General features: G+C 44.5%; 3 protein-coding genes across 3 annotated transcripts; 2 read left to right on the forward strand and 1 right to left on the reverse strand.

The window, feature by feature from the left end:
• The first annotated feature begins 28,957 nt into the window (after positions 1-28,957).
• On the forward strand, positions 28,958-36,054 carry SERTM2 (serine rich and transmembrane domain containing 2). Its single transcript, XM_054839441.1, has 2 exons — positions 28,958-29,327; positions 32,143-36,054. Exon 2 carries the CDS (start codon positions 32,731-32,733, stop codon positions 33,007-33,009), a length of 279 nt encoding a protein of 92 aa, XP_054695416.1. The 5' UTR covers positions 28,958-29,327; positions 32,143-32,730; the 3' UTR covers positions 33,010-36,054.
• Positions 36,055-50,710: 14,656 nt separating this feature from the next.
• Positions 50,711-80,347, forward strand: ALG13 (ALG13 UDP-N-acetylglucosaminyltransferase subunit). The gene is made up of 28 exons (XM_054839693.1): positions 50,711-50,878; positions 51,250-51,412; positions 51,646-51,784; positions 53,445-53,554; positions 54,743-54,942; positions 55,307-55,441; positions 55,754-55,837; positions 56,744-56,794; positions 57,522-57,568; positions 58,451-58,523; positions 60,307-60,388; positions 60,749-60,929; positions 61,848-61,926; positions 62,645-62,753; positions 63,969-64,033; positions 64,947-65,047; positions 65,812-65,939; positions 66,643-66,880; positions 67,045-67,158; positions 67,371-67,527; positions 69,545-69,677; positions 70,117-70,152; positions 70,285-70,340; positions 70,949-71,011; positions 72,801-72,923; positions 78,084-78,124; positions 78,906-79,089; positions 80,287-80,347. Exons 1-27 carry the CDS (start codon positions 50,798-50,800, stop codon positions 79,009-79,011), a joined length of 2,895 nt encoding a protein of 964 aa, XP_054695668.1. The 5' UTR covers positions 50,711-50,797; the 3' UTR covers positions 79,012-79,089; positions 80,287-80,347.
• A 13,187-nt stretch (positions 80,348-93,534) lies between these two features.
• Positions 93,535-187,772, reverse strand: TRPC5 (transient receptor potential cation channel subfamily C member 5). The gene is made up of 11 exons (XM_054839937.1): positions 187,294-187,772; positions 156,400-156,798; positions 139,316-139,837; positions 123,793-124,129; positions 120,635-120,774; positions 116,346-116,668; positions 111,787-111,982; positions 96,760-96,966; positions 96,538-96,579; positions 94,834-94,923; positions 93,535-94,442 (listed from the first exon to the last, which is right to left on the reverse strand). Exons 2-11 carry the CDS (start codon positions 156,775-156,777, stop codon positions 93,708-93,710), a joined length of 2,970 nt encoding a protein of 989 aa, XP_054695912.1. The 5' UTR covers positions 156,778-156,798; positions 187,294-187,772; the 3' UTR covers positions 93,535-93,707.
• Between the last annotated feature and the right edge of the window lie 61,300 nt (positions 187,773-249,072).

Raw genomic sequence — 249,072 nt, forward strand, 5'->3', positions numbered from 1 at the left:
GCTTAACCTCACCAGGATTAACAATTCTTCCCTATGCCACAATACTACTGTAAATATAAATTTATTCATACTTTAAAAATGCACCAAAGATATAAGTCATTATGTATGTGCTAAGTACCATAACAGCAAGAATAGAGAGAAGGAAACTAAATTGAGTCTTCAGTGGTGCACAGAGCTTTGCTAGAGAAGCAGGCTGTTTGGGATGATGTCTAAGGACCTGGTTACTACCCCAGGGTAACCTCCAGGATGATGTAAACCCATGTAGTCAGTGGAATTGTACAACAACTTTGTCATCTCCCAAGTTTGACTTATGTGGAGAGTTCTGAGGACAAAGGGTCTCAAACAGAGACCATACCTGCTAGTGAGATGAAGCATGTCTATATGGACATATCTGCTCAGGACACCACTAGAAGCTTTGGAGCATGGGCACTTCCTTTTAAAAGCAGAATTATTCCAGCAAGAGACCTGGTATTTGTTCCTCACTGAAGGATAAGATTTCTATAGCCAATGAAGGCTACCTTCATCTCAATTTATTTCTGAAAGGTGCCCAGATCACCTTCAGTACAGTTGTCCTCCTTTAATCCTGAAGAGCACTGGAACCAGATTGATTTCACATCTCTCAGTGGAATTGAACCATATTTGCTTCTCTTCAAATGAGACCAGGATCACCTCATACTACAGACATTGCCTGGGCTAATAAGGCACAAAAATAAACAGCTCTTTCTTGATGAATGCAAGGGCCTGCTCCTGACTTCATTTCTGTTGATCAGGCACAAGAGCTTCTTCACTGGCCTTAAGGAGTTGAAGCTAGTCAAAACCTGTTTACATCAGAAGAGACTTCCCCCCACAACACCATAATCTAAACCATTTTAGGCAGCATGAGCAATTGAGAATTGGAAAATTCTTCCCATCAATAATTTCATCTAGCTAAAAAGGAAAGATAAATTTAGCTCTTCAGATTAAATTATCTGCTTTAAATCAGGTGAATCATCTTTCCTCCAGGAAGCTAACATTTAGACTTTTGCCTGTGTAACTAAATCTGTATAAATACATGTTTGTTGACATTGCTGAGCAACTGGGATACTTTGGAAAGGGACAGACTGCAGGTAAAAGGGATTTTGTGACTGCTTTCTGCTAACTTCTTCACATACACCTAGAAAATCCAGTTTCTAGCATCATTAGAAGTTGCAGTCTTAAGTACTCTCTATGAGAATGCCCAGTTGCTTTGCTATACATCATCCTGACTTCTATAAAAAATTGCATCCAATAACACAGCATGTTCTCTGATCAGGAGGTAAGTTAGGGTGATAAGCAGCTGAGGTCCAGCTGCACCACAGATAAGAATTCTGAAAAATTTAAATCAACTGATCACTGCTTTTGAAGGAAGTCTTGGGTCAACATTTTCAAGTCAGTCTATTTAGATGCACATTTAACTACATTTATTATTTTAATCTCTGAATTGCTTTGAAAATATCATCCTTGATCACTGCTTTTAAAGCTTTGCTTGATGTGAACTTACACACAAAACCACTCTGAAGTGACAAATTACTATTTCAGGGCTCTGCCAAATGTGTCAAGGCACTCAAAACTGAAAGCCCATAAAAACAAAGGCTCAGTCTCGACCCTATAGAGCAACAGGCTTTAAACCTGAATCTTCAGAAGAGCTGACAGTTCATCAGAGAATTATCCTACATCAGACTATAGAGTTAAGTCTCTCCTACATAATACTATGAGCTAATAAGCAACGGGGACTTGGCAGACTTTCACCACATAACATTTGTTTCCTTTGGAGATTTATTTTTACAGGGACCACACACATCTGAAAGTCTTTTAAATACCAATGCTAGTGAGCCAAAGTCAGCTCAGCCACTGGGGAGAGAAGGGTGGAGGAATACCTCCATAACAGTTTCACTACTCCAAGCCTTGTAACTATCTGCAGAGGCTGTTCAGACCTTGAAGTCAGAAGGCTGGACCCTTCTACAGCCTGAATCACTGGAAACCCCAGGGAGTGGCAGGGACAAAGTTTTTAGTCTGGGGAAGGAGGAAAGAGTGGAAGCAGAAGCTGGGCTCCAAGGCCACCTCCAGCAGCTGGCCAAATTGGGGGTCCTCACCTGAGCTCCACAGCACCAGTATCTCTTGGGTGAGACCTGTCACTCCTCCAGACTCCAGAGGCTGTGCTGAGTCAGTGCATTTCTGCTGCAGCCCCACACCCTTGGCAGATGTCCTCAATCTCAGCAGATGACTGGTTCCAGGTAAGGTCTTGCTGAAATTTGGGAGAAAGAGGCCCTTGCATCCTTTGAGGGATCAACAGGAAGCAGGCTGCAAATGAAAAGGCTGTTTCTGTGCTAATTAAGCCTTTTTTAAGTATCTGGAAACAATGCAACTCATAATGAGTTATTCAATGAACTCAAGACATTCCCAACACATCCTGATACAAGAAAGCATTACAACACACAACAGTCATCCAAAAGAAAAATACCTTTTGCACTAGATTTCTTCTGGCTCCATCCCCTCCCTACTATAAGCAAATCACCACAATCAATAAATCTTTCCCAGCTGAAAACAAATTCCCTGACAGCAGAAAATGAAGCACCTCCACCCCAGTACACACCCCATGATATCTTGGGTAAATCCTGCCAGACCCAGTGAGTTCCACAAGCCAAATTCTGGCGGCAATTCAGTGGCAGCATTTTCCCTTAACAGCAATTTGCAAAGCTTGCAGAAAACCATGAAAATGTCTGCCACATGCATCATCTGTACCCTGGGGGACATGCAGAACCTCACCAAGGTTGTCAGTACATTTTTGCTGACCAAATTATGTATGAAATACAGTCTGCAAGTCCCAGCCAAGGTCATGACAAATGGAACCACAAGAAATCCAGATGTCTCCTTTCTCCAAGGTTGTCCATGGGCTGCATCATAGCAGTTAGGAGGGTCATGACCAAGAATTTAATAACTTCTTGATAATTTCACTTTATACAGCAATTCTAACTGAATATATGATTGCCCGCCTCTTTCAAATGCCTGCTGAATGTAACATTGGTTTGAAGGACTTTCCTGATGGAATATTAAGTGATGGAAAGGAAAATCCCAAAGTCATTGGGGGGATCATGTCACATTCAGGTTAGAAATGCAAGACATTTCCTTTCAAACATAGATCCTCTCCGTCACTCTGAAGGCAGTGACAGTGAAATCAGGTGACACTAGGGGAGCATTTGTAAGAGATGCCCAAACAGCTTATCTTACAAACTTAGAAATCACAACAATAGACCATTTCAAAAGTCATTTTCCACAAGAGACTTCCACTCAGTACACTCAATGTCATCCCAGATCAAGCCCAACAGAGGCTGCAGGGTTAGCCATAGAAGTGTCCAAGGCAAATACTTTCTCATTATCAAATAGTGAATGCATGCAATCTACAAAACTGACATTTTAAATAGAAGACAAAAAGATGCCTTCAGTGGCCTTAGGAGACATTAAGAGCTTTTGAGCTCTGATATTCAGCATGACATAGGACAAAGACTAGAAGTCACATTACACTAACCTGGAGTTCTCATAGCCTGTCTTGGTCTCATTTTGAGCTTTACTATTACAAGCATTTGCCAGGTCCATGCACCCCAACACATTGCCCATAATTAGTCTCAATTCAGGCCCACGCTGTCTTTGGAGCACACTCCTTTACTGGTAGGAGGCTCACACTGGCACAGCCTGTGTTTGTGCCAACACATCTGGCCTCTGGCAGCAGAGCACGGGTGCTGGAAACTCCCAGGGTAGCTATAAGGCTCTAAGGAAACCTGTCTCTTGGCAGGAGATGAGTAATCAGTATTTAGAGTATGGATTCTGGCTGAGCTCAGCTGTTGTGTAGAAGCTTTGAGCTGTCAGTTACAGAGTAGGAATAATTGTCATTCAGCTTGCTCACCTCCTTCTACCAGCAAAAACAGCTGAGACAGAGGCAGCTCCAGGTTTTTGCACTCTCCTGGAAAGAGGAGAGCAGAGTGGAGAAAAGAGGGCTTTTGTGCTGGTGTTTTACTGTTTTCAGGGGATGGTTCCAATCTGTTTTATCCTAAAAATTCACAGAGATCAGTCATAAATGGCAATTTTTCATGGCTGCAGATACTGCTTAGCTATTTTGCTACTGTTCTTCAGTCACACATAATTTATCTATAATAAGCTATTCATAATTATTGCTTTGCATCTGTATTGAAATTTAAAGGTAGATCCAGCAATGAAAAAGCTCATTTAGCTACTTTAAAAGAAACTTCTGTTCAAAGTCTCATGCAAATTAGAATACACAAGCACACTGAAAGACCATTTTTTAAAATCAATGAACTGAGATTTTTGTTTGCATAGCTGCAGTCTCTCACTCTAGAAAGATGCAGACTCACAGTCAGGCAGAATGGAACAACAATAAAATATGCTATAACATACAAGGGCAGCACTGACATCTTCAGTCCCTTTTCTCCAGCAAGGAGAACTCACACTCCAAACTCTGTCCTGAGCTAAACTAAATCTCATTCTTCTTCTGCAAGAATTACTACCAGGCTTTGAAAAGCTGGGTCTTGCACACAGCAGCCAGCAATACCCTGTTTATTTGTAGTGCAAGGCACCCTTGAGCACTGCAAGCATGGGAAGGAAGCAGGTTCCAAACATATGCTGACATGCAAAGCCCCGTCCCTAGCAGCTGTTGATGTATCCAAGGATTTTAAATACTTCCTGAGAACCTACAAAGCTACATGTATGTTTTATCTTTAAAGGTTACAGTATGGAAACACTAAGACACTCTGCTTTTAAATAGTTCTATTTCAAGTACTGAAACTCCAATCTGAGCTTCTGCAGCTCTTCCCCTGTTCTCTCCATGCATACCAGAGTTGCACTGACAAGTGAGAGATGGCTTCAAGCAGAAGTTCTCCTTGTCTACAGTGTGACCACCAAGAAACAAGCACAGGGCATCCTCCTGCTCCATTAATGTCCCTGAACAGACTCACTGGAGAGAAGCATCTCATCCAGCTGGAAGACAATGATTATCAGTGCTTTGGTGCTGCCTTTTTTGGGGAAAAAATAGTACCCCTTTTTTTCTTTTGAACATCTGCAGCTTGCTGAAAACTAGGATATTGATTAACATTGCAGGAGAGTACTAGATGATGATTTAAGAGCTATTGTGCTAGAAGCTGGCACCAGAAACTCCACAGTGCTGATTCTGATGCCATTTCATCTTCAGATTATGCAGGTTCTGTTCATTAAGAAACCCTCCCAATGTAAGATAAAAAGTTTTTACACACTGCTCACAGATTATCTGCTCTTCCTCAGTAGATGACATTCCCAGCCTGGAAAACTTTGTGAACCATGGTATAATTGAACAGGAAAATAAGAACCATACCAGAACATCAGGACTAGTATCCCAAAGTTTGGATCAAGAACCAGATCAGAAGAAACTCCTGGTCTTGTCTGATGGTGCTGTCAACTGTGCTTCTGATTCACTGAGCTCTCATAAGGGCTACCCAATACCAGCTATGTAAACACTCCAATTGAGCAAGGAGCTCAGGCACCAGATAAAGCAGGATTCCACTTCAGAATCAATTCTAAGCAGTTATTGGTCACCACAGAGCTAGAGCAAAAAGCAGCTACTTGCAAGCCTCAAGGAAATATGGATGTTTCCTGTGACCTCAAGCTCCAGAAAAACAAGCCCTAGAGCCACTTACTGTTGAGTCTGTAAATAGGACCTGCTCTTCCTTCATTGTGAATTTGAGGATGGTCTTTGCATGGGGGGCATCTCAAGTTGGGAAAATCAACTCATGAAATGCCATGGTAGTGCAAAAAAAACCCCAAACAAACCCCTCAGGTTCAATCCTGGCTAGCTGCAAGAAAAGGATATCAGTAGCAGATTGGCTTTACCCCAATGGCCCTGCGGGCTATAACCATAGTGTCCTCTCCTCCTTTAGCATCAGCTAAACTACAAAGGTGAGGGCCCTCCTGCAGCAATAGGCTTCAGCCCCCAGTGCTGTGTGTACATGCAGTCCCAGCAGAAAGTCACCATCACTGTATTATACAGTAATTGCTACAGCCACTACTTTTGTCCATCTCCTGCTTTATTCTAACCATTGGAGAAAGGCAGATCCACTGCCTGCAGCCCCGCTATAGAAACAGGGTACAGCCATAAATACTAACAGGCCATTTTGTTCTTTGTACCCATGAAGTGCTTTGCTGCTCTGAGTTAAAGTTTTATTCTGTTTCCAATTAGAAATCCAAACTGCTTGTTGGATTAGGTGACTTCCACTCACTAAGCAACCCAACAAATATTTTCAGTTGGATCCTTACGGTTATTAACCCTGAAAGCACATGAAGCACTCTACTCAGATACCTTTCTCAAGATTGAGTCAAGGCCCACACCACAATGAATAGCCTTTGCATGTCTCCTGGGCACAGTCATGACTTGTTTCATTGTGGTCACCCTGCAACGATCCAGCCTTCAGCACTGCCAAGTGGCCCAAATCTCCAGTTTGTGGGTTAAGTCTGTAGATGTAACCCTGAAAGAGAATTATGAAAGGCACTGCTTGTCTCACTTTTAGCCCACACAAGCCCAGTCATCTCCAGGCTGGTCATGAGATCCTCTCATTCTCTTCATGTCACTCTCACCTCACTTCACTCTGGGGTATCCAAGGGGCACCTGCAGAGAGACATCTAGTTGTACTTCCTGCAGTGCTAATCACAACCCACATCGTGCACGCACACCACTCAAGTGCAGCAATACCAGCACACATCAGCTCCCTGCAAGGTTGGCAGACAACAGAAAATATTTACGAGGCAGAGATGATGCATGAGTTGGGTGCTCAAGGGGTACCTCCACTGCGCCTTGCAAAGCAGCACACACCTGCAGAGCACCCATGCGAGCTCCTGCACTGGCCAGCAATAGCTCTGTAAGGACATCCCCGCAACTGTCGTTCAAGCTATGTGTCACTTCTTGTGCCATAGGTGTCTAAGGCAACAACGATGCCACCCTGTGGCAAATCTGAGCATCAGGAGTGGAAACAGTCATCCCTGGTCAGGCGCTGATCAGTTTGTATCAGGTTTGCACGGCCAGGTTTTGGTAGCAGGGGGCTGCAGGGGCAGCTGCTGTGAAAACCTGCCAGAAGCTTCCCCCATGTCTGATAGAGGCAGTGCCAGCTGGCTCCAAGACAGACCCACCACAGCTGAGGCCATCAGCAACAGTGGTGGCACCTCTGGGATAACATAGTTAAGGCAGGGAGAAATCTGCTGCAAAACAGCAGCTAGGAGAGAGGAGTGAGAATATGCAAGAGGAACAACTCTGCAGACACCAAGGTCAGTGAAGGAGGGGGAGGAGGTGCTCCAGGTGCCAGAGCAGAGATTCTCCTGCAGCCCATGGAGAAGACCATGATGAGGCAGGCTGTCCACCTGCAGCCCATGGAGGATGATGGTGGAGCAGATCTCCACCAGCAGCCCATGGAGGACCCCACACCAGAGCAGGTGGATGCCTGAAGGAGGCTGTGACCCTGTGGGGGAGCCACACTGGAGCAGGGTCCTGGCAGGACCTGTGGCCCCATAGAGAGAGGAGCCCAGGCTGGAGGTTTGCTGGCAGGACTTGTGACCCTGTGGGGGACCCACACTGGAGCAGTCTGGTCCTGAAGGTCTGCACCCCATGGAAGGGACCCCTGCTGGAGAAATTTGTGGAGGACTGTCTCTCATGGGAGGGACTCCACACTGGAAGAAGGAGCAGCAGAGACAACTTGTGATGAACTGACCACAACCCTCATTCCCCATCCCCCTGTGCAGCTCAGGGTGAGGGAGGTAGAGAAATCAGGAGTGAAGTTGAGCCCAGAAGGGAGGAGTTGGGGGAAGATGTTTTAAGATTTGGTTTTATTTCTCATTACTCTGATTTGATTGGCTATAAATTAATTTCCCCAAGTTAAGTCTGTTTTGTTCATGACAGTAACTGGTGAATGATCTCCCTGTCCTTATCTCAACCCATGAGCCTTGTTTTCTCTCCCCTATCCAGCTGAGGAAAGAGGTGATAGAGCAGCTTGGTGGGCACCAGGGTCAACCCACCACTGTAGACTAAGCACACACTTCCAAGAGCCTAACAAGGCAAACTCAATCTCAGCAAGCTCACCTGAGCCCATGAGCTTTGAGCTTCTCTCAAATCACCTATGAATGGTTAGTCAGGCCTGCACCACCACTTCTTGGCAATGATGCGAATAGATTCATACACACCTTTCAGTTTGCATATTGGGATTTACCATCCCTAAAGTGGAAGCGGAACACAGACATACTGGTTTTTGCCTTACAGGATCATCAAAAGTAGAATGGCCCTTGCTTAAACTATACTATTTCATCATTTGAGCTATTTCTAGGGAAAATAAGCCCCAGAGATGGAATTTGAGCTTAGTCAATACTGCATTAAAACATTAGCGGTGATGTGCCTTATTTGATTCAAGTCAGACCAAATGAAGGCTTTGCAGAAGCTAATTATTGTTTTGTTTCATGTGGCCCATTGGGTGATGGCAGTAAGAAACCATTTCAAATTAGAACAGACACTAGGAAGAGGCTCCCTACACAACACCACAGCTGTATTCTCTTTAATGCAAGGCCTGCTAAGCCAGTGCAGACAATTGGTTGAAGGACTTATAAAACACTTGAAGAAAATAAGTTTTGGGCACTTTACCTTCAGGCTTGCTTGACCCCTTTGTGTAGGTGGCCTTTTTGTTACCCCAGTAGGAAGCAGTTAGATGCAGTGCCAGCAGATGGCAACCCAGTAAGAGTTTCTGTGTAGAACAGTTGTCAGAGCCCTGCAGGCCAGCAGCATGGGCAGCCAAAAGCATCTGCTTACCTGCCTGGGCAAAGTAGCAAGAAGATCAGAGAAGTTCTGTGTAAATCTTTGAAGGAGCTCAGAGACCAAAGAGAATATCTGGGTGTTTAAGACTCTAGCCAACCAGTCTGCAGTACAGACACCTCCATGGTATTCTCTGAACAACCCATTTCTATAGCCTTTAACTCATTCCATAAAATTCTTGCTAGCTTCTCAATTCTAACACATGGGAAGTTCACACCACATGCATGTGGTCACTGATTGCTGTTACTTTGCAGTGTCAGAGTCTCCCTTTTCACTTCCACACCTTTGCTGAAGATTAGACACAAGTGGTTTCCTTTGAGCAGCACCACCCAAAGCACAGCTTTGAATTCACACACATTGGCATTTCAGGCAGCATAAAACCACATGCACACAGCTCATTTCTACAAGTTCCCATGCCCAGGACTTCCTTTTGGCTAGCTCTAGGAGAACTCCTACTTTATGCTGTGAATTGCTGTGCAGGCACATTCCCCTCTTCCTTCAACAACTCCTGGTATTAGGTGGTCAGGGTTTACATGCAAAAACCCCATTTTCAGTATTGCTTTAAGCAGAGTCTTCCTGGATTTTCAAAGGCTGATAGATAGTAGCAGGGTTGATATTCCCTGCATAGTTAACATACCACCTCTTTTGAAGGAGCAATGCTTGCCCACCACCACAGGACCGGGTGCCCAGGGACATGGCAGAACACCAAGGACTGAAGCTAGAGCACAAAAATCAGACAAGCCACAAGCTTTTCAACCACATTTCTGCCATTAGCTCAGCTCTGTAATGAGAAAGCACCCAGCTCAAGATGCCTGCTTGCTGACCCTGCCTTACCAGGCCAGCCTACACAGATCATACAAGGAGTATCTGTTCAAGAACAGAGTCCAGTCTATTCTTGAGCCTGTGCTTCTGCATCTACAATGGGGAGAATTTAAATCTGAAACCAAAGGCTGCTCAATATTCCCAGCACTTGAACAAACCCTAAGCCCAGGCACATGCTTTATCACATCAGCTTTCTTAGTAAAGGATGAAAAATTGAAAAATATCCTTATGCAGGGTGATAACTACCAGGACAAACATATGTGGAAGGACTACTTGAAGTGACCATTTTGGAGTCATTAAAGAGGATACAAGTGAGCTGCTTAGTGAGGGAAGAGATTACAACATCTAGCTAATTAGTAGGTTATGGAGACAGGAGGTCCTACTCCTACATTAAACTACTGATGGAGCTAGTGCTTTTAATTAGGATCTGGAGTTGCCATGTTGGAGGGCTGCTTTCCATTCCTTCACCCAGGATAGAGATTAGCAGTAGTTTTATATTAATTTGTGTTGGCTGAAAAGCTAGTATATTAGGAGACATGTTTAGATTTCAGAGAAGGACTGCTTATTAATATTCATCTCCCTCCTATAAATATATTTCTAATCCACTGCAGGATTTAGTAGGTTGTGGATGTCAGATGAGTCACTGTGTACATTGGATTTGTTAGAGCAGGGGTTATCTTGGGTCATGTGGGTCTCAGAGCAGGAACAAGCCCATGCTGTGACTGGGATGGATGCTAGCTCACTGACCAGACGATGTGGAAGGTGGCATATCTATGTTTCTGCTACAGTGATACAAGCTGGACAAGTCCCAGGACAAACACACATGATGTCTCATAAGTAGCTGCCACAAACAGCAGTCCTTTTCTCAGTCTGAGCTTCCCATATTTCTGGCTTCTCATTCTAACTTCAAGTTACTGTTCCTTAACAGAGAAGGTAGATCTCAGCTTTTTCTTATGCTTCTTCAGGGGCTCTCACAGCAAAACTGCTTCTCAGCATCTCATTCACGTAACAGCTCTTCTCTCAGCCTTGTGTTTCCCAAACACCTTTGTACATCCCTTCAGGACAAAGGGATGTAGATAGCTCTAACCCAGACTGTACTTGTTAAGATGAAGCAATTACCCATCACAGTTTCAACTTTGCTACTCCCTCCCAAAACTCTGCTCTCCAGTTTAGCCACAATCCAGCTGAACATAGACATCCCAGAAGCAGCACAATTTTCTACACTCTCCCCATGCACTGACCTTTCCACATGCTTCCATTCACTCTCCCATCAGTAAGAACTGGTTCCAGGATAAGACAACTTCTTCCTTGTGACTGGCCCAAACAAGTTCCAGCCACAGCAGAAGCAAAGCATTCATTGGTTTGGCTGCCCTACTGTAAAGTCTTTGGTATTTGCAAAGTATCCAGAGGGTATACAATAGGACCATGAGCAAAATCATAACATACAAGACCTAAAGCCCTGGATCCAAGGAAATAAGATTTCTAGAGCACTGAAACAAAGAACACAATATGAGTAAAGTAATACCATTCCAAACAAACACCTGTAAATTACTCAGAAGTTGGGAGAAGCTGCATCACACAGGCTGGCAAAAAAAGCTTTTGGTTCCTTTATGTTCTGCACACCAGCTGGAAAAAAAAGCTATGGGGTGGATAAAACTAGCAGTCCTAAAGTGACAATCATCATCAGACTAACACCACCAAGGAGGAGAGGTGCTACTACACCTTTGTTAGAAAACAGTCTGCTCCGTGCCTCAGTCATGAAGTCCTAGAGTAAATTCAGAGTGACATTAAAGAAAGATGTCTTAACTAGCACAGAATACATCCTTCAGAAATGAAGCCAGCAATAACTCATTCTAGCATAACTATTCCCTGAAGTAAATAGCATTGGATTTGTTTCTGGAATAACTAGCTCATTACCCCAGCCTGTGGCAGAAGCAGCAAGTGCCAGCCATCTGGAGTGCTAGGTGGCCCATTGCCAGCATAGTGGTGCTGTGGGAAGGTGGAAAGCAGGGGTGAGTTAGAGCCATAAGCACATGTACAGCATAGACAGAAGGGAGAGCAGGGGAGGGAATGTGCAAGAAAACTATGAGAAAGAACTACTCTTTAAGAGACTGTAATTGATGTTTAACTAAGAGCAAGCAGATGTTGGAAACAATGTTGTTTCCAGTCTGATTGCTAGCATGAAGATAGGGAAAAAGGTGAGCTAACCAGAGAGCAAGATTGAAAAGAAGAATAGAACACCATTCAGGAAAGCACTTAACACACTGCACCAAGTCAGAAAATCCCCAAACAGCAAAAATACCATGACCTGAACACTAAAACCACAGCAGGGACACAACAACCTAGTTCTCTGCCATACCTGCAGAAACAAAGCTTGTGAAGGGAGCCCAAGGTCTGCAACACTTAGCACACAGGCTTTCCATAGACACAACTTGGTGTCTTTGGCACAAACCATCACACAGGCTTTCCCTACCTTATTCTAACACTTACAGCACAAAAAGCACCTAGGCAAACCCAGGTCTTTTGCACAACCCAAAACATTTTTTTTTCCTTTTCAGGTTAAAGTCCAGTACTACAACTAGTTTACCAGCATAAAACCAGTTGCTATCCAGCCATACATAGACACTTTCTACAAGCATGATTCAAAAAAAACCCCCAATCTAAACACCACCACTGCACACACCCCCTCTACCCCCCAAAAAAATTCCCAGAAAACCAAAACCCTAAAGGAAACACCATTTGCCAAATACAGAAAGAAGCTTCAAATTACCAAAGCCTAACAAATTTAGCAGAGTAGCAAAGCACAACACCCCCCCACCCCAACTACCAGAACCCACCAAACAGCTTGTTCTCTAGTAAGGGACTTACAAACCTTTTAAATAGAGGCTTGCTGGCAATGATTGGTTCAAAGCAAAAGCCAGGTGTGACCATTCAGAGTACTTAAAGGAATGGGGCTAGGATCGTTTCTTTGTCTTCTGCTTAGTATTTACTGAAGCTGGTAAGGTAAGTTTATGGTAGAGCAATTGCAATATTTGAACAGTATATAAGTTTTGTAGTAGCTTGCTATACAAGAAGCCTGTTTCTCTTTTCTGCTACTATAGGCTCTTAAAGTCTGAGCTCTGTGCTGTAAGGGGTTATAGTCAGAATCTGAATGTAGAAGTTAGGGTAGCTGTGTTTGCATTCTGTTGATCTGGGGATATCAATCAGCCTGTAGTACTTTCCTTTTACAAAGTCAAGGTCTCCAGTGAGTGTCTCCTCCACTTTTTCTTCCTTGTTTCCTCAGGCTCCTTAAAGAAAATTGTTCTACTGTTTAGGAAACTGCATGAGGGAGTCATGCCTGCAGAGAAATAATGTGATATTGCTGTGCTGTAGAGCTGGTATCCCTTTCCCTGGAAGCAGGGGAGAACAAAGCTTTCCCTGTAAAGGATAGGCAAGCTGGTTTTTAGGTGAAACGTAACAAAGAGTTTTGCTTTTTCTCTTCAAATTAAAATGTGCTAGTTTAGGCTGATTCTAGGGAGGAAATATTACATCACCAATCAGGAAGCCAGCAGCTGACACTGATTTAGCCAGCCACAAACTAGGAAGCTAGATCAGATTGGGGTTCATCTGGTTTTGTCACAAAGCAAGACAGCTGCTGTAAAACCTGAGCAATAACATTTGGGCAATAACCTCCCCCCAGGTTGTCTGTCAGCCCTGGATGGTGGTTGCTCTGTGCTGTAAAATTGTAGTAGTTGCTGATGCTGCAGCAGGACCCTTTTATGTCAGCTACTAGCTTTTGGGCTCTTGGTTTTCAGTTGTACTTTCTGCTGAAGAATCTCAGTAAATCTGCACTATCAGCTACAAAAAATGGTTTTTAACTCCTTTATAAACTTATAAATACTTCTTGTGTAGTATTTATTGTCCAAATAACTTGTTAAATATTCTGGAGCCGGACATCTTGGCCATATCAAGAAACAATGACTTGTAGAGGTTATTTACAAACTTTTAACTAGCATCTGCTATACAAAGTGGTTGTCACTGGATACTCCTGTTTATTACTGCCTATTGCTCTTTACAAATGATTATTGACACCCAATAAAACAACCTAATAGGATATGCAGCAAAGATGTGGTTGATATTTTGGGCTTCTAGTATGCTAATCCAGTCTTTTCCAGTGACAGAAATCTTAAAAGGTAATGAAATTATTGCTGTGGGTTAAATATCAGCCAGATTGGGTACTCTGTGAGAGCTGAACAAGCCTTTTATCACTACAGGGATTTCACAGATGTAAATGGAAACATAATGTTGTTCTACCTTCTGCACCCCAGAAACTGCCCTGGACAAAAAGATGGGATGACAAGGAAAAAAGAGCCCTGGCATTCAAATGTCTCACTCATGCAGCTGATCATGTTGTTGAGGAAGCTGGGGAGCTTCTGGATACAGCCAAGAGAAAACTTATAGCTGTTTCTATTGTAAATCCAAATGTACTCTGAGTTCAGAGGCAAGTAAAGCTGAGGACTAGGAATGTTTCAAAGGAACAAGGACAGGATGATGACTTTGCTTTCTACTTTTTCTCACCTTTGTGCTTCCCACCTGTTTTGGCTCTTCAGCCCCTGGGCAAAGCATGATTACAGGTGGTAAATTTGAGGATCAGTCCAATCTCAAAGAAAAAAGAAGATAATGGAAACAAGCAAAGCCCTCAGAGGAACAATGATCCCAACTGGAGATAGAATTTCAGGACTGGCCAAGATAAAGCATGTTTCTAGCCATTTCTCCCCTTCTGCTGATGTAATAACTTCTTGGTAGTTGCTGATGCTGCATCAGGTCCCTTTTACATGAGCTGCCAGGTTTTGAGGTCTTGATTTTCAGTTTGCACTTTCTGCTGAAGAGTCTCAGTGAATCTGTGCTGTGTCAGCTACAAGCGATTGCTATCCCAGCCTAGTTCCCTGCCTGGCTCTTGTTCTCTGCCACTCTCACTGTCATCCTCAGCTAGTTCTAGGCAATACAAAGCCTACCCCAATCCAAGTACAAAAGAAGGTACACAGTCTTCTAGTAACACAGACCTGATATACCGGATATGGAGAATTTCTCTTCAAATACATTAGTACTTTGTGAAAGCCAAAAGAAGCTGTTAGAGCCTCAAGTCCTTGATTGGACTCTTGGTGTAACATTTCAGTAAGGATGTAAAGCCAATAGCCATTATACCACTATGATTTCTAATGGAAAAAACATTCAAGCTTAACCTGAAGACATCAGCAATAGAAAGCATCTTGTCCATGGGTTTTGTTTCAAGTGGCACTGGCACCCTGCCTGCAGTTGCTGCATCCCTCTGGAGTAGTTGGGCTATGCAGTAGGAAAAAGTGTCTACTGACACTTACAGAGCAACTTTTCCAGCTGCCAGGGAAAGGCCTGTGCTATCAGGCCAAAGCTGGATGATGTTCTTGTTCAAGAGGACATTTATTAAAACTTCATCCAGTTCTTTCAGGCAAAACCCACTAAAGCAAAAGGAAGCGGAGCTGAGTGATTGGAAAAAAATGTAAGAAACTAGGATAAGGGGTCCCCAATGTAACAGCTGAGCCCCTTTCCTCTCTCCCTGCTGCCACTGCCTGAGAATAGGAGATGCTGTCTACAGTAAGTGACCAAGGAGTTCTTGTACCTTTCTATCTTCTTCCAGAAATTAATATATCTCTCTTCTTTATGGCAGGGTCTCCAGGACCTCACTAATGAAAAGCACCCTTTTTGTTTCCCTGAGGTCATCAGTGCTGGGAAGAGTGCCATGCTTTGCTGGTTTCAGCCATCTAATTAGGAAAGGGGTTGTGTGAGTAACCAGGTAGCTCGGGAGCCGATCTTCTATGAACAGAGCAAATTTCATTTGTGCAAAGAGAAATGTGGGGCTTAGGCTGAATTATCAAATGAATTATAACAACTGCATTTGCAGTGACTTAATTATCAAAGATTTTCCAAATGAAGGGAGAGGGGAACCAGAAGAGGGACAGAGCATTTCCTGAGGGAAATGTCAGCTTGACAGTTTCATCCCTTACCTGGAGATGTCAGGCCAAGGTCATTAAGGGATGGTGACATAGTGCAATAATTTGTGATGGTTTGTGTTGCCAAGCACTAGCTTTTCCATGATGTGACACACATTGCCATGTAGGAATAAATGTGCAGATCAAAGTATTGAAGGGAAGCGGATTATGAACTATCAACCAGACTTTTGATCCCCAATGACCAGCTTTATGGTGCTTTTTGGGACAGTTGCATTCTCTTTCACCCATGCCCACAGATTTTCAGCCTTGTATTTTTTTATGCTGCATAGAAACCTATAACACACAGTTATGATTCCCAGGCATCAGCAGCTCAGCTTTTACTGTCCGAGTTTGTTACCATTGCTATTACTTGCTCATGGAAGTAGCTCCAGGCCTGGTATCTATATCTTAAATCAGAAACTGAGCTCAGATCAGATTGATGTACCAGTCAAAACAGGCAGCACCCATCTGTCCCATCATTAGCTTTAGGAGGCAATAATCAGCATACCACTTAAACTTAATCCCAGTTTATCTCCATTTTACCCCAATGAGTTGAGGGTTGTTGCATCATTTTAAACAACCTTTTCTGAAAAGGCTTTGGCTTGGCCTTGCACCACTCTGTGCTGTGAAAGCATTGGGTGCAAGTCAGGAGTAAACCATATAACCACTAAGTTAAACTCTGTGACTTTGCACACAAACAGAAATGCATTTAAATGGGCTTCTGTTCTTACTGCCAAGCATTGTCAGTAGGGATATAATTTTAACTGCCTCATCCTCTCTGGCACGCTGGTTCACTTTAAGATTGCAGCAGAAGGCAAGGAAGCTTCAACCATACATTGGGAAAGGAAAACGGTGCTCAGGTCATTAGGAATATTGGGAGGTATTTCAATGTATTGAGACCTGAGCAAGATCAGGCTGGGGCAACTGAAATGCTGCTTTTGCTGCTCAGATGAATGGCACTAGAATTCTTCTGTATGTGTGCACTCTCTTTGGTTTCTTCTCTGTAGTCCTTTCTGGCAGGCTAACATTTTTCTTGTGCAAAGAACTTACCCTCTTTTTCAGATGAATTATCTGAAGTATCTCAGACACTTTAACACTTCTTGTCATACTCATAAAACAAGTCTTACCTCAGCTGGCAATGAAAATGTGACAGTCACAAGCAGGGCAACAAAGAGAATCATTAAATCTCAGTAGAGCTGAGAAAGACCTCAATGTCCCACTACCGGAAAGAACAGGATGTGTCTCCAAAAGTGACAGTTCTGATTTCCGCATACAGGAATGCATGAATGTAGAGACTGATGTGCCAAGTTTTATTAACATGGGTTTCCTTTGAAAAGAGTTATTCATTTGTGGACCTTGTCTTACCATTAGGTCTGAGATTGTGCTTTTCTGTAGCGAAGAGCAGGAAAGAAATCTGTTGTCTTCATTGCTCTAAAAAAAATGCTTTCCTGCCTACAGGAAACATTTGATGGGAGAAGACAGCTCCTATATCACAGGTCTTGCATTGCAAACTGTGTGCTCATTTTACACAATGTGAAGGTAACATGTGGAATTATAGCCTCTGAAAATGAAACATCTCAAAATATGAAAGGGCAACAGAAATTTTATGGCTAGAAAAAGTAGTTGCACAAATCTTCCTGCTGCTTTAAAGGAGATCAGCTGGTTCAGGAAAATTTAGAGGTTTAAATTTCCTTCAGAGAACTTACATTTAAATTAGCAGAGTTGATTATTCTGCAGGGTGTTCAGATGTTGTTCTTCAGTGGCTGGACTTTACTCACCCCCCTGGAATTTAAACTATATCACTGGTGGTCAGAAAGACTGATCAGAGGAATCATCCAAGGCAAAATCACTGCCAGCATAGAAAATACCCTTCACTTTTGCGTTTACTCTTCTCTGGTGGCAAGTGCTTTATTTAAAAGTAGACTGGGTGAAGTACTTGTAAGTGTACTCCAGGGAAGAGCTTTCACTGTGACAGGGAGAAGAGATATTTCCTTTCCTAACATGTCTGCTTTTGGTGAGAAGGTAATATGTTCACCCAAGTCACTGCTGGGTGGACACAAAACCAGGTGCAGGGAGAAGGTGCCAGTTTAACTGTGGGACTTGTAAGACTGCATCTTTCCCTTCTGTTTTTTTCCACCTGCTTTTCCTTACTGCTAGCTGAACTCTTGGAATAGCCTCTGCTCACCAGAACATACAGTGGGTGAGAGCACTGAGAATGAGCTGACTGGTGTGAGGAAGCTTCACGGAGCTGCAGCCCACCACAAATGGTGACCTCTTGCAATGTCCTTGGGGTTTTGTCTGGAACACAAACATGAATTACTGGCCCAGGACAACATCCAGGTAGAGTCAATCAGCCAGTAAATTTCTGTACTGCAACTTAAAAACTAGCAGAGAGGCAAGATAAACTTTTTCTTTTTTTTTAACCAGAGAAAAGGCACATTCATTTTCATAAGTGACTGGCTCTTTTCACTCTAGTACAGCCTGGAGCTTTCCTCCAGTCCCTATGACACAGAGGAGAGCCCATGTGCCTTGGCAACAGAAGTCACAAGAATCAAACACTTGCAGACAACAATCGTGTTCTGGAAAAGAGCTAAGAGCTGCTGAGGTTTTGCTGCAGCAGTGAGTAATAAAGATTAGCTAACCCTGCTAATGAGATATGCAGGCACTTAGTCAATCTCAGAATTCAGGAGCAGTTGGCTGATACCCAACCAACCAAAAAAGCAGATGCTAAAACCTTGTTTAATATTCTGCTGACAGCACTGTGGAGGTTACATGTGAATAAATGGGAAACAGCTGCCCACTGCTGCTTTTCCACTGCAGCGCTGTCCAATATGACCCACTGAAATATGAATGTTGCAATAAATTGGCTTTGCTCCTGCATGCTTTGAGTTGAAGGTGGAGGAGGATGGCTTGGGAAGGACAAGGATGGACAGTGTACAGAAAGAGTTATAAGGAATAGGAAAGAAATTGAAGCGTGTGTGGGGGGAAGCTGTATTTGCAGACGTGAATACTGCTAAAGCAATGAGGGGTAGCTTGGACTTGATGAACTAACCAAATTCTAGACCTTGTAAAAGGTATCTCCATTCTTGTAAGAGCATTTACATTGACTGCCAGCAGGTTTTGAACAAGGCTTCTCCAGTGTCACAAGTGTGAGCTGCTGAATTTTAAACTACAAAGCCAGGTCCTGTGCAACATAACAGGCCAATCTCTGCTCTGTGCTGAGCAACAAGAACTTGTCAGCGGGTTATACCAGCCCACTCCTGGCTGCAGGCTCAGAGCTTTGGCAGTGGTAACATCCAACACTGATATGGTGAATTCCAGAGGGTCTGCCACCTACATGACATTGGGTAGGCTAATTCAGCCCCCAAGGGAACACAGCACCTTTAGGTGCTGCAAACCATCTGTTAGCCTCCAGCAACTGAGCAATTCAGCTTTTGCAAACAACCAAGGGACCAGGAGTATATCAAACATTGGTAGCTAGGTTAGTACTGGGCTGGTTCTAGTCCCTGTACTAACATCAGCCCAAATGTGCATTGGATGCTGAAGAAGGGTAGCTATAGCCCCTATTGGTGATGTTACTGTGTGGCAAAGTTTGTGTCAGGACTGCACTCTCAGCATGCAGATTGGGTATGTAGCCAGCTGCAATGTCAGTGATGAAGTTGCCTATACCACACTCACAAATGACTCCTCTGAGGAGCTTGGCTCTGGGAAGTGAGCACACAAATGATGGAAAAGTGCCTGGTGAAAGCATGGCTCCACCAAGGAGTGACTGTAGCACAGCCCAGCAGAGCATTGCCATCACAAGCTTTGATCATCAATACAGAGGCTTTGCATCTGGGTAATGTGTGGATGATGTCTTCAGTTATTTCAGTATGATTAACTCGTGTTTGTATTAAACTAGGCAGAGCACTCACTGCAGTCTGGTGGGGTCAACACACAGAAATTTCTACAGAGTGGTGTAAAAATCTTCTAGCTGGTGATTTTGGGTCTGCTCCAAGCTCATGGAAATGGAGATATTCTCATTTTAAAGCAGTGGCCCTTAGAAGTCTAATCTCTTACACTGCCATCCCATTTAAATGCATACATTTATTCCCAGGATAATCTTTGTAGGACTGACCCCTACTGAGAGTCCCAGAACATCACACACACTGTACATGTTCCTGGACAGCTTAAGAAAGACTAGCAGCTCAGTGCATTACTCCTACATTTGCTACACTTTCTTGATTATTTTGAGCCATTAGAAGTAGAGCTGAAGCAGGAAGAAATGTTCATTGTATGAAGCAGCAGATAATGTGCCTTCTCCTCCCTATTGCACAGGACTAAAATCCTAGGAAATGGAAACAGGGATTTTGTTGGCATTAGCGGGTAAGATAGCAAATTACTATCTCTTCCAGAAGTGGAAATAAAGCATTTGAACGCTTTACAGAGAACAGCACTGGCACTGAACAGGCACTGACAGACTTAACATTTCCTAAAGCCATTGCCAGGGAAGGGTCGAATGCCTTTGCATCTCCAGTGGGAGTCGTGTATATGGAGAGTAGACCTGGCCCAGAATGTTTAAATGTCCTTTAATCTGGGTACATGGAACCCCTGTTTAAATAACAGGGACCTGCCAGAGAAAAGGCTAGTCTTCAGCAATAACATGGCATCTATAAGGTGTGTCTTTTCAGCATCCTCCCCTGTAGCAATGTACATCTCATCTGGCTGCTACTGCCCAGCAAGGAGGCTTCCTATTACTTCACAGGACAAGAAGCCTCTCTCTCTTCAAAAGATCATCATCCCATTCCAGTACAAGATCTATGTGGCAAAATGGTCAGAGCTGATGCCTAGGCACTAGAGAAGTCTGGGGTGTGAGAAGCTGGCAAAGTTGATCTGGGGCATGGATAAAAACCTCCTGCTTTTGGTGAGAACTAAGCAAGGTTGTGTAGAGCAAGGCAGGGTGTGGTGTGCATTTGAGTTCTGAGAAAAAAAGGACTAGGTGACCAAGCAGTGGACTTCATGTGTGTCATGCAGGAGAACCGTGTGGTAAATATTTCTGGGTAGAGCTCTTTGTCTGTATTGAAAACATATCTTCATCTATGAAGAGTGAAGCAATAAAGCAACTTTTGTTGGTAACATGCTAAAAATAAAGAGATCAGTCTTCTGATAAAAAGGAAGGGATGTTCAATAAGCTTTCTGTCCAGTCTCTTCACAGAACAGTGACTTTCCAGACAACTCGATCCTGGAGACAGAAGGGAAATGTATTTTGTGGCACATAGGCTGGGAGGGGGACCAAAACTGGCTATTAATAGTCAGGCACATTAGTTAAGCACAGTCACACAGTGACATTTATTCTTTGCTTCAGCAAAAATGAACAATAATTAAGTGGAACTGGCCAGTGAGCTTATTCTGTTACTGACCCAGAGGCTAGGGAAGAGGGAACTTGTGACTGCTGTTAGACAAAGGCATCAAATGGAAACACCCCTGGCTTTACGGTAACTGTATAGCAACTGCTGTCTCTACTGAGGTGGAGAGTCTGCCTAGGCTGACATCCTGTCTCCACTGTTGGTGGAAAGCAGTAGTTGCTAGAAGTTGTTGTATAAAGAAGCCACCAGTGAAACAGAGTGGGAATTCAAACATAGACACTATGCAGTTCTTAATTTGTCTTCATGCTGTCTGTTCTCCTCCTCTTCAGTGCTCTAAAAGTGCCGATTGGGGATTAAAGTTTGGAAATAGGGCTCAAGACCCATCTACTTGGAATTCACTGGTAATGTGGGTTGCTATTATTGTACCTGAGATGAGCGACAATAGTCTGGCATCTTTTCATCCAATGAATCACAAAGTATTTCAAAATTGTTTTATGTGATATAACTCTTCTCCTGCTCCCTCGCTGCAGTAGAATAATGTGGGATACCATTGCACAGGGCCAGGGCAATGTATGTGGTCTATGGGACAGCACAGAACTGTTGGGCTCTTTGGCAGTAAATGCCGGGTGTTAAGGCACAAACGCTTTAGGGTAGAAGCAAGAGCAGTGCTTAGGGAGTCATGGCAAGAGAGGGATCCCTGCTATTGGGAAGGGTCACTCTTGGGAAGTGGATTAAAGAGAAATACCCAAATGGCTGTTTGAGGATGCAAAGGAAGAAAGTGCAGCTGTTTTCCCCATTCTGATGTCCCTGACTATTTCAGTGATAAGCACCAATGGGTTCTCATGCCCACCCACAGGTTAAATACAGAGGAGGGCTTATTCCCAGACACATCTGCGATGTTGATATTTGTCCCAGGAGGCATTATGTCCCTCTGCACCACAATTCCCATGCAGACAGAGGCCATCAGGAACATCTTAGCTGTAGGATGAATTTTCCTATGTTGTACAGGTAACCACAGACAGCCACCCAAAGACAATGGGGCTGAGCAGCACTGATTCAACTCACTCTTTCAGACTCATGGTACATCAGGTACCTTGCTTGAGCAAGGCCATATTGAGGAAGGTGTCAGAAACTCTGAAGCAGACAGATGCAGGATAATCGGAACCCTTGGAAGATTTAATCCAATGCCATGCTAGTCAGGTACAGCAACATGGGCTTCTGTATCACTTGAACTTTTTTTTAGATTGAACTATGGTAAGTCTTTTAGTATAATTGGCAGCAGCTCAGGATTTCTGTATAGAACAGAAATATCCAAAAGGAAGGCTTCTTCAAAATTGCAGTGAAAACTGGTGGCAGAGCAGAGATGGCAGTGTTCACATCTATGACTGTTTTTCACTCTCCTGCTGCAAAGATTTCAACCATATTTCCTCCAAATGGGTTTAGCAAGAGTTCATCCAACCCTGGATGGAAATGATGATATCTGAAATGTCAAAGTGTGTGGGTGGGCAGAGTTCTCTCAGCTGCACATTTTGTAAATGAGAACTGAGAAAAGAGATTTTCTTCTTTAAGACTCAAATTAAAACAAACAAACCAAAGAAATAAAAAGTGATGTAATGGGGTCACCACAAAATTGTTTTCCTTTCAGTATAAACTGTCATATTATTATTTAATGATAGCAATTGGAGAACTAGTTGCCCCTCAATATAGGCATGAGCCCATCTGTTAACTGTGAATCATGCAAATAACGTGACATTGGAGACTTCAGAGAAGGGTTTAACTGTTTTGCAGCTAGCATTCCCCATATTCTACCTACTGTATATTCAGCTTTATGGTCTGGCTGGGAGGATTTGGTTAGAATTAAGGGAATATCTGTTCATATTTTAAAGATTCTGGAAATTACGCTTCATGGGTCCCTGCCAGTTGTGAGTTAGTGAGTACTTGAGTCTATGACCTCTGGGCTTAGACCAAAATACCATCCTGCATAACAGTGAACTCCAGCTTTAGGATGGTTCTGCTCAGGATTTGGAGAAAAAGCCTTTTACTGATCAGCACTGTAGTCACAGCACTGCCTGGCAAGTTCAGGTGGTACTTGTGCCTCTCCTCCTTTTGCAGTCAAATGTTTTAACATGTGTGATTGTATCTGAAACCTTCCTCACATCATCTGTGCTGTGAAAAGCACCTTTCAGGGAATTACATCTAATCCTTAACCCTACAAGCTGTTCCTGCAGGCAGAAATGGGTGTGAAGCCCACAGGAGTCAAAGGGCTCTTCGCGCACACAGTCCCAGCATCGGGTGGACTAAGATGGGCTTTGTGGTGACAGCGTGTCTAGTGGCTAGAGAGTCACTCACCCACTTGCCCATGGACCAATATTAAGTAATGCTGAAGGCAATGCTGTCCACAGCCAGAGCATGGAGCCAGGCAGTGGGGAAATGAGGTGGGAATAAGAAATAAACAAGTAGATTTTCAGGCTCCATCAAGAATGTCCAGAGTTTCAGGGGAAAAAAACCCACAGCAGATAGAGCACCAAAGCATAAAACATCCACATTTCACACATACACACACTTCAGGTATTGGGTTTGATACTGAGGTCTGTGCCAAGTCTCCCCTGGGGCACCAGCCCTGCCATCCAGACAGGAAAAAGAAAATTCCATGATTTTGTGAGTGACCTAATTCCCAGCAAATGCTGCACTGCCCACATGGATTATCTGTCCATCATGCAGAGAAACAACCTAGTCTCCTGGAAGCCAGTCTGCTAGTTGGTTGCTAAAATAAGGCCCAGTTGTTAGTATTTATTGTGCATTGTCATCAGGCATGTTAAGATCATCTGGTAAGTGGTGCAGACAGGCTGTAAGGCTTGATTGTGAATGTTAAAAACAAGAGCCCATTTTAAGTGACTAAACCAGAGTGGCTCACTGGCATGCAAGCACCTCTCAGGTTGTTTCTTAGCAACTGGCCAGCCAAAATCAGATGATCAGCACATCTGAAGTCTTCTCCAGACTTTCACCTGAAACTCTTGGGTCTTGAAATTGTGCTGAACTCCCTAAAAATAGGCACTGCTGCAAGAACTGTCCTACTTCAGAGGCAATGATAATATTCTAGACCATGGGCTGGAGAACACGTGATCTGTTTAAAATTCTATCCCTGACTCATTGTTCAACTCATTTTTGCCAAGGCCCACAGGAACCTGTGTGGGACCTTGATGGAGGGTGGCTGACATGTACTTGCAGTTTGGATCCAGGTGGAACCTACTTTTTAGATGCCCCTTGCTCCAAGCGTTGTCCATGTGACCCTGCTCACTGCCAGCTGGCCCTACCTGAGCTAGCTCTGATCACCTTCCCTACAGCACTGGAAGTCTCTTCTGTGAGTGGTGCTAACACTGTTTTGGGGACCTGCAATGTCTTCTTCACAAGCTCACTCATGAAAATTAAGTTTAGGACTGTTTCAGACAGAATTCTGTGCAGGACAATGTAGCCCTTCACTGACAACAGTAAATCGAATTAGAAATGTTCCTAAAAATTAGCAGTAACATCAGACTAGGCTGAATTTCTTCAGTTATCTGTGGGAGAATAAGTTTCTATAAATAAACTGAAGCATTGCATTATTTTTGATGAAGGAAGTTCAAAACAAATCCAAATTGTCCAAACAGCCCAAAGCCTTTCAAAGCAACAAAACTCTTTCAGTCCAAACAGATGAGCATTTTCAGACTCACTGTACTGGACAAAACAAGATTGTGTGGGAATGCTCGGAGGGAATGGCATTCGGCTCTGCCAGAGCAGTGGGGACATGCCCAGATGCATTTGTGTAGCACTTAGTATTGACAGATTGTTTATGGGGGGTGAGGTACTAATCATTTTTTCCTTATGATGAAAAAGAAATGAGACAGAGAGAAGTCAGTAGATTTTCTTGGGGCCTTTAGTGGCCTGAGCAGGAAACAAGCTCCAGGCAACTTTCTTTGCTTTCAAGGTTGCCATCCCACAGACTGTGGTATTTCTCCCTTAAAGGTGGTGGCAGCTAGACCTATTTCACACAAATCTGAGCAATAAATATTTGAAAGTCCAAACGTTCATTAGAGACTCCTGATTCAAAACCTACTGAAACATGATTTTTCATCTGTTCCACAAGCCTGTTTGTGGTATAGATCATCCGTCGCTCTGTGCCGTGGCTATAAAGACAAAACATATTAAAACAAAAACATATTTACAACAGATTCCACTCTGCCAAGACAAACAGCACTAAGTGCTGTCACTTGCTTCAGCATCCCTTCCGTAGTGACTTACTCTCTTGTTCCCAGCACTTGTACAGTTCTAGGTGGAGACTAGGAACCATCCTGATCTTTGGAAGAACAACTCCCCAAGCAACCACCGCCACAGTTCCAGTTATCTACCCCTCCTCATGGCAGCAAGGGGCCTCCCTGCACCTTTGTGGATGGCCACTGCAGGGGTGGGGAAGGCAAAGGACAGGTCTTTTTCCATGTAACATGTCTAATATCAGCTGAGCACCTTGGGAGTTGGACCTTGTGGCCTCTAAGGCTAGAGAGGGGCTGGGCACCTCTTCAAGGAGGTGTCCCATGGGTAGTCACGCTGCACGAAGCCTGTAACAGCCACAAAAGCTGTTAAAAATCGGATGCTTGGCAGTCCTCTTCAACACTGGACCATGTAACTGTGAAGTGTCTTGACAATACAGAAGTGCTAAGTATGATTATTATTGCCATATGTAATGAATCCTACTAGAAGTTCAGAGTGCAGAGCTGATTTCTAAGCCATCTGGTGCAGGTTCCGAGCAGTGGTCTCAGGGGAGAAGTGGGTGAACCCCCCCTAAGCCCTTTAAAAGCCAGTGAAACTCCAGGCAAGCCGAGCTGCCTCGGCTCAGCACAACAGCTCAGTCAGCCAAACTCACATCCAGGCAGGGATTAACCATGTAGGTGAAGGAGAGAAATTGTTTTAACAGGAGGAAAGGGAAGGATGGTAATGGAGAAATGGTGAGTTGGTATTAACTGTCACCTCTAAACAACAGGTAGAAAATATGTCCAAACACAGAATATGTTTCAGATCATAACAGCTCTGAGTTAAGTCTGCCCTAATGTAACACACTTTCTGCCCTTAATACTGAAAATTCAGCCACTACTATTTTCTCTGTCATCTTTGACATGTGCACAGGCACCTACCAAGTTATGGCTCTTTCCTGAGTTCAATATACAGGATCTACATTAGGAAAAGAGACCTCTGCTTAGCCCTGACCCTCCCACGCAGAAGCAGCTCCAAATGATAGAAGGTTTTTACAGCTGAGGGCTTGAATAAACCATTCTTGGATGTGTCTGCACAGCTCTTTCTCCATTCACTGCAGCTGTACTGAAAGTAATTTTTAAAGACCCAAAGTATGCATTTACTGTGTTCATATGATACATGAATTTGGATAACAGAAGCAGCCCTATAGGAACATACTGATTAAACTCACTAACAATCATTCAGAGATCTTATCTGCTCTTTGGTAAATCCAAATTTCACTCTAAGACTGGTGCGGGACCATTATGAAAAGATGTGTAAAATGACCTGATAAACAGGTCAAATAATGCAAAGGACAGAACTTAAGAAGCTCCCTGGTCTTTTGCACCCAAATTCTTAATGGCTACTTGAAAAATTACTTTCAGTGGATTCATATCTCTGTGTATTTCCAAGGGAATTTGTACACCTTCATTTTATGTAGCACAAATTTGTCATTGATTGGCTCAAAAATTTACATAGAGAGAAAGCCTTCCATACTTCTCAACAATTTGGGAATTCAGCAATCAGTCAGTCAAGCATTCATCAGCCTCAGCTGGTATAAATTGTGGCATTATCTAAAATTCATCTGTCTTTATTATACCCTGCTACAAAGGAAACAAGAAATCTAAGTGTACCCATCCAGCAAACAGCAGCTTGGTCCCACAAAAGGGAGAGATAATTTACTGCAAAATCAACAAAGGGAAAAAAAGCTGAGCAGAGAAGCTGGATTGCATGGATTGCATGGACAGGGAGAGGGAGCCTTTCATTTCAGCACTGCTCATTAGCATTATATAGAAAGCAGGGTCGCAGAATTTCAACACATGTCTGTCTCTTCTGGGTCTCAACCAGCAACATAATTCCTGGTTAAACAGAGCTCTCATTCGTTTCTTCTTATATAAGAGGACATGTACCCAGGGTTTGGAGGTGCTGTCAGGTAGTTTGTTGGTAAAGCAGTAATTGTACAGATTCCAGGGGAAAAGACACACAGCCTTCTTTCTGATTTATCATTGTACTTTCATTCCTATGTGCGTAGCAGAGAATCGTGGCATAGACTGCAATGCTGGGCATTGCACATGATATTACAAAGGAAATGTGAAATAAAATCAGCAAAGCTGCCTTATAAGTCTCAGTTTTCAGAGAGTTTGTCCCACCACAGAAACGTGGAGGAATTGTATTTTTTCCAGGGACTATGTTTTATTTATCTAAATACTGCTGCATTGCAATAATGCACTGTGCTTGTGAGCTCCAGAGATTGAAGCCCTTAGAAAGATAGATTTATAACACAGGCCTCCACCCCAGGAGGATGAAAGAGTTGTGCAGCTCTGGTTTTCATTACCCTTTGGCCCCTCTGCTCAGACTGTGGCCATGGGGGGACCAGAGAGGGAGAGCTATTCCGAGGAGACAGTTTTGAGATTAAATGTCTCTATTTTGTCACACTAAAAGCTGCAGAGAGAGAATGAACTCATCTTTCCAAAACCCCTGTGTAGGACCCACTTTCCAGAGGGGAACCTTGCTCCCTGTGTCCCAAGAACAGGCCATGAAAGACAACCTGTAGGCACTGGGAACTACCAGGAGCCAAGTGGCCAGTGTGGTCCTGTGGGTCATGTTCACCCCATGAGGTGCCTCCAGCCAACCCACCTACTAGGGAACAAGGGACCCATGTGAAATACAGCTCAGTGCTTAGAGCTGCAAACTGCAGCTACTCCATCTATGTGCTGGTCACCTCCAGCTGTGCTCCACTGCTGGTGAAACCCTGGGGCTCGCTGCAGTGCATCCCAAACTGACATCTGTCCCCAAAAGCCTGAGCCACCCTGCGTAAAGCAAAGGAAATCTTGTTCCCCATTGCTCTTCTGAAACACGCAGACAACTAAAATTATAGCAATTCATTGATACGGTTTACCCTAATTTGTGTCATAGCTGGAACAGGATCACAAAACATCCTCACTTTGTCAGCCAGGAGGGAGCTAAGAAATGCAGGTCAACAGGTGTGGTAATCAGAGGGATCAGGATGATTTGGGTTCTCACCCCAGCCTTGGCTCCTTCTGCCTCATTTCTGTGGTGTCTTACAGGTAGATCTGTGCTTCGCACCTTCATAAATTGGTGGAAATAATTTTTGCCCACAACACTCCAAAGTTGAGGTTATGCTTATTCATGCAGAGTTTCAAACTGCTCAGGGGGGAGAGGATGTGTAAACTAAACCAGCCACATAGCCCTTCCCAAACCACCAAACAGTACGCACAGGGACAAAAATACATCAAAGCTCTGATGCCAAACAGCAATGCTTGGGGACTATCCTGAGGGTCTCAGCTGAAAAGTGACACCTATCCACGGTTCCAGACAGGATCCCAGCTGGGAGTCCTCACCAGGTAACCCTTCCCAGGGGACACAAAACAAAAAACCTTTGCACCTTCCAGAAAACTAGAGAGAAAAACTGATAAGCTCTCCTCCTGACTCATGTCTTACTCCACAATTAGCAGGCAGCTCAGTCTTTACCACTTGCAAGCATGAAAGGGTTAAGACAAACCTTGCACAAACTTTGCTGCGAGCTGAGCTCACAGCCTCCCTCCCTTCCCTCCTTGCCGGCTGCCCAGACGCAGCAGTGCCGGAGCGGTGCCGGAGCATTGCTGATTTGATCCTCTCCGCTCGAACTGTTGCCTACCACTGCTGAGGGAGGGGACCAGCTGTTTCCATCCGAGCAGTGAAGCTCATGAAGAGAAGGCTCCTTGCCCCTTTCTCCTATTGCCTGTGAAGGAAGGACAGCAGCAGTGATGCTGTTCAGTTAGACTGTCAGTTGACATCTCAAGAGTGGGAATAAGAACCATCCCTGTCAGCGAACCACGTGAATTCAAGAGCAGAGGAGAAGAAAGTGCACTTGGCACGTCTGTTGCTGAAAAGACAATATCCTGACTCCAGCAATAAGACAGCAAATCTTTTCTGCACAAATCCCACTACCTGGGAGGAGATGTTCCTAGATAAATCACCAGCAAGCTCGTGGTCTGAACCAGCTGCTCTAGTGCCTAGTCCCAACACCCTTGCCTGCTCTGAAAGGTAACTATGCTTTATTCTATTCTCTCCCTATGCGCTCCCACAGCTGAGATGCTGACATACTATCTTGCACTTCAGCCTGAGAACAAAAAATAGTCTGCCACTGAAAGAAAAGACACCCCCACCCCCGCTTCCTCTCCCTCAGATTCCCCCGGAGAAAATGCGAGCCATGGATGGAATTGATACTTTAATGCTTTGTTTGCATTTCTCCAATGCCGATTTTTTTTCTAAGGGTCACCAAGACAGAATACACCTGGTACTGTCTGTGTTCAAAACCAAACCCTTCTGCGCTTGCCAGCCAGTTCAGTGCAGTCTGAATTAACAGCCTTGGAGAAGCTACACAAGTATTTGTTGTGGTTTGTCCCACTTACTTCTTTGTAGTAGTTAAGAGTATCAGATGGAAAAGCAAAAGAGAACTCAGAAAAGTTGCTTGTACTTTCAGAGATGCCTTGCTCGCAAGTAGCACTTAAACTGAGTACGGGAGTGAAAAGAAGCAAGTAGGTAAGACAAGACATTTACTGCAGTTGCAAAGTCAATCACTGTTATTACTTCTACTTACTATCTCTGTCCATAGGCTTGAGGGCTTCTCAGGGTAACCAGTGAGGTTTTTCCTCCTGTAATCTCAGTCATATGAAGTTATAATGCTGATCTATTTTATACACCGTTATTTTTTTTCAGAATCCTTGTGTACTGCTTATTTTCACATGACCTTGTCTCCACAGTCTTCAAGCTTCTATTCCTTAAAGGGGAGTGTGCAAAGCTAAACCTACTAATATCTCAAAAGATGTGCTCAGTGAGATAATTGGTAGATTGAAAAGCAAAAATCTTTGGGGTTGCCTAGAGCTACTAAATTATTTCTGGAAAAGATGTAGTTAAATTCACAGCTTTCAATAGTCCGAATAGTTGATTGCTCCTGACAATTCCACAGTTGAGACTAAAAACAAAATCTGTGCCAACTCTCCACTGCTAATACTTTTTACTATTAATCTGCTCTTTTTATCAATAAATGCCCAGCTGAGTTTTGTTAATTCAATGTCTTGGTTTGTAGTTAATTATTGAACTCCAGACTAATGTCCTTAGCATTCTGCAGTCCAGTTTTATGAAGTATGTAAAGTCATTAGGCTCTCTGCTTCTTAAGGAGGGAAACTAGCTCTGGCTTTTGCTCTCACTAAGACAGCAGATGAGATGGACAAAGACATTGCTCTGTTCTTTAACTCAGACATGTGTCAGATTCCGGACTGATTGCATGTCATTATATACAGAGAAATTGTATTTTAAGAACAGAGGTTTAATATGGCCAGTAACCTCCACACCCTCTACTTCCCACCTCTTGTGTAACTTAAGAATATTCTTTGTGGGGGAAGAATTTCCATTTATAGGTTCAAAGTGTGAAAATCACGGAGTTATTGCCCTATAATTGAGAGCAAAAGTGCGTGGCTGCAACACAACCTTCACTTCCATCTCCCATGCTTCTGCATCAGCACCAAACCTGCTGCCAGCATAACTGGCTCAAAGGGGTTGGGTCAGCCCCTGGAAAAATACTGAGCAGCCCTTTTCTACCATGCTTGCCCACACCCTCCTACCCTCAGCACAGAATCCACTACCCATGCAGGGACTGCAGAAGTCAAATCCCCAGGCAATTTTTTTACAATCAGCAATTTGGCCCCGCTTAGCCAGCTTATTACTGGATCTGGGCAGGATCTGGCCCAATATTCCCTAAACTGGATTGCTGTTATCTCAAATGCTTTGATACTGAAGAAGGTATTGCAGGAGCTGGGAGGTGTAGACAATCCCCAGCGCCGCTTCTCCAAAAACTCAGCACATCAGATGTTTCCCCATCACGTGAGCCAAAGTAGGTCTGTCTTGCATCTAATGAAAGCCTGAATATCAGCTCCTTGATGACCCAGGCCTCCAGATTTCAACCACCACTCTCTGAAGAACAATAAGGTGTTGTTCCCATTGGTACATGGGGAGAGCACAACCAAACATTATCAATAAACCAACTACATTTTACAGACTGAAGGCCCATGAAAGTCAAAATGTTTTGCAGCAGTATGTCTTTTAGGTGAAATCTTTATCTAAAAGCATCAGAGCTTTTATCATTTTGACCTAATGTTTCATTTTAATCTGACTGCCATAGTATATTAACATATTAATATTACTCTATTTACATCTTATATAGGTGTATATGTAGTGAACATTATATGTGACTGCGTCACTTTGTTTCATTGTTATCACTTTTGCTTCAGCTAAAAACAAAATTCTGGTCTTATCAAAGCAGAACACGATGCTTTTGGATGCACTATTTACAGTGAAATTTTGGCATTTACATTTTTTGTTTCCAGCTAGAAGAAATGAAAATGCCAAAATGTTAAGATTCCCCCCGCTTCTAGTAAGTTCTGCTCCCAGGAGGCAAGTGTCATACCCTGTGGCAGAGTTGCCCCAGTAGGACAGGTAGGGCTTTGGATGCCTGCTAGGTGCATCCTGCCTCGGGAACAGAGGGTCCTGATAAACAACCAATGAGACACACATGGTGGAAGACACTGGCTGGATTCATACCTTCCCTTCCTCTGTGACATCTAATTCCATAGACTGTGGGACCTTTTCTTACCCATAAGTAAGTACTAAGCGTTACCAGAGCCCTTAACAATTAGATTTGCATGGTCTTTCTCTAAAGTTAAATACTCAGTGCTTCTCTTGATCTCAAGGTGTCTCACAGGAGCATGACAATGCTATTTGTTCTAAAGATACCACATATAGGCTAGGCTATTTTGGTACCTGGTTTCATTTCTCTCTCTCTCATTTTTTTTCCTTTTAGAAAGCTGACTTTTTGACTGTTCCTAATGAGAAACTCAAAACTCCATACTCTATAAGCAAGTATCAATAGCCTGGGATTAGGAGAGAAGAGATCCCCCAGCAGTCTGGCAAAGCAGAAAACAACCTTCCTCATCTCATACAAGGATAAACCACCTGCTGTGGGAAAAGCTGGCAGAAAGCTGACTCTGGAAAACAATACTTGCAAAGACCAAAGCTGTGCAAACCTTTGCAGCTCAGTTTGAGAGAAGGACGGAAGCTTTTCACCTACCAAAGGAGATGACCTACCAAAAGAAGGACCACAGCATTTTCAGGACAACATAAAAGCCAGACGGCAGTGTAAAACACAAGTTCAATGCCTGTTGTCATTGTAATAGCAACTAGCAGAATGATTTGCAAAGGCCTGTCTCATGCAGTCTGCTGAGCTGTGTGAACCAGCAGTCTTGAGACAAAAAGGATGGAATTCTTCTTGCTGAAGCCATCGTGCCATCTGTCCTAAGTTTCCTGTCTTGGCCTCCTTTGTGAGTCTGGTGGGGGAAGACAAGAAATCTGAAGGTAAATAGGGAAAATGGACCAAAGCTGACAGAGAGCAATGACTGACATTTATTTCAAATTCCGTGGAAACCTGACTGGCCGTGTCCACTTTCCAACTCTGGCTACAGAAGTAGACACAACAGCAGATAAATATTCCAGCCTCTACGTGTACGTGGGCTTGTTCCTAACACTTCTGGCTATCCTTCTCATATTGCTTTTCTCCATGCTCTTGCGCCTGAAGCACGTTATTTCCCCAATCACCACGTCTCCAGAGACCACTGAGAACATCCAGCAGTTCACAGATGTGGAAATGCACAGCAGGATTCCTACCACTTAGAGACCCCAAAGCAAAGAGGGTTCTGTGCTTGTGAAACGTGTTTTGTTCAACAAAATGGTGGTGGAAAGAATCTCTGCCTGCCTATTGAGCCCTTATTGCACAACCATCAACAGCAGCACAGAACATCTGGAGAATGTCATGCAACTCAGACTGACTGGCTGGGACCCACTGGCTGTTGACACTACAGGCAACATGTGTGCAACACTCTCAATAAAATTTACATTACAGAAACCTATTGCTGTCAGGAAAGACTCATATCCCTCTAAAAGCCCTTGCAGAAAATAGTAAAAGCCACAGTAATGACAGCCAAAAATCCAGAGAGACACACACCAGAATGTGGAGCCTGTATTTGCTGACCTATCTCTCTGCCCTTAAATTCCTTGCTTGTGAAAAGAGTTGAATCAACAAAGTTAAGTGGCGTAAGCACAAAGAGCCCACAGGGCACATGCAGAATTTATCGGTTGTTTGGAAATTCTCAGGCATTTCTCCCATTCAAGAAGGAAAACCTTAAACTGCTTGAATGGCAGATTCACTCAATGGAGTTTCAAAAGTATACAAATGTTTCATCACCTGCTGGAACTATTGGTTTCTGACATAAAAACCATACAGTGAATAGTTGCATTCCAGATATCAGAAAGAGACAGAACTTTTAAAAGAGGAAAGAAAATAAAGATAAAATTTAACACAGGTTGAAAATAAAAAGAAAGCATCAGCAGGAAATGAGCAGCAGGAGAGAAAAAAATGTTAAAAGACACTCTACCTCTCTTCTTTTTTTCTCCATTACATTACCTGAGCTGAATACAAACACATTTATGCGTTTCAGCCTTCCTGGTATCACTCAGTAATTAAAATGCAGTGTAAAGTGAGTAAAATGGACACTGTTCTCCTAACAGACTCAAATTCATAATAACATTTCCTCTAATATCCACGTTGGGTTTTCTTTCTCAAAAGACAGACCAGTTCTTCCAAAGCTTTTTCGTTTTCCTCCAAAGAAAGCTGAAAAAATGCCAGGGCCTGGCATTGCAATAATGAATAATGTGAACATAGACTAGTTGGGAACATGCAGATGGAAAGTAAACTGACTGAGCAGTAAAAGACAGGACCGGATTCAAATATCCTGGCGGATCATTTGGAAGAGTGTGGAAAAAAATGTTTACTTAAATTTATGAAACAACAATCTGACCCAATCATTTTACCTATGTATGACGCACAGAGATAGACTTTGCTTCTGTGGATGGGAAAGACAGAATCAAATACAGCATACCACTTCTGGGAGAGCCACTGCCTCTTACAGAAAAACATTGAGATTGTTTCAGCTACATTTCTAAAAGGCACAAATTTTACCCAGCTTATCTTCTTTATTAGAGTCTAATTCTAGCTTAGTGATAAAATCCCCATGTGCTTTCCACATTTACACACGCTTATTTGCCAATTTTCTTCTCCCCAAGGGCTTGGAAAGTGTAAACTCCCCACACAAAAACAGTGCTAAAATTAGAGATGACACTGACTCCATGGATTCACGATAGTAACAAGAAACCGTTTCTCAAATGCTTTGTGTACATCAGGTTATTTACCTTTGATGGTCTGCATATGGGTGAGCTGTTTGGACTAGGAATATGGCTTTTACAGCAAATTGTGTGTTTGTGGGAGAGCAGAATGACAAGTAACGGCCATATTAGATACAGGTGGTCCACAGGCAGGATTAGTGTTTTTCTCACTGATGTATTCAGTATGAAACTATTTAAAAATTGCCTCCTTATATTGAATAGGACCTTTTATACTCCATTAACCCCCACACAAGCAGGTTTAATTGATGAAATAGCACAGTGACTGTGTAAGGGAATACAGCAAACAATACACTCCCAGCCGTATCTCCCCATCCCATGCTCAGCTGCGTTTACCTGGAAAAGAAGGCAGGAGGCAGGTTGCCCTCAAGCTTTCTGCCATGGGCACAACACAGAGATATCACTGGGCAGGATTGTGGCTTCACACCCCATCTAAAGATTGGTTCCTCAGGGAGTGCTACTCTCAGTACTGCACAAGAGCCCAAATTCTGTGTGATGATTTGGACATTAATCCAACTAAGGCAGACAGCTCCCAAGTTAGTCAATTACATTTAAATTTAACAAAAATTTATGCAGATCAAGTTGTTGGCTTTGTATGTGACATGCATTCAGCCATCATGAGTTAGACTAGCCTAGGCTCAACATCTGGCTTGCCTCTCAATTTTCTTGATGCGCCACTCAAAAGCTACAACTTACTTGGACCGTAAATGTTCTAACATACTAAATCAGCAACTAAACCCCATTAGCCTTCCAGCTCTACTATCTGTGGAAAAACCTGACTTCCAAGAAGCTGCAGGACAGACTCAAATATTGACATAAAATATCAGACCGACTAATGGAAAATGACAGTATCAGGATCTGAGTTGGGGCCCAAATTCTGATTGCTCTGATCTCAGCTGAAAAGCCCCCCAGATGTAGGTGTCGAGGCTGCATTTCTTTTCTTCATGCTAAAGAATGTTAATTCAGAAGAGTCTCACAACCCTTGGAAACTTATTCAGTAAATATACTGTAAATAAAAGAGCAATCACTTTATATATCATTACACTATATCCCATTATATCTTTGGGCAGACTGTATTTCTATATAATACTGCTAAGGAAGGCAGTCCTATCTTCTAACACAAAAATGACAAGTTTTCCTTTCTAAAGCTTCATTTCACAGGAAGTATCTGTCCCACTTGACACATCTACAGTCCCAGAGGCACTCAGAGTGCCTCATTTGTCTGTACAATGCCAGCAAATTTTAAAGCCTTTCCCATTGAGAAATAGAAGAATGTCTTTTCCCCCTTTTCATTGTCATTTGTAATGTCCAAGACCAGATGTCTCTGAGAAAAGATACTGTTGGGATGCGTTGACCTGTGTTTGCTGAGTGGGCTTTAGTGGACTTTGGCATTCTTTGGCTATAAGGAGTGATAACTGGAACTTCTGCATGGATTTGCTGAATCTTGGAGAACTGCAAGTGTCAATCCATACCCTTCCCTTTCAACAGTCTGTTTCCTTCCCACTTGTCCATCTGCTACAGAAAATTGGTATTTTTTACAAAAATAAAGAGACATACTACTATCAAGGGTGAGTCATTGACTGCTCTGTACTATTCCCAGGTGTGGATCTGTGGTGCCACTCATTTCAAATTAATTGTTGGCCTCAGAGGGCGTCTGTGTAAGAAGACCCCCTACCAGTCTGTGTAAGTATTACTTGAATCAGGACAGTTTGCTCCCATCTTTACTCCCATCTTAGACATTGGAAACAAATATGACTATTCAGTAAATTCATCACCTCCTCCATTCCCTACCTGCGGGGGAAGAGCAGCAAAACGACTATGCATTGCCGTTCCCTGTGGGTGGGACTGTGAGGTCAGAGTAAGCCTACAGTCATCAGAAAACCACCATCATTCCCAAAGCTCCCGGCGTATTTAGTCTAGGAGGTGTCAGGACCTGAATATGGTCTAACTCCCCAAGGTACATATATTTTACAGGATTTTTGCTTGGGTAATCTCATCCACATGATTTCCATCCATGTCTATGAATTTTCTGCATTAAAAAACCCTTAAGTATTGAACAGAAAGGGTTGATATGTATTTTCATTCTCTACATCAGAATATATAAACATAAATGTATATTTTTGTATCCTCACAGGGCTGCAGAGAAGAACGTAATTTTGCAAACAGCATAACTCAGCAGAGAATCAACCTTAAGCTCCCTGAAGGACCTTTTTGATTTTACTTGAAAAAGAAATAAAAAATGTTTGAAACCCAAATATATGAAGTCACACAGCCGTTTAACTGTCAGCATTAATGAAAACTTACTTGTATCCCTTGTCTTCACTAGGAGAAGAATTATGTCCTTACCCTGCAGTCACTAATGTGGTAACTACTTACGATGTAACATCCTAGTGCAGATAGACAACTATAGCTTTAAAGCAGGTTAGCAGACCAGGAAAGATGCAGACAACTCCTGCTATTTACCCTCTGCTGACAGTAAATACCATAAGTCAACTTATTTGCCACAGATTAGGTAGCAAGTTAGGCGAGATTGTGGAATTATTGTTTTTTTTTTTCCAGAGATGATACATCTTTGTGGTATGTCTATAATTCAGCTTAATTCTGGTATAGACAGAAAGTTTGTTCACAGTCCTATTTATTCATGTGCCCTGCAAAAAATGTGCAGTCTTACAATGACATGCATGACTAAAAATTCAGATGCAGACAGATCTGAAAAGGGGAAAAAATCCCAAATAGTATTTTCCTGGTACATGATTTGTAAACTTAGTTGTTGCCATTATGATAGAAAAATAAACCTAGAGATGGAGAAGTCTGCTTGATAGATGCAGTGGACTTAAAAAACACTACGCAGAATGTTAAGTAAAAAGCATCCAAATACATAATTCTATGAACAAATGCTAAAGCTACAAGAGAAGATTTAAGACTACATCCTTGTGGATTGGGGAAGATATTATTTTCAGTTACTGTTCCTGACACAAATTTGATATTTGTTCACAAAAAGGAACTGCATGTTATACATTCCATCTACCAAAAGCCTAAACCCATAAAGCCCTCTGAAATCTTCACCATCCTCAGGCTTTTACAGAAGGTTGTGAAGTTCCAGCAGTCTTCAATTCCTGATACTCATTCTGTGGGCACAGATATCAAAACAAAGCCTGAAAAAATCAGAATGATAAGTTGGTTCCTTGCACACTTGCTCTCTAGAATGCAGTACATGAAAATTTCCTCCTCAGTCCTTTTGTGAGAGAAAACAGTTAAAGTATCATCTAGGACAGTTGCTGTTATGTGTGAAAAATAATCCTAAACTCAATTTTGATGGACTGAATTTTTCAGAGGTACTCTAGAATTTCTTCAGCTGAAGCCAAAAGAAACTGTCAAGCTGTAGGCAATGCTAAGTTGTGAAAGCAGATCTGGATATCAGAGAGAAAGGGTCTGTCCAATTCATATGTAATTAATAAATAACCCACTCCCTATACTCCCACCTGAATTTCACGTCTATGTAAACTTGTCAACTGGGAAACAAATGATGAATAATTCAGAAGACCTTCCCTTCCTTCTCCTGATTTATTAACCCATTTTCAAAGTATAATTTGATCAAGCTAATAGCCACAGACTTCCTAAACTGACTCTGTCTGCATTAATTCTGTCTTCATGGTCATAGTCCTACAATTACAGTCCCATTTAATAGCAATCGATTAAGATAGAACAACAGGCACCTGCAAGTCAAACGAGAGCTCAGCAACATTGTTTGATACTTGGAATCTGTTCTTCCCTGCAAGCGAGAAATTAATCTTATTTAATCTGGGCTGTTGTCCTGATGCTAGTTCCTCTTCAAGTCCTGAAACACTTGCACCACAATAGCTACTGACTGATGTTTATTCATGTAGTTTTATGACAAAACACATACCCACCCGTTGGGCTACCCGTTGGGCTACCCGTTGAACTGTGTGGGCAAGCAGGTGCTGAATTGGGGTACTCTTTACAGGACAAGACAAACCCATGAGCTGGATTTGAGGGTATCACAGGCTTTGGCATCCTCCAGCTCCTTCCCACTATTCTTCCAATGTCCCTTAAACATCTTCCCATACTAGAATCCTGTCTTTGGCCCAGAACTCACAAGTGGGTGTTTCCAGTGCTGTGGTCCAGAGAGTGGATTTTTTCAGGCTATGTAAGCCTGTATTATCAGCTTGAAAGACACAAACCTGGATGCCACCTGCTGAAGCAAAATTTAGAAGGAAGATTTCCCCTTTACTCCTCATGCCTTAGCAATCCTAATTCAAACTAATTCATGCTCATAGCAGTTAATGTGCAGCGCCTTTTATAATGTTACTCCATCATCCTCAGGTTACTAGGAACCTGTCCAAATAGCTGTGGCATGACTAGCAGATAATGCCCCAGGAAGCTCATATGGGGGCCAGTGTGAGATTGCTGCAATACACTCACTGGCAAATCTTACAGCTTGTCACAACAGAACCAAACTGATGTGGTTTTGCTGTTGTTCACAAATTTTTCATGCTTCCACAGCTTGGAAAAGCTCTGAAGAGCCCTTTCGGCACTGACTCTGTCAGGGTGTGGAGTCCAGGTGATAACACCACACCGGTTTGCATTTACTTCATGTTGGCACCTAGCGGGGAAGAAATGTGACTTGCTGTTGTTCAATGCATCCAACAAAACAGAGAGAGGAAAGAGAGGAGCATTCTGAATGCACCTGGATTTGGCTAATGTTGTCCTGAATTTCAAAGCTCTTTATTGTCATAGAGCATAACCAACACCGAAAAGGAAAGCTGACAGATAACTACAGCACAGCGACATTCTCCATATGCACATCTATTCCACAAGCTACTCGGGAAGAAAGAAACCACTGGGATCAAGCTGCTGAGGCTGCTTTTCCATTGTTTGACTTTTGCTTGTAACTATCCATCAGTTCACTACCAGACACACCATTGCCCCACTGTCCTGCTTACCTTCACACCCAGACTGCTCAGCATGAGCTTAGCTGGCGTGAGGCTGAGTAACAATTTGCTGCAAAGCAATTTGGGAAAGATATGCTGACAGACTGAATATATACTTACCCTGGGTGAGATTTTGTTCTATGTCTACCTTTCCAATTAATTTTGCCTGGCTTAGAATTCTTAAAATATCTCCAAATGGATACTGCTTTAGTGGAAATTCAGTGTCTTCGGTGCCCACGCTGGACAACAGCAATAACAAAGAGATTAGGAAGAGTTTCTCATGCTTTGAGGTAGTGGGAGGGACCAGATGCTGTCTTGAAGGCCTTTCGCTGAAAAACTGCCTTCCATATCCATGAGCAAGTCACGGTTCAGACGTAATGCTTGTAGACAACACCTTTATGTTTGGTTATCACTCCTGCCACTTAAAGGCTCGAATAAGCCTTTACATGTCATGAATACTGATTAGTTCAGCATCATTGCCTCTTTTTTCCTCCTGCTGAGGAAACTTGAGATTACAGGAATTACTCACACCTCAAGAACAGGAGACAGCGTAAGATACTTATGATTAAAACTTTAGGTCAGAATGTCCAGTTTATGCAGGCACACAAGTATCCGTGACACAAAGAATAGTAATCCATACAACAGGTATGCAAGGCAAAGAAGTCTGTTGTGGGTAGACGTGTGACTGTAGCTTTCTCCTACTCTATGTTTTACTCATGATCCAGCTCTGAACCCGAGAACAGGCAGAAGAGCCACACAGTAAATCACAGCAACGAATCACAGCAGAGCGCTAGGGATGTTCATGTGATGTAAAAGAACAAATCTGGAGACCAGTTGCACATCAGACAAAAAGGTAAAGAAAAGCAGGACCTATAGGAGGACCAAATCATTGGTTTTGTTTTCTACAATAACAAATAATAGCTCACCATAAATTGAACAGTTCCAAGAAAAGGCTCGCTAAATTGGAATTCAGGCTACTGGACGACAAGCTGTAATGTGCTTCCTTCCTAACAGGCTGGTCAAAGAGGTCCATGAAGTAGGGGACTAATCTTGTATGGAATACAGTAATGGTCAGAAGGGATTAGCAATTCCATCAGCTGGAGGTACCATATAGCACTTTAGCTTCATGCCAAGCTAAAATCACAATAGCTCATGATAGCAAAATGGCACTAAAATATTATGTTGTTGTTTCCAAGGAACTTTGATTGAAAGAAAGGTGTTGTCTATGTGCTAGAATTGTCACATGCAATGACCATGTCAGTAACCCATTCAATTATGAGAAGCTTATGCTATGGTAGCATCACTCATAGAACCAGTACCTTCTCAAAGAAATCAGATGCTGCCGTGTCAGTCTCAGAGGCAAAGACATTGGCAAAATCAATTGCCCTCTTAGTGGCAGAGCTGATCTTTTTGGTTCAGTGTTTGGATTTTAACAACACTTGACACATCATTAACCACAATTAACTTCACGAACCTTTGTATGTTTCCTCAACAGGGATAAACCAGACTCAGATCAGATGGGAATGAATGGGGTGATTGCAAGGGCTAGTCATTGTTGAAAGACAAGCAGTTCCTTGCATTGAGGTCAGGTACAGCAAATGCAGCTGAGCTGTACCCAGTTTGTCTCTGTGCATGTTCCATGTGCTGCTGCTTCCATTTTCCTTTGCATATCACTGCGTCAACCATTTAAGAAAGAACACAGGAAACTGATAGCAAGAAAATATCTAAATAAAATCTTTACATTCTTAAATTTACATTCTCTGTGAATGTAATTTAAAGGTAAAATGAGGAGAAGCCAACCAGCTTTCCCTGGACTGTGATCACATGGATTGACTTCAGCGTTATTGAGGCAGGAAGACCTGTGAGTTGATAGGTGTTGTCTGTTTTCCAGAGATTTTGTCTTTGTGGGTGTATAAATTCTCTCAATTGTTTCCTTCAAGGAAAGACAAACATGACAAACAAATGTCTCCATGGCCAGGAAGCAGTGAGAGCCGTTGTCTGTCTCTCAGGTGATTAGATTCAGCTATACCAGGTTTTCACTTCCCAAGGTATCATCTTTCAGCAGTAATCATCATTTGTTTTTGTGGGGTTTTTTAGTAGACCAATCTGTAAATAAATGCAGACCTCCTCTGGGAAAGGCTGTTTATTCTTTCTTGTGAGTCTCAAAGATCTTTCATTCAGCATTATAAAGTATGGTGAGACCATTCCATTGAATAAAAGTTTGGACTCAATTTCACCAGACAGCTGGGGAGGGCGTGTTTTAGGCAATTTCAATGTTAAACACTGCCTCTTTATTTAATACTGCAGGTTTAAAACTCATAATAGAACATCAGACAAAATAAACTAATGCCTAGTGATATGTCTATATGTGATTATCACATCCTCGAGTGACCGTAGCCTGTTCTTTGTCATTCTCACCTACAACCATCCTCTGTTGTGCTGACGAAGCCTTGCAGCTCTTCTCTCTGCTGACTTTTTTGCCATTCAGCAGTCTTTTGAACAACCCTCAGCAGAGCTTTGCAGCTTAATGAACTATCTCAGGTTTGCAGAAATCCAATCAAATCGATGTTGGAACTTAGTCTGAAGAATAGGACTGGGAGTGAGGAAATCAGAGGTTTTTCCCTTTTCGGTCACAGGCAACCCATTTCATGATATAACATGCCTGATAACAGAAACTACAATACACAAAGCTAACTGCATGCCTGAGCTGTCTGGGTACCCACGCTAGTTTGGAGTGTCTCAGAACTTCATAGGAGTATAGTAGAACTTCTTCTCAGCCATTTTCTTCCCAAGTCCCTCTAGTCCAACATTATTCCTTGAGTATATGTCAATAAATCCATCAACTCTCAATTGGCAGTAATGTTTTTAGGCACAGATCAGTCATTATTTTTAGTACGAGCCTAGATGAAGGATGAAAGGAGTTTATACAAACCACTTCACATTCCCTCTTTGTCTCCCAGGGTAGTCCTTCATCTTTTTCTGGATTTAGGGGTTTTTTGGTGGTTTTTTTCTGTGGTAAGTGGCTGGCACAGGCTCTCTCTGGCTCTATCTATTGAGAAATGTATAATTAGAGTTCTTTAAGATTTTTAGCATTTCTAGAGGGAATTAGTTCTTTACAGAAGAAGGGTTTTCTCCATTGTGGGATTCATACCATAATTAGACAAAATGATGGGCTAAGTCCCAGTGGAAAAAACGCACTGTAATTGGTGTTCATTTTTGTTACATAAACCCATGGAGATCATGCTGATTCCTCCTATTGTAGCCACTTCTGAAGCACAGTGTTCAATTTAAAACTGATGTATCATTATTATTTAGTACCCACAAGTATCCTCAAGACTTTATCCATCCAAGAAGTCTGACGTGAACCTTCTTCCTCTGAGAAAAATAAAATGCCCCAAAGAAAATATAACATTAGTGGCATTTGCATTGCCTAGTCTCAGAAGCAACAGATTACAGCCAGCCATGCTCTTCCTTGTTCAGGCATCCTTGAACTTAAGTCAGAAAAGAAACACTTGGCATGGCACGAATCATATCTGTAAGTCAAAGAAAGACACACGAAAGAATTTCTTCCAGCCTACACAGTACATAGGCCAAGAAAATAGCTAATTACAATCATAGAAGAGAGGTACCAACCACAAAAGACAGATCTCACTGAGTACAAGCAATATGTGCCAAGACTTTGTGAAAAAGAAATAAAAATATTTACATGGGTTTATTGCATCTGACAAATCATTAATGAGGATGGGTGTTATTAAGAATTAACCAAATATTTGTAATTAGTTTTGAAATGAAAAATACCTGTCTCACATTTTTTTTGCTATTGTTTTGCTGATTTCAGAAATCCAGGAGGCTCACAATTAAGCCAAATAGTTAACTTCACCTTCATCACAAATGTATTTTTATAGAGGAACAAAGCAGTACTCTGTGTATATGCAATTCTTCTAGCTAATTAGCACCTTGGGGTAGGTTGTTCATAAACAGAAAACAGTAAGGGACCTGCAATATATCCCAGCAGTACCTTGTGTAATACCAGTCTCAGAATCAACGAAGAATTCACTTGAATCCTCACCAAGTCACTGCCTCACAAAATAAAAAATAAAATGCCATGTCCAGAGAAACCAAAGAGAATGATTTTGCCTATTGTGACAGAAATCTAAGGCCCTGGAGGGAAATGGGACACTGTCTGCTTCAGAAGACGCTTCCTTTTGATCTTAGACATGAATCATTTATTCAGTATCAAAGCTCACTGCATTCAGAAAAATTAACTTATTTTACTAGTTATGCCAGAAATGTCACCGTATTGACTGTGGGTGCTGCCAGGCAATTATATCCCTTTGATAAGGGACAGAAAAGGAACATTATTTGCTTCATGGCAAAGGCACTGGGTCAAGTTCAACACTGTCTGATAGCAACCTGATGCTGTTCTATACCACGGTTGCTCAGCAGCCTGCAAGTGTCCTCAGTCCAATTTCTGATAGCCAACTGCCCTTATCTGCAATGACAGCTCAGAGCCATTACCAAAAGGATTAGAAATGGACCGTGCTGTGAAGCATGAAGAATTTTCTCAGCCTTCGTAGTTCCGCCTCCCAAGCAAGGCAAAGGAAAGCTGACCTGTCTGTATGTCTGACAAGTATGTTTCACCTTGCTTTTGGATTGATTAAAGACCTCAGTCTACCCTCAGCTGTCAGCCCAATCTGTGATACACTTAAAATATCAGACAAATCAAAACCAAAGCCCTTCACTTGGGCTGATTTAACCATGAATCATCATTTTAATATGGCACAGTGACAAGAACAGTACTTTGTAGTGTGCCGCTAACAGGAAACATTGGTATACAAAGCCTTATGTAAATGAACAGTCACATTTAGTATCTAAACATCTCTAAGTTTCATCAGGGAAAAGGAAAGGTAGTGTTACTGTAGATGGAAGTACAGGTGGCCATGCATAAGTATGCTACAGGGTGAAGCAAACAGGACTATCGTGAGTTCAGCAAAGTTTTCTCTAGGGACAAGATAATGTGAAACAGTCTTGTTTTGACATTAGTGCATGCAGCAGTAATCACTCTCCCAAATGTAACACTGAGCTCTGTTTTAGATCTAAGTCAGTTAAATTACACCTGGGATGAATCTGGTCCAATATTTCTAAGCGAATTCGAGCAAGATTATTTATTTTATACAGATGAATGTTATCCTGGAATTATGATGCAAAAAATCCTGAGAGAAGATTCACAATTATATGTTGATACCTAAAGAAGAATATGTATTTGTAAAGTGCACAGGCACACACACTCAAAACAGTTTTCCAGTTGTAAACATGACTATATATCTCTCTTACACATCTCTCTGCATACATCATTAGGACATTAAAGAATAAAAGCCACATTTTTTTATCTTCATGTCTTTGTGAAATTCACTGCATAATATTAACCTTCTGGTTTGCCTCTGCATAAAATATTGCTAGCATTTCTAGCAGTAAAAATGCGACCATAAACAGGAAATGCACGCAAAGAAAGATGTTTCTGGTACTGATTCTTAGTATGATTCACTGCTATACAAACATGCAAACAAAAAAAATGGTGGCCCAGACAGAGGTCCAAGTTGAGCTCAGTGGTTTTGGCAAGTATCTAGCAGCTACTTTGATCCCTAATGTCTAATGGAAACTGGACTGCCTGTAAATAATAAGCTATCATTAAAACAAACAAAAAGGAGAGATAAATCAATCATGACTCCCAGCGCTGTTGCACCCCTGCTGCTGTTGCAAAGGCTTGGGAATGATGCAGAGGGTACAGTTACTCTGAACAAGACTTGCTGGAAAGAGGCAGACTTGGTGCACAGAACATCATTTGATCTTCAAGGCCTTGTTGGCTATCTCTGTTCATCGGCTGGGAAGTGAACCTCACATGCTTTCTCTACTTCACTTGGGTTTTGAGAGCCAGCTTGAGAAGAAAAAACAGGCATCGCAAATGTAAAGATGCTAATACTATGCTGAAAAGACGGAGCAAAAGGCACCTGCGTGCTCGATGCCTTTTGATGCCCTGATGCCACTGACTGTGTTTGCCCAATACCTGTGCTCTTCTGCTTTCTTTTCAGGCAGAATTGGAGTAGCTTTTCATTAATTGTAGGGTATATGCAGCTAAACTACATACTTCCAAAATCCACTTACTTAATCAGCAGGCTGACTTGGGTGTCCCTGAAGACTTCTGAAGAGCAATTCAAAATACCCACATAAACTACTGCTGCCGAGCACCAGCTATTGGAAAACAACAGGCAAATAGGCAGAGGTGAAATTTAGACTGGGTTCATAGGTCACCTCCTTACCTATTTTTATGCTGCACAAAGCAAAGAGAGATATTTGTATGTACTTGTCTAGTTGGGACCAGCTGGGAAAAAGGAGGAACTCTGCTCACTTGGAGCTCCTTCCTAAAGATCTAAAACTGTTGGTTTACTTAAGCATAATATTCAAATTTCCTTCAAAAATGCACATCAAAAAGAATAACTGAAACGTGAAGTCTAGCTCAGTGCTGTAAAAATGCATGCAAGGCCACCTCAGGATTTGATTACATGTGCACCAGCACAAGCTGCCTTCAGAGAACAAAGCTCAATTGATTTCAGGGAATCTGATTTGCCTGGATGAAAATGAATTTTTAATAGATTTGGTTGTCAGAGGGATTATGCAGGAATATGAAATGGCAGGGCACTCATACAGTGGATTGCTATGGAGGTGTTTGCTGGTGGCTAGCAGGCAGGAACACTGGCGTGTGTTTTCCACAGACAGCACAGAGTAGTGCCAGGCTGTCAGAGGCGGAGGTCCCCTGGGGAGCCAAAGGGACCAGTTGCCAGGAGACATCACCATATCCAGCCTTCACAGTCAGGATAACATTCCTTGCGACAGACCTCAGACTCCCTCCTGCGTCTGCATACCGGCCTGTTTTGCAATCATTCTTCAAATTATTTCCTTTACAATCTCCCAAATATCCCCAACACTTACAGAAATTACCAGCTTTGAGAAATTTTATTTGATATGAAGCTCATTTTTCTGGTTCTTTAATGAAAGCATTGATCCTTGACGGAAACCTAGCAGGGGCATCAAGCATCAGTAAAGATCCAGTTCAACAGCTGGTACAAATCAGTTGAGCCATGCTCCTTGTAACATGGGTTTAAACACAGTATGTGCTATATCCCAGGGTAGAGGGGACATAGCACATGGGCAGGGTGAAGACCAGCAGCACTTTACTTTCATAAATTAGTAACCTCTGAACTTCCAGAGGTCAGGTCTCAAAAAATCATGACATTGTTTAGATGCAAAGCAAAACAGGAGTAATAAAAAGATACATAGTTATATAATAAATACTATTTATGTGTTAGTCTTCAGAGACTTAAGATTCAGTGAGTCATTTCTCGGTACCCTCTTTAAAAGTGTAAGGCCTTAAAAATCATGATTATGTAATTCCAGAACCTGAGGCTTCAAAGCACGCCATCAAATATCGCAAAATTCAGAAAAAATCCATGAGAGCTGTCAGATCATGGACTGATACAACACTCCTTCCAGCTAAGCCACAGCCTCCCCTTCCACATCAAATGTGAAATACTTAGTGGACAAAGCTCCTCCATGCTGCTTCAGCACATCTTCTGCTAGTCAGCCCTGAAGAAGAGGTGATCCAACATCCCCTTCGCTGTCTCCAGTCAGTCTGAGCCTTTGTGTATCTGTAGGCTATCTGACAATGCCCACGGCCAAATAACAAGCCCACAAAGCGGCAATTCAAAGCATATAGAAATGTTGTGATGAAATATTTCAAAGTATACTGTTTAAATTTGCCTGACAAATGTTCTTCTGTTATTTTCCCAGACCAAGCATCTCTGAATCATGGTAATATGAAGAAATCATTCTGCAAAATATTCTCCATCTAATTTTCACAGTTCCCTACGGTAACAGAAATATCATCCCTCATAGGTACGGCACTACATCTAAATGAGAGAGGAAAAGGAAATGAACATTTTTTCAGTTCGAATTTATATAAAGCCAACTAGAAATAGAAGTAAGACTGTCTTTACTCATTTTGAAAATTCTTGAGAGTGCCTTACTTTATAGGAACTTTAAGTGATGAGTGGATGGCTGAAAGCAAGGTCACAGCTGAGGTACAATAGCAACCACTGTAAACCCGTTATAACTGCAGAATGGATGTGTAGACTTATTCCACCATGATGGCAAGTTTCTTTTTCAATTTTGGCAGAGTAAGAGCATGCATGTGGTGAGTTATAGTGCTTTAGTTACTAATGAGCAGTAATTTCCTAAACTACTCTAATTAAACTAATATAAAATAATGATATAAACAGGAAAACACTCCAATATATTTAAATTCTATCCTCCTCATTTAGAAAAAAATTACAATCATTTAATTATCCTATCCTTACCTTTTTTCAGAAAGATTTACACATGTGCTGACCCTCATCTGACACACCTGAAAAATTTAGCATCCTTCTTTTTATCCTAAAATCTGACTTACTATCCATTAGTTGTCAGGGCCTTCACTGCAATAATAGGTCTTAATTACTCTGACCAGCCTCAGGTGGTCAGGGTGCCCACATCCTCTGATGGGGACTTCATTTAAGCTCAGGCTTTAAGTAGAATCATACATGGGTTTGGGTTGGAAGGAACCTTAAAGCATATCTAGTTCCAAACCCCCCCCTGCCCCCCCGCTGCTGCCATGGGCTCCAGGAGCCTAAAGCCCCATCAAGCCTGGCCTTGAACACTTCCAGGGATAAGGCATCTACAGCTTCTCTGGGCAACCTGTGCCAGTGCCTCACAACCCTCACAGGGAAGAATTTCTTCCTCATATCTGATCTAAATCTCCCCTCCTTCAGCTTAAGGCCATTCCCCCTTGTCCTGTCACTCACTGCCCTTGTAAACAGTCCCTCTCCAGCTTTCTTGTAGGCCCCTTTAGGTACTGGAAGGCTACTGTAAGGTCTCCCTGGAACCTTCTCTTCTCCAGGCTGAACCCCAGCTCCCTCAGTCGGTCCTCATAGGAGAGGTGCTCCAGCCCTCTGAGTGTCTTTGTGGCCTCCTCTGGACCTGCTCTAACAGGTTCATGTCTTTTTTTTATGCTGGGAGGACAGAAACAGAGGTGAGTCATAGGTGTCCTTACTGACAGTTCTGCTCCTGAATTGCTGTTTGGGTTTCCTGGATTGACCTTGGAGATGGCTCATTACCTTGTCTTTGCCTGATGGTCACCAGACTGCTGGACCTGCTGCTGTTCCACTTGCTTTTCTCTGGTGTGGTCAGACTGTGTCCTGTTGGTGAGGTCTTTGCCTGGCTTGTGTTGTGGCTACCCCAGCTCCTGGCTTCTTTGTCCTGAGGGAAAGCAGGGTGAGGCTGGTCAGGACCACTAAGGCCCTGTGCACTCAGGACTCTAATATTCTTTTGCTCTACAGCATGTTTCCCAAGATAAAGTGCCTTCCTCCCCCTGGCCATGTCTGCTGTCAGCACCATTTGCTTTAATCAAAAAATAAATACATTTCAGTGTGGCTCATTATGCTAAATGAAAGCAACAAGGGGCTAATGAGCATTGTGAATGAGCCATTAATATGGCAATCAGAGGTATCCTCAAGACAGCTACATCTTTTCTGCATCTTTCTGGGAACACTCAGTAGTGTAATATAGATGTGACCCCAACTATTAAATTTAATTCAGGGAATAAATAGATTTAGATGTCTAACTTGACTAGGTTTCTTGTAGAATTGTACATTGTGTTACACTTGCAGTTAGGAAAGAAAACTGCTAGTCCAGTTTGTGCAACTGCTAAGCGGTTATTCTTAGCCTTCAGTGGACAAAGTGACTGTGTTAACAGATTTAATATTTGGATTTTTTTTGAAACTGTTATCCCTCCCCCCCCCAAGTTTTCGTCACCAAGGGGAAATGTACCTTAAATAATAAATTTACTGGTGGCTTCATCTTTACCATTGAATTAATGTGGTTTAGCACTGAACAGCATTATTATTTTTCAGAAAGGGCCTTCATCTCCAGCCGGACTTCCTGCCACTTGGCTCTTAGGATCACATTCCACAGGGAGCTGACTTGCTTTTGCTCAAGGGAGTACTTTTCCTCAGTCCTCCTAAGAAGGTAGTAAGACCAGCCTGAAACAGCGTCAGAAAGAGGTGTGCTTAGGGAAAGGGCAACAGGGAGGAGGGGATAACTACCTGTACTCAGTGATACTGAGAATGTATCTCTCAAAAGGCCAAGGGAAGGAGGGTAGTCAAAACATCTATTCAATGTCTTTAAAACTACAGAGAAGATTTTTAAGACTCAATTCTTTGCACATTAATATAATCACCTCCACAGAAAGCTTCAGAGGACATAAATTGGTAAACATTGCCTTGCAGGTGGAGAAACAGAAAAGATGAGCACCTGCCAGAGGTGCTAACACTGGGCAAAGTGAGGAAAAGAAACCAGGAGGATACAGCTCCTAGCTCTGATCTCAGTCTCACTTTCAGGGTTCTCCCTCAGTTGCAGTCTCAGCTCCTGTGACAGGTTCATCTATGTAGGCCAAATAACTTTTATGTCTTTTCTGGGATCAACTAAGAACCAGCAAACAGCAGTTACTATTGGAGTTTGCAGCATTTCTGGGATTTTTTTGGGCAGTGGACACAGCCAGAATGAGTAAAGTTCTCTAAACAAAGCATGGAATGCAGAGTCTAAACTATATTTGAATCTTTTCATTCCATCCCCCGTCTTCGCCAATCCCTGTGGTACCCGTGGAAGGACATCCACACGGCCAAACCCCTGAAGCTCACCCACTGATAGAAATCCGCACATTCTTCCCCTGCCTTCAGTCATCTGAAGGTAGACCTGTCTCTCACGTGTGCGCTTGGTGATGCTCTGACCAGAGCAAAGCGTGTCCCCCAGCGAGGCCCAGTGCTCGGGGGATGCGTCAGCCCCCTCACACTTGGGCTGCCATTACAGGACTCGCTGCAACACTGCTTCAGGCAACAACTGTCTGAAACATCAATTTCTCCTCCAAAGCACGACAGCACCTCATTTGCTACTATCTTTTTGTGATGTTATTCCCACTAAGCGCCGTGGGAGGTTTCAGCCCGGACTAGGTAAACTCAGGACTACACAGCGCGCGTGGAAGAGGGCGTGCCCTCCCGGCCGCGCGCCGGCCCGCCCCCTCAGGCCGGCAGCCATTTTGGGAAGCGCTGCGGCGAGCGAGCGGTGCGCGGCGCCCTCTGGCGGCTCCCGGCCCGCAGACCAGCTACGAGCGGGCGGTCGCCGGCCATGAAGTCCGTCTTCGTCACCGTGGGCACCACCAGCTTCGACGACTTGATCGCGACAGTCTGCTCCCCGGCGGCCCTGCAGGTGAGGCGGCGGAAAGCCGGGCTCCGCGGGCAGCTGTCACGGGCCTCCCTTTCGCGGCCTGCACGTAGCGCCTCAATCGGGCGCCTGCGCGCTGGGAGCTGTCCCCTCCTCCCGCCGCGTCCCGCCAGTGACTGCCGGCGGTGTCTGAGGGGGCGGGAGACGGGGCTGTGGTGAGTGGCCTGAAGCGGCGGCGGTGGAGGAGGCGGCAGCGGCGGCATGGTCTGTGGCGTGGGGGGGTGCGGGAGAGACAGCAGAGGTCGCCGGGCCGGGTTAAGTGGGAGCAGGGCCAGGCGTGCTGGTGTCGGAGCTGGGTACACACACACACACACACGCACCCCCCCCCCCCCGATCCCACCCTCCCTCCGCTACAGGTGCTGCAGAACCGCGGCTACGAGAAGCTGGTGCTGCAGGTCGGACGGGGTGCGCTGAAGCCGGCGCTGCACAGCAGCCCGCCCTTGGCGGTGGAAGCCTTCCGCTTCAAGGACTCGCTGGCTGAGGACCTGCGGAGGGCGGACCTGGTCATCAGCCACGCAGGTAGAGAGCGCCCCATTTGTTTGCCTGTAATCCTGGGGGCAGGAGTGGAAGTCGGTTGGATGAAGTCCGCTTCTCTACAGCTTGGGGTGGGCTGGCAGTGAATATTCAGGTCCGCAGCTAGAGATGAGCGGTTAAATGTTCACTGTCAGAAGTCTCCCATGTTTCAAGAGGAAGTAGGGTGATATTTCATCTGTCAAGGATAAAACTCATCCTGTTTTCTGTTTTTTCTGTAGGTGCAGGTAGCTGTCTGGAGACTCTAGAGAAAGGAAAACCACTAATAGTAGTAACAAATGAAAAGCTGATGAACAACCATCAGCTTGAACTGGCAAAACAGCTCGATAGAGATGGGCACGTCTTCTGCTGTAATTGCAGGTATGGAGCTGCTGTGGCTGTCCTGACTGAACAAGCAGTGTTCAGCACCATCGCTCAGTGTGTTACTGCAGTATTGAGAACGTCACGAGGAAGTTTACATCCTGCTCTGTAACAGCCACTTGTTTGCAAGATAGGTTTTCCATAGTGGATAGGTTATCATTAGGTGCTATTTTACCAAACTTATAAAGCCTTTTGACCATGACTCCTTTTAATTTTTTTTTTGAGGGCACATGTATTCAGCTTGAAAGAAGAAGAATTTAAACCAAATAAAGTGGTTGAATTTGGAACAGTCAGGTAGCATCCTAGAGGCACCTAACAGCTTCTCTCTTTCTCTGCTCTTTCTCACTAGTTGTTGGATTCCTTTTCGAAGTCTAGAAATAATACAACCATCAGTTTGTAACTATGAGCCATAAGGAATAAATTGCTCCCTGCAGTCTTAGGACTCCATTTCATCATTTTACTATGTGGATTTTCCTGTATAGATGTACTGACATAACAAAATTGAAAGTATCTGGAGTATTTAGAACAAAACATAAGCATGGCCTGACTGGTGTGGATCAGGAGTCCAGGTAGCTCAGTATACTATTTGCAGTGGCCATATGCAGATGTCCAGCCAAAAGCAGAAATGGCAAGAACATATGGTACTTCCTTGTCTTACTCTCCCTCTTCTGTTCTTAAGTACTTTGATTCAGGGGGATTCCTACATCAGATGCTGTCTGGCTAGTAACTTTCAGTACCTCTGTCTTCCAAGTACTTACTCAGGCTGCCCTTTACCCAAACTTACTGAATCCACCACATCCTCTGACATGGAGTTTCACTACTGCCTATCGCTTTAGGGAAAAACAAAACAAACCACCAAACAACCACGCCTCCCCCCCAAACCCACCAACAACCAAAAACCCAGCTCCTTTTGTTTGTTTGCATTCATCCTGGCTTCTGTTAGCTTCTTTCGCTCTCTTGACTATATCTTACTTTTTTCTCTTATGATTGATTGCACTCTATAAATAACAGATGACCTCTAAATGGGAGGCAAAGGAAATACAACTCCCATTATTTCATCTGCACCTTGTTCCCTTTGTGTGTTTCAGAAGAGCCTTCTGAAAAGACTAGGCCTGTCATTCATTATATTGGGCAAGTTTCTTAAATTATTACCTCAGTGTTTCTGAGAGCTTTGGAGACAGGAAGGAATTTTAATTTCTTTTTGTTGACTAGTGCCTAGCATTTCCACCTTATTTGCAGTCTGATAATAGCAAGTCAACAGATTGATTTAGCTGTTCTTTTGGCAGTGTGCTAAGTGGAGAGCTAGGCCATGTGTTTGGATAGGATGAATTTCCTGGTACGGTTTATGGTGAAGATCCTCAGATCTCATTCAGTCTCCCACCATGGCAACCATGGAAGATGAAGAAGGTAGAGCTGAGGTTGTCTGTCCAGCGCTGTGGTAGAGGTTGAGGTGTGTTCTCAGCAATGCTGCCTATGAGCCAGTGATGGTTGGGGCCCCCTGGTTTGTGGGGCCTCTTCTTCCTTCCAATACATGTCCTTATTTTTGTTCTGTGTAAAGAATTCTGTATGTATGAATAGAAAGAAAGTCTTGTGAAGAAAAAATTTCTGTTTGGGATGGATTTTTTTTTTTTAAATTTTTGGGTTTGGTCTATTTTTACAGCACTCTTGTGGAGACACTGCAGTCGATGGACTTGTCAACTTTGAAACCTTTTTCTCCTGGACAGCCAGAAAAGTTTGCTTCATTCTTGGATAAAGTTTTTGGGTTTCAATAAACAATACAGAAGAATAAAAATGCCAGAATAAAATCTTTCTCTTTTCCTGGTGAGGCCTTCCATACTTAAGAGTCCACCAACTGGGACAAGCCCTCAAAGAAAACGTCTGTTAATATTAACTGACATTAAATGGTTTCCTATTTAGTGCCAGTTTAAAGTCATCGAACACAGTGCCAACAAGGGGGGGCAGAGTATGAATTGTCTTGTTTCTCGGACAGGCAGATGTTTACATCACAAAATCTGCACTGAGTTGGTAATTCCAGTGAGGAGGACAAGCCGAATTACTTCTTAACAGGCACAGCAAATACATCGTGGTCTCTTCACCATATTTGCCTAGTTCTAGTGGAAATAAGTTGTCCTTGTTGATGTCCCTGTGATGTTCTTCAGCTCTCATTCCATGTGTTTACAGAAGCACTGAAAAGAGAATTTAAAAAGTGAGAGATTGAAGCCTCTCTGAAAGGGGCACATGGTCAGTCTGGGTGGGAAAAATCCAGAGCTGCAAACCTGCTGCCGAACTGTCCACCAACTGTTTTTTGGCAATTTACTCCCAAGTAAAACACGGCCTGTGGGAGAGGACTGCCGTTGGCGATACTATCAATCCGCTTGCATGCTGTTGCCCTGTTGTTGCTTTGGACTTCATCAAGTGAACCGTGTCTGATGTCGACTGGAGCTTCCCTTTGAAAGTACTGAAATTGTCAACTGTGTTGATGCTACCATCAATTTGTTTAAGTAAATATTTTGAAAAACACGGGTTTAAACTTTGAAGTGTTCATGCAGGCTATTTGGTCTGTAGTACTGTAGAAGTGCATAGTTGGTGCTAATTGCCCTTCCTGCAAGTACATTTTTTGTTTGGGGAAGGGTTGTTGTTGTTGCTTAAACCAAGAAAAACTCCTGAATTGCTGCATCTGATGTCTGAGTGCAGTTTTTACTATCAAGTTAAATGTACATAGAAGCATTCTCCTCATCAAATCAAGCACAAGGGCTATACGTGGAATCAGTCATGCAGCACAGTTGTGCATGAGTGATCTTTGTCGATCCCCAAAGTTTTACTCAAATACTTTATTAGGAGATTCTCACTTCCTTAACGATTTTGATAGAGCTGTTATTTCAAGTTTACTGCTAGCAGCCTAACTCCAGTCCGAGAGCATGTAGGAAATTTTCACTAACCATTGATTTTTTCCACTAGTTATTTGCAGCCACATCAAGCGATGGAGTCAGAAGGAGTTCACTTGGCAAGGACTCCTCTTCCCGAGGCAGGTCCGGGAGAACACGGCGTCTGCTGGGCCTTACCGCGGTTTGCCGTACGAGAACGGGGGGAGGGGGGTGGAGAACGACCCCGCCGCGCCCGGACTGCCCCTGCGGCCGTTAAGCGGGAGAGCGGGACAGGTACTTGGGGCTCTTAAAATGGCTGTAGCAGGAGCCACCTCCAGCGTGCGGTCCGCGGGCTCACCGGGAGGGCACCGGCACGGGGCGAGTCACACCTGGGGGCGCGCTCCGTGAGTGGCAGTGCCCGGCGCCGGCGGGAAGGGGGGTGCCGGGGGTCGGGTCGGGTCGGGCCGGGCCATGCCGGGCCATGCTGCACCGTGCCGTGCACGGCGGTGGCCGGCGCAGGTGGGCGCGTTGGGCGCGGCTCCTCATTAGCAGCAGGCGCGCGCCTTGGTGCCACGCGCCGCGCAGCGCCCCGCGCGGAGCTCCCGTCTCGCGCTTCAGCCGTTGCCGCTTCAGCCGTTGCGGGCCGGGGAGGATGCAGAAGGGCTGGAAGAAGTACTTCGGGCAGAAGTCCTTCAGCGAGGTGGCCATGGACGAGTACCTGGGCAGCCTGGGGCTCTACCGCAAGATGACGGCCAAGGACGCCTCCTGCCTCTTCCGAGCCGTCTCGGAGCAGGTGGGCGGTGAGGCGGCACCGGTAACGGTCTCGGGGGGAGCCGGGGCTGCCGCGGTGGGTCGGGGGTGTTCCTGGGTGCCTGAAGTGAGGTGTGGCGGGCGGGTGCGATCAGCCCCTTGGGGTGGCAGGGTCCTGGGTCGCTGGGCTTTCCTCAACTTCCTCCCCCAAGTGCCTGTGGCCATCTGCAGTGTCTGCTCTCCCTGTTTTGTGCTGTTAGTCTTAATGAACTATGAGTAAAACAAGCCTAAGGTGAAGCATAAGTTAAACTCTGCAATTTTCTCCTTCATTCTTTCATAACCTTTATTTTTTCAGCTGTTTTCATCTCAAATTCATCACATGGAAGTTAGGAAAGCTTGTGTCTCGTTTATGAGGCAACACCAGCATAAGTTTGAATCTGTAAGTAATGTGTGTGTTAGGCAGTTTTGCACGTGTAGTGAGGAAGTAAGGTGGGAGGGGGTGAGTGGTTTAGCCATAAACATACCCACACAAGCGTCTGCACTGAAAACATGTCATGCTTTGCCAGGCTTGATGCATCTAAGAGAAGAGAAATGGCAGGGTGATTGCTTGGTTATCTTATTTGAGTTGCAATCACGCAAGTTTTATTTGACTTCATATTTCTGAAGTTCCAGAAAGCATTCAAGTTACTAATACCTAAATAACCAGTAGGGTGACAGTTATGTGTATAGTATATTCTCTGTGGAGCAAACATTGTGGAATTTAGTAGGTGGGAAATATGTAGGATTTTGAAGTAAGAAGTGAACATCAAAAAATGGTGGAAAACTCCGGAGCGTTTAATTGTTGCATAAAGTTGTGTGGGGTTTTTTGGGGAGGGGGCTGGGGGCATGTGTTTGGTTGCTTTTGTGTGGGTGCATGCGCCGCGTGGGTTTGGGCTGGTTTGGGGTTTTTTTGGTTTGTTTTTTTGTGTGTGTGTGTTTTGTTTTGTGGTTTTTTTTTTCCCCTATAAGCACAGTTAAGTGCTTAATCTAATCTAGAAGATGAGTCACTGACTATTACTTGGATTTCTACTTTTTTTTTTTTTTTTTTTAAGGATTTCTTGGTGTTTCCACATTGGTACCCCAAATCATTCCCGTGCTCTAAGGCAGGGAACAGCCGAAGTCATACCCCCAGTCAGATCACAGAACCCCAAAATGATAGGAATTGGCAGACTAGTCCCAAATTTGGCGTCTATGCCCCCTGCCCCCTCCTGCTCAACAGCTAGTAACATATGGCATAGTGTTTAGGTTTAACTTTGATTTCCAACTGGCTACATTTTTATATTTGTTTTCTTTGTTTTGTTGAAAGTATGTGGAAGGATCATTTGAGAAATACCTTGAACGGCTAGGAGATCCAAAGGTAAGACTGATGTGATACTTGTCAAGCGATGAAAATTTGAGGAGGCTGGAACAGGAAAGTAATTAGGTGATGGTTTAAAATATGGTGGTTTGGCCTTTTATTTTTAGATAGACTCCAATCCCGGGGTCTCATTTGCATAGGTAATACTATAGGTTTGTACTGGGTATTCACATGTATAAATAATATCAATTTTAGTGGGGAATTGTGTTGGTGCAAAGGAGCGATCTTTGCAGGCTGGGCAGTAAAGCTGAGCTCTCATGGGCTTTATTCGTAATTGCAATTCTTCCTAAGAAGGAAAAAGCAAAATATGTGGAGTGTACCTCACATCAAATGCCTGTCAGGCTTTGCAATCCCTTGTTTCTTCCTTTACGCCCAGGTTCAAATACTAGAGTTCAAACTTCTATAGGTTTTAACCAATAAGTATGATGGATGTAGCAGTCTCTGAAACAAATGTAGTGTTTTTAATTAAAAAAAAAAGTCTTGAGTGGTGTGTTTAAAAGTCACTGCCAAAACTAGCTCCATCTTACTCAGCTTGGTAATCATGGCCATCCCATGTTGCAGACTTCCCCACTCCCGGAAATCCTAACATCTCAACTCTCACTGCGTTTATTGTTTGTTTTAACAAATTGATGAGTTTGAGGTATTTTAATACTACAGACAGCTAGAGTAGAGTTCTCAGTGCTGAAGAGAGTTCTGCTATCTCATGTAATCTCATAATCTTGCATAGGAAAGTGCTGGCCAGCTGGAAATGAGTGCTTTATCAGTGATGTACAAGTAAGTGTCTCTTTCTTGAGTTTCACTTTGTTTTGGACTTGATGGTGTTTGGGTTCTGTTTGAGATACTAATATGTGAAACATGGTGAGAAATGCTACCCTAACAAAGTTGTTATTCTCATAGTGTGGATTAAGGGGAGGGTCTGTTTCTGGCAATGTTTATTTGTTATCTTTTTGCTAAACTCCAAAGTCAAGTGTTTTCTTCTAGTGGCTGAAGGATGGAAAATTGAAGAAAAAAAAAAGTTGTGTGTGGTGGAAACAGTGTGGTAGTTATAAGCGTGACTAGAACTCATGTAGATGTTCTTGAAAGCTTTAGTAGCGAGGAGTACTTGCCCTACTTGGTGCATAAACCCTGATATTTATTTCAAAGGTAACATAAGCCTGCACAGGTGCTGCTGTCTTGCTAAAAATGCTACTATTGTCTAACAAGCAGTCTGGCTCTCCAGTGGTAGAAGGGAGAACCCTGCCTTTGCAGGGTCATTCTGTTCCAGTACTAAAGGAACAAACTGAAGTTTTGCAAGAGTTACTAGTTCACTGTACTGAGGCTGTAATCCTTTTGCAGGGTGACTAAATCACTTAGTCTTAATTGTCTCAGTGTCCAAGCACCCTGCCACAAGCATATGTAGTTGACCGAATACGATACATCTTTATCTGTGACTAAATATAATGGTCTTTCCCAGATATTTTTTCCCCCCTCAGATGCATGTTGTTTGCTCATTTAGCTATTGCTGTGTGGTAACATTTATCAGGAAAAGTAATTTGCTTGATTTTTTTTCTATAAACCAACAGCGGATTTTCTAAACAGCTCCCTGCAAACTTCTTCATAACATGATTCTACTGAAAGTGTGCTCTTTCAAGTCTTGTTTTTCCTCCACTTGCCTAGGCGAGACTTTATTCTGTACCGGTACCCTGGAAAGCCACCCACTTACGCTACAGACAATGGCTGTGAAGGCAAGGTGAGGAGAAGTGAGGCAACTTCTTACCCCTGAATCCCAGTTCCCTTCAGTCCTGCTTAGTTGTAAAAACTTGCTGCTGGAATTGAGCCCTTATAACTGCAGTGCTCTTGCATACCTGAGCAAAACCCCAAGCTGACTTCAGCTCCTGGAAAAAGCACGGTATTTGCTCAACAGTCAATTCAATTATAGTAGCTTTGCTTCCCATCTGAGGGATGGATTGCGTGCTGTTCCTCTGCCAATCTCTTTTGTTACTCCAGCTCATTATTGGAAAGTTTAATTTTGGTAGGAAGAGGTAACATCACAATTCCAGAATATTGTTTCATACTTCTGAATTCTCTTTGGGTAAAAACACTTCCCAGTGGGAATTTGATCTGACAGGGTAGAATGAAATACCTGGATTGAGCTGAAGAGCATAACAAGATGTATTTATCATATTGGTGAAGAGGTGGTGTTCTCCCCCCACTCCCAGTATCCCTCTTCCTGAAGTCAGATAAGGTGTGCAGTTTTCCTTCCTGAAAGGGGAAGTTAATGCAAATGGATTAATCTAACAAACTGATTCATTTCTATGACATACAAATTGAGCCCATTTAAGAATGGGAGCTAATGGAACAGCTTATCTACACGAGAATTATTGATAGGTGCAAAAAGAAGGAACATAAAGGATAAATACTCTGTACTGCCTCCCATCTGACCCCTCTTGTTTTTTCTGCAGTCACATAGATGGGCCCCACACACTTATGTGGCTAGCTTAGGCATGGTGCCAGTGAAGTTGCTGCAGTGTGGGTTTCAGTATGGGCTATTATATTTGCCAAAGTGGCTAGTCTGCTCTGAAATCTGTGCTGCTGCAGCTGTTCTCTGTCCGTTAGCATTGCTGTCTTTGTTTACATGCACTTCTTTCTTTTTCTATGTAGTTTCCTGTGTAGCTTAATCTAATTCCATAATGAGCTAACTTTAAAAATCAAGCAGTATGGTCTAAGTGCATGTTTGTCCTTGAAGGCTTTACCACCAGAGCTCTCATTAAGTTTTGGCAGCTGTCTGTCATTAGACTGCATGTACAGGCAGCAGCTCTTTCTGGTGTTGCTCATTATCACCATGAGATGGGAGCTTTTGTTGGCAAAAGACATACTGCATGCTGAATTAAGAGCCCTGGCATCCTAGCTCCTGCTGCTTTGCTGGGAAGCATCCTTGCTGGCAATGTGCTGACAGCTGCCGAAGGGCTTTTGCCGGTTGCAGTTGGCTCTGGTCATGTGCCAAGATGGGGTTTGATGGTATACATTGACTTGGTGTATCAGTGCATGTGTTCCAGAAAGCATGCATCTTTTTCAAAAGGCAGCATAATATTGCTTGTTGAGGGCTAGAGAAGTAGATGCTCTTCTAGTCCCTCAGATGGGGAAGGCTGAAATGTGCCTTTGATACTTGGACAGTGTATCTCAGGGGTACTGCGTTTAATGGCTTGTATTTATTTCACCTCTTGAGCAATTGGTGGTTTCAGAGGTAAGCTGGAAACAAACTCTCATTTCATGTTTAATACAGCATGATGTACAAATTGATAGTTTTTCTTTGTATAATAGACAAACTTATTTAGAGACTTTACCTACAATTCAGTTTTAAGCCGATTCTACAGCTTTGTCATATTTATATTGAGAATATTTATTGTTTTCTTGATCAGTTGGTGTCAACTATAGAATGAAAGAATAATGTAGTCTTGAGCTAGGATATCTAGCTAACCAAAGAGGTTTTATATCGTTCTAGCCTTAAAGCCTGCCTTTTTTAATTTTCCCAGATTTTACTGTGTTGTTCCGGCAACGGCCATTATGACTCTGTGTATACAAAACAATTCCAGGAAAATGCTGCTATTTGCCAGGGTAAACTTGAAATAATTTTTCTATGGAAGAGAATTATGTGTGTTCATATGTTTATAGGCAGTGGTTGTTTTGGTTTTCAGGGGTGGGGAGGAGAGAGATGGAAGCTTATTTATCGTATATTCATATATACGTACACTCATCATTCTATCTGTTAAGTGGGGTATTGGAGCAAATGACTTCCAGAGGTCCCTTCTTCCCACCTGAATTGTTTTACAGTCCTCTCCATAATTGAATTTAATATAACTAGTGCATTGTAACAATAAATAATATCTGAAGATATGCTTACCTTAAAAATTGCAGCAGTTCTTATGGATCTGGTATTATCTTAATTTGGTTTGAGCTTTGTGTTGATTTGTTCAGCTGTATTATACAAGATCCTGTACAAAGATGTGTTTGGCATGGATGAGGAAGAATTAAGGTCTGCAGTTGAGGTGTTTCGAAGTGGATCCAAGAAGAACAGAAACAGTGGCTCTGTAGGAAATGAGGATGCAAACTTTGATTGTCTTCATGAAAAAGTATCCCGAAATCCATCAGAAAAGAGGTAGTATTTTGGGAAGGGGATGTGGTAAAAGGGAAGAAAAAAACCCTCAAACCCAAAACAACAACAAAAAAACTTTGCAAAGGGCAACTTTTCCAAGTTTCTTTGCATGTTTGTGGGGTATTAACTCTTTTTCCTATCTCATGACACAAACACAAAGCTGAAGTCTGTTGCGGAAGAGAGTGTGCTTTCCTTGGAGCTGAGAAGTGTCATGTAATTGAACATCCTCTGCTGCTGGCTATGTTATAGTTGCATGTTACTCTCAAATAAGCTGTCATTTTACAAATAAAACTGTTCCTTATGTTATCAGAATATTTTTTGCAAGAAGCTTACTACTCTTCTAAGCCTCTGTAGTTCTGCAGTGGCAACAGTGTGTAGAGAAAATGAGCTCTGCTTTATTTTTTCGTTTGTCCTTTTTTAATAGAATCGTACCCCAAACAGACAATTAAATGGTGACATTATTCAAGTCTGTTGGATCACTGGGGATGAGGGGAACGGGCAAAATGTACCTATAGAAATCCTGCTATCCTGTGTTGTTCAAGCCACTAGAAAGGCTTGAGGGTTGCCTCTGACCATTACGGAATGCTTACAGATGACATTGGTTTGGTAGGACTTAGAACAGAGTGTCTTGTACTTGATGGTGCAAGAATTTAACCAGGCAGTGGGATCATCTTCATCCTTTCCTAATGGAAGCAGTAGCCCTCGTTTCGGGTGGGTAATGGAACAGGTAAAGGTCATGTTCTTGAAACTAGGGAAAGAGTTGTCCTGTACTGCATTGCAGCCATGTCTAATGTTCAAGGCAAAATCTACCACTTGATGGCACCATAATGCTTTTTCAGATTGTATGAACAGTTGGTTGATTTTAATCCTGGCTAGAAATCATGCATTGTATCTTTTGTAATCTTATTTTCAATTACTTAGAGTGGACGACTGGGAAGGCAATGATACTACTGACAATCCACAGGAAGATAAGTTGAAACAAGGCGTTGAAGAAGAAAAGGTTTGTCAGTTAGGGATGAATTCCTTATGGTGGTTTATTTCTTTTTGTTGTTTTTATACAATGTTACCCTTGTTAAGGCTAAACCCTCTTTTCAACTTTTTAAAAATTACTTTTTGGAAAGTGGGTGGCTTATTTCTTCCATCTGTTTGTCTTTTGGTTTTGCTCTTGAGTTTCTATTAAATTGGATAAGCCTCTTTCTGAGAGTCTCTTGTTCTTCTCTGACTAATTTTTTTTTGTTGTTGTTTTCCTCCAAAGATGGAGCTTGGCATATATTTCCTGGTCTGCTGTTTGTATTTCCCAGAAAAGGTTTAAATCAGTTCACTTTTGTTTTGAACACAGTATAAATCACTTTGGAACCGTTTTAGAAAGTCTATAGAAGCCTGTTTTCATATATAATAACTGAATTTTCCACCTACTTTTGAAGCCATGGCTTCATTGGTCTGATTAGCTTCCTTCGATTCTTTTTGAGGAAAGAACATGCCAAGTGTTACTCTTGAGCTTGTTTCTAACCTTTCCAAAGTCTGTTTGCTCAGCTTCTGAATGCCTAAATGTGTTTTCATATTCTTGAGCTTTAGTTTTTAGGCAAATAAATGGAAATGAAAATTGTGGAACATAGTGTGTGTACATCTTAAAATGGTCTACAGATGCTGGCAGGATAGAGACTGTGCTGAACAAATTAAATGTGCTTGTTAATGCTCCGTTTCAACTCTGGTTTTAGCCTCCAGAAAATCCATCAAAGATGCCTGTTCCTTATAAGGTGCTAAAGGCACTGGACCCTGAGATCTATCGAAATGTGGAGTTCGATGTTTGGCTGGACAGCAGAAAAGGTATCTTTAGAAAGGGAAAACCAACTCTTTTTGTACTAGGCTCAGTGTTAAGTTTATGAATCTGAGGCCTATGTCACCTGTTTCTTCACAGCTGAAATGTGAAGGATACTGGTTAACCCAGCAGATACTTGCAGGTAGCACATCTCGCTCATAGCTGGTTTCTTGGCTTCATTTCAAAGTACAAAATACACTGCTTCTGACACTGTATAATGGCAATAAGGTTGTTAAAAAAATCTGACCTCTGCTACTTACCGACTATAGTATAGGAAATACATGGACTCAAAGCAGAGTACAGAACTCTGTTACCATTCTGTTGTATTGGGAATCATTCAAATTTGAGAGTTTTTTGTTACAGCATGCGTGCAAGGACTTCTGCTTTTTTAAAGCACAGTTTTGGCTTCAGACTTGTATAATAATGAAGATCTCAAATTTAGCATTGAGATCTGTCAAATGAGATGAGTTTTTTCTTGCTTCCCAGCTCTCCTGGGCTTGAACATTCTGGAGAGATTTCGTGGTCTTTGTGGCTTGGGATAGGTTGCTGCTTTTTGGCATACACTATGGCTGATCTGTAAAGCAAGAAGTTACCAAGAAAGATAAGTTTTGCAGTGGTGTTTGATGTCTGACCCAAAAATGCTTTGCATACTGAAGAACACTAGCATTTTACAACTGCATAAGCAATAATAAGGGTCATTAAAATTCTTGGAACAGAGTATAGTAACTAATTACCTATGTAGAGTACTGACGCGCAGAGAATCCAGGCAAGGAATGGAGAAAAACCTACTGAAATCTAGCAGCAAGGAGACTAGGCAATGTTAGTTTTTCCTGGATAACATGTAGTTTTTGCCAAATGCTACCAGTGCTCTGGCAAGACAAGACACGTCCAGTATTCTTAAAACCAGGATTGGTATTAAATGCAGGATTTAACTCTACCATCACAAAAGACATTTTAGTATTGAAGTAGTAGTGCTGCTCACTGCATTATCTGGATATTCTTGATCTTCTATGACTTAGCCTGCTTCTGGTCTGTTATAAGAACATCTACAGTTACTTCACCATTGCTATGGGGAATGTTAAGATGTGCACAGGAAATATTTAACTCAGTTGGCGTATAATTTGTAGTTGGATGCTGTCATGAAGTACTTGTAGGATACATGAAGAAAGAACAGTAGTTTTAAAGGCTTTTTCCTTTTTATTTATTTATTCATTTATTTTTAGAGCTTCAAAAAACTGACTACATGGTGTTTGCTGGGAGACAGTACTATTTAGGAGACAAGTGTCAGGTTAGTACTCAAAGGAGACTCAGTTATGATAAACTATTAAAATTGCTTTAAGTGGAGTATGGTAAGCCATAAAATCATATGACCTCATAGACTTTTCCCAAGACTCTTCTCATTCTCTTCCTTGTAGCTATTAATCTGACTTACTTTCTAATTTCACTTCTTTCTAAAATCTACCTTTAAACATTGAGTAGTGTGAAGGAAAAGCTGCTTGGAAATTCATTGCAAACCAGTGATATACATTGTGTGAGTGTGGAAGTTCCAGACCGAGAGCTCTTAATGCACAGGATATGCATTTAAGGCAGTTGTCTATTAGCTTTTTTCACTGGGGGTCAGCAACAAGTCTGGACAGTCTTCCGCTTCTCAACAGTAATATAACAAATATTTTTATAAAATAGAAAGGGAAGAGCTAAAAAGGGAGGAGTAGCATGATCTGGCCAGGAGATGCTGAAAGGAAGGTCAGCTTTCTTTGTATTCCAGTGTTGTATGTAGTGAGGGCTTATTTTTATCACTGTTTGAGGTAGTGCTGATGATTCACTCAGTGACTTGTTTCTAGCTGAGCAGAGCTTACCTTTCCAATTTCCTGTTTTCTGTTCTCCTCAAGCTCTTAAATAGCGGTCTTCCTTGGTACTTTTCTGCTTGGCACAGTGTGTAAAAGTAAGTTAGAAAGCAGATATCTTCTTAACCTCTCAGTCACTCAGAAGACTGATTTTATTTTGTTTTTTCTTCCTCACTGAAGTTAGTACAGTGTTCTTTATTTTGCCTGCTATTTTGAAGAAGTATTTGAGACTCCTGGGCCAACTCAGTAACATATGGTCAGCTAGGAGCAGCCTTTGCTATTAGTGGTTCGTAGACAGTATTCTGAATTCCCTGATAGAGTTTGGCTTTTTTAGAGCTTTCCTTGTTCTCTCTCCAGGTACGGCTGGAGCCTGGAGGTAAGTATTACAATGCTCATATCCAGGAAGTTGGACAGGATGGCAACACGTTGACTGTATTTGTTGAGGAGCTGGCAGAAAAGTAAGCAGTCTGGTGATGACTTCATATTTGAACTTTTTCTGGTTGAGTTTGTATATTCACAGATGCTTAAAATAGGATTGTTAAGATACTTTGAAAAGAAAAGAGAACCTACGCTTTTAAATATAAAGTGAGGCTTTGCTTTCTTGTTGGCTATCACTCTCCAAATAGACTGTTGCAGGAAGCTTTTTCTCTTGGTTTTCTAATGACCAAAATAATTCTTGTAACGCTTTCTGTGAAATCTGGCTGCCCTTTTCTTCTCTGGAATGTGAAAATGATCTTTGCAGTTTGGGCTTAATTCACCGATAGCAAAGTAACCTTCTGCTCTTGGTTTCTCTGGAGTTTTTATGTTGTACCTAAACAACTAAATAATTGGCACTTCTGGTGAGTCTAATCACTCTTTTCACTTTCCTGTTCAAAGCATTTGCCTTTGGACAAACCTAGGATTCAGCTTGGTGACATATTGCAAAAATTCCGTGTTGTCAGGTGCTTTCAGGTGTACCTCTGAAGGCATATAAATGCAGGGAAGAAAGACTTGACCCAGGAAGTCAGTAGTGTTGAGACTAAATCCTAGCTTGCCCTTTTTGATAAACAAGTAACAGTGGTGTGTGCTTGGTGTCAGAGAAACAGATTTTTTTTTTATTTCCACAAGCTCCCTACACTTTGTGGTGTTTTCTGTTTTCTTCTTAGTGTTGCTTCAGCTTATGTTGTGCAGTTATGCACACTGTATTCTTGTGGCACTACTAACATCAGTCTTTTTCACATAGGCATACAGTTCCTTTGGCAAACTTAAAACCAGTGACACAAGTGGCGCCTGTCCTTGCTTGGAATATGGTTCCCAGCCGCAAAGGAGGAACCTATCAGAAAATAGCAGGTGGATACTTCACAGGAATAGGTTTGTACAAGGTTCCTAAAGCATTCCTTCCTTTGGGGCTGGGGAAGAGACACTCAGGACAGTTTTAACAGTAGCAGTCTTTGGATATTAGAAGTGATTTAATTTGGCCTGTGATATAAACCTTGGCCACTGCAGGGGTTTGATGTAAAGTGATCCTTCAGACAGAGGGATGGATTTGCCTTTGCAAAGGAACAAATCCATTGAAAATATGTAGCAAGGTTGGTATTGCTCAAAATTACCAAGAAGAAATTTGGCACCTGGAACCATTTATAAAGACTGGGTCTGTGAACCAGAAAGCTTGTCTGATTTGCCTTAGCAGAGGTGCATGGGTGGACTAGGAGCTTCCCTAGCCAATTAAATATGGATTGTATTTGTTTAATTTGGAGGATTTCTTTTTAATAAATAAATGCAGCCTTCATAAAGATATTTTAACACTGGGAGTACTGATTTGGTCAGCCGAAGTTGGGAAGGTATTCACGTGTGAGATGCTTGTATTCTCATAATTTAGAATGCATGCTTGAGCCTTCAAAATAAGACTATGAAGTTTGCATACTTAAAATGCACTTTTCCTGGTATAGGCTGTTGGCTCTTTCTTTTCTGTGTATCCAAATATGACTCTTCTCAAATGACAAAGAGGGCATAGCTCTGGAGTCAGCTGTTGAAGGTGCAAATCTGTCTTTTCTGTCCTCAACTGAAACTGCAGAAATGGATATGAAAACACGGAAGAGAATGCTTAAGAAAGTTCGTGGAAAGGAAGTCTTTATGACTGTGGCTTATAGCAGGGGTCAGCCAGTTCTTCCACCCCGGCTACAGCACAGTGTTCCTTCGGGGCGCTCTCCTCCAGTTCACTGCTCACAGGGTGGTGGAAATATGGCACCTTATGAACCCTATCATCCTCAGAATCCTCCTCAGAGACATAACCGTGGATTTGGGATGCCAAGGTATGAAGCCTTGAAAACCTGTCTGAGATGACCATGTGTTTTCTATTCATTCTTGCTGCAGACTAGTTAGGAGAGAGTTTGTGCTGTTCAATAGGTAAAACTACAAATGAGTTCCATCTGAGAGGCACTTCCTGGTAATTGCACCTTTTACCCTTTAAACTTAGGGGATCTGCCCGATTTATAAACAGGCACAACATGGTTGGCCCTCAAATAGCATTCTACCCCAGTCCAGGAAAGAGATGCTATCAGAGCTATGACAATTTCTCCTGCAGGTCCTGGTAAGTGACTATAAAACTCTTTACAAAACATTGCTCTAAAAGAGTTGGGGAGGATGGTGGTATGTGGAGGGCCGAGTTGGCTGTTAATAGCACAACGTGAAACAATGGGTTTATTGTGCCTCTCCAAAAGGAACAAAGTTAAAATTGAGCAATGAAACCAAGGTGAAACTCCAGATATTGGTCATTCTTAACCTCCTTTCTTGTTTTTAAAGCACGTACAACCGTAGCCGCCGTCAGATGCAGTGTGTGAATAAGGAATGTCAGTATGGGTTTGTACCAGGGAATGGAGAGGAGCCTCAAGGACCAGAAGAAACTATAACTTTCTATGAAATTGAAGGAGAGGATGACACAGCTTTTCCTACTTTACCAGTAAGTTGTGAATAAGGGGTATGTTAAAACCTCTCAGAGAGAAAAGGGGGAGGAAGCTGTACAAATGCTTAGCACTTCTTTACTTAAATATGTGGTTGGTTTGTGTTTTTTTTAAAATAAGCTTTAGCAGTTAATGTGTTTTTTGAGAAGGGAAAGCTGAAATTAGTCTAGATCCTGTAAAACGTGCTTAAAATCTCAATTTTTCTGAGTGTTCCCATTCTTTCTCCCTTCCCTCACTGGCAGTGCTTGTTTTCTCTTTAGTATATTTTCATAAAAGTAGGGTTATGTTTCTCCTTTCTATTGCAGTTTGAAAACAAAAAAATCCCTTCCTACTGTGGATGTCTGTCTAGCTCTAAATATTGTGGGAGAAAGTTTTTCACTTGTTTGCCACACTCTAATTTATCATTTTTGTAACTAGATTTAGAAACTGTATAGTAATACCCTGGATTGTTCCTATGATTTTATAGTTGTGATGTTTTGGGCTAGCATGTTGTTCCCGAAACAGTTCCTTCTGCTACGGAAACATGAGAAAATTCTAAATCTAGACTTCTCTTAAAACAGTCTTTCTGTTGGGTTGTAGATAAAGTGGCACAGTGTATTCTTAAATTTCAAAATAAATCTCTTTATTTGTAGTCTAAGCCTAGTACAAAGCTGGATATGCTACACAAAATCAATTGCTATTTACATAGCTGAATAGGAAAGCAGATCTTCTGAAAAAAAAACCAAACAAAACCCTGGTAGGTTTGAATTTTTTTTTTACTGTGTTGAAGCAGTGAACAAGTGTTAGACTTGTATTTAAATGAGAGGGGAGGAATCTGCTCAGGGCTGTTTCAGCAGCAGCCATTTTTTAATTTGTCCTCATGTGCCAGATCTGTAATCTTTGCTCTGATTTTCCTCCAAGAGTGTCAGGGAATAAGGACAGATTATCCTGCATTTTTTTTTCCTGACATGAAATCAATATAGCTTACTATCTTTTCCTCCCCATTGCTACACTATAACCCTGCAGCTCCTGATGAATAGTTTTTCATGTTCATTCAGTGACTTTGTTATTGTCAATGCCAAAGCCTTTTCTCTGTCTCTTCCTTGTCTTGTTTAGTAAAGGAATATAACATTTCCTGGGGAGAGATGCATCTCGCAGAAAACTCTGCCATCCTACTAGAGGCCTGGTGGGAGAATCTTCTGACTTACCACCTCTGCTTCAACCTTGGAAATCTTACAAGCCTCTCTGAGCACTTTATCGATCTCATAGTCACCATGTCTTCTGAGGAGAATTTTGAGTGTCACCTTAGCCATCACAAAAGAGTGAATCAACTTCTTTTACTCGAGCATCTCAATCCTATATTTCTGCTTCAGAGAACTCTATATTTTAAATTGTGGTGCAGCTAAGGATTGACTTCAATGTAAAGACAAAGGGCATGTGAAGTGTTGAAGGAGTCCTGTGGGAAACCTTGATGGGTGCTGCTCTCTGAAATAGTCTTGTATGTGTGGGTCAAATTAGTGCAGACAGTGGTGTCTATATCAGCAACCACCCCATGGGTTTCCCTAATTGTGACTAGAGATAACCTTTTTCCATGATAATTAGACTATTTAGATAAACTGATCTGCTGTTGGTGTGGTGGGAGTGCTACAGGATGAGGAACGCAGGAGTATATGTTGGGAGTAGCAGTCTTGGCTGTTGTCTGGGGTCTGCTCCCTCCTTTTTCAGCTTTGAGCTTAAGATAAAGCTGGCTAAGTTCTGGGAGGGAGCAACTTGACTGTATTGCAAAGGACAGTGGTAGGTATTGAAAAAACTAAATTGCATTAAGTATGCTAGGCAGAATGAAAGGTAAAGGAAAGAAATGTCAGCAACTGTTTTGCTACAGCGAAGGTGCATAGGAATGGACTCACAAATGGTAATTCTAGTAAGTTTTGGTTGCAGCAAGCTTGATCTGCCAGGCTGTTTCTGCTCTGTGAGTGTGTAGAGCATGGAAAGGCTTTAAGCTCTTTCTAAATGTACGCTTCTGACTTTGCTTTTTAGAGCCAGGGTAGCCCTGCTCCCATTGTCCATGGTCCAGGAGGATTTTGGGTAGCAAGGAGAGGCCCAAACTCCGTTCCACCTAACAAGCAGACCCTAAATTCCTCAGAGGAGGAAGAAGAAACAAGTGAAAATGGTGAGTTTTTAAAGTATTAGTAGGTGAAAAAACAGGTTTAGAAGATCTTCAGTGTGCTTTTGATTGTCAAAGTAGGTTCCTTCCATCTCCTAAATGAACTTTGAACATGTGTGTGAGAAGTTATTTTTGTTGTCTGATAGAAATGTGTCACTTCTGTTTTAAGCTTGCTAGCCATCACCCTTGCGATTGTGTAGGTCTGTAGCAAGCCAAGTTGCTGCCTAAAAATTCATGGTGTAAATTTGGTAATGGCAACCTTGATGCTTGGTGGAATAACAAAATGAGCATCTCTTGAGTGTTTCCCTACCTTTTCTGCACAAAAAAAGATGATACTGAAAGCAACTCATTAATGGATGCACCGAAATGTAATTGTGGTAACTTCAGCTTTAAGCTTTTTTTTTTTCCTCCCCTGAATCAAAGCTTCCTGTTCTCTCCCTTATAGGGAAATTTCATGAAGAATATATCTATGCACCTCCAGGTAAGCAAAACTTTAGTCTCTACTGGTAGAACTCGTAGTGAATGTAATGCACTCATTATGATCTCTTTGTAAGTTTCTGAAGGATTAGATTTAATGCTACTTTTTTCAATTAATTTTGCCTATACATTCCAGATCCCGACTGTGAAACTGCAACAGTATTTAGTTCAGCAGAACCTACAGCAAACTTGGTAAGCTTTAGTCACTGTCTGCTCAGATGAGGAATCCTTGAAGTGTGTGGAGTTCGCCATAGAAACTGTCCTTGGATGCAGGCTTAACATAGTAGGTCAGAGGCTTCCTTTGGAAGAAAGGAATGATGGCTTCATTTATATATACTCTCCTTTTCCTCCCTAAATGGTGAGGTTTTTATCTGAGTCTGCAAGTACAGTCTGGATTGTACTAGATACATTAATGATTTTCCACCTTCCTCTGCAAAGAGAAAGCGTGTATTTGAGTGCTGTTTATTTTTCTGCTCCAGACAGCACTTTTATCATGCTACCCTTCAAGTTCTATTTCACTTAGTCTTATTCCCCCACTGTGGGACTGGAGAGAGCTCACCTCTGATAGAACTGACTTGGGAATTTATTTTTTTTTTTCAATCTGAAACAAAATCTACAGTGACTAGTGAAAGCCAGTCCTGTGCATGTCAGAATAAAACTGCTTTTACTTGAGTTACAAAAGATGCTCTGCGTGTGTGTAGTCCATAAATAAATAAAAAAAAAATTAGGGGTGTGGTGTGTGTGCCTTGTGACTTCTCTGCCTCTTAAATGGACCATGCTTTGCTTTGGAATCCCTTCAGGAAGAAGGGCCAGTCTCTGTGTCACCTCAAGATGGAGTGGCTTCCTACAGCTATCCCCAGAAGGTAGTATCTAGTACTTTATCGAGGTAGCCCTGTTGAGAGGTGACTGCTCTGCTTGATTAGTGTCAGTTTCTGGGGTCCGTCTACCTGCCTCTTATAGCATCTTGTAGCAAAGAATACAATTCCCTATATAAATATAAGCGAAACAGAATGGTAAGAGGATGCCTCACAGGTGTCTGCAACTCTGAACTGGTATCTTCATCCCAATTTTTAGAGATAGTGGGATAGATAGCTGCCTCTACAGCTAGGACTTCAAAACTGCATTTATGTGAAGTGAGAATTTTTGAACTGTCTGGTGTTTCCATAGTCTTTGTCAAAGCCATTTGTAGAGCAGTCTGCTGAATACTCTGACTCTTTTCCAGGTGATGGTGAACTCTGCAGCAATCTCAACCTCAACAGGTGTTTATGCTGCTCCAGCTGCAGGCTTCTCCTCAAATTCTGCTGCCTCCACTCCAGCCAGTGTCACAACAGCAGCTCCCCCACAAACAGCAGTTCAGCCAGTCATAGTATCTCCCCTTTCTATAGGGAGGCCAGGTAGAGTGTGCATACTATGGCTGTGGACTTGGATGTCTTAAGTTTTTGGTTACATCTTCCCCTCCCGTTTTATTTTTTTCCATGTGTATACGAGGCAAATGTTGAAAGGCTTTTAAAAAAAGGTTATCACTTGCTTGGGCTTAAAATGATTTAATTGTAGTTGTGACTTCACTGTTGACTTCTTGCTTTCATGTTTTGAAGAGTACCAGTTGTCCCTGAATTTGCGTGGGAATTGGAGGTCTCTGCTTTGGGTTTGCCCCTCACCACCTTTAGCCATCAATGCCAAGTGTTTTGCTAGAAAGTTCTTTTCAGAAGGCAGAAGTTCATGGCAGATCCCTTCTCCCCATATTTCCTACAGTTAGTTTTCCTCTTTAGTTGAGATACTGGTCCTGAGGCTCTACTGTCCCTTCCAAAAGAGTCACTTGTTGTGATGGTTCAGAATCTGCATGAATGTCCAATTCGTTTTTGTGGCCCTTAGCTTCTGTGCTTAGTTTTCTGTGCAAGGAGATGAAATCTGTGATTTGTCACATGGTGCACTTACCACCTGAAATGCTATATCTACTTTGTTCTTGTGAAATGTACGTTAAGAAAAAAAATATTTTTCCTTTCTTATAAAGAGTACTTCTCATGTCCTCTGTAACTCTTCATTTAGCATCCAAAAAATCTGCCACCTTCAGTTCTGTCTCCCTTTTCTCCATTATTTCCTTGGTTTGTTTTTTTCCACTGTGCATCAGAGTTTAGTCAGCACAGTTCTCTAAGCTGTCTACTCACTGATACCATTACAAATAACCTGCTGGTGTGTTAGAGGTGTGGGCCACCTAATGAATATTTAACAGTAGTCTGTCCAAAATATTTTTGGCCTGACATGTCTTGAACCCTCCCCTGTTTTTGTGAGCTTATTGCCACCCTTCTGATGACTTAAAGTGATTAGTGTGTTCCCTGTTGTTCTAGGACAGACAGTTACATAAACAAAGTCTGGCCTGCCTGCTAGTATGGAGAAATGATTGAAAAAGACATTTATTCTTAACCGGAATATGAAACTTGCAGATAGACATACGGTTAAGGCTTGTGAGATTGGAACCTTCCCATCTGGTTTTAAAACTTCTTCTGGACTTCTTTTAAAGTAACTTTCTTACAGCTTGCGTTTAGGGGCATTGAGATGACGCAGTAGTGCATGCTTAATTGTGTAACTTGGCATCTTGCTCATTTGACATGCCATTGCAAATTTGACTTGACTTTTATTTCCTTCTAATTGTAGCAGTTTCTTCAGCACCATTCCCAGTTTATTCAGCTCCTCTTCCTCCAGTCAGTGAGGTGGGAGAAGCTGGTGCCGTTCTTCCACCTTACTCTTGTGATCCCAGCGGCAGTGATCTGCCTCGAGGTAATGATGGGATTTTGTGCTTTTACTACTGCTGCTCTTCTGCACACTTCTGACTCGTGTTCTCCATGGAAACTTAACAGAATACCTACAGTGAGAAGAAATGGCTCTTTGCAGCTCGCAGGGAGTAAGAAATAATATTATGGATGCTTATGCTAAAAATTCCCAGTTCTGAATAGCAAGTTCATATCTGACTCAAATATGTGATTACTGCAACTTTTAGAGAGCATCGTAAAGAAAAGAATACCAAGGGAGAGAGTGCTTGGCCTATATCATACTGGTTCTTAGTGGAATAATCATTTTTGTGATCACTGATTTTTAAAAAAAAAACCCAAAACATCTGTGTATTTATAAAGTTGTGCTGTTGCACAGTTGAGTGGGATGTTTTCCTGTATGGCTCCAAGATGTCATTCTGTGGTATTATAAACCAGGGATAAAGTGTAGGGTCATCTTGTTCCTTGGGTGTGTAGTCTTTTGGTATACTGTCATCAATTATGACAGTGTTTAAGGTGCATTTCAGCTATTAAGCAAGGAGTGTGCGAAGACCAACGCAGTACCTACCAGCAGAGCAGCTCAGAAAAAGCTTTCAGCTTTACCAGTTAAACGTGGACTTCATTTCAAAAGGGGTAATCTTTAGTCAACTTGCTTTTGCAATTTAAGAATACTGGCGTACCATGCAAGGTTGCATCAGACAGCTGAGGTTGGTAAGCAGTGCAACAGACGCATATGTATTTGATATTTTTTTGTTATTTATTTATCCCCTCATTCTGCCATGTTTATGGCTCACAATGCATAAATAGAGCCTGTATTTTCACAGAGCTTTAATAACCCAAAGATCAAGCTGTCTGCTGTCCTTATCTCAAGCTAAGTGCCTCTCAGCTACAGGAATAACAGTTGTGCTTGCTGTTATGCTATGTAACTTGTCTTTCTCTAGGTGGGGAATGCTGTGAGGCCCAGGCATGCCACCATTGCCTCGCTGCACATGCCTAGAGGCAGATAAAGCCCTTCTGTGATGCAGTGTCTTGTCTTAGCTGATAAGGATTGTTGGTTGTGTGTAGTTTTGGAGAGCTGTAGAAAATGCTTTAGCTTGTGCGTGTCCCCTTGCTCAATTTTTTGGTACTGCGTTGGCTCAAATTGCACTAAGAGTGAAAAACTTAAGACTTGGTTATTCAGCCTGCTTGTCCTCTTGATAGCAGGGTTCAGCTTGTCCTAATGTGTAGTGCTCAGGCTGGAGCAGAAACGCTCTGAATATGAGTTGGAGTTCAGTTATGGTTACCTGTGTTGCCACTGCATCATGTACAACAGCTTCAGCTAATTCTGTCTTCTCTGGCAGGGAGCATGGGGGGAGTTGGTTTTGGCAGTAGTGGGGCCGACCCAGAGGTAAGCTGTAGCGGACTCCAAAGAGCAGCAGTGCAAAACTGGCTGACTGTTCACATTTTTGTTATTCAAGTAGCAGGTATATCTGTGCATGTTGGTTGAAGTACATAGGCTTTTTAAATATCCCCCTGTACACTGGTTATGCTGAAAGTCTGTGCATCATAGCTGGCTTATTCTAATAGCCATCTATAGATACAGCAGATAACATGATTTTATCAGACTTACTACCTTCAGTTTTCTAACGGTTGTTTCTTGTTGCTCTGTTTTGAAAAGCATAGTCTCACTATAGCTGTCTGACTTTATTACCTCCCCCCCCCAAAAAAATCCCCATCCTTGAACTGACTGTATTTCAGGTGTATGGCAGTTGTAGCTTTTATTGCATCAGAATGTAAAGCTTTTGGACTTTGATTCCAAAATCTATTACTTGAAGATGGAGCATAAAATATTCTAGTAATGCAAGTTATTTTCATGCTTGATTCAACATATTGCCATCTAAAGTAGCTCTGTTGTCTCTGTGTAGGACTTTCCTCAGTGTACTAATTCTAGAGGGCTAATTTCAGATGAGATAAAGAGCTACTGTTGATACTTACAGTTCAGGTAGCTACATGTCGTAGGTTGCAGAACAAATTTGGGCTGAAATGCTATGGATTCTTTCCGTTGCATTCTTGTCAGAAGTTGATCTGGAAAAAGACAGGTTCCAAAACCCTATAGCATGGCTCAAAGGCCTGGTGCTTTCCCAGGTACTGCTAATGTGCTCTGCAGTAACTCTGCTCTCTTGCAGGTGCTCTCAATTCCTGGGTTTGTTAATCTTGAATATTCTGTTTTCCACTTCTCTGCTGCAGTAATATCACTCTAGATGATACTATGCACGCATCAGAGCTAATGGTTTTCAGCTCCAGTTGAATGCCCTTAACAGAGGCTTTCAGCACTTGGGAGAATTGGGTGTTAAGTGTACTGACAAGAATCTGGAGTGGATGTGGATTAATAACCTCTTCAGACCCTGCCCATAGCTCTTCAGCTGAGTCACTCCACATAATATTGGCCATGTCCTTCTTGGCATAGAATCTAGAAATTTTTTAAAGAAATTTAAGGTTGGTAGTTAATAAGGAATTACATGTAGCATTTATGTTGTCACACTGCTGTAGTGTAGTCTATATGGCCTTTAAGTTAAGAAAACCAGAAGCTTTGGAGTAGCGCAGGGTAAAGTATGTGGGTATACTTGACCTAGAGTTCTTTGCTAAAGATACTTGCAGGCCTGGTATTTGGCCTGGTATAGATGGAGAGTGTGACTTGTCAGCAGACTGAAGTCCTGGGCTTGGGAGTGAAACCTGCTGTATGCCTTAGTATTGCTTGGTACATCTGCATTTGTTCCACTTTTCAGAGTCTCTTGGATCTTTTTTTAATGGAGCCTAGGGCTTGTGAAACATGTTTATAACATGGTGACCTTAGGTGTCCTACCTGTGCCTGCTCCCTTGTATTTGAAGAAGCTGTTGATAAAAGACCACTTGATATTGCTGTGTTGCAGAGACTGCTGTAGAGTTCAGGATTGACCAGAGCTTCCCATCATCACAGAAAAAATTTTGTCATGATTTTTGGCCTGATGCATTGCAAGATGAGATTTTTATCAGTAGTCAGTGTGGTCTTTGCATTTTCATGTCAGGGAAGTTAACTTTTTTTGGCTTAGTTTTTGCTTCATAAGGTACTTATGTTTTACTGAAGATTGACTTGATTTCTAGACATCTAAAAGAGGAATATAAACAAAAACTGGTCTCCTACTGTACTGGCTTCTGTTCCAGCATTCCACAGACGTCAGTATTTCCAGTATCAGTTTGTCACTTCAGTCTCCCAGCTCTCCCTTTGTACTGTTATCGCTGCTATGAAGCAGCTGTTTCATTCAGCTCTTATGCTTGTTTTGCATAGATTTGCATAAACAATTGAAGAACAAAATCAGATTTAAAATACAAAAATCCTTGTTCCAAATGTAGATGCAGTTTCAGCTAGATACTAAAAAGTTGCATTCATGTGAGCCTTTGGGTTATTTTTAATATTTTACTGACTGTGGTCAATGTCACAGCCAAATCACCAGCACTTTCAGGACTAAGCTTACAGCTGTTGGATGTAAGGAAGGATCTGTGTGCGCTTCCTAAAATAGCTGCGAGGATTGTAACCCTGATCAAATATGCTGAACAGTAGAAGAGTTGAGAATTGGCAGCGGAGGAACAAATCCTCATGCATTTCAAGACTGGGGTTTGCATTTCTGACACTGTGCCTGTCTGCAGCAAATATAATGCGCAGTATGGCTGAGCAGCAGGGCTGGGAAAGTGTGTATGTGGTAGAGGGTGAACAGGGAAGCAACGTGGAGCTGAGGCCCTGGTCTAGGGGAAAGTGGGTGATAAGAATGTGGTATATACGGTAACTCTGGAGGTGCTGCTAAGTTGAAGCCCTTAGTGGCTCACTCCTTTTTGTTGTCTCCTTGCTTTCCCTTTCAGATCCCAGCAGTACTAAAGCAAAGTCTGTGCCTGTGTGTGCACATGCAAAACTACTGCTGTGGAATGGGTGACTTGCTATTCCTGAGCCTTTAAAACAAATCTCTAGTTGATTCTGAGAAATCAACAATTATTCTCATGCACAGTTCCAGAACTGCATCATCAGATTAAAACACGTGCTCTCTTTTTTTTTTCTTTTCAACAGTCAACTTAAAGATTTAAAACTGCTTCACTGTTTTTTGGACAGTTGGAAATGAGTTTCCAAGTTCAAAACCCTGTTGTTCTTGGAGAGTGGTTTCAGAGTTCCTGCACACATCTGGAATTGTTTCTCAGTGTATCATGTATTTGCCTGGGGGCAAATTATTCAGTATATGGAAGACAGACGTAAAAGACTACTTGCAAGAAAGCAGGGAACTGAGTATCCTTGTGAGGAGGGGGAAGGAAGGAACGTATTCCTTATTTTCCCACTCCCCCCCATTTTCTGACTTAAGAATAGAGGGGACCCCCAAAACTAGGTCAGAAGGTCTTAGGATTACTGCGTATGTTGTCCACATTGACATGTCTCTGTGGTTGTTGCTCAACAAGGCTCTGAAGATGGAGAGTGGCAGAGCCAGACTTCCCACTGGGCAGAAGCAGTGTGAAGCTGGAGCCTCTATGGACTTGGTCCATTGTCTCTCATGCCAGCCCAGCATGGATATTCGCAATACTTATGCGGACCGTGTATATAACGTGTGTACGTTGGGGGTGGATTGTCACGGGTGTATGGGAAGGCTGCTCCTGTCTGTCTACGTGCTTCCAAACCCTTTCCATTTCTGTAGTGAGGAAGGGAGGGAGCGCTCTTATTGGTCAACTTAATTTAGGGACTCATAATCAAATTCTTATTTGATAAAATACTTTTTCCTCTAAAAACTTGACCTTAATTGGAAGCCAGAATCACTTAAGTCTTAGTTGCTTAGACTGTGGAGACTTGTAACAGGACTGACAGTTATCACTTGAGTAATCAAGATGAATAAACCCAAATTAAAGCTAATTTAATTGTTGAGGTTAGCTAGTAAGTTGGCCAGACAAATGTTTTACTGTTGCACAAATATCTAACGGGATTAATTTAGATAAACTAGTTTTAACAACTATTTATATTCAAGATACATTCTTTACCCTTGAAACTTTAAAGAAAAAGTAGTGCTAAAATACTCCCATTCATTAAGAAAGAGTAACTTAAAATGCTCTTAATGCATGTAAATTGCTTTTGCTTCTTGGTTTATACTCTTCTGCTCTTCAATGTCATATCCTTTAATTTCAGATACAAAGGTCTTGCGGTATTATTTTAATCTGGGATTGCAAGTAAGTGCTTTTGAAAAGAGTCTAGTAAATTGCCTGTAAAAACTGCTGCTTTCCTTGACAAATGTACTGATGTATTTAAGACTTCCAAGTGTGCTAAATGTGCATCCTGTGCACTTGACTGTTAATCGCCACCAAGCAAGCTTATGCATATTAAAGTATAGTTCAGGAAGTGCAGTTCTAACTCAAAATGTGAAGCAGACTATTATGTATGTCAAGTTGTTTTACTTTGGGTTGTGGTGGTGGGTTTTTTTGGGTTTTGTTTTTTTTTTGTTGAGGATGGTGGATAAATATTATTCTTTCTGTGAAGATAAGGGGAGGAACCTGAGCCATTCTTAAGAAAATTTGTGTACTTAGACAAGACATCAAAGACTACTTAGAGATGTGTGGTTTGAGTCTTCTATTTCTCTGTGTTCTGGGAACTCTGCTGAAGAGTTGTCTCTGCACCAGCGGTCATGGGCAGGTCAGTGCTGCTGCTCAGGGAAGTAAAACTGAAGAAAGAGGAAAAATCTCTTTGAATATGAGAGAGTTGATAGGTGGGAATCTTCTTTCTCTGTAAAGATTGCTGACACAACAGCGATGTGGAACTGTGGTGGCTATTGCTACAGTATGCGTTCTCATAGGCTGTATTGGGTTTTTTGTGTGTGTAGTATCTTAAGGGTCTAGGAAGAGGAAAAAACACACTTCTTCCTAAGTTTAGATCTGAAACTAGTAGTGCTCCGGAGGAGGGATGGAGAGTATGTGGTTGTATGCATGACCTTGTGTTTTTTTCCTTTTCTCAAAGTATTATCATCAGAGCTATTGGCCTTCCATGGTGTATGTACAGCCAGTGCTGCCACCATCACCTGTGGAAGTTTATCCAGCATACACTGAGCCAGCTCCTGTCCTAGATCAGTCAGTCCCTCAGCTCTACACCGATGCTGGGCGAACTGAAGTCCACCAGGTTCCCTTGGAAGCACCTGCAAATGGTTAGTATGTGAGTGTCAGACCACACAGACAATGAACGAGAAGTGAGGGAATAGGTTTTCAGAGCATGACTGCTCTGTAGGAGCTGCTTGCCTGCAGCTTTGCTATCCTGTAGGACGCACGAGGTTGGGAGGACATAAAGCCTTGTAAGGGGTTATCACAAATTCCTTTGCCATCTGTGGTACTACTTAAAGTATGCTACAGTCACTGGCGTAGCCAGTAATGTGTCAAGGGCTTTCTAAAGCCACAAAAAAGAAGTAGTCCTTTCTAGGCCTGTAGTAGGTATGCCAACCTTAACTTGGGAGAATTTTTTCTAAAACTGTGAAGGTATCTCTTTGCTTACCATGACTGTTGCTTAATCAGTATCAAACCAGAATGCTTGTATTGAAAGTAAAGGAGACAGTTGAGTTTTGGCAAGCACTGAGCATTGGTACTTCAACTCCAGGGAATTTTTAAAAGGAAGATGTTGTAAACCTTGGGTTTAGGCTCAGCATGCTGAGCTGTTATCTCTTGAGTAGCTCTTATTGCTAGCCACATCTCTTACTGTCTGTCAAATTTACAGCAAAACTTAGTTTCACCTAGCAACTTTGTAACAAGCTTGTAGATACACTTGGCAGTAAATAGGAGGATTATATTAAATGAGGAAAAAAGATGTCAAAAATGTCAGATGTGTAGCTCCTTAAAATCTGTGGAGTGTGGCAAATGGTCAGTGTCGCAAAGGAGCGCATCATAACAAAACTGTTGCTCAGAGGAATTGTATTGGGTTTGTGTGGCAAGGTTTTGGGGGGCGGGGGGGGTACAGGGTTGGCTTCTGCAAGAAGTTGCTCTGATAAAGCTTCAGCCTGTTCAGCTAGGCTGGTTCTTTTGCATAGATCAGTGTCCCATGATCAAATAGGGGAAGAATATGTTAGCTCTTTACTTGAGTCCCTCTTGAAAAAGCTGCCATTCCAATGCAGAATACTGCTAAGCAATTCTTGAACAGGGTTCAGTGAGAAAATGAGCAAGCTGTCCTCTGTCTACATTAGGATTTTGACCCCTCTGTTAGGAGGGATATATATGGGCACAAAATTTTCACCTAAATGGATTTTCCCTTTTGGCCACCAAAATAATACTGTGTTCATGGTAATGAAAGTCTGCATAAAAAGGCCATGGATATGCTAAAATATGGTAAGTGTGCATATTTTGTTCTGTTTCTTAAGGTAACTTTCAAAATGCAGAGCCTCCGCCCCTGTCCTGCGGCCCAGTATATTACCCAGTCGTGTCGGACGCCTTCAGCCAGCAGTCTCTTCCTGGGTTTGATTCTTTAGTACCTGCCTATCGCTATGTTAGTACCTGGCATCCAGTAAATCCACCATATGGAAATTCTCCACAAATTGCTAATGCTGTAAGTTCTGGACCACTGCACCAAGTCGGCTATATTGCCTCACCTAACCCTGCACCTCATGATGTGCCTCAAGGAATGTAAATCTGGGAGCTGTAAGCTCACTTCTTGCTCTTGGTTTCTCTTGTTTCTTGTTTGTCAACTATATGTTAATAGTGTTTCATAAATGTTTATCGTATATTGCAGTATGTTTGTAAGATTGTTTTGTGAAAGCTGTTGCACAAATGGTGGTAGTCTTGGTGTTTCATTTGCACTGATAGCACAAAGTAAAAGCATTGAACACATGAAAATGAGTGGTCATTTATCACTGGCAGGTTATGTTCCTGACGATTAGTCATCCAACAGCCTGGGCCAAAGAAATGTAGTTGTCTTGCGTGGGATAAAGCTGCTCCAGCCTTCTATGAGAAAATAGCAAAAGCTTTCAGCATGAGAATGAAGTGTAGTGGAAAGCTCTAGCTGTGTTTTTGTTAATAAGTTTAGGAGGAAAACATTGAACAGTCTGTGCATGTGAACTGCATTTCTTTCGGATGACTGTCTTGCACAGGCTCTGTCCTCAATAGAAACTCTCACTGTAGGTACAAAATGAACAAGAAGTGGGTGCAAGTTGGGCCCTGCCCGCAGCCCTGGGGTCATCGTGGTGGCGTAGCCCTGTCCTGGGTAACAAACAAGGGCACGCGTGTGGGTTATGCCGGCTTGCTGCCGGAGGCCCTGAAAACCAGCAAAGACATTTATTTAACAAATCTTGACTTTCACATGACCTCAGCATTTGGATCTCTCAGCTGGATTCTGAAAGCCGTGGCTAGAAGACCTTGTAAGGAATTTGAGTCCTCCAAATTCAGACATAGCCATTTTCTTTGTACATAGCTAAGTGGTGGTTAAAAGGGGATTGACTGCAGAATTAAGAGGGGGAAAAGTACATTTCCTTCAGTATCCCTTTTAAGTAACCATGGAAGCAAAAACATAGTAGGAAAAAGTGATTCCTTACAGTTTTATCTTAAATTCATGTAGCACAATTGGTTTTGATCCTATTTCCTTAAAACTTTTTTCCCTTCCTTAAAAGAAGATGGTAATATAATCCTCTGTTGGCAGGGTTGCAAGCTTGGCTTTTGGTTTGTCTCCTCAAATCTTTAATTGCTGTATGTTAACTTGGCAATTTAATAATGTTTTTTCAAGATGGAGGAACCAGGTAAAAAGTCAAAGTATGATGAAAATGACCCCTGAATAGATAATTTGATTATGAGCTGCTGTGCTGTTTAAAAAAAAAAAAAGACACAAAATGATGTTACAAAGTAATGGTGGCAGTTAGGACCTTCGTCTTTGTATTTCTGCCTCTGGAGGAGCACTTGACGTGCACAGACATTTCTCAGAAAAGGGAGAAAGATACCACAGGATTTTTCCCTCCTTTCTCTGAAAAAGCCTTCATTAGGCTAACCTCTTAAAGGAACCAGTAAAACATGTGACTTATTTTGTGAACTTTAAAATGGAACAGACTTAAGAAGCACAGTCTCCATGATGGGAGTCATCAAGTGTGTTTCCACCTCAGTCACGAGTGGCATCTGTCACATCCCAAACAGTTGCTGTCAAGCACCACAGTGAATATCTTCCACTTTCAGGCTTTAGTGATGAATAATGCCACCTTTCTTCTACTGTCACTGAGACAGCTTTGCTTTTTTTCCTACACAAATGGTTATCGTAGCTAAGTGTTGGTGGTTTATCTTCTGGTATTAGTTTGCCTCCTGAAGTCAACTCTTCCCCCCCCCCCCCACTTAGAAACACTGATAATTCTGGTATGGAGTCAAGTTTTTTGCATGTTTTTGCTCACCCTTCTAGTAGCTGGATTATTCAGCATTAGCCATGGCCATGTTGGCCACTTTGATATACGTGAAAATTACGTTAATTGATATATATAATATGTGGCCAGTTAACTTATTTATGGATTTGATATACAGAGGTACCTCTAACTTGATACATGCATTTTTACCAGTACCGGAAGGGAGCCTATAGGAAAGCTGGTGAGGGACTGTTTATCAGGGAGTGTAGTGACAGGACAAGGGGTAATGGGTTTAAGCTGAAGGAGGGTCGATTTAGATGAGATGTTAGAAAGAAATTCTTTACTGTTAGAGTGGTGAGGCACTGGCACAGGTTGCCCAGAGAGGTTGTGGAGGCCCCATCCCTGGAAGTGTTCAAGACCAGGTTGGATGGGGCTTTGGGCAACGTGGTCTAGTGGAGGGTGTCCCTGCCCGCAGCGGGGGGGTTGGAACTAGATGATCTTTAAGGTCCCTTCCCACCCAAACAATTCTATGATTCTGTGATTTTTGCCAGGGCTGTTTAGGCTCAAAATTAACTTTTTGAACTAGCAAGTAGGGGCTGTGGGGAACAGTTATGAGCATGTCCTGGAGCTGGTTGATGAACGCTCTCCATAGGTCAGGAAATGCTGCCTTTTATTAACAGCAAAAATACTTAGAATGGTACAGAAACTTAAGTGCATGCTGGAGTCTCTTATTTTCAATTCTGCTTTCCAGAGTTGTGTTACACTACACTAGCTCTACATCACTTATTAAAACAGGCGTCCAAAAAAAGCCATAGCTCTACCAACCAGCTTCGTACTTCAGCCATTTCCTCATCTAGAGAGTACTAGGTCTGGCTGCAGCATCCCTGTACTAATAATATCCCTAGTCAAGTGTTCCAGCAGTTAATTGCTACAAAACAGTTGCCTTTTCAGAGGCTGTAAGACAACTGACATCAAAATTACACAGAATTCTGGAGGTTTGTTGGAGAGGTTTTGGGGTTTTTTGTTGGGGGTGTGTTTGTGGCCTGCAGGGGCCAAGATGTGGGCTCAGGGTCTTTTTTTGTGGGGAACCTGGTGTCAGCCTGGTGATCATCCAGACTTGTTTACTGTGACACACCATTTGATTATTGCTCTGTTACAACTTGGTACCAGACTGATGCTCTGGGTTTTTCATGCCCAGCAGAATTGCTGTGAACGGGGGTAGTGAGATGTAGCTTGTAGCCATAAGTGTATTTTTTTTCCTTTAAATAGAAGCACAGAAAAATCCATGAGTATTGATTTCTATTGGGAACAATTATTTTCCTTCAGATCAATCTTTTTTTTCTTGGGCTTCTTGAAGTATGTTGCATAATAATGAATTTTTAAAGCAAGGATTTGATCCTGAAATGTGTTTTCATTTTTCTTTATTTTTTGTGGATGGGTTTCCAGCCTTTAAAAGGGAGAACAGAAGAGTTGTGCAACCAAGTCTGCGCTAGTCATGCTTGCCACCTCCTTTTCCACACCATGTTTTTATATATGAAAGGCAGGGGCTCAAATTAAATTAACACCTGAAGGCTGTGCAGGAAGGATCCACGAGCTGGCAGCGCCACAGAGAGCTCTCTTTAGATGTGAGCACTTCTGATTTCGTAGCCCTTATAAACAGCCTCAGTCAAGCATCTTCTCTTCTGAAACTGCAGGATGAAAGAAGCCATCAGCTGTAGTTGTGGTGCTTTGGGGTGTGAGCTGCTGGTGTTTTCAACTATGTTACTCTCTTCTAAACTGCTGCAAATCTTTCTGCAGGCTTCTCTCTGACTGCGTTTGCCTGCGGGTCACTGGATGCGAGTGCACCTCTGTTCTCCAAGCACTGCTTACTGCACAGTAAAGTAAAAGCATGGTATTTTGGCAGCGGTGCTTGGGCCTTGCACCATCGGGTGTGCAAAGCTTGTGCCCTGTCACAGGCTGCGAGCACCGCCCTCCGTGTGTGCACCGCTCACCCCCCTCTGCAGCCACAGTGCCCTCATCCTGCTTTAGCCTGTCGTCTCCACAGCCGATGTCTTGCTGTTGTTAGCCAGAGGCACAAGTCTCTGAAGTCTTCTGAATTGTAAAATCCATCTGTTATTGAAGATAATAATTATAAATACTGTGGAGAAAACCCACACTGACCTTGCCTGCCAGCAGTGTTAGCCTGCTGGGCTATCACCAGCTATCGCCCCTGTGCTCTCTTTTCCCCTTGGTCACATAACACCAACAGATTCCTATGGCAAGTTGTTTTTCTAGCTCAGTTGTTTTACTCTTTGCTTCCAGTTCTCTCTGCAGTGCTGCTGGATCCCTTTCTCTTTTATAAATTACACCATCAAAGACTGTATTATATATGGAAGTTATTCAGCATATAAATCCAGACCGACTTCCAAGTAACTGCTTTTTTCATAAGGCAGGAAGATAAACCCCTTGGATTTTATAGCTTTGAAATAAGATCAGAGTTTAAATTTTGTAGCGCAGGCCTGTATCTAGAAACTCCTACACATGATCAAGTCACTGCTGCTTACCAGATTTTACTGTTGGCTGAGTTGCAGCAAGTACAAAATAGCCCGTATGAGCTATAGGCTAAGAGCATGTACGCAGGCAGTCGCGGCATTAGTCATCCCCACAAGTGCATGGGACAGGAACGCATGCCCAAGTCCTGACAGGGTGTTTTTATGTATCGGGCTCAGTTTATGGCAATACTTTTATTTCAGAGGGTAAATCCTGCCTTCCCTGGAGCAGGTGAAAATTTTGCCACTAGCTTTGGGGTGCCTGGCTTTAGCCCAAGATAAGTGTCACCCTGTTCTCATAGCTGTGATGACTGCTTGACTTTGTTGTGTTAGAGAAAATGGTCTTTTAAGAGAAAGTGAAATATCCTCTAATGATGAAATTAATGGACCATCTAACTCGCTCTACCCTCTTTATATATTTTTCCTCTTCCCTGCCTATTTGCATTTTCAAATCAAACTTAAAATTGTAGTTTCTGACTCTTTAAACAGTACTTTTTTAATATTCCTCATAGTTGAGAGCAAAAAAATGTTGTTTTTGATGTTTGTGGTGATTACGTGAATGCGTGATTTCTATTTTCAGGAAGCACAAATAAGAGGAGATAAAATACACTGCAAAACTTCTTCCCCTGGTCAAACCTGGTATTTTCTGCTGCAGCACATCTGCCTACCTCTGCAGGGCCGGCTGAGGGGATGGAGGTCACTTCCAGGTGCAGTTTGGTTCCCGTTTCTGGAATAGGAAGCGCAACTGGGAATTCAGGGTGCTTAACTTTGAACTCGTAGGCTTTCTGATGTGAGTGGGAATGTGCACATCCAACTTCAAAGTATCCTTTTCTATTAAAAAAAAAAAAAACAACCCAAAAGTACCCTTCTATCTCTACGTGGGTATTTCAAATTCTGTAGCTGTGGATCACTGCGGTCCTGGGCTTTGCTACAGCTGTTAGCGTGGGCTGTGTTTATTTCTGTGTCCACGTTGTCTCCCTTGCACGGGAACCTTCTGTGTTTCAAGGAACAGGATATTGCCGTTGTTTAACTTGAGGAAACCTTTGTTTTATTGGTGGCTTGACTAAGAACCTCCCGTAGCTGATGGAAACCTTCTGAAATGTGTCTGCAGGCCTCCAGTACTTTAGTGAGACTTGCTTGGAGGACAGCTTTACGTGAGCAAATTATGTTAATACAGTTAAGTGTTGTTGCTTAATGACTCTTTTACACTATTAGCTATATTGGTGTATATTCCAGTGCATCTGATGTAGTTGTCTTGGTTGAAGGATATCTTTGGGGAACAAATTAAAATGGAATTATGTTTACTTAGACTTTTTTGTGTAGGAGTAATTGCATTCTTGTGCTGCATTTTATTTACCAATGCTTCCAGTGGTTTGCTATTTCCTGTTGTAGACAGGATATAATGAATGTTTTTGGGTTGGGTTTTTTTTTTCTACAGCCAGGTGTCGGTCGGCTCCTGCCCATGAACACTTGCTCAAATATAAGTGGCCGAATTCATTGTAGGTAAGCAGGACTGTGTTGTCTTTTTTTAATGTAAATACCAATATAAGTTTCTATAGAATTGGAGCCCTTAAGTGCTCCTCTGACCACTGACAGCCCGTGAGGAGTCTGTGCTGAACATGATTTTAAAAAACTATAAGATTTCAGGTCTGTTGCTGTTCATAAATATTTATTATCAATAGGCAGCTGGAAATGTTACATCTGAAAAGGTAGAAACACCTTGAATTTCAATAGGCTTACATTTTTGGGAAAAAAAATTAAATGCTTTTTTTTTTCAGTTTACAGTTAAGCTAAAAATACACATAAAATAAATTTATTCTGTACATCATTTCATTTTTACATGTTAACGAGGGTATGACATGGAGTCTGTGCTATGGACAGAAAAGATGCAAGTAGAAAAGTACATAAAACTAAGCGTTTGTTTTTGCTTTTTGCTCTCCCCCTTTTCCTACCCCCTTTCTCTTGGGGTGGCTGTTGCTACTCAACTGGCAACGCTGAGGTCCTCACTCCATCTCTGCGTCCGCAAAATTCTTACAACATCTAAAAGCTCTTTTGCCTGGAAAAAGCCATCAAGTTTTTGACCAAAACTAAAATAAAGGAGGATGAGGAAAAAAAAACCCCTCACCTTTTTTATCCCATGAAGTAAAATCGTATTTTAAAATATGCTCAGGTGTGAAACCATTTCTGTGATAGGTATTTTTTTTTAATGAAGACTTAATTTGGTATTAAAACTCGATTGCTAAAAAAACTGTTTGCAGAGTAAGCCCGGATCTCTAGGGCTTGCCATATAGAAAATAGAGTACTTAAGCATCTGCTACTATCCTTTGCTTCTCAAAGATCCCTAGCCCTCTAGTTCCCAGACCCACCTTATAAACACATTCAGTAGTTTTTAAATAAGACTGTACAATACTCAAAAAATAACTAGACCAAAAAGTGCCCCCTTGCTGAAAAACAACTATTTATAGTCAAAGGCATTTCACTCTGTTGGCTAAAGGTATCACAGTGTTCTGTTAGCTAACGTGCTAAAAGGCCAGCTCCTTCACCGCTCACGGCGTTTCTTCTGGCTTAGGAGTTTCTGCTGATACGGAAATGCTTTACATGGGGGAGTGTGGGGAAAGTCCCCAAAATAAAATAAGCCAGGCTGAAGGAGGATGTGTGAGGCAGGAGGAATGGGCTGCGCTGTTTTCCGTAGGTGGCGAGCCGTTGATCCAGAAGGGTCTGTGTGTAAAGAAAGATCAGTTTGGCTTTTACAACTGTGGGCGGTTTGAGCTAGGTTCGGGGGTGTCTATTGCTGTGATGGCTGGATGTTTTGTTTTGTTTTGCAGGTTAAAGTGTTTCCCTGAAGCATAAAATACTATCAAACATTTGGAAGATAAGGATCAAACACTTCTACATTTTAAATACACTTTTTTTAGGTAAAGCATATTCTTTTTTTTTTTTTTTTTTTTTTTTAAACAATCGTTCTTGGTCATGAAGAGCAGTGGTGGTTCTGGGTGGAGGCAATTAGTGAATAATATATGAATGACTTGTTTGTAAAAGTGTAAAGGCCCAAAATGGGGAAAGTAGTGTGAAAATTAAATTGAATCAAATTACAAATGTTTAGAAAATATGCTTATGTGGCTAGCCCAGAGTGCTCCCCTCCTCCTTCTCAAAAAAAAAAAAAAAAAAAATATTCCAGTAAAGGATTGACTTTATAGTTGTTAGGTTTCAAGTTACACATTCACCAAAAACTACAGATTATTTTGGTAACAGTTTATTTTAGATGTGCCTCCAGTGAGCTGGTTTATTATGCACTGTAGTTTCACCGATTCCAATTAATTTAAAATTAATTTTACCATTACATGAGTGAGAGTCACTGGTGCTCCCAGCACCCCTGGGCAGGCTGCAACCAGCTGTGCTGCCTGCCTCAGCTGGGGCTGTGGCATCCGATGGCCCTGGAAGTCCCAGAGGTCCTTAGGGTGCACCCACCCAGAAACCACTCCAGAGAGGTTTTAGTTAACTAACAACTTTCATTAATTCTGGGCAGCCCCAATGGGTTGGATTTTTTTTTTTTGCTTATATTTTGCCATTCTGTTTGACTGTGGAATTGCAGCGGAGGTGGGAGAGTGATTCTGTTCTTTGGAAATCAGCCCTTGAGGCTGCACAGAGCTTTCTCATGGACACGTCTGGGGAAAGTGTTGGCACGCTGCAGGACGAGTTAACTGATTGAAGAACAACTCAGCCAGAAATTAAACCAAAATTGTACCTCTTCCAGGTTAACTGAAATATGCTTTTCTTTGGGATCTTGGCCTTTTGAAAAGGAAAGTAGAACTATCAAAGCAAAGCTGAGAAGTCCTGAGGGAAGTGGGATGTACACAGAGTGGTGTGAGAGCAGCAGGTGCTCATGTAGTTTTCTAACCACTAGGAAACCCAGTGCTAAATCAGATCCTTGCTTACACTGTTAGTAACTGTTCAAATATCCAGTGCAGGTACCCTGCAACTGCTTGCGCTCCCAGAAGGGAACTCAGAATGCTCGTAGCGCCCTGACTGTGCAAGTCCAATCTTAGAGCTCCTGTCACTCAAACCAAAGATCTTTCTCCTGAGTAAGCACTAAAGAAAACCAGATTGTACCTACAGAGAAATCGGGGCGAAGAGCCCCCCAGAGGAATGCAGGAGGGAGTCTCCTGCTGTCCCAACAGAGGTTCCTCCAGCAGCCATTGTGCTGGTGACATGCTGCCTGAGGCTCCTGTCTTACCCTGCTCCTGGGGACAAAAAACCCGGCCTCCCTTTGCCCCAGCGTGTTGCACACCCTCCTGCAACGCCCTGTCACCTGCCTGACTTGCTGTCCCTGCCAGGGATGGGGTGAAGAGTGAATATGAAGGAGGTGATGACATGTGGTGACACTTTCCTATAGCCCTGCTCCAGGATCCTGGTGTATGCATCAATGCCGGACTGCCTGTGGAACCTCCCCGTGCTTAAAAGTCTGTTGCATCAACTAATTTTAACCTCTTTAAAAGGTAAGGTTTTATATTTATACATGAATATATTTATTTAAATACTCTTCATATTTACAGTGGCTGTTTCTGCTAAAAATTCTTACATGTACCATCAGAAAAAGGATGAAATGCAAATACAGTAAGGTGACATTAAGGGTGAGACAAATCACAAAAGCAAGGGTGTAGGAGTTTGGGCTTCCAGGGTATGCTGCTCCTGCTTTCTGCTGCAGAAGTCCCCTAAATTCCCTTTGTGGGAAACCACGCTAGTTTTCTACATGGAAAACTATCATAACGGACATACAGTTACATCCTAACCTGAATTAGTTGTAAGAAAATAAGAGTACGTACTACTGCTACGAATATTAACTACTTACTGTATATAGCGCCTTTAATTTAAAGATCTGAAAGTGCTTATAAATAATGAACTAACCCCCCCTGCGAGGTAGGTAAGTAGTATTATCCCTATTTTACAGTTGGGGAAACTGAGGCATTAGAAAGGCAAAGTGACTTGCCCAAGGTCACAGGTGAGTCAGTGGCAGAGTGGGAACGAGCCCTCGGCAGTCCTGTTCTCTAATCGTGTGCTCTAACCACTGTGCATGCTTCCTCTGTAGGGACCACCTACACAAATAATTATTTACATATATACCAGTAAGTGAATAATATACAAATGCAATTATCCAAATAATCTGCAGAGATATGTCAGTTAATTTCTTGTTTCTGAAACAACTTCTTTGATCTCTGACCTGAGTACACACGCCTCCTAACTCTATTTGATATTCTTAACCCTGGATGTTATTTGTTCACTTTTTAATTGGTGATCATTTGTAGGTGTGCTGCTTTAAAAAGCCAGGTGAAAATGACACCGGGGATGGGGGGTGAGAAATGAAGCAACTTCAAGAAACCTAAAGCAAGGGCAAGTGCTCGAGATCTCTATTATTCTTAATTCCTTTCATACCTACAAGGATTATTATTGAAACCCACAGAAGAAGGACTGGTGTGTACTAGTTGGAGCACAGCTGAGCATCTGGAACCGGAGCCAGGAAGCAGCTGAACTCCTTACAGGAAGAGCTTGAGGTGTCCCATCAGCTCCTACCCTGGGCGCTTGCACAGACAGTGCAGGGGTGGGTAGTTGACTGATTTCTCTAAAGGGAAGACTAACTTTCACCAAAAAGTGTTTTCTTTTTGAGCAATTGAAAATGGAAAAGTGCTAGTGAAATCCCAAATACTGTGACCGCCAGTGAATATAAAAAAACCAAAACCCCAAAACAAACCACCAGGTTTTGCTATCAAATGTATTTTTCACAAGATACTTTAATTTCCCTCCCCTGAAGCTCCTGTTTTAGCATAATAATAATTCGCCAGCTGCTGTAAGGCCTATTGCTACCAAAGGGGATGCATAGATAGAATCAAACAGAATTTTGCCTTTTGGGGGACTAATTTGACAGTTTTGCAAACTCCTGGACACAGCTATTAATCACAGCCAAATCAAGTATTTGTTTTAAGTTCCAAAGTCAGCTCAAACTCGCTCATAGCCGGGAGCTAGGAAGTATCTGAGTCATGAAACAAATCCCAGGGGAGCCCCAGCCAAGCAGCCATGTGATGTACCTCTTGCCTTCAACATAACATTATTGAGAGATTTTGCAGGCTGCCATTCCAGCGTGGTTGTTCCTCCCCCTGCCCTTTCAGGCCACAGCAGGGGAACAATGTGACTCACACAGTTTGCAGAGAAGGGGTTTGCGCTGCCCAATGTCATTTTTACATTTTGGGGGGGCACCACTGTGGAGTTAATTTCTCCTTTGTACCTGTTAATGCAGTGCTGCATCTGGTGACACAATATAATCATCACCAGTAGCAGTGTGCTTGCTCTCGTGGAAAACTTAAAAGCCTTTCTCCTGTCCAAGGATACGAACCCTGCTTCTGTCCCAGCCTCAAACTCAGTTGATGTAATCTGCATAAACCATACTTGAATTGTTTTCATTCTTTCTTGTTACACAGGAAATACCCTAAAGATTTGCTGGCCCCACATCAGGTGGAGTTCATGAACTGTGGTGTGGTTAGGTCAGACATAAAATGATTCAAACCCTTTCCTTCATCCTCCTGTGGCAGCTCTTGCTAACATTCATCTTTCCAGAAATGGTCCTCTGTGTGGTTTATTAAACTGTAGGGCTTTTATTGGGAGCTGCTTTGAGAATTATTTTTGGTTGGTTCTGACTGTAGCTCTTGCTTACCAATGGATTTGTCTCTTAAAGGACAGGGGCACCAGATTTCTTCACCAATGATCAGCAAGCTGCTTTTGACCTGAGGATTTTGCAAGTCTCCTTGTGTAGTGCCAATGTCAGTTTGCTCAGCCTTTTGTAAAGGAAGATGAGATGCAGTTTTCAAAGACAACTCTAACCCTGCAATTAGTATGAAAGCCTGAAATCTGTTGATACAAAAATGCTTTTCAGTCTGCCTTAACCCATCTAGAGGCTTAAATATTTTGGGCTTTATACTGCATGCTGGTAACCAGACTGGTGTCATTTATAAGCAAGGAATACAGAAACACTTTTGAGTCTTTGCTCAGAGTTGCTGATACTTCTTAACATCAGAGCTGGCCTTGAGCCATGGTCCCTACCTTGAGCTCTGTATTGAAAACTTCCCATGTGTCCGGTGTGTTGGCATCTCAGTTCTGCTACAGGAGCTGGCTGCATCCTGCACACTCGTTTCTGATGTGGGTGTGCTCCACCCTGACCTTTAGGTAATGCTGCATAGGTGCCCAGAGGGAAAACCCAATGATGTGGTTTTCCTTAATGAGAAGAGGGAGCCAGGTTTAAAACTCAGGAAGAGTATCCAGCTGTGGGCGTCCCAGCATCTCTTCCATGAGGACTGCTGGAGTGAGAAATCCCTCTGTCCTGCCATGGGAACTGTTCCTGCCCCTTGCTGGTAAAATCTGACCAGGTGTAGATTTTCCAGCATTATGCTTTTACAAATGCACTTCACAACCCAGTTCACAGTTTTGGCAACTGCCCTTGGGATATGCTCCAGCTCACATCACCTCTCCTGGGAACAGAGCCTTAAGCACAACTGCAGGAGTGCAGTAACAAAGCTCTGTCGTGGGGAAGGCCATTTCTGAGCTCCCGGTCAGGACTTGTTTCCTCCAAGACAGCAGCTGACTAATGACAGCTCTGAAGTAGTGGTAAGGAAGTGCCAATCATCTCTGTTTCTTAGCAACACTGCAAAAGAAAGTTCAAGTATCACATTGTTAAAAAAAAAAAATCACTTAAAAATTATAACCATTTTGCTCTTGATGGGGTTGTCTTCTCCCCTCTCTGATGCTCCTTAGGATAAGAGCCCTGATGTTGCTAGGCCCTGTCCAGACACTACCACACCTGCGGAAATAAAAGCTAACATCTACTGCTGCTCTCCTTTTTGTTGTGCCTCAGAAAAGGAACTGCAGAGATTTTCCAGGCTGCCAGATGCAGTTTGAGCTGCTGTTGCTTAGGCTGCTTTTCAGAAATGCAGCTCCCAGGCCCAGGGAAGACTATCTCTCTTCGTGCTTGCCCTACACCAGGAGGATGGTTTTCTTCCTAGAGCCTGACATCCATCAGAGAGGCAGCAAAAAGCAAATGCAGCAGTGGAAGTAAGATTAGGAATTTCAAAAACCAGGTACAGCTCAAGAGGTAGGGTGTAAGGGCAGGGCTTGGGGTTTGGGGTTAGCCCATCAGAAATGAGAACCACACTTAGGTTTGGGTTCCAAGCAGCCACGGCCGGTTTTGGGTCAGTTCATCCATGCAAAAGTTGGTAGCAAGGTGCTGGCAGCCTAATGGGAAGGTCATTCTGCTCCCTACGGGGGAATTTCTTATAGGAATTAGGTAAATAAGCAAATCATAACATGTTTGATCATCCAGCTCAAAGGGGTCTCTTATTCAGTAACAATTTACAATATTATTATATTAAACAACCTGAAAAAACACACAAACCCAAAAGAATCAGAGGTTGTATTGCTTAAAGAAAACAAAAAGCCAGTTAGAAGTTGAAACCCTTTCTAAAAAAGATTTTAAATATGATTCTCAGCCTCCTGCTAAGCCACTGCTCACCCGCTGGTGGTGTTGATGAGGAAGATTGAGCAGGACGCAGAGCCAATCCTGTTGGATAGCAGCAGTGATAACCGGTGGTGAGAGCACGGGAGAAATCCTTTACTTGTGTCTGAAGTCTGGGGGGGTTTGAAGACTAAGACTGCATCCGAAGGGATTCCTGTGGTTTATAGTGACCTCATAAATGGTGAAACCTTTAGTTTAGCATTTGAGAGTGTAAAAAAAAAAAAAATTTAAAAAGGTACAGATGGCTATAAATAAGCTAACAGAAGTACTTTTACACTTTTTTTTTAACCTGTGGACAGAAAGGAAAGAGTAATGCTGAATCATATGAGAGCAAATAATTACAAATAATTGGCTAAGTTTTCCAGCGAGTGTTACGATAGCTTTACTTATAGCCGAGTTGTAACGTGATCCTCCTGCCCATCTTTCCACTGATTTATAAACAAGTCACAAGCCTCTCCCCAAGAATCAAACACATCCTCTGTTGAGTCTATAAGTTTGGAATTAGAGGAACAAATACTGGAAGCACAGTGAAGGGAGCTGGTACAAACCACAGGGCACTCCTTGCTCTGTCCTGTAAGTCTTGTGTTCCCACTGTAGTCTACCTCATTGAGGTTAATTTCACTTTTGGAACAATTCTCTTCTCTCTCTTTATCAATCTGAGAATATTTAATGTCTTTCCACATGTAGTGTGGCTGAATAATCCCATCTGAAATAGTGTACATGGGTTCTGAATTTGGTTCAGGTACATGTCCATTCATCTTGGAGAAAAGCAGGCCCAGTCTCTTAAAGGACTCCTTCTTGGAGCTGGAAAGTCTCTGAACTCGGTTTCCATTTCGGACAAAGGAGCGCTTACTGATCCCATTGCTTTTTGGCTTCTCTTCCACCATATCGATCCCAGACATAGTTTTAATTAGAGCAGATACGTTGAAGTCCTTTTTTTTGTTGGCTACATTGAAAGACACGCTCTTGGCTTTGGATTTTTCTCCAGCACCATCCTCATTTGTTTCATCCTTTTGGGACACCTCTGTGCTGCTGGTAGAATAACTTCTCCTCTGGGGCTTTCTGTTTCCTAAGAGGTCAAGAACTTCATAGCGAAAACTTGAGATGTCCTGTTTTAATTCCTAGGGCAAGAGGAGAAAGGAGTTATGCTTGGCAGCTTTATCTGTGACATGAAAGAATGATCACGCTCCCTTGGGAGAGCTGTTCAGTTACGCAAATAGCTGATGCCAAATCACACTTACAAGAATACCACCTATATCGTCATTATTCAGTGACGCACAAAAAGAAAATTATTGTTAATCCTGAGAATTAGAGACCTCACAAGGTCTCCAAAGGCTGTGGGACCAGCCCTCTTGACCAAAAAACTGCCACATGCACATCGTATCTATTCCCAGCTCCAGTAATAGTTCTATTTCTCAGCAGGTTACAAATCATCTTAACAAGTTAGTGTGAACTCTGCAAGTGGCTACTTGAATTAATATAATATATTATTATTAAGGAATAATAAATTACCTTGAAATTTTCTTCAGTTAAACCTTCATTGGTTTTGGAAGTTCTTATCATTGCTGCAACGTATCTTTTCACAAGATTTCTTATCACTTCCTGGAATAGGAAACAATACGAGTGATTCAACTGCTGGCTCAGGCCAAACTCTGTTCTTACCACATTTCACCGAGTTCTTACCGACAGTGGCTGTCTAAGGAAAATCACTGCCATCAGAAACAGAACACTTTCTTTTAAACAGAACAAACCTTTGGAAAGGGTTATATACACCTCTGTCTTGAATGCTCAGTTGTTAGCTACAGCGAGCAGGTATTTTGTACTTGTTCTGTGTATGTAAAAGTCATTGAGAAAAAATTCTTGATGTTCTTAAATGTCTTCAAGCCATTTAATCTCAGCTGCTGAAAGTTTTTAAGACTGTATATGCTGTGTATCCTGATAGACCAAGCTTGCCATCTGAAGATTGTTTATCAAGCATTTGAAAGCCAGTGAGGGTATGCTGACAAGAAATCACCAGAAGAACAGCCAGGACCCCACGGGCCAATGCACATTCTGGTTAAACTGCATCTGCCAGCCTAGGCGTTCCCTGACGGCAGGTTAGAAACTCCTTTCAAGGCTGCTGCAGCATCTGTGGACAGTGCAGAGGGCTGAATCACATCCTCCGTGACTTCTCTAAGGGCTCTTGCTCCTCTGCATTACCTGGGCTGCTCCAGTACAGACTTTTGGTAGGATGAGATCCAGTTTGCTCTGTGTTCCCGTGCCTCCCTGCTGGCTTTACGTAAGCAAACTGGTACTTCGAGCTTGTACATTTATCTGACTACTCCAAACCTTTCCTTTGTTTCCCCCATTTCATAAACAGAGATAATGAGTCTGAGCAACACCAAGCATGAAGATGGTCTCTGCACCAAGGTTTTACTGGGAGGTTTTATAAGATCCCACTGTTGGTACACGTAAGGTGTGCAGTGAAGTCAGAAAGTACCAAACGTCTGTTGTCAAAGGTGACTAACTATGTTAAATATCAACTTCAGATAAAAATACTCTTCAAAAAGCAGGCGATATCTTAAGTAAGACAAATTACAAGTGGCATTTGACAGTGTAGCCTAATGGACCACCTAGCATTCTAGAGAATTGTTTTCCTTCCAGCACACTGGCGTAATACATCACACTGAATTCAAAGACTGAAGCTGGTGTTTTTAGTACAGTTTCATCTGTTTGTAGGTTGACTTTAATGAGTACTTGATGACAGGCAGGCTGAGAATAAACAAAACCAGCAAAATTATCAAAAGAACCATTCCTCCTTCCTGAGCTGTCCAAAACAAAAGACAATCCCAACCACTGTTTGAGTTAGGGATGCTTTACAAAAAAGAGCAGGAGAGGAACAGTTCAAGAGTGTGTAAAAATGCTGCAGAAACAGTTTTAATCAGGGTGGCGTGACAGCCATCAATCCCTCTGATGGCAATGGGGATGTCACCTTTGACTTCAGCAGCCAGACTGATACCTGCCAAGTTTTCCACTACTTCAGAGGTGGCAAAATCTGGGAGTGATTTACTGAATCATCCCACCTCTAATGAGGAAATGTTGTAATCCGTGATAAGCAAAATCCTCTTAGAGGACCTACACTTACCAAAATATATTCTAGAAGCAAGCATCGCGGTATTAGAAAATGAGCAGGAAGAAGAAACAGCAAGTAAAAACTTTATATGCTCAAGAGCTTACCTGGTAATGTTGATTCTGAATCAGGTTGTCAGCGTGCCGTTCCTGGAAGGAGAAAGGCACAGATACGTTACCAGTTTAGTCCTGTCTTTAGAGCTCCTGATGGCTCTTAGCAAGTCACGATCCAGCAACTTTCCATTGCACCAGCAGAGCAGTGGCCCTCGTGATCCTGAACATGCACAAACACCCTTGAAAAATGAAGTATAAAACTGTGCAGCTCCTTACGGTGAATGTTTTGAGGTTTTCATGCCTCTTCTGTTCGTTGTCAGAGTCGTTGCCTGGGCACAGCTGATTGTGAATCCACTTGCAAAGGTACCAGACCGACTTGGGACTTGGGACAATGTTAAAAGGAGGCGGCAAAGTGGCACCTTCATCAAAGTAACTCATCCAGAGCTTTGTCCGTGCAAACTTCCACTCAATATCTGCATGGTCCTGTGAGAGAAGGAGAGAGACTATCAACAGCTTCAGGCAGGCTTTCCTGGAGCAAATGCCCACGGCTGAGGAGGTGACATGTGAGCTATAAAGGATTTCTCCAGCTGCAGGCAAAGCAGTATTGCTTCTTCTATCTCCCTCGCTGGGAGGGGTACTTAAAAATCAGTGTGAAATATAGCCAGAGTGTAAAAATACCAACCACTGAGAAGAGAGATGATAGCAATATTCAGCAAAAAGAATTTCACGTGCTAAACCCCAGCTTTGTTCTTTAGAGGTCGTGCTTATTAATTCACTGATACAAGAAGCAAGAAAACACATTTCTTATTTTGCTTTGTGCTAGCCCTTTTATTATCACAAAACGTTGTTTCTCATGTCCAAATCCAATGAATTCTCACATTCTTCCCTGGAAAGAAATCTTTCATAGTGTTTTTTTATTTGTTTGTTTTTTTAATAACATCCATTAATTCAGCTCTTATGAGGAAGTGACACATTTTACGCATGCCATATTTTAAATCTTGCCTCTGCATTATCCCTACACAAAATAGGATCACCGTGCTAGCTTGCTGTGCTCTAGTGTTTTTCATCCCAACAAAATAAAGGTGGAAAGTTAATAGTACCATTTCACAGCTGCACAGACAGGCACATGGTCTGTACAGTCACCAGGAAAGCAATACTGAGGCTATGCAAGACACCGACCTTACAGACTGCAAAACGGTGATCCCCAAATCAAGCTGTTTGCAATCTATCCAACAGCTCATTCTGCCCAGTAACAAACTGCATATTCCCTTCAGCATCAGGGCAGAGACAGCGACCTGCAGCCTGGATTTAGAGATACCGCAGCTATTCCACATGGATTTCATGCTGTTTCGTGCTAGTTTTAAAGTTAACAAATGCCACTGTTTTTTGTGTTCTGCAGAAATTCTGACAGACAGAAAAGGAAGGAAATAGTTTGAAGCCTTCAAGCCAAGCGGTGCTGAACAAAGCTTACAATAGTACACTGAATTTAAATGGTGAATTTGTGTAGTTATCGTTGCACAACATAGTGCAAAGCTAATGGTTATGACATTTTAGCTGTTCAGCATTTACATTAACAGTATCCAACATGAGATTAAACCAGAGCCGTGATGACCTAGGCTAAGTAACAGCGCAAAGTAGGAGAAAAGAACAATGCGGGTTTTTAAGTTTCTGAGATTTCAACCTGGTTTCAACCTCTTGAGCGAGGGATGCTGGGCTGCAGCTCTCAGAAACGAGCAGTGAAGCGCAGGATGGGGAGTTTAATAAAATACAGCTGAACATCATGCCCAAAGAATTACTACAGTGGCTTTCTGGCTACACTCCAGTGCTCTGACATGGGTAAAATATGCTCACATTTTGACAGTGAGGTGCAGGTGAACTCCATTTTAGTAGTGTATTCAAATGATGCGCAGCTCTCAATTTCAAACCACTGCCTCGGTGGCCCAGGAGCACGTTAATGTCTGCAGATGGTCTGAATCAGCCCAGAATACTACTGTCCCCTGCCACCTTACTGAAAGGGCTGTTTTCAAGCCGTAGGTAGACTTAGAGATGCAGCCTGCCATGCCCCTTTTTGCCTGAGACATTATCAGACCCCGTAAGCTAGGAAATTTCAGCATCACCATGAAGCATTAGAAGCTGATGCTAGTAGAAATGAGGTTCCAGGTAGTAAAAAATGCAGTTTACAGCAGTAGAAATAATTGCCACCAAACAAAGGAAAAAAAAAAAAGTCTTCCTTTCCCCCCCCCAGGTTTCTGTGCTCTACCTGGACATGCGCACTACCAGGGAAAACGCAACAGCAGCTGCAGACAAGAGGCACGTTGCTGGTTCAAGCACCTGAAGCATTTTGTAGAGGAATGGCTGCATGAGCCCAGCACTAAGTTACTTAGCCCTGCTGTGAGTAAGCCCTTCTCAGAGCGTGCAGGAACTACAGCCACCTGGCAACACTGATAGCACTATCTGGGGCAGCTGGAGAGGTTAGGGTAAGGCAGGAGTGGAAGGAGAGCGCAAAAACTTATTTTGGATAGAGACATGTATGTTTTAAGTTCTTCGTCAATACAGAAGTAGGTGTAAATGTACTACTGAGGAGTCAGAAGGGAGAAGGTAGTTTGGAGAAGGTTATAAATCCACCCTTCCCTTCTACAAAGGTCCATCAGAGGTCCAGTGTCGTGGGTGGGATCAGGTGTGGTGGCTTGGCAGCAATGTCCATCAGCGCGTTACAAAAAGGGCACGTCCTGGGTAGAGGTAATTTAGCAGTGGATGTTGGATGTTGTTTGTAGAGGAGGACAGGGAAAAGCTGTACTTTAGGGATTGCAAATTAGTTTCTGGGAAAGGAAGGAAGAAAAGGGGTAAAAAAGTTTTTCTGCACAGAGTGTTTTCTTTTTGTTCTTTCATTTAAAAATAGCTTAAGGGCACTACATGGGCTTGACTAGGGGCTGGATGCAGGTGCAGGACAGCGCTGTGAAACTTAGCGGGAGTTTTTCATTGGGAAGTTCTGTGGTTGGTCTGAACAAATCCCTGTTGATCTACACACGTCAGTGGGTGAGGCTGGGGGATGCTGGCTGCAGCCCCACCTGTATTTCTTCCTGTGCAATCTCAGTCAACAAGTGCAATGTAACCTCTCTTAAAAGGCAGACCCTCTGTACAAAGCTCAAAGTATCTTTTCTTTCCTTCTCTTTGCTCCTGTTGTGAATTCCCCAGGGTTTACAAACTCAGCCTGTCTCAATTATTCACCTTGATGTTTTGAGAACCTGAGCAAATCAGATGAGAGCTCCTGGCAGCAGTTTTCTGTTGGAAATATATAGCAAAGAGACATTTCAATTTTCCTGAGAATGTCTTTGTGTGCCAGGAAACCACCATTTTCTTGGTTAGAGCTCTCTTTAGTGCTGTAAGCAGTGAAATCTGTGCACAGAACTACAGCTTTCCTAACTCTCCTCCCTGTGTTGAGTACCAAGAGTACAATGCTTCAGCAATCATTCGATACCCAATTCAAACCTGAAGCACTCGGTAGTTACAGCCAGTACATCAGTCACTGCATTGGCCCAGTGGACCACTAGACATGCTCCAGGTCTTTGGTTGTTCTTAGATGTGACAACTCTTTGGTAACTTTTATAATAAGCTGTAGAAACAGATCCACTAGCTTTGCAAGTGTGACCTTGTTGCTTTAGGAATTTAAATCCAAGTTTGGATTTCACTGTAATTTCTTTGAGCTTCTGTTGCTCTTGCCCTTGTTCTTGTCACCATTTTCTTTCAAGCACTGCTCATCATTTCAGCTATAAAACACTCTACTTCTTAAGAGGGCTGAGCCCTCAAGCTCAAAGAACACAGGAACTCAAAGGAGCCAGCACTCGGCTTCTCTGTGAGAAAAAACCCCTGTATCACAATCACAATGCGAACGTGTCGCACTGGCCACATAATCCTCTTGCAAATCTCTGCCATTTGAAGTGAGAATTAATCTCCCATGAAGATTTCCCTGTGGGATTGCTGGAGCCATCTTAGTGTAGCAGTTGTGAGGATTTTCTAATTCAGTCAAAGTGATTTATTCACAGATGTGCCAGATTTTAAATAATTACCTGCTACACTAATTATCCAGGATAATTCAAGCATTAATCTCCATCTTTATGTCTGTGTAAAGAATCTGTTGTTTACATTTTGTGAAGTATTTTCTATAAAGATTTCCATCACCATCTCCTTGCTGCACCATATGGTTTAGATCATACTTTGCCAAACAATGGCCAGCTTCTCAGCTGGTACTGACCCAGCCAGCAGAGCCCCAGCAATGGAAGACCCTTTCAGTTCTCTGTATGAGATGATGGCCACCACTGCCACAGCCTCAGGGTTCCTCAACCTCTTCATGTGTTTACTATTTCAGCTCCTCTGTGGCTGGAAAGCTGACGGAGGAAAATGCTGTTAGTTTTAACTTAGCTCATAGGAGCTAAAGCACAGGGCTGTGCCATGGGAAGCCTCTGGAAAATTGGGGCACGGGAGCCCGATCTCGTGACTCTTGAATTAGCATCTCTGAAAGCACTGGGATAGTCCTGAGTTGATGTTTGCTCGAGGCTGATAGACCGAAATGGATTATGGCAGGTCCCTCCCTGCACACCGTGGTTAGCTCTGGATTAGGCTGGTGCAGAGCCATGGTACAAATGCTCAGATAAAACATAATGCTGAGATGTTGGTAATGCTCGGCAGCCAGGCACTCTGAGATCTTCAAACTTTTCCACTATAAAACAATCACAAGATAATCAAGTTACTTAGGTTCCTCTATGCTACACAGAGGTGCATGAGGGCTTCTGCCCCTTCCTCTAAGAAATGTGCTCCTGGGATGCAAGTCCTCCCCATGCCCATTTGGAAAGAATAATGTGTAAAGATATCTAGCATCTTTTTAGCTGACGTAAAAAGGGGTGTGTGTGCCTTTCTTGTGTTTTATTATACAACAGTCAGTGGGCTAAGCTGGAAACCAGGCTGCTGCCTGTCAGATGCAGACAGAGGTGCCTGTGACAATGCCCTCAGGACCAGGCTGTCTGGCCATGGCTGAGCGCACAGGAAGCTTTCCTGTTGTGCTGGGAATACCGGCAAAAGCCAGGGTGATTTCTGCATCAGGAGTACCAGGATTGCTCTCTGCTGCTGTACCAGGACGTGCCAGCAGCAGCCCCACAAGATTAGGAAGTGCCCAAGCTGTAGTACTTTCCTCTAGGAAGGAAGGAGGAGATGCAGAGTTCACCTTTAAAAGGTGCTCACTGACGTATCTTATCTGCAGCCTGTTGAGTAAGGGAGGCTCTTGCCTGAGAGGCACAGGAACTTCAAAGGTGCTTTTTTACTGGGCTGGGAAGTGTAGGAGAAGTCATTAAAGTATTTAGTATATCTGTATCTCATGTGCCGCTTTATTGCTCTTTGCTAAGCCCAGAGCAGGAAACAGCACAGAAAATGTATCAGCAATGGCTTTCAAGAAATACGTGCTTGTGTGTTCTGAACAGAAAGCATTGCAGAAAGAAGGTCAGGAGAAAGTTAATCTTTACAGAACCTGATGCAGACAACTCGTGCAGTTTCAAAGCTGTTAATTTTGTAGTATGTGTTGGGCAAACTGATAATAACATCAGCAGAGCTTGGGGGTTTAATGACAAGCTCAGAGAAGCAAGCAGCAAAAATCCAAGCAGGCTATTTGAGGTAAATGGTGCTTAATATTTTTCAAAGAAAAATATGTCATAGAAAGAAAAAAAAAGTCTATAAGAAAAAGCAGGGACCTACAAAGGCAATTAATGCATAGGTAATTCAGCTGCAGCTGACAAGAAATGACTTTGCTTTCAAAGCTGGGGATGACATACTGAAGGATAAGAACTTAATAGGATCAATCTAAAAAACAATACAAGAAAAATTACTAAAAGAGGACAATCTAGTATTAGAAAAAGCAATTAGAACAGTTAGGGAATGAGACAGCCAGAGAAGAGATGAAAATTCTGTCTAGCACAAAATCACACGCTGTGCTGGGTAAAGCAAAGGGAGTCCTGACCAGAAGAGGAGTGTCTGGCAACGCCCTGGGGAGAACAAGCCCACAGCAGATGCAAACCAGCACATACAAAGTGAAGGGGTGCCCAAATGTGAGGGAAAACATGCCCGGAGAGCCGCAAAGCAAACCCCATGCATGAGGCAAATGGGCAAGGGCAGGGCACTTTCTCGCTCCAGCACGGAAAAGGAAAAGGACGTTCATGAAGCAAAGACAGGTCCTGAAGAAATACTCATAAATTAATACCAGCACTGGGATACAAGAAAAGTGAATTGTTCGGCCAGGATATAGGTAAAGACTTGATTTCAGAAATGAGCTATCCTTATCTGGTAAAAGGCAGAAGGCAGCAAGGCCCTGAGGTGAGGAAATCAAACAGAGCACAAGAGAGAAAAAACCCAAAATCTAAATTTTTACAGAGCAGACATTTCAGATAAGCCATCGATGGGATTGCAAGCCTTAAAAACTTGAAAGCTGGATGAAGATCCCAGTCACCGTAGGGCCCATAAAAGAACATACTGAGGAAGTCAGGAAAAGCTTCCGTAATTTTGTAGTGTCCGAGGTCCATCACTTCAAACACCTCAAGGGAATGGCCAGTTCAGTGTCAACAAGACATACAGCACAGTAAGTGCATTTTATAATAAGATGAATAAAGGACTCCATCTTCAGAGCATAGCCGGAGAAGCTGGAAATAGGGTAGATTACTAGTTGGAATGGAAAAGAAAACCACTAACGGCTTCTGAATACACAAGGTCAAGTGAAGAGCACGGCATTGACTCCGGAGCAGCCACAGGAGCTGGTGCACTGGCCGTTGCTTCCCCGGAACGGACCTCCATACTGTGAGCTGGCTGATTTTCCCAGCTCTGGGGAATCAGTTTGTACGTGGAAAATACATGCTTTAGCATCTCAGCATCTCTGCTATTTATATCTTCTATGTGCAGAATATATTTATCGTTAACATTTTTATTATAGCTTGCAATGCACTACATTCCACAATGTATTTAAGTTATATATACCAATTACCTTTCATCTCCCACCAGCATATTGGATGGAAACAACAACAGCTAATGAGAAGGCCAGGGAATATTATCTTTGGGAAAATACAGAGAACTGTGAATTGTGCTGGTTTTAGTGCAGTTAAATTATTTGAACTGACACCTTTTATTTTCTTTAGTCATATTCCAGCAAAGTTCAGGTTTTATTTTAATAGTCAAATATATCAGAGCAGTTGGAAGGTCATACAGACAAATAGTTCTCTAAAAAGCCTCAGCAGGAAGAAACAATGAGAAAGATATCACTAAGGCTTTGTTCTTCCTGCCATCCATTCTCTCTCCTTTATCACTGCCTGATAAGAGCCTCTTTCATGCTGAAAGTCAGAGAGATACGGTGCATCTGTGCTGATAATGTTAACTACCTCCAGCCAGGTCAAAATCAAGTAATTCACACATCCCTGCAGAGAAATGGTGGGCTGAGAAGGTATGTCTAACCCAAAGTGCTTGAGTGTTGATGACTCTGTTAGTACCATGGCAAAAAAAAAAAAAAAAAAAAAGGACTTTGCCTCATTTCAACTTGCACTATTTCCAGAATATTATCTTTGATATTTTTTTTTTTTCTGCATAGCTGGTCAGCCTGGGCTTAAACTCTCCCAAGGAAGAAGAAATGTCTTGAAATTTATTGCTGTACTGGTGGGAGCTAGATACAAAGGAGAATCAGGTACTTCTTGGTAGCCCTCTTTATTTATTTCTTGTTTTTTTTTTTCCCCAAAAGAAATCAGTCCCAAGAAGAAAAATCCCCGTTTGGATCCACGTGTGAATTTCAGATCCCAGGATCCAGCCTGTGCCATTGTAAGGATGTGATTTCAGCTGGGAAATGCCATGTCAGCTGTGACAAAGGTATTTAAAGGTCTGACAGTTAATTTAACATGTTATTTAGTGCCATTTGTAACTTTTAAATCTGAGCTCTGATTATGAATAATCACAATGCACGTTTGACGGTCTTTGCCACTGACTCCTATGCTACAAAAATGTTTACCAGAGCATCTGGTCACATTGAGCTGACCAGAAGGGTAGGAACAGTAAATTCATTACTGGGCTGACCCTGGGAGCTGTCTTCAGGTGTGGCTGGAATTTCCCTGAGTCAAAGCTCTGAGCCTCACTGTATCTCCTTAGGCTTTACAGCCTTTTTATGCACATATATATACACAGCCCTTATATCCCTTCCTTAAGTAACCAAAAGAATAAAATCATCATTCCAAAACTTCCATAGTTAAGTGATGAAACCATGTACATGTATTCAGGTACCAAATGCTTTAGTATTTTGCTATTTTATGACTGGTCATAAACTGCCCTTCCTCAGCGAAGGAGTGGAACTGGACTATATCTTTTACTGAGTCTGTAAAGGTCATATAGCACCGGTGGGAGAAGCAGGTGCCTGACGCCTCTGGAACTCCGCCTGCTTGCAAAGTCACTTAAATGCAGTGCATGAGCTTAGCTGCCAAAAATTGAAAAATCGCTCAAAAATGAAAAATCCTAGCTAAACATCCCAATCGTTTCAATATATCCTTGAGCCAAAACAAAGGGAACCGTTATAAATGTATGAGATCACTCAAGTCTCTAAGTGAATCTTGAGCTGTGCAGATAGCACTGATTCTGGAGCTGAAGCCCCTGTTTCTTCCCCAGATTCTGAAGGCAGGGTCCACAGCTGAGGAGCTGCAGGGGACTGGAGAACAGAAATGCAGACAAGGAGCCACAGCATCCAGGTTATTAGACATCTTCCTGTTTAACCGGATGGGGTTGTATGTATCCTCTTTCACCTATGTAATCAGCATCAACTTACTTGCTACATTGCAGCGTGTTGAAAAGGAAATCTGTGAAGCACTGGCATCTAAAGAGTCATGTTTCAGAGGACTCTTAATATAGCTGTTCCCACTGCTCAGTATCAAGTGAAGACTCTTCCTAGATAAATCCCTTTTAGGTTTTCACTGCTTTTTCCTCAGTAATATTTTTCCTGTATCTTTCACTTCTCCCCTCTTCTGCCTTTTTAAACAAAAGTCCCCTCGATGCAGAAGCACAAGATAATGCTAATTGAGCTTGTCAGGCCTAAATAAAAGATGGGGTGATGCAGGGGGCTGCAACCTATGTGGTTCCATCTGGATCCTTCAACTTCTATCATGTAGCAAGAGCAAACCTTGCTGTGCTGCTTCGCACGTAATGGGCAGAGAATTATTGACCTGTCATGTGGGGCACTGGTGTGTTAAATACACCAAAGAAAACGGAACCCATCCATATAAATGCCAGCCAATTCCCTATAATATCTTAAAGCAGCCAGGGGTCATCTACAGATTGCAAGTTCATCTCGGTTTTCTACTTAAATGTAGTGTTTTGGCTCCTCTGAATAAACTCTGGAGTGGTTTGGCCATGGTCAGAGAAATATCTGGGGTTTCAAAGATTAAAAACAATAGAAAGGATTAACCTTCTGATCCTGCTGACAACACTCGTATGAGCAGGGGGTTGCAGAATTGGGCCCTAGGATGGAGAATTAGCTTTGCCTAGTCAGAAGAAAGATGCAGTATGTGAAGTCAGAGCAGATCAAGTGCTTCCATTTAGAGGCTCTGCAAACATCAGATGAATATTAACAACTTGATTCAAGTCCATGGGTTATATGTAATTAGGCCAAAGCCAGCAAAAAGACAAACAGTTCTACACCCTCAAATGATACTTTAGCTTGCTAACAAAAAGCAATTAAGCTGCCTGCCAGTCTACAGCAAGGCTCCGGGGCTAATTTGACACACAGGCCTCTCACTGTATGGTAGCATCACGGCACATCACTGCTGCAACGTTATTTCCCTTCACTTTCAAATAAAAATCTGCTGGGATCTTGTCACAAGCTCCAGAGAGAGCACCCAGCCTTGGGAATCGATCCCACTCCTCTAAAGATGTGCTACAGCTACCCAGGAGGGAGCTGGAGAGCAGGGGTTCCAGCATTTCTTCACATGTATCACGCTCATGGCAAAATGTGACAGAAATCTGCCCGTCTGAATGTCACAAAAGGCACTGAGTAAGTTCAGGAGAATTTCTGATTTCAATTAACTATTACCAATGACTCGGGTGAGTTTTGGGAGCACAGTAATTGAGATTTGGGTAATTACAGTTGCATTGTAGAATGAAGAAAAGACTTGAGTATGTTACCTGCACCCAGAACACGGGGTTTGCCTGTGGGCAGTGAGCAGCAGGATGTGTATGCTCATCAGCTGGAGCCCTGGAGGTCCATAAAACTGGGGGACAAACAGTGATATTTCATTCAGCCGGCAAACCAAAGAACCACCATTTAATCCCCTTTCTAGAGCCTAGTTGTTTTGCTACACCATAAAAAGCTTCAAGAGGCATTAATCCCAGGTCATATTGGCAACAAGAGTATAACGAGCATAATTTAATTTCCTGCTGTATGACAGAGTTATAAAACAAACACATCTCAATTTCTGCTTAAGAAATTCAAATTAATGGTTCTGAAATGGGGCTTGTGAGATGAACACTTCCTGAGGCTTTACAATAGCTTAGATTTGAGTCCAGGCTTTGGAGCTGGCCTTACCTCTATAGGGGGACAATCTACCACCCCAAAACCTGCCACATGCAGGGACTGTCCAGCTGTGTAAGTTTATTGATTCGTAAAATTCTTCCTTAGCAAAACCACCAAGTAATAACAGTGCAGGTCATGCAAGCAGAGGAGGTGCAACATTTTTTTGACAGTCCTAAGGGTCATAGATCACAGTGGGGAAGAGAATTTCTGGCGCTGTTGTGAATTAAACTGGGTAGCGGTTACTGCTGTGGTGCTGAGGGAGTTCAGCTGGCGCAGAAAACTAGAGGAATTCTTGTTCTTTGTAGATCAAGAAAAGTTTGATACTACTTCCTGGGGGAAATGCAAAGTCAGCTTGGAAACAATGTAATAGGGAGCTGAAAAATCTTTATATTCCTCTGTGCTTTAATTTTTAAGCTCTCTGCAAAAATGGAAAAAATTTCACGTACAACATCCCTACACTTACATTCAAAATTTCCTGAAAGTGAGTACTTATTTTTAGCTGCACATACCAACTGTTTCTGTTTACTTACAGCTTTTGTTTTGCTATGCAAAATATTTATCATTTTCATTCTTGTCCTCCACAATATGTGCAAATCCACTCTATTTCATTCCATCATTTAAAACTGCACTCCTAGTTTGGTGTCCAATGCCCTAATTTCTCCAATCTGAACACTGGTAACTACGTTTCAATTTGATTATAGAGATAGCTTAAAAAAATTAAACATGCAGCTGTCTTTTGCAGTAACAGCTGTCTGAGATGAACTAGCTTGAAATAAGACATACAAACCAATGGGAGGATACCAAATACAATATACAAAACAATTTTGTAACTTCATGCATGCTGCCAGAGCGAAGTCATTATTCCAACATCACATGTGCACCATGTGTTACGCACTTGAAGCTGTAACACCTTTGCTTTCGTGCACAGTAGTTAGAGGTAGTTTTTCTCAGACCTACTTTGGTGTGACGCTCTCCCTGAGGAATAAAGCATCGTTGTACTTTCCTAAAACATCTGAAAGCTGCAAGTGCTTACATCTCTCCTTAATATGTCAGTGGGATGCCTAGTGCTGCAGTGCTATTGTGTGCCACTTATCACTCTAACTCACCTGGAACTCCGATTACGAGTTCACAGCCCTATGGTTTTCCTCCTGCAGATGGGTCTTAGTTGCCGTTTTTCCATCGATCTTGTTTCCCGTTGCTCCTGCGGCTGCAGAGACGGAACTGTTGGTACAGTTCCAGTGACTAATTCCTGCACGACTTCCCAGAATATCACGGATGTGTCCATAAGGAACATGCTTTCAGAAAATATGTGTAGATTGCCAATTCCCTGCAAAACATACCTGGACCCTAGGATCCCCAGTAACACCCACTATCGCATTGTTTTAAAAAAAATTACAAACTGGCAGAAGGATTGTATAACTTCAGCTGCAGCCAAGTGGCAATCCCATGAGAAACAGCCTATCACATAAAGTGTCCTCATTACCCACTCTGTTACTTTCTGCCACTTACGAATGATGGAGCCACCTGGCTACTCTCAGATAAGTTCTGTTGTCCTTCCTCTTGTCATCATGACATATTCCTCTTCTGTTCATCAGGTGATGGTATTTCTGTCACGTCTGGGAAGGTATTGAGATGAGAGAACCCGGCAGTGCTTAACAGCCCGTTGCATTGTGTGCTGCTTGTATAGGACATTCTGATCTTCGCATACTGAAACAGCACAAAGCGTATGGAAATTCTGGTGTATGTTTGGATTTTGTTTGCTTTGTCAGTGAAACATAGTGTCTCCCATAACCAGCTCTTGACAATGGTTTGCCCAAGAGAAAAATGGGCTGTATGAAAAAAAATCAATATTGAAACTGCTTCAGGGTACCCTAGAAGAAAAATGTATTTATTGAAGTCTGAAATAGCTTAGTAAAAAACCCAACAAAATTATGGCAGAAAAATTCTTCCTTCTGTGAGTCAGGAGTCACTCAAAGCTGTGTGGAGGTTTTACTCTTTGCTTGCCTTGCTCTGTCTTGCACAGATACTCTGTGGTTTCATGCTGTGTGCCTTCAGTGCTTAATTAACTACCAAGCCCTAACCCCCACACTGGGGAGACAGAAGGAAGCAAGAGCAGCTTAGATTCTCCTTTCTCTAACCTCACAGCAGAAATTCATGTACATGTGAGACAATGGAGAAAAGCTAACTTGAAGAATAACTGCTACAAATGCTTTAACATAATTGTCCCTGGAAGAAAGGAGGGGAGAAAGACTGTTTGCATTGCAGCAGTGTCACTGGCTCATTAACAAGCAGAATTAATTAAGATGTCCTGACCACTCCACTGCAGGGAAATCAACAAGCAGCGATGCACTCTCATCCCTCATATCTAGCTCATTTTATTTCTCTGCAGAGTCCTGCACATGGCACAAGATTTCCTGCTGATGTATTTGAGAAGAAGAGCTCCACCCCAGTCCAAGGGCTCCTTGGTCCTTTCCCCTCCTCCCTCCCTGGAATGCTGTCATTCCATCATTCCATGTGTATTCAATGTAATACAACCACCGGGAGGAAGAAATGCCCAGTCTAGCAGCCAGTCTGCTGTGTTTCAGAAAGGGGTAGACCTGATTATAGGAGGTTTAAAAAATGACTCACAGTTTTAAGGCTCAGCATTTATTAATGAGTTGTTTTCTTCAGGGAAGAGATTAATTGATGTTTGCCCTTAGAAGAAATGAAGAAAACTTGTCCCTGAGAGAATGCTGTGAGCATGCAGAAATATTAGCTTCAAAAAACAGGCTGCATGCACTGCACAAGAAGAGGCTGGAAGTGACTGCCTCTTGCCTCCCCAAGAAATGTCACTGCTCTCAGTAGCACTTGCAGTATGACAGCTTAAGTGACAAAGAAGTATCCTGCAGCATTTTCACTGTCATTCTTCTGAGTGGGGAGCTCACACGGAATTGCATGTTATGCCTAGGTTATCTGGTGAGTTCAGTCCTTTACCCTAGGTTCTCTCACAAGCGCACTTTCTGATGGAGCAATTCACTGTTCCCAACTGCTCCATATACAAAAATATTAATACAACAGTCCGTTCTGGACCGTTCACTTCAGTTAATTGTTATGATGGGTCTCTCTAAGTCATGTGGGATTGTTTGTAGTGTGTCATTGCATCACTCCAATTATTCAGGGAAAAGAATGATAAGTGGTTTGTATCCCAGTGAATAGCAAATACTGCTATTCTTACGCCAATCTTAGGTTTGGGCTTTGTGTCAGTGACAAGCCTATTTGAGGATAATAAAGGAAGGGGAATGGGAGAAAATGGCCAAGGAGAGTATCTTTGTTTTCGGCCCCTCATTCCAGTCTCCCTGGAATGTGAGGAGTAGCACTGAACAAAGAGAAAGCACTTAAAGCTTTGAAACAGACTGATAAAGCAGCGATGCTTTTGTGCTAAGCTGCTTTTCTGCTCTTTGGAAGGTCAGTGGTCCGTTTTTTCTCATACTTTGGAACGTGATAAAAATCAGATGTCCAAAAGAATCACCGATTTGACTGGGTCTGTGCTCAGATTGACTAGATAACTAAATTCAGGAGCCACTTGAACCAGCAGATGATCAACAGCAGCTGTGGAACCTGTTCAAGCAGACAACTCAACACTCTCCTCTGTGTGCTTTAGCCAGGAAAGGAGCTCACCCATGCATTTCCCCAGACATTTGTCCAGGAACTTGGGAATGGAAATAGTAGGAGAGCTGGTGCTGGTTCTTTTTTTTTCTTTGATTTATCCTCTATCTTCTAGGGTAAATCCAAGAGTCATCCAAAGCAGAGAACTCTGCCTGTACTTCTGAGTGGCCAGCTGAGGACACAAATGACTTTCCTAACTCCTGTTTCTGTTCACAAATGATGTAACACTTATTCACCTCGCTATCTCTAAACCCATCATGTTAGGCATCAGAACTGAAAAGTAAGTGCCCACTGGTTTACCTTAAGTACGGTGCACACAAGATTTACCTTCCTTCCATACAGTTTCTGTGTAGTTTACCTGAAGAGCCTTAAAATGCAGAGCCATGCTGCTTTAGTTGTAAATCTGTTGACAAATTTAATCGTCAGTGTACAGACTGGCTTTTAGGTACACAGAATGAGATTACAGTAGAGACCAGTTTTGAACACTGAAATGAAGATAAAGTTAAGTTTGAAACTGGCTCTACAGCCAACTGGCAGCCCTGAGCTGCCTGAGCTCAGATCCATCCTGCACTGAGGTTACTCAGGAATCTGAGATTATGGGTCTAGAGAGTCAGCTGCCAGGAGACTGGCTGGTGTTACAGATGGAAATGATCTAATTTCAGTGGGAAGACTGTGGAATAAGAAATTACAGGACTGCGCTCCTGACACACACGGTTTCAAATGAGAAAAGAGTAATAGGAGAGAGGAAAAAATAATATACAACACCCCCAAGTTAAAACCAACCATCAGGAAACAGTGGGAAGGTAAATCAGCTGCTAATGACAAGGTGATCAGTGAGGTTACTCTACAGGAGAAGACAAGGGCAGATCACAGCTGATAAGCCTTTTCCAGCTAAGAAGCATTACAAACAGAGCAAAACCTCCTCCGCAAGCATGAATCAGGCTAGTGAGTAGAAATCCCAACTATCTGCTGTCAAAAACTGGGGGCAGCAGTCTCCAGCTTCCCAGAAAATACACACTTGCTGTAAGCCAAACGGATGAGGCGCACAGAGAAAAATCAAAGCAGAGAGAGAGAATGAGTTAACTTACGGCAATGAGCTGGTAGGAGTTGTTCATCATGGCTATGAGCATGTTCAGCAGCACAACAAGGGAGATGACGTTGTAGGTCCCAAACATAGTGGCCCCAACAAATTCTGTGAACTCATGTCTGGCTTTCACGTTGGTGACATAGAGATTCAGCAGACCGAACACAGACCAGAAGAGTGATTGGAGGGTCTCGAAAAGTCTGCAAATAAAACCAGATTTTTACTTGGCTGCCTGACTCTGGGGAATGGAAAACAATGCCTCGTTCAGGCAGTGTTCAGGTGGGGAACACATAGACATCCTTGTGAGATGCAACCAGCCTAAATGCCCTGAAGGAACCCAAGGTTCCCTTTCCCACTCTACACACGTGCAAAGAACAGCCAAAATATAGTCCCTCTAATTAAAATTGCCATGCTGTCATACTGCTGTTATCTATAGATAAAAACTTTGTTTAATCAGTGCATGCATCATGAACATGTCTGCAGACTAAATGTTCAGGGAACCCATCCCCAAGTACAGCATGACCGTAGTAGTTAAGTAGTACACAACAACGAGGCACCACAAGGTAGGAGATGCAAGAAATCACATCCACTTGCACTTTTTGCTCTATTATAGGCTGAGAGCTTGCAGTTACTTTGGCTGCAAGTGAACCAGGCCAGTGTGCTAAGACCCGGTCTGTTAGCAATCAACGTGGACAAAAATGCTGGTCGCTGTGGCTTGTTTGTGCAGCAGCTCCCACCCACCACAGCTCAGTGCCCTCAATAACATGCTGCAACAATTGATCAGGAGTGACTCAGATGAAAGAGAGTCATCACATTAATTCAACTCGAGAGGTTTTCTTCTTTTGAAGTCTTCCTTCCATAGATGAACTAGACCTGACCTCACTGTGCTTTACAGCTGATGAGATCATCCCAGGTCTTTCTTTGCTTCAGCCAGAGACAAGTGACCTTTCGCAATCACGTCAAATACATAATCAGCAATCTAAATAATTGCTCTATTTGGGCATCTTTGTTTTGGCTTTCCAAAATATGGCATTTATATCATCAAAAAATGACATTTATATGCCTGTTTAAGAGTTTCCATTTTGGCCTGAGGTCAGTAGGTATTTTCAAACGCTCCTACTAGAAAAATCAATAGAAATAATTCAGATACTTTACTTGACATACCAAGAATCTGTCCTCCCGGCTTCTCCAGGCATCTGTTCCACATGTACCCCCATGCTTTAATGGGGATTTAGTTTCTTTATATTTTGTGGACCTATCTTATGTTTTTCACTGGCCAAAATTATAAAGACTCTTTAAAGCAAAAATCCTTTCTCCCCAAAGTCAGGCTGTTTGTTAGATTTATTAAATAAGTGAGGTGGTAAAATAAGAATTAACCAAAGAATGCTAAGCATTTCTCTATTAAAATCGGTGGAGTGCTACCTATCTTTTAACTGATTTTACCTATTAGCAGTAAAAGCACCGATTAGGCTGTAGGCTCGGGGAGACGGGTTCCCGTCATAAAACTGCAGTCAGTCTTAGAGGTGATCACAGCATTGCTCTGAATTCACAGGATTAACCAGGAGTATAACCTGGGCCCAGACTAAGGCCAATACAGTTACATGTGGACAGGCAGTCCCCCTTGAAAGAGACAGCACCTGGTTTCTGCAACTTGGCATTAAAGTAAGGCGTAGTTACTCTTTCCTCAGCGGTTAATGACAGGCCAGAACCACAACCTCTTTTCACGGTGTTTCAGGTGGGGCTCACACTACTTCAGAGAAGCAGCTTTAGAAAAAGAATTTTGGAAATTGCAACTGAAAGACTATACCCTCCTGCCGAGTATATTTTGGATCTTAAGCAAACAGGAGAAATCTCAAAACTCCACCACTCTCTGCAGCAGCTTAGAGACAGCAAGTGCCCCCCTCTGCCACAAGAACCCTCCAGACCTCCTGCAGTCCCTGGAGAAATGGTCCCAGTGATCAGATCAGCAAGAGCCTCCAGTGAGAATGACACAGCAGGCAGTAAGGTGTGACTTCCTCCACCCCTTCCTCCTCTTCCTCTCCTCCCTCCTTCAGTTGCCAGAATCACAGCGATAAACATATTTTCACATTGTCTGCCTAAGCAGTAGACGCTGCTTTCTAAGGGATGGTGAGGCCAAAGCATAAAACCGTAAATTATTCATGACTTCACCTCATTGCTGTCACAAAGGAATATTACTTTTCCATGATCTGTGTTTGTGATGCAGAAAATTTCCTCACCAAGAAAATATTAAACCCATCCTTTGGGAGTAATAGGAAATAATGCACCAGTAAATAGGTGTCACATTTTAAACAAGCTGTACAAACACGAGTGGCATCCTGCTTTTCCTTCTCTTACAAAATTAGATCTTATTGTGTGACTGCCTAGAAACGCTGATAGGAATCAAAGGGTACTGATTGAAAGCTTTTTACATTTATTCTTTCATTAGGGATGAACTATGAGCAAACTTGAGGTAACACCAGCTCTGACTTGAATTCACTCCAGCCACGCTTGCTCTCCCCAGCCCAACAATATAATTTTCCGTTTTGCAGGTTGCTCGTTCTTAGCCAGTCACCCATGCTGTGCATCTGCTCAAGGGCCAAATGTCAGCTTGTACTGGGGGTGTTAATAACAACTATTTAAACTTTTAAGAACATGTTAAATAAATTTCTTAAGCAAGTCTCAAACAAAAAGTAACTGCACAGCATTATGTCCCCTGCCAGGAGACCTCAGTCCTAATGGATCCCCTCCCACTGCGATTTTGTTTTAAACAAACCTCTGCCATTAAAGGCTGAGCCCCCTCAATTTCCTTTCTGTGCTACATTCTCCTTGGCAGGGGGTTTAAACTGAATGTTAGGGTGGGAGAAATTGTGGTCTGTATTTAAGCTGATCTGCACGCTTTCCATTAAGTGGTTCTGTATCATTTCTAGTTCTCAAGATACCACACCTTCTTACAGACTTGAGGATCTTTTTTTTTTATTATTTCTCCTGCTGACCAAACGCTTTTTTCTTTAGTCAAATCCTGCTGTTGTTTTCTCCTCTAACTTGCTGACAGTGAAATCTGTAAAACAACTGGTTTGCAATGGGGACAGGTCCAAACCAGAGCAACTGAATACATCTGTTCACCGTAGCCCCAGGGAAAGGCAGGCTCTAGTCCTCAACTTTGTGGGTTTGACCCTTCCTGAGCTAGAAGTTGCCACTTAACAAACGTTGTGCTTGCCAAACGTTTCTCCCTCTGGCTGCTGCATCAATATGGACGTAGATCAAGGAATAATATTTGTTATTTAATTCCTTTGCAAGGGCAGCACAACACATTTCTGGGGCATGTGAAGCAATTAAAATAGAAAAAAGACTGAAGTCTTTAATTCTGTTTTTCATTAGCACAGTGCAGTTCCATTCACTTCCTCCAGATATAGATGGGTTTAATGAGAAAATTAATCAAGCCTATGGTGTTCCTGCTCTGCAGTGGAAAATGGCAGCACATCTGGTCTACCAGGTCGTGATGCTCTTGTAAGGTTGGATTCTGTCCCATGAAAATCCCCTGCTTCGTTTAAGGAGGGAGCCCGCAGGACAATGTTGGAGCCTTTCCTCTTCCAACATAGTCATGTGGCCTCAGCCATCATCTGCTTTTGGTAACAGTGCAAATCTCACAAATCCTTTCTTAACCTCAAGCCTTCAGCTGAGGAAGGGTGGAGAATTATTGGGCATTATGACAAGTTTTATTTAATTTAGCATAAAGTGGTGGACAACAGTTTTGTTTTGCTTGTTTGCAGGGCGTAGGCCTTTTTCTAGCCCGTGCTTTATTTACTTCTATTCCCATTGTGTTTTAAGTACTGTGCAAGCAGCAAGAACAATTGGGTGGGGGTTGATTATTATAATTATTTCCACTATTAGTAATTAAAACAAATATATCAGAAAGACAATTCATGTTATTTTTCAGCATGTGCTATCTCTTTCAGCCCTGCCAGCTGTCATCACAGCAATTTCCATGCCAACATCTCAGTAAAGTATCAGCATTTCCAGCAAAAAGGATTTTGCTGGGATCTTACTCTCACCCCACTGCAAGGAAATCAGAGAAACCCGCACCATCATGTATGCATAAAAATGGCCTAGGTGAGATTGTTGTTGTTGCTGTATCACATTATTTATTAATACCCTTTTTTATAGGTTTATCCCTTGTTTTCTACATTTTGTTTAGCTTCTCCTCCTTTACTCCAGAATCAGACAAAAAATTATTATGGCAAAAGGATAGTTGCTTTCTGAAATATACAGAAATTGTATGTAGCCATAATAAAATTTAAGTTGCAGGATCATGTAGGAGACTCTTTGGTCCAGAACTAAAATGACTGTCTCCCACTTCCAGACCAGTCAGTCTGACAGCAAAGCTCAGCAGAATGTCTGCCCCAGTTAACTCCCACCTCTCCTGCACAGTCAGCCAGCTCACCCGATACTTGCGAATGAATTAATAAAGGCACTTTCAGTGCAGCGACAGACAACAGGCAAAGGCAGGTAAGACGGGGGACAGTGGAAGTCAACCTTCAAAACAGAAAGGAAAGGACGTCTTACGTGGAGAAGGCATTGTTCTGTTTCTCACATCGGATCCCCTTGCAGTTGTTGGGTTCCTCCGAGGCACTGGTCTCATAATAAAAATAAAGCTGGTTCAGTCCATTGGCAAAAGCCAGAAGCACCAGACAGTAGATAAAAAGGAATTTAAGGATGTCTAGCAGCATGCGTCCCAGAGAAATCTGCAAGGGTCCCAGGTGTGAATTTGCTGTAAACAGGGATATGAGACGCAAGGAACTTAAAATGTTGGATATTGCAAAGAGGGCTTCTGCAATGAGAGTCGGGTGCCACATTTCCCATTCCTCCCTTGGACGAGAACCGTTATACTGAAAGAAATAACAAGGGTACAAAAGTGAATTATGTTGTAATTACTCTGAGATAACTCAAAAAGTCACACCTGCTAATACTGCTGCTTCCCATGTGAACACTGACCAGGTACTGGTGACACAAGAAGTACTTGGAAGTCTCAGCTACTGTCAGACTAACATTTGAGATTCAGGATTGAAGCTGACTTGATCAGGGCAGAGACCTGGGTTTAATGATGCCTCTCCCTACTAGATTATGACCCCCCGATAGGGATAGTTGTGGGACCAGCTTTTCTTTAGAGGCTTCTGGTGTGTTGGCTGTTCTTAGCCTAAATTTAGAAAACCAGCCTTTTGAATTTTGAGCTCACTGTTCTTCAGGTCCATGGGCTCATACACAGTCTCCTCTTTCAACAGTTAAAGAGGTTCAGACTGCCCTTTAGCAGGTTCAGGTTGATAATTTCCAATTATCTTTTATTCATTTTCCTCCTAAATATGACTACACATTCAACACACTGCACCTTCCAGGAAGAATGCGAAGGAGGGAGAAGGCAAGGAAGAAGGAAAGCGATGAACTATTGAGTGTAAGAAATGGATGCTTTCCTTCCCTAGTAATCTCAAAAAAAGTGCCAACAGCCCAGAAACAAAACGCGTTCCTCTTATTAATTTTATTAGTTAATTTGTCATGGGAATTTTAGGAGAGTTGCTAAAGCAGAGGTTATAATTACAGCTGAAACACTGGATACATTTGAGTGCATCAATTATAACATTAACTTGGCTCATAATGTAACTGTAAAAGCAGAAGCATTTTCTGAGCAAAGTGCAGCCAGATACAAATAGGTAACACAAAAGAGCTGGTTGTATAAATGTAACTGCTCTGGCTTAACTACACTGGCACAACAGAATGGAGTCAAAGACACTTTAACATCAAGGAATTATTGTCCTTTTAACATTTGTCTCTGCTCATTTAACATGTATAAAAAGGCAAAAATGTACTTAGAATAACATAGCTAATAATGTAGCCAGCGTGTTTAGGACTCCTAAATAATTTTTGTACCTTTTAAAAGGAAATGGTATCAATATCATACTGACAGATGAGTTTGCAGGGACTTTCTGTTTAAATCTGAAGGTCCAATACACGAGCTCACAATTTTTTCAAGGACACAGCTACAAGCAAGTTGGTATTTCAAACTATTCCTCTGTATGAAGGAGCTAAGACATGACACAAAGGCATTTCAGTGTGACCTCTGATTGCTTCTGACATTTCCAAACTGTTCTTTACTCCACGAACATCGTGGCCTGAGTCCTTTAACTTGATTTGAAGGTGGGTCTTAAAATGTTTACAAACAGGCAGATGTTAACTTTTTGCCAGTGTCCAGCAGTGGGGGCGGATGGCTGTGATGGGAAAGCTTCCCCTTCCTAGAGAGCAGATTTGCACAGTTGTTTGCAATTCTCTTCTGCGAGCTGGCTGGACACAGCAGCCAGGGGCTCTCTGCTAGGGTTTAGCATAGACTGCGTGTAAAGGTATGTGAAAAGGTCTTCGGCTCACATCTATTTTTAAAGCAATTTGTTAAGGTCATATTTTGGCCCTTTTTAAACTGATGGTATATCCTTGCTTCGAAAACAGTAGTGTCTTCAGAGCAGCCTAGTATCATAGGTAATAGAGAAACAGAAGATTTCAGAGGTATCTAATGAAGCTGGAGTTGTTTGGGTTAGGCAGCAGAAGATGAAACGCAGCAGAGATGTACACAGAATAGTACAAATAAGTTAAGCCAAGCGGTCACGTTTACCCTTCCTCGTTACATGATAATTCAATGTAGCAAATGAAAACTGATTAAGAAAAGTATTTTTACTCTATAATTAGCCTGATGATTTCATTGGTTTTGGACAATATTAGGGCCAGGTCTTGGAACCAGTCAAATCAAGAAAAAAATCTCCACGTAAAAACAAGGATGGAAAACATTACTGTCACTATGTAATTTATTTTTCTGATATTTGGCAGAAAGCTAAATGTCTATGTAATCCTTTGAAGTTCTAAGAGTGTTAGAATATGGTATATTGGCATATAGACCAGCCTTTTCCAGCTTGGGGCTGTTCTATAAATAACAAAAACCTTTACAAGTCATGTTGCAAAAGGTTTTGAAGCCATTATCAACGTTATAAATCCTCATGTTTCAGAGCACACTGCAACCTCTAAGTGCCATAGGTCAGAAGGGAACTTGTGTGAGCATGCTGTTTCAGAACTACTCCTATATAAATAAGATTTTATGCACCTCTCAGAATTGTCCTCGTCAGGAGCAGACCTTAGATCAGCCAGGCTTAATCCAAGTGGGTCTGATCTGTACTCAAACAGATATATTCCTGTAAGCATTCTTTTGTGTGCTGGCATATAGGTCTTTGTAGTCAGGCTGTAAGTTTCTGTAGTTCTTGCAGAGTATATAAACAAAGCTGTACTTCCTTTGTACCTATGGTTTGGCTATGAGTTTAAATCTCGGTATGTGACTGTATAAATATGTGGATGCACAGCTCTTCTAGTAATTTGTGTGTGAGAAAGAATGAGATTGCTAACATTTTAAGATTTGTTTGTGAATCTTACGATTTCTAGCATTTTTTTGTATTGCTCACAGTTTAAAGACCAGCCTTTCAAGTCTGTAATTTCCTCACTGGTTCTGAATGTCGGGAGAAAAAAAAATGTAATCTGTTCCTGCTTTGATGCTGTTACAGAGCTGCCTCTTCAGGGAGCACCAACTATCTTAAAACCTTTCCCTTTGAAAAACTAACTCACCACTCTGCAGCCTTTTGGATTTTAAAAAGGCCCCATAGCAGGACTGCTTGCTAAAGAGTTTTTTATAAAAGCCTTGCCATTTTGGAGTCAATGAGCTTTGTGAATTTTTCTCCTCTTTTCCTCTCTGCCTACATACATGCTTGGGTTAGACTAAACAAGGTTGCTTTGGAGAAGCGCTTGTCCTGGTTATTAGGAGCTGGGCTAAAAGAAGTAGTACCCTTCTACCAGGGCAAACCCAACACAGTAGCACAGCAAAACCACAAAGTGTGTGAAGTGGCCAAGGAGCAGACTCCAGTTACTTGATTTACACCTGTGTAATTACACTAACTGTAGTGAAGTTACTGCTGATTCATACCAAGAAAAGAATCGGGCCAAGCACGCAGCTCCAACTGAAGTCAGAGAGCCATTGCATAAGGAAGTTTGCAGGAGGCCATGTGTGTCTTGTTTGTGTCTTTGAAAAAGAGAGACAGAAGGAAAGTTCTTCAGGCCATCCTCTGGCTTCAAAACATGTGCACATGCTAACTTGGAGCATCAGAAGTTTATAAATGTGGAAGGTGCTTTTGAGGATGAGCTCTGATGCGCATTCTCACCATAAATGGAACATTACAGTGAAGAATATACACAGTGTTAAAGCTCCAGCATGCCTCTTTGTCATTTCCTTGTCTATAGTTTAAAACTATATATTGAAGAGAATCTGTTGACTCCTTTGTATCAGATGGAAGCCTCCTACTAGCAGGCTCGCTTTTCTTAGTACACTTTTCACAAACTTCTGATTAGTAACCTACAGATCCGTAGGACTACAGATTATAAATCCTGGTTGTAGATGTTTTCAGATAACCGTATTCTTGTTTTTCCTTTACTGTTTTATTTTTAAATCATATTTTCACTATGTCTAGCATTGTCCGGTGTCAATATGGAAAACAAAATGTATCTTTGGCAACTGCGTAGCTACAAAACAGACAGCAAGCGGGGTAGGTGCTACCCAATGCCCAAAAAATCTACTTCAGTCTTAATCAAAGAGTCAGAATGAGAAGGACGATCATTCTCTAAACAAATTAATAAGCTTTCCAGGTGAATTTTCAAAACTGGACTGCTTGGAAAGCAGCAATTCTCTTTAATCTGTAATTTTGATTTTGACAGTTTCTACCCTGTGTACTACAGTTCTCACAAGCAAGTTACAAATTCTCTCTCCCAAGTTACTGTACCTTGACGTAGGCAACAATTTTAAGGGAGATAGTTGCAAGATAGAGGGAGTTCATTGCAAAATCCATCAGATTCCACCAGTCATGTACGTATTCATTGAATCCACCATCCCACATTTCCTTGATTTCTCCCCAGATAAAACCTGTAGAAAGAGAGTTCATTGTCATGACGAGGTATTACTTGCCATTAAAGCACTGTATATCTGATGTAATAAAAGACAATTCTAAATTAACAGTTTGGGAAAAATGTCTCATTCCTTCTGTCTTCTACAAAGTATAATACTGCTGATTATGAGACATTTTACAGCTTTGTGGGGAATGTAGTCTAGAGAGATATGAAAAAGACCCGGGTTTCCTATCCAGGGCTCCAGATATACACACAGGGAGACCACTTGAAATATATGTTACTTATAAGTAGTATGAGTGGATTGGCTCAGATTAAATTTGTTCTATGTGAATATTTAAGCAACTGTATTCGGTATAGTTTCTAATAGATTGTCTGCTCTCATAGAAACTATAAGTAATTCCTTACTCAGTTGGATAGTACTGATTTTTCCTGACTTTCTTTGCAGAACCTGCAACACTAGTACCAGCTTCTGCGTGCCAGTACATTTCCTCCCTGACCTGGAAATATCACACCAAAGAAGGAAGAAGTGAATTCATTCTCTATGCTCAGTCACTGTATTTATGCATCTTGGTGGACAAAAGGCCCATAGGGACTATTTGCGAAAAAAGGTAGGACTCAGCATGAAAAAGGGTACTGCAGCCTGGCATCGCGTCTCTCAGCAATGACTCACCTACCGTCAAATACGGCTATGGGTTGTGCGAGGTGAATACTTGTTCCCAAGGATACGGCCAGAGCCCATCATCTCAACTCTGAAATGCCTTCTGGTAATAATTTTTGGCACTTGCTAAGCTTCACTATACCTCCTTGCAGCTGGAGGGGTGAGGGGCAGCTTCTGAAGTTCATTACCAGACTGCTAAACTCACCTGGAACACAATTCTAATTTGAAGTAACTTCTGTGTCCTTTATTGTAGAACTGTTTAAGTATTTTTGAGAGCCTGAGTCCCATTAAAAAGCCAATAGCAGCTAAGCTCCTTCATGACCTAGGACCTGAAAGTTCAATCTGAAGAGCAGGTAAAGTTGAAATGAACTGCTGCAAACATCCAAATATCAATCTTAGCTGCCAGCCAGCAGGTCAACAGTCAGGCAAGTATAATGTCAAGGCCAATAAGGTAATTTTATTACAGCTGCTTCCAAATCTTTGCATGCACACAAAAATATAAAATAAAATAAATCAATGGAGAGGAGCCTGTTGAAGAACTCATACACTGTATTTATAGTGAGTTATCATTGCTGGTTACTATAGTTACAGCAATGCTGTGTGTGCCTGTTCTCTCTCTCCTTTTATAGTGGAAGATATTTCTTAAATAATAACCTTTAATCTGCTGAAACTGTTCTAATTTCTCCATTTAATAAACAGCCCCACAATATCCCTATTTATCTGAAACAAAGGAACTCAGAAGGAAAAGCAGACAGCTGTAAGAGGTGATTTTGAAAAGGTTTTTTTCAATGGATTATCCTTCTTTCATCTGCAAATCAATTTTGCTGATAATGCCTACCATTTTCCTCAGTTTTAACCATGAAGTTAAGGATAAAGTGAAAAGATCACCTAAGCTCAGAAAAGACATTTAACCTTCTCGGCTTATTCTGAAGTTTCTACCAACACATGCATTTCAATGCCATAAATCAGTTTAATAAGATAATGAGGCTTGAGTTACCATTTGTAAGTTGTGGTAGAGCTATGCAAGGAGCAAACTGCCCTGGGTCACGATGGAAAGTGATTTGTGAACATGCCTGCAACTCCTACTTTTCTTTCCTCATTTTCCATCAGCAATTTTTGGGTTGGCACAGGGAACAGCTAGGTTGGTTCAGCACAGAACCAGCCTGATCCAGAGCCACCACAGAAATGAGGATCTGGGACCCAGTGTTACCAGGAGAGGAGCCAGCAGGCACAGGAAAACAGAGGTAGACCCAGGAGAAGCATTGAGGAGCCGTAAGGAGAGCTCCAGAGACTGAGGTTTGAGAGAGGTGTCCTCACAAAGCATCAGTGTGGCTTCCCAGGCCACCAACCCCTACTAAAGAGTAGCAATTCACTGTTACCTGACTTCTGGGGTTTTGCGCTGAAATGACCTGGGCTGTACGGACAGAGCCTGGAGGAGAGCTGGAAAGGTGTGGAAACCATTGCCTGTGAGCAGGCCTCCTACTAACAAACCAGTGGTGCTATGTGCTAACGGCACAGCAAGGGAGATGGGAGCTTAATTAGAGGAGAGCTCATGTTTCTAGAGCTCATTTTGAAAGGACAAATACTCCTATCAAAAATATATCCAAATATGCTTCTCTGTTCTTCTCCCTCAGTGGCTCTATCCCATCCCATCTCACTACCTCACCCATACATCCTGCCCTGAGGAACACAGGCACCTCCTTTTCTTCACAGTTGTGGTTGTCCAAGCCAGGCCAGAATAAAAGCCTCATGTTTAACCTTCTGCTAACAAATACTCCCTCCTTCTCCTGCTTATATTAGAGCTCTCAATATTGATTTGGTCAGTGTTCATCAGCACAGAGGCATAAGGCAGAGTGAGATTTATCTTTCCTTTTCTGCCTTCCTGTAGGCTATTTGGAAGTCTGGGAGCCCAGGAACACACAGGCGTGGTACCTGCACACCGGCTCCGGGAGCAGATGGGTGAGAAGGCGAAGGAAGGGGCAGGCTCTGGGCACTGCCTCCTGCCATCTACCAGCCAGCAGAACTAAGCCAGCATGAGAAGTGACGCTATTTGTTACTAGCATGACCCAGAAGCTAATTCCTAACCCGTTCCTCACACAGAGCATGGGGGAAGCAGGGAGAGAGCTGTGTCTGCTGCAGTTTACTCAGGGTCATGTCTAAAGGCATGTCAGATGGCAACATGAACAGCAGAAAAGCTCTAGGCCAACAGGATCTGTTGTTCCAGAAGGAGCCCAGCTGTTTTATGCAGTTACTGAAGCTGGCTGCCAAATCTCTTTACATGCTGATGATGCTGAGATCAGGAATGAGTCTCCATGCAGTTGCCATGGGTGCGAGTCAGGCGACTGTGGCTCAGGCATTTCTGTGTTTCTGATTTACCTAGAACCCAGGGCAGGATCATCCACTCCACGATGGTGGGAGGCGGTCCCTGCATGTGAAGGTCAGTCCTGACGATGTGCTGCGACGCCAGCAGTAGCATGAAGAGGAAGGTTAGGTAAGAGCCAGTGTGGCAGATAAACTTTATAAATGGCTTTTTAATGAACAGTCCCAGCCTGCTCTTCGGTGCAATCAGATATGCCACGGATAGCACAGGAAATAGCAGTCCAATGGTGACACAGGTCAAGAGTTTTACTGCCCAGTGTTTCCGCCTCCATCCTGGAAAACCATCATACCAAAGTGTTGCTAGTAGCTGCTGGCAGTTTGGCTGAGCAACAAACTGAGGAGGAAAAAAAAGATTATTACTGACTGGTACTTCATGTGCACTGCCCCTCACACATGTGTTAGAGCCCACATATTAAGTTTGGGGCTGGCTATGGGGTGGAAAAGCGTATTTTGGAGACAGGGAAGAAAGGAGGGAGATTTCGCTCTTATTTTCTACATAGCTTTTAAGATTTCTTCTATGAGGTCTTTTCTATTTGAAGCATCCTTATGCAGATCAGTCACTCACCACACATGAAGCCTTGTGCAAAAGTGATACAACAGAAATTACTACGAGCTTTTTCTCTTCCCATGTGTTTCTGTTTCAGCACGTTTCTTTTCAGAATGTTTTAGGTTTCAACTGTCTCAAACAAATCACTGTCAGCATCTTTAAGAAGTGACTAAAAGATGAGACGGGAGGGAAAAGGTGTAAAGCTCTGTGTGTGTGTGTGTGAGAGAGAGAGAGGGAGAGAGAATGCCTCCAGAAGTGTGTGGGGTGCTGCACGTGGTTTTGTGCAAGGAGACCAGCATATGTGTGTGTGGGATGGGCTGGGCATGAGACAGCACACAGTAATGTAAAGTTCAGCCAGGTGACATCTGTTGGGAAGCAGGACAGCACATTTGTAAACGCGCCTTGCTATTAAGGAAGAGAGCAGTTGTAAAATGTAAGAGATTAAGCAGAGGCAAAAAGAAACCTTTGATCACAGTACCAAAAGTGACACTTGAAAGTTTACTTTCACTCTGTAAAAAATAGCGTTATGATGGTGATTTATTGCATTTCAGTGACTCCATACCAGACATGCTCAGGTTGCAACTACTTCAGACTGTTTTAATACCTAACAGCCCTTGGAATTTCACACTCAAGCCAAAATATTTCTGGTCTATGCCAGAAGACTTTATGTTCCTGATTATACCTGGACAGCCCCATGGTTTTCAAAACTTTTTAGACCCATAGCTAATTAGAGATGTCTGCAAGACCAAGACAACTGTGTTTTTCTTTACGTATTTGATTTCTGATCCATCTTAATGAGGTTATACTTCTGATCTGATTCAGATTTCTCACTGGGCTCTGCAAGTTCAAAAGAAAATCTCAGCTATTGTTCAGAGGTTGCCCGTTATACTTGTTTTGCTGTAATTAAATCAGAAAACTGTCCTAACATGGATGCAGTTATCGATAAACACGCTCCTGTGACAATATAACTACATCTATGATCGGACAGCTCTATCAGAAAGAATCACGCTTCCAATGGACACAAAAGTACTAGCAGCATTTATAAAGGAGAACAGACCTCTCTTATAAAGCAGACAAAGCGGTGAGTAACCTGAAGATGCCAGTCCTGTTTATTACACTGGGCTTGTCTGTATTTAAAAGGGATGTCTGGGAGGGATGTATTGCTACCAGGCTCTTCTTCACCCTCAGGGATGATTTTATCAGGCGAAGCACTCTTTCACCACTACAATTTAAACCAGCTCTTGGAAGGACTATGCCATGGTAGCAAAAGCTACCATGTCATAGTCTTACTGTTTTGCCACCCCAAATTGGTATGATTTTCCACCCTGGCAGAAGCCCGTGTGTAGACAGTACTGCACTTGGTGTAGACATGGCCTGGGCTAATACTGAATCAGCGACCACAGGTGCATTTATGAGACAGTTACAAGGCTCTTCTCATCATATCTAAAGATACCTCGGACTCCCCGTAGGCCTTAGTCACCAGGAGATTGGATTCACTGTGAAAGAGACAATTTCTTAATAAAAGCTTTAGCATGCAGCCATATCTTTTAAATATCCGTTCACCGCCAAAACTGCCCAATATTGAGAGGACTTTTCATGGGCAGTTCTCAGAGTGCTCTAGACAAGCAGAGAACTATCACTGCCATGTTCAAAATTACTAAACCAAGGTCAAGTGAAAGAAAAATCAGTTGCTTAGTCTGATAAAGTCATTCATTTCTGTAGGTATTTTTAGGTTTTATGTATGTATTTTATATGCTATAACAGGCTGTTTATACCAGAATCAGACCATTTTTGGACTGGGTAGTTCAAATATATGGACTGACCAAAATTAGTATTGAAAATAAGATCTCCAAGAGGAATATCTGGTATTTATGAAGCTGGATGTTTGTGTTATTACTGTAATAAACATGACTAGCCCAGAGGGCATCAGAAAAGAAAATCGGAAACTCATTTGTTTTGGAATTAGCCTACACATGCATGCAGGAGCTGAACAACAGTTGATGTGGTGATGATCTCCAGAAGAAGCCAAGACCTGTTGCCTGTAACAATCAGAAAAAGTTACTGTAAAATTCCAAGTCTGGGGACTGTGATGAAAGAAACAATTCTACAGAAACTGAAAAAACATCAAGCATCGATTGTCGTTTGGTTGGTTGGTTTCTAATCTATGATTTCAGAAGGGTCAGTGCGTTATGTCTAAAAGCTAGAAGAAATGGAAGGTTACACTGCTACATTTTCTCATTTAAGATCACAAACAGGAGCTGTGACCAGATGTGTTCTGCAGTAATTTACATGGTAATAGATGCTGCTGATTCTCAGAGATGAGGTACCACATTGTTGTTGGGTTTTTTTTGAAGGGGAAAATGTATAAACACATTTTCTCTTTATCACATATGATAGAAAGCTCAAAGGGGAGAAAAAAACTGTTTTTCCCTTGAGTCAAAGTCAGAGTCATTTGAGAAATCAAATGACTGTATGTTCCTCTGGTTGCTGTGCAACTTAGAAGTGCCTCTTCTCTGCCTAATAGCTCATTTCTAAAATCTGCTTTCTGTGTTGTATCTGATGTTAGTTCTTCAAATGGACATAAATTCACACATCATGAAAGAGCAGCTTTAAAGACCAGCTTGGCAAAAGGGAATGGAAATGGAAAAAGCCATTAAATTTTCCAATCAAGCCCATCCCAACCTCACTGAAAATGGCCTAAGGGAAATTTAAGTACATCACAGAAAGAAACTCTCCCTAATGTCACAGACCATCAAATGCTGTCTTTATTAAAGGTAAGGCTAAGCACTTATCAGTATAGGCTTTTACTAATTTGTATTAGTCCAACTTATTAATTACAGATTTAAAATTAGTAAATACTGCAGCTTAGATCTCAGGTAGTGCAAGGACTACAGCTGGCTGAAAAACAAAATTTCCAGTGTGCAGAAACACTGGAATTCTGAATTATAACAAAGTCACCTAAGCCCTTGGTGTGCTGCCTAAAGAACCAATTGCTGTTCTGTAACTTTGTGTTAACTTGAAAGAATACAGAAACTAGCCATTTCCCTAAGTAGTCCTGTGAATGTCGGCCTCATCTTTGCTTCAAGGTGCTGCTACCTAGACTAAACCATCAAATTCATTGACTAGACTAAACCACTGAATGCTCAACTCATTAAAGATGATCTAGGATTCATACTGCTAAAGCAATGCACATAAAATACAGAACCATGAAAAAGCTCAGCTTTAGCCCTTTTAGTTCTGAAGTAGCCTGAAACTGTAATAATATAGTGGAACTTAAGTTATCATACATAATTTCAAATTTCTTCATAAAGTTAAAGAAATAATCTTATTTCTACTTTGCAAATAAATAGAACTGAGATCTGGAAAAGCAAGTTGACTTCTCCAACAGTACTTATGCCTAGGCCTTTCCTGAGTACAAATTCAATTTCCACATAACTAGGGTCCCAAATATATTTTTTCACCTTTTTGCAAAGCCTTTAATTTGCCATAGATGGAAGCAGCACATGTGTATATCATAGTCTTTTATCATTTCACATGAACATGCTGTATACGACAGGATTTGGTATCAGTTAAAGTTTCTGCACAAAGAAAAGGAGAGATTGTAATCATTTAAAAAACTGCATATTGTCCCAGTTTTGTAGATGGTCCAGAATCGGAGGCAGATATACTGTCCCGTGATGGAGAATGTTCTGACAGCTGCATTAATGAAAAGAAATGCTTCCAAAAGGTGGCATTTATACTAAATTCAGCTAATGTATGAACTAAATATTCAATACTATGCAGCCTGTGGTAGTGCTGGCATAACATTGTCCAGGATTGTCCCTTCTTGTAGACTGTAGATGCATTTCTAGGGGAGGTAATCCAAAGAGCAAGCTCCTTCCCCACTACTTGTTGAGCAGAACCTGTCCCTATCTGAAGATGCATTTCACTTAATGACTAGGAGATAAGATGCAACTCAGAGTACCTTCTTGTGAGGACAGTGCCACTATGGGCAAGCAGCTTAGTCTCCTGGCTTCTGAAAACGGGGATAAGTACCTTTGCCTTTCCAAGAAGTGAGATCAGCAACTTCAGTCACAGTTGGGAAGCACTTTGAGGGTAGAGACTACTGCAATACAGTGTCTTTTATGTTCTCTCTTTCTTCTTTCAGTCTTGCCAGGGTCTTTGTGTAACATTTGGCTTGCAGCTGGATTGTGCTATTAGAGAATTTCATTTTCAATGTTCATCATACTCATTGTCACCTGATCCTTTACCAAGGGGAAAACTTTTAAGCAAAAAAAGCAGCTGCTGGATGGAGTGTCTTTTTCTTAATATCTGATCTTTACTGATATTTTTATGTCACCTAAATTCTACTTCTCGGGAATTAAATGCTTTCTGCATGCTGTGCCATTAATATAAATATCAAACACAGAAATTATGTTCCACCCCCCCTCCCCTTATCTCTGGGGAAATCCCTTATCTCTCACAGTCATAAGTAATTTAGGATCGGACACAGATGGGCTGAGATGTGAATGCCTCCGGGAGCAACTGAAATAGCTCCCTGATAGACATCACAGAGGCTGAGCACAGTATCTCTCTGCGTTTATTCTGATTATCGTGACGGCTGCCAACAGGCTCTTCTGTTTGGAGTTTGTTGGAGTTCTTTTCTGTACTCTTGCTGCGGATGGTGATAGTGAATGCTCTTCATAGATGAATAAGCACTAATTTGTAACTGCAGAGCCCTGTGTTAATAAGCAGGACCGAATTCTTCTATCAGTCAGCTACATCAGCTCCCAATGAGGTTACCACTGAGAGCCAAATGTGACATGGGAGCCATGAAATTAACTTTAGTTCCCCTGTCTGACACTCATTTCAATACGTTAGACCTCACCAACAGCACTGTATCCCACAGCATCTAAAACACGGCAGCTGAATACCTGCAAGGTTACTGTGTTTGGGGGTATTATTATATGCTGCTGCCTTCTACAGTTAAAGCTATTTTGGCTTTGGAAGGCAGATTTTCACATGAACTGCTCTCTCTGGCAGATTGAAGGGAGATGTCTCTGAAGACACAGGCAGGGCTGGGAGCAGCAGGTCTATGCCCCTCATCATCCCTCGCTAGCAGGGGTGACCTACCCAGGCACAGAAGTACCTACCCAGGCACAGAAGTACCTACCCTACAACTGCAGATGGACAGGGGAGAGCACAGCCTTTCGTACTTGAATTTTCATTATCAATTGGCTAGAATTTCTTTCCTCCCATGAACATACAGGAAACTCCTACACTGTCAGTCCTACCACAGGCGTGGGTTTATCAATCAATGCCAAATCTTAATGTCTTAACCCACAAAGCTTAATACACGCTGTCCAATAGCCCAAACATGCTGTAACACTTGGCACAATGTCAGCAGGCACGAGTCACACTGTGCAATGAAGTGATCCTCTTTACTCTAACTTCACCTTCAGGAACATGAAATGGCATGCAAAGAAATGAACTTTTAAAATCCACCTTCTTCCTGCACTCAAAAATTCTGCAGATGCTCCTGCTAAGAACCGAGCAGCACAATGCGCTCCCAGTGCAACCAACAAACCACGCTGCCTCCATTTTGTACCACGGACGGGATCTTCTGAGGAAGAAAAGAAATGCAGTTGTTGTATCAGTTTGATTGCTCTTAAAGGAAATTCCAGTGGGCAATACTCAAAGAGCTACATTTCTAAATTAGCCCAAGACAGAAGAGAGAAACTATCTGTGGCCTAATTTGATGTCTGCTGCAGAGAGCCAGTAAGCCCTATGAGACCAGATATTCTACATAAGAAATACCAGCCTCCTCAAGTTTGCAGTGTTGCAAACAGTGAGATGAATAAGAAAATCCTCTTTTGTAGCACATTTCTTTTTAAAGTTCAACCTTGTTAATGACTGCAAAGTTATTTACATTCTGCTGCTGAAGTGTGAGCTGCAGAGGGTAAACACCTAATGGTTGTTCATCCTGTTAATTAAGTACTTTCTGCAACAGGAAAAGAAGGAAGAAATGAGACAATGAAGTTGGAGGGGAGGCTGTGTAACTTGGGGAAAAGGGACTACAACTCAAAACATTCCTCATCAGGCACTTCCAAGAGATAATACCTTTTTCTCAGGAAAATATAGCATTAATATCCTATCAAAACCACAGCTGCTACTCACTTGCCTGTTACTACTAACAGGAAAGCACCAATGCAAATCCAAACACAGTCATTCCTGCCATTAAGAACATCACTAGCTGAGCTGGAAGAGTCCTTCAAGAAAACCAGGTGCTACCCAAATTACTCAGTCCCTCTGCTGGTGAATTAAAAAAACTCCAGATCCTCCACAGATGAACATATGGCTTCAAATGATACTGAATTTTGTCTAATCTGTTCTTAAAGTATTTTAAGTGATGATGACACATGAATCTTAACTAAAGGTCTCCTATCCATAACGCATCCCTTCATGGTAGCAGACATTAACTTAGCTTAAGCAGTAGCAATTGGAAGTTCACTAGTGATGTGAATGCTGGCAAAAGGCAAGACTGAATAACCTCTAAAAGCCTGCTACAATTCCATCAAAATTCATAGTTTTCACAAATTCATGTTGGATTGGTTTAAATATTCAAATAAATGAGGTCCTGCATATTCTATGACAAAGGTAGAAGCTTGCAAATCCTGGGTACCTATGCATGGAAGAAGCAATTAACAAAGTATTTAAGCTTGAAATAAAATCCATCTCTACTCAAAGCACTTAAACGTGTGTTTAGCCATAGGTTTGTATTTATGGCCTGTGACAGCAGGATTTAAGCACAGGCATAAATCCTGCATTGAATAAAGGCAAGCTGCTGAATGGTTCTTCTGGAGGCCAACCTCTGTTAGCAAACACCCCATGAGAACACGGTTCATCCAAGTCAGACCCTGAGCAAGAGTCCAGACGTAAGCAAAACTTTTCAGCATTTATTTCAGCAGACAGAAGACTACAGCTGATAAATAAATTCCTGTAGGAAGTATTTCAGCAAACATTCCAGGATACAGTTCTGTTTAACTGGGTTTCCAAAGGCAGAGTGCTGCAGTACAAGCAAGTGCTGAATATGAGCGACATACCTAAGAAAGACAGTCAGTTAATTCACAACACACTAACTAGTTTCCAGGAGCTGAACAGGGGATATTGAACACATTCTACAGAAGCACTGAAAAAAACCACTCAGCTTAAAAACTGTTTAGAGACAAATTTTGCAGAGTTTCCTAAGTTCTCTTGCAGGCAGCACTTCAAGAGTTACAGTTCTTGCAAATGAATACCAGGAGCTCTCAGAGGCTTTAGCTGAAGTGGAGAAGGTAATGACTTTTAAGTAAAAGGCTGGGTTTATTCTCCCTAGTGAATTTCTAACATTTACATTAAATAAGTGATAAGTAAAGCAAACATGAGAATTTAAAAAGTCATTCACAAGTATTTTTAAATACATACCTACTTTACCCTATTAGTGCTAACAAAAAGTTCTAAAAATATTTTTCATTTGCTTCCTTTCTGACCTGAGAAATACCTATGCTGAAACTACTTAATCTTGGTTTCTTTTTTCTTTCTACCTTACCTTATCCTGAATGAGTAAATTTACTCCAATATCCAGGAAAGAACAGACCAGCATACTATAAACACTTCTCACATTCTTGTAACATCACCGTTGTAGGGTGAGGAGGACATATTCTTTGCTGAAGGATGTTTACTCAGCCAGCTAGGGTTCGTAGAGAAAGAATGAGAACACAAAAACTGTAGTCACAGCTTTTAAATGCCATTCTGCACAAGATCTCAGTTTGAGGGGATTATGATTAACCCATCTATCCATCTCACTTTTCTTGGAGTGAAGAACTATGAGGTAACTGTGTTCTCAATCATGAGACACCTAAATGGCTTGTCTGGGTGATGATGGATCTGATGTATACATAAGAGGTGTAAGGGGAGTGAAATCTCAGTTCTTTTCTCTATAGAGTTTCGTAACACATCAGTAAGCCAGAGAAGTAAAGCTGAAATTCACAGAAATCAGATAAATAACAATGACCACTTCTATGTCCAAAAGGGAGAATCCATAGCAAGATTTTTTTCCATGGAGTTTATTATTTCAGGGTTTCGTTCAAAGTGAAGTATGAAATGACATGATATACTCTTCACGACTGACGTAAAGCCGATTCTGAAAGGCACTCTAGACCTTCAGACGCGGTAAGACTGAAAACTTGGCTTATACGATATACAAGGCGTCACTTCTCCTTTCCAGTTTCTGTTGTCTATAGAAAGCAAATCAATCATGTCCTTTACTTTAACTTTGCCTTCCCAAGCCTCTTCTCTTGCTGGGAAGAAGACTGATGGGATACATGAAGTCAAGGGAACTGACGAACTCAGTAAATCATTCTTGAATGTTCTTAAAACAGTGGCAATCCCTTTAGCTTTCAACATATTTCCTGTCTTTGTCCAAGAGATCATTTAAGTCAGAGGCACGAGGCACCAAAAATGACTTAAAGAATGATCCAGGCATTTACTGCCTGCTACACATTACACTAACACAAGCAGAGTCCTTGTCCTTGACTGACATACCGGTCTTATGTTGTTTTTTCAAATTGGTGCATGACAAGATTAGTCAGAGATGATTTTGCTGTCAAAAGATAGTCTTCTGCAGTTCTGTTCTGTGACAGCTGCAATATGTGGCTAACCTTCATCAAGTTAGAACATTTTAGCATTACGTGAATAATATACCAAATAATACTGTTTCCTCAAATAAACATCCAAATCCACTTTGTCAAACTGATGAACCACCAGTTCTCTATTTCTTCTTCTTCAAAGTTTGGAGAGAAGTTACGCTTAAATGCCACTCGTCCTCATTTTTGTAACACAATGCAGCTGTACGGGTTAAATTTCCCTGCTAATTTCCAAAAACTGAACAAATAGATCTGGCAACTGCACAAACCCATAGAGTAGGGGCTCCAAGATACGAACCCCCCACCCCGCTGCCCCACTGGAGATGGGCAGGAAAGACTGTTTTAAGGGCGCAAACGCAGATAAGTCTCTCCACCTGCCACCCCAAAGTCCCACCGCTGAGACTGTTGGTAACAGCTCAGTTAGTATCACATGCATGGAAGATTTTGTAATGTGGTCATCTGCCTGCTGGGATTGAGTCTGAGGAAAACACAGGTTCATTTAGCACAGGCCACTGTTCACACATCAGATGGTAACTTTGCTGCATACAATGGTGAATGAATGCTGATGGAAAATGAAAGGTGACATTTGGATATACAGTGCTTTTGAAATCCCTAAACTTACATTCAGGTTTGTGGTGTAGGACAGATCTGGACGTAGCGTAATTGCACCATCCTCACCATCTAATACCCTAAGGGATATGGTTATTCCAGGTCACTAGAAAGGGAGAAAGCTTCCACGAGGAGCAGCTCTCCTTCCCCCCCGTCTTGTCCTAGTAAAGCTCTTTTCATGACATGGTATGATTTCATTCTAGAAACCTGAAAGTAAAAGCCTGTTTATTAATCTTTTGAGCTGCGCTAGCTTTTTATTGTGCCTTTAAAGAGCACAATACAAATATTCAGCCCTGTATCATTATACCTCCAGGCAATGTTGCAAGAAAACAGACAAAACCACAGGAGAATAACTTAGCACTGCCTGCAAGCAAAGAAAGATCTGTGGCTATCCATCCAGACACCTGAACGGCTTTCCAAACAGGTAAACAAGGTACAGTAGATGAGCTTTGATTTTCACAGACCTCACGCTTCATTTTTCATGCATCTCTGGTATTTTTAAAAGCTCTTTTTATACACTAAGTGAAGTGCCCTTAGAAATTCGCCAGGTTTATGCATACTCCCTGGAGAATGATGCTGTGCTGCTAACTGCAGCCACACAGTTGACTAGAGTCAAGATACAGCTGAAAAATATGTGGCATGGCAGGAATGATTATTCATTCACTCCAGTACTGTATCTCAGGAGGTACTTGTCTATCTATGTAAATATCTTGGAAAAAAAAGAACTAAAACTTTCGAAGCTTCATCCTGAAAACAGCAAAGAACACCATTTTTAAATTAGAAAAGCAAACAATTCTACTGCTCTCCTTTCCTGTCATTGATTTTGAGTACAGTGAGTAAGAGAGACTAAGGTTAGGGTTTCTGAGAGGGAATTTCATGCACTCCTTTGATCTAATTCCGTGAAATTGCTAAGCAATATAGTCATAGGTAAAATACATTTTTCCTGAGTGCCTTGCATTGTGTGCACTTCTTACAGACATATAAACTAAACCTGCACTGTCATCTGCAACTACCAGTACCAGAAAAATGCAAAGCACTAAAAACCCACTACTGTGGTGTTTCACTTCATTTTGAAGATGTGAATGACCTGTGATGGAGAGCAGGAAAGCAGGAACAGGCTGAATGTATATTGCTATTCTTGTGGCTTAGCAGAATGTTATATACAAGGAGAAATCTGCCCTTTTAGACCTGATTCATTGCTATACTATGGTTGCTTTACATTATTTTGGCAGTGTAAACAAACCTTAAAGGTCCTAAAAATTGTATTTGCATTCAGCCTATGCTCTGATTCTCCAATACAGCAATGGTACACTATACGTACAACTGTGCTTTACATGACTGGCAGGATCCTAAGAAATGACTTTTCCCCATCTTTTCTTAGAAATGCAAACAAATTAACAAACACAGAGCTTATTTGGTGCCAGAACAGCATAGTGAAGATTGATCCCCAACAGCTGAGCTCTGCCTTTTCTTATTAAGTCTTCGGCACTTTTCTCCTTCCAAAATTAGTCATGAATAAAAGAATTGAAAAATAATAATATGAAGACAAACACCACATACTACAGAACATTTATGAAAACCTTCTTGTCTCTCAGACCACGAATTCCCGTGATCCTACAAAAATAATTTATTTCGAAAGTGGACTGAGAAAACTGATGTGTCTGTGCTGGATCTATCTCATCATGTTTCTCAGTGTACTAGAGCTGTCCTCATTTTTTTCCTAATACTTTGTGACTGCCATGCAAACGGCGATTGCAACTGTTAAATCCTTCCTATCGTCTAAAGAAATGATCAGGGCCCTTTTGTAATTTGAAACTGAGGATGCAACCATTCTACACTTAAGATGAGATCGAGAGGGAGCTTGTGAACATTGCACAGCACCATTTTAACATTTACTACCATAAAATATACTACAAAGCTACCTTAGGGCACATTTTAATCTTTCCCGTATAACTGAAATTTTTCCTTCTGTGTAAACAGTAATTTACCTTCCAGGATATACGGGCTTATTAAAAACAAACATGAAAAGCAAAAAATTTCTTCTCCATTGTTTTGGCCCTCATCCAAAGGAAAAAGATCTTCACCATGAGTGACACATTTGTCAGTTTATAAAATACTTAACACATGTAATGTTTGGGAGAAATCAAAACTTGTACCTCCCAGGCTTTTTTGTTAAAATAAAAAAAAAAAAAAAAAAGAATGGCAGATTTTTCTACCCTTGTAATGACTGAACTGAACTGGTTCCCCTTGCTAATCCAGCCCTCATCCAGCTTGCTCACTGTGATGACTGAGGCACTCAGGCCAGATCAAGAGATGAAATTGCGTATACCATGAGTATGTTTACTGGATTCAGTGCAGGGAACAGGGATTTGTGTCGATGGCAGGGCAGATTGCTAATTGTTTGCTAAAACTTAACGTACAAGATTGGATTTTTCTCCAGTAGCTAGGTGCCAAAAGACACAGCTAATTCTACAGTGGAATTTCAAAATGCCTCAGCAAGGTAAATGTCTAATCTCCAATAGGATTTAGACACATAACCAGATTATACTCTGTTTAAAAATGTATTGCCTACTTACCTGCATATTTAGCAGCCTAACTAGCTTTAAAAAGCTTTCCTCCAAGGGCCCGGTTTGGAGCAAGAACTGCCCATAGATGTCTAGCTTTTCCCATTGGGATTTTTTTCAGTCCTGTATGTTCACTGCCGGAGATCATCAACCTGCCCTAGAAATTTGAATGCTGTTGCTTTTCTGTACCTGGAACAAACCAGCACCTACTCTTCAGTATGGGGGTTCAATGGCGGGGCGGGAAAAGGCATGGTGGGTTCATCTGAAATGCCTTGGAGAGAAGAACACTGAATAATGTGTCTGGTGAAGAGTACTCTTGAATTCCCAGATCACCTACGCTGGTACAAAGAAAAGGTAACTTTAAGATCTACTCCCTACCCAAAACACACAGTAATGCACCTCCATCCAAAGGCAAGGATCTCTTTACCAATTCCCTCTTAACAACTTCTCTAGAAAGAATCTTGAATGTATCTGTCTGATTAAGCTGAAATGGAATCATTTCATATTTGGGGGGAAATTCTGAGGTTTATTTCACTCAAAAAGAAAAAACTGAAGGGAATTTGTCTAGCAATTAGTCCAAAATCGATGTGAGATTATGCATTCTTTATCCTAAACATCAAGAACTAACAACTGCGGTAACAATTTACAGCCCCAGAAAATAACTAAGGTCCACTTTGGATTTTCCTCTTAGGCTACTAGAGATTTGACTTGTAACTTTGTCAACATTAAGATATAAGAAGTTTCTCCATCCAATCCAATCCAATCCAATCCCATATAACATTAAGTCATAAAAAGCTTCATCAGAACAAAAAGATCTACTTTTAAAAAGTCTGCTGTTTCTCTCTGCAGAAGTGTCCTTCACAAAACCAAACTTGTTTCTAATTTCCTTCCTGTCCCCCACAAAAATTCTCTCAGTCTGATACTCTTCAATCATGATTAAAAAGCATTTCTGAGTGTTTCCCTGACAAATGTTCCTACTCATTTTTTTCAGAAGCTGGCAATGACGTTTGTATATTGCTTGGTGTTTTGTATTGGACTAATTATCATGATAAGAAAGCCACTGCAATATTTTGTCGGATATAAACACCATCCTGCAGGATGCATCAGGTATTTGTGGATAACCAGGTAGGATGAGGGGGTTCAGTAGTGCTGATTTCCCAAACCCATTCAGTTGGTCCCTGCCCACCAGTATTCCACCTGGAAACAGGACTGATTTCAGCTGGCAACTCAGAGCGTATTTGCTATCAGTTATATGCTGGAACTGTCATGAATATGTCACAAAACATGGAATTTGTCCATATGCTTGGAAATCAGTCAAATATGCCTAAAAAAAGAGATAAAAACTGTCAAGCAAGCAAACAAAAATTAAAAATTTGTTACTTTAAAATAAAAGAGCTTCAAGACTATTCACTATATTTCAAATATCGTGAATTCCTTCGGACTTGCAGTTTCTTAATGTGAGCATGAGATAAGGGGTAGCCACAGATTTATGCTTGGATGTCAATAGTGAGCCTGAACTGTGACAAGACATGGAAATCAGCAGTGATGTACACCCAGCAGTGCCAGTGGTGTCCTGCCTGCTGAAGCATGTATGGGGATGCAGCATCTATGGCTATCAGGCCAGTAAAAAAAAATAGATTTTCTGTCCCTTCTTAGATTCAAGGAACATTTGACCTGATATACTGTATTACCCTTCTCCAGACTAATTCTTCGCTACTTGTTCGTGTCCCTAAAGCACTTACGGTGTTACCCAACCCTGTCAGCTACAGTAAAAACCACAATGTGACATGAAGGCCAGTGAGCGTGACACTTCAGCCCAGTAAGAGCAGTAAGTGACCACATGGTAGATCCCAGAAAGCTTGAGGCTTCAGCTCCAGCTTGTTGCATCAGGGGGTTGTTACTCAGTAAATGTAACAGACCAAAGGCAAATCTGCATCTTTCACTTCTTGACTATTTTACCTCGGATGACATGCACAGCCATTAAGGGAGGTGGAATGTATCCTACCAGGCTGTCCTCATCTGGAGCAATGCATAAAACAAAGTGTTAAATGTGGAAAAGACAGTGAAGAGAGTAATGTGGCAAGGTTTTCTGCCACTTCTGTCACCCTCCAGACACAGAAGAATGTCATAGACATTGCAATTCAGTTCCTCAACCAAGCAAGCTAAATTCTTCCTTCAGACAACCTGGAACATCACTGGCCAACAGTATTATATCATCTACTACATTCCGTCCAAGTTTGGAAAGAGAAAGAAAATCCAGAGCCAACTAATGAAACTGTTGTCAGCATTCTCCTTGGGTTCATGGCCTTTATTGAATCAACTTATAAATCTCTGGATTTGCAGGGCTTCTGAAAGGCTCTGTGCCCTTTAGCTGAAGTATGTCTTTCCTTCCTGATACTATGGGCAGGAGTTTGAATTTCTGGGAATTGCATCCTAAGGCACAGATTAATCAAGGAGCAAGAATCAACCTGAAGTGTCTCAGGTGTGAAGAAGTATTTGCATGACATGATTCACTTCCTAGCATCACATGAGCATTTTCACCGAACAAAATCGCTGGTAACATAGAGACCCAGGACAGTAAGAGTGCTCTCAATCTCTTGTGCTCTCTTTTGCTGCTGTTGTTTCTCTGGCCCTTATGAGTTAGTGTTGAATGGGTGCTAGGAAGTGTTCAGTGGCTGGAGGGAGTGAATTATATTATTTCCTGCAGTCAAGAACTTCACGAGTCAGGCAACCCCTTCTAGCTTTTGGTTCCTGTATAAAAGCAGCTACTGGGAAAAGCTTTCGGAGCTAGCAAGCCTGGAAATCTCTGAAGACTGTTCTTTGCAGGGGGGTGGGTTACAATGAAATGGGATTCAAGTATCTTTGAAACAGCATCGGTGCCCTAGAAGCCATAACCCACTGCAGCAAGCCCCAGTCCTGTTGCCCTGAACTGTCATCAGATTCACACTGTCGCCGAGGTGCACTGCACCTCCTGGTTTGTGACTAACCCATTTGCACACGGTTCTCCACTCAATCCAAACTCACCCCTGCTGGGTCTCAGCTAGCAACCCTGAACAAACCCATGGAGACTAGAGAAATGAATCATTTTACCCAGTACATGAAGCCTTCACACACCTTCACATTTAGATGACTCTTACCTCTTTCTGGTGATACTTTATTGCTACCTTTAGCTTTGCCAAATCATGACATTTTTGGGGATCCAGCTCTTCGCTTTGATCATCTCTGTGATTTAGAATGATCTCCAATTCTCGGGAACTCCGTGCTTGATCCAAAAGGTCCTTAGCAAAACGCTTGCATTGCTGTGAAAGCTCTTCATATTCAGCCTTGAACTCATTTTCCACTTTGCTGAGCTCCTTCAGCTCCCAGCCCAGTCGGAAAGCCGTCAAGATGGGGTCCTCACTTGATAAGGCAATCAACGAAGGGCTGGCTAAGGCTTTGTAGATGTTCAGCCTTGACCTGGAATGCCTCAGGCTGTCTACCTCTGAACTGGAGACACATTCCACACAGTTGCATCTGATCTGGTGTGGGCGTGGAATTGTTACCCGTCTTTGGACAAGCAGTTTGATGATTTCATAGTTGTTGGTGTGAGCCGCCAGCATTATTGGGGTGATATCTGGAGTGAATTCTGAAAACTGGGTGTCCATCATCAAGGTTGGAACCTATATAAAGGGAGAAATCATAGTCATATTTCATGTGGAACAGCAGAAATCAGATGTCTCTCCTTCACACTTTTGACATGATGTCATAACAAAACAGTTTTTATAACACCCTCTGTTCTTGAAATACTATTGTATCCATGCACACACACACACACTACTATTCTGGCAAAACCATCTTCCCACAAGCCATGCCTGTCTGCCTCCCGGGCAGGAACCTGTGACCATTCATTCCCAGCCTGATGGAAAAGCCAGTCACATCCCCATCTGAATGCTTTATATGTGAACCTGTTCTGAAATGGGTATTGGTTCATATACCAAAAGGTCATCTTCTGTAGGAAAAAAGGAAGACAAAAGGCCCAGGTAATTTCACTAAAAGAAAAAGAAGGCTAGAAAAGAGTGAACACCAACTAGATTTCCGTAACTATCATTATTTGCGTTATATATCTGCATTAGCAGGCCAAGAACCTGCTCGTAGCAGGCCCTATGCAAACCAAACCAAACACAGGTCTGCAGTTGAGCAAAGCTCTTCCTCACCTTTTCCCTACTGTTTTTATTTGAAAATACTTTTCAGTGGAAGGATACATTACATAACTGCCCTCAGAATAGATTTTTTTTAATGGGTTTGAAAAAATTTAAATGTAAAATTAATGAGCCATAGTCCACTACAAATAAGAAACTCCAGGGTGTGCATTATTCAGCTACTGTTGCACTTCTCAAAAGATGAGCTTAATGCACACCCTGTTGTGTCTTATTACTATATGCAGAGTGCAAAATTAGACCAAAATGCTCTTACATCCCAAGCACGCAGTGTGTTTCCATTTGCAGCACAGGCAGCTCTCTTTGTTGTGTGTTAATCATTACTCAAGCATACTGTACTTCGTGTGCCCACCACTCTTGCCCTGGCAGTTGACATCCCGCTGCTCAAGGGGTGATTGCTGGGTTTGGTGAACAGTAGGCCTGCTTCCCCTTGCAAATGTCAAAGGCGTTTCAGAGAAACTATTGTCAGAGAGTCCTAATGACAGGAAACATTACTCAGTCTGTAACAATCCAAAAGTAAAGCAGCGATAAAGTAGCATGAAGTAATCAGTTAGAAATCCTTCTGTAGGATAGACCTAGGACTGGTTGTGAGACAGTCTAAACCTCTGAACACTGAATCTGAGTTCCCTGGGAGTTAAGTGCCTCTATAGCACCAAAGAGCTAAAGACTCCTGGGCTGTGGTTGATTGATAAACCTCTACATAACCCAGGGACAGAATACACAACGTTCTCCCAAAGGCTGGCACCACCCTGAGATGCAGGGTTGTTTACTGGAGCAGGGCTTACTGGGTGCCTAGAGGTAGTTTTGGGAGTAAAACAAGTCTGCTACCCTGGATGTGGCACATGAGGAGTTAAATCTCTGGAAGCCTACAGACACACAGGTGGAAAGAGGCTTTGCTAAGAAGGCTGGTCCCCCCAGAGGCAGTCAGGAGGGAGGGAGCCTATAAATACAGCTCGTGGGGAAAGAGAATGATAGTGAGGATTTGCTGTGGGTCGTGGAGGGCTTGGTGTCTCTTAGCAAGGTTGGATAAATGTATTTTAAGATATCTAGTCACAAGCAGCTGAAAGCAGCTCTCTTTGTAAGGTCTTTGACTTTCTTTCTTTTCTTTTGCTTAGCTCGTTTAGGTAGTTTGTTAAATGTCAAGAGAAAGGTGCAGGTTTTTCTTTTTTCTCTTAGAAGCATTTTTTTTTAAGCCCTGATGCTTGAATAACTGCATTTATCTTTCTTCCCCTCCTTTTTCAGTCAGTCACTGGCTGCTGTATTCTCAGCCTCTGCCTCGGAGGAAGAATGCTTTCCCCCTCTGTCACTCCTATTACTGTCAAGTTTAATCTTGTTTTTCTGTATGGAAGTTATTGTACCCAGGGCTGTGAAAAGGATTTTCAGCTTTACACAGATGAGGTATTTGTGTTGCTCAGAATATGAAATGGCCACTTGGTGACAAGGTAGTTGTGTTACAGGTGGGGATAGTGCTAATCTTGTCTGCTTCCGTCCACTCCTGAAGCTTTCTAAATCTGGATCTAGGGCTTTCAAAATGGTTGCCCTAGGGTTTGGGATCAAGTTGGGGGATCTATCAAGTGATCTCCCATCCCTTATTCTGGCTCATGTCACAAGCCCTCACCCCCAAAATGGAGCACTACTTTGTTAGGTCTCAGGCATGCCTTCCTGGGCAGCTTGCAGCGCTTTCAATTAAGGGATAAGAAGCAAAATGGTGGTGCAGAAACACAGAAGCTCCCAGGGGTCTGGGAGCAGGTCAGTGTAAGGCCCCAAATCGCAGGAGCTAAAGCCTATTTCTGATTCTAGCTGAGCAGCAAAACAAACTGCCAAAACACAGAACAGGAATAGTGCGAATGATGGCTGCTGCAGCCTATTTCTATGCTTGGCTGATCCAAAGACCATGCATTGGCTAAAAATTATGTGTCTTCTGGTGAATATTTTTTGTTGTCTTGCACAGTGCTTTGATAACCTGCATCTTTAACTAGCAAACTGTCTTGTTTTAAAGATGGGGCTATGCAAAGCAAGCCTTTGCTCTGAAGGCTGTATTCTACGTATTATCACTGGAGGGGCAGCAGAGATTACAACAATGCATTGTAATTGCTGATGTTTCTCCTGCACTACTCTGACAGGTTGAGTTCATGTTTAGATCAGCTTCTTCTATGTCTTGGGATAACTTACAGTGATGGAAGCAGAAGAGGAATAAATTATTCTACCCCAAGGGCTCTGCTAAGCTCTTCCAAGGTTATTTTCATTAAGTGACCTGAATAACAAATTCTTTTCCATTAACCTCATCACCTGACACAAGCTGTTAAGCTGAGTCCTTCAGAACCTTATTGTCACTACTTGCATAGGAGCATGTGCCTTGTCCGTATTTCAACTTGGTATTGTTCGCTTAAGAAATTAATGCTACCATTAACAACAAGCAACTGAATGCTCGTTACCATCTTTCTAGACTTAATCTTCATCAAGGTAGGCTGCTTACCACTGAACAATACTGCAGTGAGTGAAAAATCTCTTGTTTAAAAAGGGTATGGAGGGAGAAACAAGCTTAATTCATTAGAGGAGAAGAAAATGGAGGATTAGCTCACATAAAAGCACTGTTTGGTATAGCTAAGCTCTTCTCTGAATGGAAATACAAGTTTTCCAGTAAATAGTGCACTGCTGGAAAGAAGCTCTGGATAGGAAGAGCAGGAATCTCTGCTTACGTTAGTAACTAGTACAGTGTAAAAGGAGCAGAACTACAGAGCAAAAAAAACCAAACCAGCAAACTGGCAATGAAGACCTGATGGCTTTGTTGTGGGTCTTTCAGGAGTTTTACTTTGGACTTAATCTGGTCTGGTATCTGAGTGCCCCTGGAGCACATCCTCTGGTTTAGTGTTGTGCAAAAGCAATCCAGCTCAAGTGCTCTGCAACTGCTCAGCAATGTGAACCAAAGAGCAGTAAATGGGGAGGTTAAGGAGCTAGACCTCAAAAGCGTGCTCCTCAGCCAAACTAAAAGACTAATATGAATGCATCTTTTGCCTTTTACAGACCAAGGAAGCTAATAGCCAGGTTTAAACACTGGAAGATTTCAAAGCAAACTATAGTGTTCCTACAGCATCTGTCATCTACCTATGCATATTAAAAAGGACAATTAGGTGAAAAAAAGCTGTTCTGCAGCAAAGGAACTTGCCAGTCAAGTCCAAAATCTTGAACTCTGAGGAAAGAACTTGGCTCTGCCTAATGAGTATTTGGGGGTGGTTTTCTGTTTATCTCTGCATCTTAATGCTTTTCTGCCCCTCTACATTGACGGTTCTCCTGATTATGGTCTGGTAACCCTACTAGACACTACTAGTCTCCCTTCATGTTCAGATCGCTCCCCAGTGGTCACCTTTATTGGTGCTCACAGCTGCAGTCTCCCCAGATAACCTTCAGTGCTTTAGACCTGAACTGAAAAGACTGTATCTAGAAAGTTATGCAAAGCCTTTCTTAGTTTTGTTAATCTCTAATTGTAAGCTGCTTGGGTCAGAGACAGTCTAAACATGCATCCTGTCTGGCACTGAGAATGCTGCCACTTTTGTTTGAAAATAACTAATAATACTTTTACCTATTACAGGTGGAATTGCCACGTTTTCAAGCCATCTCCATTCCATAAACTAGCACGTCACCTGGACCAGTGTAATAAATTGTAAGTATAACCATGACAAACTGTAAATATATTAATCTGCATTATTTTCAGCTTGCATAACTTTTTGATACAGTTATATGTTATGAAAATTTTCCAATTGCCAAAACAGTGTTTACTAAACAAAACAAACTCATGCAACCTCACTGGAAAACTTCAAACGTAACGCTTATAGAAATGGAAGCCTGGATAACTTATTGAGCAAGGATTTCCTATTTCTAGTTTGTTTTTCTTCATGCAGCCGTATAGGGGAAGTGCATACGCCATGCACAAGCACGGTAACAGGCACAGCCAATTTCTGTCATTCTAAAAGGAAGATTTTGTACTACATCAATTTATCGCGAGGCTCAGCAGTCAAAGGAGCTTTAGCAGTGACTGTGATTTTGTTCAGAATCACAGTCCTGTGGTACTTCTAGCTGCAGCTCTATAAATAGAGAATGAGAGACAGAGTCAGTGTTGCCAGCCTGCAGATCAGCCATGTTACCAGCAAAAGGGTCTGGAAAAATATACATAGTGTGACTGGCATGACCAATTGAATCCTGCTCCTTGCCTGAACCCATAAACAAATTCTTCCATTGACAGAACCCCATGGGCATTTGTTTCCTTATGTGGGACTCTGGGAAAGTGTTACATGCTTCTATAAATTTAAGCATTCATTTTAGGTGATGCGGTGGTGCCGCTTTCAATAACTGAATATCTTAATCAGAGATGCCTTGAGAGATCTTATATCAGTGATGACAGTATCTGTTTTAATGGGGAGGTTGGGTTTTCTCTAAAGAGCAATTAATTGAATGAAATGATGTAATTTGGTTAATGAAATATAATGAACACCACAAACCAATAACAAAAAAGTAATGTACTTTAAGGGCTTTTGTACTGGTTATGAACAAATTTGTAACTCTGGCATAAAGCACGCGTGGTTGTAGATGTACTTTTGGGCAAGCTCTGCTGTTGTTACTGAAGTATTCCAGTGATTTCAATACAGCTGTCCCAGAATATCCAGCTGAAGAAAAGGCTCCTTCTGGTCTAAAATCTGCAGAGTGACTTACATGCTTGTAAAGCCAAATAAAGTCTCTGCGCCTCAGACTTATACTGCAAACCAGAGAAAATTACTACTTTTTTAGTGCCTTGTAGCAAGCCAAATGCTGATACAAGGTTACTAGATGATACATATTAATACTGAAATAGGTATCTTTGAATAAAAAAATTTCATGATATCATACATTACTACTGAAATAATGTGGAAAAATTAGATTTCTGATACTTGTATAACCAAACGTCTTTCTTTGTAACCAAGAAACAAAAGCAAAATATGTTAATCCAGATGCATCTGCTCTAGATTCTTCAAGTTTTAATTTGTCGTCTTATCCATGTGTTTAAAAATGGAGGTAGACCCAAGGGATTAGTTTTCAGAGCTAAACTGAAACCTAGTGCATTTGACAGTGGCAGAACTGCATCAGAGCTTGTGTTCAGTCATGTGTTTAGGAAATGCAGTACAGCCAGAAAGATTGTCAAAAGATGTCACCATTTGTGGTTGATGCTACATAACAACTTCTCTTTTGTTGGGGATTAAAAAAGAGGAATCCAGAGAGAAGCCTTCAGAAGGAAAGGAGTCTGCAAATATGCATTTAAATGGCCTATGGCAACTTACTCCAGACAGAGCACACTCTCCTCTAAGCCACTCTCCTTTCTGATGCAGGTGGAGAAAATAAGATGAGGCACTTGATGATGAAATGAAGAAAGAGTGCAGTCAGTGTGGAGTTTATTCTCCAAATCACAGAGGGACGCTGTTAAAGTGTTTGAACCTCTAGTTTTTAAAGGAAGTGCAGTCTCGAGGTCTGCTTTGCCCTGAATTCCTGTGTCTTGCTCCAGCTAAGAACTACTGAATCCAGCGGGAAGAGGGGCTTGCGACTGCCTACCGTTGTTTAGAGAAGACCGGTGTTGTGCCATGAGCAATTGCACCCTCTCCTGGTTATGACTTCTCATCTGTGTAAGAACGGTTGATTAGTTCATTGTAGTCACAACTTACATGTTATGTCACATTATCTCTACGGTATGACCAACTATCAAATGAATCTTGGTTTTATCATACACTTACGTAGCCTGGGGCTAGCTGAATAATGACACTTATCAAGTTAAAACAAACAAGGGACAAAAGTTCGGCACTGTTACAAATCCAGACACTAATGAAGCTGCTAGAGAAAAAGTGGCATAAGTGACCTGGCTCACAGCATGTTATGGATCTACCAAAGCCTTGCCAAAATGCAGAGATTCCCTGGCTGCTTGCTAGATCTGCTTCCTGAGACCCTCAGATACCAACTCAGGTAGAAGTCTAGTATTGCTGACATGAGAGTAAATGGAATTGTCTCCTGAAGTTTGGATAGGCAGGCTAGTTCATATAAGCCCGAAGGTTTTTTTTCCCCATTTGGAAACATAAAATGCTGATTGTTCATTTTTTTCACTTTTCTTCATTACCATTTTAAGAGTTACTCTGTGATAGGAGCAGCTGTTTGGGGTAAAAATGAAGATTAAACCCTAACAATTTTTAATGTTTTTAAGTTTGGAAATTAATTTTGTTAAAGAGCTTACTTAATCCAGTACAGTAAATTTCTTAACTACACTAAAGGCCTTGGAACGTCACTGCACCTTAGATATTTTTTCATTTTACAGATAAGCTTTCCCCTGACCCCAGAAATGCTGAAACAAAGACAGTCCATGGTTAGCTGGAAATTTGCAGGCTCTATCTTCAAGGTAATCTTTGTTTTATTATGGCTACTATTTTTCTAATATTTTCCAGTATTTATTCTGGGAGGGAAGAGCTGTCCAGCTTTTTAATTCATTTTATCTGGTCTCTGTATTTTCAATTCTGACTTAGTGGTAATAAGGACAAGATGTGCTAATATAGGCTAATAATCATGCTATCTATAGCCTTTTATGTCATCTTTGTACATAAAATGTCCCTATTTCCTGTAATTTATTACTGCGTGTGGATGAGAGATGTTTCATTAAGTTTAGGTGAGGTAATATGTTGCTAACAGGGCTTGAAAAGGGATGGCTTTTTGCTTGGGAGAGATGGGGTTGTGTTCCTATTCAATCACATTCCTTTAAAAAAAAAAAAAAATCAGATTTGATCATAAGACAGCATCACAGAGAGGAGCGACTGCATCTGGTGCCAGCCTAGTGCTGTATGATGTTGCACAAAAGACATCTTGATGCTCACAAAGCAGGAGGCTGCGCTTCTCTGCATTTTGACTATTAAGCTGTGCTTTTGGCATTGTTATTATACTAAACAAGAAGACACTGTGGCTTCCGAAAAGACCTCAGAGTTTGTGATAGCAAAGAAATGACAATCTAGACAGGTGGCAGAGTCTCACGTGAGAATAAAATCTGTGTGGTTGTGATCTTTCTTTATTACCACTTAGGCAGTGACTTCCTTTGTTATTTCTAATGCTAGGTAGTTCAAAGCATCTAGCTAATAATATGCTCCTTGTGCTTTGGAGACTGCCTCTAACTCATCATCTGTCTGCCTGAAGAGTATTTAAGTGGAGCACACAAGCCCTCTCGCACTGCCATGAATTAAGTACCAAGGATGCACATGACTCTGAGCCTCTCGCAGGCTTGAGCGGTTTTCCAACATGTGCTCCCAAGGCAATGACATAGCGTGGACCTTGGATTACAGCGTTCCCTCACTGTAACAATGCCAAGAGGTGCAGGGAAAATATTGTTCTCAGTGAATGCATTTTTGATTCCCCTCTGTCCCTTGTTGTCATCAAAAGACTGCCCATCAGAGGGATAAACAAGCCATAAAGGTGCCATTCTACTTTGCAAACCCAAGCACAGTTCTATTCATAGAATCATAGAATCATTTTGCTTGGAAAACACCTTTAAGATCATCAAGTCCAACCACTAAACCATGTCCCCAAGCACCACATCTGTGTGTCTTTTAAATACCTCCCGGGATGGTGACTCAGCCGCTCTCCTGGGCAGCCTGTTCCAGTGCTTGATAACTGTTTCGGTGAAGAAAATTCAACAGCCAGATAAGGACTAGGGGACTCTTACTAATCCTGCAGTTCTTTATAGATCCCAGAGCTTTGTTTTCGGAGGAGCCTGTATGTTCAATTTCCCCATACAAAGAAGCTTTCCTTGGAAAATGTGTTGCAACTATTGCATCAGGCAGAGTCTCCTGATTATTTGTATCAGTGAATCTAGATAGCCGCGTCAAAAGTCCTTTCTGGGTTTCAGAAGTTGTACAGACCAGATGCAAAAAACATGTGTTGTGTGATGTTCAGGGCCTGATGTAAGGGAGCAGCTAATACTGTAATTGGGGCTTTCGAGCAAAGGGTGCTGAGTAAACTAGACACATTCACAGATGCTGGGTAGGTAATGAAATATGGGTTTTTGAAACTTAACAACTTAATCGACAGATATATAGAGAGATCAAAATTTACTTATGTAGGAACATAAACAGGATTTTTGTCCCCTACAAATTGTTACAGGCAGTCCACCCAGCATGCGCCCATCACTCCCAACTGAAAATGCACTGTATGGTGTGCCAAACACAGGCAAATGCTAAGATCGCTCCCACAAATTAATAAAGATAATTCCCTGGGAAGCATTCATATAACAGCGCATTCCCGACTTCTCCACCTGTCTATATGTTAAATGACAAGCATGACGTGTTTGTGCATGCTGTGATGCAGTTCTTGGCCTGACCCCACCAGCTCTCCTCGGAACTAATAGACTTCATGTTGGCCCAGAAGAAGGAGCCAGTGACTTATTTGCCGCTGTCATGTCTGGTAGCTGACACTGCAGCCTATGAACCCTAGCCCTGATGCTACTTGTTAGGTCTATGCGATACATCACCCGAGTTCTTCGTTTTGCCTCACACCTCCTCATAGATTTAAGATTATTTGGAGAGGAAGGCAGTGAGAAGAGAGGAAAGAAATTCCCAGTTAAATGTAATCATTAACTGAAGTGGTCTTTGATTTCTCTGTTGTTTAGTTTAATTAGATGGAATTCATTTCGAAGGCAGTCGCCAGTGTCAAAGGCATGTTAACTATAGCTGTGAATTATTACTGCATCAATAAAAATAATGAAAAGCTTGGATGCTAGCAGAGCCATTAGGCTTTGGAGCAGTAACAGCTAGTTTTCTGTTTTCAGACACAATCTTTCTTCCTTATTGTGCCTTTCAAATATTTTTATACCGAGAACTTGCGGCCAGTTTTTCTCAGCTGCTTCTATTCTTCAGAACCTGCTCTTGCTCAGAGTGTATCTAACAAGGTTCAGCCTTCCCTTTTCACTTTGGACCTCTCATATTAACATGGAAATGGCTGGTTTGAGTCATAGCGAAGGGCACAGTATCTGTACTGAGTCATACCAATCAGCCTGTTACCCTGTTACAGTGCTCAATAGCAAGAACTCAATGAGAACAGGTCATGCCTATGGACTTGCTTGATACAGATGCCCAGGTTTCAGCAACACCTTTCTGAATTAGCTGAACTTTTTAAACTCAAAGAACACCACAAATACTGCTGGTATGCAATGGTTAACACTGCAGAAGCACTGCATAGATCTGCATGCACTTTGGGCTAGCTTTGATCACTTTGTTGTACTTCACACCTTTGTAACGTTCCACCCTTGCTGGCACTGGCCTTGTCCATGATGTTCCAGAAAAAGGCAGTGCATGCACCCAGAACAGCTATTACCACACATAAGCAAGACTTCTTTGATCAGCCTGTATGTGAGCTATCTCCCCGCATCCATCCTCAGCTTATAGGTTTGGAGTTAGTGCTGCAAGGCTTAGCAATTTTAGCTGGGAAGTCCACAAGACTCTCCTTCACCTCTAAAAGAAACGTTAGCCTTTTACTGAAGGAGACAGGATAACGTTTCTCACAGATACAAACCCCAGATCCTCTGGTCCTGCCGCTGGGTACCTCTGTGCGCTTTGCCTGCAGGTGAGACAGATCCACAGTACCTACTTCAGCCAGGGCATGATGAACACCAGCTGCTTCTAAAATTCTTGTCTAATTGCCTGCAGAATCTACCTTTTATGTCATGAGATATCTGACAACTGATCTGCTTCCTTTGACTTAAAAAGTCCTGTCAGTGACAGCACTAGGCTGACAATGCTAGCAATGAGCTTATACATCTAATAAGTATCAGCAAGTCTGCAGAAATCAAGGGCCGTTGGTGGTAAGAGCTAAACTTTGCACTGGACTCTGCATACAGGACTAAGAACCTTATATGAGGAGGAAAATTAAGCTAAACCACATTGTATCAAATAAGTTACTGGATTTGGGCAAGAATAAAATGGTTTAATGCAACATATAACTTCTGGTTCACAAAAGATTGTCTCTAGGCTGTTGATCTATGATATTTACACAAAGATTAAGGCAGATTTTCACTCATCAGCTCATCTGAAAGAAGATTTTTGAGGTTAAATTTTAAGTGCGCTAATACTATCAAGTGCAGCAACCTTCCACCAGCCGGTATCTGAGGATTACCAACTAAGACTGAAAACTTGCATTTTATTCTCTATAGTTTCCTCTTGACAACATATTCTGCCAGGATTTTTTTCTGTAAAGCTCCGTCTTTCGGAAGACACATGGATAGGTATCTGTTGAGATCTCATTGATTCAGAAGGCCTTTGGACCGTCGAAACAAACTGAATCACAGTCATAAATACTGAGATCCCTTTTCTTTTTATTCTCATTATTGAGGAATTGCATTTGTAGTCCCATCTGTGAACCAGATTAATTTGGAGCCATCTGCCATGAGCAAATTGCTAATTTTGGCAGATACCAGAGAGATGCTAGTATCATCCCTATGTAAACATTTGATGTCAGCTCTGATTGTTGTGAAGAAAACAGCTACCCGTAAAGGTGCTTATGGCTACACCATGAACATGTAGTAATTCAGATGACTTATTACAGCTTCTTAAAGAACGGAAGGAGGGCTCCGCAGTCAGCACAGACGGTGCCTGGTGCATTGCAAACACATCCACTGTAGCAAGGCAAAAAAATGATGCGTGATCTGTGCAAACTGAGCGCGCTATCCTGTGAGCTGTGATGCATGTTCAGTGGAGAACGGGGACCACTTCACAGAATTCACACAAGAGGCTATTAAGAAAATGCCCCTGAATACCTCAAAGGGAAAATTTGTACTGATTTCAGTGGGCTTCAAAATGTCTGGAAATACAACTATTACTAAGGATAAACTGAAAGTGAATCAAATATGAAGGAAAATGTGAATTTTCAGATATATATTTCCTGTACTTTGCTGGTCCAGTTTAGGTGCAGACTCCAGCCTGGCTGAAAATATAACCCACTGTATTGATGTTTGTATAGTAAAAAAAGTTTCTGATAGGACTTTAAGAAAAAAAATGCCCAAACTCAAAGATCGAATAAGTTAGGAGACAGAAGATTTTACTGGAGAAGAGAGTTTGTTCAACAGGCTTCATATATACATTCCCTTGCTCCTACAGTAGTAGTGAATCAAAAAAATGAAAGAAATATTTTCAAGTTCCCTGTTAATTCCAACCCCATAGGACCCCCCCAGCCAGATCTCTGATTTTGATGTGTACCTAGAGAATAGTACAAAAAGTCTTGTTTTGCCCTTGTATGTATTGGACCTGTCCTGTGCACAGACAGCTTTGGAGTTTAATATTCCTACCCCAAAATCAATGAGCCACCTGATTCAATAAGCCTGGGCCAAAATCAATACTGCATGTGTGTGCACTGATTTTTACAATTTCTAACCAAGCCCTGCTCTTTCTGATGATTATTCAGTGGTTTGTCGTCTTATTTAAATAACTTGACACTCATAGTGTGGAAGACCTGAGTATGGATTGCCATGCCAAGCAGTCTGCAGTACGCGTATACTCCTCCTCTGCCACTATGCAGTATGTCCCAAAAAAGCAAACAATAACTATCAAAGCACCAGCTTAGGCTCACTTTTATTTCCTGGAAAATACATATTCACTGACTACAAATCTCTGCAGGAAAAGCAACACTTGCATACCCTCCAGGTTCCATGAATATTAGTTTGTTTTGATGTTCCTCTTAATATTCATGAATAGGCTGCTTGCTTTCCAAATGTCTGTCATTTATTTGGGGAAAAACAAACTATCCTATGATTTAAATGACCAATCGGCAATACAAAGTGACTGGCCAAAGCGAACTATGGTTTAAAAACAAAAGCTCGGAGGATTAATTGGACTGAATTATGTAACATTTGGAAATTACAAGTGAACCTGTAAAAATCACAGAACTAGAAAAGTTCTTTTGTTGCTTAATCTATTTTGAGTAGATAATTGAATTTTCTTTTATTTCCCTGAGAATTCAGCTCTTAGTGCTGAGCCAGGTGCAGACCATGACCTGCTGGTCAGCAAAGGTCCCGCCTATGCTGCAGTGGGTGTGCAGGGCTGTTGCAGCCTGCAGCACCACATGCTCTGTGTGGAGGCATCTTCCATCGCCTCTGGACCACAACTTGCACACCAACAGTAAAATAAAAAAAAGAGAGTGCACCTCAGAACGTGGTGTGGCACATTTGAGGAGAGGTTAGCTCTGATCTGAAGAAGAGAATGAGTCCTTTAAAGCCTGGGCTTTACTCTTTGCTGGGAGCGAAGCACACCGGCACGCCTCTATGGTCTTCCCATGGTAGCAAAAGACACTTGCACCATGATGACTCTCTCACTGAACCCAAAATCTCCCACAGGTGACAGTATCTTTCAAAGCAGCTGTAACATTATTAGCCACAGAGTTATTCTGGCTGTAACTGGTGATGTCTTCTCCTCAGCTTTACCAAGAGACTCACAGAGCAGTATGCAAAAACGTGGCTGTAAGTTGTCAGGACTGGGCAGAACAGATTTGAGGAGAAATGTTAAGTTCTTAAAATAGCCCGTGAACCTTGCTTGGAGGTAAACCTAAAAGGAAGTACATCTACTCAAACACATCACTGTCCAGCACACTCATCTATCATGTGCTTTGTAGCAGCCTTTAGAGAGAGGTGGTTCATGCTGCTGGCTCTCATGGGCTCCACATGTAAACAGTCATTTCTTCATCTCCCAAGGCACCCCTTGCATGCACAGCTGCAGTGCAGGAGAAGCGTGTTGTTATAGTTACTGGCTACTACTTACCCCTGCCATTGTCATGGTATTTTCAGTAAATGGTGCTTAAACAGCAATCTAGCAAAGGTTTGCTGAATAATGACTGCCTGTGTTCACTTAATAACAGGACACAAGCGTCTCTGCTGCCCAGTCTCTTCATCCATTTCTCCCTGTCCCTTACATCACAAATGAGATCCCGATTCTCTTACATAAGCAACACTACAAAGGTCACTTCTTACATTTGATTTTTTTTTTTATTTCTGCTCCCTGGAAAGGCCATCATACAGGGGAAAAGCAGAGCTCTTCCCTCAGGCAGTGCTCAAGCGACAGGTATGGAGCGCCCAGAACACATCACCTTTTAAAGCCTCTGGGGCTGGTGAGCAGAACTGCTTCGCAGGTCAAGTCTGTAAGGGGCCCCAGTTTTCTGCCTTGTTTTGGGTGTATCTTTTGCTAACTAGATATAGTCACTGTAACCCCACGAGAGGCTAGTATAATGCAACCTGTAACATTTTCGGTCAGGATTGTGGTATGGTGATAAGGTTGTAGGAATGAGCGAAGAGACATGCCCATAAAATGGATTATGCTGAATGTTGCTACTCAGCTGCTTTTGAGATGCAAAGACAACAATTAACTGAGCTGACGTGAACAGACGCAAATAGGAACAGCTCTTCATGCCTGGCAGTTAGAGAAACACGACTTTGGTGTAGAGTAAATAATCTCTCAGAGGCAGACAGCAGGAAAATGGGAACTAACAGGTTTTCACAGACCCCAGACTCAGATGAATGAAGGCGATGTATTGAACAGTTAAGAGAGAGCAATCAGAAGATGCTTCTTCTGCACCTTTGCCTGGAGCGTGGCAAAGATAAACTAATTTCCCCTAACTGGAAACAGGCTGCTACACGTGAGTCAAGGAGCTGCCTTCACACAGGTTTGTTCAGGCAAACTGAACCTTGTGCGTGAACATTTAATTAATAGATTATACTAAACCTTATATATAAGAAGTGCTGTGACACTACCTTACAAATTTCTCAGCCAGACAGAAACCGTTCCATGAAGTGTGAATTTTTGTTACTACTCAACCAAAAAGCAGGTTTTCTATATGTTTTAGAACATAAAAGTAGCTGATTAGGACAAAGCTATGCTACTCTGATTTATCAGGTCCTTTTTGTGAAAGCAATTAGGTATGGGATTCCCAAAGGACTTTCTGAGAAAGGGTCCAGCAAAGATAATTACTGAACATATATCAGTACTGCTGCGGAATTAGCATCAGGAACTTGTGTTCAGAAACCTCTCCTATATTAGATTTGACAAGCTAACCAACTTTATCCCAACTTTGCTTAACTAAGCACTTCTTTCCATTTAATGTTATATCACTATACATGAAATAAATGTTAATTACCATCACTGCATGGACAGTCAGTGAAACTGCTGAAATGGAAATCTGGTCCTGCAGCCCGCTACCAGCAAACACTTCCTGCAGTCTACAGAAGAGCCTGAACCACAGCCCGGGAAGTTAATCCCAGTTTGTACATAGGATCTTGCATCAAGCCAATACTAGTCTAAAACATACTGATGAAATCTGGTCTTGTAACAAACCTTGTAAATAAAGCTGAAACTGGCACTGCATCTTTTCTCCCACACACGTTCTCCTTCAAGTTGTAAACTTCGCAGCAGATAGATACAAACCTAGCTACAGAAGGGTAGCTGCACACCAGCGTAGAGATAAAGAAAAAAGAAACAGACCTACTATGAAATGTATCCCTGAACTAGAGACGTTGGAGCTGAATTTCAGCTGCAATAAATCAACCTTATTTCATGGACCTCTGTCCAGTTAAGCCAGCAAGGCTGTGAATTTGAGTTTTGGTATTCAAGAGATCTTACAGAAATCCACATGAATCCCATCACTTGCTTTCTGTGACATTTCAGGAGAAACTTGTCATAAACCTGCAATAATTCTAACAGTTCCTCATGCTACTGAAAAAAACTTTTCTGCTATTTTCTGTCCTGTTGGCCTATGGGATGGTCAAACTTTTTAGAAGACCAAGAGAAAAATGGCTCATTCTTCATGTATGGGCCATATTTTGCTGCTTACATTTTGTCAAACTAAAACCTAGTACTAATATTTCAGTTTTTAGATCTGATAGAAGAGATTCTTCATCTCTCTAGGGCTTAAACCACACATTAGAATCACATCGCTACAGTATGCAGAATGCTGCCATTTCTAAATATTAATCTGAGCTCTCCTGAATGTTGTCAGGCTTGATCCTTACTGTTTGCTTTGGCTACATAAAATTACTATTGAACAACTATGTACTAAGGGGCCTATCCAGTGAAAACATTTTCTTCTGTGATTGACTGGTATTAACAATTTTCTTCTTTCACACACAGAGGGATGTGTTCAAGTAGACTTCAAAATGAGGCTTGATATATAAGAATTATCCAAGTTTTGAATGTTCCTTGCTAAGCAGTGAACATGCAAAAATTGTCAGTGGTCAGTAATGTGTATCAACTATTCTAGTTATTGGCAGCAGTACTTGCAAATGAAAAGAAGCAGAAAGAAAAAGAAACGTCAGGGACAGTGTGATATGTGACACTTGAAGTGACAGGATTCAGACTGTGGTTTTTCACAAAGATCCTTATGTAACTTACTGATGGCTTTGTAGCTAAGGATCCTTCCTACAAGTCATAGTTGTTCATTGCTCAGATATATAGCAGCTTAGCTCATGCTGTAACATTATGTACTGCCTCAGCATTTCTGAACTAGAGCTCTCTGGAGATGGGGACCAAGATGATATGTCTGTACTATAGCTAAGTACTGAAACCTAGCAGACTGCTTGCTTGCTTACAGTTATTTATAAGCTTGTATGTTTTCAGGATTTGCTTATGAAAAGCAATTCCACTTAATATCAGTACAACAGCATGGCAATAGTTCATATTTATAGATTGTAATATAATTTCAGACAGCCCCAAATTCCTTTACAAAGTGCGAGCCTATAAATCAACCTATAAATCAGTATGTTCACAAACACTGTAAGACTGAAAAGAACACTGAGTGAAACTGAAAATGCTGAGTATTTGAGTCAGGCAGAACATGTTTGCTCAGACTGGCAAGTTGTCATCCAAATAGGACTGTCCACACCTACTCTGGGCCTTTAAAGCAATGGAGCTACATTAAGGATTTTGGTTTATGACCCCTCTGTGCAGTACCACTTTCCTAAGGCAGGATAATAGCTTCAAACTGAAGTGGAACACTCAACTAACCTGTTTTTCACCACTCGGCTTCCTGTAATTCAGCAGCAGCTCCACAGCTCCCACCACCTCTTTCCGTATTGCATACAGCAGAGCGTCTCCCACATACACACTGTGGCTCAAAAGCAACTCCATGATCTCCAGATTTTCATTCTCTATGGCTATTAAAAGGGCACTGCGACCAAGAGGATCCATACAGTTAATGTTGATGTTGTAGTAGATCTCTGCCTCTTGCAAGGCATGTTTCACACTGGCATAGTCCCCCTTCTCCACAGCGTTGAGGTAGGCCTTCTCTTCCGCTGAGAGCTCTGCCTCCGCTCGCACGATCTGTAATGGGATCCGATCTCTGTACGGTGAATAGTTTACCTTTTTGTAGTATAGCTGGGCCATTGTTCATAGTGACCGGGCAACCTGTGGGGGAAGAAGAAGCATGCATAAGTGACAAAACAGATGAGCAATCCCTATCTGTTCCTCACAAGGGACAAGTTTCAAAAGGTCCGTCGCAGTAAAACCTTCCGATCCCTTTTTAAGCTGCTTTATTCTCAACGCGGTGACTGTAACACCCCCTGAGCAACCTTACGTTGAAAGGCTACCTAAAAAAATAAAGGTTACAGTACTGCTTAGAAGAGGTACGCAGAATAACAGACACTCAGTATATTTTTAAATCTGGTTTAACTATGCCATTGATTTCTTTTATCTGGTCAGAAGCATGATCTTGTTGTTTATGGATAATCTATCACATGTGCAGATAGATGGATTTCTCATCTTTGCTTTATTTCCCACTCAATGCCCCTCCTTTTTCACTGCTGAGCCAGGTCCTCAGTATCTCTGAACTGTCAGTGATGGGAGCTGCTGATATACACCCAGCTATTTACAGTAATAAGATTTATTTTGATTATTTTTGCTGCTTCTTCTCTGCTTCCATCTCTTAAAATAGGTTTTTATTTTTCCCTAATGTTTACTCTTTGACTAGGTCACAGTTTCATTTTTAAAGCTTGTATGCTTTTAAATGTATTTTCTTATTCTCCTCAGGCTGCTATAGAAGGTCACCACTCTTACTCTCCAGAGCCAGTGATGTTGTTTATGGTCTAGGAAAACGAGAAGTAAATCCTGCCCCAGAACAAGTGTAGCAAACTGAATGAATTACTGTTCCTTCCCATGGCTCAGAGAGCCTGCCAGGTGACTGAATCAGTCGTAGGAAACATGGGCTGGACAGGTATTCACTCATAAGGAAAAAAGGAGCTATGCTTATCTACCTCCGTTTGGCATCGATAAACCACACCAAATCAGGACCATGGGACACCAGCAGCTATAACTAATTGATGACTTACTCCCATCTCCTTGCCCAAAGCTCAGTTGCTTCCTGCAGCAAATTACCCAGAGGTTTGTTCCATTTTAGTGCCCTATCCAGGGGAAAGAGGAGGTTTTGATAAAGAGATAATGAGAAGGAGCATCTTGTGGTTCAGGTGCCGAACTGGGAGTGAGATGCCATGGGTTCTGTTTTTACCATCCCACTGCATGCCATAAGGCAAACGTGTTCAGCAGAGCCAATTTGCATTTTGCCTTCAGCTCCAGTGTAATGGGCCTGGTGCAGCGGGAGTGGGTGGATCTGAGCTCCAGCCCAGCTGACACTGCAAAATAGTGGGTGGTTGTAGCATACAGCGAAGTTACATCTGCGAATTTCCTAGGGAGGCAGAGATCTGTAACGAGTTTGGCATCTCAAAAAATGTGCTCTCTTAGCATCCTGGTTTCCAACCAGTACGAGAAAAGTTTTTGTTTGTTACATTTCCAGAGTTACAGCTCTCTGCACATATGCTTCAACCTGAAGACACACACAAAGGCGTTAGAGGCAAAAGGACCTATGGTCTGAACAGAAGCCATCGTAAATATATTGGCTTATTTTCTACTGCAACGTTATGCCACTAAAGCTTTTAGAACTAAGGAACAATCTCGAGTAACTTAGGAGCTTGAAGTCTCAATAAACTACATGTATAACCAACTACTCCGATTTTCAAAAGGACTAAGGATCACAGATCATTTTTCAAATTTTGTTTTTGAAAATGTTATCCCTGCAGGGTCCAGCCAATTCCCACTGAAATACTGACAAGACACAAAAGGATGCAGAACAAGTCTGATAACAAGCATGGACCAAAGAGATCTTTGGGAAAGTAAGGCTAAGCCCAAATGGGAAGGGAAATTTTGTCCTTGTGTGACAATCATCTGGCTCACAGGAGGAGGAAACACCAACCGGTGGCAGAGGACAGTAGCTACCGTGTGGAAGTCTCCAGGGAGAATCTGCTGGCTCCAAAAAACTGAGGGATTCTGATGACAAGCGCAGCTGCTAAAGTGGAACTGGGTATTTTTCACTGCTCTTCAGTTTAATTGAATATTTTGTAGATGGTGAGTAACATTTGCAATGAGTTATAACAAATGTCACCTTATGAAACATCATGCCAGAATTGGATCCTTTTCCTTTCCAACCATTTTGTAGAAAGAAAAGAAAGCTTCAGATATCTTAACTTCTCAGTGAGATCTCATCCGCCAGTACAACCCCAGTCCAAGAAAGCAGTTAGTTAATACTTCAAGCACATAAGAAGCTGCAATAAAACCAAACAGGAAAGACTCACAAAATTATTGATTTGCCCTGAATTCTCATGCCGCCATCTACATAGCCTAACACACACTGCTGACTGGGTTTGGAAATGATAGCATGCAGTATCAAAATAAATATATGTCTGCCTGGATTACATGGAAGATTTCAGCAGATGTGGATGGAACAAATGAGCCCAAGGATCACCGCTCTCTAGCTGTCGCTTCCCAACACCACCAATCTCCTGGAGTGGTACTGTCTCCTGCTTAACAATTAAAAAATGACAAAAATATTGATGAAATCCAGGTAAGAAAAGGGGTAGGCAATTCATACGTGCCTAGAGAGTAGAAACAATGAAGTACTTGAAAGGTAGCGAAAATAGAAACATAGTCACATTAAAATTTTGGAATCTGTGCAGAGAGCCTGAAAATGCACGTTTTCCATATGAATTCTCTTCACAGAGAGGCATTTTCTGCTACTTGAGTTAATATCTGGGGCAAGAAAAGTTTTTTCCAGTCTATGCCTGATTGCAGATGCATCAGACAATATCCAATGACTGGCTAATGCAATGGTGATACCTGCAGCACAAACAGGTGTAGAAGAACTAAGAGAAGCACGTAACAAACTACACAAGGAGAAGAGGACTTACCACTCCATTTGGACTCTGCCACCTCTCTCCATTCGAGTCGCCCTTCTCCCCGAACTGTTAGTCAAAATCTTCAAGCCATTTCAGCCTGATACCACTGCTATGTTGCCTGGCACAGAAATGAGAGCTTTAGCCCTTGAAAAGCAGCCATACCTGGCAGAAACCGCTTGACTGGTTTGGGGAAGGAAGGTTTCCAGCCACGTTCCTTTGTCTAATAGCATAAAATGGTTTTTCTATCCCTGCAAAAATGTCTCTGCATCTTCCAACACTCAGTTCAGACGTATCTATCCCTTGCACCAACAGGGCCGCTTTTTCACTCTGAGGAGTGAAATGGCATCACAGCTGCCACAGGTGGGTTTGCTGGGATCTCCTGCTGCCTGCTTTTGGACTGGACTCTTAGGAAGGACATATTACAATCACAAGGGAATGATATTACTTCAGTTGAGGGCTGAGGCTCTAAGAAGTGGCTTTATACATGTCACCATCTGTAAGAAATCTACAGTCAGCACTCTCTACAGACACTGCACTGTCCTCAACACCCTTGCGTTGTCTCCCACCCTGGATCATGACTTGGTACCAAATGATCAGCTCATCATACTGATGTATCACGCCCAGGTGAAGCAGAGATCGCTTCAGCACCAAGGGGAAGAAGACAACAGAAAGAACGAAAATTAGCTTTCCTTTCAAATGTTTCTTGTTGGAGAGAGAACATCATGAAAATTGCACGAAGTTGAGAGTGATGTGTGGTAGCACGGGAAAAGGCGGGGGGGCAGCCTGAGAGATGTGTGAGCAGTGAGGAGAGGGCAAGGAGAAAGAAGAGCAGAGGGGAAGCACTGAATAGCAGCCATTAGTTAGAGACGTGGTTAATGAAGACAGACAGGCAAAGGTCACTCGGCAGCACCGCCTTTTGCCACTAAAAATTTCATGAGTTTTCACTAGAAATTATTTTAGGATCTGTTAGCAGTTGAACCATCCCTCATTTCCCACTTGACGCGCACAACACACTCCCACATGCCACTGTCTCATGGGAATCAGAATGACCCCTATGAAATGGGGTGATATAACTGAAAGGGTGGGAGCCAGTGCCAGTTTATATCCGTGTAGTCACTAGGCCCATTATAAAATAGGACCTTGCTGGCCTTTATTTGCTTTTATTATCATCTGACTTTTCATGATGCTGATTAAGAGGTGGAAAAGTGCCACTGCTCCTCATTGCTGAGCTCCCTGTGTAATGGAGGCAGCAGAGACCTGAAGGGTATTGAATTTAGATGCTGGAGCTCATCGCTCCCAGATGATGTGAGCATCTGATTACCTGAGGAACAAATCAAACACTGCATCTTGAACACAAGATCAATAGACAAGAGCTACCTTTCCCACTTGATGGGACTCAGCACGAGCAGCCAACTCACACCGCACATTAGAGCAGACAACAAAACACCCCATCTGCCAAGTTGCAAATAGAGCGGCTGGTTGTTCCCTCCTACTGGAGATTCACTCTGACACATGTTGGCAAAACTGTGTGTGTGGCTTTAAATGTCACTACATCTTCTCTCTCGAATCTGCAGAAGGGTTTATGTGCTGGAAAGCCTGCCTGTATTTGCTAGTTGTATTGGCCCAATAAAAGAACTGATCTCTTGCAACACATCTTACTTTGCTGCTTCCCTCTGTCCTTCTCTCCAAGGCTATTTTTTCTTTTTAGTATTTCAGGGAGAGTATTTTCCTCATTTTGCATTTCTAATCTGGACTTCAGGTCTGGAAATCATGGACCATAACTGCTAAAATGGCCTGACTCTTTCATCATGCTCAGAGGCTGTGTGCTCAGTAATATTGATCTTTTTTAAAAAGGTTATAAACCTAAGTTATGAAACAGTCCAGAAGGGCCACTTAGGTAAATAATATTACATGTAGTTAATGGACCAATTGAATCTGTGATTGGATCCTTCTTTTAAGTGCTCTAGATCTTATTTACTAACAATGCCTGACTGAGCTTATACCTCCCACAGTTTGAGGAAATAAAACTGACCTTGTAACATTCCGCAATTCTTTTCCTTCTGCAAAGATACCCTCTTGTTCCAGAAAATTGCTTTTTCCATGGAGTTCAGTGGGAACTGGATTGCAATGCTGTCTCACTGTTTCTCATGATGTCTCTGCATCACACTCACCACCTTTTTGGTCAGAAGCAGAATTTTTTCTTGATGCACTACTGAATAAATGTACAATCTCAGAAATATTTTAAAATTATAAAATTGCAGTGACCTTCTAGTGTATATGGCTGTGTAAATTCCATTCAGCAAAGGCCCCATGATCTCAGAAACTTTATATTCAGCTCATAAGTTATATAAGATATATCATTCCCCTGGAATAAGTACTTTCCAAAACTTGCAGGGTTGCAGCACAACACAAAAATGAGAAACCGACAGCTAATAAAATTGGAGATGAGTAATCTAGTTTCCCTGCCCAAGATGAGTGAAAGGGAGAGCACTAATAGAGTATGTGATAAAAATGCAAGGCTGCAGTCATTCATGATTTACATTGGAGGATATGTCCTTAAAAGATGCAGAGAAAAATTCTTATTAGAATGTTTTTCACTCATCATCACTTCAGGCATAGTTAAGAATACATACAGTCACTGGGGTACTGCATGTAACCTTCTAATCTGGGAAGTGTTTGTAAAAGAAGACAACCTCAAACTTCAGATTATAAATTTACAGAAGCCCAAAGAAAATTCTTTGCCAGTAACTCAAAATGTCATAATTTGACTCAAGTCCCAGCTGCAATTCTTAACTTCCTGGGGAGGGTGACAATTATCAAAGATATATATGTTTGATTTGGAAAGGCCAGCTCTTTGGTATAATTTTCTTCCGCTGTATAATCAATTGATGAATCATGACCAACTGCATATGGGGATATATATATATATGTATATATAAAAATATCATTACAAAAGATATCGCATATGTAGTATGCTTGGAGATACTGTTGAGCTTAAGAAAGTACCTGTTCCTCTCTGAGCAATCAGTGGTCCTAACTAAAACTTAAGAATCAAACTCAGTTCTCGGTCTTCCGGCTCTAGGGTGCTCAATCATGTCAGTCCAGGACATCTACAAGGCCACCTAATGCTGGAGGATGGAAATCTTGGCACAGCTGAATTCTCTACTAGATGAATAAGCCATCGCTGCTGGACACAGCCTTACTGAGAGCCAGTATGACTCTATAAGCACAAGCTTGCCCAGGAAGTAAGGAGCATTGCAAAATTTACCACTCTCCATTCCATGTGCAAAGCACTTGATTTGACCTTGCCTTCTCAAGCAGAGGAGCACAGCTGCATGTGTGTTTCGGAGGAAAACAACAAATCATGACACTCCACTACATACATTTAAACCCATGGGGAGAGCCTAAAAGCCAGCATGTAACAGATGTGAATCATGTTGTCTTGGTGAAGAGCTGAAGGGCTCTCCCATACTCTAGTGATGAAGAACCTAGAGAGAAGACAACAATGAAACTGGCCTTGGTGTCAGGCTGAGCTCTACAGGCCTGAAACATCCCATGGGTTTCGCAGGGGTTTTGTAGATGCAAGGCTCCACCTCACCATATCTCTGCAGAATCGAAGTCAGCTAGCTGGTGGCCGAGGCTGGTATTCAGGATGGAAAAGGAAGATTTAATTTTGGAGAGATGGAAGGTTCCATTATAACTATACTCGTCCGCAGATGTAAGTAAGGAAAATTTGCAGGAAAAGACTTCTGCATTTGTTATATCTAACTGCTGTAGTTGAAAACAAAACTGACAAATTTGCCAGCACACAAGCCCTTCTTCACTTCTGGATTGACCTGACCATAGAGAAGAACTCACATCAAAAGCCTGACCATTTAAAAAGATGAGTTGTTTGATACTCCTTGCTTTCCTTTTCAAGCCAGCTATGAATTTTATTCTGTTCTTGCTAGGTTTCTCTATTGAACCTACTGCTTCAGCACTTGAGTCCTTCATAACGCTGGGGACAGGAGCAGACCATTGCTTCACAGGACAAGGATGTTCTCAAAAGGCTTTTTTCCATGGAGCTGCAGAGGTGGGCTACCACTGATTCACCGCTAGCAATGATCACCTGTAGCAGCCCAGAAAAGTTATTCTCTCTTTTGCCCCCAGTGGTTCTCTGTCCTCCATCTCCACCTGCTAAGCTTGATGTTCTCTTCAGCAGAACTGTATTGCAAAAAGGTATTGTCCAGACATTCAAGTTTTGTACATCTGTGACTTAAATAAGCTACTTTCTCCTCAATGGGAAACTTCTTAAATGTGTATTTTAGTGTATATTTTAGCTGTATTTTAAAATACACAGTGTAACAACATTTCAGTAGATAGATACACAGTCAACTACATTTTGTGGGCAGGCTGCTTAATTCATCCAAATGAGTAATGCCCTGAGTTTTAACAGTGCATGGGAAAACGCTTCTCTGGGAGACTCTGCTTTGCCATGAAGAGAAAGATTTGTACTCGCCTGGCTCAGCTCAGCATATTTCTGTTACCTACTCCTCCATCGCACATGACTTTGAAGGCCTCTTGCCTGAACAGGATGTGCTGGCGTCACTTAAGGGTAAAAATCACCAAGGAAAAAGTATTAGGAAACCTCTAGTTTGTGTTATAACCTTCATTAGCTTCAGTAGTTTCAGTCTAGTTACAGAGAAGTTGCAGCATTTCATATTAATCTGGACAAGCCCTAGATATATGGGCTTAAACCAGAATCCATTACAGCCTGTGAGCAAGTTGGTATGAGGCTGCTGAGCCTCATACTCTGGTAAGTGAATTCAAACAACAAACAGTACCCTTTCTTGGGAAATGACAGCAAAAGCTAATACCAAGCTTGCCTGAATTTCTCAAACAGTAAATTCATTCTACGCACACATGTAGAGGGTTTGCATTCCAGGAAAGCTGTTAATATGTTTGACTTCAGCGTGCTTTCTCTGGTCTCTGGACAGTAATAAACAGGACATCTACTCCTTGCCATTGTGATTCACACACAGCCTAAGCTGCCATGCAGAACACGGGCCAACAGTCATCCCTGGATTCAGGACAAGCAACATCCTTGTATATCTTCAGCTCCATCAGTGTGGTCTTTGCAGGGTCTAGGGAGCCCAGATTTGGTTTCATCTGTCCTGAAAGCAACACACAGCTTCCAGCATGCCTTAATGGAAAGGATGACAAACAACCTCTGGTGTAGAGCCAATTGCAAAGCTCCTATTTGGGAGGCAAAGGGAGGGGGGAGTATTGACCCATCCCTGGAATATTTCAGTATTACCTCAACGAAAATCAGTCTGGGCTACTAAAATAACTAAAATGACTTCCTGGTGATGGAATGGCTGCAGCACATGCTTGCAGCTACTATACAATGAAGTATTTACAGTTTCTAATTCTCCCACTTCTTTCCACACAGACATCACATAGGTGTGAATAAATAAAAATGTACTGTTATGAGCTTAAAAAAAAAAAAAGGGCAAAAAAATCGCCCTGGAATATATTCATAGTATGTATCTTTGCAAATCCAGACAGAACAGAAAGCTTATTTTGTCTGTCTGACGTCATTGCTCTGTCCCCTACTCTTTAGAGATGGGCTATCTATTCATTTTCCACCATCTAATAACAAAAAAGAGACGTCAACTGAACTGGGAAATACTGTCAAGCAAGCTGCCCCATTGTCTTATCTGCTAATGCAGCACTAATGTGGCATGGCATCATTATCATCTCTGTGCTCTATGGCCACTGTTTCTGCGCCTGCTGCTTGTAATCTCTAGCTGCTGCAGCTCTTGAAGAAGAGATTTTTTTGCCTGTTTCCCACTCACTCAACGAGCATTGTAATCATTTCTTCGATCAACAAGATAACCTGTGAACATCGTCTCTAGGAGAGCTGATGGCAGTATGGACTGTTAGACCTGCCTCAGCCTGGCTGAAGTGCAAGTAAACCACCCAGTCACAAAAGGAAAACACAAGATTATAGCACAGTTGCCGGGATGAGGAAAGGGCAGTTAGAGCAAGCTATAAACAACTAACAGTGACAGTTGTTCAGGTTCTGTTTCTCATCTCACTAATGGGTGGATTTATTAGTGGTTATCAGTTACCATTTCTGAACACGCTCTGTTGGAACAGTTTTCATTGGCACCCGTGTAAAAATACAGTCAAGACACAGCATATGAGGCAGCCGTCACCTGCAGCCCCCTGTGACCACAGTCTCCGGGGTTACTGCGCAGTAGTAACTCTAGCCTGGCTCCATTTTAGTTTTGTTCCTAACTTTGTCATTCAAACCAGATGGAGGTTCTTGGAAGGAAGAGGAAAAAATCATGTGCTCAATTCTCACATAAATGTTTCCCAATTGCAAAGAAAGTCTGGTTTAGACAATACTGTGTTCACCTGCAGCACCTTTTGGAGATGAAAAAGTGCAAGACCCATGAATACTGCTTCCCTGAGTTAATTTCCAAACTATGGTAAATATGGAGGGATTAAAAGCCGAATTCCCTGTAGCTACAGAACACTGGGGACAAGAACACAAGGAATCTGTGCCCCAAGGGCAGCAAGCACAGCACTTGCATTTCGCAGTCATTTGCAGAAATGGGACCAAAAAGAGACCTCCCAATGGGCAAGGAGCGGCTGCCCCACTCCCGTGAGGATGCTAGTGCCTGGCAGTGACACTTGTGTGCCTGCGCTCTGCAGAAAGGGGAGAAGCTTTCAGACATCTCTCCTTTCTAAAACCTTCACAGGAGAAAAAAAGATTTCTTAGGGGCTTCCAGACAGAGGAAGAAAATTCTGAAAAATCCAAATATTTGAGTACTCAGAGCGGGCGACTGATTTGAATGCAGCACAACTTGGCATGGGGGGATTACCTCTCCTTCACTAGCACCAGCCGACGCAGGGCGCAGTCCCCTCTCCCACGGCTGCAGCCCCGTGGCTGCGCAGTTTCCCCGCCACGTTGGACCCAGGCACACCTCGCCAGCGAATCCTGTAGTCTGAGCCACCTGGATGGTTGTAGGGCTGAGGAGAAACATTTCTACAGCAAAAGGTCTTGCTGAATGTACCGGTTTAAAATGATGGAGACTCAGATTGCAATGGTAGTGCAATCACAGTTTATCTCAGTCGTGATTTTGCACAAGTCAGGCCTGGTCCTAGCATCCTTCACTGCCACTTCTGTTGAGACAGTCTCAAATGACTGCCTCGGCTGGGCAGTAAAGCGGAGTATTTTATGGGGAGGTGGAAATGCCATACAGAAAAAAGAGAAGTCTTCATAGAAAGAAAGTGGGAGGGAGCTTCCCCTGACAATGATAATAAACAGAATAGTCTGCAGATAAAATAAAGAAGCAAAGCCAAATCCTAGTTCATTAAGATAGCTCAGGAAAGAGCCTGGAACTGCAAACTGGACAGTTTTTTGAAGACACACAGAAAGGCTGGAGGAGATAAAAACACATTCATTTAAAATGGAAAAATGTTGTTCTCGAGGGAATTAAGCATGCCAATCTAAAAGACACAAAAAAATGCTGCGCAGACATAAAGCAGCATGGAAGAGGAGTAACACTGTTATACTGCTTGTAAGTAAAGAAATGCATAGGACATGGATATTTGCTTCTATTGATGCCCTAATAAGGTTCCTGAATAACACCTCCAGTGCAAAACTTGCCTATTCACCCACCAGAACATTCTTGTAAAGTCAGAGATTTGGGTCAGAGATTTGTAGGAGTAACCATTTTATTTCTTAACCTTTGCACACGCACATTGTGCCCTTTGGCTACCAACAATAATAACACCCATCTCTTACATGGCTTTTCAGCCACAGATCTAAAAGTACTTTTTAAAAGACAGACAGCATTCATCCTCTCATTGTATGGATGGGAAACCTGCAGCAAACAGAAGTGAAGTGACTTGCTTCATCCTTTCATGACAGCAAGTGATAATTGGCCAGGATTGCCCAGAAATACACATATACATATATACGTATAGCTTAATACGCGCAACAGATCCTTTGGTGCCTACTGAGACAAGCACAATGCCAGAACAATCTGGAGTCACAATGCCTCCGGGAGAGCTGAGTCACTGAGCCCCATTAGATGTGAAATCTTTCCCTGCCCTATTGTTGCCTTCTGTATGGAGAGAACCAAGCAGGAGCTTTGCCCCTGCCCACACCTGCTCCTCACCTTGCAGTCAGCCACGGTGGTTAACAGGAATACCGCACTCTCTCTTCCGTGGGCTCAAGTCTGAAGTTTGCAGTCCTGCCCCGTGATCCTGCAGTGGAAGCCTGCTGGCACCCTTTTCCAAGCTCTCTTACTTCTTCTGGGGCCATGCCCTGATGGGGGGCAGTAGTTCTGTCCCATGAAAGGTTGCGCAAGAAGTGACAATAAAAAATGGAAATGTCCCGCCTTACTAGGGAAACACCTTATTTTAAATATTCCACAGGGCTACTCTGTCACATGCTGAAAAATCTGCAGGATACTATCTTGGAAATCAGTCCCTGGTCTTCCTAAGGGGAACTTCTCACATGGGTGTAGGATGCTTTTTTCTTCCTCTGCAAATTGTCTGCAGTATAACTTAACGCCACTTTTTTTTTTTTTTTTTCCTGTATTTTCTTTCTTCAAGATACTATTCTAAAATTTTCTCCCATTTTCTTTTGGATGTAATTTTGCAGTTTGCTTTCCTGTTCAGTTAAGTGTTCATTCAAGATATCTCAGCTTTCAAGAGACATCTGAGGTGAGGCTTGTCAGTTTTTCTTCAGAAGAGATTTATTTTGTATGCTCTTGGTTTTAGGCTCAGCTGCAGTATAACTGCAGGGGGTTCATGTTTAAATTGAGCTGTATTCCTCTGGCTGCAGGAGTGGGCCTATGCAAAGGAAATGCACAAATCCATAAATAAGGCTTGGCACGATTTCACTGCTCTACTTAATGCCGACATTTGCAAGCTCTGTTTTCCCAAACCTCTTGCTTCCAAATTCCTGCACCTGCTAATTTGTTAATTCTGTTTTCAGTGAGTTTAGACTTGCGTATTTTTAATTATGCTAATGAAGAATAAACTATTTAAAATACTAATGTTTTGCAAACTTTAAAAAGAAAACAGTTAACAAATACCTTGCCCCTGGGTCTGTCTTCACTGTTGGATTCACAGACTGGTCCAGGGCATTACTTTTACTCTCCCAGGTTCTCTTGAATGGATGTCCTGTCCTCCCTCCTGTCCTCCCTTTCTCTCTCCTCCTCCTCCCTCTCAGGTCTCTTCTGATACAGCTTCACTTTCCCCTTTTCTGTCTGATCTCTGCTGAGAGAAAGATCTTGCAGGAGAATGAAAATCACCCCTGAAGTGGTAATTACCACGGCTGTCTCTACTAGTTTTCTTTTCCTCTCTCGATACTGATCTCCTTTCCCCTCCAAGGCTCTGTAAAGGCTCTTTGCTTCTGGTTTCTTCCAGTGAGCCTTTGTAACTGGTGTCTGGAACCTGCTGGGAGTTACTGGGGTGCCACAGACCTCTGTCCTTGTCCTGTCCTTTGGGCATCTCTCGGATATCTCTGCCAGGCAGGAAAGTTATACTTCTGGCAAAGGAATGAGGCATGAGACAGTGTGTGGTCCCTACAAGGCAGTAGCTGTGGCCTCTCCTCCCCGTGCACCTACAATTTTAATGCACTGCTCTTCTGCTTTCCCTGAACATCGCTTTGCAGAACTGGTTTATGTTTTCCTGGCTTCTACATAAAATGTAGGTCAGATCATGGTAGACATACAGCAAAATTGTGATTTACTGCACATGAAATGAATAGCGAACACTGAACCTGCAAAGAAGAAAGGCAACTAATTGTTTAATTTACCCAAACGACATCTACGTGCAGAATGTCTTTGTTCTTGGCTTCTTGGGGTTTCTTCCTATATGTGCGTTCCTGACGCACCTTTAGCTGTGCTTTTTATATGCCTGTCTTTCCTGGATGTCTACTAAATCACAGATATACAACAAGTAGGATATCATTCTCGCCATTTCCCTGACAAGACAGCATTGTTTCTTACAGTACAGATGGCTTACAAGATACTGATCTCTGCCAATAGAGCCGCAATGCACTATCTGTAAAGTGACTCTGAAAGGAACTGTTTTGGCATTAAGATTGAGACTGAGGATAAACCACACCATGCAGTCAGGGCTAAGCAGGCCTGAGAAGGCCATGTAAGCAGCATCACTCTTAGCAGCATATCAAGGAGTTGTTTCACCCCAGGAGAGCAGTTTTCTTCAGGGTTGCGTGCTCTCCATAACTGCTCACAGTCTGCACGACTAGAGTACACTAGATTACAGTCATGCCATGCTTGTCACTTCCTTGGGAGTCTAGCCACATTTGCTGGGGTTTATTTTCAGCCCTGAGCTTTGGGAGTTCAATAATTACATGAGAATGTGTTCTTCTGGGGGGAAAAAAAAAAAAAGTTTCTAGCCTCTAGGGTGTGAAGTAAAGAGTGTGAGTCACTGAGTGAACTTCATTGATGCAGAAACCAGACAGGAAGTGTCCCAAATTCTGTAGGTTTAAAAATCTCATTAACTTTAAGGCAAAGTTTGCAGATCTAAGATATGGGGCAGAGAGGGGAAAAATGGGGCTTTGGAGCCCGTGGACTTGGCAGTCCTATATGGCTGTTTGATTTGGGCATGCCAGACCTTTTCTGCAGGCCGCGGCACTACCTTCTCTTTCCTGGCTGGGAAAAAACCATCATGGTCTGTGCAGCAAGGGATGTCTCTGTGCTCTGCTCTGGTACCAGGCAGGTCAGGGCAACGGTGGCATTTTGTGCACTGACTTACGCCCGCACACTTTAAGGATTGCCTGCTCTGCTATTTATAATACTAAAAGGGTGTTATCACTCAGTCAACACCGTGCAGAAACATCAGTGGGTACTCTCCATGAAGACAGTTTTGTAGGTCCATTAAATCCTGTCAGCTAGATATTATACACCCTTGTTCACATGTAGCGTGAGAGGATCCCTTTGACTCAATCAGATAAAACAGCCACCAATTTAACACCGCTTTTGGCAGACGAGAAATGCATTTCTATACATGCCTACTTACAGCCAAGGCCTGCTGAAGCTTCTCTACTGCAAGACACCTCTATTACTGCCATGCAGAGCTTAAATTCAGCTGAGAAAATATGTTACACACTAGACAACTTTATTTAAGCACAGTCATAACTGTGGCTATAGACAGAAATGCAAACAGCGTGTATATTACCAGACAGGCACTATTTTCAAATTTCTTTCCTTTTTCTTTAAAGCCCTGGGCCTAAGGGCCCTCCTCCTGCAAAACCTTGCTTGCTAACACATCCGGTTAGGGCTCCCTGCAAAAGAGAGAGTATCATCACCCCCATTTTCAAGGTAAAGAAAAGCAGGAGACACTACCAACTTTTGACTGGAAGTCTAAGGCCAGCAGAGAACCCCCTTCCCCTCCAGGCTCACACCTTAACCACTGACTGACAGCTGAACTACATGTGGGAGACTGTAGAGGAGAGTAAGGCTTCAGGGTAGCACAGCTGTTTTCCCTACTGATGTTTTCAGTAGAACAAGGCACTGGAGCAGCAGATGTATGGTGATGATGTACTGCTAGTCTCTTCTGACAGGTACTGTTCTCTCAAATCCTCGTTTTCTTTTGGCTTCCTCTTGCTTTTTTTCCTCTTGATTTCTTATCTGAAAGCTTCCACCTATGACGGCTGTGAAGAAACTCTGAAAATTTGGGTATCTGATGCTTAGACAGCTATGGGAGTTAGCAGACAGCCTGGGAAAGGAACAAAAGGCTCAGAGAGGTTTGAACAGTCCCATTCATCTCAGTGAGGGGCTAATTCGGGGGTGCGATCATCAAGGTATCAATGCTGATTGCAATTCCAGTCCTTATACAAGAGGGGAGATGGAAAGTTACCAGTTTGCATTATTTATCCTTCCTACCTCCATGCTTGGGTGATGTCTGAAGACACCTTCACCTAATTTGCCCCAGCTAAAAGGGGTTGCATGAACAAAATTTGTACAAGAAGTGAACAGAGAGGGAGTTATGCTCAAGGTGTTCATTGAAACACAGGAAACACACAGAGAATTTAAATAACCCTGCAAAGTGCTGGAGGGACCACTGCAGATGTCAGATGTCACTCAGACGCTGTTTCACCTGGCATATCTTACTTTAAGACTGGAGAGGCACTTCTACCTTTTGCTTGCTCAGTCTGACCCCAGTCCTGGACTCTGAACTACCTCCTGCTGTGAACACAGTGTTCACAATGTAATCCTCCCTTCTGAGAGTTATTTCCAGAGGAGCAAGTCTTTTGACATTGACTGGAGAAATGAGTATCAAGCTAAGATCCCCACTGTCTATCTACCTGAGGCTTAGCTTTCTGCAAACCTTCAAAGCTGTCAGGAGGGCTGGGGACGACCTCTGGGACGACTGCAGAAACAGCATAACCACGTCAGCCGAGTTTCTCACAGATCATCAGGTCTACGGCAAAACAAGCAGAATTAATGTGTGGGAAATGAGATTAGTCCCCAGCTCTGCTCTGACTTTGGCTTCTCATGTCAGTTATGTGAAGGGTCTGGTGGTTCCCACCAGAATTGAGTCTGTCTGTTAGAAAGTACACTCCATCAAATGCGGCAAAATAAAGGGTGGGTAAAATCCTTGAGGTGCCTGAGAGCTTCTCTGGGGTTGAAAAGAAATCAGGATTCTAGCTGGGAGTTTTAGCAGCAGCATTTGATCTATCTGACGGCCACATCCCAGTGACACAGCAAACTGGGGATTTTTCCACTGCCTTTCCGGTGCACCTTTGGGCACATAGTTTTTCTGATCTGCACTTCTCTTTGCTTCTCTCATCTGGTCTTAGAGTATATGGCATCACTGGTGGTGGCTACAAGTAAGCACACCAAGAGGCCCTGGTCTTGGTTGCTGTAACAGGAATGTATTCTGTTTCTAGAATTCATTTTTTGCCTTCCTCCCAGCTTCGATAACTTTCTCTCACTGCACAGCTCTCATTTTCAAGATACTGTCAGCACTGTTCTTTCCAGACACATAAAGCAGATAAAGTGTCTGATTAAAAAACAGATCCAAAAGGCTAAAGCCAGCTTGTATAACAAACAACTGGCAAAAATATTAAATGAAGACCTGGGGATTTTTGTCACTTACACTTTCAATGGGCGTGGGCATAATGACCATGTACAGTTCTATAATTTCAAGCTCTATGGTTAGTAATAATCCTATTTTACACATTTTTTTGTCCATCTAATTAGCTGTAAGCATTCTTGAGCACTGTCCATTAAATTTTATTACCCACAATCAAGTTTTCATAACAGAATAGCAAAAATGACTGCAAAAAGAGTATCCATGGAAGACATGATATGTTACATGCATCACTGCAAGGGAAAATTGGGATTTTCCTCAAATTCTGAGCTGTTCCTAGGTGGACCGCATGACTGATTAAAATCCTGAGCCTGATTTTGCTTGGGGGTACGTTGTCACAAATCTAAAATTAATTCTTTGACTCTTTAGAATAAACCTGCATCCCCACTGGCTCAATTACATACAGGACTTAATTTGGCTTCACTGAAAGTATTCAGGTCTACGGTTTTCTCAAGACCTTTTTCTGGTCCCTTTCTGTAACTATAATAAAGGAACAGGTTTATATTTAGTAGCTAGTTTCAGCTGGCACATAAATGAAAAAAATAAATAATTAATTTTTTACACTGATGAATTAAAGACAAATTCTTCTCAACGTGCTGAGGTTACATTTCCTAGGCCCTGAGTTCTGAAGTGCCATGATGGACCGGAAGTATCTTTTTGTTTAATGTTACAGTACTGGTAGCCTAGCTATCTTTCCTCAGCTTCTTCAGACCCTGTTTCTCTGAGATTTTCACCCCCCGCCCATCAAGTATCTTTGCACAGCACAGCACTCAAGTGGGAAGTTAGATTCAGCACCAAGTTTCTTGTGCCCTCCAGCACTCTGAAGAGCCCTTGCATTCTCTTTTTTTAGCTGGATTTTGCTGTCAATGAACACCTCTCTTCAATTTTATCTAAAATACATTAGGCCAGTTGCTTGCTATTTCTTTCTTGTTTGCATACCTTTGGCCTAGCAGGTCTGGCTCCTTCCTTCCAGAGGTGTTTTCAGAGCTACAGTTCAGGTCCATCTTTACTGATTTCTGATCAAAACACAGTAGTGTAGACCTTACTACCAGCAAGCACCTCTGACAACCACAAACACTGTTCTCCTGTACAGAACCTCCAGCCATAAGGGCTGCAGAAGTTGAGCTGAACAGCCACATACATGTTCTCCAGCTTCCATACAGGCAATATGTGAGCATGGAAAACTACAGGGCATCAGCCACACGCGCAAAGGGTTCCCTGATGTTAGGTAGTGGCAAAGTTAGCTATCCACCTATTTGGCTCTATCTATGTGAGCACAAGTACCACCCTTCTCCCCACAATGAGCAAGGGATGCTGCTGCCGCTGCTCATCCTAGCGTTCCCAGGGCAAGGAACTCATCCGCTCCTTGTCAGCCTTTCTCCTTGCAAGAGAGGTGTTTCAGCTGGAGTGAGAATTGGTGCATCTCTTAAATGTCTCAGTTCAATCCTATGCACTCAAGAATTTCTCCTGTCTCCTCAAAGTCTTCTACAATTAATTCATTCCATGTCAGCTTAGTAACTGTCCCCTCTGGATGAATCCAAGTACTTTTGTGTTTGTTAGAAATTAGTTACTTGAACACACAGATTGTTTTTTTGCCCACTAGTTGCCTCTGTATTTCCATGGGGAGGATGAATGATGAAGGGGAGGAGGGCTCTACCCATATTATCATCGTGACTACAGCACTTCCCTCTGCCCTGCTTTTGCTCCAAGCTCTACCCTAAAATAAATAAAGGTAGTGCTTGCTGCTGACCCGACTGACCCTGGCACAATGTTGTGCATCACACTCTGTGCTAACGGTGTCACTGTTGTTCTCATTGCCCCCATGATGCCTCTTGCAATGGGAAGGAAGGCACTATGGTTCTTGCACCTCTCCCCAAGGCCAGGCCTTGAGGCTCCAATAGCATTTATTCAGAGTATGCAATTTGGAGGGATTCCAAGTTGCAGATGCTTTTCTACCTCAAGTCTATCTTTTTCCTCCTAGTACTCTGGATTTTCTTTCATCCCTGAGGTGTCACAGAACAGTCCACCCTCGCTCAGTCATGGATGACTTATTTTCCTTGGCAAAATCAAAATGTTTTGCTAAGGGTATATTCTGGGCCTTGAAATAGGGGTTTTTTCTGTGAGGATTATTGCCCAGTTTCCCTTTATTTGTGCTTTGAGTTTTCTGTGGTGCTTTGAATGACAGCAACACTCAAGCTCGCTCTGAATGCGCAAACAATGTCCCACTCGGTTAGTGAGACGCCCTCTGAAGCCAACAAACCTGCTCAACATATCATGCTAACGCTAACACCAGTCCCAAACCTCTGCTGACTTAGCCAAGATGCCATGCATTGCCTTCAAGGGGAGCTACAGGAGTGAGGGGTCTGGGTGAAAAAAGCTGGACTCCTCCAAGAATTCCGCTCTATTTCATGTGAGCTACTGAGTGTCCTTGTAAATCCTTAGCAGAATGGTCCAAGCTGTTACACAGTGACTATTGCCTGGTGTCTGGCTATACTAGTTCCACAAATGTTAGTTGGCTGACATTTCAGGTTGAAAAAGTCAAATGCTATCCATATGTTTCCCAAATTTCATTCTGGACTTCAGTTTTCTATAAAAGAAAATGAGGGGCAGTGATAGCTCTAGGGATACTGCACTCCTGCCAAGGATCCTACAGTTCGAGCTGCCCCAAAACAGGCGCAAACACTGCACCAGATAATGTCACAGATAGTGAATGGAAAGCTGGCATGAAATGTTCAGCATACCTCAAGTATGCTTGAAGCCTCCTTAAAGCCTGAAAAAGGTGAAACCACTCAAACAAACCAACAAACGAACACCATCCCTCCCTGGGGAAAAACCCAAGATTGCCCACTCTGGTTTGTGTAGTGTTTGACAAGAAGTACGCTCCCAAAGCCACTGCACCAGCCACTGAAGCCAGCCAGCCTCCTAAATCTGTTGCTGACAATGAAGCTGTTTGTTTGTCATCTCGAGGCTGAACAGGAATGACATTTCTGTTGCAGTGCAGTAAAAGGTTAGCACTTGCATAAGCTGATAAATGTGAAGTCAAGGTGACTCTATGTATTACATTAGCATAGGACTGCAAATCCTTAGGGCACACAGAGAAGTCTAAGTAAGCAATATAAGCAACTACGGCATTGCAACTGAAAACGTCTCGGGGAAAATCCTCCCTTCACACGCATAAAACGCGGGACAAAATCTCATAGTGTGTTTGCAGTCTGCTAGGCTCAGGGCAAAGACACAAAGCAAACCAACGTGAAGGTACAGGGGATGAATATTGCCTGTTAACATGGGAGATACCTTTTCCATGATACTATTACTTTCCATTAAGTGGAACAAAAAGACCCAAGTTCTGCAAACAGTGTCTCATTGTAACGCCTGCACAATTGGATGAATAAATCTGTTTTAATTAAATACCTTTTTTATAGTAGACTGTAACAAAATATTGTGAGAAAGTGAGAAGCTGATAACTGGCTTTGAGATTTCAAGTAACCTTTTCCTAATTAAGTCTGTATATATTTATATGTCATCTTAGTGCAAGAAAATACTTAGAGCTCTTCTTTTAACTTACTTTTCCATCTTCCCTTCTAGTGTTAGTTATTAATTTACTATGTTCTTCCTTCACATTACTTCAGCCAAAGCAGAGCCAAATTGTTTCAAATGCATCTTATGTATTCTGAATTTCATTCTGCTTATGCAGATTCACTTGTCTTGCTGACTTCAGTGACATAATTCCTAATTGCATGGGTAAAACTGAAAAGAGAAGCCACTATTCTGGACTCCTTCCTGCTTCGTTACACTGGGCTGATGCCATTGACTAGACTCACCAAATTAAAACTCTCCTCTAACTCAGCAGGGAAGGTATTGCAAAGCTTTGGAAGCACATCAAAGTATCTCCATGCTTTGCTTCGCGTTTCATGTACCACCGATGTAGTCTATCACATGCTGTTATTGAACTTCTTCAGCTCTCAGCCCCAAAGCCTGCTATGTTTTGAGTTAGTCTCACTTTTGGGCTCTATCTTCCCTACTCAGCACCCCCAAAAAAAGCAAAAGAAGAGAACAAGTGCCAATTTAGGAGTATGTCTCTATCCATATGTCACCAGTGCCTTGCAGGGCTTGGATACGTGCAACAGGGGAGCTTTAGGACCAAATAAAGCACAAATTTGCAGGACCATCTCCTGGCACCTTATATATCTGTATGCAGAAATAGGGTGTCTTGGTAACAGGAAACATTGGAGGGTGCTCTGCAAAGACTGTACTGACATGACCCAGGAGGTTTAGGTCATGGTATCTTCCTGGGCTGTAACAAATACAAATAGAGTTCTTTACTGAAACAATCACATGTGGTTGGGTTCTAGTATTTCCTATGGGCTGAATCTATATTTTTCTGCCCCGTAAGGTCTCCCCAGCTGCCCAGATATGAAAGGCACGGTCAGCAGTGCTACAAACACATACTGGGCCGGTCTAATGCGAACAGATGACTGGGTTTCCACTAGGAACAGTCCATTTCTTTAGTATTCATCAGTTCCCATGGACTCGGACACTCGTGCAAAGTGCAGTCATTCTCCATACATCTATGAAAACAGAGATGGTCAAACTAAAAAAAACCTTTTGGTATTCAAACACCCCTCTGTGTCTCCAGCATCCCCATTGCACAGAGGTGGTCGGCCTATCTAGGCTAGAAAAATTCTGCAGCTGGAGGAGGCTGTTTCCACAGTTCATTTTTCAGGTGCGAGAGGTTCTCTTTAGGACCAGCCTGGTGCTCTTGATAATGATAATTGATCCATATGGATTCAACAGGAGTGTTGGATAAAAAACAGTAGATCAGGCCTCTGGATCCAAACCAAGATAAAAAGAGAATGAATTTAAATGAGAAAAGAGTAGGTCTACTTATGTGTTGGTTAATTTGGAAACAAACCAGTACTTTTGAATAGCATCAGTTATCCATGTTATTTATAAATGATCTTTCCTATAAAAGACTGAAGAGCAGACCTGCCCATATTCTTCACTTTCCCTATTTGCAGATTAGAATTCAGTCATTTTCCCCCTGCTTTGGGCTGACCTTAGCAGCAATAAGATTGACACCTATGTAATGGAGAAAAAAAGACTGCCCCACAGCTTGATCTATTCATCATCCAGCAAGACAGAGACAAAGAATCAACCTGGACGCTTCTGCAAACTTCTACAGGAGCTTCTTCTACAAACTCACTTGCTTGGATCCTCCATCTAAGAGTGCTTCATAATTATTTCATAAATATCCTACTTTATGTTCCTTTCTTCCCAACTGCCAGTCTCATTTTAGTGCTGGACATGTTCAATGTTGAGTTTAAGCTGTCATAATGACACAATGTGCGTGTGTGCAGCTGCACCACTGCTAATGGTCTCTTTGTGGGAAGCAGGCTGGGCTTTGTGCCCCCCCCCCATCTGACATCTCAGTTTATGACTTGATTCCCCATCTAGTACTCACAAAGGCGTATTGTATATGTTGAGACTATAAAAGATGATTAAAATGGGAATCCATCCATCACAAAATCTACACAGCATGTTGGTATCCCTCGTGTAACCGTGTTACTAGTAGCACACTGTTCCTTTGCTTCTGAATTAATAAACTGAACTCAGTGACAGCTTTGTGGGCACAGCATCAAGGAAGCTTTGACTTCTCAATCTTGCATCATCATGGGCATGCTGCTGTGTTTCTCTTTCCTTGTCTGTAAAATGGGTGACGATGCTGCTAATCTATCCTAACTCCATGTTAAGAGGCTCAATCCGTAAAGCAGATTTAAACAGCAAGTGCAATATGGGCACAGTATTAATACCATTTAACATACTCCACGTTTTCCAGAAATGAACAAGAACTAAAAGCATAATTCGATTTCTTTTGAACTCTGCATTCTCTTCGTAATGCTTCAACATTTAAGCATAGGAACACGCTACGGACCAGGCCTCACTGCTTTGTGACTGCACACTGCTGTATGGCCCAACGTGTACCCACTCATGCATGGTTATCACTTGAAAAGGGAGGAAACCCCGTGCTGTAATGTGTGCAACAGCACTCAGCTTGCCAGTACTACCAGCATTTGAACAGAGCAGGCTCTCAGGCTCAAGCATCAGTGTCTGGATCAAGAAGAGCCACATCTCTGGCTGCCCAAATTTCCCTACAGGCACCACAGAAAGTGAGAGATCAGTCTACAAGCCATTGCTGGCAAAAATGTGTTTGGCCAAACACCCAGGAATACCAGAGCCATTTGTAGAACCTGGATCAGGGTCTGAAATGCCCATAAACAACAACAAAATCCATCTAACAATGTAGTTGCTGTGAATAATCTGGCAGCAGTGATTTGACAGGTGTTTGTGATCTTATCCTGGTTCAAATGTAGGAACAATCAGGCACAGGATACTCTCACAGCACCACAGCCTCAGCACTGCAAGTTCGGCAGCTAAAGGCCTCCAGCCAAGCAGAATAACCAGATTAAAAGACTCTACAAGAGCACTGCCATGAAAGGGGCTATGTAGCAGGACTGCAGGAATCACATCTCTGTGCCTCTGTCTGGAGCAACTCCTTAGTTCCCTTCACCTCAGCCTGTCACAGTGCAAAACAATGCACTCAGCTTTTATCCAGCCATTTGTAACTCCATGCTTACCGAGGGCTGAGCCTGAGCACAAGCTCAAACTCCTGGGCTGAGTCAGCCCCCATTCTGGGAGGGACAGAAAGATGCTTCTGAAGAGGTCACCTTCACAAGTCGCCTGCCACGCCGGTGAAGGCAGGTGTTCCTGCTCCACATACACACCTCCGGTCACTGAGGGGAAGCTCTGCATGCAGAAGCAGGAAAAAAAGAACAGCTCTGATCCTAAAAAAAGCGAACACACAAAACAGCCCCGAATGGGCCTGCTCTGCATGGGTCAGTGCCACAGGGGAGGGAGATTTCTTTCCAGTTGTTTTTTGCAAGAGAGAAAGATTAATCCAAATGTGCATGGGAAAGTCATGGCAGCAACCCTGCTCCTTCATTACACCCCAAATACTTCACCCTGAATTTTGTGCCATCAGATATCGGGCTTTAACAAAGAATGAAAATAAGCCATTGAGAGAACAGCGAGAACGTCTGAAAAAAGCCCAACATTGTTCTTCAAGCCCAGATCCAAAGCTCAGTAAAGTCATTGGGAATTTTTCCAGTTCCCACTGTTGTTTCTGTGCTCACCTCGTAGGTCCAGAGGGTCCCTTCAGATTTCACCAGCAATTCAACCCACAGCCAGTCCCAGGACTGATGGAAGAGGACAGGCAGATTAGAGCCACACTTCCCTTCAGATTTGGGAATTCTGAGAATTGAGCTTCACCTTGGACTGGAAATGTCTCTGAGCAGGGACCAAACAGAGCTAATAGCTCTGACAAATCTGATCTTTCTTCCATACAAGAAAGACCAAACAGACTTTGGGCCAGGCCCACCCTTGTGTTGGTGGCCTTTCCCAGCCTTTCTTTTCTTTCCCCAGCCCTCTGCTGAGTGATTTAAGTACCAGGCTCTTGGCTTCTCTATATGCTCCATTTTGCATAAATAATTACAAACTTTCATGGCTTGGTGACTGTTATGTTTGTAGGCTGGAGTGACATTTTGGGAACTTATAAGATTTTTGTAGGAAGACATTTTCTGTCTTGTTCCATTCATGAGTACATTCAAATCTTTGGCAAATCAGAAGACAACCCAGAAAGATCTGCTAGTATTTGTGCCACCTGACCCACTCCATAGATGTATGGCCAGTATAGATGAACTATTTTTGACCGGAGATTGGTCGGAAACCCTTGCATGAAGAGCTAGAAGACTTCTAAAACACCTCTTCCTTTCATCCATTGCAGCATCCTGTATGTATTACTTTCAGCCAAGCTACTCTTCAACTTCTTTCTTTTCCCAAACTATTTCAGTCAACCAGGGGTTCATGTGGCTTCTGTGGACAGCAATGGGTTTATTTTTGAGAGGGGTGTCTACCCTCACTAATTACATTTTGTGCCAATAGCTAATGTGATGGCTTGTTGACTGCTGATATTCATACCCATGTCTTTGACAGGCAAGGCGCCCACTCACCAGCTGCTCAGCCTGTTTGATTAGGTTACAGACAGGGTGCAGGGAAAACTGCAGGAGATAATGTGGAAGTGAAGCCATTTCGTGTGTGTGCGCAGGCGCGCGTGCTTGCAGGACCATAACATACCGCTTCTTGTCACCAGCTCTTCATGTAATCTTAGTAGTGTGCGTGTGTGCACACCAGCATCAATCCCTGTATATGGTGAAGAAGTAAGGGGAGCTGGAAAGATATCATTTCAAACTTGGCGTGATTTCAAGATCAATAGAAACCCACAGACAAATGTCAGAACATTTGCCCTAACACTCCATAAACACGGAGCTCCAGGTTTAAACAAAGATGTGCATTTTAAGGCATACACTTGTTTTAGATCTTGAGTCTGAGAAGCCTGAAGCCCTTTTCCCAGCTATAGAGCACACCCCTGGGCTGGGTTCAGCTTGTGCCCCTTATCTATGGCACAGAGGGTTCTGTCAGGAACAGTGACGTGGCCGTGTTGTATCTATCTCCTGTTGTGCATCCCCCTGACAGCGGGAGCTGGCAATGGGGTGTCAGCCAGGACCCCAGGGGAGCTGCTCTCCCTGCTGAGGAACCAGGAGGCTGCTGGAGAACAGGGCTGCTGGCTGGGCAGCCCTTTTCTCTCCAGCCACCCCTGTGAAGCCGCTGGGCACAGTCAGCTCCAGATATGGCCCTCACCGACTTTGCCAAGAGTGAGGTTAGTCTTTGTTTTCTTGCTGAAGAAACAGGGAAGCAAGTTTGCAGGAGAAGCAAACTTAGGAAGACTTTTTAGGATTCTTCAGAGACTCAGTCTGCTCTTCCCAAATGAGGATCCCCTGATGGTGTTATACAGGAAAGAAAGATCCAGGTAAAGGATTTGCACTACAGTCTTAAATATACCGCAGGAACTTCACATCTTTTGTTGAAACATTCTCTGTGTTCTCCTGCCCTCTTCCTCCTCCCTAGATCAGGCTTTCCTTCCTTCGCCAATGTAACCTCTCCCTCTCTTGCAGCAGATGCTTCTCTTTGAAATAGCCTTCCTAGCTGTACCTTGGGGACCCATCTCACAGCCCCTTGTCCATTTATTCAATGACTGTGTCCCTGCATCTAACTCAACCTCCCAAGAGAAATGGGTGAACAGTCAGTGACAAGGCACCGACATCCTAGGAATCTTTATTCCTCTTGTTCCCATTAGGAACAATGTTAGGGCATTAGGGCAATTTTATAAACCTGGAGGTCATTCCACCTGGAAACTTTCAAATACCCCAATACACATAATACTGATATTTCCATTAACTGCAGCTCCGGGCTAAGTAAGAGATCAGCACCTCCATTTCATAATGCAGCACAAACCAGAATGAACAGGACACAAAGACTGAATGAGAGAGTGGAATTATTTCATCTTCTTGTCCCAGACAGAGCCCCGAGCCCCAAATGGCTTCATCCTCTCACACTGCTTTGCCAGTAAGGCTTCACACAATGAAATTCTTGCAGCTTCCTATGTTAATCCATTAATACCTGTGAGAGCAGGCTGAAATCTCTACTCTGGTTATCATTCTGGAAACAAAATGCCCAGTAAACACTATTCCATAAGCTCTGTTCTTCCCTCTTTATTTTACTGAGAAGAAAGTGAATTGCTGTTTTAGCAAGCTATGTGTGTTGGTGCTGGGAGAACACAGGAATAGATTAGACCCATGGTCCTTCTATTCCAGGATGTTATCTCTGGTGATGGGCAGCAGTCTGTGTCCACTGCATTTACAGTGACTGTTCCCTTCTGCACTCTCCCTGCATCTGGCAATTCATAGCGTAGAGAGCCCGAGGTTACATCCAGACCATCATGTTTCCTACCCACTCTCTGTTTGTTGTGAACTCATCTCATCTTTTTCAACCTGCCCATACTTTTGCCCTCCACAGCATCCTGTGGTAATGAGCATTACAATTTAATTAGCAGACATGACAGGAAACATATCTGACGCTATTCAGGTGCTTAAGTCAATCTTTCCCAAACAGGGAATCGGATTCCTCTCTAAGGATGCAAAAGGGATGTAGGTCATGTGAGAGGGGCCAGGAAATTGCTTCAGTTCTCACTGGAACATGTTCACTGCACATGAAGAGGGAGAGAAACTGAGAAGGGAGAAGGGAATAAGGACAAAGTAGCTTCCTGACTTGAATCTAGAGACTGAGTTGAGAATAAATAATACATGTCTAACGATCTAAGTCTCCTATCATGGCCACTGTGACCAACCTGTGACCAACTGTGACTATATAAAACCTGATATAAAAGAAAATAAAAAATGGAGAAATGAGCACTGAGGTCTACCTGCTACTCATACACATAGAAAAATATACCTTGTCTCTCCAGTTCCTCCCCTTCACAGCCATCATCTCATAGAAAACACTGCAGAGATGCCATACCTGCGGCCACACTTCACTCTAAGGACTCCTCATTGCTTTCCAAGACAGGAAGTCTCAGAAAGAGTACAGGTTTTACATTGAACAACTCCACACAGCAACACAGCATCCTCTCTTTACCGTGATGGTAAAAGTGGCAAAAACAGGAGGCAGGTTAGCCAGCAGGGAGGCAGAGCTCTGGGGAACTGATCCTTGTGCAGCAGAAGGGGACCAGCCCCAGCTCTCCTCATTTCAGCCCCAGATGCCAGCACATTTCTTGCTGCCCCAAGAGGGAACTTAACCTAACTTACCCTGAAAACACACTGAAGCGTAATAGCACAGACAGCTGAAAGGGATAAAAATCCTGCCCCAGCTTTCCAGTGACTGCAGTCTTCCACACACAGAGACAACTCCATCTTCCTATGCCTTTTAACTGCACTGGGCCTGGGCATTCAAAAGAGGACCTGACTGGCAAGATGCTCTGTTGCAGTGATTTGTGCTTACCGGTCATTTCCCTTGGCAGGAAAAACAAATGAGAATAGCCTTTGCCTTGCTCTGATTTTGTGCTAGAGACTCACCTCGCTAAGAAGAAACCTACAGTTGTTTCAGAGCCACTGACTTGCTCTGGTACTTCTTAATCTGAACCACAAGCTGGGTCTGGATCCTTCTGCAGTTACTCCTATCAATACCACATTGCTATCCAGGATTTTGGGTTCGGAAACTTCCAGGAATCACTTCCCAGCTCGTATTTTTCCTGAACTGGGTATTGTAGAGACTACCAATCAGTCACTGGCAGCGTCCTGCCTCTCTGAGACAGGCAGTACACCTGGTTCCCAGCTCTCATAGCGGGGCATTTAGATGTGCCCAAATGCAGCTTTTGACATGAGCCCGCTCGCCTTTGTACCAGACTGTCAGCCCAAGCAACTGGAAAACTCTGCTTGCTTGTAATACTTGCATTTAGGCACTCACTTCATACAGGTTCCTCTCATTACCAAAGGTAAAAGACTGTGGCAAATCCAGTCCAGAGTTTTTGGTGGTTGAATCCTGCCGAACTCGGTGATCCTTGCTGATCATGTCATTATAAATGTCTTATCCTTGAGGCTGGCTATTCTCTGCTCTCTCCTGTTTTTCTTTCTCTCTCTCTAGTCAGAAATGATTTACATGTTTGTTTACTCTGAGCTACATTCATCTGAGTCATTCAGCAGCCCTCTACCCACAATCATATTACAGCAAATTTTGAATTGGAGTCTCAGTGAGTGACTATTATGCTGTTGTGAACATGAGAACAGGGGGCTAAATTCTGGGATGGATTCTGCCACTGGGTTTCAAGAAGAACTGACCTTTGCTACAAACATGCCAAAATTCAGCAGGATCATAATCCCCCGTGTTCTACATTACTTCATAAAGAAAGAGAAACTCCAGGCAAAGAAATTACTCTATATTTACACCAGTGTAACAATTAGTAGGATTTGGCTCATTTCGTACAAATTATACTACTGTACTTGTAGGAATAATTTTTTCTGTTTCAAACTAATTTTAGCCACCCTTGAGTGGTGATTATCGAGCTCTTCCATCTGTTGTAGAAAAAAATTATTTGCACATAGCTTTTGTGAATTTTCTCCTCTGAGGTATGTTTTCAAGAACTGTATCTCTCAAAAAACAATGTAATCATATTATTAGCAAGACTCATAACTCAGCTGACAGTACCTTGTCTATTAAATCCACAACATGAAAAGACCTCAGAAATGACGTTCTAAGAATTTTTTAAGGTTGTCTGAAAATAAATCTTTGCAAAAAGCAAGCTAATCAAGGAATTTTGTGTCTTTCATTACCTCAAATGCAATTTTGAGTAGAAGCTATTCAGAGATTCTACCAAAGCAGATGTTTAAGGAAAATAACAATGCCTTTTAAAAAATACATTGCAAAACCAATGAGATTTCAATATGCTAGAATGAAAGCAATCCACATCAAAATATAAAGAATTCTCTCAGAATACCAGTAATAAAAATAAGGAATTCTGTTAATGTTCAATGCACTTGCAAGATAAATTAAAGCTGATGAGAGGTTAGTATCAAACTCAAGTCCTTTTCCATCTAGTTTCTTTTCACAGCTTAAAAAAACAACAACAAAAAAGCAGCACCTGGACCTTTTTCTTTACTTTTAATGCTAGAAATGTGCCCTGTAGCAGTATTTGAGACATAGTTCTTGCCCAGGAAGACTGGCTCCTAGCTGACAGTGTATTGATCATTGCTATATCTCAGAATAAAAGTACAACCAGATGGAACAGCAAAACCACCCCATGGAGACCAGCGGGCTCACAGTGGGCCAGTTTGATGTCATGGTCAGGATAAGCTCTTTCATGTCTTCATCCACCACTTAGAGCTTAAACGGTCTAGGATGAAGTGTTTCTCCAGCTTACGATTACTGCCAAGTTATACGCAGAGAAACTGGGGGCAAATATTCATGGACAGAACAAAGAGTGACATGTTTGATAACATCCAAATGTGATTTTTTTTTTCTTTTCTTGAGAAATGATACTAGATTTCTTTACAGGGGAGTATCACTCAAGAAAATAGTTCCTTTAGTCTGCTTCGGAGTTTGAGAAGACATTTGGCTACAGTTTCAATAAATTGCCTAAAGATACCACTTTAACTTCTGAAAAGCAGTTTTAAAACAGCAATACAGTAATTTGCATATACACAGTACTTCCCTGGCTGAAAAGTGTTTTCAAGGGCTTCTGAGTAGCTTCACGCAGCCCTGAGAAGCAGTAACACAGGATAAGCCATATTTTACGGAGAAGGCAAGCAACACCGAAGAAGACTGAGAGACTTGCCCAGGATCAAGAAGGATGTCCACAAACCAGAAGTAAATAACCCTCCTCAGATCTTCTCCCACAGGGATACGCGCGCGCGCGCACACACACAGAGGCACTGTAACCACATGACCATCCTCTTTCCAAAAATCTTTCCTTCCATCTCCTCTTGCATTCTGCACAGGGCGCCGCATTACATAAGCTTGCTTGCAAGGAGGTGCACCTGACACAAAACTTAGGGTTTACATTCGACCAGCAGGAAGATGAAATATTTTTTATAATGCAGTGGAAAAGTTAAGAGAAAGTGATCAAACGGACTGGAAGTTCAAAGCGACATTGCTCCCTTGCAGCAGCAGCAAGAATGCAAGACTTCATACATGACTGTTCAACCATGTTACCTAGAGCACGTAGAATTTAATGGAAGACTTGCACATTACCATATTCATAACCATGACTAACAAATCTGTTGTCAATGCCACCAAAAATATCACACAAGCAGAATGTTTTTATACCAAAGAGACCACTGAAGTCACGGCTCTATAGTAAACAAATGAACTTACAAAGAGTCTTGAAAATCAGCCTTGACTTTTTTTTTCGGCTGCGGAATTTGATAAACTATAAACTGCAAGATGTCCGATAGTCTGTGGACCGAGGGGATGATAAACGAGGCATTTCTTCTGCGACCGTCACAGCGGAGAACAACCCTTCCGATATCACTGTTACCCTTCCCATTTTGAGGGCTCGTGGGTCAGCGAGACCAGGTCAAAGGATACCCTAATTAATAATTAATTTGCATTTGTATTTAACCCCTACATGTGAGGCTGCCAGCGGCTGATCCGGTACGCGCCCTACGTGCTGTCATTTAGCGCAAGGACAGCTACAATTCAGCACCGTCCCTCAGGCTGCGAGTCCCGGCGGTGCCGGCAACTCCCGCGGGGAAGCGCGGCCCGGCCGCCCGCCCGCCCCGGCCCTGCTGCACCGCGGCCGCTGTCAACTTCAGCGGGAGAAACCCTCCGAGCCGGGGCAAGCGGATGCCTTGTGCCTGCGGGGGGGTTAGGGTGATGTAGAGGAGCGGCCCCTGTCACACGCGGCTGGTGTGCGGCGCCCGAGGACACGGGGCGAGGGGGAGTATTTAACAGCCGCGGCTCCAAGTTCGGGCAGCGCCAAGAGGGGACCGAGGGGGCTCTCGGCCTCGTCCTCCCGCCTGGCCCCGCCGCCGAGGGGCCGCTCCCCGCGCAAGGTGCGCGCCCGCCTGCCGCCCCGTCCCCCTCCCGCCCCGGGGGGGCCGCTCACCTCCGCGCCGCTCCGTCAGGCTCTACATGCCGGGGGTGCCCGCGGGCCCGGGGCGCCGGGCCGCGCCGCTCATTTGTAATCCGCTCCGCGCCGAGCGCCGCGGGGGGGGGGAGCCCCCATGCCGCCCCGCCCGCGCTGCCCAGCCGGTGCGCCCGAGGCGGGCGCGCTACGCCGCTGCCGGCGGCGCGGAGCTGCGGAGCCGCCGGCAGGCAGGGCAGGGCGGGCGCGGCATCGCGCTCCTCGCCCCGGCAGCGGGCAGGCGCCGGGCAGGGCTGCGACCCGCGTCCAAAAAAGCCGGGTCTGCGCGGTGCTCCCTGCCGCCCCCGCCGCCTCCGACCGCCCCTCGGCGGCAGCCGGGCCCGAGCCGGAGCGGAGCGTCGCGCCCAGGCACACGCAGCGCCCCTCGCACTCCCTCACAGGCACACGCCGCCCCTCACGCGCACGGATACATCCTCCCCTCACACACTCGTAGGCATACAGCCGTCCCTCGCACACTCACACCCATACACGTACACCCTCCCCTTACACACTCACAGGGATACAGCCGTCCCTCACACACTCACACTCATACACATACACCCTCCCCTCACACACTCACAGGGATACAGCTGCCCCTCACACACTCACACTCATACACATACACCCTCCCCTCACACACTCACAGGGATACAGCTGCCCCTCACATGCTTACACTCATACACACGTACTGCCTCCTTCTCTTTCACCCCCCCCCCACACACACACAAACACACGGACACAGACTCCCCTCTCACACCCACACAGTCATACACCCACACACACCCCCCCACACATCCACCCACCCACACCCACAGAACTACCCCCCCACACACACACCCCCCCACATCCACACCCCACACGCACACCTCCACAAACACCCACACACAAATCCACCCCAACACACACACACATCCACACACTCCCCCCCACACCCATACACACCCACACACCCCCATACATGCACCCATACACACACACCCGTACACACACCCACACACACCCGTACACACACCCACACACACACACACTCCCTCACACCCCCCAGGGCCTGGTCTGGGTGCGACACTGGGCCCCCCACAGGCTGGGCCTGCAGCAGGGAGGCTGAGGGTCAGCCCTCTGGCCCTCTGTCTGGCGCTCTGGCCGTCTGTCTGGCCCTCCATCCCTCCATCCTTCTGTCCTTCCACCCCTCCATCCTGGCCTCTCCTGGGGTGGTGAGAGCTGCTGGAGGGGCAAGCGACCCTGGCCTAAGCCCCCTGACACAGGACACCCCCAACGGCCTGCCTCAGCCGCACCCAGCCATATTCCCTGCCAAGCCGTTAACTCCTGTCAGCACACCATCGTGATCCCGTTCAGTGACCAACTCCTGACTTCAACTTTCCAGCCATCTCAGGGCTCTGAGTTCATCTCTCCACTTCCCAGGCACTTTGACACATGGGTGTCTAAATCTATCAGATACCTAAGAAAACCTCATAACTCATTTACTGACAGACTGAATCCAGGGAAATCCAGTCTGTACCTTTTCCCTGGCCAGGAAAGCTTTCCTCTGGTCAACAGGAGAGCCTTTTTCTCTCTTTCCCTCCTTCCCTTTCCCACTGACTCCCCCAGGTTATACTGGTTATACTGGGGTCCACTTCCTCCCTTTCTGCACTTTTAAATGTTATTTACACCAGAAGAGAGGAGCTCCACCCACAGCATTTGCAGCAATCCTGCCTTCACCGTCACGCTGTGATGCTGCCCGCGGCCAGACCTGCGACGGGGAGGATCGTGCTGTCCCAACAGCACCCGTGCAGGAGCACGTTGCGTTTCTTCCTCTGCTCCCCCATGCTAATCCCCTGCAGTTCTGTCACAGGCACAAAATCTCAGCATTAAATTATTTTTCCTTTGTAAGCACTATAATTGCTACAATGAGCCTTTCTTACCACTTTACGCTTGAAACCGAGACTTGACGCTCAGGAGTTTGTAATTTGCCTTATAGACACGTCAAACCCGTGTCCTGCCCTCTTTAATGATCAAAAATTGTTGCCAAACTCCCCTAAATTTTGCTGCGATATTATTAAAAGATGAATAATACGTACGAACGCTCTGAACTCGCTGCACTTCGCCAGCACTTTTCCTAAGAAAGCACTTTACTAGCTACAGTCTGTGCACAGGGACCACTTTATCTGTCACAGAGATGTACCCACCTATAAGGTGTAATGCAACAATGGCTTTAATGGGGGACAACAACATTGCGTAGACAACAATGGGCTCAGCAGCGTGAAGTGCCGGAGCCTGCCGGCAGCCACGCTAGGAATGCACAAGCTAAATCGGTCAGAGCATCGGGACGAACGCTTCTTCCCCTGCAAAACAGTACTAGAGTCGACTCAATATTTTATCACTGCAAATGTTTAGAAGCCCTCCTTGTCCTCCGAGGTACTGAGTAGCGCTGAGTAAATGATTCAGAGCAAATAATTTATTCAAAACTTCTGCCTGCATTTTGTGTCAGTCCAAGAACACAAAATGATTTTCTTCCTGCTCAGATTCAGTCAACCCATGCTTAAGAGTTTGGGTTTTAAATCCAAGGACTGGGACATGTGACGTGTTGCTGCAGGGGTTTCGCTGTGCTGTATATACGTGTATGTGCTGAGTGGGTGCAGTTGGCTTTGTAAATGACATCCATTTGTCCCCGTTCCAGCGGGATGAACTGAATTTACTGCCAGGGAATGGCCTTGAGCCCAAGGAGAGAGTCCCGTTAGCAGCCAAGATTAGGTGCAGATTATAGATAGAAAATAGTTTTAGTGAGAAAGGAAAAAAAATAATTGCAAACATGAAGCAAAAGCCTCAGGTCATTGTACAGTGACAACATAGGTCAGGGCTTCTCTGGCAAGCCTGATTGGTTTAATTAATTTCCTCTCATATTCTCTGTAAGATTTTTATTCTCCTGCATTTTACGGCAGATCCTAGCCCTGGTTTCTGCCCAGCCAGGGCCTCTTACAAGGTGACCACAGTCTGGAAGAGCAAAGGGTTGATTTTCACACATATAAAAAGGGTGTGGTGCCACCGCAAGGGACAATAGGAAAAGCCGCTGAAGCTCGGCGTGGTGGAGACGCGGGCGGCTGATGCCGGTGCGAGCAGGGAAACGGACAAGGCTGCAGCGAGCACTGGCTCTGTCCCTGGCTGTGACGGGGTGCTAGGCAGCGGGGAGCTTCACTCAAAAAGCAATGCAAAACACCCCCCAAAAATCCCATAAGTGCAGGAGATTAAAAAGCAGTGTCATTTTTGAAAAGCGATACTAACCCAAACTCCATTTTAAAAGTATATGTATGTATATCCCCTTTGGGAAGTCATTCCTCTGGAGCCACTTAAACTAAATTAAAGCATAAAGGACCAGATTTTCCATTTACACCAAACTCCGGCAGTGTGCAATGGTACCTCTGTCAATCAGAGTCAGGCCCAGTGGTGCATTGACAACCAATTTTGTCTCACAAAAGCTGTCTGGTGGCAGTAATCTCAAAAGCAAGACCAAGTTAAGATGGGCAAGATTGTTTATTTCCCATTTCTCTACCATAAAGTGAAGCAGGACGGTAGCTGAGCCCTGAAAACAGAGAGGGGAACAGTTATTCTTAGCAATAAAGCTTCTGGAAAATGCCTTTTATCTCGCTGGAAAAAATGTGTATTCCTTCATCATGCAGAAAGAGAGATTTTGCATATTTTAATTAGATCAGTTGAAAAGTTGGGAAAAAAAAGAACCTACTTTGCTGTCAAGCTCCTTAGCAAAGAAAAGTTCTGAAAGTTCAGGAACTTGGAAAGAGCTTTAAATCTCTATGGCTAAAAATAATTCGTCCCTTAAGAAAATGCCATAGATTTTTTTTTCCTTTTTTTTTTATCGCTGCCTTAGATGACTTCAGGTCATCAGAACATGGATATTAAACTAGTAAACTGGAATTCTTTTTCTTTTTAACTTTCCTCCCTTCAAAATCTTTTTGCTGTTAACTGGGCAGCGGGTAATCCCTGCGGGGCTGCCATTTCACTTGTATTTGCAAGAAGTGGTGCAGCTTGATGAAATAGAGCTTGACAAGATGTTCGGGGCTGCAGCTGGTGATGCAGACTCGACCGGGAGATTTTTTATGCCTCCTCTTCAGTCATTTTCATTTTTCTCTGCATTACCTTTATTATCATCATTTTGGATTTCATCTTTTTCTTATTTTTTTTTTGCTCCAGTGAACGCAAACACCCCAGGCCAGCTGCTTTGCTGGTGTGTGGTCGAGACAGCTTGGTTCCTGTTAGCGGCAGAGCACCGATTCACCCCAGGGGAAGATCAGGCTCCCCAGGACTTACCACCTGCTGCTCCCACTAACCTGTACGCAACGATGAGTTCAATTCCCGTTATCACAATATCCCTTCCATCCTGCAATGGATGTGGTAGCCCAAGGACAGTTTGTCTCTATTTACTTGTTAAGCTCATAGTCCTTTTTTCCCTTTTGCTAATACAGAATTAACATTTTTGTTTCCTGCTTGCAGACGGACACACCACTGCTCACTCTGGCTGCTCACGTCAGGACGGTTGTTTTCTGGCAAGGCTGACACTGAGCTGTACGGCCTGTGAAATGACCAAAATTATCCCTTAATACCTTAAACCAAGTTATTCCCTTCTTCAACTTTACTCCAGTCCTCCAGCTTTGACTCTGTTACATGAGCGCATCGTTTCATGCGTGCTGCTACCTGCAGGAGCCGGGAGGATATAGATGACCGCGAGCAGCAGTCACGCCGCTGTTTAATAGATCGCTGCTCATTAACTTCATGCCATTTTCTCCCTCTCGGCATGTGCCTCTTGCTCCCTGCAAACACAGGTTGTAATGTATTTGCTGAGCCCCCCTCGCGCTCCCCACGCACGTGGCCCGTGCGTGCAGTTCTGCGGGGCACGCTGGCCCCAGCACGGCTTCCCTGCACTTGCCGGCAGCTCTCGTGCTCGTGCACCTGATAGTCTGTTCTCAACAATGACCTGGCAGTTGCCCCCCAAGACACAGACGTGTGGGGTTTAGTACGTGCTTGGATTGTCAGAAAGGAAGCAAAGGCCTTGACCTGGCAATAAATATCATGGGAAGAGTGTGGCGTAACGGCACACAGCCCTGGGGAACAGCAGAGGGCTTGGCAGCCGGGGGCACTCCAGCATGTCCTACTATTTGCAGGCACTTGTATGAGACCAAAGGAGTTTAATTTCCATTTTCCCACAAATCACCTCTAATTTTAGCCTTTAGGATGAATACCTTTGAAACTTTGCCTTTATGCTCTCTTGCTCTGGTTTGGATATCTGTCTTCAAACCTGGTCTTTTCCTTAGTATGCAATTCTTAGTTCTTTAAAAAAGAGAGTTTTAAAAATAAATAATTACTCCTGAGCTAGTCACGGTTTACTTTGTACCAAGCGACTGACACATTTTACATTCCATCACTGTCTCATATTATTGTTGTTATGTTTTTTCCTTGGTTCACAAGCTTCCTTTCCCCCACGACGCTGAGCCACCCTGCATTTCAAGGAAACCACTGAATCTCTAGATAGAACTGGAAACTTCTTGGCAAAGTCATTGCTTTCATCCCATGCCAGCTGGGCAAAAGCAAGTGCCGTCAACTGCTTGCTTGAGAGGGCAGTGGGAAGGGTTTGCATCGTATTCCCCATCCCCAACCTCAGAGTGAGCCCCAGGAGGGACCCCAGAGGCAAGGACGAGTAAAGATTTGGGGTGCAAACTGCTTGAAAAACCAAGTTGGAAGGTGATTGCTCCTGTACTGGATGGTTCGTGCCCAGCGCTTTAGAAATAAAGGGACCAAAAATTGCAAAATCCACAGTTGGCTCCAGTTTAGACCCTCAGCACTGTCAAAGCAAAGATGTTTTGAAGGGGATCATCTACGGGTGGTGGCTGCCAGCTGATGCAGATTTGAGAGTTCAGCCAGCTCTCTTCTTCCCAGACAATACCTCAAAATGCTGTTTGAACCACTTAGTTATATACTGTGCCGGTCCCTATAGAAATCAATCTCTAGGGAGCTTACCAGCAAACTGGTGGAGCATATCCTTGTCTGTGTTTAATTAGGATTTGCATATTGGGGACGTCAAATTCGGTGCCCTATCCTTGTCAGGGCTCTGTTCTAGCTGAGTTAGAGAAAAAAGGCAGGAAACCACATTGTGGATGCAAGTGGAGAAAAGACATCCTCCAATCTCCGCTGACAATTGGCTTCTGTGCTGAAGCAGGAGGGATTATATCCTTTAGAAAAATATAAACTTCCTCTACCTGATACAGTGGAGAAAACTCTCGCTTTACAGAGAAATCTCACTATGTGCCATCTTCAGTGCTGTTTAACTGCTATGCATCTCTCAGACTAATTACAGACAGTGGCTTTCTTTGCATGCAGTGTCTTGCAGTTTTGATCGTTGCGCTCTTTGGTTTTACGTTCTATGAAAATCACGGACTCAGGAAAATCTGCAAATGCAGAATACGCAATATATGGCTCACGATTGTCTATCCTTCTTTCTGTGCATCTGCGCATCACCTCCCCAAACCGAATCATTCCCATCTTTTCTCTCTCCCCCTCGTTAAGGACATGTATTTTAATTCAAGACTTTTCATATCTTCAAGCCTCAGGTCTTTCGAACTGAAGCAGGATCGTGGTTGTCCAGGTCGCACCAGCAAGACTGATGGTGTACCCCTGGAGTGGGTCACCTACAGCCAGACTCTGACATCGTTTATATCAGGCAGGTTGAACCTAGGCAAAATATTGATTTTTGTGGTGTTTCTCATGATTTACATTTGTGTAACAGAATTGTTTCTGCTACAAATATCCAATTTCTCTTCTGTTTAATAGAAATAGGGTTCTTCATGTGGGAATAATTTTGTCTGACTTTTAAAACTGGCTGCACTGGGGATAATATAAGAGAGCAGAAAGTATACAGTGGGACTGAGTTTGCCAAATAAGAAAAAGCCTGACTTTGCACAGTTCAGACTACAAATTATCCTTGGGGAATAGGAACCTCTCACTTTTCTGTTGCAAACTTTTACAAAAGGGGTCTGTTAAGTCATCTTTCCATAACTTACACTGTTGTTAATGAGCTCAGAGATGGAGCCGCAGTGGAGGGGCAATATGTTGATGATCACGTATTGGTTTTATCCCAAACCTGCCAGTGTCATGGGATTTAGTATTGCATTTGAGGACAAAAAGAACAATTTTTTTAATGTATCAAGATCTATCTGCAATTTCAAGCCATGGCATCAAAATAGATCTTTTAGTAGAAGCCTTTAAAATAAATTCCTTTGCTTGTGCAAAGCCTCTGCTATCTTGCCCTTAGTATTTCTATCCATTATCTTTTACTGCCTTCTTTCTTTTTTTATGACCCCATTTTTATTTACAGTACAGCTCTTAATTTAGTAGTGCTGACACAGTTACATTTGCAGTAATAGCTTAATTACCATATATTCATGGACAGGGTGGTTAGGGATAGTAACTACAAACATGACAGATTCATTTGCATTATTGTCATTAGCATGCTGCACAAATCAGTTTTTGTTTGTGAAGTAACTGTTTAATGGGGCTATATTGCTTCCCTAAGAGCCCAAGTCTGGAGGAGAACAGCAAGCTGCTGCTAACACTGTACCGGTCTGAAACTTCTGCAAATTGCACTACGATCACGCTAGCAGATGGTATGCAATGCCTTTTTCCAACTCAGCAGAAAATGGAAAAATATAATAAAGAGACTACAGAGATTAGAGTCTTTATCAATGGGACTTGAAATCTAGTGCACCATATGCTTGGTATAAAAAGAAACATTCATCTGAAAAAATTAAAGCAGAGCATAGACTGAATTTATCTGTTATTCTTTGTAGGCTTCAGGATAGGTTTTAATCCATAATTTTAAGCATAAATATAATTGCAATGAGTAATAACTGACATCTTCCGTGCTCCCTAGTAGCAAGGCCTTCCTCATCGCTCTTGAAACGAAACTCTCTCTACGCTGAGGTGATGTTGCCAGCAGGAAACGGGCTGGCACCAGCTGAGCGTTCCCGGTCCTTGTCCCCAAAGCCTTTGTGGATGGCAGACCTGAGCCGATGCCTACGGGGGACAGAGGGATCTCAGCCAGCAGCCCTCTGACCTCGCAGTTTCGAGAGGCCTTTGGCCAAGGTCCAACGATGCATTTTCAAACATTCGCAGTCAGCGCTGGTGTTTCTGCGAGGATTATTGTAGCTGCTTTTATTAAATGTTTCTTGGTGGCAACAGATGAGGTGTTCAACAGCCTCGGAGTACCTTGCGTATTCACAGACTGCTTGAAATCTAGGCTTATGAATTCTGCTGCTAAATCTATTCCTTTCAGATAATATGCAGAGATAGCCATCATTGCTGATGAAATGCTGATCACCAAGTGTGTGTGAAATGCCGTACCATTGTTAGCTGCACGTGTTTTATCTCTGTGCATACGTTCACTTCAGCAAGAGAAAATTGCAGATCTTGATTCACTGAGACCCTTAGGTGCGTGCCTGATTCTCAGCACATGAAAAGTCCCACTGTAGTTATTGCGCTTGCTGAAAATCAGGTATTTACTGAAATACATCCCCTAATTTGGATCAGAATTAAGGTCTGAGGGAACAGGGAAGCCAAAATGTTGCTGTGATTCCCCCTTGAAGATATGATCTCTATTTATTATATAGCCATGAGACAAGAGTGGTTGGGATGACCGGCGACACAGAAAGCAATGTAACCCAGTGATGAGTCTGCTCCCACTGGGGTAAGAGGGACATTTCCCACCCTTATTTATGAATTTGCAATACACAAAACCAGGAATTTGAAAATGATAGCTTGTTATCATTTCCCCCCGTCTTATCCTACCTGTTAGCTAGTTCTTCGGGGTAGACGCTAGCCTGAACAAGAGCTTCTTTCAACCACACTTACACGAGAAAACAGAAATTTGTTTGGAATTGGTAGACAGGCCATTCAACTGATTTTCATTCTCTCCTGACACTCCAGAATAAGATAAAAGGAGAGATGCGTTCAGGTTCCTTTTTCATCCAGATGAGATTGCTGACACAGCAAGGCTATTAAAAGCAGAAATTGTACCTGGCTGAGCCCTAGGAAAGCTTCATCACAGGGAATAAATTAAAAAAACCCAAACCCTTACGGTATGGCTTGTATGAAAAACTGTTCTGGGGGAAGATGAGCTTGTTAAAAACTGGGTTTGTCCTTTGTTAAGAAACACTGAAATGAGGGTCCATGCTTTCTCTAAGGTCACCCTTAAGTCACTACTCGAGAGAGGGCACCTCCAAGACGTCAGTGCTTTCGGCACTGTGTAGTCTAATCCTGCTCACATCTGGTGTCCATGGCATGACACTAAAGCGAGAGGTGCCTTATCTACATTAGGGCTCTTATTAATTTAACCCAAACTCCTCCTTGTTCTCTTTGTCCCTGAATCAGAAAAGCCTAAACACCTAGGATACAGAAATCCTGTAATTTCTTCCCATTTTAGATACATGGTGGTTCCGTGCAGCACAAGTGACAGAGCCGATTGATAAACCCTTCAGTCAGAAGAGAGCAATGACCATGCTGGATCACGCTGAAGCTCTGTCTAGCAGACAGGAGAGATTACAAAAGGGGCAAGCAGGTAGCAACACTTGCCTAGGAAATGCTCCCAAACTCTCACAGCTTGCAGCCCCAGGGCTTCCCAGTCCAGAGATGCTGTCTTTATATTTCAGATACCTCAAAGATATTTTCTTTCTTTAATTTCTCCGGCTTCCTTTTGAACTTTGTCATCTTCTAGTACCCACAGCGTCCTGTGGCAAGGAGTTCCACTGCTAATTCACATATTCTCTAAAAAAACCCAATTTTTTAAAAATTTTTTTTTAAAAAAACCTGATTATCTACTTGCTCTCTTCCATTCCTGGAGTCTTGGTTGACTCCCGCATAGGCAATCCTATGGCCCTGGTTGTTCATGGATTTAGGATGTGTCAGCAGGATGCACTTGGCAGGGTTACAGAAGTGTTTCATTGGGATAAGACTTGGTCTCTGTGTTCCCAAGCAGCAAACCCCACTGTATTACTCAGCAGTATATTCACGCTATAAATACACTTTTTTTTCACATTAATTCATCCTTATTTACCGCAGCAGATAACAGAACTCCAGGCTCAGATTCATGCAGCAATAAAAAAAGAAAGAAATTTCTACCAGATTATAAAGATTTGTCATGTTGTCACTGTGTTTATTTTCTCCATCTATTTCTCTCCTTTCTGTGCATTGCTTTGTGCTCTGCAAGGCCCTCGGGGAAGGAAAAGAGGGCATTGTTTTGAAAAATGTAAGGGTTTTTTGATTAAAGGATACAAAATTAATTTGCTTCACAGAGCCTGGAAGCATATTATTTGACAACTGTACTCCACTGAACAGAGCACACATGGCCAAATTTATCACGTTGGTCACCAGACCCGGGTCTTTTGTTCTTCAGACTGTGGAGTCTCTTTTGCAATTAGAGAATGTGAATTTGGTAAAACACATGTAACCACAAGTTGCTGGTTTTTTCACTAACTTGCACAAAGTTAGAGTAATGATGTAGCTACAGCTCTCATTGATCTGGGAAGAGCAGAGGAGCACAGCGTTGACCACACCATGGATACAAGACACCACGCAGACCAGTGCTAGAGGGTGAACCACCTCTACTGCTAAACCCAAACTTCAGCTTAGTAGCAAGGACCTAACTCTAAGAGCAGAGCGATCAGAGGTCAGAAGAGTCATAAAGGTTTTCTCTGAAAAGAGGATTTTTCCCATTTGAAGGACTGGGAATCACTGAGGTTCAGAGTCACGTCCGGATGGACTCCAGAGCACCACCACTGCTCTCGTGCTGGTTTGCATCCAAGCTACCAGGCGCTCCGAGGTTATTTTGGTTATTATTGGATGCTGCCTGTCCTTTGGGTGAATACTATTAGCAAGCTGGGAAACAAAGCTGAAGACAATTTGCTCCTTGGGGTATTTGTACACCAGAAAATGGGGGACAGAAATCTGTGTGGTTGCACTGCCCCAGGAAGGTATGTCTGTATGGTGCTGTCCCCGATGGACGCAGCTCCATTGGTCCCAGCTGGGCCATCCGCTCGATGCACAGTGGTTACATTGCCTGTTATATCTCCTTTTCGCTTTGTGTTTTTTTGCGTGTGACAAGGAAGAGCCCGAAATCGTTCATATAGGCAGAAATGTCACTATGGAAACAAGGAGGCAGTTTAGTATAGTTTGGCCAGTATTGACACAGCCGCTCTAATAGCCCAGGAGATGGTGCGACCCTGCGTGTCTGCAGGAGAGCTCCCCGAGGAGCAAACCCGGATGAGCAGACCACATGGCAGGGAGGTTGGCAAAACCAAACAGCACAGTGCTTCTTTCAAAAACCTTGGGTACCTGTGCCGTGAAATCTAAATCCTTAAAGCCTGTAGTAGGGGCTAACAGACATTATCAACTTTTTCCTATTCTCACAGTGCCTTCCAATATCTAAAGGACTTTGAGATGGAAGAGACAGGATGAGACTTGAGCAAGCCGGACCTTTGCTAAGTGAAGGCACCATGTTTTGCCTGTCCCAGCCTTTCTAAGGGATCCGATGTGTGTTGCTCCAATGGGGTGTATTTAGAAATGACATGATGTTTACATGCACGCAGTAGCTCAGGTCTGTTTTCTGCAGCCCCAGGCAGGCTGTGGTCCTGGGCTCAGGATGGCGAGTGTCCCACAGTGCTGGTAAGCACAAACCACACTCTGCTGTAGGACCAGCAGCGACACTCGCCACAGCAAACACGTCTCGTGTCTACGGCACAACCCATTCCGTCAACCCAAGTGAAATTAATGTTATAAAAACAAGTCGCGCAGGGAGCGGTTGAAATTCTGCTGCTCGTGAGCCTTGGGGAGAGCGCACCTCTCCATCTCCCTTCTTCCTGTGATTTATTCCCTTCCGTTTGCCTCAATCCATGCGGAGAACTTTCCCAAAGATGCTGCTGTAACCATTTTCTCTGCAGATGTATTCTCTGTGGTGTCTTACTCTGTAGTCACTTGGCTGAAAGATGAGCATGAGGAATGTATAGAGATGAGACTCTTCCTGCAGATTAGCACAAGCCTTCCCTACCAGCACAGACTCTCATACCTCATGTGGTAGAAAACCAATTTAAGTTGAAAATACAATTAGAAGCAGTAAGTGTGTAATGCCAGAGCTTTAAATACCTTCCAGGCACCTTCGTACCCAGGGAGATACTCAACATGGCATCCAAGTGGATGGTTCCCAAAGGGTGAGTGGGAATAGGCTCTCCAGGACCCCCTTTGGGAAATTTTGGATAGTTATTCCTGCTCAAGGTAGGGAACATGCACGGGGCTCCCAGCACATCCCAGACACCCGCAGCTTCAGCCAGTTTGCCCGCGGCAAACAAACTAATTAGTCTGATTGGGATTTTTTTTTCTGGTTTTGTTGTTTTCTGGAGCCAATTATTGGTGAAGAAGGAAAAGATGGGTTTTAACCACCTGTATCTTGGGCAGATCAAACCTCCTCTCTCCCAGAAAATACAAAGGACCTCCCACAGCTGACCAGGACCGTAACTGCTGCCTGAGAAGCATTTTCAGTAATGGCAAGAGTTGTAGGGGAGAGCTCCAAGGGAGATGCTCTCACCTTAATCCTGAACTTGTAGCTCAGATTTTTAACACAAAAATTGCTCCAGTGCTGTCAATCCACCATGCCTTGAACAGCAAGCGAAAGCAAAAACCTTCTATTTTTCAAGACTTTCCCCAGCTCAAATCAAGGTTACAATACAGGGGCAATTTTTCTCACTGATCCTCTCTGCAGAAAAGCGGCTAAGCTGGTGCACCCATGGGAGCAGAATTTGGGGAGGGGAGCAGACACACACACACTCCCACCCCTGCGCTATCTCTTTTTTTTTCCCCACTTCTACTCAGCCTAATTTCCTTACCATGCATTAGATGATACTTTCCAGTACAACCAGGGAGCTGGGACCAATGGTCAGCATCACTTTGGAAAGACATGATTTCCTCCAAAAAAATACCTTTTAAAGATAATTAACTGATCCATTTGAGCTTTCAGCTTCGCTTTTTCTTCAGCCCATCGTTCCTCATAGGTAACTATGTTGTTCTTTACACAACCACATTTCTTACAACAGGCAGCTTTAATCCTAAAAGGTCAAACGCACCTTGATCCTTTCTGGTCTAGAGTCTCTGATCTGATCCATTTTTTCCATGCCTATGCTGCTCAAAAGCAGCAGAAACAAATCTTCCTGCAAATCTCTGCCGCCTTTCAGCCTGCGATTTTGATTACCTGATTCATTTAGTTCTGGATGTGAAAAAAAATCAGGGACGATGATAATTTTCTTTCCACTGAGGCAAGTTTATACTGGGACTTCTTAGAGTCCAGCACTTCTTACTCTTCTGATTACCAGCAACACACAGTAAAGCAGAAAAGTGAGCCCATACGACCAAGAATTGTGAACAATGCGAGGGAACCTGCCAGGCTCCTCCATGTTAGGAAACGCCAGCATTTTGTCTCAGGCTGCTCTAGTAAACAGAATTTATAATATGTTCCCCCAGAGCGAAAGATGAAATAAGCTCCCGTATATAATATAATTTCTGTGGGAGGAAGTTGTCTGCATCGTTAGTTATATTGAACGCGTTCTCGTTTTCTTGCATTGTGCTCTGCTTTCAGGTCTTAAGTCTCAGAAAGATTCCCCTTGGAGAATATTGAAATTAAAGACTGAATCGAGAATGAATTAATTCTGTTCATTAATTGTAATGCTCATGTTACCTGGTCCTTGGGAACAGTGTGAAGAGCAGCTGCTGCTCCGCCATGGCGAGGTTCTGCTCCCTGCAGCCAGGGAAGAGCGGGACACTTGATTTTAATGCTTCTTTCCGTCCCCAGCGTCTCGGTGAACACGTGAAACGTTTGCTGATGGCAAAGTGGTCCCTTGTCCTGGGATAAGCTTGGGAAAACTGCAGGGTCCCACCAAGCCCTTTCCAGGCTGGTGGGAACCCTGGCAGGATGCTGGGGAGGGAGGGGAGCTTCCGCGTTCGGTGTCACCCCCTCCCTCCCCAGCATCCCACCGCAGTGAAAGTTGGTGGCCTTAATTTAAGACCCGAATAGCACTGTGACAGCTCCGCTCCCCAAGTAAATATCATCCTTCACAAGTGCAAGCTGTTTGCCACCAGCAAACACGGGGAAATGACCCTGACTAACCAATGGCTGTGCTGCTCAGTCACCTCTCTGCTTCTGAGCTCCGCAGACGATTAATTTATTTGCCTTGTCAGCCCCTCGCTGGTCAAAAGCCCTTGTTAGACACCTTAATTTGAAGCATCGAACCGATGCACTAGGCAGCTGTGGCAGACATTTGCCCTGCTTCTCCTCTTGGAGTATCATTTCCCTTCACACGCAGTATTCTCTGGAGCTGATTTCCAGCCGAGAAAACAGCGGGAACGTCCCCGGTGCAGGGTGAACCCGCAGCGTCCCGTGCATCAGGTGTGCTGGGGACCACTCTATAAATTCAGATATGAAAATAATAGGCCCAAAATGTGCGTATCTATTATTCCTCGCTAAACCTGCCCAGTCTTAATTTTGGAAGTGTTTCTGATGTGCGTGCTCTCAGCTTATCAACTCCTTCAGTCAGCTTAATGGCTCGGCTCGGTTTGGAGGTTTCTGCGCCGCTCGGGAGGTGCAGCGGCGGGGAGGAGACAAGACGCCTGTAACTTGAATGCCCCCTGCGACGAAGTGTCGTGTCTTACCCACAAATCAAGTTCTTTCTGAATTTCCGAGGTGCACCTCTTCTTCCAAAGTGGCACATAAGAGGCCCTGAGCCCTCAAGAGAGTATTGTGGCCGTTGACTTTACAACGCGTTGGAAAATAATCCATAACGAACACACATTAATAAAAAGAGTCTCAGAGGTCAGCCTGAGCAGCGATTTCAGCTCTGGATGTGGCAGTGTCAAGTCAGAAGGCAAGCAGATACACAGAACTCAATTTTTTTCATAAGAGTGCACTTTAAATGAGTGCCACCTGTATATTTTTTTAGCTTTTAATGAGAAGTTTCACCCCTTTGAAATTAACTTCACTTTCAACATATAATGATGCGATTATTCATCACGTCTTTGATTCCGCATTAGCTGTTGGAATTCAAGACATTCCCTGCCTCTCTTTTTTGAGTGTCTCTTAACAACAAAGTTCAGTTAAAAAAAAAAAAAAAGTTTGTCTTCATACGCGTTTCCCACGTGTGTATAAACCCCACAGCCAGCTTTAGAGCTGCCTCCTGATATGGAAGCCCTCAAAGATTTTTCTTTTATTTTAATAAACTCTACCATCTATCGCTGTCCTTTTGTATTTAACAGTAGGTGCTATTAAAGGACATAAAATATGTCAACGTAAACCCCGCAGGTAATGGGAGAGAAGCGGTCTTGCTTGCAGAGCCTGGTGCGCAGCGGGAGAGTGACAAGCGGTGGGTGTTCGGCGCTGGCACGTTCCCCGCTGGCAGGCTCCTTGCCTTGCGCGGTGGAGCTCTTTATATATAAATTCCAAATTTAGATCCTCCTTCTTTTGTTTTTTTTTGGGGGGGGCAGGCAGGGGGGAGCGGGGGGACACACTTTTTATCAAGGAAAAGGCAGGGCGCTACTTTCTTGTTTAGCAAATATTTCTTTTCATCTTCCCAAATGGGGAGAAGAGAGGGGAGGGAAAGGAAATCCCTAATGATACAGGAGTCGTCAGTCGTTGTTCACACCTAATCAGCCGGGGACGTAAAGGGATCATTATCAACTTAGTGCCGTTCCTAGACTCCAGCGATAAGGTGGTGATAGACATTTTGACAAAGTCAGACCAGCGATTTTTGCTGCAATCTGGAAGACTTTTTCCCGCGTAGCAAACTTGTACCAGAAAGAAGCAGGTAAAATTCCAAATTTAGGTCCCATCTCTGATCGGCGCTCCCTAAAATTCGCCGGATCTGATACATCCCCAAGGCTTCGGGCTTGGCGGAGCAGAGGGTACTGACAGTACATGCATTTCCTAAGTGTCACATCTCTTATCTGCAACTGTGTTTCAAACAGACTGCACGATAAAAAAATTCTCAGCGGTTCTGTACATGTGTATGTGCATATATACATATATATATGTATGTATATTCATTCATCCTGTAATTGTTGCTCACCCCTACTACGAGACTAGAGCACAATGCGTCTCCAGCCCAAATTTAGAGAAAGAGCGAAACAGCCTGGTTTGCATCCTGGCAGTCTTTGTCATCCCTGGCGTATCCACCGAAGCAGTGTTTGTGCCTTTAGGAATCTTCTGCTACAGCTGGGCTCTCGCTTGTACGGCACACGTAATGCCAGCTACAACTGAGAATACTCGATGGAATGAAAAGCATCAAGGCTGCGGAGGTGTAAAGCGAAGGAAGGAAAAAGTTGATTTACCGGTAGAAAGAAAGGAGGATTTATTTCCGATTTCATTCGTATGAAATTGTGGATAATGTCAATGAAGACAAAGTGTAAATGGCACCAGGAACTTCCCCTAAATCAAAGTTTCTCGCCCTTTCAGCTGAGAGCAGCTCCCTAACTGCACCAAGACACCGTCATGGTTTTGTTGTAAGAACAAGAAAGCGCAAAGGATAGCAAAGGACGTCAGCGTCACTGAGCCGGGTGGCGTTTGGAGAGATCAGGAGAGGGTCGTGCTCTTGAGCCACGGGTTGTCAGGAGAAGGGGAGTGGGGCTTGCAACGGCTAGAAACCCGGCGCAGGACTGGTAGGTGGACGCTCCTCTGCCTGGTGTGAATCCTATCTCCTGTGCGCAGTTTGAAGCAGTAAAAAAAGTAGGCTCTGGAGGAGAGAAATCATGTCATTAGCTGTTTCTGACTTATCCCCTCCCTCTGCCTGGAGACAGCTGTCTTCCACGGACAGGGATTGGGAAGCATCCCTCTAAAGAGCTTGGGACCCCAGAGGGTCTCTGGGGTGTCTGTGGCAAAACCCACCCAACTCCGATGTCATAGCAGCATATGTACATATAGGTGTGTATAAATACACACATGCTAGTGTAGGTATATGCACGTTTATATCTACTTGGGCCTGTTAGCATGTGGAGAATAAATGCTGTCACGGAACTGTATCTTTGTGATGTCTTATGTCCTCAATATTATGTGGAGAACAACAACAGAAACAGCGAAGGAAAGAGGGTTTTTTTGCTCCAAGCCAAATAGCTGCAGCTCCTGACATATATTTAACTGGGGAAAGGCAGAATGATATTAAAAGAATAATAACACAGAAAAGCAAAAGCCCATTTTTTGAGTTAATTAAACACATATAACAGCCCAACTTCTTGGTAGACATCCTTTGAAATGCACAGTTATCGCTCTTGCTTAAACGCCGAGTATAAAGCACATTCTTTATCTTTACCCTCCCAGCCCACCTGCTCGCTGTAGATGAGTCCAGCTGCACTCCAAGGAATTCCAGTAAAACACCGCAAGTGGAATAAAGCAGAGAAAAGAGGAGGACTCCACTGTCCCATGGCCAAGGATCTCCCAGCACAATGCAAGGAGTCAATCGTGGGATACCCTCGGTGTTCGGTGCAGCTGGGTCCTCTGAAAGACCTAAAGATCTTTACCGAAAGTGGCCCTCAAATAAAAGTGGCCCCACTTTTGCCTATGCCGGGATGGGTCCAGAGCCAGCTGGCATGTTCGCAGTGAACAAAATGGCATTTTTCACTATCATTTACAAAAGCGATCCATTTACTGCAGTCTGTTTCATCTGAGGCTTTCCAGATGCTCCTGCTGTGCATTAATCATCAGCAGAAATCCTGAGGATGACTGGAAGAGCTGTCGGCTTTGGAGGCAGGCAAAGGCAAAGAGCCGGTGCGGACAACTGGGAGATTTCTGTGGCACGGCTTGCTGCAAGTTTTAATTTGCTTGCGGTTTAAGATGCACCGGTTTGTCTCAGGGAGCAGTGGGCAGCGCTGGGATGAGGGTGTTAGGGTCTGGGTGCTGCAGACACGCGTCTTGGGTATGCCTACAATTATCACAGGTCATGTGGGAAAGAGGCAAGGTCGTACCTAAACACCGTGCCTGGCATCACGGGAAGGATTTAGTTTGAGGGCATCTGCACCAAAAGTGGGTGATGCTCTGGTAGTGGTCTCTGTCGATTTGCCCCTCCCTGCCAAGCTGCTGGTGGGTGCCGTGAGCGGGAGGGTGTCCAGGGGAAGCAGGGGTGATGGGGAGCGACCTCCCCGTGGCAAACCTCCCCCAGACCTGCCTGTCCTGCCATCCCTGCCCTCCTCCCTTCGCCTGGTACAGCTGCTTCGTCCCCGACTTTGCATTTCAGAGCCCATTTTGGGAGCAGCAGATGAGGGGCACCAGAAGGGCCTGGGGTACCACGGGGCAGGAGCACAGCTCCTTGCTCCAAAGCCGAGAAATCGCGCTAAATGCAGAGATTTCCTTCTCTCGCTCACGACAGTCAAACTTGCCTCCTCTTTGCCCTCAGTCCTGATACTTTTGGAAATCTGCAGAATGCCCCGTGAGCCCTCGCAGACCCCGTGGATTACGCTGAGAGAGAAAGAAACCGGCTCTGGATGCAGAGCAGCCGGGGACATGGGGACGGCTCCTTGCGTATGGTGATGATACCGACGGCCGGGGACAGGGGACTGGAAACAGAGAAATTATTTGGGAGCTGGAGGAGGGACAGGGAAAGCCTAGCGAGGGCAAGGGGTGGATGCTTTGGCAGGGCTGGAGCTGCGGACAGAGCCCAGCGCACCGCTCGTGCGCCTGCAAAACATGCCGATTATCCACGTGGCTGATACCGCCGTTTCTCGAGCCAAAATCTTCATCATCCAGCTCCACTGAATTCGGTGGAAGGAGGCCAGAGGCTTTCTGGCTCAGCGTATCACTGGCCCGTAAAATGTCTGGGGGGAATATGGGCTTGATAATGCTTTCTATGCATGCTGGCAACAGATATTTTTAATAGGGTCACTACCCGGAACACCTGTAGTGCTATATCGTATATTCTGAAGGTACCATTTGTTGGAATTGTCAGATTTATGGGAAAATCAATAACATTTTGAAAATGCTTTTAATGTTTTACGCCACAGGTAGAGCTAAAGTAAAATAATGGACTTTATCCTCATTTACCAAGAGCGACATCTTCTATCAAAAACCAGAGTTTTAAAAGAATAATTTCTGCATCAGATTTGAAACTGGATATTTGATATATAGATATGAAGGTATTTGATGAATATCTTAATTCCACTCTTCATACAGCAGTGTTATTAATAATGACATAGAAAATGGAGACATTCTTTCATGCAGGTTTTCTAATGGAAAATTTTCTTTGAAAGTATATCTTCAAAACAACAAGCTTTTCATACAAAAAAAAAAAAAAAAGTTAATTTGCAGCCAGTTATCCTACCAAAAAAATCTCTTACTGAGAAATGTTGTGCTGAGTTAAGGGCTATTTCTTTCATCATTTCTCCTAGAAGACAAGGGCATCGCTGCAAATTCTGCTGAATTAAAGCATTGACAAGAGATTCAGATTGACATTAAAAACCAGAAAACTTCTACAAGCAGCTGTCACGGAATGCCGTTATTATCAAATCCCATATTTCATTGTCATCCAAAACTATATGAAATCTTTACGGACCTCCACGACAACCTTTCTACACCAAATGGTGGAGGTTCCTACTCCAAGGTGAGCTACGAAATGAGACCTGAAACCTGCCCATGGCTACGGGCAGAATATGGCCCAAGCTGGGTTTCAACAACATGTAATTTTGATACAACATTTTCCTTTTAGGTGGGAAAAAGGGCACATTTCTGTCAAAAGCGTCTTTCAAAATCGCCAGAGGAGAGAGAGCTGGGAGCGTTGGGCTAGTGAGCTACGTGCTGGTCTGGCTGTCAGAGGTGCATCAGACGTACAATTTAGCACATGGTTCTATAATTAACTACATCAATAACAATATAGGATCCGAGAATAAAAGCAGCTTAGCTGTGATTCATATCTCCCGCAGAGCCCACCACCAGCAATCCGCCGTTCCCCGAGATGCCTGTTTTCTAGGTGGCAGGGTACAAACCCCTCGCTTGCCAAAAAAGTTTGCAAACTCGCACAAACATTTCTCGAATCCTTTCTCTGCGACAGATTTCCCGTATCCTCCCGGCAAAATGCCTCAAGCACTGCGAACGTTTTATTGGCAAGCACCAGAGCAACCTACACGCGACTCCCGCACGTCCCCGCTGGCTTCCGTGCCCTGGAGAAATTCTCCTGGAAATCGAGGCAAGAAAAAAGACATATAAGCTCTCAATGAAGCCACAACAGCTTGTGTTGCATTCGGTTAAGCAGAGACAGGTGAAGCGAAATATGAGCGAAACAGGAAAGCAGTAGAAAATTGCAAAGAAATCTTATCTCCTTGCTTAAAATGCATTCCCAGGCTAAAATGGACCGGGCACTAGCGGTCTGCTAACGTGTCTCTCTCTCAGATTTTCTCTTGCTGGACCGTCCTGGCTTGCTGGGTGCTGGGGCTGCTGCTCAAGTGGCTTCTCCGCAGGGGCTGACGTGGGTCCAGGCGAGCCCGAGCACCGAATCGCCCCCCTTTCCTTCCCCGCCCGAGGCAGGCGTTACCGTTGCCGCAGCAGAACTCAGTGAAACGAGGGGATTTCAGCCACGGGGAGGTGGTTGAAGCCAGAAGGACCAGAACGAAGATTTAATCAGGGGAATGTGCTTTTAATTTTGCCTTTTTTCTTTTTTGTAACAGGCCCGCTGAAGAGCTTGGAAAGAGGAATAATTAATACATGAGGCCTGAGAGCAGCATGGGTAGCAATTGCAAAATTTAATTGTGCCTGCTAGCTAGTCTTCCAGGAAATCGCTGCTGCACCCGGTGCTTTGGAGGAAAAAAGGGGATGGTTTGCTGAACCGCTTTGATGTTCTGGGCTTTTTTCAGGCTGCCCCGGAGAGGATTTGGTGGGTTTCTGTCTCCTGGGGAGCCCCAGAAGGCTCCAGCTTCTCTGCCTCGGCGGCTGAGCTGAAAAACTGGGGGGAGATGGGGGAAGCGTCTGTGTGGTGTGAACCCAGAACGGCACAAAGCTTTAAAGGATGAAGGAAATAATGACCCAAGGTATTTCCCCAGGCTTGAAGAAAAAAGCTGATGTTGCTTTCTTCAGTCTTTTTGAAAACTAAACGGGGTTTCTGTAGAACAATGTGATTTTGTTAATGAAAATCTTGAAGGTTTTGAACTCCTTAAAAAAAATAAAATTCCCCATCTCCTTTCCTCCAAGCCAAAATTATTAGATTCCCTCAAATGAGATTCACCAACGTCGGATCTCTGATCTGCATTTTACGGTGAATAAATTCACCTCCAAAACTCTCCTGGCTCTAGGTGAGACCATAGGAAGAAATCGAACGAGCGGAAATCAATGCCTGCTGACAGTTATGCCATCGTTGACATGATAGTATATTAAAATAACTACTTGTGAAAAATAAAGACTCGAAGATGTGGAGGCAAGATTGTCCTTCACCCAACGGGACAGTCCCTCCTGGGCCACGCTATCGAAGCCGTTGGGAAGGGATCTCCCATCGCCCTGCCCACGCTGCGTTTGCCCTGCGGATGCTGCAAGTCTCCGGAGCATTTAAATCCCGAAAGGGAAGAAGGAAGCTGCGAGCGTGTTGTGCTGTACGGAGAATCTTGTGTTTCCTTGCACGTGTTTCTTCGGACGCAGGGGAAGGCTCTTTGCTCAACCTTCAATCCTTGCGTTTCATAAACTCTCTGCGGCTACGCTGCAACAGAAATCAGCTCCCAAAAGGCATTTTAAGAGTAAATGGTCCCACATACGTTCCTGGCAGGCAGCAATGTTTACCGAGAACAGGATAGCTTTTAAGTCCATAGTGCCGGGCTTTAGCGTTTACACGGGGCTGGCGCAGGGGTTGGGCGTGAGCAGAGCGTGAGTATGGCTGTGCGAGCTGCTGGCGGGAGGCACTGCGGGAGCAGCGATTCCCTCTGCTCCCGTGGGTTCCTCGGTTGGTGCAACGCCATAGCATCACGCCAGGGCTGGCAGCAGCGGGGAGCTCCCCCCCCAAGTCTTTAATTAATGCCTAGGTAATGAGAAATTTCATGGTGGAAACCCTCTAGTAGCACAGGGCGGAGTTAAAATTTGGCTCCCAGCGTTGGGTCCTCCCAGCTGCATGAGTCCCACCACCGCTTGCTGCCTGTTTCTGAAGCATCAGAAGAGTTGGCACGGTGGACTTTCCAGTCACGGCGTTCCCATCGGCCGTGTTGGCATCGCGCTGATGCTCGGCTGCGGGCTCCAAGCTGAGCGGGGACGGAGAAAAACTCAACCCAGGGTGGAAGACCAGGACGTGGGGGGCACCAGCTGTGGTGGCAACCTGAAGGCAGACGCATCCAGAGAGGAAATAATATTCAGTGGTGAAGTGCTTAGTCTGGGGACACCATCCCAAGTGCCCCGGGAGCCTCTGTGCTGCCTGAACTCAATAAATGACTGTTATAAATATTCCTAGACGGCACCAGTCTTTCCCAACATTTTCTGGCCACTTTGTGCATGTCCTGCTTCAGGTGGTCGTCAAAACCCAGAGCAAGGCTGACTATCTGAGGCTCCTTTTCTGAAGGTCAGTTATGATAGTGAAGAAAATGATGAGGGAGAGAAAAAAAAAATGCACTTTTTGAGCAAGACATCATTACCTCAAGACCTAGGTAAGACCTTCACTCCCCCACCGCTACTGCAATGTACAGTCTCCCGCTGTAATACGATTTTGTGTTCAAAGAGAGCTTTTTTTTTTAAGGAGGAAATAGTTGCTATCCACCTTCAGGAGAAAATGGAGGTCAGTCGTCCAGGGCTGCACGGTGAGACTTGGCAGAGACAGCAACAGATGAGGGACCTGGGCTGCCTGGTCCACAGCCCGATTCTCAGCTGTCTCAGCCAAATTGCTGGCGATTCAGTAATTTTTTCAATTTTCTTCTGAACCTTCAGCAATTGTGAGCCGTGGAGCTAAGGGCAGTGTGACCCCTGGACCGAGAGTCTAATCAGGTTTTTCAGTTTCTAAATTCTCGGGTAGATTAGAAAGTCATTTTTGTTGTCATATTTAGGTTCATTAGTAGCCTGTCAAATAAATTATCTCCGATCCCGCTGATGACACTTGGTTGGGCTCCAGCTCCGAGCACACCATGATGCTGCTGACAGCCGCCCGTGTTATTCCCAGCCAGTTGTCAGCAGGAGGGGGAAAAAAAAAAAAAAATCATTGCAAATTTTGTCACTGTCATTTGGTCCAGATTGGACAAATTATGATGGAAACTTTAATGTTTCATGAAAACAGAACCATTGACTACAAGTGGCGTTTGCTGGCGCTTGCTCTCTGTGCTCGTTCGAGCCGTCTCTGATGTTTTGCGAGCAGCAAGGATGAGAGTTGGAAGGGCTGGCTGATGGCAGATGTAATCACAAGAGCTTCACCTCTGTGTTTAAGCCATCGACGTGCGGTTGCTCGCCACAGCCATGGCCTTGGGAGTCGGGGGACAAAACGCAAGTCAGGAATGATGAACACAAACATCTCCTGCCTTTTAATTTATTTGTGACCAACGACTGACTCGTCGTTATAACCCACTCACATTTTAAATAGCATTTTGGCATGTTTCCACCACCTAATACAATACAGATAATTCTCTCACAATGTACCAAAGATAATGCAATTAGCATGGAGTTTCCATAGACATGTTTTATATTATCTACTTAAAATAATCCTATTTCCTTGCTGTAATCTAATCTAGCTGTGACTTGGTTTGACCTAAATGAGATATATGGTTAAAGACAACTCAGAAATAACAAACAAGGGGAGGATAAATGCTGTATCATTGCGTTTCGATTGAGATGCTATGGATTCGGAGGAGTAGACGTAGCACTATGTCTGGCTTGGGGTAGTACATTGGCTAATCAAGTGACAGTGCGTTATTTAAAGGCATCGCTGGTCTCCAAACGCAGGCAGACCAGGGCATGCTGCTGGAAGAACACAGCTGAGCGATTTGCTCAGGGCGCTGGGGGGTCGCGGCAGCTCATGGTTTGGGGAAGAGGGCAACGGGATCTCTGAATCGCCTTCTCCGTAGGACTACGTATGTAACAACACAGGGTCTGAGAATTAGCAAAATTACCAAACCTTGTTCCTTAACTGCTTGCTTCTGCTCCGTAGTGCCAGAATCTTCATGGCCTTGATTATCGCCTCTGCCTTCCTCTGGCATCCGGCTGAGCCTGCCGGTGTTCAGGGCACGTAAAACGGTGAGCCCCAAACCAGGAATGTCCTTCAGCAGCTCCTCAGCGCCGCCAGAGCATGGCTTTCCCTTTAGCTCAGCTGGCACGGTGATAAATGTGGCTCCGCCAACCCCAAGGTGCAGGAAGGGCTCAATGTAAAGTAAAAAATTAACAGGTATTAGTATTGGAATAAGATTTGACAATATGGTTAGCAGGTTAAATAAGGATTAACGGGGCTTAGTTGCCATGCTGTATGTGTTTGCTATGGGAAACATATTCCCCACATCACCCGTGTTGGAAATCTCCGTGACCGTGTGAAACATCCTGTGCTGTACCCAGGAGTTTCCAAGTGATGCGAAAAATTCCCCCATCTGCACCAGAAAAGGGGTTTGGGCTTTTTTGTTCCTTTCTCATCCTCTAATGATCTGTCTGCCGCAAAATGCATTTATAGTTGGCTGAAAACCTAGATGGGCTTTCAGTAGCTATCAAAATTTCCCAGTTCGACATCAATCCTCTGCAACCACATGCATCCATCACTTTTTCTTCTCCTGTCTTCAAAGCACCATATCATGGATGGGCAGGAAGCACGGAAACTCAGATGATTTATATGGAAAGAAAGAAAATAACTCTGATAACATAGCAGACCAGATTCTGCCTTGCATTTTCATGCACCTCGGGTAGCACCCGTTGGGGTATATCTCTGGTGGGGATCTGAGCTCAGTTCCCTGCAGGCGGGGGCTCCCGGTTGTGCCGCAGGCAGAGCGCTGGGCTCCATCGCTCAAACCCCTGGGAGCGGGTGCTGGTTCCTCCTGTCCTGAACCACACCACCCACGAACGTGCTTTTCTCGTGGACACGTGTTTTTAATAGGCAACCAGTCAGTCTGCAAACTCCAGACAGCCTTTTGGATTTGTTGCAACGGCTGAAAAATCTGCTGGAAATAGGAGGGCTTTTAGGTATAATCCAAGTGGTGGGTTTGCCACAATTTAAAGTCAGACTAGTCGATACAAACAGAGGGCCTGATCCTGCTCATGTCATCAGAGACGCACCGTCTAGTCAAGCTTCCGAGTATCTTGCTCAGCAAAGCAGGTCAGCACGTGCTTAGTGGTATGAACGTGAATCCCATCTCCGACGCTCTGGGGGCTTTGCGGCTGTGCCTCTAGATAAATACATCTCCAAAGTGGCTTAAGTACTCAGCGAACGGGGATGAAGCATCTCATGAGCTTACGGTCTTTGCCAAACCAAGTCTTTAAACAGATTTGGTGGTTTTTAAGATGTTTGTGTTTGTGTTCCCCCCCTCACAGACGAAGCCCTGCGAGGTGTAGGGGAGGCTGAGCACCCGACCCCCCCGTCGTCTCACTGTCTCCACGAGTCACATTTATCCCCACCTGACCGAACCGGCTGGTGCCTGCCCTGTACCACGATTGCCACTCGAATCCCACCGCTGCGATCGTTACGCAGACGCCCAAAACACGGCCGTCTTTCCCAGGCTTCGCTTGCGTCTCTGGCCAACTACACGATTTGTTTGACTAACCCCAATTAGAAAGCTGTGGTTTTCTGTGTTCATCTATTTCATGGAGACAAAATAATGTACACCATAAAAATAATTTCAATTTTAAGCTCCTGCATTTGTAATATTTCCAACATCTTTTTTTTTTTTTTGTTTTGGTCTTTAAAATTACTCTGTCACCACTGAACATCTCTAATCTGTATGGATGAAGATGCAGGAAATCCAGAACACATTATAAATATACAGTAATTTCCAAAGCATTAAGAGCAGACACGTATTATGGCAGATGCTGTAAACCAGCAGAAAACCCTGGTAACACGTAAAGCAAGAGCAAACCGTATGCCGGAAAGCTTTTTACAAGCTGAAGGATGATGTAAAATACAACAGGCAGAAGCACCTGGCGGAGAGGGGAGCACAAGTAAACAGGCACGGCGAAACACCGGATAGAAACGCTGAGCGCGTCCCTCGCGCGGCTCGATTGCAAGTGAATTCCTGGGGACGGGGACTCCGGGCAGCTTTGCTCTGCGTGTCCCTCTCTCCAACAAGGGGATCTCAGCCCTTCCCTGCTCCTGTCCCAAAGGCAGGAGCTAAGGGCAGGATTTATCACTGCCATCACACTTCATTACAGCGGTTTAGTGTGTAATGGAGCGAGCGGGGCTCTTCGGACGCGCCTGTCCCCCCGCCGCGGCTGGCCGGGCAGGAGGGGGGAGAGGCTGCCCGTGCCCTGCTGATCAATATGGGCTGAAGTGTTTTTAAGGATTAATTTAATGATCCCATCAGCGCGAGAGCACAGTTTATCTTCATTCGTCACGAGAACGTTTTGCTCTGCCCCTCGGGTGGGATGCACAGAGCCCAGGAGCGATGGCAGCCCCGGCTGGGACACGCAGAGCCCCAGAGCGATGCCAGGGCGCTGCAAGGCCTCGTGGCACGGAGGAGGCAAAATACGGCAAAAAAAGGGAACAGGAGCCGGGCATCGCATCCACGGCCGATGGGAATAAACCTCTCTCCAGCAGCGCTGCCGTGGATTGCACCGGCGACAGCTTTGCCGCAGCGCACGTCGCAGCCCGCTCTTCGCAGAGAAACCGCTCACGTCGGGAGTGCAAAAATGCACATAAGTGTGCAAGGAAGCTCTGTGCTTGCTGCCGTGGGCCAGGCACGTCACGGCAGAGACAGCCGGCGCGTGCGCGTGAGTGCAGGCGTGTGTTGGAGTCGGTCTTCTTGCTCGGTGCATCCCGGGGATTTGGTTCCCCAGGGAGGGAAGGGGAGCAGGGACGAGTACCAGATGGCAGAAAGGGGGCTGAACGGTGCCAAGAGGGATGCTGGCAAGGCAATGCTCAAACCAGGCTCCCAAAACCACCCTCCCCCCCGCCACTGCTCTGTCTCACTCACCTTCGGCCCCTCTTTGCCAGCCTGAAGGCGCCAGTGAGTCCCGAGCTCACGCGCTGCAGGTCTCCATCCCTGCCCCAACGGGAGCGATCGGGGGGGTTATTGCAAGTCCCGGCTCCGCTGTGATCAGGGCAGGTTTATAAGAGTGCCTGTACACACACTCAGTGATCAGCACGTCATGAAAAACTCTCCCCAGAAAAAGAATAAGAATGTACAAATCGTCGAACAAACAATGAGTGGTTTGGAAAAGTAGAGGCAGCAGCCAAAAAATCCCCCTGTGCGGTGGTGGTAAGGATGCTGGCTGTCACACGCAGCGACCCAGCCAGCTCGTTTGCTGCCTTTAGAATTGAAATAACTTCATTTTTATTGCTTGAAATGTTCGATTGGTGCCGATCGCTTTCGTAGCATCTCCGCCGTGCCTGGGGAAGAGAAAGCAGCCGTCCCTGTGCCCCGGCTCCCCCGTGCTGCCGCGGGGCGATGCTGGCCTCAGCCGGTTTGAGACACCCCAAGATCTCTGATCTATTGCTCCTGCAATTCACCCAAATTCTTCCGGCTACTTTGGTTGTAAGACTGAAGAGGACGTAGAGAGCCTCAAATATTGCACCTGAGTCACGTAACGCACGCTGAGGAGCTCAGAGAGTTAAGCCAGCCTCAGCTATACCGCTTTAATTTTTTAAATGCCAGAGATCCCCAGAAAACATCATTCAGAAGAGTTTACTTACTTAAACCCTAAACACTCTAATAAAAATGCTATTTATAACATTGGGATATATGAAAAAGAGGTGCTTGAAAGCGGATAAAACAGATTTAGCAAAGTAATTGTGCACACACGTAAAACACTCATCCAGTACACACTTCACTGGGTTTACATTATAAGCTTCGAATAATGCCCCATGAATTAATGCTGCGTGTGGTACGAGACGTTACATAATGAAATAAAGTGCAGTAGCAAAAAAAAAAAACCCCAAACGCAATAAATAAACCCCTGTCCTGCCCTGTCCCCCAAACACACACTCTTGTTTCACCCGTGAATTATAGTGCCTGGGACATCGGAGGCAGGATTTCATTGCGTCATTTCGTCAAAGGAAGATCATAAAACCTGCTTTTACAGCTACTGTACATAGTCTGAAAAATGCCTGGCGAGGAGATAGAGTATGCCGTTATTCCTACCTAAGTCAAGCCAATTAACTTGATTTAATCGAGAGGACCATATTTATTAACCTCTTCTCAGCCTCTAATTAACCAGAGTTATTTAGGGTCCTGTGCTACAGGGGGCTGCAGCGGCGGAGACGCACACGTCCCCGCGAGCATCTCGTCCTCCCCGGGAAGGGCTTGGTGATGCCGAGGAGTCTCCGTATTCCTCTGCAAGGGTGAGATTTTCATTCGCGAATGAAAAATAAATCACCAAAATATTCCCTGCCTCACCTTTACACTCAGCCTCTTTTAGAGGCCACCTCGTTTGTCAAAGGAACTTTCGTCCCATCCGCATCTTCAAACTCAGCGGAAAAGGCTGGGTGAGCAACCTCGACGGCCCCCGCTCTCATCTCGAAGGCATCTTTAGAAAGTAGAAATAATGGGAAAAATAAAAATTGAAAGCCAGCCCGAACCAGCTCCAAATCTGGCTGCTCCTGAACTACCTGGAAAATGGAAGGGAGGAACCTCAGCCTTTTGTACATAAAATCAGACATCCGTTTTGTTGGGTTTGTTTCTTTTTTTTTTTTTTAATTTAAATAAATTGTTCTGAATGTTTTGGACAGTTCTGCAACTAAAAGCCACGTGCTAATTCTCGGCGTTTGGGCGCTGTATTCTCCAGGGAATCACTCTGCTTGGGATGCCACCTGCGTGCCCTCCTCCTGGGACAGCGTGGGCCGTGTCCCTGCTCGGGGACAGCCTCGGGGACTGCTGGAGGCTGCGTCCTTGGGGAGCAGTGACAAGACGTTGCTCGCCGCCGTCGCTTGCGCCTTCCTCCAGGTGTCCGGCTGGGATCCGAGAGGGGATGGACCGTCGGTCCCTGCTGCGAAATGCGGCTCTGCTGGTCCCGCCGGCTCTGCTTGCGAGAGACAACGCGCTAAACTAGAACGGATCCCGCTCATAGCCCCAGGTTTAAGCTGAACCCTTTTTTTCCCTCCACCTTTGAAAATATTAAGCCTAATATTTATACTAGGTCTAATTTTTAGACTTCTTTTTCCCTGCATACAGGGCCGGACCACAGCGGCGGGGCAGCAGGGCAGAGCTCAGCTCTCGTTCCTCATTCAGTCTCCATAACCTCTCCATTTTTCTAGGCTGGATTTTATTCCACGCCAATTGGTGTATGACAAACTGGCTCCTGGAGGGAATTAGTGAGGGACTGTCTTCTGCGGCCGCATGAGAGGTTTTGCCCTGTCTGCAATGCGTCGTAGGCTACAGCGCCTCGGCGTTGTCCTCTGCTCCACGGAAAAGGCAGATTTACCTGCCTATCTGTACGACGCTATTTAATAAACTCCTACTGCTAAACTAGAAGGATGAATTTCCTTGCTCCAGTGGCAGAGGAAGAGAAGCAGAAAGGCCACCGGATTGCTTTCGTTCCCCAAGGACCTCTTTAGGGTCGCACTCGAGTCCTTTGGCTCCAAGCAAAGCGCCGGTCCTGGTCTCGCGCTGTGGAAGGAGCCCAGGCGCTGCCAGTCCCGGGGGGATTTCTGTAAGGGTTTGCCTGACTCGCGAACAGAAACGGTGCCAGAAATCCTGGTGAAAAACCCTGCTATGATGTTAAATAGTGGAGGCTCGGGGCAGTGTAACCAATCCAGCTCTATTTTGGGTTCTTCTGATAAGCTGGTTCAACCTAAATTACTGAGCTGGACCTCCACTTCACCGAGTTTCTGTTCTGGTCTGACCCCGCTGTTAACGTTTCCAAATATTTCTATATTTCCATCAATCATCACGAGACCTTAAAGGGCTGCCAGGGCATATTCAGAACCAAACCTTGTCATGAAAAAGCTTCGTAATGGCCCCAGCTTTGAACATATTAAAAATAAAAGTCAAATTCTTGTTGGCGTTTGTAGATGCTGAGCGGAGCCCCGAGCCACGCCGTGCCCCCAACTTGCTCTTTAAATGGGGTTTTTCTCTCCTTCGCTTGCGTTCCTCCATCAAAGCTCCCAGGCTCCACACCTCAGGGTCCTTTCCCAACACTTCCAGAGCTTTCTCCGTGCCCGGTGCTCTCTGCCAAACGAAAGCCTTCCCCTTGGGAGAGGAAAGTAAGTGCAGCGCCAGGCGAGAGCTGGGAGATGCCGGCGGGGAGGACGATGGTCTAACGTCGGAGCCCCCCCCACACCCCCCGTCCAGGCTACAGTCTGCGATTTTCCAGGGAAAAAGGGAAAAAGAGAAGGATTTTTACCACCGCGCATGCTCTAAGCTCTAAGTCGCTCACGCTTGGCTGCTACTGAAGGAGCTACGTGCGCTCCGCGTGCGAGACAGCCTGCCTCTGAAGAATTGAAAGTACATTTCCTCGAGGCATTGAGCAGACTCGAGCGCGTCTTATTTTTCACTGCTCTGTGTTATGCATGTAAGAGACTCTAAATTACAACTATTGGTACCCTAAGTTCTTTAAAAGTAACTGCCTGTGGGGCACGGTGAATAGAATTTAATTTTTCTTCAAAGTTGTTAAATAATCTTTATTTTGGCACAGATCTCCGAATATGACACCCATAAACCAGGAGGTATTTTTCACTCCTCTACAAGTGTGACTCAAATATACATTGACTGCAGAAATTATTTTCGACCTGCAAATAAAGAGCTGGAAAGAGGCAGCGCTTACACTGACAAATGTCCTGGACTTTAATATTAATGACGTTCCCAAGTTTGCTCCCAGGAGGCACCACTGACAGTTGTTGACTTAATGATATTTTAAAAAACAATAAGTCAGGAAGTGTTATGTCATTTATTTTGAGGTATCTTTTATTCTGGGTCAGGGGAAAAAAAAAAAAACCCCAACCAAAACGTTCAAGACTCTCACTTCGTTGGGTTTTCTTTGTTTCATTTAAACAGTTTAGTCCTGCGGTGAGTCTGAAAAGCTTGGTCAAATGACTTATTCTCTCACTACGAGACTGTTAGAATTAAGAGGGTTTTTCCCTAGTGAACGATGTTTCCTTCTATACGGTTTAGGCGTTCCATGGCTGGGCCGGGGGGGTGCACTCTCTGATTTTAAGCATCTAAATTGGGGTCTGGGGGCATCTGCAGACTCACTGGGAGCCTCCATAGGTCCATTCCTTGCAAATAACTTCAGGATTCCCCTCCGTGTGGGTGTGCAAGTTGGACACGGTAAAGAGCGCTGGCGCGGCGCGGCAGGGCACGGCTTAGAGACAGAGTTAGGGGAGGGTTTATCTGCCGGCAGTGAGGGATGTGGGACAGAGCAAGGAGTTACAGAAGGCAAAACTTTGGTAAAGTGACAGGAAAAATATTTTTAGGAGCCAAACCTGTTATATTCATGAGAAAATCTTAGCTGCAGATGAGATACGCCTCAAATCCTTCCAGCCCCCCTGCAGAAGCAGAGTTTCCTAAGCATGGGGCTTCACCCCCGCTGCCTTTCCTTCCTTTCCTGGCTCCGTGCTGTGCCGCAGCCACGCTGCTGGGGACGAAGCCCAGCGCGTTTCTGATGCGGAGCAGGAGGATCGTTCCCTTAGGGTGTTAGCGGGAGAAGAGCCACGCTACCCCCCGCGAGCACGGTCCCGTGAGTCAGATGTCCCGATTTCACTGGTTTGACTTAAAAACACACCAAAATATCAGTCTTGTAAACAAGGAGAAGTATGATGGACCCTCAAATTTTACAGCAAAGCTTATTTGTAACTGCATCCAGCCCTAACTTTGTCACAGGCAAGCAAATATCAAATTCCTCCATGAATTCCTGGTACCACGGCAAACCCCAAAGGTGGAAGGACGTGGGAATCGCCGTGCCGCACTCAGCACCCATGGGCTGCTGTCTGGCCCTCCGAAAAGCAATTATAGTCTCTGAAGCTTAGGAGTTGGCCATTCTGGGGACCGAGGAAGCAGGTCCATGTGCCGGGGTCTGGCGAGACAGGAGCGACCCAGCCGGGAAACCGCTGCTGCCGCCTGAACCCTCTCACCAGGTGGAAAATGTCTCCCCGTGTCCTTTAATTTGTTTTTGGTTCCATCACTGTCATGGAGGAGATGTATTTTTTCTGGAACGAACAGTAATTTGGTATTAATAGCTGGCACATCCTTTCCCTCTAAAGCAGCGCTACACAAACAAGAGGGATCTCTAAGGAGACGCTATCAAAAATGAGAGGTCAGAAGGGAAGCGGAAGAGCTCAGGTACCCAAAAGCAGCCTGGAGCACGGTTTGCGTTATGTGACAGCTGGTGAGATTAAATTGTTTGGAGAACAGCGAAAACTTTTTCTTGTCTTTTTTTTTTTTTTTTCCCCCTCCCCCCAGTACTATTTTAATCAGTTTGGCAGGAGCAATGAGGTCTGCAAGGCATCTATCACCAATTTATTTTTTTACAGGTAAACATTTATAAAATGACAGATGTTTCTATGGAGTCTGGAATCACACGGTTACTTGACAAATCGTAGAAAATTAGACCAGGGGCTTGTTACAGGTGCTATCTCCCATGCTCATGCTACGGTAATAGAAAATACCCACCCTGCTTTGTGAGACGATTCCTAAGGCCAGATGTGTTAGCATCTGTAAAGCACCGGCGAGGAGCAGCATTGCAGGATGGATTATTTAGAGCCGGATCCTCTTCCCGATGATGAGAGCAGCAAAGCTGGGGCCTGAAGACGGTTTTCTAGGTTTCTAGTTGCTTCACCTTCCTACTTCAACAATATTTAACATTATACACACATCCACGCGCATATACACGAAAACCAACAAACAAGATTTAATTATTACTTTCCCCGTAATCATACAGCTGCACTATTCTGGGAACCATTTTACTGCAGCATTTAGGAACAAATTAGTCTTGTCAGTAACTGCTGAGTGACAAGTCTGGTAGGTGTCATCTCCTCCTGGATGTTTCCTTCTCCCCCTCCCCTGTATTTACGTACAGACCAGCACTTTTCACTCGCCGTTTCTCCGCGCTGAGGAGCAGAGCTGTGACTCTTGTCTAGCCCTGTCAAGGGAGACGGACGCCTGATTCGCTCTTCCCGGCCAGGTTTCTGCCGGGTTAAAGGACGTTGTGGCTCAGCGCGGGGGTTCGGCCGCTCCGAGACGAGCCCCGGTGCCACCGCCCCAGCCCTGCGGATGCCAAGCTTTCGGCTAACAGCTCTTTGCTAGCGAGGACCCAGGGCTGACATTGCTGCAACCCAAGCCTGGGTAGCATTAAAGCTTGCACAAAAGCACGTGCAGCATTTCCCACTTCAAACCCATAGCCTTTTAAGGTTTTTTTTTTTTTTTCTCCGCCCACAGCAGCAGGCCATTGTGGAAAACAGAGTTACGCAGAAGCTAAAGCCCCAGCCAGCACCAGGATAACTGCTGAACGGCCCCGTGGGACTCAGGGAACCGCAAGCCAAAGCAGCCACGCTGCTGCCTGCGTGCGGGACGCGGTGCGTGGCTTTTCCTACGTGATACTGGCGCAGAAAAAGGGGGGATCTCTGGGTGCTACCCCCTGCTCCGTCGGTGCCCGCTGGCAGTGGCTCCGCTCCCCAGGGTGCTGGGGCATCCCTTCTCCAAAGTGAGGGAAGAGGCCACTCCTGCTGCCCCCAGCCCTTACATATGGCCATCTTCAAGGCGTTGAGATACATATATATAGATATATACATATATATATGGTGTCTATAAGTAGACCTGATCACAGGCTCATGGCCCGGACAAAACCAAGAGGTATGAACATAGGGCTGATGAAAACCTGACCAAGGGGAGGGAGTTGCTCTACGGGGTGCCAGGAGGAGCCTGTGATAGGGGAAACCCCCAGAAACCCAAGCAAGGCATTTGCCTGGGCTCCGTGCAACACCACGGGGGCTGCGGAGCGGCTCTGGTGAACTCCCACTGCGCTGGAGCCCATGGCTTTCGGTGCTGAACCGATTGAAGCAGCCTGCCAAGAACGATTATCTGTTCTTTACGCACGCTTCTTATCAAATTAAAGATCCAGTGTCGTTCACCGACTGCTTTGAGCTCATTAGGGAGGAGAGGGGGGAAGTGGCTCAGAGAAATCCATCATTCACCGCAAAGTGCCGAAATGCCATTTAGTACAAGGGATTCGACTTGTTTCTGCTCACGAGAATGGCAGAAAATCATCTCAGCTCGGGCAGAATTTATTAGCACAAATGTGCTATCACTGCGGAGCTCAGCGTAGCCTTTTGCTTCGCACTTTTGCACGGTTTGCCAGCCCGGGAGGTTTCTTTTTCACCTCGCGGTGGCTGATCCCCCATGAAATGCTGGTAGCCCCAGCTCTGCGGTGGCAGGCTGGTCCCCCAGTCGTCCGCGGAGCCGGTGGGCCACGGCGCAGTGCCCTCCTTCCTGGGCGCTCCGCTCCTCCCGCACCGCACCACAGTCAGCGTTGGACTGCGGAGTTTGCATCCCCCGGTGCCTGCGACACGCTCGGGGAGGTGTGACACCGCGGGGTGCTTGGGGTGAGAGATGCACAAAGTTCAGTGCTTCTACCAACATTTGAATCACGAAAATGGGGTGTTAAGGGAAAAAAAAAATCCTTTAGCCTGTCAACAGTCTTGCCTGCACCCCAGGAGCGTGTTTGATATCTGTGGATATCAGCAAAATGTTTGTTCTCCGCTCCTGGAGATGAACCCCCAGCCCCTCCACCCAGTGCCCCTGCCTGGGGCGGCTGGGTCGGGGTGCGGAGCCTTGCTCCCCTCTCCTTTTGCCCTCCCTAACGAAAGCAGAGCGAGCTTTTCCCTGCGCCCCCTCCTCCCCTCCCCAGCAGGCAGGGCTGCACGCATTCGGGCTTTACCTCCAGGCACAGGCAGGTGCTTTGCAGCAGAAAACCCAGCGTCCCCTGGAGCCTCAGCCTTCAAAAATCAAATTTGGTTCCTCGCCCGAGGTCTCATTACACTCTCTGCCTCCTCGCTTGATGCCCAATCACATAAATTCTCTTACCCATACCTGCAGCTAAAATAAAATGCTTCTTTGTAAAGGAAATGCTTTGTATAAAGCCGGCAATTGCACCTACGATAGAAACTGTCGACACGGACGTGCTCCCCGCTAGCTGCTTCAGGCAGCAGCAGCTCTCACGGTGCTCTCGGTCCTCCTTCGGATAGTTTTGGTCGGGACCGTGCCCTCCGCTAGCGCTGCTGGAAAATGCCTTTCTGGGTGGCAGGGCTGGGTCTGTTGGGGAGAAAAGCTCTTTGATTTGGTGTTCTGGCAGTTGCAAGAGAAACGCGGCACAAACCCTTATTCCTGTGGGAGTTTTCTAGTTGAGCTATCGGACTGTTTAAGATGAGCTGGGACTAAGCTGGCTGGAAATCAATATGACAGAGGAGGCTCAGCTCTCCTTCGGGTTATGAAAAATATTCCCAGGCACAATTTTGGGTCGGAAAAAGTTGCGATAGAGCACACGAGCGCTGCAGCCGGGTCCTCCAACCTCTCCCTCCTGCTTGGCGAGCTGCGGGGTGCTCTGCGACGGCGACGGTACAAACCAGCACACAGAAAACAATTGCGATTTGCAATATTTGAGTTTCAGGTCTCGCAGGAGCGGCCGGCACGCCTCGCCCCTCATCCATCCTTTCAAGCAGCCCCCGCCAGCCACCACTCTCTTCTCTCTTGCAGCCTGCTGGGACAATGGCACCAATTTGATCCCGCTGTTCTTTAGTCTCTTGACGAACATTATTTCCAAATTACAGCCCTGGAAAAGATTTCACCGGCCCCAGCAGGAGTGTTGGGAGGGGAAGCGAGGAGGAGGTTGTGAGCCCAGCCCCACGCAACTGTAAATACGAAACGGGGAAAGTGCCAACGATGAGGTTAAAGCTGACGTTCGCGTTGGGCGAGTTATTGTGCGCACTGAATTCGCGGGGTTGAGAAAGCTGTCGGGGAGGAGCACGTTTTTTGGGCTTCATGGACTCTTTTCTTTGAAAACAAGTTTTATAGCGTCTAAAAGCCTAAATGTTCTCAACAGATATATGAAATGACCATGTCTGCTTATTGAGCAGAGGAAGCCGCAATCCCTTGGGAGAAAGCATTTCCCCCCGCCCCCCATGCAAACCTCACCGCCGTGCCAGCAGCCCCATGTCCCCTCGGGTTTATTTAGGGGGATGGTTCTTTGCAGCCCCCCCCAAAAACAAAAACCAGTGACAGCCCCAAGCTCCTACCGACGGGGACAGATCCAGCCCAGGTAAGGGCAGGGGGGAAGGTGACCCCATGGAGGGAGCAGTGATTGATGTGGCGAAACAAAATCCATCCCCCATCATTTCTTTTAAGGATCCGTTTCCTCTGCCCTCAGAGCTGGGAGATGCTGATTTTGCTGCTCTTGCCGCTGGCTCGGCCGGGTGCCCAGGGTGCCCATCACCCCTGGGGGACACAGCTCGGGGACCCTGGGGTGCCACGCAGCCCCTTTCCGCCTCCTAAACCAGCAATCCTTCCTCTCACCAAGCCAGGTTAATATTTCCCAGCTTCTCTCTCAGTTCTTGAATAATTAATACAGCTGGAAAATAAAAGTTGTAGGGGTTTGTTTTCCTTCCCAGGAGACTCTTGTCGTTCGGTGTTGCGGGTTTTTTCCCCCCAAGCTCTGCCCGCTGCATGCGTGGGCTTTGTGTCCAGCCCCGCTGCACATCCTGGGACAGAAGGCTCGCATGCTTAATTAGGGGCTTAATTACCTTGAAATCTGGCCACATTTCTATTGATTAACAGTAGCGCAAAATTAAGGCATTACTTAAGGAAAAACCAAGGCAAAAACATTTTAGTTGCCTGCTAGAAACTGGAGGGGAATTGGCTGAATTAATCTGCTAAAATGGACTCAAAATTAGGGATAATCCATCTATATTGTCACTTCCCGACACATGACGCACAGCAGACATCTGTCAGTCCCAGCCCTGCTTTAACGTCGGGATCAAGCAGGGAACTGCGCGTCGTGGTAAGGCAGGCTCAGAGGACAAGCAGTGCTGCTCCGTCGGGAGCGGCGCCCTTCCCAACCGCTCCTAATGCCCAAATAACTTCTAAAAAGCCGTTAGCGCTTCCTGGAGCAATGCTGGGACCGTATTTCTGTGTCATTTTCTCTAGTAATTATCATTTATTTGGGCCAGTTGTGGGTTGGCAGGAAGGCAATAACATAGCGAGTTATTAATTATGCTGTTTATCAACTCTCCACCTTATCTACAAGTAGATTTTTACTCCACCGAGAAGCCTATGCATGCAGGCACAGCAAGTTACAAGGTATTGTTAATGGTGCCACATCAGTCTTCAAGAGGTCCAACCCCACTTCCATCTAGAAATGGATTAAACGAGACCTTTTCCATAAGTCTGTGTGAAAAATGAACCTAAACTGAAGGTCTCCACAGGGATGTTATTTTTAAGCCAGAATTGCATTTTCACCGCAACAGCCATGTCAGCCCTGCAGCAGGGGCATTAGATTAAACAGCAAAATTGAAACAAATGACACTAAAAATGTCAACTAGCTCCCAAAGACGAGATGGCTGCAGGGAGACACCACCAGCTTGGGCATGGCGTGAGCATCTCTCCCGGACGGGGAAGCTCCTCTGCATGACCCAGGTCAGGAGATCCCATCTGACGCCAGCCAGCCCTTATCTCCAGGGACAGGGCAAAGCAATCCCAAGCACAGCTACAGTCTGAGTGGAGAATGGATTGGGAGCAGCCCTGAGGAGAAGGACTTGGGGGTGTTGGTGGACAAGAAGCTCAGCGTGAGCCGGCAATGTGCGCTGGCAGCCCAGAAAGCCAACCGTGTCCTGGGCCGTATCACCAGCAGCGTGACCAGCAGGTCGAGGGAGGGGATTCTGCCCCTGTACTCCACTCTGGTGAGACCCCACCTGCAGTACTGCGTCCAGCTCGGGGGTCCCCAGGACAAGACAGACATGGAGCTGTTGGAGCGAGTCCAGAGGAGGCCACGAAGATGCTCAGAGGGCTGGAGCACCTCTGCTATGGAGACAGGCTGAGAGAGTTGGGGTTGTTCAGCCTGGAGAAGAGAAGGCTCCGGGGAGACCTTATTGCGGCCTTCCAGTCCCTAAAGGGGCCTGCGGGAAAGCTGGAGAGGGACTGGTTAGAAGGGCAGGGAGTGACAGGACAAGGGGGAATGGCCTTAAGCTGAAGGAGGGGAGATTTAGATCAGATGTTAGAAAGAAATTCTATGAGGGTGGTGAGGCCCTGGCCCAGGTTGCCCAGAGAAGCTGTGGCTGCCCCTGGCTCCCTGGCAGTGTTCAAGGCCAGGCTGGATGGGGCTTTGGGCAACCTGGGCTGGTGGAGGGTGTCCCTGCCCATGGCAGGGGTGGAACTGGATGGGCTGGGAGGTCCCTTCCAACCCAAACCATTCTATGAGTCTATGATTCTATGAAAGCCTAACCTGTCCCTCTTGACTGTTTTGGCAGTCTTTCAACATCACGAAGCAATTAGACGAGTCGGAAATTTGTTTTTAAGATGGCCGTGGCTCATGTTTCTCGGGTCAGAAATTAGCCAGCACAAAAGCCGGTAAAGCTGGAGCCCCTCGCCGTCATTTTCCCAGCTGAACAACGTAAATCCACGGAGACTTTACTTCTGCTCTGCTCTCCTGGTTGGGTTTTACACAGGCTTAGAAATTTGGTTGAAATACAGGAAGGTCCTCGAGACACAGAGAACATAACGTTGATAAACCTCTTTGTTCTTATTAGTTTTACCAAGAAATATATCGCCTTTCATCCTCACTGAGTTATGCAAAATTTCCCTATTTCCCAAAATACTCGAGCCAAAGAAGCGGCCTCCCCTCCGCCCCATCCTCTCCTCCTCGTGCCATCACAGAAATGCAGATTGGCTTTTTCAGAATAAATCACCGTTGCTGTTGTCAAATGTTGTTGAAATAATCTTTTTAGAAAGTTGCCTGCTTTATGGTGATTTTTTTATTGCTGGGCATCTTTTTTTTAAGAAAAGCTATCCTTTTGTATTTTTCTCTTTGAAAAATTCCTTTTAAATTTTTTCTCTTCTGAATTACTGTGACAGAAATCACTTCCCTGACCTTTCGGCTTGTTAAGAAATGGGAAAATCAGAGGCAATAAATGAAAAACTTCCAAGTCGCATTGACAGCAATACAACTTGGTTCAGGAAAAAAATATTATTTATAGTTATCATTATTTTCCTCATTTGTTTCCATTTTTCAGTCGTGTCTCCTGAGCCCGTGATACATCTCTGGGATGGTATTTATGGCTTCTGCTCATACAGGCACTGCTCCACCTGGGAACGAGACCTGTATTTTCCAGCCCTATATAGGGAGAGGAAGGTGGTGGTAGGATTTATAGCTTGGAGCTGATGGAGTAGTTACGTGAAGGGCGGTTTCTGGCTCTGATGGGGCTGGGGGAGGCTGGATGCTCACTAACACCTTTGCCAGTGCTTTTGCATGTGAAGTTGTCTCTTATTTTAGCAGAACAGCCCCAAGGGACCAGTCAGTCTCCCTGGCCAAGTGTCCCCAGCTTGACACAGAGTCCAGCTGCCTCCCTGGGTACACGAGCAGGCTCAGCCTCAGGGTGTTATCCGTGATGATACCTGCATGACCACAGCATCGGAAAACATGCAAACAGGAAAAAAAAATTAGTATGCAAGAAAAAAAAAGCTAAAATCAGCAGAAGAAATGTCATCAGAGGAGTTATCACACAGCAGCTGCCTTCCCGACCAGGACCAGGAGATGCGGAGGAGGCCATTTAAAGTTAATTCCAGGAAAATCCAAGGGAGAAACAGGAGTCGAAGGCAGTGAGATCGAAGGGCGAAGGGCGGTGCGGCGGCTCAGAGGCACAGGGCGCTGTGAGCCAGGGTGCCGCGGGCGCAGGCAGGGGCGGGCAGGCTGGGCTCCTCCGAGAGCCACCCCGCGCTCGGGCAGGGACCGAAGGGCACCTCGGGAAGCACCAACCAACATCGAACAAATCATTCTGAGCAAACATAGCACAATTAAGGATTTGTTTGGGGTTTTTTCTCAAAGAAGTCATTGATAATTGCCTAATATTATAGAAATTGCCTTTTCACAAGCAACAGTTGTGAACCACCTCTGCCCACCGCTCCCGAAGGGCACAGCTGGGAGCCCGTGGGGCGGGAGCTGCTAGAGCTACTGGTTTGGGGTTTTTTTTCTTTCTACCTATTTTTATTGTGAGGAAGCTTTAAAGATCAGAGTTGGGCAGAAATCCGGCCTTTTCAGGGAGTGCAGAACAGAAAGTGTCCCTGGCGTTTCAGAAGCGATGTTAAAAAGCAAGACTGCACCTGAAGCCCCAGGTATTCGGCCACGACGCAAGGACAGGGAAGTTATGAGCTGAAGATACTGTGAATTATAATCTGGCATGAGGCTGGCATGCGAGGCAGATGGAGACCTGACGCATCCTTATTTTCTATAAATCCTCCAAACATGACATCGTGGGCCGTTTTTATACAATGCAAAGCATCGGTGAGATGCTGGGTGTTGCAGCTGGGACCACGACACAGGGGGTCAGCCCCGGTGCTGGGACGGACCCAGCACCCCCCGATCGCACCAACTCGATCAGTGCTTTTGCACTCAGATATCAGCTAGGCACTGTATATATTTCTCAATTTCAAAAGCTTTCTTTTTACCATGTTCTCTTGCAGAGAGCATCTATCCGGCTCTCTCCGCAGCTGCAGAGCCCCGTTTGCGGTCCCGGTGCCCACACACAGCTGGTGCGTAGCTGAGCCAAGGCAGCAGCCACTGCGTTCCCCTCCATGCTTGCGGGCAGCGAATAAACTCCCTTTGCACTGGCAGCCATCTCCAAGCTCACAATGGCTCTTCTTTCCTTTTTGGGTTTGGGGTTTTTTTTTTGGAAGAATTAATCCTTAAAAATGGGGAATCCATCAAGATAAGAGGCTGCTGTTAACCCATGCATCATTTGACAGTTGGACTTGATGATCTCAGAGGTCTGTTCCAAACTTAAAGATTCTATGAGTCTATTCTATGATCAGCAGAGCCCCAAGGACGGAGCTCCCTGCAATGAGGTTGCGGCAAATCCAGATTTTGCTCCATACGGGAGGGCCGAGGATGAGCTCTGCATGCCAGTAGATGCAACCGGACCTTGCAAGGAAAAAACATGGATTTCTCCATGGAGGAGAAGCAGCGCGGAGAGCCGGGCAGAGGCAGGCTGGAGGGAAACCCATTCATTGCAAGACGATGATTTGGGAGTTGCAGTGCGAGATGGGGGTGGTGCTTAACACATGGACCTTTCTCACCCTCCAGCTCCCTCTCCCACATTGGTTATCAATGACACGGGAGGACAACCCACGTCGCTGAGATGGCGGGGCATCTCAAATCCCTACTGACGTGAGTTGCGGAGGTGCTACCGGGGAAGTTTCCCCCCTTGCTGCAGCTGTGGGAACAAGCAAGTCGTTAACTGAGATCCGGAGCAGCTGCAGAGGCTGGAGGATGACCCAATGTTTGCATCTCGCCATGAGAACTCCATTGATTTTTTGTCCTCGCAGGGATCAGTGTTATCGGCCTGGCTTTTGCACGTGACAAGCAGTTTTTCGAACATTTTTCTGCAAAAGTTCGTAGTAGGACAGTTATATTTTGGGATCTCGTAATGAGTGAATATTTGGCAAAGGGAGGCAGAATTTGGAAGGACAGGGCTCCACCTCATGTCTCTCCAGTTTGTGGGATTTTGGGATTTGAGCATCGACGCCTTTTTTCTTTGCGCACAGGGGAGCTTTGTGACTGAAGTCCTAATCAAGGCATTGACAAAACCAATGCTTAGGAGACCTTTGGGAGAGCCACGTTTCTTCCCAAACCCCCTCTGTGTGTCACTGGGGAGGGACCACCCTCACCCTGTCCCATCCCAGCTCACACCGGCTGAGGTCACCCCAAGTCCCACAAAAAAAAAAACCACCGTGGGGAGATGGTTGCAAAACCTCGGTCCAACCAGGAGCTCCATCACCACGTCTGTACCCATCATATGCACCTTCTTGGAGGGGAAAAGGCAATTAGATTGCGCTGTAACCTTCAAGAAAAACTGCTTTTTGATGACAAAAATGATTAATTGCCGTCCCTTCTGGGCAGTTCGCATCCGTCTGCGGCAGCGGCCAGCAGTAGGAGCTGGTCCATACTCTGCGGCTGAGGGGGACGAGTCAGTAGAGTGGAGCCTGGTAGTCAACCGAAGGAGGAAAAATCTCTCTTAAATCTATATATACGTATATATATACACACACACACACACATAAATATATAAGTATCTTGAGCTTGAAACTGCTTCCCAAAGAGCATCTCTTTTCCATTCAATGACCCTTTGCAAAATACCCTGAGACCTTGCACACTCTTGCTCGTGCCTCCGTTTGCATTTGGCGCGTGCAGGACGGGACACTGCGTGGCTGATGCGGGAAGTTAACGATGCCCCAGATGAGGAGGTTTCATTAACAAACTGTTTGTCTGTGGCAGCCCAGTGACAGATTTTCCCCGGACCGTGGCTGGGTATAAACCACACATCCCTTTCCATGGCCAACGCCGCAGTCAGGAGCTTCACGGAGAAGCGAGCGCCAATCTATTAAAAGACGTTGTGCTTCCACAGATAAACCCATCTCGTGTTGCCATTTCTAAGGTGACCCTCTAATTCTCGAGCCATGAGCTGAAAACCCTTTTGAGGAACTCATTCCTCCAGCTGCCTCGGCCCGGTGTAGCTACTCCCCTACGGAGAGGTTTGGCCTGAGAAGAGAAGGTGCTGCACTAACATCTGCCGAAGCCTCAGGAGGTTTCAGCGCTGCTCCTCATTTATGGTGGCATTTGGCCGGCTGCTACAAGAGCGGCTCTGGACACGTAGTCGGTTTGCTGCCCGGGCAGATCGTCGTGTGGGAAGGGGTCAGGATATGCAAAATCTTCTCCAGCAGCACTACAAGAGGTTGTAAAATATTTATAGCACCAGCGACTCGTGCAAGACTGGGATCTGTCATGGTGCAGGCATTTCTCTTCCCCAAATAGAGGAAGAAATCAGCATTTAAAAACCACAGAGGTCCGCTGTCGGGGCAAGGTGCTATCAGGCAAGCGCCACCAAACTTCACGTCTTCTCCACATCTTTATAATGGCCTTAAATATCGCGTGGAGGCAAGGGGTCTGTTTTCAAGCCTCAGGCAGAAGCGGCCAGGAGCATCTCCCGGGGGCACAGCAGCCCACGGCAGTGGGTTAAGGGCACGCCGCAGCCCGCGCTCGTGGAGGTACGTCGTTACCTGAACAATCGCATCAAAACCTCCCGAAGCCTCCGGGAAGCCGCAGAATCCACTCGAACGGGTAAATGCTGCATGCGGTGACGGAGAGCAGCGGAGCTGAGCCCCGCGAGGTGAAGGAGCCACTTTCAGTGTCGGCACAGACTCTGGCTTCCCATGATGTCCCAACCCCGCTTGCACACGATACGGAAATGCCAGCCACAGCCACGAAACCATCCGCATTGATCGTTTTCTCCTAGCTAATGCAATATTGATCATTTTCTCCCAGCTAATGCCGTGCTGTGCCCGACATCCCCGGAGACTATTTTGCACCGCGTCCCCCAAAGCAGCTGCTGGGCAACGTCCCTGCTCCCCTGGGAGGGGCTCAGTGTGACCAAGGTTTTAACTTTGAGCCGTCCCCTTCAGCAGGCCGAGCGATTCACTGCCTTTGAAACGCCATAAATTTGGATACAGGCCGTCTTTTAGTTATAGACCTAACAAAGAGGTTTGGGCGGATAATTTATAAAGGACGGTAATAAAACAGACTGCGCAGTTTAGATCTTAATAAAACTGCAATGCCTTGTGTCTGATTTTATAGACAATTTTTATTAACTTAATACCTTTGTACCAGAAAGGTCTGACAGGTTTCTTACGGCTGAGGGCTCTCCTGAGCAAGCGTGCGTGTTTCAAAGAGGATCAGGAGCGTTTAGTGCCCGATAAATCCCTTGCAAACCCATCCTCTTCCCACGGGTCGGGGCGGGACGGAGCCGCGGGGAGAGGGGCCGTGCCAGGGAAACGCTGCTCGCTGGCCCCAGCTGCCAGCCGGCCGCCGGCAGAGCCTGGCATCGCGTGCGCGGGACAGCTGGTGCCTGAAAGCGTTGGTAATTAGAAATGGTTTGCTAACGAATTTCATTCCGAGCCATAATTGGCAGCACGCATCCCAAGCATCCCTCCGCGCTGGGCTGACCGCATCACGTCAAAGAATATGATCAAAAAAAAATAAGGAAAGGTGTCCCAGGCTACGCTTTGTAGCTGTGACAGAGAGGGATTTCCTCGCCAGAGTGTGCATGGGGACACGCGGGCGTGGGACGAGACCACGGCAGCCCCTGGCCGTGCCGCTGGTGGGAATGTCTCGGGGAGACCCCGCGCTGCCCGTCCCGCTCTCTCCCTCCAAGGAAACAAAGTCCAGGTGAGAGCAACGGCTTGCAGCGTGGTGCCCTTCCCATCCCCGCTTCGGGCACAGCCGCATTTATCTGCTGCTAATTATCAAAGTCATTTGCATCTTCTCTAGGACTCTGCACAACTCCCCTTTGTGAGCGAACTGCTACCGATTTTTGCCTGGCTCGTTAAATTAATTGCTTCGGCGGCCAAATTTCTGCAGCGCCGGTTCAGGAATTGCAGAACTCTCTCGTATAAGACCCCGCACCCTCTGCTGTGGCCATGGCCAAGGGGCAGGAGGGACACGGCCATGGGGTTTACATTGTTTTTCTTGGAGAGCCTTCCTCCCGACGCACAGGGAGGATGGGGCGGTGGTGCACGTGCACGCAGGGTCGGTCCGAGGTCCGTTGAGTTTCAGGTGTGGGATTGTAGCATCTTCTGGAGCTCCACTGATAAAACAAAGGGATGAAGCAGGGCTGGGTCGGGTGTGCGGTGCCACCGCTACAAACAGCTCCCAGCGAAGGCAAGTCTTATCCCTAACTCATCGCTCCTGGCTCCTTTTCCTGCGTTCATGAGAAATGCAAATATGGATTTAAAAATCGTCGTTAACAGCACCGGTGGTAAATATTTAACCCAGAAACCTTGTACTTTCTCCTCCCTCTGTTTCCCTGGGTGCACGCGCAGCGAAGGTGAGCCGGCAGGAGAAAGAGCCAATGAACGCAGGTCTTGATGGAGCATTTTAGTCACTTTATTAAAGTGTATTTATATCTGATTTATTTATGCCCTGCATCAGCCGTTTCACTGCCTGAGCTGGCCCCTGCCCAGCGACATGTGCTGGGTTTTTCTTTTACGGGGGGGGGGGGGGGGGGGGGGGGGGGTGTTGGTTTCGCAAGGTTTAGCGTTCCACAGGTAAGGTCAAACTCTCAAAGGCTGTGTTTGGAGTGAGGAGTCTCCTTAAACACCCGCTCCCGGGAACACGTGCCGACCGCTCAAACCCAGGGCCTGGCTCGTGGGGGACTGTACCTCTGGCTGCTTTTCCTCGCAGAAAGTAAGAGAATTTGTGCGTCTGAGATCTTAGGAGGCCATGCCCTGGAAGTGGCTTTTAATGAATGGAGCCGGTCTTGAAAAGTCCCTCGCAGACCTTATCTGCTCTGCACCTCACTGATTTTTATTTCCTACAAAAGCTGCTGGCTAATTCAAGCCAGAATTGTGGCTTTGTTTCATTCTCTAATTTTTATCTCCAGATGACACAGAGCGGCTCCACATCCAAATTACTGGAACAAGTTTTTGCACGACATCCACGCCTTCAGTCCTGGAGGATTAGATGAAGGACCACGCTCCCATTGCTGTTGATCGATAGAGAAAAGCCACCTCGTTGGCTTCGCGTGGAAGCAGCACAGAAACGGGGATAAAAATGATCAGAACAGCTAGCGAGGCTGCGAGGGCAAAGCTTTGCGCAGAGTGCGCTTGGGTTAACAAGGCAATTAGAGCATCCGGGGACGCAGGAGAGGGAAAGCTGTCCGGAGGGGGTTCCGTCTCAGAGATTCCTGGTGGCCTCTTTTAGAGAAGTTATGATGTCTGCGGAAATTCAGATTTTTTTTTTTTTCCCCCCAAACTGGCGAAAGCGGCTCCTCCACCGGGCCAGGTGCTCCCCGTGCCGCGCTGCAGTGGGACGGTGCGGGATGCTCGGGCAGGATAAAGGGATTTTCCTGAGCAGCTTTTCACGTCCCCACTCAGGCATGTTCAGTGCTAAAAAGGTCGCATCCAGCTGGAGCGACGTGGCCTGCGTAAGGAGATCATTTGAGTGTTTTGTTCTGCTCTTTCCTGCACGTAGGATGACAGACAGACATGGGAGGGTGGTGGGGTTTGATCGGGACCCAAACCCCGTCCCAAGGCATCAGCACCATCATCGCCGGCTGCTGGAAGACACAGCCAGCGTCCTTCTCCCTTGTACTCCGGGGTTAAAAAAAAAAAAAAAAAGAGACAAAAAAAGGGAAGAGAGAGAAACTGAGTTCTCGTTTTGTTGCCATAGCAGCCTTCTGGATTATTTAGACTGATAGCATTTGTAAAAATTCAACAAAGGGTAGAGGATCTCTTGGAAATGGGAGCAGATGTAACATTGCGTGCCATATGCCACGGGAAAAAAAAATCTATTGGCAAAGGCAACACCATCAGAACGAGAGCCTAACCCATATTGTGCGGTGGAAAATGTCACTTTCCCTAGATTACAGGGTAGAGCCATAAAGCAGAGAAAATTACGTTCACATATATAATTGCTGCAAGACGTTCTCAGCAAAGAGCCGAGCCGCTGCTGCGGGAAGGTGGGCTCGTTCCCCCCACTCCGGAACTTGATGAACCGCCATGTGATACAAAGAAAAGGTTGTTAACATTAAAAATTAATTAACCCTCACACGCAGCTTAATGGAACTCACTCCCGAGAAATCCTGGCAGCACAATAGATGAATTATAAGGGTCTCTGCGAGAGCGGTGAGTAATAGCGTCCTTGGAAAGCCGCTGGCTTTATACCCCAAGCTGCTGCTGCAGCAACCGCTGGAATAATGACGGGGCCGTGGGCAAGGGGGGGGCTGCCCCATCGCTCCCAAAAAGCACGGCCCCACGCTGCCTGTATCGCCGGTTTACACACTGGTCGGGCCAGAAGGGGCTGGACCGAGGGCGCCCAGCCAATACTTGGGGGGGGGAGAAGGCTGGGGCGGGGGGGGAAGCTGTGGTTCTCGGGGGTCTCCCCTTGCTCCAAAGAGGTGGCGATGAAAAAAGCCCCGGGGCAGCTCTGGCAGCTGCCTGCCTCCGGCATTTCCCACCAGCAGCTTCAGGGGGGCAAAAATTCCTCCTTTCTGTAAAACCTCCCGTTGCTGGTGTTTGCTGGAGGGTGGCAGGGTGCTGGAGCTGCTCCCTTCCGTGCGCTCGCCCTGGCTCTTCAGTGCTCAGAAGAAGGGAGAAATTAATAATAATTTTTTTAAAAGGGTAGAAAATGGTTAGCCCTCAGATTTTTTTTTTTTTTTTTTTTTGAACAGGAGGCAATTCCCTGGGGTAAATGAGAAGCGGCAGCGGGGGGGAATGGAGGTGCTGGTTTTCTGCTTCGGCTGCCGGCGAGTGCGGGGGCCGGTCCCAATGCTGGCGGCAGCGGCCGGGTTTGTCTTCCCCGGGCCTCCACCAAACCCAGGCATCACCCTGGGCACCGCTGTTTGGGGCCAATTGGGCTTTTTTTCTGTCTGCTTTCAAGGGAAACGTTGCTGCCCGCTGGAAGTCTTACTGATAGTTTGCAATTTGGCGCGTAACTTCGGTGCCGTTGCAGCCATTCTCCCTCTGCCTCCACGGGAGCAACCGCCCTGGGATGTGAGAATCAGCCCTTCAGTTACTAAACCCAAACGCAAATATTTTACATCTCACTAGCAAAACAAATAAATGGGTGAAGCGGCGGAGCCCCATCAGCCGGTGCTGCCAAGCCCCGCTGCACACCCGCCCCCTCCTCATTGCGTGCGCCGCACCCGGGGTCGTTTGCTCCTAAACCGAGTCCTCCGATTCCCCGCTAACTCAGCAAATTCGTCCGCTGCCAGGCGCGACGAGATGTCACCCGCTGCGCAAGGAAACGCGAGCGGATCGGGACGTTCGGAAGCCGGGCGGAGCGGTGGGAAACTCCGGGCCAACGCCGGGGCGGGCTCCCTGCCATCCCGGAGGTGCCGTCGCCCCGCGCGGTGCCAGGGGATGGGATGAGGTTGGCCGGGAGATCAATAACTGCGCTGGAATCACCGGTCTGCACGTGAGCGCAGCGCCGCATCGGCTCGGCGCGTGTGGGAGTAGTTGCTTTGTCCCACGCGCGTTTGCAGGAATCGATAGCTCTGATCCAAGCAGAGCACACCTGAGCAAAGCCTCATAAACCATTTGTTTCCTTTGAAGAGACAAAGAATGGACATTTTCTTGCTGCAGGGAACCATCCTGAGCAGCCCAGGCAGTGGGGGCTCCGGCTCTACCGGGTGCCACCAGCACCCTGAGGGTCCCATCCTGCCCCTGCCTCAGAGCAGACCCTGCTCAGCCTTCCCAGGGGCTCGCTGCACGCCCGGGGCTTTGCGGGAGCTTCCGCTTGGCTGCAAGCGGCCAAACCCCCAGTTTCACTTCCCCGCTTCCGCAACTCCAAAACACTTCTCCTAAAAAAACCCGGCAATTTGGAATGAAGAAACCACAATACGAAGCTGCTTTAGTTTGCACAGGTGCTGTTGCTCTGTTCTCACCCCAGGTCCACTCTCGAGACTCTTCTTTCATAGCGATGATTTTAGGGGCCTGGATAACGTCCCCGGACGCAGGCGATGCTCCCACCACGTCCTTCAAAGAGCCTGACCCCGAGCAAAGCCGAAGCTGTGCAGAAACCGGGGACAGCCTTGGCAGCCTGGCAGGCACTTGATGGGTGGGGATGAATAAAAGATAAATCCCACTTGGGTGGGGATATAAACGTAAAGAAAAAAAAGGAGATATGGATTATTTTCTGCAGAGGAGCAGCGAGAGAGACTGGAGCTGATCCCCCAGCCCTTGTAAAGCTTTAAACAAGTGACAGATCCTCAGGGAATACTTTCTTGGGTGGTTTTTAGCCCCTTTTTCCCTGCTTGGGAGCCAGCTATACACACACCACTTCCTCAACTGTTTTTTGAGCTGTTTCCATGTGCTCGTGCATAACTAGTGATTTTTTTTTTTAAAAAAAATACTCACCTTTAGCGAGCGACCTCGCTGACGGCACTCCGTGGTGCTTTTTGCTGCTTCCCAGGTCTGTGAAAAGTGACGGAGGAAAATGAGTTGTGTCTCAGGCCAGGAAACTCCTGGGGACGTTTGACCTCGCGAGCGGCAATAATTGCCCCGGGGAGCAGGGGGGAGGCTGAGGGGCTGCTGTGGGACCTGCCCGGCTCCCAGCGCTTCTGGTTGCAGCGATGCGTTTCGGCGGTACGACGTGATTAGGAAAACGACGCGGCTGCGGTTCCGATGGGAACAGGATGCGTCCCCCAGCTACGGCACCGCTACGGCAGGAGAAGCAGCCGTCGGAGCCGGGTGACCTGGTGCAACCACGAGAGCCGGCGCCACGTGCAGAAGAGAGGGAAGGCCGTGGCCAGTGGCACGGGGAGGGGACGGAGGTGGGCGGAGGAGCTGAAATATTCCGAACCGGCGCGCACGGAGCCCCGGAGTCCTGGGCCAGGACGGCCCGTGCGTGGATAGCCCGGGGCCACCTGAGACACGTGTAACCGGCCCCTGCGTCCGTCAGAGCGACGGATCGCAGCCTCGAGCGGTGGCCGGTACCGGCAGCAATTCTGCCAGCCTGGAGGGCAGCAAAAATTACCTCGGCTGCGCTTTCTGAAATAAAAAGTTGCTTTACTAAATGAGCAGCCTGTGAAAAATGTATATCATGTTCCTCTCCAGAGAAGAGAGCCACATAAAATTTGGGCTCATTTTGACGAGATACCTTCAGCGAGTGTAAATCACGCACAGGTTAGTTAACCTTTCCTCTCGGGCAACTCTGCAACTTAAATGACAAAGCTTCCCCTCATCCTGAGGGTTTTTACTAAACTTGTAATGAATCCAGATATGCTAATGTCTTTTCTTTTTTTTTTTTTTTTAATATAGGACCAAAGCAGCACGGCGGCTTTAATGCCTGGAAGCCGCTAGCCATCTGCACAGGACATCGCTCGCTGCTTACCTTGTTTTCTCCTCAAATATTAATAATAATAATAAAAAAGAAATCACAGAAAGGAATTAAACTTTTATCAGCTATGGCAAACTATGCCAATTTTTAATGCACAGTCAAAGCAGCAAATCAGGCATCTGCTGATGCTCTTCCATTTACCACGCAACGGCGACAGGATGCCGAACGGCCTCCGGCAGCGAGCAGGGACGGAGCAGCAGCGCGGGAGGGAGGCAGGATGGCCGGGGCCGCCGGAACCAAAACGCAGCAAAGAACTCAGAAATGCCCAGAAAACACAGAAATCCCCCAAAGTGGCCGCAGCCCCCTGGTTTATACCCGCGCTAGCCATGGCACCGAACGCTCCCGGGGCTGGGAGACGTGGGCGCAGCTCCCCTGCCCTATCTCAGACGGGATATTTGCAGGCTCCGACCCGCACGGCTTAGATGAAACGCTTTGCAGGCTGCTCGGGAGGTATTTTAATTTAAGACGTAATTATTTGATACGCAATGATGTGCTCGGCGAGGCTCAGACACAGACGTCTCCAAAATCCTGAAGGGGAGGCTGCCGAGCATCGCGGGTTATCGCCCACGTCCCCGATGGCCGTGGGAGTTTTGGCCCCTTTGCGGCCGGCAGAAGAGGCCGACCGTCCCCGTTGGGTTTGAGCCTGGCTCTGCTCACCCCGAGGGACGCAGCCAGCTCTGGGGCAGTGTTTTCCCCTGGGAAGCTGCACCAGAGATGGAGGAACCCCCCCTTCTGCTCCTCAGCTCCAGCCGCAGCATTTTGCCCCTGAAATCACTGTGGTACCATAAAAAAAAAAAAAAAAATCATCATGAACTTCAGCGTGTTTTACTCATGTCTTAAAATTCTGCAAAGTAAAATATCATCGTTTTTCAGCCAGCTTGTAGCAGCATTTCTCCGCGTGTGGGGCAGAGAGCTGGGGCCAGGAAACCTCACCCCTGCAGAACTTCAAATTAAAGGGGGGAAAAAAAAAATAATCCCTCAGCTTCCTACAACCAGGCTCAGCAAAAGCAGGGATGCGCTGTCGGCACAGGGAGGTGATCTTACGAACCGCTGAAATGTTTTCTCCAGGCTCGTTAGGGCTGTGCTGCTAACAAGAGTGGGGACCGCAGCAAAGCGGGGGGACGAGTCCCCGCCAGGATAGGGGTGGTTTCTCGGCGAGGCTGGTGATGCCTCTTGCATCACATGTGATGCATCGGCTAAATGATGGACTATGTCCTTAGAAAGAAATGCCGTCAAGGAAAGCTGTACGACGAAGCCGTTAGCAATAAAGGAGTTAGGAGAGGAGGGGGAATTTGCCGTTCGGAGAAAGATAACGCTGTATTCCCGCCGTGAAAAGAACAGAAACAACGTGCTCCCTGCTCTCCCGCCTGTCCGTCCCGTTCAGCAAATCCAAGCTTTCCCACAGGCTGCGCAAGGATCGTGTTTTATCTGCTCGTTCCCAGGTTCAGCTGAGGTTTCGGTAGGAGCTCGCTGAACTGTCGCTGCCTGCAATTAACACTTGCGACTATTTTTATAGCGGGATCCAGGCTGGGATTTTGAACGTCCCCAGAGAGGGGCTCAGACGTGCACTGCGGCGAGCGTGGCTTTGGGAAACGCATCGCCCCGACCCCGCAGGCATCTCCTGCCTTTCACCCCCCCCCAATTCCCACCGAGCCTCGGAGAGCTGCAGAGCAACGCGGGTGGCTGCGTGGCTCAAAGGGAATCAGGGCTCAGCTACTCCCTGTCTCTGCAAGGCTTTAGTCTCAGCCTAACCCTTAGGCTCAGCACCGTAAAACTGGGGCTCAGCGGGGTCCTTGCACCCCACTGCGAGCACGGCCAGGTCTGCTTCTGCCCTCTGTCATCGCCAGGGTCGAGCAGTCTGTGTCTCCAGGCTGGAAGTTTGGCCAGAGAAGCTTCCAGGGGTTGGTTGGGGGGCAAGGGAGCCAGCCCAGAAATGGGGGGCTGGAGCCAAGGGGCTCTCCAGCAAGCTGGGGGGGGGCTATGGGCCCTCCTAGTAGGGGATGCTAAATGCTTTTGGGAGCAGAAGGCAGCTGTGTGGAAGACAGCTGAGGAAGGCTATGACAAGTTAGCCGAAGGACAAGATCCTGATTAATTCTGTAGCTGATTGAATGCAACGTGGCTTCATCGAGCTCTACAGCGTTACTCTGGGTCTCTGCGGCCAGGACGTGCTGATACAACTTTGTCCTCTTGTGACGTGTCCAGCTCTCCGTGGTCTGAGATACAAGACCCTTTCCGTAAGCGGAAACAACAGTCTGGGCTTGAAAGCTCTTGAGCTTTGAAGTCTGGAGTTGAAGATACATTTGGCATCCAGAGGTCATCTCCGCTGGTACCGGAGGTCTGCTGGTGTTACCTGGCCTCTGGTGAGCACAAAACCTACGGTGATGTCCAGTGCTATTGCCCAGGTCCTGCCAGCAGATGACAGTCAAAAAGCTTTTGATATAAAGGGGTTTTGGTGGTTTTTTTTTTTGTGTAAACCCAAGAAAAGCTGCTTTGCCCATGGATAGAGGCAGGAGCGAAGCCCCACGGGATGGGAGGAAGGGCTTGGGGTCACTGTGGGCATCGCTGTCCCCCAGGAGAGCTGCAGGCACCAGCCTCCAACAAATTTAATTTGGGGGAAAGAGGGGCTATTTTTATATTTGCAGCAGTATTTCACCCCCTTTGGTGGCAAGAAGGGGCTTGCTCTCCTGCCTCAGCAGGTTTATTCCCTGGAAGCCGCAATTCAATGCTTCTGCCTTTTAAGCTGCTTGGGAGAATGGGTATAATTTGTACCGAGGCACACGTGTTAGGAACATGCAATTATAACCCATTGGCTTATAATTTATGTCTTATCCTTCTGTTCAAAGTAATTAATATAGTAAAAGATTATTTATACCTAAGTGCCTAGAAGGCAACGTTAGCTCTGCAGCGGCGATGAAACCCGGCTAAACAACCGCGCCGAGGCTGGAAACCCAGCGCGGACGAGGAGAGGCAGATTTCAGAGGAATTCCTGATGGAACAGACCCCGATGGTTTGGAAAGCCTCCTCTTCGGAGCTCCTTAAAGTGGAGGAAAAGTGCTGCAGGGGAGCAGGGGAGAGGCTGCCCGTGCCCTCTGCGATGGTTCCCTTGACCCTGCTGAGGTTTTGGGCAATAGGACGTCGAGATTTATTAAAGAATAATTTGAAGACCTTGTTTCCCATCCAGTAGCTGCTTCTCCTTGTCTCTTGGCCACGAGCCTGGGGTAAACAAGGCAAGGGCTGGCCCATGGGGAGGCTTCCAGCAGCCACCAGTAAGGTGGGGTAGAGCAGACTGGGGCAGCTGGGACAGGGAACTTCAGCTGGCCACCAGTGCCGCTTGGAGAGGAAGAGGAGACCAGGTCGCAGCTCTAAATACAGTCACGCCTATGCCCATGCAACGGTTTGAGCAAATTAGCAGGGACTGATTTTTATTTTTTTTTCCTAAGGATGTGCAAGCAGTTCAGAGCCCGCAGTTTAACGAGTTTTTCACTCCTCTGCTCTGTCCTGCAGCTGGCTCCCACCAGCGCAGCAGCAGCAGTCTGACGCGCACACCAAAATCACTGCAAACTCCTACCGGGTCACGGAAACAGGGAATTATTAACCCTCCGCGCCCTGGGGAAGGTTGGATCATGTCCAGGTTGCTCTGGGATGAGGTTTCCTTGTCCAGTTCCTGCTGTTTCTGGAGCTGGAAGCCCCTGGGACGCAGGCTGAAGGCAGCAGGGATGATTGCAGTCCGTCCCCTGCTGAGACCCCCTCAGCGGCTGCTCAGAGGCAGATTCTGTTTGCCTTGGCTGTTGCCATGGCGATTCACTTGGGAGGACCACTGCGGAGAGAGCATCCACATGGGATGCACCTGGGAACAGCATGGGCTGCGGGGACGGACGCGGGGCAGCAGGGACCCCCCAGCACCCAGAGCAGCAGAGACACCCCCCCCAGCACCCAGAGCAGCAGAGACCCCCCCCCCAGCACCCAGAGCAGCAGGGACCCCCCAGCTCACACTGGGCTGGTTTCTCCTTTCGCGTCTCTCGCGGACACTGAGGAGCTGGTTTAACCAGCAGGTCCCAAACTCCAGGCCCAACGGCTGCTGCCAGCCTCTGGCACGGACAGACCAGCTGGGCAGGAGCACGAAGACAGCGGCTCGGGCACCAACGCAGCCGAGGGGGTTCACCACCACCACCATCCGTGTCTATCCAAGGCAAAAACCCGGGTGCTCAGAGAGGCGGGTCTGTCTGGAGCAGCCGTAACGCAACTGAGGATGAACGCGAAGTCTCCCTGGGGCTCTGGCCTCGTGCAGAACCTCTCGGAGCAGCTCGGGCAAGAGACGGGCGAGCAGGACGTCCGCGGGTCCTGCAAACGGGTTCGAGTCTACGTGAGCTAAGAAAAAAGCCTCTGCGGGAGGTTTGGTGGCCACAGTTGGCACAAGAGACCTTCAGCTGAGCCACGTTGGGGCAAGTGTAAAAGGTCGAGGTGTTTGTTTGCAACAGCCTCCTTGAAAACGGGAAGGTAGAGAGGTATTCCAGAGTTTGCCGCGCCAAACGCAGCTGTAGCAGGAGAGCAAACCTCCCACGCAGAAGGCACGTGTTACACCCCGGCACCCAGCAGCACTGCTGCCCTGAGGAGGACAGGACTTGAGCCTCCCCCCCCCCAAAACGCACTTACACAAACAGTCGTTCCAAGAGGTGCTGGGTTTTAGCCCAGGTTGGGAAGGCGGGGAGGTCCGCGTGTCGCTCGGCGCGTGCCCGTGCCTGCTCTCCGGCAGCGCCGGCTGCTTTCGGCCGTCTTGAGCCCCTCTGGCACGGGGGCTCTGCCAGCCCCGGCGGCAGGATCCTGCGGGGAGAGAACAATGGGGCAAAAAGGTGTCTGTGCTGTGACGGGGTGACCCGGGGCGGGTCATGGCCCCACGCGGGTGGCAGGTCCCCCCGGGTCCCGGCTGTGCGGGACCGTCCCCTGCCTCTCCAGGGAAGGATGGATGCGGTCGGGTGCGGGGGAACCTGAGGCCCGGTTTCTGCTGCCAGATCTGAGCTGAGTGTTTCATCCCTGGAGGAAAAAAAAAACCTTCCTGGGTATGAGAAAGCAAAAAAATAAGTCACTTACTGGAGGCACCCTGGTGCCAGGTCCCCGTGATAAATCTTTCTGTACTTTACACCACTTCACTATCGCAGAGGAGCCGCTCTGGACCCTGCTAGAGGTCTGCACGGGGCACGGAGCTGGCCCACAGCCATACGGTAGGAGGGAATTTGGGCAGAAGGAGCCCGTGGGACAGCCCTTCTGCAGACAGACGGCCCCTCGCTGACAGACGGTCTCCGGAGCTCCGGGCGGACGGCCGGGGAATAGCTGGGCTTTGCTTTTTTTTTTTTCCTTTCCTGGCACAGCCTGTATCCAGAACATTTGCCAAGAAGCCCTTGACAGTCATCCGCCCTCCAAGAAGAACTGGATTTCTGTATGGATGCGAAGGATTATTGCCCTCTGACAGTGCTGTAAACACTCAGGTGTCGCTGCTGATGTCAGCGCGGATCAAACAGTCGTGTCCATCTGGCCGCGAGTCTGCCTGGGCGTAACTAGCCCCGGGATGCGGCGTTGAACCGATGAGCAGAAGCGGGAGCATCCTCACCTGGCCGAACAGCACGCGCTTGCTCCTCAGCCCGGGCTGTCGCGGCTCTCGGAGCTCACGGGTGCCACTCAGGTTTTGCCTTACCCCATGGCAGCAGGACCCCGTGCCTACGTACAGCTCATCTGGGGGACTTGTGCTCCTCCTAAAGCTCACCGGAATGAATTAGGGCGATTACTTCTCCCTTCAGGCAACATGAAAACTTGGGGAGGTCTCGTAAAATGCGTAAAGCTCGTTCTGCAGGGAGAGCCGAGCATTAAGCAGCACAAGAAGGATGTGCCAAGCACCGGCAGTGAAATTCCTATTTTAAATTCTCTCCGGCACCTTAAAGACGGGGAATTTGGCAGCAGGCTCTCGGGGACCCCGGCTGGTGGTCATTTACGTTGCTCCGTGATGGAGCGGGATTTGTTGCAGAGACACGGCCGCCCCCTCTCCCCCTTCCCTTCTCCTGCTCACCGAGGATTTAGGAAGGACGAGCCGCCGAAAGCCGCCCAGCTCCGTGTAGTGTCTGCTCAGCTGCTGCCCTGGGCTCGAGCACTGCTCCACAGCGCGGCTGGCCACGGGAGGTGCTTGTCGGCAGATGCTCTTCACTGCTGCTTCCAGAAATTGCATTATAACATGCAATGTAAAGGGCTGTAACGAAAAAAAAGAGCGAAGCGAGCCCTCCCAACGCCGCTCTGCCAGCAAACGCCTGCTCTGAAGGCCACGTAGGCCGGGTCCCTGGGGCACGCGGGTGATTTGTGGTGCTGGGGCTTAGTGCCAGCGTCTCTGCTGGAGACTGGGGAGCCCTGAGGAGCTGTTGCTGTGTGATGCTCCACTCCGGTTTTGGCAGTAGCCAGCCCAGAAAACCTTGGTTTGTGTCACCCAGAAAAGCTTGGGGTGTGTCACCGTCGCTGGATGGCGATGGGGGCTTTGGTGTGCTGATGCGGCCGGTGGAGCATCCCTGGTGCCCGCGCAGCGCCGGGTGCCCTGCCCCAGCTGAGCGCACGAGGGGGGCGCCTGGGCCCCTGCCCAAACCGGCGTGTCCCTCGGTCCTCTGCCCGCTGGCGTGAGCGGCCTCGGTGCCACCCTCCCCGGCGGTGACAAAGCGCCGTCTCCCCGTGCCGGGAGGTGGATCCGCTCCCACCGCGTCCTCACTTCCCACGAGCGCTTCTGTGAGCGAGTGGTTTGGCAGGGCTGCGTGCGGAGATGGCAACTCTTCTGAAAATACTGCACAGCGTTCACGTTTTTCACTTCATAACCACAAATATTCCCCAATGCGGGGGAAAAAAGGAAAAGCATCTCCTCCTCCTCCTCCTCCTCCTCCTCCTCCTCCCCCCCACGCCCTGGGAAGGGGCCCTTCGGACGTGGGATTTCCCTTTTTGCCCCCAAACGCCAGTCCCGGCTGCCCGCCCGGGGATCCTTGCTCCCACGCTTGGGTCTTGCATCCCTTGCAGGGGAAAAAAAACCCCCGAAGATTCCCCCAAAGACTCACCGTTCCTGGGCCGTGGGGAAGGGGTGAACCGCACCTCTCGTCTCCGGGGGTGGATCACAGCCAGCACGCTGTGATGGGTTCACCCGTAGAAGTTATTAAATCATCGCTCAGCGCCAGGGCTGACGTTTCCATCAGAGATGGTTTTTTTATCCCAATTTGTGCTGGGGAAGCTGTGCTGCTGCCCCCCCCCCCATTTTCCTCTGCCTCACCTATTGACTCACCATCATTATTTTTTTCCCTAAATCCCCAATTCCTGTGCTCAGCTGGGCTCGAGCAGCGAGAGCTCAGATCCCAGGATGGGTTTCTCCCCCGGGGCTCCTCCCGGGATGTGCCGCAGCATCCGGCTCCAGCAGCGCCTCTGGCTGTGTCGAGGTTTGGATGGATCCCACCCTACACCCCGCGGGGTCTCCCCTCCTCTCCTCCAGCCAGCTCCGCCGAGGAAGGGCCACGTTTTCCTTTTTCCTCTTGGAAAAGGCCAAAATAAAAACTTGACGGCTTTTTCAAAAGCCAGGTTTTTCAGGAGCAGGTCTTGGAGCACCAGCAAGAGCCCCAGGCGCCCAGAGGCCGGTGACCCACAGCACCCCGTGCCTGCCCTTGCCATGCCAGACCGCGGCTTTTTCCCCCCCCCAAAAAATCCTGGTTTTTTCTCCCGAAAAGAAATGAAACAAACAAACAAACAAATCTGTTAAAATAGCCCAAAAAGTGATTTGAGATCCATTTCTGTACCATCCCTGAGTCGAGCATCAGCCAGCGCAAGCCCCCCCCCGGGGACCAGGGACGTCCCGCTGGCAGGATCTGCCCCTCGCCCTGCGAGGGCTGCGATGTTTCATTTTCGGGGGGGTAATTTTCACTGGGCGGGGGGGTTTTCCCACCCAAAAGCTAAAGCCCACCAGTGACTGGGGGTGAGGGGGCTTTGTAGCACCCGTGTTCGCTAGCGCCTGGCTCACAGGGGACGGAGGCGCAGGCAGCGCTCGCTCCTGCCAGCCCACCGCAGCGCTGCCGATTAGCCCGTTGCTCGGTGTATAATTAACCTCACGCTAACGAAGCATGCTGCAGCAGAGGTACCGGCAGCGGGTGACCCTTTCTCTGCCCGTTTTCATCTGACCAAGATGGTTTTTCTTCCTTCAGCCTCATTTCAGAGGAGGTGCCCGAGATAGTGGGGGGTGATGGTGCGGAGCTCCGCACGGCCCCGGCTGCCGGCCCCGAGCGTAACAGAGGCCCGCGGCAGGAAGACGGAAAGCTCAGAAGAAAAGCTCATGTTTTAAAGGAAGATCTCTGGCTTTTTAAAGTGGAGTATGTTGAGTGTCTGAGAAAAGCACAGCAGGCGTCAAGGGCCTTCGAGGCGGCGCAGGGGAAAGTTCGAAGCCGATATTCCCCGGACAGCAGCAGCACGCGGCAGGCTCTGGGCAGACGTCGGGAAGAGCCGGGGTGCGTGCGTGGGACCCGTGCCCAGCGTGGGAGAGCCACCACGGCGGCGAAGCCTGCGAGCGTCAGCTCCCCCGTGACAAGGTGTCAGCAAGGAAGGAAAGCTGCTCGGGCGCATAATGCCTCCGGTTTAGGTTCCCAGATCCCGGCCTTTCGTTTTGTTTGTGGGTTCAGGTTGGGGGTCAGTTTGCTCTGACACCAAATTGGTGCAAGGAGCTGTACGGGGGGGAGGCTTTATGCGAGTCCTGCTCTCTCACCCTGCCTTCCCCCGCAGGCGCTGACCGCAGACAACCCATTTGGAACAGAGAAAAGCGACGCACCGAGCTGGGGACAAGGATAAACCCGTGGTTTTCCAACCCATCCAAGATGTTGAGTGAGTGGCAACTCTCACGCTGGGTCTGATGTCAGTCTTGGGTAGTTCATGATGCAAAGTTGCTCTAAATGCCTCCTGTTCCTCTGAGACAAGTGACGTCTCCTCTCCACCAGCCACGGATGGTGGGGAATGATGCGCAGGTGACAGAGGTGGCCCTGTGGGTTCTGCTGCTTTACAGCGGGAGCTCAGCGCGGGCCAAGCTGCAAACTGCAGCGTAAAAATCCTCTTTCTATTCACAGCCCTGCCAGGAAGCTTATTAATCTGATTTCCGCTGGAATACATCGGTGGCACAGCCTGTGAGCTGCGGCATGCACGCGTCTACGAGTGAGTAGGGAGTAAATGAGTCGGTGATGCTCCTGCTGAGCATCATCTTCCGGGTCCTTCGTCACGAGCTGGGTTTCTCCTATGTGGAAACTGGGGCAAAGCGATCAGCAAGAGCCAAGCGAGCCTGGGGTGAAGGAAGGAGAAGCAGAACCGGCCGAAGTGCCTAGGATGGCCTGTCACTCCTGCTGGTCCATAAACACTCGGCAAATCGATCCGGAGGGAGAGGAAACTCTACCAGGTCTGGGGTTTAATGGCCCTATTTTCTCGGCCGTGCTGGGATTGCTCTGACCCCGCAGCCCCTCTGCCTCAGCCAAAGCAGCTGCTGCCCAGAGCCACCCCTGCCCGCGGCAAGCCCCATTCCTCGCCTGGGCGCGGGCGGCACGTGCAGATCGGTGGCCGGGAACCACACGGGTTGGGCACGCGTCCTGGGTGCCCAGGGGCAGAGCGCCCCATCTCGGGGAGGACGCGATGGGGTTTGGTACCCAGCCACGGCCTCCACTTCTGCATCCTCTGCTCTGACCAACGCATCCCTGCGCGGCCAACACCCAAATATCCAGAAAACCACCGGGACAGGAAATATTTTGGAATAACATTTTGGAAGCAGCTGCAGGGGAGGCTTCGGGGCATCACTGGCTGAGCGCAGCAGGAAATGGCCACGGCTCAGAGTGCCGGCGGGGAAGTGCCTCGCAGCGCTGCCGTTTGTCCCCCTGGCCAACAGCACCGAGAGCCGCTGCTCCGAGAGGAATCTCCAAAGCCAGCGGCTGCAGATGCGAGGGCAAAAGCCAAGGAGCGCTCAGAGCTGGCGGCTTTGCATCTGGCTCCTGCTACGAAGGAAGTAATTAATAGGAATAATCAGACAAGAGCAGCAGCGTGCTTGGGAACAACTTCTATCAACCCCAGCGTGCTGGACAGAGGGACATCTGCCTCTACTGGGAGCAGGAATAGCAAAAACCAGATGGATGCAAAAAAAGCTCTGTAAAAGGAGAGACAGAGGCTCCAGACAGAGCTCAGGGAGTTTCCCTCCACAACAGACACCGGGCTGATTTTTCAGAAGAGATTAAATAATTTAGCAGTGGCCTGGCAGGGAGGCAGCGCTGTTACTTTCTAAATCTTGCCCAAAGTCTTTCCCCTTGCAGAGTGGGGATAAACTGCCCCGGTTATTGGTGTGGGGAAAGGATCAAAGCACTAAGCGCAAGATAAGGTAGATAAAAGTTTCCCTGTGGGGATTGCTGGCTGTCCCCATCACCGTGACCCCTGAAACAGAGTGGGACCAGTCCTGGCACCCCTCGCTCATGGGCTGAAACGTTGGCCCATCAGGGTTACAGCAGGGAATGGGTTAATGAAAAGTTTTACCAGGACCAGGGACGCCTTGGGCAATGCCTGGAGTGTGAAGGGAAGGAAAAGTCAGCTCTGAGTGACTGCAAACCCAAGGAGTTTTAGCAAACCACCATCTGTGGTTCCCTTTGCTCCCCCTGCGCCAGCCCCGCTGTGTGGTCACAAAACTCCTCCCCACCTGGGTGGCATCCACCCTGTCCACGAGGAAGCCGAAAAATCCTTATAAAAGGAAAAGAAAGCACTTAAAGCATTCCGGGCAGCTTGCAGGAGGGGCTCAGGCACCCCTGTTCCCACATCAGGAGGTGGGCTCGCTCCCCGCGCGTCACCCCGCAGGGGGACAACGTCAGGTGCTGGCAGCGGGACCCAGGCTCTGGCATGGCGACACGGAGCAGGCAGGGAGCGGCAGCCGCTCTGACTCATCAGGCTTGCACAGAAGACTTGAAGATGAATGCTAAAGGCATTTAAGTTTTAATTTTTTATGGCGTCTGACAGTTTATTTTTGAATTAAAGCTGTGCTGGAGCAGGGAGGGCTGGAGCTGTTGTTTCTAGGGCTGCTCTGCCCTGGCAGATGCTCCTGGTTGTGTTTCACCCATCAGGTTTGGGAAAAGCAGCGGGACAGTCTCTGGGGGCACAGCCCTTTCCTATTTATTTTAATTAAAATTCTCAGAGTGACATCTGTTCTCAGTCGATTTTCTAAGAAAAAAGGAGTGAAGAAACTCCTCCGGGCTCCATTGCCTCCGAGATAGCCAATACGACAAGTCATTAAACCCCACCTTTTACACTCAAAAATGCCACTGCACGTGGCGTGCCCCTAGAAGAGCCTTTCTCTGGCTTCAGGGTGAAAATCCAGCCCAGGGCGCAGCAGCAGCTGCAGTCGCAGGTGAACGCGTGTTAGCGACTCTGAGCAGTAAATTGTTCGGCTGCCCTAAGCCCCCGCTCCTGGCTCCCGCTCCGCATCCCGTGCTCCTGGCTACGGCCGAGCCCGAGCCCCCGTCCTC

This window comes from Grus americana, chromosome 12, assembly GCF_028858705.1.
Source record: "Grus americana isolate bGruAme1 chromosome 12, bGruAme1.mat, whole genome shotgun sequence".
Taxonomy (NCBI): Eukaryota; Metazoa; Chordata; class Aves; order Gruiformes; family Gruidae; genus Grus; species Grus americana.

Bases quoted from the DNA above. Each gene is read 5' to 3' on its own strand.
- SERTM2 (XM_054839441.1), top strand. From the start codon at position 32,731: ATGACTGACATTTATTTCAAATTCCGTGGAAACCTGACTGGCCGTGTC.
- ALG13 (XM_054839693.1), top strand. From the start codon at position 50,798: ATGAAGTCCGTCTTCGTCACCGTGGGCACCACCAGCTTCGACGACTTG. The intron at 51,413-51,645 runs GTAGAGAGCGCC...TTTTTTCTGTAG, and splicing joins CCTGGTCATCAGCCACGCAG to GTGCAGGTAGCTGTCTGGAG. The intron at 62,754-63,968 runs GTATCTTTAGAA...ATTTATTTTTAG, and splicing joins TTGGCTGGACAGCAGAAAAG to AGCTTCAAAAAACTGACTAC.
- TRPC5 (XM_054839937.1), bottom strand. From the start codon at position 156,777: ATGGCCCAGCTATACTACAAAAAGGTAAACTATTCACCGTACAGAGAT. The intron at 120,775-123,792 runs GTAAATCAGAAA...CTCTTTCTACAG, and splicing joins GATCCTGCCCTGGGTTCTAG to GTTTTATCTGGGGAGAAATC. The intron at 116,669-120,634 runs GTACAGTAACTT...TATTTCTTTCAG, and splicing joins AAATTGTTGCCTACGTCAAG to TATAACGGTTCTCGTCCAAG.